Source organism: Oncorhynchus mykiss, chromosome 17, assembly GCF_057628025.1.
Source record: "Oncorhynchus mykiss isolate SJ-2025 chromosome 17, ASM5762802v1, whole genome shotgun sequence".
Classification (NCBI taxonomy): domain Eukaryota; kingdom Metazoa; phylum Chordata; class Actinopteri; order Salmoniformes; family Salmonidae; genus Oncorhynchus; species Oncorhynchus mykiss.
This window is the reverse complement of record NC_143038.1, coordinates 44,909,567-45,197,924: the sequence shown is the minus strand read 5'-3', so window position 1 is coordinate 45,197,924 and position 288,358 is coordinate 44,909,567. Positions and strand designations below refer to the sequence as shown.

General features: G+C 42.8%; 3 protein-coding genes, 1 long non-coding RNA gene and 1 other non-coding gene across 11 annotated transcripts in view; all 5 read right to left on the bottom strand.

The window, feature by feature from the left end:
* LOC149976050 (uncharacterized) overlaps positions 1–188 on the bottom strand; it is a 19,392-nt gene extending 19,204 nt beyond the window's left edge. The window contains exon 1 of the long non-coding RNA XR_016487964.1: positions 123–188. This is a non-coding gene — a long non-coding RNA (uncharacterized LOC149976050). The remainder of the gene's footprint in view (positions 1–122) is intronic.
* Positions 189–43,657: 43,469 nt separating this feature from the next.
* Positions 43,658–43,730, bottom strand: trnaf-gaa (transfer RNA phenylalanine (anticodon GAA)). Its single transcript has one exon. It is a non-coding gene; the product is annotated as a tRNA-Phe (tRNA).
* A 6,077-nt stretch (positions 43,731–49,807) lies between these two features.
* On the bottom strand, positions 49,808–52,541 carry LOC110495182 (transmembrane and coiled-coil domains protein 2). The gene is made up of 4 exons (XM_036948426.2): positions 52,446–52,541; positions 51,279–51,689; positions 50,386–51,075; positions 49,808–50,230 (listed from the first exon to the last, which is right to left on the bottom strand). Exons 1-4 carry the CDS (start codon positions 52,539–52,541, stop codon positions 49,931–49,933), a joined length of 1,497 nt encoding a protein of 498 aa, XP_036804321.2. The 3' UTR covers positions 49,808–49,930.
* Positions 52,542–72,796: 20,255 nt separating this feature from the next.
* Positions 72,797–94,186, bottom strand: LOC110494283 (G protein-coupled receptor 22-like). The gene is made up of 3 exons (XM_021569227.3): positions 93,833–94,186; positions 93,446–93,510; positions 72,797–75,208 (listed from the first exon to the last, which is right to left on the bottom strand). Exon 3 carries the CDS (start codon positions 75,091–75,093, stop codon positions 73,396–73,398), a length of 1,698 nt encoding a protein of 565 aa, XP_021424902.3. The 5' UTR covers positions 75,094–75,208; positions 93,446–93,510; positions 93,833–94,186; the 3' UTR covers positions 72,797–73,395.
* Positions 94,187–166,785: 72,599 nt separating this feature from the next.
* LOC110493231 (uncharacterized) lies at positions 166,786–288,142 on the bottom strand. 7 transcript variants are annotated; one of them, XM_090205702.1, is made up of 121 exons: positions 287,621–287,963; positions 283,550–283,784; positions 269,003–269,075; positions 268,666–268,846; positions 268,334–268,490; positions 268,092–268,185; positions 267,527–267,685; positions 267,233–267,390; positions 244,678–244,807; positions 244,046–244,165; positions 240,775–240,930; positions 238,492–238,611; positions 237,368–237,517; positions 235,381–235,497; positions 235,009–235,155; positions 234,750–234,875; positions 234,507–234,653; positions 233,966–234,088; positions 233,509–233,781; positions 231,390–231,533; positions 231,035–231,166; positions 230,005–230,151; positions 229,539–229,670; positions 229,267–229,413; positions 228,896–229,015; positions 228,583–228,732; positions 228,327–228,463; positions 228,106–228,232; positions 227,441–227,584; positions 227,061–227,236; positions 226,822–226,860; positions 226,651–226,677; positions 226,468–226,512; positions 226,198–226,311; positions 225,755–225,826; positions 225,297–225,332; positions 225,142–225,195; positions 224,962–225,036; positions 224,703–224,816; positions 221,599–221,625; positions 221,407–221,460; positions 221,196–221,267; positions 221,053–221,112; positions 220,021–220,056; positions 219,856–219,900; positions 219,725–219,760; positions 219,399–219,443; positions 219,159–219,194; positions 218,972–219,007; positions 218,768–218,800; positions 218,563–218,634; positions 218,286–218,345; positions 216,522–216,557; positions 216,281–216,361; positions 210,976–211,011; positions 210,363–210,407; positions 208,604–208,675; positions 208,249–208,293; positions 208,122–208,157; positions 207,890–207,931; positions 207,689–207,769; positions 206,462–206,497; positions 206,255–206,290; positions 205,729–205,809; positions 205,570–205,605; positions 200,976–201,047; positions 200,778–200,822; positions 200,273–200,308; positions 200,061–200,096; positions 199,429–199,533; positions 199,262–199,327; positions 199,092–199,127; positions 198,929–198,964; positions 198,764–198,811; positions 198,614–198,649; positions 198,252–198,377; positions 197,799–198,008; positions 197,630–197,665; positions 197,485–197,529; positions 197,253–197,369; positions 197,064–197,135; positions 196,735–196,779; positions 196,062–196,097; positions 193,973–194,008; positions 193,832–193,876; positions 193,612–193,644; positions 192,883–192,945; positions 192,636–192,671; positions 192,404–192,484; positions 192,207–192,275; positions 190,947–190,982; positions 187,194–187,253; positions 186,987–187,031; positions 186,857–186,892; positions 186,726–186,761; positions 186,580–186,639; positions 186,271–186,396; positions 186,094–186,165; positions 185,633–185,668; positions 185,485–185,544; positions 185,317–185,361; positions 182,675–182,710; positions 182,500–182,535; positions 182,253–182,309; positions 181,966–182,037; positions 181,774–181,845; positions 181,457–181,492; positions 181,161–181,241; positions 174,741–174,794; positions 174,427–174,480; positions 174,203–174,265; positions 174,037–174,099; positions 172,863–172,979; positions 172,701–172,778; positions 172,231–172,284; positions 171,996–172,044; positions 171,137–171,226; positions 170,562–170,693; positions 170,101–170,163; positions 168,031–168,213; positions 166,786–167,514 (listed from the first exon to the last, which is right to left on the bottom strand). In XM_090205702.1, exons 1-121 carry the CDS (start codon positions 287,635–287,637, stop codon positions 167,486–167,488), a joined length of 9,687 nt encoding a protein of 3,228 aa, XP_090061828.1. In that variant the 5' UTR covers positions 287,638–287,963; the 3' UTR covers positions 166,786–167,485. The 7 variants fall into 7 exon arrangements, 6 of the variants coding, with proteins under 6 accessions (XP_090061828.1, XP_090061829.1, XP_090061832.1 ...); XM_090205703.1 differs by lacking the exon at positions 196,062–196,097 and adding an exon at positions 195,675–195,710; XM_090205706.1 differs by lacking the exon at positions 283,550–283,784 and having other exon boundaries at positions 287,621–288,142.
* Positions 288,143–288,358: the final 216 nt, after the last annotated feature.

Sequence of the window (288,358 nt, the reverse complement as noted above, 5' to 3'; positions counted from 1 at the left end):
ATGTGTCATGAGTGTATGGTTTCTGTCTATGCCTTCAGAGGCTGGTCCTGTAAAAAGCAGTGGATGATGTGCATTCAACAAGCCCCAGTCATTCCATCCTAAATCCCTTCATCATTCCTCACCTTCTTTCCATGGATACAGGACCTTGTTCAAGTCATATGTCCCAGTATCACGCACCCACCACTGTCCTAGAAAACCACAAGGACAAAAACAGGGTGACCCCGGGCAGAGAGGGAGACAGTAGTAAAAAAACAATAGGTGCAGTTGGGTCACAAGTTAGTTTAGGCACAGAGGAAAGGTCTGCAGTGCACACACCATTTTGTGTGTGTGTGTATGTGTGTGTGTGTGACTGTCAGTCTGTCTCTCTCTACCTGCCAATGTCAATTGTAAGGGTGAACATTCAGTCCCCACCAGTTCATTTAGGCTATAGTTTCAGCCTGTCTGACTCTATATGTCTGTTGGATTATGGGTTGATTGCATAACTGTGACCTCTTAGGCTTTGTCCACAACCACCACCAACACGACTTAATCCCTCAGATTAAGAGAGGGAGCGAACAAAAGGAGGACACAGAGAAAAAGAGAGCGATGTGTAGGAAGAGCAGGCATTTGGACCAGTCACTCAGAGAACACAGACCGGCTGAGAACAAAAGAGGACAGCAGACTGGGGGCATGCCAACCACAGAAGAGGGAGCTTCTTAACACACAAACAGTACACACACACACACACACACACACACACACACACACACACACACACACACACACACACATACATACACACACACACACACACACACACACACACACACACACACACACACACGCACGCACACACACACACACACACACACACACACACACACACACAATCACGCACAAATGCACACCTTTCTCAATGAGTGTTTGTGCACTATAGAGTTTGACTCAGTGCAATTGTTCAATGCCATAACAATGTGGATGAATCAAGTATTTAACTAACAAGTAACTTTTGCAACAAAGTGAGATGAAATGGTGTGCCATCCTCCACACTATGCTTCTCCACATTCCCCCATACAATGCCTTCAGAAAGTATTCAGACCTCTTGACTTATTCCACATTTTGTTAGGTTACAGCCTTTTTCTAAAATGTATTAAATAGTTTTTTTCCTCTCATCAATATACTCACAATACCCCATAATGACATAGCAAAAACAGGTATTTAGAAATGTTAGCTAATTTATAAAAAAATGTAAAACTGAAATATTACATTAACATAAGTATTCAGACCTTTAGCTCGGTACTTTGTTGAAGCACCTTTGGCAGCGATTACAGCCTTGAGTCTTCTTGGGTATGATGCTAAAATCTTGGCACACCTGTATTTGGGGAGTTTCTCCCATTTATTCTTTGCAGATCCTTTCAAGCTCTGCCAGTTTGAATGGGGAGCATTGCTGCACAGCTATTTTCAGGTCTCTCCAGAGATGTTTTATCGGGTTCAAGTCCGGGCTCTGGCTGGGCCACTCAAGGACATTCAGAGACTTGTCCTGAAGCCACTCCTGCGTTGTCTTGACTGTGTGCTTAGGGTCGGTGTCCTGTTGGAATGTGAACCTTAGTCCCAGTCTGAGGTCCTGAGTGCTCTGGAGCAGGTTTTCATCAAGGATCTCTCAGTACTTTGCTCCGATCATCTTTGCCTCGATCCTGACTAGTCTCCCAGTCCCTGCCACTGAAAAACATTCCCACAGCATGATGCTGCCACTACCTTGCTTCACCTTACAGATGGTGCCAGGTTTCTTCCAGACGTGACGCTTGGCATTCAGACCAAAGAGTTCAATATTGGTTTCATCAGTCCAGAAAATCTTGTTTCTCACGGTCTGAGAGTTTTATGGTGCCGTTTGGCAAACTCCAAGAGGACTGTCATGTGTTTTTTTACTGAGGAGTGGTTTCCGTCGGGTAACTCCACCATAAAGGCCTGATTTGTGGAGTACCGCAGAGACTCTTGTACTTCTGGAAGGTTGTCCCATCTCCACAGAGAAACTCTAGAGCTCTGTCAGAGTGACTATCAGGTTCTTTGTCACCTACCTGACCAAGACCCTTCTACACTGATTGCTCAGGTTTGCTGGGCAGCCAGCTCTAGGAAGAGTCTTGGTGATCTCATATTCTTCCATTTAAGAATGATGGAGGCCACTGTGTTATTGGGGACCTTCAATGCTGCAGAAATGTTTTGGTACCCTTCCCCATATCTGTGCCTTGACACAATTCTGTCTTGTAGCTCTATGGACAATTCCTTCCACCTCATGAAAAGCATACACCTTATGTAGACATGTGTGTGCCTTTCCAAATGATGTCCAATCAATTGAATTTACCACAGGTGGACTCCAATCAAGTTGTAGAAACATCTCAAGGATGATCAGTGGATCAGTGGCTCTCCCATCAGGAATTTTTAATTTAAATAATAATTGTGTCCTTCGTGTCCTTTCGTCAAAGAATCCTCCATTTGCAGCAATTACAGCCTTGCAGACCTGTGGCATTCTAGTTGTCAATTTGTTGAGTTAATCTGAAGAGATTTCACCCCATGCTTCCTGAAGCACATACATAAATTGGATTGGCTTGATGGGCACTTCTTACGTACCATACGGTCAAGCTGCTCCCACAACAGCTGAATAGGGTTGAGATCAGGTGACTGTGCTGGCCACTCCATTATAGACAGAATACTAGCTGACTGCTTCTTCCCTAAATAGTTCTTGCATAGTTTGGAGCTGTGCTTTGGGTCATTGTCCTGGTGTATGAGGAAATTGGCTCCAATTAAGTGCCGTCCACAGGGTATGGCATGGCGTTGCAAAATGGAGTGATAGCCTTCCTTCTTCCCCCAAAGCACCCTCAGACCATCACATTGCCTCCACCATGCTTGACAGATGGCGTCAAGCACTCCTCCAGCATCTTTTCAATTTTTCTGCGTCTCACAAATGTTCTTCTTTGTGATCCGAACACCTCAAACTTCATCTGTCCATAACACTTTTTTCCAATCTTCCTCTGTCCAGTGTCTGTGTTATTTTGCCCATCTCAATCTTTTCTTTTTATTGGCCAGTCTGAGATATGTATTTTTCTTTGCAACTCTGCCTAGAAGGCTAGCATCCCGGAGTCGCCTCTTCACTGTTGTCATTGAGTGAGGTGACGACTTGCTTCTCAAACTAGACACTCTAATGTACTTGTCCTCTTGCTCAGTTGTGCACCGGGGCCTCCCACTCTTTCTATTCTGGTTAGAGGCAGTTTGCGCTGTTCTGTGAAGGGAGTAGTACACAGCGTTGTATGAGATCGTCAGTTTCTTGGCAATTTCTCACATGGAATAGCCTTCATTTCTCAGAACAAGAATAGACTGACGAGTTTCAAAAGAAACGTATTTGTTTCTGGCCATTCTGAGCCTGTAATCAAACCCACAAATGCTGATGCTGCAGATACTCAACTAGTCTAAAGAAGGTCCGTTTTATTGCTTCTTTAATCAGAACAGCTGTGCTAACATAATTGCAAAAGGTTTTCTAATGAACCTTTTAAAATTATAAACTTGGATTAGCTAACACAACGTGCCATTGGAGCACAGGAGTGATGGTTGCTGATAATGGGCCTCTGTACACCTATGTAGATATTCCATAAAAAGTCTGCCATTTCAAGCTACAGTAGTCATTTACAACATGAACAATATCTACACTGTATTTCTGATCAATTTGATGTTATTTTAACTGGACAAAAATGTGCTTGTCTTTCAAAAACAAGGACATTTCTAAGTGACCCCAAACTTTTTAACAGTAGTTTATATTTGCAAAATTGCTGAGGCTTTTACGTAACAAAATGTGGGAAAAGTCAAGGGGTCTGAATATCAAATCAAATCAAATGTATTTATATAGCCCTTCGTACATCAGCTGATATCTCAAAGTGCTGTACAGAAACCCAGCCTAAAACCCCAAACAACAAGCAATGCAGGTGTAGAAGTACGGTGGCTAGGAAAAACTCCCTAGAAAGGCCAAAACCTAGGAAGAAACCTAGAGAGGAACCAGGCTATGTGGGGTGGCCAGTCCTCTTCTGGCTGTGCCGGGTGGAGATTATAACAGAACATGGTCAAGATGTTCAAATGTTCATAAATGACCAGCATGGTCGAATAATAATAAGGCAGAACAGTTGAAACTGGAGCAGCAGCACAGTCAGGTGGACTGGGGACAGCAAGGAGTCATCATGTCAGGTATTCCTGGGGCATGGTCCTAGGGCTCAGGTCCTCCGAGAGAGAGAGAGAAAGAAAGAGAGAATTAGAGAACGCACACTTAGATTCACACAGGACACCGAATAGGACAGGAGAAGTACTCCAGATATAACAAACTGACCCTAGCCCCCCGACACATAAACTACTGCAGCATAAATACTGGAGGCTGAGACAGGAGGGGTCAGGAGACACTGTGGCCCCATCCGAGGACACCCCCGGACAGGACCAAACAGGAAGGATATAACCCCACCCACTTTGCCAAAGCACAGCCCCCACAACACTAGAGGGATATCTTCAACCACCAACTTACCATCCTGAGACAAGGCTGAGTATAGCCCACAAAGACCTCCGCCACGGCACAACCCGGGGGGGGCAACCCAGACAGGATGACCACATCAGTGAATCAACCCACTCAGGTGACGCACCCCCTCCAGGGACGGCATGAGAGAGCCCCAGTAAGCCAGTGACTCAGCCCCTGTAATAGGGTTAGAGGCAGAGAATCCCAGTGGAAAGAGGGGAACCGGCCAGGCAGAGACAGCAAGGGCGGTTCGTTGCTCCAGAGCCTTTCCGTTCACCCTCCCACTCCTGGGCCAGACTACACTCAATCATATGACCCACTGAAGAGATGATTCTTCAGTAGAGACTTAAAGGTTGAGACCGAGTTTGGGTCTCTGACATGGGTAGGCAGACCGTTCCATAAAAATGGAGCTCTATAGAAGAAAGCCCTGCCTCCAGCTATTTGCTTAGAAATTCTAGGGACAATTAGGAGGCCTGCGTCTTGTGACCGTAGCGTACGTGTAGGTATGTACGGCAGGACCAAATCAGAGAGATAGGTAGGAGCAAGCCCATGTAATGCTTTGTAGGTTAGCAGTAAAACCTTGAAATCAGCCCTTGCTTTGACAGGAAGCCAGTGTAGAGAGGCTAGCACTGGAGTAATATGATCAAATTTTTTGGTTCTAGTCAGGATTCTAGCAGCCGTATTTAGCACTAACTGAAGTTTATTTAGTGCTTTATCCGGGTAGCCGGAAAGTAGAGCATTGCAGTAGTCTAACCTAGAAGTGACAAAAGCATGGATTAATTTTTCTGCATAATCTTTGGACAGAAAGTTTCTGATTTTTGGAATGTTACGTAGATGGAAAAAAGCTGTCCTTGAAATGGTATTGATATGTTCTTCAAAAGAGAGATCAGGGTCCAGAGTAACGCCGAGGTCCTTCACAGTTTTATTTGAGACGACTGTACAACCATTAAGATTAATTGTCAGATTCAACAGAAGATCTCTTTGTTTCTTGGGACCTAGAACAAGCATCTCTGTTTTGTCCGAGTTTAAAAGTAGAAAGTTTGCAGCCATCCAATTCCTTATGTCTGAAACACATTCTTCTAGCAAAGGCAATTTTGGGGCTTCACCATGTTTCATTGAAATGTACAGCTGTGTGTCATCCGCACAGCAGTGAAAGTTAACATTATGTTTTCGAATAACATCCCCAAGAGGTAAAATATAGAGTGAAAACAATAGTGGTCCCAAAACGGAACCTTGAGGAACACCGAAATTTACAGTTGATTTGTCAGAGGACAAACCATTCACAGAGACAAACTGATATCTTTCCGACAGATAAGATCTAAACCAGGCCAGAACTTGTCCGTGTAGACCAATTTGGGTTTCCAATCTCTCCAAAAGAATGTGGTGATCGATGGTATCAAAAGCAGCACTAAGGTCTAGGAGCACAAGGACAGATGCAGAGCCTCGGTCCGATGCCATTAAAATGTCATTTACCACCTTCACAAGTGCCGTCTCAGTGCTATGATGGGGTCTAAAACCAGACTGAAGCATTTCGTATACATTGTTTGTCTTCAGGAAGGCAGTGAGTTGTTGCGCAACAGCCTTTTCTAAAATTTTTGAGAGGAATGGAAGATTCGATAAAGGCCGATAGTTTTTTATATTTTCTGGGTCAAGGTTTGGCTTTTTCAAGAGAGGCTTTATTACTGCCACTTTTAGTGAGTTTGGTACACATCCGGTGGATAGAGAGCCGTTTATTATGTTCAACATAGGAGGGCCAAGCACAGGAAGCAGCTCTTTCAGTAGTTTAGTTGGAATAGGGTCCAGTATGCAGCTTGAAGGTTTAGAGGCCATGATTATTTTCATCATTGTGTCAAGAGATATAGTACTAAAACACTTGAGCGTCTCTCTTGATCCTAGGTCCGGGCAGAGTTGTGCAGACTCAGGACAACTGAGCTTTGAAGGAATACGCAGATTTAAGGAGGAGTCCGAAATTTGCTTTCTAATAATCATAATCTTTTCCTCAAAGAAGTTCATGAATTTATCCCTGCTAAAGTGAAAGTCGTCCTCTCTTGGGGAATGCTGCTTTTTAGTTAGCTTTGCGACAGTATCAAAAAGGAATTTCGGATTGTTCTTATTTTCCTCAATTAAGTTAGAAAAATAGGATGATCGAGCAGCAGTAAGGGCTCTTCGGTACTGCACAGTACTGTCTTTCCAAGCTAGTCGGAAGACTTCCAGTTTGGTGTGGCGCCATTTCCGTTCCAATTTTCTGGAAGCTTGCTTCAGAGCTCGGGTATTTTCTGTGTACCAGGGAGCTAGTTTCTTATGAGAAATGTTTTTCGTTTTTAGGGGTGCGACTGCATCTAGGGTATTGCGCAAGGTTAAATTGAGTTCCTCAGTTAGGTGGTTAACTGATTTTTGTCCTCTGGCGTCCTTGGGTAGACAGAGGGAATCTGGAAGGACATCAAGGAATCTTTGTGTTGTCTGTGAATTTATAGCACGACTTTTGATGATCCTTGGTTGGGGTCTGAGCAGATTATTTGTTGCAATTGCAAACGTAATAAAATGGTGGTCCGATAGTCCAGGATTATGAGGAAAAACATTAAGATCCACAACATTTATTCCATGGGACAAAACTAGGTCCAGCGTATGACTGTGACAGTGAGTGGGTCCAGAGACATGTTGGACAAAACCCACTGAGTCGATGATGGCTCCGAAAGCCTTTTGGAGTGGGTCTGTGGACTTTTCCATGTGAATATTAAAGTCACCAAAGATTAGAATATTATCCGCTATGACTACAAGGTCTGATAGGAATTCAGGGAACTCAGTGAGGAACGCTGTATATGGCCCAGGAGGCCTGTAAACAGTAGCTATAAAAAGTGATTGAGTAGGCTGCATAGATTTCATGACTAGAAGCTCAAAAGACGAAAACGTCTGTTTTTTTTTGTAAATTGAAATCTGCTATCATAAATGTTAGCAATACCTCCGCCTTTGCGGGATGCACGGGGGATATGGTCACTAGTGTAGCCAGGAGGTGAGGCCTCATTTAACACAATAAATTCATCAGGCTTAAGCCATGTTTCAGTCAGGCCAATCACATCAAGATTGTGATCAGTGATTCGTTCATTGACTATAATTGCCTTTGAAGTAAGGGATCTAACATTAAGTAGCCCTATTTTAAGATGTGAGGTATCATGATCTCTTTCAATAATGACAGGAATGAAGGTGGTCTTTATCCTAGTGAGATTGCTAAGGCGAACACTGCCATGTTTAGTTTTGCCCAACCTAGGTTGAGGCACAGACACGGTCTGAATACTTTCGGAAGGCACAGTACGTAAGAAAAGCACAAGAACTGGAACAGCCATCTCCAGACATGGGGGGGAAAGGAACAGATGAACTATTAATGAGAAGAGAAAGGGAGGGTGGACTAGAACCTTCAGTTGGAGTGCTAAAAACAGTTGGAGCGTTTAATAGGAGAAAAAGAGAAGCAGAGGTAGTGCCAGAGAATGAGAGTATGCTGACTGGGAGAGGGCAGCTTAAATATAGCCATGCCACTACCTCCACAGAGAGAGGGGGAGGGAGCAGGAAAGGGAGCGAGCAAAGTAGAATAAGCCACAGCCTTACTGCTGAAAGAGTAGAAATAGTTTCTGTATGTCATCGTCTGATCATGATCAGTGACAACAGCCCCTTCTTTCCAGTTACCACGATCCAACAACGACAACAGTTGCCTCCATCTCTCCCTGTATAAAAGCCCCCCTTCTTCTCTGTACTAATAATAGTCTAGACAGCCTCAATGAGTCATGGTAGTGAGATGTATCTAATCCTCTCTTCTTTTCCCTTTGCTTCTCATCAAGTTCCTGCTCAGTTCCCGCTCCCTCTATCGCCTTACAGGCAGTGCCCAGCAGTGGTGGCGCCACTAGGAATGTGTCATGAGTGTGTATGTCTCTGTGTGTATGGTTAGAGCTGTAATGAGTACTGTAATCAGAATGTGAAATTAACATTGGCTGGTGGAGGTCCAAATTTGACCAGCCAATCAAATCTTTTACAAGCCACATTTCTTTCAGAAAAAAATAATTATGAAAATGTATCACACACACACACATCATTTTTTCGGAGTGTATCACACACACACACACACACACACACACACACACACACACACACACACACACACACACACACACACACACACACTCACACTCACACACACACACACACATTAGTTTTTCTTGGGCCTTTGTTCTCTGGACTAAAGATGTGCAGATCACGTTCTGTGCATGTGTTTATGCTCTACATTACGCACAGTCTCTGGTTCGCCTTGTAGAGGTAAGGCTACTGTCACGTTCGTTGTAACGAGGAGACCAAGGAAGGAAGAATTAAGGAGGAAGAACACTTAACAAACTAACAAAACAAAAGTGAAGCTATAAACACTAGTGCTGACACAGGCAACTATACATAGACAATAACCCACAAAATACCCAAGGAATATGGCTACCTAAATATGGTCCCCAATCGAGAGACAACGATAAACAGCTGCTTGCTTCTAAATGAGAACCAATCTAGGCAACCATAGACATAAAAACACCTAGACTAAAGACAACACCATAAACATACAAAAACCCTAGACAGGTCAAAAACACAGATATCACCCTCGTCACACCCTGACCTAACTAAAATAATAAAGAAAACAAAGAATACTAAGGTCAGGGCATGACAGCTACTCTGGCTATTGGTGCTTGTTTAATAACATTAGATCAAAGTCTGCATGATCACATAATAATAATATTCTACACAACATAACCGAATGTAAAAACATAGTATTGCGTTACTGTAAAACACAAACACCACCGCATTTTTCTCTTGTGGCCAAAACTCAACGGCGCACAACACTAGGCAAAATACACAGGTAGGCTATGCTACAGTTATTTTACACCATCTGCTCTAAGATTTTCTCACTGTACATCATTCAGAACACTGTAGGCTATTTCAAACAACACTGTATAAAGATCTAAATGCATATATCCCCATGAAACTGATTAAAATCACATTATTGGTATGCAGATGCTCCATGGCCATTTCACCAGTAAAACCTATTATCATTGTCATTCACGGTTGACAGTGAGAAATGAGAAAGGAAGGAGACCACAACAATGTGTGAAAAGTAGAGGTAAAGAAAACACGTGCAGAATGTGATCTTCACATGCACAGAGGCTTCGGGATATTTAGTCTTGAGAAAAAAATTATCTGCAAAATGGGATAAAAAAACAACAACTGACAGTCTACCAGCCAATGGCAAAATCTAACAGCATTTGGTTGGTGGCTGGTGTTGATTTCCCACCCTGCCTGTAATTACATAAGGGTCACAGATTAATAATAGCTGTCTTATATATAGGCCGGCTTGCGGCTGGGTTTCCCTTTGTAATCCATGATGGTTTGCAAGCCCTGCCACATCCGACATCAGAGCAGGTGTAATGGGATTCGATTTTGGTCCTGTACTGACGCTTTGACTGTTTGATCATCAAATCAAATGTTATTTATAAAGCCCTGTTATATCAGCAGATGTCACAAAGTGCTTTTTACAGAAATCCAGCCTAAAACCCCAAACAACAAGCAATGCAGATGTGGAAGCACGGTGGCTAGGAAAAACTCCCTAGAAAGCCAAGAACCTAGGAAGAAACCTAGAGAGGAACCAGGCTCTGAGGGGTGGCCAGTCCTCTTCTGGCTGTGCCGGGGGGAGACTATAAGAGTACATGGCCATCAAGGCCAGATTGTTCTTCAAGATGTTCAAACGTTCAGAGATGACCAGCAGATCTAAACCAGGCCAGAACTTGTCCGTGTAGATCAATTTGGGTTTCCAATCTCTCCAAAATAATATGGTGATCGATGGTATCAAAAGCAGCACTAAGTGCTAGGAGCACGAGGACAGATGCATGGCCTTTAAAGGGTCATTTACCACCTTCACAAGTGCAGTCACAGTGCTATGATGGGGTCTAAAACCAGACTGAAGCATTTCGTATACATTGTTTGTCTTCAGGAAGGCAGTGAGTTGCTGTGCAACATCTTTTGGGAGATTCGATATAGGCTGATAGTTTTTTATATTTTCTGGGTCAAGGTTTGGCTTTTTCAAGAGCGGCTTTATTACTGCCACTTTTAGTGAGTTTGATACACTATCCGATGGATAGAGAGACGTTTATTATGTTCAACATAGGAGGGCCAAGCACAGGAAGCAGCTCTTTCAGTACTTTTCTTGGAATAGGGTCCAGTATGCAGCTTGAAGGTTTAGAGGCCATGATTATTTTCATAATTTTGTCAAGAGATATAGTAGTAAAACACTTAAGTGTCTCCCTTGATCGTAGGTCCTGGCAGAGTTGTGCAGACTCAGGACAACTGAGCTTTGGAGGAATACACATATTTAAAGAGGAGTCCGTAATTTGTTTTCTAATGATCAAGATCTTTTCCTCAAAGAAGTTCATGAATTTATTACTGCTGAAGTGAAAGCCATCCTCTCTTGGGGAATGCTGCTTTTTAGTTAGCTTTGCGACAGTATCAAAAAGAAATGCTGGATTGTTCTTATTTTCCTCAAGTTGGAAAAATAGGATGATCGAGAAGCAGTGAGGGCTCTTCGATACTGCACGGTACTGCCTTTCCAAGATAGTTGTAGCGCCATTTCCGTTCCAATTTTCTGGGAGCTTGCTTCAGAGCTCGGGTATTTTCTGTATACCAGGGAGCTAGTTTCTTATGACAAATGTTTTTAGTTTTTAGGGGTGCGACTGCATCTAGGGTATTGCGCAAGGTTAAATTGAGTTCCTCAGTTAGGTGGTTAACTGATTTTGTCCTCTGACGTCCTTGGGTAGGCAGAGGTAGTCTGGAAGGACATCAAGGAATCTGTGGGTTGTCTGAGAATTTAAAGCACAACTTTTGATGCTCCTTGGTTGGAGTCTGAGCAGATTATTTGTTGCGATTGCAAACGTAATAAAATGGTGGTCCGATAGTCAAGGATTATTAGGAAAATTCAGATTCACAACATTTATTTCATGGGACAAAACTAGGTCCAGAGTATGACTGTGGCAGTGAGTAGGTCCGGAGTAGGTCCGGAGACACTGGGGGATATAGTCACTAGTGTAACCAGGAGGTTATGCCTCATTTAACACAGTAAATTCATCGGGACTAAAGCCATGTTTCAGTCAGGCCAAACACATCAAGATTATGATCAGTTATTAGTTCATTGACTAAAACTGCCTAGGAAGTGAGGGATCTAACATTAAGTAGCCCTATTTTTAGATGTGAGGTATCACAATCTCTTTCAATAATGGCAGGAATGGTGGAGGTCTTTATTCCAGTGAGATTGCTAAGGCGAACACCGCCATGTTAAGTTTTGCCCAACCTAGGTTGAGGCACAGACACACTCTCAATGGGGATAGCTGAGCTGACTACACTGGCTATGCTAGTGGCAGACTCCACTAAGCTGGCAGGCTGGCTAACAGCCTGCTGCCTGGCCTGCACCCTATTTCATTGTGGAGCTAGGGGAGTTAGAGCCCTGTCTATGTTCGTAGATAAGATGAGAGCACACCTCCAGCTAGGATGGAGTCCGTCACTCTTCAACAGGCCAGGCTTGGTCCTGTTTGTGGGTGAGTCCCAGAAAGAGGGCCAATTATCTACAAATGATATATTTTGGGAGGGGCAGAAAACAGTGTTCAACCAGTGATTGAGTTGTGAGACTCTGCTGTAGAGCTCATAACTCCCCCTAACTGGGAGGGGGCCAAAGACAATTACTCGATGCCAACACATCTTTCTAGCTGATTTACAAGCTGAAGCTATGTTGCGCTTGGTGACCTCTGACTGTTTCATCCTAACATCATTGGTGCCGACGTAGATAACAATATCCCTATACTCTCTACACTCGCCAGTTTTAGCTTTAGCCAGCACCATCTTCAGATTAGCCTTAACGTCGGTAGCCCTGCCCCCTGGTAAACAGTGTATGATCGCTGGATGATTTGTCTAATGCTGCGGGCAATGGAGTCTCCAATGACTAGGGTTTTCAATTTGTCAGAGCTAATGGTGGGAGGTTTCGACGTCTCAGACCCCATAACGGGAGGAGTAGAGACCAGAGAAGACTCGGCCTCTGACTCCGACTCGCTGCTTAATAGGGAGAACCGGTTGAAAGTTTCTGTCGGCTGAATGAGCGACACCGGTTTACCATTCTGACAGCATTTCCCTCCAGAAGCCATGAGAAAGTTGTCCGGCTGCGGGGACTGTGCGAGGGGATTTATACTACTATCTGTACTTACTCGTGGAACAGACGCTGTTTCATCCTTTCCTACACTGAAATTACCCTTGCCTAACGATTGCGTCTGAAGCTGGGCTTGCAGCACAGCTATCCTCGCCGTAAGGCGATCGTTCTCCTGTATATTATGAGTACAGCGACTGCAATTAGAAGGCATCATGTTAATGTTACTAATTAGCTTCTGCTGGTGGAGGTCCTGACGAACCACGTCCAGATAAAGCGTCCGGAGTGAAAAGGTTAAATGAGGGAAAAACTGAGGGAAAAACTAAAAATATAAACAGTAATTAAAAAGTTAAAATTGTAAAGTTGTCAGGTAGCAAAGTAAGGTTAGCAACAAAATGCACAGCAGCACGTAAACTAGTCTGTTGGTTATTGAATCAGCTGGGTAGTGCTAAGGCAAAAATCAAAACGTGCACACTTCACTCTGCTCTACTCCATTACCAGTGACCACTCATAAGCTGAATCAGTTTCGTCAAAACTGAGGTTGAAATGAAAACCTACAGGAGGGTAGCTCTCCAGGAACAGGGTTGGAGAGCCCTGGTCTACAGCTTATCATGAGGTATTCTAACTCAGGCAAGCAGTACCTCGAGACTTCTTTAATATTACAGATCGCACACCAGTTGTTGTTAAGAAAGAGACACACACCACCTCCCCTTGAGCTACCCAGATGACATCGTTCTGCCCTGCCGATGTATCAAAAAACAGCTATATTTATATTTACCATATCCTTGTTCAGCGACTCGGAGAAACAAATATCAGTTATTCAGATCACGTTGATAGGATTGTCTCGAATGGAGCTCACCCAGTTTATTCTCCAGTGATTGCACATTTGCCAATAGAACGGAAGGTAGAGGCGATTTATCCACTCTCTGACGTAGTCTCGTCAGGTATCCCGCACGCCGGACTCCATATTGCGGTCTCCTCCTTCTTCGATTGTCGGCGATTTGGACCTGGTCCGGGATAATCAGTAAACTCAGCAACACCAAATAGTCCCTTTTTCAGGACCCTGTCTTTCAAAGACAATTCGTAAAAATCCAAATAACTTCACAGATCTTCATGGTAAAGGGTTTAAACACTGTTTCCCATGCTTGTTTAATGAAGCATAAACAATTAATGAACATGCACCTGTGGAACGGTCGTTAAGACACTAACAGCTTACAGACGGTAGGAAATTAAGGTCACAGTTATGAAAACCTAGGACACTAAAGAGGCCTTTCTACTGACTCTGAAAAACACCAAAAGAAAGATGCCCAGGGTCCCTGCTCATCTGTGTGAACGTGCCTTAGGCATGCTGCAAGGAGGCACGAGGACTTCAGATGTGGCCAGGGCAGGACAGCTGATTGTCCTCGCAGTGGCAGACCACGTGTAACAACACATGCAAAGGATCGGTACATCCGAACATCACACCTGCGGAACAGGGACAGGATGGCAACAACAACTGCCCGAGTTACACCAGGAACGCACAATCCCTCCATCAGTGCTCAGACTGTCCGCAATAGGCTGAGAGAGGCTGGACTGAGGGCTTGTAAGCCTGTTGTAAGGCAGGACCTCACCAGACATCACAGGCAACAACATCGCCTATGGGCATAAACCCACCGTCGCTGGACCAGACACGACTGGAAAAAAGTGCTCTTCACTGATGAGTCACGGTTTTGTCTCACCAGGGGAGATGGTCGGATTGGCGTTTATCGTCGAAGGAATGAGTGTTACACCGAGGCCTGTACTCTGGAGCAGGATCGAGGTCGAGGGTCCGTCATGATCTGGGGCGGTGTGTCACAGCACCATCGGACTGAGCTTGTTGTCATTGCAGGCAATCTCAATGCTGTGCGTTACAGGGAAGACATCCTCCTCCCTTCCTGCAGGCTCATCCTGACATGACCCTCCAGCATGACAATGCCACCAGCCATATTGCTCGTTCTGTGTGTGATTTCCTGCAAGACTGCAGGAATGCCAGTGTTCTTCCATGGCCAGCGAAGAGCCAGGATCTCATTGAGCATGTCTGGGACCTGTTGGATCAAAGGGTGAGGGCTAGGGCCATTCCCCACAGAAATGTCCGGGAACTTGCAGGTGCCTTGGTGGAAGAGTGGGGTAACTGGCAAATCTGGTGCAGTCCGCGAGGAGGAGATGCACTGCAGTACTTAATGCAGCTGGTGGCCACACCAGATACTGACTGTTACTTTGATTTTGAACCCCTCCCCCTTTGTTCAGGGACACTTTGATTTTGACCCCCCCCCCCCCCCCCCCCCTTTGTTCAGGGACACATTATTCAATTTCTGTTAGTCACATGTCTATGGAACTTGTTCAGTTTATGTCTCAGTTGTTGATTCTTGTTATGTTCATACAAATATTTACAAATGTTAAGTTTGCTGAAAATAAACGCAGTTGACAGTGAGAGGACGTTTCTTTTTTTGCTGAGTTTATCTGTCGCCTCGGACTCATTGAAGTTAAAGTTTTAGTCCAAATTGAGGATAGTGATGGCTGTTCTGATGTCCAGAAGCTCTTTTTGGTCATAGGAAATAATGGCGGAAACATCATGTACAAAAAAAAATGGCACAATTGGTCAGGAGCCTGTAAAACGGCTGCTATTCCCTCTAGGCCATCATACATTTTTATATGGTTAGATAAGACAGAAGGGTACTTAAGGCAAAAATGAAGTAGGGTGGTTGGTCAGGTTGGATGGGTAGGCGTATAACACAAATGTCTAGCATGTGTGTTTGAATCTCATTACAGACAACTTAGCATTTTAGCTAATTATCAACTTAACATTTCAGTTAACATTACCTTTTAGCTACTTTGCAACTATTTAGCATGTTAGCTAACCCTAACTCTAACCTTAACCCTTTAAGCTAACCTTAACCCAAACCTCTAATATTAACCCCTAGCCTAGCTAATGATAGCAACCTAGCTAACGGTACCATTAACCACCTGTCCACCACAAATTGGAATTCGTAACATGTCATACAATTCATAACATATTGTAGAAATTGCAATTCGTAACATATCATACGAATTGTAATTCGTAGCATATCATACGAAATGGATGATGGACATCCACAAATTAATACATATCATACGAAACGTAACATATCCTTCTAATTGGAGCGTCCCGGATTTACATTTACATCTACACCTGAGTCCAGGTTGCAGCATTAGGTCTGAAGACAGCCTGCTCAAATGTTTTTTTCCCAGTGCAGTAGCTAGGTAACAGTGAAACTATCACAACCAAGTGTCATTTCAGCAGAACCAGTCCACAGGAGGTCTTGTAAAATAATGGTCAAATGTGATGCCACTAGCCTTCAGTGGGCAAGAATTGGACGTGTATTTTGGGGTACTATTAGTTACAGTTGAACTTCAAATATGAAATTTAGTGAGAAAAGCAAGTAAAGTAGAGTTTCAAATCCAAAACTATCTAGCGAGTTGAGTTGGCTAACTTGAACAAGACTGCAGCATGAGCTTTGGCCTTTGTATGGGAAATGCGGTGGATAAATTGTAACAATAATTGGTTTACAAATGATACACCTAAGACAGCTTGATACAGCTGTTACAGATACTGTTCAGGCTCACATACCGTTGATGAATGCCAAACTTTTTCATGCCGTCTCCCACGAGTGTCATCACTTGTGGAGAAACGAGACGTTGGCGGGGATAAAGATTCAAGCTATTTCTTTGGTCAACATTACGTGAGAGTCACCCTCCAATTGGACAAAGTGGAGTGGTCTTTGTTGATAGCAGTCTGCTCAGCCACACCAAGAGAAGACAGGAATATGAACAGAACTTGCACATATTATGCAAATATCAGTTCATGCGTAACTGAGTTCTCACAAACTATCAATACGTTAAAGTAAAACTTGCAGAAGCAAATATACTTATAACATGCTCACTAACATGATACAACATTGTAGCTTATAAACTGTAGGCTACCTTAACCTTTTCCACATTTTATTTTCAATAGAATTTTTAAGTGTGTTCTTGTAAAAAACAATAAACACTGCTCTATCCATGACATAGAATGATCAGGTGAATCTAGGATCCCTTATTGATGTGACCTGTTAAATCGACTTCATTCACTGTAAATGAAGGGGAGGAGATTTTTATTAAGCTTTGAGACAATTGAGACGTGGATTGTGTGTGTGTGCCATTAAGAGGGTGAATGGGCAAGACAAAGCTTAAAGTGCCTTTGAATGTGGTATGGTAGTAGGTGCCAAAGTTGCTGGGTTTTTCATGCTCAGCAGTTTCCCGTGTGTATCAAGAATGGTCCACCACCCAAAGGACATCCAGCCAACATGACACAATCTGATTCTGAGAGCCATATGAGATCACATTTGGAAAATATGGAGCCAAACACGTGAGTGAGCTTAGGACTGGGAAATTCCTCTAGATCAAATGAGGAGAGAATCATAAAACTAGAGTGATTATGCACATAGAGCTGTATCACTCCTTCTCCACCCATCTGTTTTGCAAAGGTCTGAGTTATGTCTGGACAGTCAGGCAGGCAGACTGCACACTGACTAAACTCAGCGAGAGGCACACTAGACCATTAAGACAAGATACAGAAATTGTATAGCCTACAGTATGTGTGTTATATGTGGGTTGTTTTGCAGATTGCAGTGTACATGGTCCCTGTAAAATTATTCATACTGTCGTGACTTGACTTTAACATGATTCTGAAGACTGTTATTTATCTAATCAACTATGTTTAATGGTTACCCAATTAAATTAATAATGTAACAATTAACTCATTTGTCATGTTGTGTCTTGTCTCTGTCCTTTCCCTTCACCCTGTCTCCCTCTGCTGGTCGTTGTTAGGTTACCTTTTCTCCCCCTCTTTCCCCCAGCTGTGCCTTGTCTCCTCCTAACCACCTCGTCACCCCTTTTCCCACCTGTTCCCTTTTTCCCTCTGATTAGGTCCCTATATCTCTCTCTGTTCCTGCTCCTGTCCTTGTCGGATTCTTGTTTGTTGTGTTTCATGCCTGAACCAGACTGTCGTCATGTTTGCTGTAACCTTGTCTTGTCCTGTCGGAATCTGCCGGTCCGTCTGAGCCTACCTATGTTTGGTAATTAAAGAAGCTCTGTTTAAGTTAATTCGCTTTTGGGTCCTCATTCACGCACCTTAACAGAAGAATCCGACCAAGAATGGACCCAGCGACTTCGGATCCTCTCCACTCAGCCGTCGGGATCCAGGGAGCGATGCTAGGCAGACACGAGCAGGAATTGTCTGCTGCTCGACATGCCGTTGAGACCCTGGCCACCCAAGTCTCCAACCTCACAGAACAGGTTCACCATCTCCACCTCGATCCACCGGCCACTTCCAGGGCTTTCGAATCTCCGGAGCCCAGAATCAATAACCCGCCGTGTTACTCTGGGGAGCCCACTGAATGCCGCTCGTTCCTCACCCAGTGTGATATTGTGTTTTCTCTCCAGCCCTACACTTTCTCCAGGAGCACTGCTCGTGTCGCCTACGTCATATCTCTCCTTATTGGACGGGCTCGTGAGTGGGGCACGGCAATCTGGGAGGCAAGGGCTGAGTGTACTAACCAGTATCAGGACTTTAAGGAGGAGATGATACGGGTTTTTGATCGATCTGTTTTTGGGGAGGAGGCTTCCAGGGCCCTGTCTTCCCTATGTCAAGGTAATCGATCCATAACAGACTACTCTATTGAGTTTCGCACTCTTGCTGCCTCCAGTGGCTGGAACGAGCCGGCTTTGCTCGCTCGTTTTCTGGAGGGTCTCCGCGCAGAGGTAAAGGATGAGATTCTCTCCCGGGAGGTTCCTTCCAGCGTGGATTCCTTGATTGAACTCGCTATTCGCATTGAGCGACGGGTTGATCTTCGTCACCGAGCTCGTGGAAAGGAGCTCGCGTTCTCCGTTGCCCCCCTCTCCGCATCACTACCATCTTCCTCTGCCGGTTCGGGTGCTGAGCCCATGCAGCTGGGAGGTATCCGCATCTCGACTAAGGAGAGGGAACGGAGAATCACCAACCGCCTCTGTCTCTATTGCGGTTCCGCTGGTCATTTTGTCACTTCATGTCCAGTAAAAGGCCAGAGCTCATCAGTAAGCGGAGGGCTACTGGTGAGCGCTACTACTCCTGTCTCTCCTTCAAGATCCTGCACTACCTTGTCGGTCCATCTACGCTGGACCGGTTCGTCAGCTTCCTGCAGTGCCTTAATAGACTCTGGGGCGGAGGGCTGTTTTATGGACGAGACCTGGGCTCGGGAACATGACATTCCTCTCAGACAGTTAAAGGAGCCCACGGCCTTGTTCGCCCTGGATGGTAGTCCTCTCCCCAGGATTCAGCGTGAGACGCTACCTTTAACCCTCACTGTTTCTGGTAATCATAGTGAAACCATTTCTTTTTTAATTTTTCGTTCACCTTTTACACCTGTTGTTTTGGGCCATCCCTGGCTAGTTTGTCATAATCCTTCCATTAATTGGTCTAGTAATTCTATCCTCTCCTGGAACGTCTCTTGTCATGTGAAATGTTTAATGTCTGCTATCCCTCCTGTTTCCTCTGTCTCTTCTTCACAGGAGGAGCCTGGTGATTTGACAGGGGTGCCGGAGGAATATCACGATCTGCGCACGGTGTTCAGTCGGTCCAGGGCCACCTCTCTTCCTCCACACCGGTCGTATGATTGTAGTATTGATCTCCTTCCGGGAACCACCCCCCCCCGGGGTAGACTATACTCTCTGTCGGCTCCCGAACGTAAGGCTCTCGAAGATTATTTGTCTGTAGCTCTTGACGCCGGTACCATAGTCCCCTCCTCCTCTCCCGCCGGAGCGGGGTTTTTTTTTGTCAAGAAGAAGGACGGGTCTCTGCGCCCCTGCATAGATTATCGAGGGCTGAATGACATAACAGTGAAGAATCGTTATCCGCTTCCTCTTATGTCTTCAGCCTTCGAGATCCTGCAGGGAGCCAGGTTTTTCACTAAGTTGGACCTTCGTAACGCTTACCATCTTGTGCGCATCAGGGAGGGGGACGAGTGGAAGACGGCGTTTAACACTCCGTTAGGGCACTTTGAATACCGGGTTCTTCCTTTCGGCCTCGCTAACGCTCCAGCTGTCTTTCAGGCATTAGTCAATGATGTCCTGAGAGACATGCTGAACATCTTTGTTTTCGTTTACCTTGACGATATCCTGATTTTTTCACCGTCACTCCAGATTCATGTTCAGCACGTTCGACGTGTCCTCCAGCGCCTTTTAGAGAATTGTCTTTTTGTGAAGGCTGAGAAGTGCACTTTTCATGCCTCCTCCGTCACATTTCTCGGTTCTGTTATTTCCGCTGAAGGCATTAAGATGGATCCCGCTAAGGTCCAAGCTGTCATTGATTGGCCCGTCCCTAAGTCACGCGTCGAGCTGCAGCGCTTTCTCGGCTTCGCGAACTTCTATCGTCGTTTCATCCGTAATTTCGGTCAGGTGGCAGCTCCTCTCACAGCCCTTACTTCTGTCAAGACGTGCTTTAAGTGGTCCGTTTCCGCCCAGGGAGCTTTTGATCTCCTCAAGAATCGTTTTACATCCGCTCCTATCCTTGTTACACCTGACGTCTCTAGACAGTTCGTTGTCGAGGTTGACGCGTCAGAGGTGGGCGTGGGAGCCATTCTTTCTCAGCGCTCCCTCTCTGACGACAAGGTCCACCCATGCGCGTATTTTTCTCATCGCCTGTCGCCGTCGGAACGTAACTATGATGTGGGTAACCGCGAACTGCTCGCCATCCGGTTAGCCCTAGGCGAATGGCGACAGTGGTTGGAGGGGGCGACCGTTCCTTTTGTCGTTTGGACTGACCATAGGAACCTTGAGTACATCCGTTCTGCCAAACGACTTAATGCGCGTCAGGCGCGTTGGGCGCTGTTTTTCGCTCGTTTCGAGTTCGTGATTTCTTATCGTCCGGGCTCTAAGAACACCAAGCCTGATGCTTTGTCTCGTCTCTTCAGTTCTTCAGTAGCCTCCACTGACCCCGAGGGGATTCTCCCTGAGGGGCGTGTTGTCGGGTTGACTGTCTGGGGAATTGAGAGGCAGGTAAAGCAAGCGCTCACTCACACTCCGTCGCCGCGCGCTTGTCCTAGGAACCTTCTTTTCGTTCCCGTTCCTACTCGTCTGGCCGTTCTTCAGTGGGCTCACTCTGCCAAGTTAGCCGGCCACCCTGGCGTTCGGGGTACGCTTGCTTCCATTCGCCAGCGTTTTTGGTGGCCCACCCGGGAGCATGACACGCGTCGTTTCGTGGCTGCTTGTTCGGTCTGCGCGCAGACTAAGTCTGGTAACTCTCCTCCTGCCGGCCGTCTCAGGCCGCTTCCTATTCCCTCTCGACCGTGGTCTCACATCGCCTTAGATTTTGTCACCGGACTGCCTTCGTCAGCGGGGAAGACTGTTATTCTTACGGTTGTCGATAGGTTCTCTAAGGCGGCTCATTTCATTCCCCTTGCTAAGCTTCCTTCTGCTAAAGAGACGGCACAAATCATCATCGAGAATGTTTTCAGAATTCATGGCCTTCCGTCAGACGTCGTTTCGGACAGAGGTCCGCAATTCACGTCTCAATTTTGGAGGGAGTTTTGCCGTTTGATTGGGGCTTCCGTCAGTCTCTCTTCCGGCTTTCACCCCCAGTCTAACGGTCAAGCAGAACGGGCCAATCAGACTATTGGTCGCATCTTACGCAGTCTTTCTTTTCGCAACCCTGCGTCTTGGTCAGAACAGCTCCCCTGGGCAGAATACGCCCACAACTCGCTTCCTTCGTCTGCGACCGGGCTATCTCCTTTTCAGAGTAGCCTCGGGTACCAGCCTCCGCTGTTCTCATCTCAGTTCGCCGAGTCCAGCGTCCCCTCCGCTCAGGCTTTTGTCCAACGTTGCGAGCGCACCTGGAAGAGGGTCAGGTCTGCACTTTGCCGTTATAGGACGCAGACTGTGAGGGCTGCTAATAAGCGTAGAACTAAGAGTCCTAGATATTGTCGCGGTCAGAGAGTTTGGCTCTCCACTCAGAACCTTCCCCTTAAGACGGCTTCTCGCAAGTTGACCCCGCGGTTCATTGGTCCGTTCCGTATTTCTCGGGTCATTAATCCTGTCGCAGTTCGACTTCTTCTTCCGCGATACCTTCGTCGCGTCCACCCGGTCTTCCATGTCTCCTGCATAAAGCCCGTCCTTCGCGCCCCCGCTCGTCTTCCCCCCCCCCCCCCCCATCCTTGTCGAGGGCGCACCCATCTACAGGGTCCGTAGAATTTTGGACATGCGTCCTCGGGGCCGTGGTCACCAGTACCTCGTAGATTGGGAGGGGTACGGTCCTGAGGAGAGGAGTTGGGTTCCCTCTCGGGACGTGCTGGACCGTGCGCTGATCGAGGATTTCCTCCGTTGCCGCCAGGTTTCCTCCTCGAGTGCGCCAGGAGGCGCTCGGTGAGTGGGGGGGTACTGTCATGTTGTGTCTTGTCTCTGTCCTTTCCCTTCACCCTGTCTCCCTCTGCTGGTCGTTGTTAGGTTACCTTTTCTCCCCCTCTTTCCCCCAGCTGTGCCTTGTCTCCTCCTAACCACCTCGTCACCCCTTTTCCCACCTGTTCCCTTTTTCCCTCTGATTAGGTCCCTATATCTCTCTCTGTTCCTGCTCCTGTCCTTGTCGGATTCTTGTTTGTTGTGTTTCATGCCTGAACCAGACTGTCGTCATGTTTGCTGTAACCTTGTCTTGTCCTGTCGGAATCTGCCGGTCCGTCTGAGCCTACCTATGTTTGGTAATTAAAGAAGCTCTGTTTAAGTTAATTCGCTTTTGGGTCCTCATTCACGCACCTTAACATCATTAGGATCTGGGGCACCACGAGAGCAGTTCTTTAAAACTTGTTGAGGATAGGGGGCAGTATTTTCACTTTGGATGAATTGCCTGCCCATAGTGAACTGCATCCTATTCTGTCCTAGATTGCTAATATATGCATATTATTATTACTATTGGATAGAAAACACTCTAAAGTTTCTAAAACTGTTTGAATTATGTCTGTGAGTATAACAGAACTCATAGGGCAGGCAATCTTCCAAACAAGAAGTGAAATTCTGAATGTGGGTCAAATTTGACGTCATCGACCCTTCCTTTCCGAACAAGATATGGATCTGGTAACACTTCCTACACCTTCCACTAGATGTCCTCATTCAGTAGAACGTGGAATGGAGCTTCTGGTGTGAACTTTGACCGAATGGGAGGGGAAATAGTCACGGTCTTGGCAGAATGCAATTTCCCTGTGGCGCATTTCTCTGTGGGTGCCACCGTCGTTCCATTTGGCTGCAGATGAAAACGTATGATCCGGTTGGAACGTTATTGGATATATATGAAAATAACATCCTGAAGATTGATTCTCTACTTAGTTTGACCAGTTTATTCGACCTGGAATATATATTTTTGAAGTTTTCGTGCGAGTTGTCCTGGACCAGCGTCAGCTTTTGGGCACGTGAGCTGAAAGTGCTAGCAAATGCAGCTAATTGGACACTAGTATTGGACATTATGGAACAAAACAACGATTTATTGTGGAACTAGGACTCCTTGCACTGCATTCTGATGAAAGATCATCAAAGGTAAGGGAATATTTATGATGTAATTTCGTATTTCTGTTGACTCCAACATGGCAGAGAAATGTTCTGTTACCTGGCGTAGCTTTCTATAATTCCTCCGGATATTTTGGAGGCATTTCTGAACATGGCGTCAATGTAAACCGAGATTTGTGGATATAAATATGCATATTATCGAACAAAACATAAATGTATTGTGTAACATGTCATATGAGTGTCATCTGATGAAGATTTTCAAAAGGTTAGTGATTCATTTTATCTCTAATCCTGCTTTGGTGACTCTATCTTTGGCTGGAAAAAATGCCTGTGTTTTTCCTTTGATTTGGTGGTGGTCTAACATAAATATATGTTGTGTTTTCGCTGTAAAACATTTTAAAAATCGGACATGATGTAACGGTTTTCTAGGTGTGAAGGAGAGCCGGACCAAAATGCAGCGTGTAGATTGCGATCCATGTTTAATGAACGAATGTAAAACACGAATCAATAACAAACACTACAAAACAAAGAACTTAACGAAAACCAAAACAGCCTATACTTTTGTAAACATAGGACAATCACCCACAAAACACTCAAAGAATATGGCTGCCTAAATATGGTTCCCAATCAGAGACAACGGTAAAACACCTGCCTCTGATTGAGAACCACTCCAGACAGCCATAGACTTTGCTAGATCTCACCACTAGCTACAATCCCAATACATACCAAAACCCCAAGACAAAACACACCACAATACAAAAACCCCATGCCACACCCTGGCCTGACCCAATACATGAAGATAAACACAAAATACTTCGACCAGGGCGTGACACATGATGGGTAGATGAACAAGATGTTTATCTTTCATTTGCTGTATTGGACTTGTTAATGTGTGAAAGTTAAATATTTCTAAAGAATATTTTTGAATTCCCTGCGCCACCTTTTCAGCTGAATGGGGGGGTGGAGATCCCCTCGGGGATCGCCTTGCCATAACAGGTTTTAAAGAGTTACCATCTCCCGAATTAAACTCTAAAAGGTTTTTACCTATCACATCTATAAACAGTCAACTTATCATTAATCATAACCTAGTATCATATCCCCATTCTGAGTAGTCTTTCATCTGCAAAAAAACTAGCTTTACTTATGATTCAGTACTACACAAATTGGTTTAATTATTTATTTACTAGCTAATTAAATGAGAACACAGGATAAACATACACACTCTGCACCTGTTATTGACTGGAGACGTAATACGCTGAAAACAGATCCCTAGTGGAATGACAACAACATGGATGCTTGTTAAAGAAGAGATGAAGAGAGAGAGAGAGACAGAGACACTTAACAGTGCCACATTCAGAAGCTACTCTCACCTACAATAACCATATACTTCGTACATGAACTGCCGCCTACTTTGAGCAAGAAATCATGAATGTATTTACGTGAAATGCCTGGGTTTGCCGGGGATCACTCGGTGAATGGTGCAGCCTTGGAAAGGGTGTTGGGCCTTTTTAAGGCACGTTTTTAAGGCTCTGATTGTCCGAAATGGTTCCAACAACTCTTCTACTGTTGTCCTTCTTCGTAGTTGTCCGGTATCCGTTGACTTGTCATGTAGTCCTGAACAGAACTACAGAGTTGATTTTCCTTCCATTCGCTCTTGAAGATACTTATTTGAAGATAGGCTAGCCAGCCATATCGATGGGTCCCCAGTGGAGAGATGAGAGTAGCGTAATACGACGGTTTGAGCAGAGTAACAGGATGGTCCTACTTAAATTCGCCTTTGAAGAAACTTTACTTCGGACAGCTAATCAGCCATACCAGTGATTGTCCGGGAGGTGATTTTATCGTCTCCACCTCGTGTTGAGATTCAAAGTTCAAACCATTTTAAACATGTAGCTGCCTCTTCATGCTTTTTCTGGTTCAATGTGTTAATTTTGTAACCCATCATTTATACTTTTTGCTCGAAAGGGGCGGTTCCGGCAGACTGGCACACTCCCTGACCTCACTCCGGGGGACGGTGATTACTCACTGTGCAAAATTATGGAAAACAATTATATCTTATATCTTATCAAATCACATCCCACTCTTAACAAAGACACTTTCATAATTTTGATCTGACCTATTTGGATTCTCGTGGTCAGTCATGACAATACTGATATTGCAAAATAGGGAGGAGCCTAAACTAGTCACGTGATTGTATTTACTTTTTTATATATTTTTATTTTATTTAACTAGGCAAGTTATGTGTGTACTGTATCCATGTATGTGCACTGTATGTGTGTATGTGTATCATTAGTGTGAGTAAGTGCGTGTGTGTGTGTGTGCGTGTGCGTGCGTGTGTGCGTGTGCGTGCGTGCGTGTGTGTGTGCGTATGCATGTGTCAAGGGAGATTTGAGAGAGGAAATGCTCCAGATGTTGAAACTACAAAGAATGAGTGAGAGCAGAGAAGGGGAAGGTAGGGACAGAGAGAACAGAGAGAACAGAAAGAGAACAGGGGAAGTGGGTTTGTCTTCAGCAATGTTCCAACACGTGCAGAGTGGACGTCATTCATGGAGCCAAGGGAAGCCAGGCTCTTCACCCAGAAATTCCAAAATGAAACATAAAAATCTTTAGTCTCTCCGTGTTTCATCATTTTCATTCAACTCGCAAGAGGCTGAATATATCTCACTGGAGAAAGCATCCGGGCAAGTGAAACAGCGCTCCTCTGTCAAAGAATGTGTAGCATATCTATCTGATGTTGTCTGGTCAGAAAGAATATGACATTGTTGCCGCCTGTAGCATTGAATGCAAGGGAAGCCATCAATTCATACATTGTGCCCCTGGCCTGAGAGAATGGAAGTTCAATATGTAGCTAGACGTAATAGGTTAATGTTAACTAGCTGACCTGGCACATCGTTGCCCATGAAAGGAAGTTAGGCGAGGGAGCAAGCATTTTAGCAGGTTAGCCTGGGACAAAAAAAACGAAAAGCTTGTACTATATAACAGAGTCATGAAAAAGAGGAAGATGACATTGGCGTTTCTGAGTCAACGTGTTTTTTTCTACTTGCACAAACACACACACTTACACACACACACACACACACACACACACACACACACACACACACACACACACACACACACACACACACACACAAACCAGTGCCATGGACAGCCATATCATATTAAGCTTACGTTGATTGGACTAAATTGTTTTTGGTATCTTGTCGTTGTATTAGACTAAGCACAGGTGATTTGATGATGTTGAAATATTGAAGTTGAAATGGTGCTGGAATAATTGAAGCAGTTCCTGTTTTCTTTGCGACTTGCAGTAGCTCTCTGTGATTCTAAATCAATAGTTGTTTATTAGTCCGAAAATGGCGGAAACATTAACTTGCTTGACCATGCTGTAGTAGGTCATGCAACTGTTTGTTTGTGTACTTCACTGTACAGATGTTGCTCTCGAGTTTTGTGATGAAACTAAGGTGTGGTTGGATTTATTCTGGCAGTGTGTCTTCTTATTGTCTCAGCCTTAGGCTTACATATCACGGTGGGAAGGGATATGAACTAACAGGTTATAGAGCAAACAACGCAATTATCACAACACATGGGTTGTAATATGGCTTTTTTTTCTGGCTTGGCTTAGTCTGTGATTTTATCCACGCACCGCTACAGGACCTCTAGAGAGAATTTGACAATAGATCCTGATAATTAGGACAGCAGCACTACTGGCAATTAGTGCCTTTATCAGAGGACACGGCTGTCAGGGCTAACATTGTCCAATGCTACCAGCGCAAACAAACAACCCACAGAACACACAAACAACCCACAGAACACACACAATCTGTCTGTCTGTCTGTCTGTCTGTCTGTCTGTGTCTCTGTCTGTCTGTCTGTTTGTGTCTCTGTCTGTCTGTCTGTCTGTCTGTCTGTCTGTCTGTCTGTCTGTCTGTCTGTCTGTCTGTCTGTCTGTCTGTCTGTCTGTCTGTCTGTCTGTCTGTTTGTCTCTCTCTCTCTCTCTCTCTCTCTCTCTCTCTCTCCCTCTCTCTCCCTCTCTCTCCCTCTCCCTCTCCCCCTCTCTCTCTCTCTCTCTCTCTCTCTGTACCCCGTTTATCTTTCTGTGTGTTTCTCCTTCCCTGTCTACTGTTTGTCCCTGGCTGAAGGAGATGTCTCTGTGTAAACACATCCCAGAGCCAATGAGTACATATCATATCCCACGGTCTACATAAACACACGGTCTACATAAACACACTGTGGGACCAAGAAGTTGAGCAGGCTTCACCAGACTCGGTTGCCTAGCTCACCTCACCTGCTATTTACCAAACCTCTCATCTGTAGCCTGTAGACGCACAGTCACACACACACACACTAAATGTCGCCTCACAAAGCCACTGTGACATGTTCACACACTCTAATTCTTCTGGCCTTCTCAGAAATTACGCCTCATCCTTGTGTCAGTGAAAACCAATGCATGAATCAGCATAGTGCATTACTGAGGTGTGGTGTGGTTGACGCTGGGACAGCTGTTTAAGATGGGCTAGCTGCCATAGCCTCTATATACTCTATGTCACTGTTACTGTTTGGTTTTGGACACCAGTTATTATCTGTCATCTAGGACTTATGGAGTGGTCACTATAGTCATATGGTCTCCCCACAGAGATTTAGGGGGGCTATAAGAGTTAGATTTTCTGCTGATGTACACACACATGTACACACACATACACGCATATACTTCACACACTTCTTCCTCTCCACGCCCTGTTCTGTGCCGTCTTCATTCCCCGGCAGACCACGTCCTCTTCTGTTCCGTCTTCATTCGCCAAGAGCTACAGGAGATATGATATGATCCTAAGGTCACGGCAATAGTAACCCGTGGAGACGTCCAACAGCAGTGCCTGAGCACTCATAAAGTTCCTTTCCCATGTTATAAATACATATAGTTTCCAACACAAGGGTTAATGGACAGACATGAACATTTTTAAGGAAAACGTTGCACCCTGTTGCTCATGCTCCCTGACACCATACCACATTTGTGAAAGAATGGCGCCGGAGGGGATGGTTGCCGTTTTACGGGCTTCTAAACAACTATTTTGTGTTTTTTCGCATTGTTCATAATGTTGCTGCTCTCTGTCGGTCTCTTAAGACCGAAAGAGCTTCTGGATATCAGAACTGTAACGCTCGTCGGAAGAAGTGGACCAAGGTGCAGCGTGGTACGTGTTCATGATTCTTTATTCAATCCAAACACCAAACAAAACAACAAAAGAACAACGAACTTCACGTTCTGAAGGCTACACAGAGCTAACAAAAAACAACATCCCACAACCTAAGGTGACAAAACATGCTGCCTAAGTATGATTCCCAATCAGAGACAACGATAGACAGCTATCCCTGATTGAGAACCATACCCGGCCAAAACATAGAAATAAAGAACATAGAATGCCTACCCAAATCACAGCCTGACCAAACCAAAATAGAGACATAAAAAGGCTCGCTAAGGTCAGGGCGTGACAAGAACAGTGATTGCTCACCTCAAACTGGACCAAGATTTTTCTTTATTGAGTCCGAGCGGGACACTAATCCAGACGCTTATGAGAAATCCCGCTATGCCCTCAGACAAACTACCAAACAGGCAAAGCGTCAATACAGGATAATGATTGAATCCTACTACACCGGCACTGACGGTCGTCGGATGTGGCAGGGCTTGTAAACTATTATGGACTACAAAAGGAAACCCAGCCGCGAGCTGCCCAGGAACGCGAGCCTACCATATGGGCTAAATACCTTTTTTTCTCCCTTCCAGGCAAGCAACACTGAAGCAGTCATGAGAGCACCAGCTTTTCTGGACGACTATGTGATCACACTCTCCGTAGCCGATGTGAGCAAGACCTTTAAACAGGTCAACATTTACAAGGCCGCGGGGCAAGACGACTTACCAGGATGTATACTCAGAGAATGCGTGGACCAACTGGCAAGTATCTTCACTGATGTTTTCAACCTCTCCTCTCTCACTTTACCCCTACCTACATTTACAAATTACCTCGACTAACCTGTACCCCTGCACATTGGCTCGATATATAGCCTCGATATTGTTATTTTATTGTGTTACTTTTTTTAAACTTTAGTTTATTTAGTAAATATTTTCTTAACTCTATTTCTTGAACTGCATTGTTGGTTAAGGGCTTGTAAGTAAGCATTTAAGTAAGCATCTACACCTGTAAGCATTTACGTAAGCATCTACACGGAGTATGTGAAAAATAAATATAACATTTGATTTGACACATTGGTACTGGAAGTCCCTCTGAAGGAGAATTACAACCACCAAGTCATGCCACATAGCTTCTCACATTACACCTCCCTACATGAACAACACAAAGCCCTCACATCATCAAAGGAAGGTTGATGAAGGACTCACATGGGCTAGTAATGATGTGAGCCGTTGCTATCAAACGACCACTCAGAACTGATTCTTGTCACAGGCCCCACTCCTCATAAAATGACATCTGTGTTTAAAGTGTTGCATGTCTGTGATAAAAGGCCTGCCAATCAAAAAGATCCCTTGGTTGAGTAGCTGAAGGGGTTTTGGCATTTCCCCAAATATCTCTCTATACCTTGTAAATCGCCACAACGAAATGCAATCAAAGCTGCTTCTGCTGTGGTGATGGCGCTCATTTAGGAATCCTTTGAACTAAGATTATTATCCCAACCTCCCCAACACCCCTCCCCACTGCAACACAGTACATTTCACAGGGCTCATCTGAGTTTCTCAGTAACGATACTGTTCGTCTTATGCCATTGCTTCCACAGGTTAAATTACATGCAGTTCAACATTTTCTGCATACTAAACCTGACTCTCTCTACCCAGTTAACCAGGGGTGTCAAACTAATTTGGCCGCGGGGGCCGTATTTTGCCTGCAACAAGGTCCGGAGGGCCACAATGAAAATGTATTATATTTTCTGTCCATCAAAATTTGCAAATAAGTCTTGATACTCTCTGACTGTCTAGCTTTCATTTGGGTAATTATTAGAGAGCTGGACACAGTCAAGAAACTGTATGAATATAGGTCCATTATCATTTCTACACAGTTTCCATTTGGTTTTAGTCACTTGTAAGTATATTGAGTTTGTTTCCCCAAAAAAATGTTTTTTACAATTTTTTATTAAAAAATATATATATATTTTTTAATGATTTACTTAAACCACCCGCGGGCCGGATTGGACCTCCATGTGGGAGACAGTGGAAAGTTCTCTTGCTGCAGGTTGTGGAGGGACAAAGCACAAAGATATGCACAACACTGAGAACTGCTGTTAGCATAACTTAGCCATAAAGTGACTGAAGGCCACACCAAGTCTAAAGGTACAGATAAACACACACTGATTACTTTAATTGAAAGGAATATTATTATTATTTTTTTGTACCTTTATTTAACTAGGCAAGTCAGTTAAGAACAAATTCTTATTTTCAATGACGGCCTAGGAACAGTGGGTTAACTGCCTGCAGAACGACAGATTTGTACCTTGTCAGCTCGGGGGTTTGAACTTGCAACTTGTTACTAGTCCAACGCTCTAACCACTAGGCTATCCTGCCGCCCCAAGAATATGAAAGGTTGACGTCTAGTGCAATGCACTGACCGATACTCATCAAACAGAATAAATCTAAAATGTGCCATCCCTCTACGTATGTGACCTTTGAACACACACACACACACACACGCACGCACGCACACACGCACGCACGCACGCACACACACACACACACACACACACACACACACACACACACACACACACACACACACACACACACACACACACACATTGTTCATTGAGCGAGAAGTCTCAAAGATGTCAGTGTGGGAAAATTTGACTTGGTGCCATTTAAAAAAAAATACCCTTCAACTCCCCTCTTTCTCTCTCTCTCTCTCTACTCAACCCACCCTTTCCACAACAACATGTTGAGAGAACTTCCAGGAATCCAGTTTTTTTGTCTCTCTGTAAAAGAACTTGTTGTACATCTGGCGTGTGATTGGCTAAAGTGATAGCTCAACTCTGCAGAGTTCACAAGCAGTGCACAGACACGGTACCTGTGTTTGGGTGAGGGCTAAGATGCCTAACTAAATGATTGCTTGATGTAGACTAAGTTAGTTGTTTGCTGTCTAGCTCTGCAGCATCTTAACATAGACCTCCTTTAGATGTTGTTGTTGTTGTTGTCAATGTTTTTGTATTATGTGTTTAGTCATGGCACCAGGGAATGTCACCTTTATTGTTCCTGGAAGCAGTCAGCCTGTCGTGGTGTGGGTGTCTAGACCTGGTTTTGTGCAGCGGTCCTTGTGTCACCAGAGAGCAAGACTTGCTTTTGTGTGTTCGTCGTCAGGGAGTGGGTGAAATATCTGTTTACAGGCTGCAGAGTGCTCTTGCTGCACTCACAGGACCTGCTCTAGCCACATAAGCAGCCGCTGTGAGTTGGGGTCTCAATTTACTGTTGATAGTTAGAATAATAACATACACAAAGTGCAATTTGATCAAAATTTGGTTGTGCATCAGCAGTTTTTCTCTCATTATGTCTGTCACTAACAGTCACTCAAATAAGTCCAGTATGTCAGCTAAAAATGATTAGATTGGTAAATTATTCTAGCCAGCTATCTAAATTTGTTGTAATCATGGTGGAATACCGACCAGGCATGCAGGGCATGTGCCCAGGGGCTCTGACCACCAGGGATCCCAAATTGATTTTGTTGGTCACTCTCACTCAGATATCATATTACCATGGCATAACTCATGGTAAAAGTGTAGATTTGCAAGAAAATAATCTTTAAACTTGCAAAAATATCTCTCCACCCTCTAATCGGGAAATGTAAGATTAATAAAGTTAACATTCAGTTATTAGTAATTAAGACAATGCTTAGCAGATGTATATGTTTTCCTTTTCTGTTATACACATGATTTCCAGTGTTCTATGTGGCACTCATTTATGTACATGTTGATGGTCACTAGACTTGATACAGAATGTTATGGATTGTTCTCATATCTGTTGATAAGGGTTGATGCCAGACTGGAGGTGCAAGGACCAAGGACACTGGTTGCTATTGTTTTCTGTGACACTGTGATTCTGTAGCAGTTGATGTTGTGACTTCCTACAAGTCTCTCGGCAGGTGTTTACAAAACATTCCCACTCAGCACAGACGTCAGTTCAACGTTTAGTTTTGATTTACATTTGGTTGATTTGTCAACTAACGTGAATTCAACAAAAATGTCACCATGTCATTGGATTTAGGTTAAAAGTTGGGTGAAAAAAAGCAACATTCCCTTACCTTAAAGACTTTTTTCAAATCCAATCAGTTTCCACCTTGATTCAATGTCATCACACCAGTTTTTTCCCAGTGAGTTGGTGCTGTTAGATTATAATATAAGGGCCTGCTTAGGCGAGTTAGACATTTTCTGTGATCTAATGCTGGATGTTGTCTCCCTGTGGCAACTTGTATTAAACCATATTAGTTTTGTTTGACTTTATCTGTGACTGCTCTTCTTTTATTCACCTTGGAAATCCCTACTACACGCTCCTTGGCAAAATTGGTAGAATTTCAGGAAATCAGCTGTAAAACTGCTCTCTTCCCATGGCAAAATCTGTAGACTTATTTAATTAAAAGCTGCAACATTCTCTCCGCCATCAAAAGGGGGGCCACTAGAATGTTTTGCCCGTGAGGTGGGGGGCCCATAAAAGGCTAGTGTTGGCCCTGTGTGTGTGTGTGTGTGTGTGTGTGTGTGTGTGTGTGTGAGTGTGGGCTGTTGTCTGAGAGTAGGCTCTAGTTTGCGAGTAAAGATGTGGAATGTCTAGAGTATTGGATAGGAGATACATCACAGAGGTTATGTGTGCATGGCTGTGTGTCTGTCTCTCTCTTCCCCACTCTCCTGTCTAGGAACGTGATTAGCTGATACAGCTTAAACCATTTGACCTACAGAAACCTCTCCAACTGCGAACCAGAAGTTGCCTCTCAGCTCAGAGGTGCCAGCCATCCTGTTTCCTCTCCTGCTCAAGTACAAGGGTGACTTTACAGTACGTGATTTGTTTAGCCTTGTTAGTACAATAGGGTCTACACAAGTTCATTCTACCAGATGCACGATAAAGGAAGTGTATTCAGATATAGGGTTTATGAGGAGGTGGGCCTATTAAGGGCATCTGCTGAAGGAAACGGATGGTTCATCCTGTCCTCGCCACTCACTTTGCTGATTTAGCCACTCAGACCATTGTGTGACATTTAAATCCACTCTGAACATCAACACTACTTGACATTTAACAAATGGCTCTGTAGGAATGCAAATACAGGGAGGTTCCAAGAGTTCTTACATAATTCAACAGAATACAGTATCTCTGGTCAATCCTCCACACTGCAATACAATGGGTATACACTAAGGGCTGGTCACGCTAGCTGTGTGTGAGCTATTATCCTTGCTTACCAGGCTTATTATGAGAAACATGGGACAGACTAGACAGTATTTCCACTGTTAGTGTTGAGTGACTGTGGAGAAGTGTAAATCTGAGCACTGGTTCAGAGTTTAAGCAAGTGACACTGAATTTACAGCTGTGCTGATAAGGCCTTATCTATCCCTGCAATCTCAGGGCTTTCACATTCAAACTGTCATAGCATTAGTGTGTCCCCTCTGATCTCTCTAAGCCCCTCTCCCTGCCCACAGCATGATGCGTACAGTAGCTCCACCACAGTTGAAGGTCAGGAGCTGAGTCTGCACTGAGTCAACAGGCCGGCGGCATTACTAGTGTTTCTGATGATGGTGGTAGGAGTTGAATACTGGGATTGTACAGTACAGTCTAGCTACTATAAACACCACTTCAATAGGATGTGTTATTGGCCAAACAAATGTTACATAGTGCACAAGGCTGTTTAAACAAAAACTATAAGTCTGACATATGGCTGGATTCAGCTCGCTGATGTCCTTCGAATGGTGTGTATTATACTAGACCACCTAGTTTCATAAGCATGTATATTATGTGCTGTACTAAACCACCTAGTTCCATAAGCGTATATGTTATGTGCTGTACTAAACCACCTAGTTCCATAAGCGTATATGTTATGTGCTGTACTAAACCACCTAGTTCCATAAGTGTGTATATTATGTGCTGTACTAAACCACCTAGTTCCATAAGTGTGTATATTATGTGCTGTACTAAACCACCTAGTTCCATAAGCGTATATGTTATGTGCTGTACTAAACCACCTAGTTCCATAAGTGTGTATATTATGTGCTGTACTAAACCACCTAGTTCCATAAGTGTGTATATTATGTGCTGTACTAAACCACCTAGTTCCATAAGTGTGTATATTATGTGCTGTACTAAACCACCTAGTTCCATAAGTGTGTATATTATGTGCTGTACTAAACCACCTAGTTCCATAAGTGTGTATATTATGTGCTGTACTAAACCACCTAGTTCCATAAGTGTGCCTGCAAAATGTTCATTGGCTCAGGGAGGCTCATGTGATTTCAACAGCTATAGACAGACTTCCTTCCTGTGAGGTAGAGTGAACTGCGAGGTACCATACCATTAAACGTGTCTCGCTCGGGGCAACCCAAAGACATGTATTTAGTCTCTGTAGGACTAGACATCTGCCCCTCAAACCTCTTAAAATGTCAAATATGATATGACATGGACACAACAACAACAACAACAACACAACAAAAAGAAGCACCTGGGCCTCCCAAGTTGTATGGTGTATCGTTTGTCTGACAGAGGGGCCAATGCTACAGTCAAATTCATGGAACTAGTACCTCAATGTGTTTTTCCTCTTTTTTATTATTACTCATAACTTCATAATACATTTAAACAGTATAACACACATAATCCTTCGTGTCATGTGATGAACCCTGTGTTAGAAACAACATTTGCAAAGGATTCAAATGGTGAAAAGCCTTATTCATTCACATTAATAATTTATATTTTATTTGAATGTGTGATGTACTGAATTGGCTTTGCAAAGGCTCAATACGTCTCACACAAACATGAACCAGTTCACTGTATTCTACATCTCTCTAGCTTTCTGTGGATATAAGGGTTCACTAGTCTATTCTTCATGCCCCCCCCTATACTGTCTTTTATTTGTGGCATGGCTAATATGGTCAAAAAAGGCTGTCAGCTCAAGAGAATGGACAGATTTGGCTTCTTCATCAACTTCTTCTTCTTTGGTACCATGGCGTTCACACATTTTGTTTGTGCATACCGCCACCTACTGTGCGGCAGTATGTATTCAGTCACATTACATTTTGTGATACAAAATCAAAAAAAGGAAAGGGGAAAATAAAAATAGAACAAATGCACCACAAACTAACCCTACACATGTAAACATTTAAATAAACACCACCCTATTCCACTACTTTGACACTATCTGCTCCTGCGCCATGCCACCGGCCCTGGGAGGACGGGACTCCACCACTCAACACACCTTATAACTCTTCTCTGCAGCTGCCACCACAACATATATTTTCTGTGATTTTACGTTCCATTTCTGCAGTATAGTTGATAACCATTGCTATGAATGCTAAGAAGCCAACCTTGCTGAAGCATGTATCACTCGTTGGCCTATCCCTCTGTGCTGACACAGATCCACAACTCACAGGGATCCTCTCAGGATCCTTCAACCCTGACCCATCCTCTTCTACTTTCTTCACTGCCTCAGCATACGACCGTTCTGCACTACTCTGACTCTGGCCACCTCCATCTGCCTCTCTCACACTGGACTTCCGATCCGTAGCGACATAGGTACCCCTACAGTTGACACAGACAATTTTATCCTCCAAAACTACACAATCCTTGGTCCCATGCCCTCTTGCACACTTCCCACATCTTCGTATCTCCCTTCCTATACACGGTTGCGACATGACCATAAACGTTGCACCTGAAACACCGCAGTGGATTCGGCACAAAAGTTCTAACAGGATAACTGATATATCCTAACACAATTTTGTCAGTTAAAAACTCAGACTCAAAAACTCAAAACGACGGACAATGATTCCTCTGTTTCCCCACTCTCACCACCAGGTCTGCGTTTCACCAAGCGGCGGGCACCACAAACACCAGGAATCCTCAAGCTCAACTGCTCCATCTGTACACACCCCAGAAATCACTCCTTTCATCAATGGTACCCTACTCCTAAGCGCAAAGCAAGAAAGAGATATTGATGCAAGTTGAGTAACACGGAGCGCCCGCTCCCTCTGGTCCGAAGAAACACAAACAAATATCATAAATCCACTACAGGTTAACTTCACTGATTCAACTGCACCCAACTCCTTTCCTACCCCTTGCCAAAAGGCAAGGATATACTTTCTCCAAAAATGTCACTCCTACTGGACCAGATTCGTCTTTATCATGTCCATCGATGCCAGTCTCCGAACTTTACACCACACCTTCCACCTCACTTAACTCGCCCTCCTTCCCTTCCATTTCATCTCCAGAACTCTGGCGCATGGCTCGCTCTGTTTGCACTTGACACCAATCTTCTTCGACACCCTGTCTCCATTTTTATCGTCATCTTCCTCAAATTCAAATCCAACCTCTGCTTTCCTCTTCAACCTCTTCTTCCTCTTTTTTCCCTCCATTCCTCCTCAGAAATCCACCTTTCTGTGTCCCTGATCCAATATTCCTCTTCTCCCGACATTGCTTGCCACAGACTGCATCATTCTGACAAATATGGCACTGGTCAATATTTATGTTACACCAACTAGGAGGTTGACTCTGATGGGAACTCACTCAATAACCAGGAGTGATACAGTATCTGGTCTTAAAATAAACAGGAACCACGGCTTAAGAAACAGGAACAACGGCTTAAGAAACAGGAACAGCAGCAGCTGTCAGTAGTGACAGTTTAAACACACACTGACCATGACTGTGGAGATCAACACTGCCACTGCCAACAGGTGCTCTCAGGTCAGAGGTCAAAAGTAAGATGGTAAGGAGTAGGGTGTCCACACAGCAAATTGACCAGTGTTACCTAGAGTTGATTTTTTTAATGTAACATGTCTAGTGTTAACTCTCTAGGAGTGAAATTAACACTCAGTGGTATAAAAGGGAAAGGCGGATACCTAGTCAGTAGTACAACTGAATACATTCAACTGAAATATGTCTTCCGTATTTAACCCAACCCCTCTGAATCAGGAACCCCAGTGTTGATGTTAACCAGTGTTGAGTGTCAGGTTGTGATGGTTTCAGTTTTATTCTACTCATTATCATATTTCCCAGCATGCTCTATTGCAGCTAGATTTTTGGGGATTGTTTTTAATATCTGTGTTTTTGCATTTACATTTATTGATTCATTTTATGCGACACAAAGATAAATAATATACAATTTTCTAAACAAATCCAATCAGTTAGTTACAAATGGTTGTTCCAGTTTAAATGGTTTAGGTAAGGGGTTTTCGACTCGTACCCTACTTGTCCGGAGCCTGCTGGGTTTATGTTCTACCTGATCATTAATTGCACCCACTTGGTGTCCCAGGTCTAAAACCAGTCCCTGATTAGAGGGGAACAATGAAAAAACACAGTGGAACTGGCTTTGAGGCCCAGATTTGAGTTTGAGGGGTTTAGGTCATGGCCCTTATCAATGTTACTAACCCTGACAGGAATTCTGAATACAGGTTGCGAAGGAATACAAATTCCAGCTGTTGGATATCTTAACTCTGGCTGGGTTCCAATAGGAATTGCACATCACTTTGCATAATGTGACTTGCAGGCTGACATGTCGCTTGTAAACCAGGAGGTTGCTAACACCAATGTGTTAGGGTAAAACTTGGCCATGCAGTTGCCTAGAACTGCATGTACTGTACACATACTGAGAAGAATAGCAAAAGGCGGTTTGAAATTCGGAATGCAAAAGTCTGGACAAGGAAAAATAATGTGTGTTACGGGTTGAGGAAAGATGCCAACTTAATAATTTCACAACCGTGGCTTTGGACAGGGGTGGAGACTGTTACAGAATAAGACCCCAGTTATTAGAGGAGACAGATATGGAGTCAGGCTTTGCTTGGATTATGACCAAGATTGGAATTTTACACATGAGCCAGTCAGGGTGATTTTAAAGTAGAGCAACCCACCAAACATCTCTTCACAGTCCACACTAACAGAACACACACACACACACACACACACACACACACACACACACACACACACACACACACACACACACACACACACACACCACATTTTCTAAGCCTACATCTAACCATTCCCACAAGGACATTCACAGACATAAAACAGATGGATAAACATCTCTTTATTACACACATGCATACACAGACAGTCATCATGTCTCATGTGTCAATTCTAGGGTGCACTGGGGTATAGTCTCTTCCTGGAAAGGTATGTATTACTAAACTAAGTAGTGGCTCCCTAACACACACAAATAAAGAGACCAATAAGGAGAGAAACAAGCCAGGGAAAGAGAGACAGACAAAGGGAGGTAAAGAAAGAGAAAAGAGGTCTAAAAGGGGACAAGGGGTGTGGGATAAAGAACAGCACGTGAAATGTGAGGAGACAAATAAAGAGGGAGTCCCCAGGGACAGAGGTGAGGACATGGGAGAGTTCTGGATACGTTGGGTAGCTGCTGGAGGAGGTGGGGTGTAGTCTGGGGATCTATGGTATGGTTGGGGGATAGTAGAGACTATGGGGGAGTCTGCAGTTGCTGTTATGTAACAGTTTGGTCAGTGTGTTTGCACTGCCATGTGCGGACTCTATGACCCAAAGGGTAAACCTACATACAATTAGAGTGTATAGTCACACAGGCACCACACATGAACCTACACAGGGTTTAAAAGACACACACTACACCACAGTGAATTTCATTAACAACAAATAAAGAGTTAAAACAGCACACAGGTTAATTCACTAGGGAAGTATTTTCCTGGAAGAGGAGCACAAGTAGATGACACACTGACATGCACAGACACAGCTATCTTTCTTTCTGTGTGTGTCTGATATATAGGGTATATCCCTTTTTTTCTCCCACCTCTGTCGGCATAGAGACATATGTGATGTGGCTGACTGCTTTCAGGACTTTATGGTTTTAACACCTACATCTGGGGCAAAGGGGTCATGCAAATACACTTAAGATGTTGGAAATGACAGGCAAAGGTTGGGAGGACAAAAAGAAACTAAGCAAAGTTAAACAAATTACAGGCCCAAGGCACTTTGTGTTGTGTAGTGGTTTACTTATTCACAGAAAGACAGTTTGCAATCTCTGTGTGTGTGTGTGTGTGTGTGTGTGTGTGTGTGTGTGTGTGTGTGTGTGTGTGTGTGTGTGTGTGTGTGTGTGTGTGTGTGTGTGTGTGTGTGTGTGATGTAGATGAGTGGACACAGACACATTGATGATCCAACGTGATTCAGCTAAATCTCACATTAAGTCAGCCTGAGTGAATGCCCAAAACTAACACACGGATAGACACTAGCATATTAACCCTCACTAACACAATGAGCAGGTTCAATGAGGGTACAATCAAACCATAAAAGCTAAAATATTTACTTACATATAAATGTGGCACAAGAGCTGGATAAAAAAAGAACAGCAAATAAGGTACACCACTCATAACGTTCTGCTCCCAAAAATTATATTTAATGAAGATGTTCAACCAACACTTCAACCAACGTCTTCATTAATTTAGGTACAATCATCAACCCACCCAGACTCAGAACAACATTCTCCCACAGTAGACTTGACAACAGACTACAGTATACTGCACAGAGAACAACAGAGGTGAAGGTCAAGAGAGACAAAGAGTTAAAAGAAAGGTAAGTGAGGGGGGGGGGGGGGGTTGGTGGTGGTATGGAGAAGTGGAGGGGTTTAGGAGGGCTTTATTAAAGGATAGAAAAGTCAGTGAGATGATAGGAGCCAGATCTGGTACTCATAATGTTGTGTAAGAGTGACTGGGTGTGTGTGCATGCGTGTGTCTGGGGTAGCCTACGCATGCATTATGGGAAGTTATACAACGGTTGGGTCTATTTCTTAATGCTGATTGGTTAAAACCGCATTCCAGTCAAAGTCTATTCAACTTACCACTGGCTAAATCTATGACGTTAAATTTACGTTAAATTTAATTCACTATCTCATCAGCCCAGCCAAGCAATTTATAAACTTGATCTCCACTATAAAAAAGCATTTAGACATTATCTCACATTTCTTTTAGACTACCATTTAGTTTTCAACAGTGTAGATTTGTATATATCTTGATGTCTGTCTCTCTGACATTTGCAACATTGTTTCAATATTCAAATTCGATCTCCAGCTGTCCCAGAATAATGAACATGTCGGGACAAGACTGAAAGCAAGTGGAAATCGGGAATCAGCTGGTATCATTTTTATGGCTATATACAAAAATGTTAATTAAGAAAAGGTCAAACGAAACCAAGTGTAGTTTGAAGTTTTTCCAGCTTCAGTTTGAAGTGATTGTGTTAGTGGTGTTGTTGGCTACCTCTTTTGAACATCAGTGTCCTGATGAGTGAGCACATTTTCTATGCCAGGTGAAATCGCACCTCAATAGCTCATTGTTATGGATGTACCCAAATAAATGTCACTAGAAAACAGCTTAAACAAATGCAAATGCGACTACTTTGCTGTTATTCTGGCTGCACTTTTTGACGTGAAGGTAAGTTAGCCGTAGTTGGCTAGCTAGCAAGTAACGGATAAGAAGTTTGGAAATTGAACGTTTACAAGGAACGACTGGGTCGCGTCCATACATTGCTTTCGGAAAGTATTCAGACCCCTTCCCTTTTTCCACATTTTGTTATGTTACAGCCTTATTCTAAAATGGATTAAAGTACATGTTTTCCTCCTCAATCTACACACAATAGCCCATTATGACAAAGCAAAAACGTTTTTTTAAATACATTTTTTGCAAATGTATGAAAATTCAAAAACAGATAACTTATTTACATAAGTATTCAGAACCTTTGCTTTGAGTCTCGAAATTGAGCTCAGGGGCATCCTTTTTCCATTGATCATCCTTGAGACGTTTCTACAACTTGATTGGACGTGATTTGGCACATACACATATCTACAGTATATAAGGTCCCACAGCTGACAGTTCATGTCAGAGCAAAAACCAAGTTGTGAGGTGGAAGGAATTGTCCGTAGAGCTCAGAGACAGGATTGTGTCGAGGCAGATCTGGGGAAGGGTATCAAAACATTTATGCAGCATTGAAGGTCCCCAAGAACACAGTGGTCTCAATCATTCTTAAATTGAAAAAGTTTAGAACCACCAAGACTTCCTAGAGCTGGCCGTCCAGCCAAACTGAACAATCGGTGGAGAAGGGCCTTGGTCAGGGAGGTGACCAAGAACCCAATGGTCACTCTGACAGAGCTCCAGAGTTCCTCTGTGGAGATGGGAGAACCTTCCAGAAGGACAACCATCTCTGCAGCACTCTACCAATCAGGCCTTTATGGTAGAGTGGCCATATGGAAGCCTCTCCTCAGTAAAAGGCACAAGACAGCCTGCTTGGAGTTTGCCAAAAGGCACCTAAAGGACTCAGACCATGAGAAACAACATTCTCTGGTCTGATGAAACCAAGATTGAACACTTTATCCTGAACTCCAAGCTTCACGTCTGGCGGAAACCGCGGCACAATCCCTATGATGAAGCATGGTGGTGGCAGCATCATGCTGTGGTGATTTCTTTCAGTGGCAGAGACTGGGAGACTAGTCAGGACTGAGGTAAAGATAAACGGAGCAAAGTACAGAGAGATCCTTGATGAAAACCTGCTCCAGAGTGCTCAGGACATCACACTGGGGTGAAGGTTCAACCTTCCAACAGGACAACAACCCTAAGCACACAGCCAAGACAAAGCAGGAGGGGCTTCGGATCAGGTCTCTGAAGTGGCCCTGCCAGAGGCCCGGAATTGAACCCGATCGAAAATCAGCTAACCATATCAGGTTAAGGGTAAGCCCACTCAAAACACAGCCCTTTTTTAAAAGTGTTTCTGTCAGCGTCGTGTGTATACGTGGCAGGGAAGTCAGGCGCAGGAGAATCAAAATGAAGTGTAAATGGAGTCTTTTAATAAATGTCAACAGAACATGCTCCATAACACTAAAAGGTACAGACATGAAAAAACGTGGGTACGAGGACCCGTCGCGCACCAACACAACAAAAATAACAACACTGACAATAAAACAATCTCTGACAAAGACATGAGGGGAAACAGAGGGTTAAATACACAACAGGTAATGAATGGGATTGGCGTGTGGGAACAGGCGTGTGGGAAGACAAGACAAAACCAATGGAAAATGAAAAATGGATCAATGATGGCTAGAAGACCGGTGACGTCGAACGCCGAGCACCGCCCGAACAAGGAGAGGCAACGACTTCGGTAGAAGTCGTGACAGTTTCTAACATCCCCTTTGGGATTTTTTGTTGTTGTTGTTGTAGTTGTTGTAAGGGTGGAAGAATGATAGGAACCATTTCCCTGTTTGACCACTAGGTTTTATGGGTATTATGACTCATACTGTGGTACTCTATGGCCATATAAATAAAAACCTTTATTCAAACTGTCATCAACTGGGTTGAGCTAGAAGGACCAGGCCTGGAATTTTGTGATTTTAGGGGCAAGGGAATTTGACTATTGTGTTCTTGTGGACCTTCAATGCTGCAGACATTTTTTGATACCCGTCACCAGATCTGTGCCTCTACAACAGCCTGTCTTGGAGCTCTGCGTTCAATTCCTTCGACGGCATGGCTTGGTTTTTGCTCTAACATGCACTGTCAACTGTGGGACCTAATATATAGACAGGTGTGTCCCTTTTCAAATAATTTCCAATCAATTGAATTTACCACAGGTAGACTCTAATCAACTTATAAAAACAACTCAAGGATGACCAATGGAAACATGATGCTCAATAGCGAGTCTCATAGCAAATGTACTTATGTAAATACGTTTTTTATTTTTAATACAACTGCTAAATCCTAAAAAGCCGTTTTTACTTTGTCATTTTGGGATATTGTGTGTAGATTGATGAGGATTATCATTTATTTAATCCATTTTACAAAAATGTTACAAAATGTGTAAAAAGTCAAGGGGTCTGAATACTTTCTGAAGGCACTGTAAATATAATGTGCAACAATAAATTAATATGTCAACCCTGGTGAAATTGTGTAACATCATATTTTGAGGCTGCTTTATTGACTACAGAATTTACAAGGGAATTACTACTTGATTAATTACATGTAATTTAAAAGGATTATTTAAAATTCCTAGCAACATTTACACCATTAGCTGATAACAGGCTAGATTCTTGAAGTAGGTCTAAATGAAAAACCTGTGCTCAAAAACACATGAACTACTGGGGTTATTACTGAAGTACACACGAGGTTTCAGAGAAACAGCGTGGAAAATGGTTGACACCGTTCTGCTGCCGAAACCCGGGATCGAACCAGGGACCTTTAGATCTTCAGTCTAACGCTCTCCCAACTGAGCTATTTCGGCACACTAATAGATCAAACATCAGTAAATATATTAAACGGTCAAATATACAATATCGGGAGTGGCCACATGGTGCTGCTCAAACTCCAACAATAACTTGGTCCTCAACTTCAGGGCAAGGAAGGACACTTCGTAATATACACCAAACAAAAATAAACCGCAACATGTAAAGTGTTGGGCTCATGTTTCACGAGCTGAAATAAAAAATAAATAAAAACATTTCCATATGCACAAAAAGCTTATTTCTCTCGAATTTTGTGCACAAATTTGTTTACATCCCTGTTAGTGACCATTTCTCCTTTGCCAAGATAATCTATCCAGCTGACAGGTGTGGCACACCCAGAAACTGATTAAAGAGGATGATAGTTACATAGGTGCACCTTGTGCTGGGGGTCAATAAAAGGCCACTTTAAAATGTGCAGTTTTGTCACACAACAAAAAGCCACAGATGTCTGAAGTTTTGAGGGAGTGTGCAATTGGCATGCTGACTGCAGGAATGTCCACCAGAGCTGTTGCCAGAGATAAAGAAATTAACATTATCATAAGCTGCCTCCAACATAATTTTAGAGAATTTGGCAGTACTTCCAAACCGGCCTCACAACCTCAGACCACATGTAACCACGCCAGCCCAGCGCCTCCACGTCTAGCTTCGTCACCTGCAGGATCGTCTGGGGGGGAGCTGAGGAGTATTTCTGTCTGTAATAAATCCCTTTTTGTGTGGAATAACTAATTCCTATTGGCTGAGCCTATTTCCCCAGTGGGTGGCCTCCAAGGTCCACCCATGGCTGCACCCCCTGCCAAGTCATGTGAAATCCATAGATTAGGGTCTAATGAATGTATTTATTTGACTGATTTCTTTATAGGAACTGTAACTCAGAATGCAATTTAATTAATCAATTGTTTGCTAGGGGTGAAGAAAAAGTGTGACACCAATCAGGCCCTGGAGAACTGATTGCCCACTCCTGTGCTAAAGGCTTGAGCAGAGACCCCTTTCTGTGTTTGCAAACATTGCCGCACGAGGGCGATGCGCGCAAGTTGGTGGTAGAATACGAAGGAGCTCTAATATAACGCCAGTCAGCACAAAAAAAAAAAAAGCTCTATTTACATGTCGCTTCACACTACTTTTGGATTATAGTTGGATTTTAATCATCGCAAATCAACTGCATTGTACTTAAAAAGCACTTCCAACCAGTAAAATGTATCTTTGTCTAGCTTTTGCTCAGCCTATGTCAATGAGCGTTAACATTCTAGCCAACAACTGATGCATCCAAAATAGTTATTTTGCAAAGATGACAACCAAATATAATATTAGCGACTGTTCAAGCAATATTAAAAACATAATTGTAAGGATATGAGAACCACAAAAATTTACTTTGCTTAGAAGTAATAAAAACGAAAATATAGGCCATGTTGAATGGGTACACATGGCGATGGCTTTCTTAATATAGCCAAGAGTCGCGCGCATCTGTCAGTGTTCCGTGTACTGGAAAGAGGTCTAGTGTATTTTATTTACGCACCCTGACAACGGTGAGTCTAGGCTAGGAAATGTCTGGTAGCGACAATCAATGTCGTTCGCTTCCAAGAATTGCAGTCGACAACCAATCAAGAAGCTACCAACAATTGGCCAATCAGACCAGAGCTCTGGAATTGGCCAATTGAGTTAGAGCTAGGGCGGGACCCAGAAGGGGCGCGCAATACATGTTGACCAGACCGGACACGTCGCGTGCGCGAGCGTTGCAAAATAAATTTAGAAATCTATGTTATTCAATTATTGCACCCACACTGCTCTCGCACGCCAACGAGCGTCTGCGTTGCCAAGGGCTAAAATAGAACTCCTTTCTATTGAGCTGAAAGTTGAAGGTTGAACAAGCTAGTAATAGGGGTTGCAACAATTTCGGCTGATAATTTTAGGAAGAGAGGGTCCAGATTGTCTAGCTCTGCTGATTTGTAGGGGTCCAGATTTTGCAGCTCTTTCAGAACATCAGCTATCTGGATTTTGGTGAAGGAGAAATGGGGGAGGCTTGGGAAAGTTGCAGTGAGGGGTGCAGGGCTGTTGACCGTGGTAGGGGTAGCCAGGTGGAAAGAATGGCCAGTCGTAGAAAAATGCTTTTTGAAATTCTCAATTATTGTGGATTTATCGGTGGTGACAGTTTTTCCTAGCCTCAGTGCAGTGGGCAGCTGGGAGGAGGTGCTTTTATTCTCCATGGACTTTAGTGTCCCAGAACTTTTTGGAGTTAGTGGAGAAAGTTCAGCACTGTTGCTACTCTCCCTAGGAGTGGCCGTACTGCAAGATGACTGCAAGATCACAGTGCAGAATGCTCAATGAGGTTAAGAAGAATCCGAGAGTGTCAGCTAAAGGCTTACAGAAATCTCTGGAACATGCTAACATCTCCGTTGACGAGTCTACGATACGTAAAACACTAAACAAGAATGGTGTTCATGGGAGGACACCACGGAAGAAGCCACTGCTGTCCAAAAAAAAACATTGCTGCACGTCTGAGGTTTGCAAATGTGCACCTGGATGTTCCTTACTAATTAGTGACCTTAATTTCTCAATCAAGTACAAGGGAGGAACGAAAAGCCGCAGCCACTCGGCCCTCCGTGTCATGAGTTTGACACCTGTGCTGTAGGGGAACAATTTTTCAGGGTCTCTGAAGAACCATACAAAATTCCAAAATCAGAAATGTTTCGGCCCTCCAGGACCGGAATTGAATAGCCCTGCTGTAGGTTTACTTTTCAAGTGACTTTTTGAGTTACCAGTGTCACCCATGACTGTGCTGGCCAGTGACAGAGACACAGCTGTTGCATTTATTGATTTTCAGGCCTGTAGCCTGTAAGATTCTAAGTGAACATGTTGTTGTGAAGCAGAAGCTGACGCGGTAGATCAGACAGTGAAGAGGCAGACAGGATGTTCTGGTGCTCACCTTTCTTAGAGGGTTTTATTTACAACATTAACAGATGCAGGATGAATTGGCCAATAAACTTTGTACAGAAAATAACACATAGGGTGTTGACAAGATTTGAATAAATCAAAGACGTTCTCAGCATAAACTATTCCTGCAACAACTCCTTGCCTATAACAAAACTCAGGTATGGCTCTACTCTAACCAACCTGTTACCTGCCTAGCCTGCTCTCCTCCCAGCCAAAAGGCCAACTGAGCACATAAGTACTCTTTCCATGAATTCACTTCCGCTAGGAATGTTCCATCATGATAGCCACAAAACACATTTATACCAGAAATGCATAAGTTCTCATGGACATATTACATTCTAACAGTTTTACATAAACCCACACTTCGATAACTTGTGCCATGTCTTCTTCTTTGAGTCACACAATACACATTCATGAAGTAATTCACCCCGGGATAATTGATCACTTTGGTTAATCCCATCAACCTATAAATGTTCCTCTGATTCGCAGACTAATGTGGAGAGATAACGGATGTGGGGGACGGAGATGGCGGAAACTGACGTTTTTTTGAAACCGCTAGTGAGTCGAGTGCAGCTAATAGTGCAGGAAGTGAAAATGAGTGGGTTACAGAAATACAGCTATGGTGGAAAATAGGAAACCACTAGACTCATTTTTGGTCAGGGTTTTGGATCAATGCTACTTGGGAAATGAATTTAACGTCTCCAGGAAACTCTGGAATGTGTTGGAAGGAAGTGTGGAGTCGGTGATAATTACAATTAGTGGTCTTATTTTGATGTTTTTGTGTGTCTGCGGAGCAGAAGAAGCGCGTGTTAAGACTCAAACATATCGTAGTGGAATGTTTCTGGGGTTATTTCTGGGGTGGCGCTAGAAATAAAGGCAGAGGATATAACTGAAGACATCGATGGAGTGGTTGGTGCACGTCGATTGACCTGTATAGTGGACGGAGAAAATAAGTTCATTTCATCCATGCTACTGTTCTTTGATATAAATTAGTATTCATGAGTTACCCTGTAAGAGCTTTTGTGCACAAGCCCCATAAATGTAAAAGATGTGGTAATGTGTCGAGTGTGTGCAGAAGGGAAGAATATAGTTTTCCAGATGAAGGGAAATGCTGAAACTGTGCATGTGAACATGAGCCTGAATTCTTGGAGTGCCCTGATAGGGTGAAGGAGAATGAGGTGGCAAGGGTAAGGAATGTCCAGCATGTCTCCTATCTGGAGGCAGCGAGAAAATTGGAAGGAACGAGTGTCGGGGAAGAAGCAACGGTAGTAGAACCACCACAACGAGCGCAGGTTTCTCATCAACCGAGGGATACTTAAATGCTGCATGTTAAAAAGGTGGACTTTGTATAATTCATTGCAATGGTCATCAACTGTTGGAATCATTGTGAATGCCACTGAACATTTTTTGGATCTTCGTGATTTCACAGCCAAGGCAGTGCACGAAATCCTGTTGGAGGAATGTATCCCCGTCACAGGCCCCTGAGCCTGTATAGGGATGTATTTTGGAGTGGACTGTGCTATTGAAGAAGTATGTATATATTTTTTTACATGTTCTATTTGGTATAAAGTCGATTTCCCCCTTTCCATGTTCTTTTGTTGTTGTTTCTTATTCAAAACCCGTCCAGCTGTTGGCGGTAATGCAGTATTAACATTGGATGCCAACCGCATTCAAACACCATTGAAGAAGCAGAATAATGTCCATCTTGCATAATGTACACGTGCACTTCAAACAAACACATCAGGTAGGTTAAAGTATATGATTATTCTCTACCAACTCTTCGATCGTTATTCAAATAATATATTTCACATTGCTAGAGCATGATGGCCAGCTTTATACACGGTAGAAACATGGTTAACAAGTTACATTTTTTTAGTTACTAGAGTCCACAACAAACACTTGACTTTGGCGCCTTGTGTCAAAGTATTGTTGGCAAACGGAAACTCTAACCAACATATTATTTTTTATTTCTGGATTCTTGGCTATAATAGAGTATTTCTCAAAGCTATGCGCTTCATGATAGTTGTCATTAAAGGTATTTGTTTCAGTACAATACATATTTCATAAGGATGTCTTTTGAGGCCCTAGTTCTACCCTAATACAGTGGCCTCGTAGTTTACAGGCCACATCAGGCCTGCTGCAAGTGATATTATGCTGGCTTGCAAAGTGATGTGTTATTCCTATCGGAATCCAACAAATAAACATTTGTCATTTTTATTCACCAGCCTCCTGCATTCAGAATGACTGCCAGGGTTGGGAAGACTAAGATATGACACTACCTTAAACATCTAAACTGAAACAACCATTTCAGTAATGGGTACGATAGTTCAACTAACAGATTGGAATAGTTTACAAAATTGTATGCTATTTATATTTTCTTATAATTGTATTTTTTTACCCCTTTTCCATGGTATCCAATTGATGGTCGCTGCAACTCCCGTACGGACTCCGGAGAGGCAAAGAGCGAGAGCCGTGCATCCTCCGAAACACAATCTAGCCAAGCCGCACTGCTTCTTGACACAGCGCCCGCTTAACACGGAAGCCAGCCGCACCAATGTGTTGTAGGAAACACCATACACCTGGCACCATCTCAGCATGCATTGCGCCTAGCCCGCCACAGGAGTCGCTAGAGCACAATGGGACAAGAACATTCCTGCTGGCCAAACCCGGGCCAATTGTGCACCGCCCCATGGGTCTCCCGGTCGCAGCCAGCTGCAACAGAGCCTGGACTCAAACCAGGCTCTTTAGTGGCACAGCTAGCACTGCAATGCAGTGCCTTAGACCACTGCGCCACTTGGGAGGCAACAATGCTATTTATATTTGAGTAGTGTAAGATGAATTAATCAAAGTACATGGAAAAACATAGATTTTAACAAACAATTTCAAAAAATCAACCTGCAATATAGTATGCTGGGGTGTGGTTTATGTTCAACTCTGGTTATTAACACTAACACTGGGTCTATTTTACACCACTTAGTGTTAATTTAACTATTTACCGTGTTAACGAAACTCTTGAATCGACACTAGAAATGTTACACTGAAACACTCTGGCCAATTTGCTGTGTGCTATGAAAGGGACACATCTGCAGGCTCTCATACATTTCTAGAACCTTTTAGAATTCTGAAGAACTGTAGATGCCACATCAAGAACCTTACACTTAACTCCAAGTTTATTTATCGGGCAAGAGTTCTCCAGGGAACCTTCATTTTTTTCAGTGTAGGTGATAGGTCAAGTCAAAACAATGTGTGTGGGTGATGGCCTATGGAGGGGTCAGCCTGGCAGTAGCCAAAGCTCCCAGAAGTCCCAGTACTTCCAGAGGATAAACAGAGAAAGGGCCAGCAAGACAGTGGCAGCCACGCGTGCTCTGGTCTTTATGAGTGGGGTGATAAAGTTAGCAGGGGTGGAGACAAACACTAGCACTACAGCCATGACAGCCAGGATGATGTTGATGAGTTTTCCCAGCAGGGCGTGGGCATTGGCGTTCTCCACACCCTCCCATTGCAGCATCTGCTGCTGCTGCTGTTGCAGCTCTAACCTAGTGATGCGGTTCATGCATGACTCCACCGCCTCCTGTACAGACACACATATAAAATAATATGTATATGCAAATACAAACACAGGTAAACATAAAGTTACAACTGCTTTACGGGTACTATAGGCTCCTTTCTGCACTCAAACTTGTGTGTTTCAGTACATCTTATACATCCAGGTTTTTGCCTCTTTACCTGAGAGTCTCTGGTTCTCTCATAGGACTGGTAGGTTACTTTCTCTTCCATGCTGACCAGCTCCTGTATCAGGTTGGACATCTGGTTCTGGTGCAGCTCTGTCAGGTCATTCAGCTGCTCCTCCAGTAGCTCATACCTGTATTTCTCTTCCTGCAGGCACTGGGTCATGTAGGCGTAGTCGCTCTGCAGCTGACTCTTCATGTCCTCGATGGCGTCCTCCATGTGGGCCTGGCTGGCTTTGATCTCCTGCAGGCCTTCCAGCCAAGTGTCCCAGGACCTGTGGTGGTCGTTCCCGTCCAGCCTGGCCAGTCCCAACCCCAACATCCCCCCTCCTCCCCCAGCCCCAAAATAATTACTACCTGTCACAGAGTCACTGGAGCACTCGTCGTCACTACTGTACTTTGAGCTGGAGGCCAAGGTGACGCTGCTACTCAGGGGTACATCATCTGAATGCTCCTCCACACCATCCTCCAGCGAGTGTGTGCTGCCTAATTTGTTGCGGATCAAGCTGACAAACTCCAGGGGCTTAGACACCACAGCTGTATGGGTGAGTTCTGACACGCCCCCTTTGACACCCTCCACCACACCTCCACCAAAGCTACTGATCCCTGCCCGTACGTTAGCCCCTACATCCTTCAGCCCCTGCTGCATATCCCCCAGCACATCCTTAGGCTGCCGGCCCAGACCTTGCTATAAGGAGAGGGAGGTTAGGTGGATGGGGGAAAAGGTGTCAACGCAAAAGTAGACCAATTAGACATGGATGACTCATTTAATTTTCTTTCTCTGTCTCTTTACTCATATATATATATACACACACGCACACACACACACACACACACACACACACACACACACACACACACACACACACACACACACACACACACACACACCTGCTGTATCTCCTTAAACTTCTTGTGGTAGTGATCTAGCTTCTTGTGCAGGTGGTTGATGGTCTGTGCAGACTTCTGGTTCTTCTTCTCAAACACCTGTTTGATACGAAAAGCCTGATGGCTGTTGGCATTGTGGGCCAGCTTCAAGTACTCTGCCACATTGTCGTTTCGTGCCTCCTGTTCTATCCGAATCTGCTCAATGCTCTTCAGGATCTTCTGCTGTAGCTGCTCCAGAGCAGCCCGTGTCCGCTGAGCCTCGGCGCCCACTGACACTTCAGCCCCCCCAGCCAGAGATTCCACCCCGGCCACAGCCCCTGCTCCATCCACGCTGATGTTAGAGGCAGAAGCGTCAGTGGCTCCATGGCTGGCTGAGAGGGGCAGGTCAAACGTTGTCACCTCACTATTATCCAGCTAAGGGGGGTGGGGGTGACAAAGTACAGGCAAAGAGACAGAGTGGAGTGAGCATGATTGGTTACATTGCAGAATTGTATGGTAAAATGTCCCTTTTAAAGCAGAAAACGCATCACAATGACATATCTGGTGATTTTTAAAAATAAATAAAAATTCCAACCCCAGCCTCATATGCAGTAATTTCCTGACAGAGCTGCCTTCAAACAGGACTAAGTGCTCAATACATAAAATGTTCACATAAATACAATTTTCACATAGGCTGCTAAACTAGGAAATCATGATTTACAGTGCCTTGATTCTAATCAGAATTATGTTTTTCATTGTGAAGAAACAACAGTTACATGATATGGACAAACATCTGTATTATCAATTGATAATTATATATTCTTTGAACCACAATCTAAGATTTCCAACCGTTCATTGGTCATTTCAATTAATGTAGTATCCCGTTGATTTTGGGAGAATATGAGCACAGCTGTCATACCTTTTAAACAAAAAAAAAAAAAAATGAAGGACCAATAACTGCATAGCTGAAATTGTTTTGTAGACCACTTATGACATCACCAGGTTACAGGCTGTTCCTTTAATGGAAAAGGAATGCAATAGAATGTATCTTTATGGTAATTACATTGATTATGACACAGGAAGCAGGAAGATGAGATGGGCCTGCTCTTCATCTTGACTGTTGTCACACTCAAACATGGATGTGCTGAGCATCTGCAGATAATTTATTCCATTTAACTATAGAAGAGGTACCACCATGTTGGCATAGCCGCAGGAAGTAGGGGTGCTGAGGTGCTGCAGCACCCTCTGATAAATTGAAATAATTTCCCCAAATGACATACAGTGCATTCGGAATGTATTCAGACCCCTTGACTATTTCCACATTTAGCCTTATTCTAAAATGTAGAATATAGATTTTTTCTCATCAGTCTACACACAATACCCCATAAAGACAAAGCGAAAACAGGTTTTTAAAAATACCTTATTTACATACGTATTCAGATCATTTGCTATGAGACTCGAAATTGAGCTCAGGTGCATCCTGTATCCATTGATCATCCTTGAGATGTTTCTACAACTTGATTGGAGTCCACCTGTTACATATATATATATATATATATACATATATATATATATATATATATACATATATATATATATATATATATATATATATATATATATATATAGACAGGTGTGTGCCTAAGGTCCTACAGTTGATAATGCATGTCAGAGCAAAAACCAAGCCATGAGGTTGAAGGAATTGTCCGTAGAGTTCAGAAACTGGATTTTGTCGAGGCACAGATCTGGGGAAGGGTAACAAAACATTTCTGCAGCATTGACAGTCACCAACAACACAGTGGCCTCCATCATTCTTAACCTGTTGAGTGTAGGGGGCAGTATTTTGATGTTTGGATGAAAAACGTACCCAAATGAAACTGCCTATTTCTCAGGCCCAGAATCTAGAATATGCATATAATTGTCAGATTAGGATAGAAAACACTCTAAAGTTTCCCATTCTGTCAAAAATATTGTCTGTGAGTATAACAGAACTGATATTGCAGGCGAAAACCTGAGGAAAATCCAACCCGGAAGTGCTGTTTTTCCTGAAAGCTCTCTGTTCCATTGCCTGCCTTCACTCCATTTAAAGGGATATCAACCAGATTCATTTTCCTATGGCTTTCACATGGTGTGAACAGTCTTTAGACATAGTTTCAGGCTTATATTTTGAAAAATGAGCGAGAAAGATCACATTGCGTCATTGTATGGCTGGGTGCCAGCAGCGTTTTGCATGCGCAACAGTTTGGAGCAGACATTTTCTCTCTCAGTCCCAGTTGCTAATATATGCATATTATTATTAGTATTGGATAGTGTTGGATAGAAAACACTTGTTTCTAAAACTGTTTGAATGATGTCTGTGAGTATAACAGAACTGATATGGTAGGCAAAAACCTGAGAAGAAATCCAAACAGGAAGTGGGAAATCTGAGGTTGGTCGATTTTCAAACCAGCCCCTATTGACTATACAGTGGGATATGGATAAAGTTGCACTTCCTAGGGCTTCCACTAGATGTCAACCGTCTTTAGAAACTTGAATAAGGCTTCTACTGTGTTGTGGAGCCGGATGGGAGCTCTTTGAGTCAGTGGTCTGGCAGAGAGACAGGTCCTGGTCATGCGTATTTCACATGATAGCGACCTGCGTTCCATGGCTTTCCTACAGACAATGGAATTCTCCGGTTGGAACGTATTTGAAGATTTATGATAACAACATCCTAAAGATTGATTCTATACTTAGTTTGACAAGTTTCTTTGACCTGTAATATAATTTTTTGAAGTTTTTGTCTGACGTTCGGATGGACCTGCACGAGCGTTTGGATTTGTGTACTAAACGCGCTAACAAAAGTAGCAACTTGGACATAAATACTGGACATTATTGAACAAATCAAGCATTTATTGTGGAACTAGGATTCCTGGGAGTGCATTCTGATGAAGATCATCAAAGGTAAGGGAATATTTATAGTGTGATTTCTGATTTCTGTTGACTCCAACATGGCGGAAAATTTTATTTATTTTCTGAGCGCCGTCTCAGATTATTGTATGGTTTGCTTTTTTGTAAAGTTTTTTTGGAAATCTGACACAGCAGTTGCATTAAGGAGAGGTATATCTATATTTCCATGTCTAACAATTGTATTTATCGACATTTATAATGAGTATTTCTGTAAAATGATGTGGCTCTCTGCAATTTCACTGGATGTTTTTGGAACATGTGAACGAACATGTGAACGAAATGTGCCAATGTATACTGAGATTGTTTTTACATAAATATGAACTTTATCAAACAAAACATACATGTATTATGTAACATGAAGTCCTATGAGTGTCATCTGATGAAGATCGTCAAAGGTTAGTGATTCATTTTATCTCTATTTGTGCGTTTTGTGACTCCTCTCTTTGGCTGGAAAAATGGCAGAATTTTTCTGTGAGTTGGTGGTGACCTAACATAATCATTTGTGGTGCTTTCGCTGCAAAGCCTATTTGAAATCGGACACTGTGGTGGGATTAACAACAAGATTACCTTTAAAACAGTATAAAATACATGTATGTTTGAGGAATTTAAATTATGAGATTTCTGTTGTTTTGAATTTGGCGCCCTGCACTTTCACTGGCTGTTATCGTATCGATCCCGTTAACGGGATTGCATCCCTAAGAAGTTTACTAACCTCCAGACGAGCTTCAATGCCATACAATTCCTTCCATGGCCTCCAACTGCTCTTAAATGCAAGCAAAACTAAATGCATGCTCTTCAACCGAGTGCTGCCCACACCTACCCACCCGTCCTGCATCACTACTCTGGACGGTTCTGACAACTACAAATACCTAGGTGTCTGGTTAGACTGTAAACTCTCATTCCAGACTCACATTAAGCATCTAAAATCCAAAATTAAATCTAGAATCTATTTCGCAACAAAGCATCTTTCATAAATGCTACCAAACGGACTATCCTAACGGTCCTTGACTTGTCATTTACGATGTCATTTACAAAATAGCCTCCAACACGCAAATTGGATGCAGTCTATCACAGTACCATCTGTTTTGTCACCAAAGCCCCATATACTACCCATCACTGCGACCTGTATGCACTATTTGGCTGGCCCTCGCTTCATATCCGTCGCCAAACCCACTGGCTCCAGCCCATCCATAAGTCATTGCTAGGTAAAGCCCCGCCTTATCTCAGCTCACTGGTCACCATAGCAGCACCCACCCGCAGCACGCGCTCCAGCAGCTATATTTCACTGGTCACACCCAAAGCCTATTCCTCCTTCGGCCACCTTTCCTTCCAGTTCTCTGCTGCCAATGACTGGAAAGAACTGCAAAAATCACTGAAGCTGGAGACTCAAATCTCCCTCACTAGCTTTAAGCACCAACTGTCAGAGCAGCTCACAGATGCACTGCACCTGTATATAGCCAATCTGTAAATAGCCCATCCAACTACCTCATCACCATATTGTTATTTATTTTGCTCCTTTGCACCCCAGTACCGCTACTTGCACACTCATCTTCTGCACATCTATCACCCCAGTGTTTAATTTGCCATACTGTAATAATTTCTCCACTATGGCCTATTTATTGCCTCACCCCCTTATCCTACCTCATTTGCACACACTGTACATATACTTTCTCTATTGTTTTATTGACTGTATGTTTGTTAATTCCATGTGTAACTCTGTGTTGTTGTTTGTGTCACACTGCTTTGCTTTATATTGGCCAGGTCGCAGTTGTAAATGAGAACTTGTTCTCAACAAGCCTACCTGATTAAATAAAGGTGAAATAAATACAAATAAAAATCAATTTTTATAGACAATTTGTCTTACCGTGGACTGATGAACATCAAGGCTTTTAGAGATACTTTTGTAATCCTTTCCAGCTTTATGCAAGTCAACAATTCTCAATCTTAGGTCTTAGATCTCTTTTGTTCAAGTAATGGTTCACATCAGGCAATGCTTCTTATAAATAGCAAACTCAAATTTTGTGAGTGTTTTTTATAGGCAATACAGCTCCAACATATCCAATCTTGTCTCATTGATTGGACTCCAGGTTAGCTGACTCCTGACTCCAATTATATTTTGGAGAAGTCATTAGCCTAGGGGTTCATATACTTTTTCCAACCTACACTGTGAATGTTTAAAATATGTATTCAATATAGACAAGAAAAATATGATAATTTGTGTTATTAGTTTAAGTACACTATGTTTGTCTATTGTTGTGTCTTACATGAAGATCAGATCAAATTTGATGACCAATTCCTGCAGAAATCCAGGTAATTCCATAGGGTTCAGATACTTTTTATCGACACTGTAAGGTCCCACAGTTGACAGTACATGTCAGAGCAAAAACCAAGCCATGAGGTCGAAGGAATTGTCCGTAGAACTCAGAGACAGGATTGTGTCGAGGCACAGACCTGGGAAATGGTACCAAAACATTTCTATGGCACTGAAGGGCCCCAAGAACACAGTGGCCTCCATCATTCTGAAACGGAAGAAGTTTGGAACCACCAACACTCTTCCGAGTGCTAGCCACCCGGCCAAACTGAGCAATCAGGGAAAAAGGGCCTTTGTAAGGGAGGTGACCAAAAACCTGATGGTCACGTTGACAGAGCTCCAGAGTTCCTCTGTGGAGATGGGAGAACCTTCCAGAAGGACAACAATCTCTGCAGCACTCTACCAATCAGGCCTTTATGGTAGAGTGGCCAGACGGAAGCCACTCCTCAGTAAAAGGCACATGACAGCCCACTTGGAGTTTGCCTAAAGGCACCTAAAGATCTCAGACCATGAGAAACAAGATTCTCTGGTCTGATGAAACCAAGATTGAACTATTTTCTCTGAATGCCAAGCATCACGTCTGGAGGAAACCTGGCACCATCCCTACGGTGAAGAATTGTGGTGGTAGCATCATGCTTTGGGGATGTTTTTCAGCAGCAGGGACTGGGAGACCAGTCAGGATCGATGGAAAAACTAACGGAGCAAAGTACAGCGAGATCCTTGATGAAAACCTGCTCTAGAGTGTTCAGGACCTCAGACTCAGACTGGGGCTCAGGTTCACCTTACAGGTGAACAGGACAACGACCCTAAACAAATTGTTTTGTATTCTTTAACGTGTCTCTTCCCCTTCATCTATACTAATTGAAGTGGATTTAGCAAGTGACCTGGATTCACCTGGTCATGTTATGCAGAGAGCACTCAGTATATACACCATATACCAACTCACTCCCACACAAAACCAAAACACATTCAAGTCGTCAGACAAACCATCAAACAGGCAAAGAGTAAATACAGGACTAAGATGGAATCCTACTACACCGGCTCTGATGCTCATCGGATGTGGCAGGGCTTTCAAACTATTACGGAATACAAAAGGGATACCCAGCCATGAGCTACCCAGTGACACAAGCTTACCAGAAGAGCTAAACAACTTCTATGCTCGCTTCAAGGCAAGCAAAACTGAAGCATGCATGAGAGCACCAGCTGTTCCCGGATGACTGTATGATCACGTTTGCCGTAGCTGATGTAAGACCTTTTAACAGGTCAACATTCACAAGGCCGCAGGACAGATTACCAGGATGCGCTGACCAACTAGCAAGTGTCTTCACTGACATTCTCTACCTGTCATTGGCCGAGTCTGTAATACATACATGTTTTACGCAGACCACCATAGTCTCTGTGCCAAAGAACACCAAGGTAACCTGCCTAAATTACTACTGTCCCATAGCACTAACGTCTGTAGCCATGAAGTGCTTTGAAAAGCTGGCCATGGCACAGATCAAAACCAACATCCAAGAAACCCTAGACCCACTCCAATTCGCATACCACCCCAATAGATCCACAGGTAATGTAATCTCTATTGCACTCAACACTGTCCTTTCCCATCTGGACAAACAGAATACCTATGTGAGAATGCTGTTAAAAGCCTCATACAATACGACTCCGACTGGGAGCCCCTGGTGCCAAGCTGCCCGCTCTACCTCTGCCTCCAGTGGTGTTCCCATGCCACAATTCATTACTGCAGGCATGACTGTGCCTCAGGGCCAAAAGGGCACTGCATGGAGGCGTCGTTGTGTTCTGTGTCGCATGAAGTCCATCACCTGCACCACTTGTTCAGTTTTCCTCTGCTTTACATCAGAAAGAGACTGCTATGGGACATAGCAAAAGGGTCTACTTCCAAAAGGGTCTACTGTTTAAAAAAATATATAATAATTCTAATTAAAAAAAAACATTTAATATTTTTTTTGTGTGTGTTAGAATTGCTTTTTGATATGTTGTATATAGTTATTTGCACTGTTGTATATAGTTATAGGTCATTTCACCAATTTGGCCACTTGGGTACATTTGGGCAACTTGTGTGGGACACCTGGGTGACTTCATGCTAAATGTCATGTAGCTCACCCATTCCTGAAGTTATCAGTCTGAAACTTTGCACAACTACAGTTGCCCTCTTGTGTTATCCATCAAAATGATCTCCAGCATCCTATCTGACTGTGTGGCTATTCTAGTGCATGTGAAAGATGATACTACAACAATAAAAAACAGAAAACGTATGCTCTTTCTTTCTCTTTTCTTCCACCAGATCTACTGTGTTATATTCTCCTACATTCAATTAACGTTTCCACAAACTTCAGAATGTTTCCATTCAAATGATACCAATAATATGCATATCCTTGCCTCTGGGGCTGAGCTACAGGCAGTTAGATTAGGGTATATCTTCATGCGGAAATTGAGAACAAGGAAGGCAGCCATAAGAGGTCAAAAAAAGCTGTAATTGGTCAATTTGCAAATATCGATAATACATAATGACACAGCCTGCCATGATTACAAACACCTGTCTGTGTCCTATGAAACGCTATATAAACTGGTGACCTGCGGTGTTTGACATTATACCCTAAAGTTGGTGAAAAATAAATGATTGTTTCAGAGCTCCTAGCGTGTACAGCTTTTCCTTTTCTTTATAGATCACTTTCCTGCAGTCACATTTTAAGATGGTCATACCATGGATCATTTAGCTATTTGATTTAGAATTTTTTTCCCCTCAAATTATTTTGGACGCTACAGACGTTATTGTGACAAAACAGATTTTCATGTCTCATGGAATGACAAACACCGTTGTACCTCAGCCACCTTCCACCGCAGATGTGGAAATCTGACATAGGCGGGGATGCGGTAGATTGAGACACAGCCCATGCGAAGCTAGTTTAAACTGAGGGATTTTGACAGGGATTTTTTTATTATGTTACTTAGATTGACTCATGGTAGTCCTCTTAAGGACTACCAAGAAACATTCTGTGTGACCAGGATTTAGTCCACTGCAGGAAAAGGTTGAACAGGGCGAGGCTATATGCTGTAACAGGCGAGAGCTGCAGTAGTTGTGGGTGTGGTGGTTTAGCTCACAAATGCATCGCTATGCATCTACATTCTCATCCAGTGTTGACTCTAACCATTGGTGTTTATAAATGCATTAAAGCAGAGGCTCGTTCTCTCTCCCTCCCCTCCCATCTCCTTGCCTTTCCCATTTACCCCCCTCTCTCCTATTTTCTCTTTCTTCCCATCCATTCCCCCCACCTCTCTCTCTCTCTCTCTCTCTCTCTCTCTCTCTCTCTCTCTCTCTCTTCCAAGGTGACTTTCCTTCCTCCACAGGCACTGCAGATGTTTTCCCTGAGTGTGGATAAGAAATGAGAAAGATGGGGGGGAAAGACTGAGGGGAAAAAGAGAAGGGGAGGGAGGAAAGGCAGTATAGAGTGAGGTGTAGAGAAGGGGATGGAGGAGAGGCAGCATAGAGTGAGGTGTAGAGAAGGGGATGGAGGAGAGACAGCATAGAGTGAGGTGTAGAGAAGGGGATGGAAGAGAGGCAGCATAGAGTGAGGTGTAGAGAAGGGGATGGAGGAGAGGCAGTATAGAGTGAGGATTAGAGAAGGGGAGGGAGGAGAGGCAGCATAGAGTGAGGTTTAGAGAAGGGGAGGGAGGGGAGGGAGGAGAGGCAGTATAGAGTGAGGTGTAGAGAAGGGGAGAGAGAAGAGGCAGCATAGAGTGAGGTGTAGAGAAGGGGAGGGAGGAGAGGCAGCATAGAGTGAGGTTTAGAGAAGGGGAGGGAGGAGAGGTAGTATAGAGTGAGGTGTAGAGAAGGGGATGGAGGAGAGGCAGCATAGAGTGAGGTGTAGAGAAGGGGATGGAGGAGAGACAGCATAGAGTGAGGTGTAGAGAAGGGGATGGAAGAGAGGCAGCATAGAGTGAGGTGTAGAGAAGGGGATGGAGGAGAGGCAGCATAGAGTGAGGTGTAGAGAAGGGGAGGGAGGAGAGGCAGTATAGAGTCAGGAGTAGAGAAGGGGAGGGAGGAGAGGCAGCATAGAGTGAGGTGTAGAGAAGGGGATGGAGGAGAGGCAGTATAGAGTGAGGTGTAGAGAAGGGGATGGAGGAGAGGCAGTTTAGAGTGAGGTTTAGAGAAGGGGAGGGAGGAGAAGCAGTATAGAGTGAGGTGTAGAGAACGGGATGGAGGAGAGGCAGTTTAGAGTGAGGTTTAGAGAAGGGGAGGGAGGAGAGGCAGCATAGGGTGAGGTGTAGAGAAGGGGAGGGAGGGGAGGGAGGAGAGGCAGTATAGAGTGAGGTGTCGAGAAGGGGAGGGAGGAGAGGCAGTATAGAGTGAGGTTTAGAGAAGGGGAGGAAGGAGAGGCAGTATAGAGTCAGGAGTAGAGAAGGGGAGGGAGGAGAGGCAGTATAGAGTCAGGAGTAGAGAAGGGGAGGGAGGAGAGGCAGCATAGGGTGAGGTGTAGAGAAGGGGATGGAAGAGAGGCAGCATAGAGTGAGGTGTAGAGAAGGGGATGGAGGAGAGGCAGCATAGAGTGAGGTGTAGAGAAGGGGAGGGAGGAGAGGCAGTATAGAGTCAGGAGTAGAGAAGGGGAGGGAGGAGAGGCAGCATAGAGTGAGGTGTAGAGAAGGGGATGGAGGAGAGGCAGTATAGAGTGAGGTGTAGAGAAGGGGATGGAGGAGAGGCAGTTTAGAGTGAGGTTTAGAGAAGGGGAGGGAGGAGAGGCAGTATAGAGTGAGGTGTAGAGAACGGGATGGAGGAGAGGCAGTTTAGAGTGAGGTTTAGAGAAGGGGAGGGAGGAGAGGCAGCATAGGGTGAGGTGTAGAGAAGGGGAGGGAGGGGAGGGAGGAGAGGCAGTATAGAGTGAGGTGTCGAGAAGGGGAGGGAGGAGAGGCAGTATAGAGTGAGGTTTAGAGAAGGGGAGGAAGGAGAGGCAGTATAGAGTCAGGAGTAGAGAAGGGGAGGGAGGAGAGGCAGTATAGAGTCAGGAGTAGAGAAGGGGAGGGAGGAGAGGCAGCATAGGGTGAGGTGTAGAGAAGGGAACTAATATGATTAACATAGGGTGTAATAATATATATTGCTTATTTATCGCTCAAAACAAAAACATGCTGGACATCACACACAAATGCATGCACACACGCACACAACATACTGGACGTTAACAATCTGTCTTAATAACACGCACACAACATACTGGACGTTAACAATCTGTCTTAATAACACGCACACAACATACTGGACGTTAACAATCTGTCTTAATAACACGCACACAACATACTGGACGTTAACAATCTGTCTTAATAACACGCACACAACATACTGGACGTTAACAATCTGTCTTAATAACACGCACACAACATACTGGACGTTAACAATCTGTCTTAATAACACGCACACAACATACTGGACGTTAACAATCTGTCTTAATAACACGCACACAACATACTGGACGTTAACAATCTGTCTTAATAACACGCACACAACATACTGGACGTTAACAATCTGTCTTAATAACACGCACACAACATACTGGACGTTAACAATCTGTCTTAATAACACGCACACAACATACTGGACGTTAACAATCTGTCTTAATAACACGCACACAACATACTGGACGTTAACAATCTGTCTTAATAACACGCACACAACATACTGGACGTTAACAATCTGTCTTAATAACACGCACACAACATACTGGACGTTAACAATCTGTCTTAATAACACGCACACAACATACATGACGTTAACAATCTGTCTTAATAACACGCACACAACATACTGGACGTTAACAATCTGTCTTAATAACACGCACACAACATACTGGACGTTAACAATCTGTCTTAATAACACGCACACAACATACTGGACGTTAACAATCTGTCTTAATAACACGCACACAACATACTGGACGTTAACAATCTGTCTTAATAAGGTAAGGAGGGTGGTAAAGGAAAACGATATTCTGGTATTTGTTTTATTAATCCATTGTTGACATAGTACCAAAATGTTTGAATCATATAATGCTAAATGCATCATACAGGGATGATTTCAGTATTTAGGAAGTTACATATCTTGAAAACTTGATTGCTGACAAGAAAAACATGTTGGGACTATGTCAAGAATGGATTAATAAAATAAATACCAAAAGAGGGTTTTTGGGGGGAATTTTATTTTAAGAGGATAAGTGAGCTGCAGGGTAAAGTGATGTAAGGTGTTGGTAGAGGACAAGTTTACCTGAACACCAGCAGTAATCTTCATTAGCTTCCTATTGTCACAGCACTGGAGAGAGGGAATGAGGGAGGGATGGCGCATATATATTATTATTCAAGAAAAGCAGAGTGGCTGCAGTCAGCAGTAAATACTGTAAGAATCTGGGACAGAGTTTCTAAATGAGGGATCAGAGAAAGAGAGAGAGGAGGGAGCGTGGTAGCAGGGGATGGAGAAGAGAGAGAAAGAGAGAGAGGAGGGAGCGTGGTAGCAGGGGATGGAGAAGAGAGAGAAAGAGAGAGAGGAGGGAGCGTGGTAGCAGGGGATGGAGAAGAGAGAGAGGAGGGAGCGTGGTAGCAGGGGATGGAGAAGAAAGAGAAAGAGAGAGAGTGGTAGCAGGGGATGGAGAAGAGAGAGAGAAAGAGAGAGGAGGGAGCGTGGTAGCAGGGGATGGAGAAGAGAGAGAAAGAGAGAGAGGAGGGAGCGTGGTAGCAGGGGATGGAGAAGAGAGAGAAAGAGAGAGAGGAGGGAGCGTGGTAGCAGGGGATGGAGAAGAGAGAGAGGAGGGAGCGTGGTAGCAGGGGATGGAGAAGAAAGAGAAAGAGAGAGAGTGGTAGCAGGGGATGGAGAAGAGAGAGAGAAAGAGAGAGGAGGGAGCGTGGTAGCAGGGGATGGAGAAGAGAGAGAAAGAGAGAGAGGAGGGAGCGTGGTAGCAGGGGATGGAGAAGAGAGAGAAAGAGAGAGAGGAGGGAGCGTGGTAGCAGGGGATGGAGAAGAGAGAGAAAGAGGAGGGAGCGTGGTAGCAGGGGATGGAGAAGGGGAGGGACGGTCAGGGGTAGAAAGAAAGAGTGACAGATTTGGACAGTTGGAATGGATGATTATAAAGTCAGTCCAGGGCTAAGCAGACCTGGCAGGTCCTCCTATTGACTGAGCTAGATTGGACTGCTGAGACACAAGCTGTGCATATTATCTATGCAAGGTAGGTCAATCTTTCCACAAGTGTTAGTGTCATGGGTGGGATCTGAACCCAGGTCTCCAATGGGAGAAACCGACATCCGCTACATTAGCATGCACAAAACATAATCAGTGACAATCCTAGAAAAACTTGACTCGATAGCCAGCAAATGGTAAATGTATTATTTTACAGCATGTAAAGTGTGGTGTTACATCGATTGTCAATGACAGGTTTTTTTGTGTCGATCTCATTGCAATATTCATAGAAATTGCAAGTCAATAGTTGTTAATGATTAATATTGTTGGCCCCATGTCGTCAAAAGGTTAAATACGTGACTAATTGGAGGAACCACTTTTCACAGAGTCCTGTCATAGATTTTAATCAACTACATGCAAATTGTAACTGAGATTGGTCATAAAGGATATGTGATAAACTTTAACAATCATCACATGCATCCTACTGACTGCCTTTATGTCCGATAAGAGCTATTACACTAAACATCGAACAGCACCAATTCCTGAATGCTCAGAGCCACAGTCAAGGCTAACTGAGCAGCTAACATTAATTGAAAATGGCAAACCATGTAGCCTACAATACAATGAATCAGGTCTCACCAAAATCCCAATGGAATGGAATGTGTGCTGTGCAGAGTTGATTGACAGTAGAACAGGTTCATGATGGGACTGGGAGTGCTCTCTCTCTCCCACACACACACTCAAGCTCCTCTCTCTGTGTAAGATACTCGCTATGTAAATGAAAAGGCATGTGCAAAGTATTTTTTAAATTATTATTCCAGATTTTGTCATGTTCTAATAAGAAATACAATATAACAACACAATAGAAATCATGTACAATACTATCTCTATATACATGGCAATAAATGTACAGTACGGTACACACATACAGAAACAAAATACATTTAGATGTTTGATCTCTTCCATGTGTGTTTTCTTACCCTCTCACTCAGCACGGCTGATATTCTGGTCAGCAGATGACTGCTGCAACACAAAATAATCCTTCCACTCAAACCCCTAAGAGCTAGATATTAGAATATTTACATCCCTGAACATGTACATATATAAATACACAGGAATTAATTCCTTCCGTCTGGCTCCAAAGTGAAGCAGGAGGGAAAAGGAGGACCTATATTATAGTAACCCACAAAAGAGACTGGAAAAGTTCCTTCACACTCGGCGGGTCAGTATGAGAGCCATACATAGTCTACCCAAACTTTTGATCATACAGTACCAGTCAAACGTTTGCACACACCTATTCATTCATCTTCACTATTATTGTAGAATAATAGGAAATACATCAAAACGATCATATGGAATCATATAGTAATCAAGAAAGTGTTAAAAATATTGAAATATATTTGAGATTCTTCAAAGTAGCTACCCTTTGCCTTGATGACAGCTTTGCACACGCTTGGCATTCTCTCAACCAGTTTCACCTGGAAGGAGTTCCCACATATGCTGAGCACTTGTTGGCTGCTTTTCCTTCACCCAACTCATCCCAAACCATCTCAATTGGGTTGAGGTCAGGTGATTGTGGAGGCCAGGTTTCCTTCATGGTCAAATAACCCTTACACAGCCGCCTTGAGGTGTGTTGGGTCATTTCCTGTTGAAAAACAGGTGTAGAAAATAGTACAAATAAAGAAAAACCTTTGAATGAGTCAGTGTGTCCAAACTTTTGACTGGTAATGTATGTAGCCTACCTACTTCATGGCTATAACTAGGCTAATACTTATCACAATAACTGAGGGCTGGTGCAATGATGTAACTGTATATGTTCAACATGCTTCAGAGGGAGATACAGTGCATTTGGAAAGTATTCAGACCCCTTGACCTTTTTCAAATTTTCTTATGTTACAGCCTTATTCTAAAATTGATTAAATAAATAAAACATCTTTATCAATCTACACACAATACCCCATAATGACAAAGTGAAAACAGGTTTTTAGAAATGTTTGCAAATGCATTAAACATAAAAAAACACAAATACCTTATTTACATAAGTAATCAGACCCTTTGTAATGAGACTCAAAATGTTTTTTGCTTTGTCATTATGGGGTATTGTGTCTAGATTGACGATTGAACGTAACAAAATGTGGAAAAAGTCAAGGGGTCTGAAAACATTACAAAAGTACTGTATATATATATATAAAGGTCATTCTACTTGTTCTTTATCCAAAAGTCATTACCAGTTTTTTTCTTCTTCAATTAAATCATTCAATAATCAAGTTCAAATATTAAGTTTAGAAAAGTAAAAAATACATAAACAAAATCAAATTCTAACACATGAAACATTAACAAATGATAACAATATAATGCTGTGTATTTTAGATATAAAGCCCTGAGGAGGAGGTAGACACAGATCGAAAACAACCTCCAAATGCTGCTCCAGGACCTGTCTAACTCCGGAGCCTGGGATGGTTCACAGTGGTGCAACCATCTGCCCTCTAAGAAAAAGAGGGTTCCTCAAGGGTTCTTTGGTAAGGGTTATGGTTCTATGTGGAACCATAATGACTCAATGAACCCTTTGAGCCCTTCAATGATTTTTTTGCAGTTAAGAAAATCGTTCTTTCATCTTTTAGTGAAAATTCAAATGTAGGGGCAGCGGCTCATTGGAATATATTTGGGGTGTGGTTTGCGCACAGCTCTTTTTGTGCAACCATGATTGAGAGTGCTATCCCAGTTGATCTAATCTGTTGTATTATGTCATTGCATATGAAAAAAAAAGACTGATCAATAATGATGTCTTATGAAAGACCCATGTAAGGTTTTGTGTCAACTATGAGCTGTTGACTATATCAGTGGTGTTGATTTTTCTCCTCAAGGACCCTGAGCTGTTCTGGAGCTAGCACACCTGATTCAATTTGTGGATTAATACCTATGGAAATGTAACAATATCATATGGCTACTAACCACAATATAAAACCCTGTATGGTTCTACAAAAGGTTCTTTGTAGAACCTTTGACAAAGGTTATTTAAAACAGGTCCTATTTAGCCCCCAAAAAGGATGTTACCATAGCGGAACTCTTTGTGGTGCTATATACCGCATGTAAATGGTTCTTTATAGCGCCATAAAGGTTCTATATAGAACCCTGTAAGCATGGTTCTTTACAGAACCTTCAAAAAAGATTCTAGATAGCACCAAAAAGGGATCCGCTATGTTAACAACCCCAAAAACCCTTATTTGGAACTATATAGAACCACACACACGCACACTACACTCTTGTAAACACAAGACATACAGTAAAACATTCAGAATCATTTGAGAAAAGGAAATTAAGGAGTTTTTTTTGTTACAACCAAATCTCTATTTTTTATATAAATAGCATGTTATAGAAGGGTCCAGGCATGATTTCATATGTTTTTGAGAAACTTACCCCAAACAACAAATCACTTCCTCGTCTTCTTTGTGTGGTATGGAGCCCCCCAAAAAACATGAACAAAGGCTCCAAAAACACCCAAATGCATCCTTTAGAAACTGCAAAGCTCTCAATAGAGTGATGCAGGTCTTTAGATGTTGTAGACATTACATTTTGTCATTCTGAACTTTATATGTAATGTTATAGTCAATGTTTTTGTAACTCTAGCGATACCTCTCAGTCTATTCTACAGGTAACTGCCAAAATAAAGGAAACACTTGAGTAAATGAGGGATACAACGCATATTGAAAGCATGGGGTGCTTCCACACAGGAAGTTCCATACACTTGTAGAATCTATGCTAAGGCGCATTGAAGCTTTTCTGGCTGGTCGTTGTGGCCCAACGCCCTATTAAGACACTTTATGTTGGTGTTTCCTCTATTTTGGTAGTTACCTGTAGCAGCAGGCTACATGGAGAATGGAACAGCTGGATAGGGGAAACAGATCCAGCCGCGCACAAGGGAATATAACACTGCGGATAAAGGAGGCTGAAGAAATTTTGCTTGGCCCCTAAGACCCTCACAAACTTTTACAGATGCACCATTGAGAGCATCCTGTCGGGCTGTATCACCACCTGGTATGACAACTGTACCGTCCGCCACACTAGGGCTCTCCAGAGGGTTGTGCAGTCTGCTCAACACATCACCGGGGGCCCACTGCTTGCCCTCCAGGACATCTACAGTACCCGGTGTCACAGGAAGGCCAAGAAGATCATCAAGGACCTCAGCCACCTGAGCCACGGCCTGTTCACCCCGCTACCAAGCAGTAAGTGAGGTCAGTACAGGTGCATCAAAGCTGGGACCAAGAGACTGAAATACAGCTCCTATCTCAGGGCCATCAGACATATTAAATAATCACCACTAGCCGGCCACCACCCAGTACCCTGCCCTGAACTTTAGTCACTGTCACTAGCCGGCTACAACCTGGTTACTCTACCATGCACCTTAGAGGCTGCTGCCCTATGTACATAACACTGGTCACTTTAATAATGTTTACATACTGTTTACCCACTTCATATGTATATACTGTATTCTAGTCAAGGCCTATCCTATTTAACTATTGCTGTACATATACTATTCTTCATATATGCTACATATTCTATCCATATAAAGTGCCTTCAGAAAATGTTCAGACCCCTTGACTTTTTTCACAATTTGACAGCTTTATGACAGCTTTATTCTAATATCGATTAAATTGGTTTTTACCTCTCAATTTACACACAACACCCCATAATGACAAAGCAAAAACTGTATTTTTTTGTAATTTTTTCAAATTTATTTCAAATAAAAAAACTGAAATATCACACTTACATAAGTATTCAGACCCTTTACTCAGTACTTTGTTGAAGCACCTGTGGCAGCGATTACAGCATTGAGTCTTCTTGGGTATGATGCTACAAGCTTGGCACACCTGTATTTGGGGAGTTTCTCCAATTCTTCTCTGCAGATCCTCTCAAGCTCTGTCAGGTTGGATGGGGAGTGTTGCTGCACAGCTATTTTCAAACCTCTTCCAGAGATGTTTGATTGGGTTCAAGTCCGAGCTCTGGCTGGGCCACTTAAGGACATTTAAAGACTTGTCCTGAAGCCACTCCTGTGTTGTCTTGGCTGTGTGCTTAGGGTCGTTGTCCTGTTTGAAGGTGAACCTTCGCTCCATTCTGAGATCCTGAGCGCTCTGGAGCATGTGTTCATCAAGGATCTCTCTATACTTTGCTATGTTCATCTTTCCCGTGATCCTGACTAGTCTCTCAGGCCCAGCCACTGAACAATATCCCCATAGCATGATGATGCCACCACCATGCTTCACCGTAGGGATGGTGCCAGGTTTTCTCCAGACCTTTCATCAGACCAGAGAATCTTGTTCTCATGGTCTGAAAGCCTTTAGGCGCCTTTTGGCAAACTCCAAGCCCGCTGTCATGTGCCTTTTACAGAGGAGTGGCTTAAAGGCCTGATCGGTGGTTTGCCACAGAAATGGTTGTCATTCTGGAAGGTTCTCCCATCTCCACAGAGGTACTCTAGAGCTCTGTCAGAGTGACCATTTGGGTTCTTTGTCACCTCCCTGACCAAGGCCTTTTTTCCCAGATTGCTCAGTATGGCCGGGCGGCCAATTCTGGAAGAGTCTTGGTGGTTCCAATCTACTTCCATTCAGGAATGATGGAGGCCACTGAGTTCTTGGAGACATTCAATGCTGCAGAATGTTTTTGGTACCCTTCCCCAGGTCTGTGCCTTTACACAATACTGTCTCGGAGCTTCTTTCGACCTCATGGCTTGGTTTTTGCTCTAACATGCACTGTCAACTGTGGGACCTTAGATACAGTCGTGGCCAAAAGTTTTGAAAATGACACAAATATACATTTTCACAAAGTCTGCTGCCTCAGTGTCTTTAGATATTTTTGTTAGATGTTGCTATGGAATACTGAAGTATAATTACAAGCCTTTCAGAAGTGTCAAAGGCTTTTATTGACAATTACATGAAGTTGATGCAAAGAGTCAATATTTGCAGTGTTGACCCTTCTTTTTCAAGACCTCTGCAATCAACCCTGGCATGCTGTCAATTAACTTCTGGGCCACATCCTGGCTGATTGAAGCCCATTCTTGCATAATCAATGCTTAGAGTTTGTCAGAATTTGTGGGGTTTTGTTTGTCCACCCACCTCTTGAGGATTGACCACAAGTTCTTGGGAGTTCTTGGGAGTTTCCTGGCCATGGACCCAAAATATCGATGTTTTGTTCCCCAAGCCACTTAGTTATCACTTTTGCCTTATGGCAAGGTGCTCCATCATGCTGGAAAAGGCATTGTTCGTCACCAAACTGTTCCTGGATGGTTGGGAGAAGTTGCTCTCAGAGGATGTGTTGGTACCATTCTGTATTCATGGCTGTGTTCTTAGGCAAAATTGTGAGTGAGCCCACTCCCTTGGCTGAGAAGCAACCCCACACATGAAGGGTCTCAGGATGCTTTACTGTTGGCATGACACAGGACTGATGGTAGAGCTCACCTTGTCTTCTCTGGACAAGCTTTTTTCCAGATGCGCCAAACAATCGGAAAGGGGATTCATCAGAGAAAATGACTTTACCCCAGTCCTCAGCAGTCCAATGCCTGTACCTTTTGCAGAATATCAGTCTGTCCCTGATGTTTTCCCTGGAGAAAAGTGGCTTCTTTGCTGCCCTTCTTGACACCAGGCCATCCTCCAAAAGTCTTCGCCTCACTGTGCGTGCAGATGCACTCACACCTGCCACCTGCCCCAATCTCGCAGCTGAATCAACTTTAGGAGACGGTCCTGCATTCAGTCCTTGCTGGACTTTCTTTGGCGCCCTGAAGCCTTCTTCACAACAATTGAACCGCTCTCCTTGAAGTTCTTGATGATCCAATAAATTGTTGATTTAGGTGCAATCTTACTGGCAGCAATATCCTTGCCTGTGAAGCCCTTTTTGTGCAAGCAATGATGACGGCACGTGTTTCCTAGCAGGTAACCATGGTTGACAGAGGAAGAACAATGATTCCAAGCCCCACCCTCCTTTTGAAGTTTCCAGTCTGTTATTCAAACTCAATCAGCATGACAGAGTGATCTCCAGCCTTGTCCTCCTCAACACTCACACCTGTGTTAACGAGAGAATAACTGACATGATGTCAGCTGGTCCTTTTGTGGCAGGGCTGAAATGCAGTGGAAATGTTTTTGGGGGATTCAGTTAATTTGCATGGCAAAGAAGGACTTTGCAATTAATTGCAATTCATCTGATCACTCTTCATAACATCCTGGAGTATATGCAAATTGCCATCATACAGACTGAGGCAACAGAATTTGTGAAAATGTATATTTGTGTCATTCTCAAAACTTTTGGCCACGACTGTAGGCGTGCGTGTCTTTCAAAATCATGTCCAATGAATAGAATTTACCAGAGGTGGATTCCAATCAATTTGTAGAAACATCTCAAGGATGATCAATGGAAACAGAATGCACCGGAGCTCAATTTCCAGTCTCAAAGCGAAGGGTCTGAATAATTATGTAAATAATGAATCAATATTTGGGTCATGAAAACTCATTTTTCAACCGCTCCACAAATGTCTTGTTAACAAACTATAGTTTTGCATGACAGAAGTCCTTTTTCCAACAATTGTTTACAGACAGATTATTTCACTTATAATTCACTCTATCACAAATCCAGTGGGTCAGAAGTTTACATACACTAAGTTGACTGTGCCTTAAACAGCTTGGAAAATTTCCGGAAATGATGTCATGGCTTTAGAAACTTCTGATAGGCTAATTGACATAATTTGAGTCAATGGAGGTGTACCTATGGATGTATTTCAAGGCCTAACTTCAAACTCAGTGCCTCATCAATGGAAAATCTAAATAAATCATCCAAGACCCCAGAAAATAATTGTAGACCTCCACAAGTCTGGTTCATTCTTGGGAGCAATTTTCAAACGCCTGAAGGTACGACGTTCATCTGTACAAACAATAGTATGCAAGTATAAACACCATGGGACCACGCAGCAGTCATACCGCTTAGGAAGGAGACGTGTTCTGTCTCCTAGAGATGAACAAACTTTGGTGCGAAAAGTTAAAATCAATCCCAGAGCAACAGCAAAGGACCTTGTGAAGATGCTGGAGGAAACAGGTAAAAAAGTATCTATATTCACAGTAAAACGAGTCTTATATCGACATCACCTGAAAGGCCGTTCAGCAAGGAAGAAGCCACTGCTCCAACACCACCATAAAAAAGCCAGACTACGGTTTGCAACTGCACATGGGGACAAAGATCGTACTTTTTGGAGAAATGTCCTCTGGTCTGATGAAACAAAAGTACAACTGTTTGGCCATAATGACCATCGTTATGTTTGGAGGAAAAGGGGGAGGCTTGCAAGCTGAAGAATCCCAACCGTGAAGCATGGAGATGGCAGCATCATGTTGTGGGGGTGCTTTGCTGCAGGAGGGACTGGTGCACTTCATGAAATAGATGGCAACATGAGGTAGGAAAATTACGTGGATATATTGAAGCAACATCTCAAGACATCAGTTAAAGCTTGGTCATAAATGGGTCTTCGAAATGGACAATGACCCCAAGCATACTTCCAAAGCTGTGGCAAAATGGCTTAAGGACAACAAAGTCAAGGTATTAGAATGGCCATCACAAAGCCCTGGTGGTTTGTCCTATAGACAATTTGTGGGCACAACTGAAAAAGTGTGTGCGAGCAAGGAGGCCTACAAACCCGATTCAGTTACACCAGCTTTGTCAGGAGGAATGGGCCAAAATTCACCCAACTTATTGTGGGAAGGCTGCCCAAAACGTTTAACCTAAGACAATTTAAAGGCAATGCTACCAAATGCTAATTGAGTGTACGTAAACTTCTGACCCACTGGGAATGTGATGAAAGAAATAAAAGCTGAAATAAATAATTCTCTCTACAATCATTCTGAAAATAAAGTGGTGATCCTAACTGACCTAAGACAGGGAATCTTTACTAGGATTAAATGTCAGGAATAGTGAAAAACTGAGTTTAAATGTATTTGGCTAAGGTGTATGTAAACTTCTGTCTTCAACTGTGTGTATATATATATATATATATATATATATATATATATATAGGAGGAGGATCTGCTAGCCTTTGTTCATATTTTTTCGGGGACCTCATACTACACAATGAGGATGAGGAAGAAATTTTCTGTTTGGGGGAAGTAAAAACAAACAAACATGAAATCACAAAAAAAGTGTCAGGACCCTTCTATAACATGCCATTTACAGTACATCAAAAATAGGTTGTAAAAAAGGTTGTAAAAAATAAAACTTCACCTTTAATGCATGACTAATCAAATTATAAACTGTTACTGGATATTGACTCTCATTGAGATCTGTGTGCAGGTAGATATTGTGTGTTCACTTGTTCCGTGAATGACAACAGGTTGATCAATGTGTGTGGATATTTTTGCTCTGTACCTATACTGGGATGTATATCTTCAGTAACTAAGGTTGCGGCAACGCAGGTGATGTCACATATTGCTTTGTAGCTTGGCATTGCCATGGAGAAGAAGTGGCCATCTTGTCGTTAACTGGGGGACTAATGAAGAGCTGTGTACATAGATCACAGAGCAGGTCTGATGTTAATTAGAGCTCTGGGCCCACCTGCCATCATCACACATCTGGATGGAGGGAGGTGCTGATGATGTAGTGTGACCTTTGTCAACTATCACACACTGTACACCCATATACACATGCAAGCTCGCTTGTATACGCACGCACACACACAGCTGCACGGCCTCTCATTCTCTCACAGCCACTGTTAGGCAGTTACTGGTGGCGTCACTGCCCTCCAGTCGGGGCTTGCGTCCCTTCCTCTGTCCACCCCCCTGCACCCAGGAATTGTGAATAACAGCTCCCCCATTGGGCGCCGGGTCCACCTGCAGCAGGGACACCACCCTCTTCTTGACATGGGTCTTCAGCGCTTTACGCAGCTTTTGCCTGGTGAAGGCATAGAGCAGCGGGTGGAAGATGGTGGTGCCGTATGCCATGGCCAGGAAGCAGAGCCTTACACGTACCAGGCCATCGCTGGGGCCCAGGCACAGTATCAACACGTTCACCATGGACAGAGGAGCCCAGCAGCCCAGGAAAGAGGAGATGATGATCAGGGACATCTTGAAGACTCTCCGCTGGCGCTCCCGCCGGTCCCGGTGGCGCCTCACTGCCCTCCTCAGGGCAATGATGGCCGACACAGAAGCCTGGACGCCTGGGCGGTCTGCCGCCGCCGGTGGGGGGGAGATGTCGTCAGTGGGGTTAGGGGTCGCTGGGGTGGTTGCGCTGGGGGTGGTGGCGGTGGTGTTGGTGACCCCCGTGGCCCCACTGTCAGAGGTAACCAGGGGCATGGAGGAGAGGGGAGGGAGGGAGCTGGGGGATGGGATGAGGGGCGGGTGGGTGAGGCGTTGGTTCTGGCTGGAGGAACCTCTCCCCTCTGTGGCCAGACTCAGTCCCTTCCTCCTTTGTTTCCGCCTGCGGATCCTGCAGCCTGAGTCCTTATTGGAGGCCCGTGGGCCCCTCTTTATGTGGGTGCCGATGCGGATGTTGAGGGCCTGCAGGATGCGGGAGTATGTGAACAACATGACGACCACAGCGATGAAGAAGCAGGGCACCTGCAGGAGGAGGTGGTAGTACATGGCCAGGCCCGTGTGGTAGCCCTGCCCACCCACACATAGCAGTGTCCGGTTTTGCCTCAATGGCGGCAGGGGGAGGGAGTAGTATGGAGTAGAGGAGGTGGAGGGAGTGAGGGTCAGCCCAGTGTGGTTTTGCCCAGTGGGGGTCAGTCCAGTAGGGGCTTCAGACTCAGGGATCAGATCCCCCATCTCCATCTCCAACCCTCCTCCAATCTCATTGTCCTCCGTGTCAGACCCCATTGAGAAGAAGTCCCCCTCCAGGAAGGGCAGGAAGAAGACTGCCAGTGATATGGCCCAAACGGCAGCCAGGAGGAGTGCAGCACGTCGCGGGGTCAGCAGCCGCGTGGCTGGACGGACGGTGATGTCGTAGCGGTCCAGGCTGATGACCAGCACATTGATGGCCGTGGCCACACTGGTGAAGGTGACGCAGGCCTCATGGAAGCAGCACAGCGTAGCCAGGATGCCCCCTCCACTACCGTCCACTGGGAGCAGGATGATCGCCACGGTCAGCGGCAGACACAGCACACACACCAGGATGTCCAGCACGTGCAAGCTGACCGTAACCATGTTGCTGACTGAGTCAACCAGGTTGGACTGGGCGCAGTAGAGCACCAGCACGGTCAGGTTGCTGCTGAAGCCGAGCACCAGCTCCAACATCAGCACGGTGGTGAGGGACACCTGGAAGCCCAGGGGTAAGGGGACGCTCCAGCCCTCCTCAGTCCCAGACACATCCCCTCTCTCCAAAAGTCCCGACCCCTGCCCATCGCTGGTCTCCAGGAGGTCAGTATAGCCCTTGGTCTCCATGGACACCATGGCACTCGCTCATGCATAGCAACGGCCAAGCCAGTCCATGCCCTGCCCTCTCCTTTTCTCCTGGCTTTGACTGGACAGTGATGAGGGTGATTGACAGGTCTGCACCTCTGAAGTTCTGTGGAGAGAAGGAGAGAAGGAGGGTGAATATCTCAGCTAGTATCTATCACCTTATAGCTATAGGACCTATAACTCCTCTTAAGCCTCCAACAACAAATATGCAGCAAACATGATTAATTAACATCCAATCACATTAACCGTTACTCTCTCGTGGGAAACCTTCACTCTTGCGCTAGAAATTAAACATGACAATTTGAAAAATAAGCCACGGGAGTGTTTTGAGTGAGAATAAAGACGACTTTCGAGTCGTAAGACATGTATAATAATAAGGGGCTAGAAGCATCTTATATGGTGAGCTACCGAGTGGCTAGGACAGGCAAGCCCCACACTATTGTGGAGGACATAATTCTTACTGCTACCTGGGACAATGCTGGGGGAAAAGGCCAAAAAAACTATACAGACAATGTCTTCATCAAACAACACTGTTTCACGACGCATTAGTGACATGGCAGGAGATATTTTGAAACAATTACTGCTTCGCATACAAGCCAGTGAATTCTATGCTTTACAGCTGGATGAGTCAACAGATGTGGCAGGCCTGGCACAGCTCCTGGTATATGTCCGTTACGTTTATGGGGGGTCAATTAAGGAAGACATCCTCATCTGCAAACCACTGGAAACCTGGACAACATGAGAGGGTATTTTTAAAGTACTGGACAGCTTTGTGACATCAAATGCACGTTGGTGGTTAAGATCTGTTGGTATCTGTACTGATGGTGCAAAAGCCATGACAGGGAGACATAGTGGAGTAGTAACACACGTGCAAGCAGTTGCTCCCAATGCCACTTGGGTACACTGCAGCATCCACCAAGAGGTTTGAAAGACGTTTGACACTACAGTGAAAATGGTTAACTTTGTTAAAGAAAGGCCCCTGAACTCTCATGTATTTTCTGCATTAGGCAATGATATGGGCAGCAACCATGTAACGCTTTTACAACATACAGAAGATTTTCACTTGTCTGGCTGCTTGCATGATGACAGGTTTCTCACGCGACTGGCCTATCTGGGTGATGTTTTTTCTCGCCTGAATGATCTGAATTTAGGATAACAGGGACTCTCCGCAACTATATTCAATGTGTGGGACAAAATTGAGGCTATGATTAAGATGTTGAAGATCTTTTCTGTTTGCATTAACAGGGACAACACATCATTGTATTACTTTTTTGTGTGCAAATAAACTCAAGCTTACTGACAATGTCAAATGTGATATAGTGAAGCACCTGAGTGATCTGGGTGTGCAATTAAGTAGGTACTGTACTTTCCCGAAACGGACGACACAAACAACTGGATTCGTTATCCCTTTCATGCCCTGCCTCCAGTCCACTTACTGCTATCTGATCAAGAGAGCCTGATCAAAATTGCAACAAGCGGTTCTGTGAAAATTGAATTTAATCAGAAGCCACTGCCAGATTTCTGGCAGGGCTGCGCTTAGAGTTTCTTGCCTTGGAAATCGCGCTGTTAAGACACTGATGCCCTTTTCAACCACGTACATATGTGAGAGTGGATTCTCGGCCCTCACTAGCATGAAAACTAAATACAGGCACAGACCGTGTGTGAAAAATGATTTAAGACTGAGACTCTCTCCAATACAACCTAACATTGCAGAGTTATGTGCATCATTTCAAGCACACCCTTCTTATTAACCTGTGGTGAGTTATTCACAATTTTTGATTAACAAATAAGGTTTTATATGTAAGATGGCTAAATAATGAGCAAAATGATTAATTATTATTATATTATTATTTGTGCCCTGGTCCTATAAGAGCTCTTTGTCACTTCATGCCCTGCCAAGCTGGCTTGTGACAAAAACTCATTCTTATGTTTAATACATTTATCGTTTATTGTGTGTGTGGCAGGCTTACAATGATGGCAAAAAACAATATTTGAGAGTGCGCTGACCCTGGTGCTAGAGGGGGTACGCAGTTGGAGGTTGAATGTTTTAAGTGGTACAGGACTATAAAAAGTTTGGGAACCATTGGACTAGAGGTATGATGTATGATCAGAGCTGAGACAACAACATGTGTCATGGAGGCACTGGAAATAGTTCTAGGGGGTGGAGGGTGGTGAGAATACTTTTCCCTCTCTGAGGATGCCACGGAGTGTGGTGTGTGTGTGTGTGTGTGTTTGTGAGTGAGTGCCGTGAAGTTGGAGGTGAACAGATGGAAGTGCCACAAGCAGCCCCCACAGCTTTTTAACAAGCCAATGGGGAGATATTGGCCTACAGAACTCCCCACCTCCTGTATTCTACCGCCTGGCTGTATCCCTGAACCAGTAAGGAGGAGCTGCAAATTTCACTGCCCACATTCTGAGAGAGTGGGTGGGCGGTTCATCCTTACACAACATACACCCTCCATTAACTAGGTCAGATAACATGCATACGTTATGGAAAAGTCCTCTTTTCTCAAAAAAGACTATAAATACATATCCAGATAGGAGACACATTCAAGCACTGCTCCAATGATGATCAATCTTCATATGAGTCCAGACAGTTTTTCTCTGCCCACAGATGATGTGAAACACAGTCAAACCTTTTTACAAAACAAACACCCTCCAAATCTCTGTTAAATCCCACGCTTTCATTGCTTAATTTCAACCGTGGAAAGCTAATGAGAGGAGAGGTTTCACATGTTGATGAGCAGGTTTCATCGTTCCTTGTTGGGGTGCGTTATAGAGCGTACAGGGCTTGTTGACATAGCCCAGGGCCAACAGTGTGGCGACAGTTAATAGTTTTCAGAGGGGTGCGTTGGAACATAAACAAGGCTAGTAGTAACCAGCAACACCCCTCCCTCCCCTCCATCTCTTCCCTACAACGCTCATCTGTCTGTTTTTTAGATCCATGCCTTGCCTCCCTCCAGCTTATGTTGCCCTAGTTGGCACATATCTCCTTTTCAAGTTTGATTCTCTCACAGACAAGGTTCTGAGCCACATGTGCAGTTTCCTCAGATATGGCTCAGAACGTTATGTAACCAAGTTGAATTGGTTAAACTAACTCCTCAGCTTGAAATACCATAAATTCTCTGGTGGACCTTTTCATGTTCAAACTGCATGAGAACGCACACTTAATGAAGGGCCAAATTCGTTCTGGTCAGATAAAATGACAATACAGAATTCACTTAGGGCCCTTTAGTGTTGAGTGTTGAGTGTTGTACTGTTTTTCCTCTCTCCTGAATGCGTCCTTTAGATAATGTCTCCTGAACCTTTCTATTTCTGTACTATGGCATAAATAGTATACTATGGTGTAAATACTATAGTACACACTGTAGAGTTTTTGCAGACTTTCCTGTAGTATTTACTGTAGTATACTGTAGTATTGACAGTGGTAACTAATTAGAAATACTTTGAAGTACTAAAGTAGTTTTTTGGGGTATCTGTACTTTCCTATGCTATGTATATTTTTACTTTTATACCACTACATTCCTAAATGTTCTTTAACACGCAAAAGTACTTGTTACATTTCAGTGGGGTAAAAATTACAAAAATAAAAAATATGTTTTAATGGATGACTTTTACTTTTCTATTAAGGTATATTTAATTTTACTCAAGTATAACAATTTGGTACTTTTTCCACCACCAAGCATTTACAGTTAACTACATTATAAATACTACAGTAAAAGAAAACTAGTATATACTATTGTAATTAATGTTGTGTTTTGCATTTTGTAGTGTAGTGTTTTTGACATAGAAGTGGAAGCTTTCTCCTACAGGAGAATGATTAAATAGTGCACTTTCCATAATCTGTAGGCAGGTAGGAAGGACTTAGACCTCGACAGATAGTGCAGCACCTCTGCTCCATTTCTGGAACATGTAGGGAACATAATATACAGTGGGGGAAAAAAGTATTTAGTCAGCCACCAATTGTGCAAGTTCTCCCACTTAAAAAGATGAGAGAGGCCTGTAATTTTCATCATAGGTACACTTCAACTATGACAGACAAAATGAGAAAAGGAAATCTAGAAAATTATGGTGGAAAATAAGTATTTGGTCACTTACAAACAAGCAAGATTTCTGGCTCTCACAGACCTGTAAACTTATCTTTCAAGAGGCTCCTCTGTCCTCCACTCGTTACCTGTATTAATGGCACCTGTTTGAAAATTACAGGCCTCTCTCATCTTTTTAAGTGGGAGAACTTGCACAATTGGTGGCTGACTAAATACTTTTTTGCCCCACTGTATGATCTACACTTAGCATGCAGGGTTCTCACTTATGGGTAGCACAAATTGGGATATGGGAGAGGGGAATGGGCAGGGTGTATGCTAAATAAACACTATAGTATTTAATACAGTTCAACAAGTGTAGTGCTGTTAACGGACAATACTGTATTAAATACTACAGTTGGTGAGTGAGTAAGTGTTGGTCCCAACATTCTGTCTATTGTAAATAGTTCCTTGACCTCTGTTCCGTTCCAGCGTAGTTTAAAACTGCTCTGGTTCAACCTCTTCTTAAAAATACCAATCTAGATCCCTCCTCACTGAGGAGACCTATCTCTAAGTTTCCTTTTGTATCCCAATTGTTTTTAAAGTTGATTTCAAGCAATTGGTGGCTTATTTCAGTATGAACCAACTTATTTGACAAATTCCAGTCGGGCTTCCACTCACTTCGCAGCACGGAAACTGCTTTATTGAAAGTCAGTAATGACCGTCTATTGGCTGCAGATGCCAGTGAACGCTCTATTCTTGTTCTTTTGGATCTCAGTTTGACACTATTTATCATAACATCCTTGTTGACCTTGGTAACATCATCCGCAATCATAACATTCAGTTTCACTGCTATGCGGATGACACGCAGCTCTTTACCAATCAGACCAAGTAACCAAGCTAGCTTAGCTACGCTTCACAAGTGTCTTGCTGATATAATATGTTGAATGTCTGACAATCTTCTTCTGCTCAATGAAAATAAATCAGAGGTTGTTGTATTGGGCCCACAACCATTCCTCATGCCAAGATTACTGTAACTCTTTGTATACATGTCTCAGTCAGAAATCACTCCATTGTCTACAGCTCAGATTTTAACAGGCACCAGGAAACGTAACAATATTACACACATTTTAGCTTCTCTACACTGGCTACCAGTCACTTTTAAAACAGATACAAATGATTGTATTAATCACGTTCAAGGCTAGGCTTGGTTTAGCCCTGTGATAGAAAAATTACGCATTTACCTGATTTGATTGATATTAATTTTTAGCAATTAATACTTAACAAATGGCAAGACATTTCTGTCCTCCTAATGCTGTGTTTTTATGGTCTCAACTCTTGTTCCCTGCAGCTAATCTGGGTGTATGGTCACTAGAGATGACCTGAGCAGACAAATGAGTTAACGACTGCATTACATAGACAAGAATGTGTTTAATTAGAGACAACTTAGGAGTAGAACAATCCCCCATTGTCTCAAAATCATCCTTGCAACTGGGAAACTAAGCCAGAGTGGGGTTAAGACAACAACCCTGTGCAGATAACGACCGGATGAACCCAGAGTAGCTTTTGATGCTCCTTGGCCTGCATGGGAGGGGTGGAACCAGCCATGACTAAGCATTCTTAGTGTCAGCTATATAAAATAACTCTGCATTTGTGTAAAGGTTAGGCTCTCGGCCCGTTGAACAGTCTCATTATTGAAATAATTAAGCAATATTAAATGAATATGATTGTTTGAAGAAATTACAAAGTCTCTCTCAGTATGAATTTCCACGACAGCCCCAACCCATCTCAGATATTTTATCTCCATATGAGCCAGGACGCAGCCAAAGTCTAGCTTGAAAACAGACATTTGCCATTAGGGTCTCTAGTGGAGATCAGACTTGCAGATTCAGAAAAGAGGGACATTATAGACAAAAACTTGATGTTATGTGATAACAAATTGTATATTTTTCACATCCTTGATGTACACAGATATTTTGGTCAGTTGATCCAGTGTTGCATGAGTGAATAAATAAGGACCACCAATTACAGATCAGATGTATGTTTATTGTAACACATTTTTGTCCCTTGCATAGAACTGCTCTGGTAATATTGACAAAAGGTAAAAGTCATAGTGATTTAACATATTTAGTAGGTCCCATATAATACCCTTACATATTTATGTAGATGGTGAAATAATCTGCATTTTCTACCTTATAACAATAAGCTACTGAGGGAACAACGGTCTGAGGGAACATAGGGTTGATGGAACAAAGGGCTGAGGGAACATACACTCTCAGAAATAAAGTTTTAGATTTGTTCCTAAAGGGCTACAACTGCTTGTCACTGGGATAGTACCCTGTAAGGTCCTCCTTTGAGGTTTTAGTTATAGTTACATAATTGTACCCCAGTTCATACCTCAGATGGAATTTCTACCTGTGGAGAAAGGTACTTTATTTTTGCCTTTATTATAGTACCACCATAGTGACAAAGCCATTTGTTATAACAGGAAAATATACTCACAATAATATCAGCATTACAAGTTAATGTTGAGAAAACAGTTTATGGTTATGATGTTACAAAATAAAAGCTGGGCATTCTACTGGTGAATTTTAGAACTTAGACACTGTCTTGTTGGCCTAACGTTATATGCTAATATGACTTTGGTGCAGGTCATGTTGTTCTTCACATTACCGTCTCTGGTAAAAACACACTATATCAAATAACATCTACGTTTATTTGTAACATGCACTGGATAATGAAGGTGTAAACGGTACCAGTGGTGGAAAAAGTACCTAATTGTCATACTTGAGTACAAGTAAAGATACCTTAATAGAAAATGACTGAAGAAGTGAAAGTCACCCAGTAAAATACTAAAATAAGTCTAAAAGTATTTGGTTTTAAATATACTGAAGTATCAAAAGTAAAAGTAAAAGTATATAAGTATATATAATAAAAAAAATATCTTATATTAAGCAAACCAAATGGCACCATTTTCTTGTTTTTTATTTATTTACGGATAGCCAGGAGCACACTCCAACACTCAGACATAATTTACAAACAAAGAATGTGTGTTTAATGAGTCCGTCAGATCAGAGGTAGTAGGGATGACCAGGGATGTTTCCTTGGTAAGTGTGTGAATTGGACCATTTTCATGTTCTGCTAAGAAATCTAAATATAACTAGCACTTTTGAGTGTCAGGGATAATGGAGTAAAAAGTACATTATTTTCTTTAGGAATGTAGGTAAGTAAAAGTATAAAGTCAAAAATATAAATACTAAAATACGGATACCCCTCAAAAACTCCTTAAGCAGTACTTTAAAGTATTTTTCCTTAAGAATTTTACACCACCGAACGGTACAGTGAAATGGTAACTTGTATAGTGGAGTCTTTTGTTTAGACATGTATCTAGCTAGCTAAACAATGAACCATAATCCCAACTCATAATGTTACTACCCTGCATAAATCTGCTGGTAGCTAATGCTAACCATCTAGCTAGGTTCAATGTTAGCTAGTGTAACGGATGTGAAACGGCTAGCTTAGTTAGCGTGGGCGCTAAATAGCGTTTCAATCAGTGACGTCACTTGCTCTGAGACCTTGAAGTAGTAGTTCCCCTTGCTCTGCAAGGGCCGCGGCTTTTGTGGAGCGATGGGTAACGATGCTTCGAGGGTGACTGTTGATGTGTGCAGAAGGTCCCTGGTTCGCGCCCGGGTATGGGCGAGGGGACGGTCTAAAATTATACTGTTACATTGGTGCCGTGACCCGGATTACTGGTTGCTGCGGAAAAAGGAGGAAGGTCAAAAGGGGGGTGAGTGTAACGGATGTGAAACGGCTAGCTTAGTTAGCGTGGGCGCTAAATAGCGTTTCAATCAGTGACGTCACTTGCTCTGAGACCTTGAAGTAGTAGTTCCCCTTGCTCTGCAAGGGCCGCGGCTTTTGTGGAGCGATGGGTAACGATGCTTCGAGGGTGACTGTTGATGTGTGCAGAAGGTCCCTGGTTCGCGCCCGGGTATGGGCGAGGGGACGGTCTAAAATTATACTGTTACATTGGTGCCGTGACCCGGATTACTGGTTGCTGCGGAAAAAGGAGGAAGGTCAAAAGGGGGGTGAGTGTAACGGATGTGAAACGGCTAGCTTAGTTAGCGTGGGCGCTAAATAGCGTTTCAATCAGTGACGTCACTTGCTCTGAGACCTTGAAGTAGTAGTTCCCCTTGCTCTGCAAGGGCCGCGGCTTTTGTGGAGCGATGGGTAACGATGCTTCGAGGTGTGTGCAGAAGGTGTGCAGAAGGTCCCTGGTTCGCGCGAGGGGACGGTCTAAAATTATACTGTTACACTAGCTAGCTAACATTAGGCTATAACTAGCAATGCAAATGGCTCTGAGATACGAATAATTACTACAGAGATCACACACGTAACGTTAGCTAGCTAGCAAACAGTATGCTTTCACTTGCAATGAAAATTACTTTCTAAATAAATTATAAACGTATAGTAACTGAAAATGTAGCTAGCTAGACTCTCTTACCCATATACACGCTTATCCTTCTCTGTCACGGATGCCATTGCTAACCTTAGTTTGAAGATGTAATCCGGAGACAGGTGTTTAATGCAATAGCTTTTTTCAGTGTGTTCTCTTTTTGACTCCCTCCACATTATTTGCATAGCTATTATACTCTGCATCCACCAGGCATTCCACTGATTTCAAAGCTTGATCCTCCAGAAAGTGGAGAGCATTAGTAACACTTATACAGTTCTTTTTTTCAAAATAGCCACATTAGAAAGGGTTACCTACACATACTTAGCAGATCATGTAACAATCAGAAGAGTGCTACAAAGCAGACCAATCCGAATTCATCTTTCGGCATGTGCAGGCGATCCATTATCTCAGCCAATCATGGCTAGGTTCCTGTCTTGTTCCGTGGCAAAACCAACTAGTTTCGTAATTTAATGTTTTATTCATATTAACAGATGGCATATGTTTGTTATTAAGGTACATGGAACTGAAAGTCACTGAGCTCTTCAGTAACAGCCATTCTACATGTTCCAGAAAGCATGTCTTCCAAAAAACACATTTTGATACTCCAAATGCCTCTCCTGTAAAGTAGTGATGCACAACATACACCAAATTTGCTGAAATAAAACACATTTGTTCCTTATAAGAGGCAAAACTCTACCATAGACCACCTAAACTGGTACAACACCTCCACTCATGGGTGGTAAAAAGTACCATCAGAAATACCTTATAAGTATTCAGACCCTTTGCTATGAGACTCAAAATTGAGCTCTGGTGCATCCTGTTTCCATTGATCATCCTTGACATGTTTCTACAACTTGATTGGAGTCTACCTATGGTAAATCCAATTGATTGGACATGATTTTGAAAGGTACACAGCTGTCTATATAAGGTCCCACAGTTGACAGTAAATGTCAGAGCAAAAAGCAAGCCATGAGGTTGAAGGCATTGCCTGTAGAGATCCGAGACAGGATTGTGTCAAGGCACAGATCTGGGGAAGGGTACCAAAACATTTCTGCAGCATTCAAGGTCCCCAAGAACACAGTGGCCTCCATTATTCTGAAATGGAAGAAGTTTGGAACCACCAAACTGAGCAATCGGGGGAGAAGGGCCTTGGTCAGGGAGGTGACCAAGAACCTGATGGTCACTCTGACAGAGCTTCAGAGTTCCTCTGTGGAGATGGGAGAATCTTTCAGAAGGACAACCGTCTCTGCAGCACTCCGCCAAACAGGCCTTTATGGTAGAGTGGCCAGACGGAAGTCACTCCTCAGTAAAAGGCACATGACAACCCGTTTGGAGTTTGCCAAAGGCACCTAAAGACTCTCAGATCCCAGACGTGCTCAATGGGATTGAGATCTCTTTGCTGGCCAAGTCAGAACACTGACATTCCTGTCTTGCAGTAAATCGCGCACAGAACGAGCAGTATGGCTGGTGGCATTGTCATGCTCGAAGGTCATGTCAGGAAGAGCCTGCAGGAAGGGTACCACATGAGGGGGGAGGATGTCTTCTCTGTAACGCACAGTGTTGAGATTGCCTGCAATGACAACAAACTCAGTCAGATGATGCTGTGACACACCGCCCCAGACCATGACGGACCCTCCACCTCCAGATCGATCCCGCTCCAGAGTACAGGCCTCGGTGTAACGCTCATTCCTTCGACAATAAACGCCAATCCGACCATCACCCCTGGTGAGACAAAACCGTGAGTCGTTAGTGAAGAGCACTTTTTGCCAGTCCTGTCTGGTCCAGCGGCGATGGTGGGTTTTTCCCATAGGCAATGTTGTTGCCGGTGATGGTGACGACCTGCATTACACCAGGCCTACAAGCCCTCAGTCCAGCCTCTCTCAGCCTATTGCGGACAGTCTGAGCACTGATGGTGTAACTCGGGCAGTTGTTGTTGCCATCCTGTACCTGTCCCGCAGGTGTGAGGTTCGATGTGCCGATCCTGTGCAGGTGTTGTTACACGTGGTCTGCCACTGCAAGGACAATAATCTGTCCGTCCTGTCTCCCTGTAGCGCTGTCTTAGGCGTCTCACAGTACGGACATTGTAATTTATTGCCCTGGCCACATCTGCAGTCCTCATGCCTCCTTGCAGCATACCTAAGGCACGTTCACGCTGATGAGCAGGGACCCTGGGCATCTTTCTTTTGGTGTTTTTCAGTCAGTAGAAAGGCCTCTTTAGTAGTGTCCTAAGTTTTCATAACTGTGACCTTAATTGCCTACCGTCTGTAATTTGTTAGTGTCTTAACGACCGTTCCACAGGTGCATGTTCATTAATTATTTATGGTTCATTGAACAAGCATGGGAAACAGTGTTTAAACCCTTTACAATGAAGATCTGTGAAGTTATTTGGATTTTTACAAATTATCTTTGAAAGACAGGGTCCTGAAAAAGGGACGAGTTTGTTACTTAACAGTTGCCAATAAAATAAGTCCTAAATGGAAAGGACTATTTGTCATCTGCAGCCCCATGAAGTGTCTGCTACCACACCAAAGACTATCCCAGCAGCTCTCCTCCAACCTCTGTATGGGGGATCCTCTTCCGGGCACACTTCCCTTGACCTCAGGGTTATCATCATGGTAATCCTGACTATGGCCTCTGTGAGGAATGGCCCAATGGCTACTGGGTAATATACCTGGCCTGGGCCTGGCTGAAATGACCCTTCTGCCTGGCTGTGGTTGGAGGTAAATCTATTCTGACAGCCAATCATCAATAAATAATATGAGAGGCAGAGATATTCTATTTAGAATTACCTATACAGGCTTTGAGCGAAGTCTTGTGGACCTGTGCACCTAGAGCCAAGATGGTGGATAAATAAAGATGTCTTACTCAGGCCGTTTACCATAGAGAAAATGGCAACAGTTCCGGTCTACATAAGGGGTGGCTCTTCCATAGACACCAATGAGATAGCAGCTGGGTCTGGCCTACTTGTATATGAACTGAATTTTTTTGCCAGTGAGATGTCTAGCTTCCTCTCTGCTGGAGCAACCATATTAGGTAAGTGGGATTGAGGCACTTGTATCACCAAGTTTCTATTTTGATGGGACAGGAAGTGTACTTTCCCATACCACTTATTATTGGGGGTATTTTCTATTAATCCCTGTAGCTAACAATGTAGCTTCCAGAATTTCTATTTGTCACACCAAGCCATGGAAATGTTTACGGATCAAATGTATAACATACTCAGAGTCTGCAATACTCTACACCCCACTGCCACAACCTTCCGAATGCGACTCCGCAACAACGTAAGAAGCAGTCCTATCTTTAATTTGAGATATTCCAGTGTTCAAAACCGGTTGTTTATTGGGCAAAATAACTTATTGTCTCCTGTTATTTGACAGGCTCTGGCAAGTTGGTCAAAAATAACTCTGCTGAAGTGAAGCAGCGATTTACAGGGGCAATTGAAGACATGATGTCTGATGTGGAGACAGACCCAGAGTACCTGGATACATTTTTAATAACCTCCCGACCCTGGCGCTCCCCTGAGTTTGAGGACCTGATTGCATTAGCAGACAGGAGAAGAACCACCTTCCGAGAACATCTGATTGTGCAATAGACCACAAATGATCACCTGCAACTTACACACTATTTTCACTAACTCTTTTTGCCCTGACTCCCACTCACTCACTCAGACTTACATATTGACACACACACACACACACACACACACACACACACACACACACAAAATGACCTTATTTTTACTACTCTTTATTACATAGTTTGTTTTATATAAATGTATTTGCATTTTACTTTTTTTGTTGTTATTTCATTCATTTCAATATATTTTTTTAACAAATTGTTTGTTGTACACTTCATTTAGTTATTATTTATTTAGATGTTGTATTTTTATAATTTGTTTGACTTTTGAACACCTGTTATTTTTGGGGGGTGGGGAATTGCAATACAGAGCAATTGTATTTTTTGACTAGATGATTACTGGATGATTCCATATGGGCTTCTGAGTGGCATAGCGGTCGAAGGCACTGCATCTTAGAGCATGAGGCATAACTAGTCCCTGGTTCGAATCCAGGCTGTATCACATCCGACTGTGAATGGGAGTCCCACAGGGCGGCACACAATTGGCCCAGCATCGTCCGGGTTTGGCTAGGGTAGGCCGTCATGGTAAATAAGAATTTGTTCTTAACTGACTTGCCTAGTTAAATAAATAAAAAATATATGTTTTATTTCATGGCTTTGATGTCTTCACTATTATTATATGTGGAAAATAGTAAAAATAAAGAAAAACCCTGGAATGAGTAGCTGTGTCCAAACTTGTGACTGGTATTGTATGTGCTAAAGTTGCAAGAGGTGAAAACCTGGCAAAAGCCTGCCTTTTTCAGAAGAAACGTGTCAAAAGCTTAAGTTGCTACAGCTCAACCACCATCATGTTGTTCATCATGTCAGCAGCACTAAAGAAAAACAAAAGTTCCCATCAGACTTGAAAACCTGAGGCAATACTGAAACCATTTGAGGACGTTTTTGAAGGGATGGGGGCCCTGCTAGGTGAGCTCCGCCTACCAAACCTGGCAAAAGCGAAAATCTTTTTGGTTATGGATGGAAAAAATGGGTACTGGCAGGTACGTTAGGATGAAAATAGTAGTTACCTCACTACATTTTGGACCCCCAATGGTAGATACCGGTGGACAAGGTTGCCAGGAGTGAAGGAGTGAAACCAGCTGCAGAGGAATATCAGTGAAGGCAACATGATGCACTTCAGGGACTGCCAGGAATAAGTGTCCTAGCCAGGAATACAGTGCCTTGCGAAAGTATTCGGCCCCCTTGAACTTTGCAACCTTTTGCCACATTTCAGGCTTCAAACATAAAGATATAAAACTGTATTTTTTTGTGAAGAATCAACAACAAGTGGGACACAATCATGAAGTGGAACGACATTTATTGGATATTTCAAACTTTTTAACAAATCAAAAACTGAAACATTGGGCGTGCAAAATTATTCAGCCCCTTTACTTTCAGTGCAGCAAACTCTCTCCAGAAGTTCAGTGAGGATCTCTGAATGATCCAATGTTGACCTAAATGACTAATGATGATAAATACAATCCACCTGTGTGTAATCAAGTCTCCGTATAAATGCACCTGCACTGTGATAGTCTCAGAGGTCCGTTAAAAGCGCAGAGAGCATCATGAAGAACAAGGAACACACCAGGCAGGTCCGAGATACTGTTGTGAAGAAGTTTAAAGCCGGATTTGGATACAAAAAGATTTCCCAAGCTTTACACATCCCAAGGAGCACTGTGCAAGCGATAATATTGAAATGGAAGGAGTATCAGACCACTGCAAATCTACCAAGACCTGGCCGTCCCTCTAAACTTTCAGCTCATACAAGGAGAAGACTGATCAGAGATGCAGCCAAGAGGCCCATGATCACTCTGGATGAACTGCAGAGATCTACAGCTGAGGTGGGAGACTCTGTCCATAGGACAACAATCAGTCGTATATTGCACAAATCTGGCCTTTATGGAAGAGTGGCAAGAAGAAAGCCATTTCTTAAAGACATCCATAAAAAGTGTTGTTTAAAGTTTGCCACAAGCCACCTGGGAGACACACCAAACATGTGGAAGAAGGTGCTCTGGTCAGATGAAACCAAAATTGAACTTTTTGGCAACAATGCAAAACATTATGTTTGGCGTAAAAGCAACACAGCTGAACACACCATCCCCACTGTCAAACATGGTGGTGGCAGCATCATAGTTTGGGCCTGCTTTTCTTCAGCAGGGACAGGGAAGATGGCTAAAATTGATGGGAAGATGGATGGAGCCAAATACAGGACCATTCTGGAAGAAAACCTGATGGAGTCTGCAAAAGACCTGAGACTGGGACGGAGATTTGTCTTCCAACAAGACAATGATCCAAAACATAAAGCAAAATCTACAATGGAATGGTTCAAAAATAAACATATCCAGGTGTTAGAATGGCCAAGTCCAGACCTGAATCCAATCGAGAATCTGTGGAAAGAACTGAAAACTGCTGTTCACAAATGCTCTCCATCCAACCTCACTGAGCTTGAGCTGTTTTGCAAGGAGGAATGGGAAAAAATGTCAGTCTCTCGATGTGCAAAACTGATAGAGACATACCCCAAGTGACTTACAGCTGTAATCGCAGCAAAAGGTGGCGCTACAAAGTATTAACTTAAGGGGGCTGAATAATTTTGCACGCCCAATTTTTACGTTTTTGATTTGTTAAAAAAGTTTGAAATATCCAATAAATGTCGTTCCACTTCAAGATTGTGTCCCACTTGTTTTTGATTCTTCACAAAAAAATACAGTTTTATATCTTTATGTTTGAAGCCTGAAATGTGGCAATAGGTCGCAAAGTTCAAGGGGGCCGAATACTTTCGCAAGGCACTGTAAGTGTCCTAGCTGATGACATCCTGGGATACGGTTACGGACTCAGCTCTTACAAAGAGCAAGGGAGATGAATCTAAAGCTGAATAAAGACAAAGTTAAGCTCAGGCTCACAAGTACTACATACATGAGACATATTTTAACAGCTGAAGGCCTGAAGCCAGACCCCAAGAAGGTGGAAGCAGTACAGCAAATGCCGCTGCCTACAGATGCAAAAACAGTTCAGTGACTGCTTGGTTTTGTAAATTACTTACCTCATTTGTCTGACGTATATGAGCCATTGTGTCGACTAACCAATAAAGATGTGCTGTGGGCATGGCTTCCTCAACATGAGGCTGCATTGAAGCAAATCAAGAAATTGGTAAGCAACCAACCAATCCTGAAGAAGTGACACTACAATGTGATGCAAGTGACAAGGGCCTAGGGACTTTATCACGGTGCACACTGATCACAAGCCTCTTGAGGTTATCTCCAAAAAGCATCTTCTGTCTGTCCCGAAGCCACTTCAAAGGATATTGCTAAAGCTTCAACATGATCAACTACAGGTAGTATACAAGAAAGGAATAGAGATTCACGTTGCATATTTCTTGTCTAGAGCAGCACTCCCAACAACTAGTTACCCGCAATATCGGACAAATGAGACTGTATATGCTCTACAGGCTGAATTTGAAGACGTGAACCATGCTAATGATCAAAACATCTCCCCGCAGACACTGGATGGTATCAAAACTCATTCAGCAGAGAATACAACTTTTTATTTAACTAGGCAAGTCAGTTAAGAACAAATTCTTATTTTCAATGACAGCTTAGGAAAAGTGTGTCAACTGCCTTGTTCAGGGGCAGAAGGACATATTTTTACCCTGTCAGCTCAGGGATTTGATCTAGTAACTCTTTGGTTACTAGACCACCACTCTAACCACTAGGCTACCTGCCACCCCATGCTTCCATCTTTCATCCTAAGAGGCTGGCCGGACACAAGAAAGAGTACGCCCATCCTGGTGAGGGACTACTGGACATACAGAGTGCTAGTGCCAGAAACTTTACGCCCATAGGTGCCCAATATGCTGCCAGTGCGACACACTAGGACAAGGGCTAACATAAGACAGCTCCTGCGGTACGGGGACTGTCTTTTAAGATATAAAGGCTTTTTTAATATTATATAATAATACAATTTAAAAAGGTGTTGATAATGTAAATATGTATTTTCGCTGTGGTATTAGAATGGTATGAAGTGCTCGAGCCAATTATATATGAAAAGGAAGATGTTAAGATAACGGGCATAATGCCAACCCAGAGATGGAGCTAGTGGGCACCTACCTAGGATATGTAAACAGGTGCTTTATGAGAGTCTGATTAGGATGTCATGACCTGTAACATGTCAATCGAATCAAATTGTATTGGTCACATAGAAAAAGCCATATCTCAGACTGGCCAATAAAATAAAATATTAAGATGGGCAAAATAACACAGACACTGGACAGAGATATGGCTTTTTATTTGCAACTCTGCCTAGAAGGCCAGCATCCCTGAGTCGCCTCTGTTGATGTTGAGACTGGTGTTTTGTGGGTACTATTTAATGAAGCTGCCAGTTGAGAACTTGTGAGGCATCTGTTTCTCAAACTGGACACTCTAATTAGTCCTCTTGCTCAGTTGTGCATCGAGGCCTCCCACACCTCTTTCTATTCTGGATAGAGCCAGTTGGTGCTGTTCTGTGAGGGGAATAGTACAAAGCATTGTATGAGATTTTCAGTTTCTTGGCAATTTCTCACATAGAATAGCCTTTATTTCTCAGAACAAGAATAGACAATGCTTTGTTTCTGGCTATTTTGAGCATGTAATCAAACCCAGAAATGATGATGCTCCAGATACTCAACTAGTCTAAAGACCAGTTATATTGCTTATTTAATCAGCACAACAGTTTTCAGCTGTGCTAACATAATTGCTAAATGGTTTTCTAATGATGAATTAGCCTTTTAAAATGATAAACTTGGATTAGCTAACACAACGTGCCATTGGAACACAGGAGTGATGGTTGCTTATAATGGGCCTCTGAACGCCTATGTAGATATTCCGTTTCCAGCTACAATAGTCATTTACAACATTATTAACAATATCTAGACTGTATCTGATCAATTTGATGTTATTTTAATGGACAAAAAAAATGTGCTTTTCTTTCAAAAACAAGGACATTTCTAAGTGACCCCAAACTTTTGAACAGTAGTGTAAGATAGTCTAGCTAGCTACATTTTCAAATATTACACAGTTCTAATTTTGTCATAAAGTAGTTTTCATTTCAAGTTAAAGTGTACTGTTAGCTAGCTAGCTAACGTTAGCTGGCTGGCTCGCTAGCTAATGTTAAGTGCATGATCTGTGTTGTAATGTTATTCATATCTCAAAGCCATTTGCTTTTCTAGTTATAGCTTAGTGTTAGCTAGCTAACATTGAACTTGGTTGGTTAGCTACCTGCAGATTCATGCAGGGTAGTAATATAGCTAGCTACATGTTTTAACAAAATACTCTACTATCCAAGTAACCATTTCATTAGAATGTTAATGATGTCACAGCAAAAACTGTTGATAGACAGTAAATTCGCTCCGGCTATCTACTTCGATTAAAGAGCACTCCCGTCTGAGTGTGCCAAAGCGCAGAATAACTGAAGAATTTACGAACGCTCAACACCCACTGAATATGGCCGGTGTCTGTAAACTTTGACAAAAAAGCATAAATTCTTGCCAGCAGCGCAGTGTCTGTCACCAACACTCTGGATAACATAAAAACAGCCAAACCAGCTCTGCTAGGGCAAGTAAAATGGTCAGTGAGCTTTTCTCTCATTTGTGTCTGGAAGTAGCTAGCAAGCTAGGCAACATCAGCCAGTTAGCAACAGCTGTGAAGCACCCAAGCTAAGACAGAACACTCAGGACCAAACCTTAAAGAGATGGGTGGGGCTAAAGCTTAAGAGGGTGTAAACGATGCCGAATGGATGTAGACAAAGAAGGGCTCTCCAGTAGTTGTACCAAAACGTTCCAAGCCCATTTTCTCAAAAGTAAGGTTACAAGTTTATCAAGCAGAATTACTTTCCCATTGTTCCTCAACTGTAGTGTATTATATACCATTTTCTAGCACCGAGTCTCTACTTTTATCCAATGTAAAAAACACAATTTCAAATTTTGCTATATACTGTAAGACCGAATCGAGCCAGTCGGTCACAAATAGGATACTTGCGCCTTACAGCCCATTACATAACCAAAGAGTGGGTGCTTGTGGAGAGGGTGATATTCACCATGGATTGGGACAGTTCCCAGCTCAAGACTGCAGATAACATGAGGCCAGCTATTGTGAATGTGTGCTTGTGGATCTTGTTGATTTCCTCTATTGTCTCAAAGAGGCCACATTCACCTTAGAGGCAAGGCAACAGCCTACTCTACACCTGGTAATTGTGTGATTCTAAATGATAAAGCGTCACTTACAGCTGGATTTGTGGTGTCAGAGAGGAGAAGCCAGCTGACCACGATCGGTGGATGACTTCCTTTTCCTGCACCGCAATTCGAGAAATCAGAGTGATGAATGGACTATTTTTGAAATTATTGTTTTAGTAGCTTTATTTGTTTGTAGGCTTGCATCACTGGGCAGCTAGCGGCTGGGTTTCCCTTTGTAATCTGTGATAGTTTGCAAGCCCTGCCACATCCGAATAACATCAGAGCCAGTGTAGTAGGATTCAATCTTAGTTCTGTATTGACGCATTGCCTGTTTGATGGTTCATCTGAGGGTGTAGTGTGATTCCTTATAAGTGTCTGGGTTAGTGTCCCACTCCCTGAAAGTGGCAGCTCTAGCCTTTAGCTCAGTGTGGAAGTTACCTGTAATCCATGGCTTCTGGTTGGGACATGTATGTACGGTCACTAGGGACGATGTCGTCGATGCACTTATTAATGAAGCTAGTGACTGATGTGGTAAACTCCTCAATGCCATCGGATAAGTCCCGGAACATATTCCAGTCTGTGCTAACAAAACAGTCATGTAGCTTAGCATCCGCTTCATTGGACCATTTCTGTATTAAGAGCGTCACTGGTACTTCCTGTTTGAGTTTTTGCTTGTAAGCAGGAATCAGGAGGAGTTATGGTCGGATTTGCCAAATGTAGGGCGAGGGCGAGCTTTGTAAGCGACTCTGCATATGGAGTTGCACAGGTGACATTCTGGTAGAAATGAGGTCAAACGGATTTCATTTTTTTCTGCATTAAAATCACGACCACTAAGAGCACCACCTCTGGATGAGCATTTTCTTGTTTTCTTATGGCCCTATACAGCTTGTTGAGTGCAGTCTTAGTGCCACCATCGGTTTGTGGTGGTAAATAGACAGCTACGGAAAATATTGGTAAATAGTATGGTCTACAGCTTACCAGATCGCGTACCAGCTGTTTGTTTACAATGAGACACACACCACGCCCCTTGAGCTGAACTGACAATGCCATTCTGTCCAGCTAGAATATTATCCATGTCCTTGTTCAGCCAAGTTTCTGAGAAACATAGGATATTACAGTTCTTCAGGTCCCGTTGATAGGATAGTCTCGAATGAAGCTCATCCAGTTTGATCTCTAGTGATTGTACATTTGTCAATAGAACAGAGGGTACTTGTCACCGTAATTTCATCAGGCTACCCCCACGCCGGCCTCTATATTGCCGTGTCTTTGAGTGTGTGTGTGTGAGTGTTTGGTTTTACTATCCTTGTGGGGACCAGAAGTACTCACAAGAATAGTAAAACAATGAAAAAGTGGGGATGGTTTCTTGTCATCCTGCTAGCAATGTGGCCATCCAGAATCACAACAACACGTCGACTTCTTCCCCATGTAAGGGAACACCCCCCTGAAATGGACAAAAATGAATGGGATCCTATTGGCACCATACAAAACATATACACAATGTACAATACCACTCATTTGGATGCCGTTTCATTCAAAACATATTGCAAATGCCATACGGCAAATGCCAAGTGTAACACTGCAAAAATCCACTTGATGGCGAGCGCGCTCCACCGTAAATGTTCATATTGCAAATGTAACACAAGTCAAGACCCAAGAGTAAAATTTAGAAAAGTTGAAAAAAAATAAAAAACTTATCACCCCCTTAAAAAAGTGCTTTCTGGACCGTTTTTTGAAATTATTTTGATTTTCTTTGTCAATTGCACATGTATAAGAACTGTATGAACATAATTTTGTCATATTTTTTTTCACTTGTCCATAAGGCTCATGTTTTGTTCATTTGCAATATGATTTCATAGGAAGTCAAAAGTCAAAGTCAAATGCCATAAGAAATGTTGCCAAATGCCATAAGAAATGTCCAAATGCAATATGAAAGATTTGAAAGTGCCAAATCAGGATGTTATGTCCATTTGCCATGTACGATCATAGGAAGTCGGTTTACAAACCCAAAAGTCAGTGAACTATGTCCAAATGGCATTTATACTGCCCAAATGATATATAGCACTATGTTAAGCCATGAATCAACCTAGATGGTCTGTTTGTCATGTATGATGAGGGAGAAGTGGGACTCTGTTGTTTAACTATTTTTTGAAAAACATCCAAAATGCCCAGGGGCGCCCCCTATTGGATGGGCACGGGTGGGGGGGTGCTCCCTACCCAACCATAGACCCCTTGCTCCCCCCTAAAGGCATTAAAAAAAACATTTTAAAATGTGCTTCTGGTAACACATTTTAATCACCAGGTGCACGGTTGTCCATTTGCAATATGTTTCAATGGGCATTTACCATCACGAATTTGACATGCTCAAAAATACTGCAGAAATGCAAAATTGACTTGGCCGATGAACTCGGGATGGACGGGCAGTGATAGTGGTTCCTCTCCATCGCTCGTTGGTGTTGATTTCAGAATGTCATTTTGGTGATGGTACATCACTGTTTAAACATATTGCAAATGTACAAAAGTCAACTACCAAGTCAGCGTCCACCAGTCAATTAGATATAATTCTGACACCAAACTGATACCATCTGACACCAAACTCGTTTAGAAGCCAACTATCACATATTTCAGAGCAGGTCCATAATTCACAGCGCCTTCAGTTTAAATCATAATAAAAACGTAAAACACGTAGTTACGTTCTAGCTGCGGTCCAGCTCTGACTTTATGTGTAGGCCTATGTGAGGCGACTCCGAATCCCGAGTTTCGGCTCGATGGGTCATTCGGTGCCCAAGCAACGACCTTAATTGGTGCTGAAAATTCACTTTTTCCGGGCGTTGCTACGGGGTCCTTGAATGAGCTATCGGACAGAAACGTTGGGGTCCGTCTCTATGGGCCGAGGCGGTTTCAATGCACCTAGTCTTGCGACTCTGGGACATTTATAAATGTCGTCATTTTCGTGATGTTAAAATGAATTGAAGCTATTGCAAATGTACGAGGCTGTTTCTCGGAGCTCTTTGTCTGATGGTTCTTTGATAGTTTGAACAAAGGTGACTATTGCAGGCTCTGTGTTTCTCTAAGCCCAACACTGTGTCACTCCATCCTTGCTGTATGTGTGTGAGTTTTTCTTGGAAATCTGACGGGATAAATGACTGATTTACAGTTCATGAGGGTTGCCTAATCACACATATGAAGTTTTGGGGTTTTGGGGTAGGCTTTTACAGAATCCTGAGTTTTAAGTCTTTACGTTAAGAACTGACTGATTTACACAGGGTTGAATGCACTATTTATCACAAACTGCAGGTTGGGTATGGAAAAACATTTTAGGGTGATTTTAACCACTTCCGGTTGCTCCAGGAAGCTTAGAATCAACACAGGTAGTCATCATAGTGGCGTGATGAATTGTCATCGAAGACAGGTTCATAAGACATTCATAATCCACATAGGCTTCAGGTTGAATTTAGGGGAGCAGGCAATGTATTCCTATGGGGAGGGAAGTCATTGCAAACTGCTTGATGTAAACACCTTCTTTTCACTGTTAAGGATTAATGCCACATGGTCAAGGTTAGGCTTGCACAGATCGGGAGGACCTCAGGAACGTTCTAACCCTAACGGTTCTCTCGCTGTCACCCAAAAGCACCTGAAATTTAGGGCCAGGCTTCCTTTTGGGCCTTATTATTTTCACGGTCGCTGCACTCAGACCGAGCGAGCTACGATCAAGCGGGGCGTCTCGTTGAACTCGGCACAGCCTAGAGATTACGGTAATGCCGTTGCAGGCTCTGTGTGTCTTTAAGCCCCGCACTGTGTCACTCCATCCTTGCTGTGTGTGTGTGTTTGTGTGTGTGTGTGAGCTTTTCTTTGACATCTGTTGGGAGAAATGACTGATTTACAGTTCATGAGGGTTGCCTAATCACACATATGAAGTTTTGAAAAGATCTGATCTGAGGTACCGGAATGCATTAAAAAAAGCATTACAAGCATATCATCACATTTGCATAGAGGCATAACAGTAGAGGCACTTCCAGGAGTTTCACATATGGGGAACATTTTTAGTAGCATAGGTTCCTGGAAAAATATGCCCTTTTATACAATTCTACATAATTTGACATGACTGGAGACTTTGACAAAATCTTATAGGAGGAAATTATAGTATATCACGGCTCAGGATATGGCCCAAATGCAGACACAGGAGGCGGATAGTACAGATCTCAGATAATTCATTATAAAACACGGGGCAGGCAAAGGGCAGGTCGAGGAAAGGCAGAGGTTCGTGATCAGGTCAGAGTCAGGCAGGTACAGGACGGCAGGCGGGCTCGGGGTCAGGGTAGGCAGAGGTTCGTGATCAGGTCAGAGGCCTGCAGCTGGGTCATGCAGCTGCAGGCTCGGGCAACTCCAGTCTTCAGGGACCTGATTGGTGTCACACTTTTGCCCCATCCCTAGCAAACACACCTGATTTAAACTAATTGCATTTTTAACTGAATGTTATGATTAGTTGATTATTGGAGTCAGGTGTGTTAGCTGAGGCAAAAGTGGGACACCAATCAGGCCCCAGAGGACTGCAGCTGCATGACCCAGCTGCGCTTCAGCTTCAGCTCACAGATGGATGGCCTGACATTCTCCTGTAGAATTATTTGATACAGAGAAGAATTCATGGTTCCTTCTATTAAGGCAAGTCCCCCAGGTCCTGAGGCAGCAAAGTATCCCTAAACCATCACACTTTTCGCCACCATGCTTTACCGTTGGTATAAGGTTCTTACTGTGGAATGTAGTGTTTGGTTTTCGGCAGGCATAATGGGACCCATGTCGTCCAAAAAGTTATACTTTTGACTCATCTGTCCATAGAACATTCTTCCAAGAGTCTTGATGATCATCCAGGTTCTCCCAATACTAACACATCTGATTCAACTAATCAAGGGCTTGGTTATTAGTGAATTGGTTGAATCATGGGTTAGCAGTAGTAGTAGTAGTAATAATAGTAAGCGTTTCACGCTAAAGACTATACCTGTTGTATTAGGCTCAAGTGACAACATTTGATTTGAGTAGTAGTTGTACTGGGCTGGAACAAAATGGCCCCATGACCAGGAATGGATAATGCTGTTTTGGACTATTTAATGAAAACAATGAAGGTAGAAAGACATTGAATAGTTAAGAATATAATGAGTGTTGTGTCATGCTAACGCTTACCTCATTAACTGCAGTTACTGCACTACTACAAAGCTGATATAGCATGTGGGGAGCATATGTGAATGAACTACTAGCAAGGTAAAAAATACTATTTGAAACATTTGAGTACATGGACAGGGTAACGTCTCGACAAAGTGATGGACAACATGATAGACATCCTCTATCCTCTCTTAACGAAGACACTCCATTAATTTAGGTGATGATTGCATGCTGACACTGTGAGTGAACTGCAAACTATCATCTACAGAGTCATCTGATGATACTCATACTGTCACGATTTTCACCGAAGTTGGCTCCCCTGCCTGTTCGGGCGGTGCTCGGCGGTCGTCGTCACCGGCCTACTAGCCGCCACCGATCCCTTTTTCGTTGTCTGTTTGTTTTGTCTTATTAGTTGCACCTGTCTATTTGTGTGCTTGATTGGCTTCCTTATTTATAGTATGTTTACCCACCCTTGTTTCGTGCGGGATTACTCATATGTTACATGTGTATATTTTTTGGTGTTCGTGCTCTGGACATGGTACCCTGTTGTGTTGGGTTGGTCCACATTTTCCGCGCCCTGTTTTGTTGGGCATTATTTTCTATGCGATATTAAAAGTGCACGTCTTCCTGTGGAACTATATGCTCTCTGCGCCTGATTCTTCCCTCACGCACCAAGTTACCCGTGACACATACACACATCTATGTATACAAGAGCACACAATCACATGCCAACACACACACACAAATATAGATTTTTTGTAGATTTTAAAAAAATAACTGAAATAGTTTTTGGAACCTTCCCTTTTTCTATGAGCAGCTGTGACTACGACCTAAAACCTAAAATGATCCCTTTTCACAAGTGACGATAAGGCAAAGAAAGTACAGAGGCGAATAGATAATGTTGAGACATGGAAGAGAGAAAATTCACATATAAAAAGGGGTTGACAGAATGAAAGTTCTCTACATGCGAGCAGTAAGCAAGAGGAGAAACCTTTAAGTCCAGTGCCAAGCTGTTCAACTTCATATTACTGATCAACAACTTGTGTTTTCTACTTCTAGCAGTAACCATCTGTAGTTAGCATGCTGATCTGGCTCATTTGAGGTGAAATATCAATTCTCCAGCTGACCAGGGGCCCGAGGAAGTGGGATCTTGTTTTAAAGACAGGTAAACAAGCTGCCTCAAGAGGACCCTGAAGTGAGACAATGCCTTTCTGTCTCTGTCCACCTGTTCTAAAGAGGCTGCGTTTACACTAAGACTTGTAGGCTGTAGTGCTACTCAGTCCGTCTTGCATTGATGTGCAACCGGTTCTGACTCTTACCTCTGACAAAGGCACAGTGCAAAATCTAGTTCCAGCCTGTGCCTTGTGTGTGTGTGTGTGTGTGTGTGCAAAATTGATTTGTCACATGTTTTGTAAAACAACAGTGAAATGCTTAATTAAGGGCCCTTCCCAACAATGCAGAGAGAAAGAAAATAAATAAATAATAATAATAATAATAATATGCCGAATAAATACACAATGATTAATGATAGCTTGGCTATATACATGGGGTACCAGTACCGAGTCGATGTGCAGGGGTACAAGGTAATTGAGGTAGATATGTGCATATACTGTAGGTAGGGATAAAGTGATTAGGAAACAGGATAAATAATAAACAGTAACAGCAGCGTATGTGACGAGTCAAAAGAGTTAGTGCAAAATGAGTCAATGCAGATAGTAAACCAAATAGCTACCCACACAATTTAACAAACTATTTAGTAGTCTTATGGCTTGGGGGCAGAAGCTGTTGAGGGACCTGTTGGTTCTAGACTCTGTGCATCAGTACCACTTGCCATGCGGTAGCAGAGAGAACAGTCTATGACCTGGGTGGCTGGAGTCTATAACCATTTTTTTAAGGCCTTCCTCTGACACCACCTGGTGTAGAAGTCCTGGATGGAAGGGAGCGCGACCCCAGTGATGTACTGGGCCGTTCACACTACCCTCTGTAGTGCATTGCGGTCGGATGCCAAGCAGTTGCCATACCAAGCAGTGATGCAGCCAGCCAAGATGCACTCAATGGTGCAGCTGTATAACTTTTTGAGGACCTGAGGTCCCATGCCAAATATTTTCAGCCTCCTGAGGGGGAAGAGGCATTGTCGTGCATTCTTCACGATGGTGTTGGTGTGTGTGAACCATGATAATTATTAAGTGATGTGGACCTGCTCCACTACAGCCCACAATCAGCTCCTTTGTATTGCTGACGTTGAGGGAGAGGTTGTTGTCCTGGCACCACACTGCAATGTCTCGAACGTCATCGGTGATCAGGCCTACCACTTTGTGTTGTCGGCAAACTTAATGATGCTGTTGGAGTTGTCCTCACCACCTGCGGGACAGCCCATCAGGAAGTCCAGGATCCAGTTGCAGAGGGAGATGTTTAATCCCAGGGTCCTAATGTTTAGTGATGAGCTTGGAGGTCAGTACCGTGTTGAACACTGAGCTGTAGTCAATGAACAGCATTCTCACTTAGGTAGGGTTTCCTTTTGTCCAGATGGGAAAGGGCAGTGTGGAGTGCAATAGAGATTGTGTCATCTGTGGATCTGTGCATACACACGCCCCTTTGTGTGACATGGCTAGCCCTCAGGCCATACAGAGTTAACAGTGAACAGTATAGCTGGAAGTAAGGTGACTCCACGGAGACAAAGCCCAGCAGACATGTGATTGACAGGCCAGACAGAGATGGAGGGGACAGGGGAGAGATGAAGACATAACCAGCCTCATGTTCTATTTAAAAATAACCCAAATAGAGGAGAAAAAAGGGGAAAATGCTCCGAGGTCATTAAAGTTTCATGACAGATCCAGCACATCTCCCCAAGAAGGTCAAAAACTCCAAACAAAAGACATGCAACCAAATCAACTGGTTTGGCCAAGGTTAAAGGAACCAATAAGATCCCAGTTGCCTACGAGAGTCCCCTCAATACCTATCAGAAGCTTAATATGCAGGAGGTGACATCAGTGTCTCGTGTGTTCCTCTGTGCCCTCTTCATTATTTTGTCTCTGTTCAGATCGATGTGTTTTGGGTACAAAGTATTCAATGTCATCATTGTTCTCAGAAAGACAGCAAGTTCTACCACCTCACCTAGCAGGCTACCAATGGACCTTACTTATGGCTATCGAGCTCATGACATTCAATTTGATCAAACCTGTAGACTTAACCAGCAGATAGCAACATCGTTTTAGCACTTATAACAATATGTTCATTAAGTGCACACTGCCTTGCTGACAGATTTAACAAATAAACACATGGTCTTTATTAGTCCCAGGTAGAGGCTTGTCACTCTGACCAGAGAGAGAACTCTGCTCCATCTATTACAGTTACTGGGCTCTGGCATAGGTAAGAGTTGACTGACAGCTAGTCAAGCTCCTATAGTTCCACTGAGACAGGAGGCAAATCTATAAACAGATCCGGCTGTCAGGTTCTCATCAGCACTGACAGCAGTGACATTGGAGACAGTCCCCAGTAAGTCCACAAAATGGTGTGGTATCTGTAAAAGGACAGTGACCACCACTAAATTGAGAGTGAAAATAGAGTGATAAAGTTTATTGATAAAGGTAGGTACTGACCAGTGGAGGTTGCTGAGGGGAGGATGGCTCATAATGGCTGGAAAGGAGCTAATGGAATGGTATCTAACACATGGAAACCATATGTTTGATGTATTTGATACCATTCCACTCATTCTGCTCCAGCCATTACCACGAGCCTGTTCTCCCCAATTAAGGTGCCACCAACCTCCTGTGGTACTGACAGAGAAAGGGAATAGGGGGGAGGGACCAAAAGAGAGCGAGCTCGACAGAGAGCCATTGAGGAAGAGGGGGTGGAAGAAGAGAGCGATTTAACAGTGAAAGAGAGAGCAAGAAAGACGCAGAGCGAGAAAGAGTGTAAGAGGGCTAGAGAGAGAAATATGGGGAAAGGGTGGAAAGACTGCTGACTCATCGCTGTCTTAGGTGTTTCTAATGTCCGCAGTGAAACAATCGATCAAAGGCTTAATTTTCCCACTCAATTCATCCCGCAGCGCAAACCGCTAGCAGCCGCAAGCTGGGCCAGCAGCCTCCCTGGCAGCCAAGCAATGCCTAGCAGAACAACCAGCCTGTCCAAGCCCCAAACAGAGCTTGACATGGCTACAGCCAGCTCAATGCAAAGTAGTCAAATAAGAACAGAAATGTAGCTGCCCATTTCAATTGACTTTCTCTGAACAGTCATCAATAGTAAACAGAAATACATATTCTTACTACAGCTATTTTGATTAGCGCTACTGGGATATTCCATTTAACAATGTGACAGTAAAATAATAGAATATGCTCCACGTGTCATTTTCACTTCTGCCCAGTTGGCTCAATGCAATACCCCACCGCCCAACCCATACACGGATAACACACTCACATGTACAGTACACACACACTGCCTACTGCCTGATGGATGGCAATGTCACATGCACGCACACACACCATATGCCATATTGTGCCACCAACAAACCAACCCACCCACACACATCCTATCCCACCACTGCACTGCCTCAGACCCCCACACAGGAACGTATTATCTATCCCACACCACACTACACCACCACCAACAAACCAAATCCACTGTGCCATATGCAGATAGACCTGAAGTTATCACCATTGCCTCTGAAGCTAAGCAAGGTTGGTCCTGGATTGGAGATCATATAATGCTGGAAGTGTTGTTGGAGGGGCCAGTAGGAGGCACTCTTTCCTACAGTTCCCAAAAATACTATTGACTATATACAAAAGTATGTGGACACGCCTTCAAATTTGTGGATTCGATTATTACAGCCATACCCCTTGCTGACAGGTGTATAAAATCGAGCACACAGCCATGCAATCTCCATAGACTTGGTTTCTCAAATCATTGTCTCGCCTGGTTCACCAACTACTTCTCTGATAGAGTTCAGTGTGTCAAATCGGAGGACCTGTTGTCCGGGCCTCTGGCAGTCTCTATGGGGGTGCCACAGGGTTCAATTCTTGGACCGACTCTCTTCTCTATATACATCAATGATGTCGCTCTTGCTGCTGGTGAGTCTCTGATCCACCTCTACGCAGACGACACCATTCTGTATACTTCTGACCCCTCCTTGGACACTGTGTTAACTAACCTCCAGACGAGCTTCAATGTCATACAACTCTCCTTCCGTGGCCTCCAATTGCTCTTAAATACAAGTAAAACTAAATGCATGCTCTTCAACTGATCGCTGCCTGCACCTGCCCACCCGTCCAACATCACTACTCTGGACGGTTCTGACCTAGAATATGTGAAAAACTACAAATACCTAGGTGTCTGGTTAGACTGTAAACTCTCCTTCCAGACTCACATCAAACATCTCCAATCCAAAGTTAAATCTAGAATTGGCTTCCTATTTCGCAACAAAGCATCCTTCACTCATGCTGCCAAACATACCCTTGTAAAACTGACCATCCTACCAATCCTCGATTTCGGCGATGTCATTTACAAAATAGCCTCCAATACCCTACTCAATCAATTGGATGCAGTCTATCACAGTGGCATCTGTTTTGTCACCAAAGCCCCATATACTACCCACCACTGCGACCTGTACACTCTCGTTGGCTGGCTCTCGCTTCATACTCGTCGCCAAACCCACTGGCTCCAGGTCATCTACAGAGTGTAGGTAAAGTCCCCCCTTATCTCAGCTCGCTGGTCACCATAGCAGCTCCCACCTGTAGCACGCGCTCCAGCAGGTATATCTCTCTGGTCACTCCCAAAACCAATTCTTCCTTTGGCCGCCTCTCCTTCCAGTTCTCTGCTGCCAATAACTGGAACGAACTATAAAAATCTCTGAAACTGGAAACACTTATCTCCCTCACTAGCTTTAAGCACCAGCTGTCAGAGCAGCTCACATATTACTGCACCTGTACATAGCACATCTATAATTTAGCCCAAACAACTACCTCTCCCCATACTGTATTTATTTATTTTGCTCCTTTGCACCCCATTATTTCTCTCTACCTTGCACATTCTCCCACTACAAATCTACCATTCCAGTGTTTTGCTTGCTATATTGTATTTACTTCGCCACCATGGCCTTTTTTTGGAGGTTACTGCCCTTATCTCACCTCATTTGCTCACATTGTATATAGACTGTATTATTGACTGTATGTTTGTTTTACTCCATGTGTAACTCTGTGTTGTTGTATGTGTCGAACTGCTTTGCTTTATCTTGGCCAGGTCGCAATTGTAAATGAGAACTTGTTCTCAACTTGCGTACCTGGTTAAATAAATAAAAAATAAAAAATAAATAGACAAACATTGGCAGTATAATGGCCTTACTGAGGAGCTCAGTGACTTTCAACGTGGCACCGTCATAGGATGCCACCTTTCCAACCAGTCAGATGGTCAAATATCTGCCCTGCCACAGCTGCCCCCATCAACTGTAAGTGCTGTTATTTTAAAAGTGGAAACATCTAGGAGCAACAACGGCTCAGCTGTGACGTGATAGGCCACACAAGCTCACAGAACAGGACCGCTGAAGCGCGTAGTGTGTAAAAATCATCTGTTGTCGGTTGCAACACTCACTACCGAGTTCCAAACTGCCTTTGGAAGCAACGTTAGCAGAATAACTGTTTGTTGGGAGAGTCATGAAATAGGTTTCCATGACTGAGCCGTCGCACACAACCATATGATCAACATGTGCAATGCCATGCGTCAGCTGGAGTGGTGTAAAGCTCGCCGCCATTGGACCCTGGAGCAGTGTAAATGCGTTCTCTGAAGTGAGGAATCACGCTTCACCATCTGGGTTTGGCGGATGCCAGGAGAACGCTACATGCCTGAATGCATAGTGCCAACTGTAAAGTTTGGTGGAGGAGGAATAATGGTCTGGGGATGTTTTTTATTGTTCAGGCTACGTCTCTTAGTTCCAGTGAAGGGAAATCTTAACGCTACAGCACACAATGACATTGTATACAATTGTTATCACCGACAATAGGATGGCCTAACACTCCACAACACAAGTTAAATAAAGGTTAAATAAAAAATAAAATACAAATAAACACACCCACATGCCTGAGGTGAACCAAGATCCTGTCCAAAATGGCATAGAGGCCACAGAGGGACCCCTGAGGAAAGCAATAGATTAAGAGGACCTTGATCTCCAAGCAACCCTGGGGTCCTGGAGCAGTGTCATCAATATCTGGTGATGGTTTATCGGATTATTGTCTGTAGAAATTGCTCTACGATCTGTTATAAGACCTTCACACATCACATAACTATCGCTAGCCCTGAGAGCCCAAGCCTGTCATTTAGCCATTACATGTACTAGCCCGTCAGTAAGGCCAATCAAGACTGCAGCGCAATCAAGCCTTTTTAAAGAAGAGAATTAATACAAATCAAGCACCACTGAGTCCCTGTATAATTAAGCTATGATGGAGAGGGTTTAAGCATAGCAGGCCGTGTGGAGAGGAATGATGAGGATGCTGGTAGGTTGTGTATTTTAACATAATGTGACATGTAGTACTGTTACATGTCACATTATAATAACATGCTTAAGATTCTATAATTTCAATAATTACTCCCACATTACTTAAGGGGTTTTAAGTGCTAAGAGGTGCTAAGCAACGGTGGCGACAGTTTATGGCAACCTTTCTGTCATCAGGAGTTAATTGATTCCCTGAGTGCCGTCTGGGGGAAAAATTGCCATTTGAATTTTAAAAAACATGTCATAAATTGTGTAACCAGATTCACAGAAATGTCACTGTTTTCCAAGAAGAGTATTCAAATCCTGTGTATTTTTCAGACCTGTTTCAAATCATTTAAAAATTCATTCAAATAATTTGACTGTTTGCTTGAGTCTGCCTGGAGTGCCAGATGTGCAGGTTTGCAGTTTTGGTACTTTTCTATTGGTTTATTAAGCCAGACAGGCTGAACGGGACATATAAAGTATTTTAATCAACTTCTCAAGTATTTGAAACCCAGGGATGGTATTTTCCCCTTTGACATGACATGTTTCCCCCCTCCCAGGCAGTTTGCCACTTTCACAGAGTGTTTATTCACCAATTTGTCCCAGATAAGCAGGCTGCTGGTGTTGTGAGGGAGGTGTAATGTTTTTTTCTCCCCTCCAGCCTTGTGTCATCCATTTTGTTTTATCCCACTGCTTACTCCCTAGCTAACGGTAATCCAATCAGTGGATCAATGTCACCAGACGCCAGAGTCCCATTGTAGCGTCAGTTTAACACCTGCCTGACACTACAGTAAACAAGCCAAGCTAAGGGAGAGGTAGAGGGAGAAGAGAGGAAGAGGAACAGAAAAAGAGGAACAGAGAGATGGGTAGATCAAGAGAGGTTAAAAACTTGAACTTGAAAGCAAAGGGAGAGAAAGAGAAGGGGACCAAAGTGGACAGACACAGCAGCAGAAAGAGAGAGACAGTCAGCGTGATGAGATGCTTAAGCATGGTTAAAATAATGAAGTTACAGTATCTCTCGCCAGAAGGCAATAAGAGCTCAATTAATACTATTTTTCTCTTGCAAACAGGGCATAATTTGGGCAGGGGGGGGGGGGGGGGGGGTCATTGTCACCTCCCTCAGCAAGACTATCACTCTGCAGTGACAGACCTCAACACCAGAGGCAGAGGGAAACCAGTACCATATCGTTCTGCATGTAGCCTGGCCACACAATACATATAACACAGGAGGCTGGTGAGAGAAGGGTGGCAATCGGAATGGAAACCATGTGTTTGATACCATTCCATCCGTCCTCTCCAATTAAGGTTCCACCATAAGGCAATTCTAGGTCTTGTGGCATATTTTGGTTAAACTATCCTCAATTCAATGGAATTGCAACCCTCTGCATGCACAGTGCATTCTTCCATCACATGTACGTACAGCTGATTCTCAAGATCTTGCACACTAATGAGATGCTATTGAGCCCACACTACAACACTATCTGAGCCAAGGACTACATGCTTTCTGGTAAGTTTTGATTACAATACTGGGTGAGGTGAATATATTTTATATGACATACATGATGTTTTTGTTAACTAGTAAATACTAGCCTACAGCAAAGTGTGTTGAAATTATTACTAACTTGTTTCTGCTAGTTAGTTTTCGCTACCATGTGGGGTTTAGCTTGCTTGAGCCTGCTAACCGAGGAGTGTTAATTCACCTGTTTCCATACAGGTTTCATTTTAAAACATTTATCTTACAAAGGAGTTGTTTAAACTAACTATTTATCTGTACATGGAATTGTATTTGGGTTTTTTTAACTCATTTTTTTCTCATCTTTACAGGAAAATGCCACGGACACTTTCTGATGTGTGGAGACATTTCACTGCTGCTAATGTAGAAGGAAAAGCTGTGTACATTTGCAAATACTGTGCCAAATCATATGTGAAGAATGCAACAAATATGCAGAATAATCTGGCCAAGTGCATAAAGTTCCCTCAGAGCTCACAACAAGCAACCTCTGACAAAAGTCCCTCTACCTCTATTCAAGGTGAACATTATGAATCAGACACCTTATCCATAGCAACAGCTCATGGTCCTCCTGGAATCAGAAGGTTTATTGACTCAATGGAGGAACGTAGTCAGAGAAATGCTGATTAATGTCTTGTGCGAGCTGTGTATGCAACTGGTTCACCTCTGATGCTCACAGGCAATATGTATTGGAAGATTTCTGAATGTTCTTCGCCCAGCATACACCCCCTCCAACCAGACATGCTTTATCTACGAATTTGCTGGATGCAGAGTTAAACAGAGTTCAAGTGAAGGTCAAGCAAATCTACTGCAATCATCTCTGATGGGTGGTCGAATGTTCGTGGGCAAGGAATAATTAACTAAAAAAGAAATCCCTTTTCAGGACCCTGTCTTTCAAAGATAATTCGTAAAAATCCAAATAACTTTACAGATCTTCATTGTAAAGGGTTTAAACACTGTTTCCCATGCTTGCTCAATGAACCATAAACAATGAATGACCATGCACCTGTGGAACGGTCGTGAAGACACTAACAGCTTACAGACGGTAGGCAATTAAGGTACATCCGAACATCACACCTGCGGGACAGGTGCATGATGGCAACAACAACTGCCCGAGTTACACCAGGAATGCATAATCCCTCCATTAAGTTAGCTGAAAATAAACACAGTTGACAGTGAGAGGACGTTTCTTTTTTTGCTGAGTTTACATTATCCTCACCCCTCAACCAGTATTCTACAAGAACACAGACACAAGGGACAACAGACGCACCGGTCTCTACATTGCAGATGAGCTGAAGGCAGTCATCAATGACCTTGGACCACAGATGGTATTTGCACTGGTGACAGACAATGCTGTGAACATGAAGGCTGATTGGTCTAAAGTGCGGTAGTCCTTTAGACCAATCCGTACTGCCCTGCCCACTTCACTGTTGCTCCAAGCAGAGGAAACTGCAGTTCTGAAATACCACAAAAAAAGTATGCTTCAGACTTCTACCTGAAGCATACACACGCCATCACACCCATTGGCTGTGCTGCTCGTGCATTGAATCTGTTCCTCAAGGACATCATGACACTGAAAACAATGAATACACTCTACAAGTGAGCCAAGGAAATGGTTAGATATGTGAAGGGTCATCAAGTTATAGCAGCAATCTACCTCACCAAGCAAAGTGAGAAGAATAAGAGCACCACACTGAAGCTGCCCAGCAACACCCGGTGGGGTGGTGTTATCATGTTTGACATTCTCCTGGAGGGGAAGGAGTCTCTCTCCAAGAAATGGCCATATCACAGTCTGCCGATATGGACAGCCCCATCAAGAGGATCCTCCTGGATGATGTATTTTGGGAGAGAGGAGTAAGCAGCCTGAAACTCCAGAAACCTATAGCAGTAGCCATTGCATGGATTGAGGGAGACAATGCCATCCTGTCTGATGTTCAGACTCTCCTTGCAGATGTAAGAGAAGAAATCGGTACTGCCCTGCCCACTTCACTGTTGCTCCAAGCAGAGGAAACTGCAGTTCTGAAATACATCAAAAAAGTGTGAAAACTTCTACTTGAGGCACACACACGCCGCAGAGTACATGTTGGACCCCAAGTATGCTTTCAAGACATCCTGTCTGGTGCAGAGATTAACAAGGCCTATGGTGTCATCACTACTGTGTCTCGCCACCTTGGCCTGGATGAGGGCAAGGTTCTTGGCAGTCTGGTGAAGTACACTTCCAAACAAGGGCTTTGGGATGGAGATGCAATATGGCAGTCATGCCAACATATCTCATCAGCCTCGTGGAAGGGACTTTGTGGATCTGAGGCTCTTTCTCATGTTGCATCCATCATCCTCCCAATCCCACCAACATCAGCCGTCTCAGAGCGCAACTGGTCCTTGTTTGGGAACACTGTTAATGGAATTTATATGTTTAAATGAATGATTAGAATATTCCACCCTGAAACCATATGATTGTATGAAATTGATTAGGATCATAAAATTATTATTAATGATGTGTGTAGTTTTAGTCAGTAAAATTATAATAAATTATGTGTGTAGTTTTAGTCAGAATTGGGGTAAAACAATATCTCTGTACAAAATGTCTTTATAGTATCTTAAACACAGACTGTCTGAGCAAAATTCGGTGCCGGCCTTGGCTGGGGGCCACTGAGAGATTGGGGAGAGGGCAGGGAGTGCTTCTCACGGTCTCCATAATCTATGTCGGCTGGGTAGGGAGACAGTATGTGCGTAAGGAGTCTGTTTGTGTGCAAAAGTATGTGCGTAAGGAGCTAGTATAAATTTAATGGTTTTGTACAACGAACCAGCACTCTCTTGAATAAACATTTTGACAATTTTAGCTGGGCCTTTGTCTGTTTCATTCAACCAGTATCTTACAAATTCTGGGTTGCAGACCGAGTAGTTTAATTGAATTGGGTTATGAACATTGAGAACATAATTCTCGTGACAAACACACACACCAAAGCACGCAACAGGCTGACCAATTCAAGAGGTGGACATTGAGGGAGTCCAGGGAGAAGACATGGAAGACAACCAAGTCTTCAGTTTCTAGACTATCATTTTACAGATTTATGTTGAAAACGTATTTGGGAGATGCAATGGATCATTGGGGATCATTCAATATTCCATTTATTTTGTTGTTCTGTGAAATCATCCCATGTGAAGAGTCAACTCATTCAATTAAATTTACATTTGTAACTAAATCGTTTTTTTACATTTCTATTGGAAGGATTTAATCATTTGCAATTATGTATACTTATGATAAGGTAAAATGTTTATGTTTCTGTCTCCATTTGACATGGTAAATATATTCCATGCAAAAAAACATCTACTTTCAAATGGTATTACTATTATTTAGCAAATATTGACATTAATTCCCATATATTCCAATTAATTCCCACAGAAAGTTTCCACCTCTGAATATTCCCCAAAATGTGCAACCCTACCTGTGACATATACATACTCATGAACGGATGCACACGGGCACACATGGCAAGCACGGACACACATTCACACTCACAGGCACACATTGCACACAGCATGCACACATTATGCCCTCACACACATCCATGAACCGATACAAAAACACACACATACATTTGTGTTTTTTCTCCCTACTCTCACAGCTCTCCCCCTCCTTAATGGCATATCTCCCCAGTGTCTCCCTCTACCTCACTGGTGATTTACTGTATCTTTCCATCTCTCTATTTGGTCTGCTTTTCATGTGTCCCTCCATTCCAGCCCCTCTCCTTACTTTTATCCTTTCTAGCTTGATTTACTTATTGTGCGGTGGATAAATCTCCTCTCGTCACTCATTATCTTGGATCAGTAAATTAATTGCAATGTGTTTTTAATTTCACATAGCCACCTCACTTCTTTACTCAGGGGAAAAGTCTGCACAGTGGAACTACGTAAAACTCAACCCACTTCGTATTCGTCTATATTCATCCAACCCTGTTGACACCCTCTGAGTCAGAGGGATAGAGAACATTAGAGGTGCTTGCGAAGGTGCATGGGGCCCTGTGGTTCATGGAATAATTTAAATGTAAAACCATTAAGAATAATAGTCTGCCAACAGTTTTAGGACAGAAGGAATATCTGGAGCCATTGAGTCTGTATAGGCCCTCAGATTCACCACACATAAGCCCATCAGACATACTAACACAGATGGAAACACACAGTATGAACACATTCAAAACCACAACTGGCCCTGGCGTAGACAGCTGCTTATAGAGTGCTGAAATATCCTTCTAAAGTAGAAGTACTGATACTAAAATAAAGTAAAACTACTGGTGTAAAAAACTACCCAAGTAAAAAGTAGCTAATTTTAAAATTACACAGAGTAAAAGTGAGTTACTTTTAAAATAAAATAATTGACTTTATAGATCATCTCGCTAAGGTTACCTGAACATTGTTACACATGATCTTTTCCATGCAATAAATTGGAAAAGGAAGAGAGGAAATGAATGTACAGTAGGAACTAAATTAATGTATTGTTTGAATTGCAGCGACACACATCTGTATATAAAAAATATTTGTCAACACTATTAATATTTGAAAATAGATTAAACATTCAAAGCAATTAAAATGTATTGATGAATTAAAAGCAATGCAAAATAAAGTATATTAACAAAAAATCCCCCATCCATTTCCTCACTCATTTACTATCTCACTCACTCCCTCTTTCCTCGCTCACTTTGCAGTGAAGAGCAGTCCAACACAGCTAAAAAAACACTCACAGGCGGCAGAGGCAGGCAGGCCGTGTTCAGTTTGAGGGATGGCTTCTTTATGTATGGAAAGGAATGAAGAGAGTCCATCTTGTCTGATACACAGGCAAGGTACCCAACCAGTTCCGATGTACCTTATGAACTTTTGGGCATCAGTGATGAAAATAAATCCTCTTCATCAGATGAACTCTGCCTCTGTTGCTCTGTGTCCTCCTCTGTCATTGTGTCAAGTTGATGCTTCATGTAGACCAAACCTGTATAGTGGTACAACAAACACATTTAGAATATTTCATAAAATTCAGCTTTATGTGGCAACTCAGTTCATCGTAGCACTGACATTAAAATAGCCCAAACCCAGACTTTCCATTATTATACTCAGATACTGAGACTGAAGTGAGTTTGTCAGATGTTTTCAGACCCCCAAAAAATGATAATGTCTAGCAGCACCTATTGTGTAGACTCACACAGTTATATACACAGTTAGACTTACTGAGTCTTTGTCTTTTAGATTAATGTTATTCTAATTTACACAGACAATGTACAGTACATACAAAATACTCTAAATGCTGTATGTCATGACCAAGCAAGCGAAACACTTGCTGACATTAGCCTAATGTTGTTAACTACCCAGATAACTTAAATGACTAACTAGCTAGATAGCCACCACCACAGTGTCATTGACGTGCTAGCCATAACAGCTACCCCCACGAGGTGGTGGTTAGCCATGCAACTTATTTAGCTGCAAGAATAGCGTTAGCCTAGTTGTCTAGCAAGCTAATGTTCAGAAGTTAGACTATTAGATAGCTAGCTATACTAGCTGCTAAAATCATAGATAGCAATTTTTTTGGTATAAATCATAGCTAGCTAACTAGCTAGTTATCTTACCTCTACAATGTTTCCTCAAGTTCGAGGCAGAGTTTTTGTAGGCTTCCACCTCCCCCCTCCTGGCTAAGCAAAGATTGTATTGCATCGCCAAAAAAAAATATATATATATATAGGATCAGGATCTCTATGGCAAGACAAATCATTCACCCAAAATCGGACCAGTGCTTTCTGAGATATTGCGTGTATTTTGTATTTATTAAGGATCCACATTAGCTGCTTCCTGGGGTCCAAACATATTAAAGCTCTTACATTACATATAAATCAAAACATAAAACAGTACATCATATAACATTATTACACAACTACATACAGTGCCTTGCGAAAGTATTCGGCCCCCTTGAACTTTGCGACCTTTTGCCACATTTCAGGCTTCAAACATAAAGATATAAAACTGTATTTTTTTTGTGAAGAATCAACAACAAGTGGGACACAATCATGAAGTGGAACAACATTTATTGGATATTTCAAACTTTTTTAACAAATCAAAAACTGAAAAATTGGGCGTGCAAAATTATTCAGCCCCTTTACTTTCAGTGCAGCAAACCCTCTCCAGAAGTTCAGTGAGGATCTCTGAATGATCCAATGTTGACCTAAATGACTAATGATGATAAATACAATCCACCTGTGTGTAATCAAGTCGTGCTAAATTATTCAGCCCCCTTAAGTTAATACTTTGTAGCGCCACCTTTTGCTGCGATTACAGCTGTAAGTCACTTGGGGTATGTCTATCAGTTTTGCACATCGAGAGACTGACATTTTTTCCCATTCCTCCTTACAAAACAGCTCGAGCTCAGTGAGGTTGGATGGAGAGCATTTGTGAACAGCAGTTTTCAGTTCATTCCACAGATTCTCGATTGGATTCAGGTCTGGACTTTGACTTGGCCATTCTAACACCTGGATATGTTAATTTTTGAACCATTCCATTGTAGATTTTGCTTTATGTTTTGGATCATTGTCTTGTTGGAAGACAAATCTCCGTCCCAGTCTCAGGTCTTTTGCAGACTCCATCAGGTTTTCTTCCAGAATGGTCCTGTATTTGGCTCCATCCATCTTCCCATCAATTTTAACCATCTTCCCTGTCCCTGCTGAAGAAAAGCAGGCCCAAGCCATGATGCTGCCACCACCATGTTTGACAGTGGGGATGGTGTGTTCAGCTGTGTTGCTTTTACGCCAAACATAACGTTTTGCATTGTTGCCAAAAAGTTAAATTTTGGTTTCATCTGACCAGAGCACCTTCTTCCACATGTTTGGTGTGTCTCCCAGGTGGCTTGTGGCAAACTTTAAACGACACTATTTATGGATATCTTTAAGAAATGGCTTTCTTCTTGCCACTCTTCCATAAAGGCCAGATTTGTGCAATATACGACTGATTGTTGTCCTATGGACAGAGTCTCCCACCTCAGCTGTAGATCTCTGCAGTTCATCCAGAGTGATCATGGGCCTCTTGGCTGCTTCTCTGATCAGTCTTCTCCTTGTATGAGCTGAAAGTTTAGAGGGACGGCCAGGTCTTGGTAGATTTGCAGTGGTCTGATACTCCTTCCATTTCAATATTATCGCTTGCACAGTGCTCCTTGGGATGTTTAAAGCTTGGGAATTTTTTTTGTATCCAAATCCGGCTTTAAACTTCTTCACAACAGTATCTCGGACCTGCCTGGTGTGTTCCTTGTTCTTCATGATGCTCTCTGCGCTTTTAACGGACCTCTGAGACTATCACAGTGCAGGTGCATTTATAAGGAGACTTGATTACACACAGGTGGATTGTATTTATCATCATTAGTCATTTAGGTCAACATTGGATCATTCAGAGATCCTCACTGAACTTCTGGAGAGAGTTTGCTGCACTGAAAGTAAAGGGGCTGAATAATTTTGCACGCCCAATTTTTCAGTTTTTGATTTGTTAAAAAAGTTTGAAATATCCAATAAATGTGTGAACATGTGTCTGTACCTTTGTGTGCGTCTCTTCACAGTCCCCGTTGTTAAGGTGTATTTTTACCTGTTTTTTTTAAATCTGATTCTACATGGCTCTATGTAGTACTGTGCGCCTCCCATAGTCTGTTCTGGACTTGGGGACTGTGAAGAGACCACTGGTGGCATGGGTGTCCGAGCTGTGTGCAAGTATTTTAAGGATATAACAATCTTTTTCAATTTTCGTCTAAAATGACATACCCACATCTAACTGCCTGTAGCTCAGGACCTGAAGCAAGGATATGCACATTCTTGATACCATTTGAAAGGAAACACTTTGAAGTTTGTGGAAATGGGAAATTAATTTAGGAGAATATAACACATTAGATCTGGTAAAAGATAATACAAAGAAAAAGCATGCACATTTTTTGTTGTTGTTCCATCATCTTTGAAATGCAATGTATTATTCCAGTTTAGGTGCAATTTAGATTGTGGCCACTAGATGGCAATAGTGTATGGGCAACGTTTTAGACTGATCCAATTAACCATTGCATTACTGTTCAAAATGTTATATCAAGTCTGCCCAAATGTGCCAAATTGGTTTATTGATACATTTTCAAGTACATAACTGTGCACTCTTCTCAAACAATAGCATGGTATTATTTCACTGTAATAGCTACTGTAAATTGGACAGTGCAGTTAGATTAACAAGAATTTAAGCTTCTGCCCATATCAGATATGTCTATTTTCCTGGGAAATGTTCTTGTTACTTACAACGTCATGCTAATTTGGGACACACACACATTGATCCTGTAGAGGTTAAGAGGTAGCAGACAGCTCAGTACATTCAGCTTGTCAACACCTCGAACAAAAAAAAGTAATGACGAAGTATTCTCTTCCACTTTGAGCCATGAGAGATTGACATGCATGTCATTAATGTACTTTAAGGGCCAGCCGTTCTGCCCTGTTCTGAGCCAACTGCAATTTTCCTACATCCCTCTTTGTGGCACCTGACCACACTACTGAACAGTGGTCTAGGTGTGACAAAACTAGGGCCTGTAGGACTTGCCTTGTTGTTAGTGCTGTTAAGAAGGCAGAGCAGAGCTTTATTATGGGCAGACTTCTCCCCATCTTAGCTACTGTTGCATCAATATGTTTTGACCATGACAGTTTACAGTCCAAGGTTACTCCAAGCAGTTTAGTCACCTCAGCTTGCTCAATTTCCACATTATTCATTACAAGATGTAGTTGAGGTTTAGGGTTTAGTGAATGATTTGTCCCAATTACAATGTTTTTAGTTTTGGAAATATTTAGGACTAACTTATTCCTTGCAACCCATTCAGAAACTAACTGCAGCTCTTTGTTAAGTGTTGCAGTCATTTCAGTTGCTGTGGTAGCTGACGTATATAGTGCTGAGCCATTCGCTACCTCCACCCCTTCTTTACAAACAACATGCCACTGGCTTTAAGCCAGTGTGTCTATACACACTGGCTTAACTCAAAAAGTAAGGGGCCTAAACAGTTTTCTATTGTTAATAGAAAACAATATTTTTTTCACCTCTTCCACACTGACTATACGGAATTCAAAAGTCCAGTTCTTGTCTTTCATAATTTGGTCAGATATACTTGATGTGTAGTGTCAGCGCTTGTTGCTGCCATGTCATGCCTAAGTTTGCTTATCTTGCCAATGAAAAAGTCATTAAAGTAGTTGGCAATATCAGTGGGTTTTGTGATGAATGAACATACGAATGAACGAACGGAGAGAGAAGGATCCACAGTCCCCTCCCCAATTTCATTGTGTTGGACAATTACTGATTTAGAAAAATACTCAAAAACTACAAGTACTCGGAAAAGCTACTCAACTACATTAACGAGATTATTTGTAATTCCCTACCTCCACCCCTTCAGCTGCTGCCATAACAACAACAAGCCTTTCTTATTTCTAATTCCCCTAGACTTCCATGCAAATTGTGACTCTCATAATGTAGTGAAATCTTAGGATAGTGAGGGCATAAGCTTCTACATCAGGGATGGGCAACTTTGATGGGGGTGGGGGCCACAAAAAAATCTGAACTCATCATTGGGGGCCGAGGTGGCTCGCGGGGGTCTGCGTACCCACATGCATACCCACACATGCAGTCAGAGCCAGCTGTAGCCTTTTGGGGGCCCTAAGCAACATTTTAATCAGCGGGCCTAAAATAAAAGGCACGCAGTTGCCAATCCCTGCTTTACATCAGAACATGCAGTGCATTACAGAACAACTGTAGGATGGAGCAATCCTCTACTCACTGTGCAAAAATCTATTATGAGAGCTTCCCTGGATTACTGCAGCAGCAGCTGTAGTGACACACTTTGTAGAAATATATTCCCCCACCACCTCCTACATCAGCCTCCATAAATACACACACACACAAACACACACACATCATGCACAGAAAGACAAACACCAAACACACACTTGTGTGCACACTTTCTCTTTCTATCTCTCTCATCCACCCCCCCCCCCCCCCCCACACACACACACACAGTGGAAGTACGGTATCTGAGTGAGAGGAATGGGACTAGGTCTTCAGAGACAATCCCTTTGGGTTTCGAAGCAGGGAATAGGCAGAGATGGGCAGTATTTCTGTTACATCTATTTGAAATATGTATTTCAATTACTTTTTAGTATTTTGTCATTTGTATTACACTGGGCTGAACTACACTTCAATGTATTTTGTAACAAGATACTTTCGAGAGCTTTCCTATACCCTTTTTTTTTATAGTGGTTCACCATTTTGTGGCCTCCTCTCACCCTGCATTGGTATCAGAAGTCAGATTGCACTAAGGTGTGATAAGAGCATCCCCTAAATTAACAAAATATAATTGTATATGTAAAAATTGACAATTGCAACGTATTCTGAGTATTATTCTAATGGACTCCTCCTGTCACAAAGCCTATAATAATATCAGTGTGTTTTGCAGTTAATTTTGGTATGTTCATTTTCATATATACATTTAGGTCATTTAGCAGACAATCTTATTCAGAGTGACTTACAGTCAGTGCATTCAACTAAGATAGATACACAACAACATATCAAAGTTATAGAAAGTAAATTGTTTTTGTAATTGTTACTGAGTATGTTGTTGCTATGTGGGCCAGCTATTTGCAGATTTATTTCTCTATTTAAAAAAACATGTGTTTTTCTTAAATACATTTCAAATAAAAAATATTTTGAAGTTTAATTTGATAAATGTATCTTTAAGGTATTTTGTAATTGTATTTTGTCATTTTTGCCCATCCCTGCCTATATCATATGTAGATATACTTTAATCTAGTTATCCATAGGCTAGTTCTGAAATAAAACACTCAAATGCTATTCAATGTTAACCCGAATGTGCTGTCATTACTCAAAAAATTCAAGGAAATCTATTGCGCTTAGATTTTGTAGTCATTACTCAAACTGATAGAGTCACTGTGAGCCTGTAGGGCAGGGGTGTCAGACTAATTTCATGGACAGACTAGTGTCTGTGGGATTTTCTTTTTTCTTTCAATTAAGACCAAGACAACCAGGTTGTCCGAAAATCCGAAGACACTCGGCCCTCCGTGGAATGAGTTCAACATGTGTATAGGGTGTCCTTATTTAAGTTGCATCAGTTTTTTTTAAATGGTAACGGCCCCATTAAGTCACACCTCCAATATAATTTCCCTGTGCTTCTTGCCTTTGCTAGTGAATTGTAGAGTTAGCACCCATGACTGTATTTATTAGTGAAAGAGACATGGTTGATGAATTCGTACATTTTTAAACCTGTGGCCTTCACCAAGTGAGTTCCTAGGTGAATGTTATCATGATAATTTAACTCTTACATATTTCTTAAGGCTTTATTTTGAGGCCTAGCTTTACTCTAATACAGTGGCCTGCAAGTAGGGCTGTAAAAGCCCAGTAATTTCCCCAAAATTCCCAGATTTTCAAAAAATCCTGGCTGAAAGATCTCCAGGTATCTTCCAACCGGGATTTCTGGAAAATGTACCTGATTTTTGCAACCCTACCTGCAAATCACATTATGCTGGCTTGTAAAGTGATGTGTAATTCCTATTGGAATCCAGACAAAGCTATGATATCCAACAGTTGAAAATTGTATTCCCCTGCCACATGCTGCCAAATTCTCTAAAACGTAATTGAAGGCAAATTATGATAGATAAATGGACATTGAATTCTCTGGCAACATATCTGGTGGACAATCCTGCAGTCAGCATGCCAATTGCACGCTTCCTCAAAGCTTGAGACATCTGTGGCATTGTGTTGTGTGACAAAACTGCACATTTTAGAGTGGCCTTTTATTGTCCACAGCACAAGGTGCATCTGTGTATTGATCATGCTGTTTAATCAGCTTCTTGATATTCCACATCTGTCTGGTGGATGGATTATCTTGGCAAAGAAGAAATGCTCAGTAACAGGGCTGTAAATAGATTTGTGCACAACATTTTAAAGAAATAAGCTTTTTGTGCCTATGGAACATTTCTGGGATTTTTTATTTCAGCTCATGAAACATGGGACCAACACTTTACACGTTGCGTTTATATTTTTGTTCAGTATAGTACTCTAGAAAGGGTGGTGATTGGAGTAGTTTAGAAAAATGTATGGAATTTATCTTAGTATAGCTTAAGGTTAATTACTTCAATCAGTCAACGTACATGCAAATCTTTCCAAGATGGCGTAGCAGTGCAGACGTGTTTTGTTCTTCCTCTCGTGTACTTTTGTATTTTTCGTCCTTTTTTGTACATATTTCAATTTTATTTTCATATCTCTTTTCCATTTGAAATCAATTACACCTTCCGCTAACCTGCCTCACCCAATGTGATACGGAATCACAATTTTTTTTAGACCTTATAGCCAGAACTACCTAGCCATCAGCAGATAACCAGCTAATTAGCTACAAGCTATTTAGTCATTGTTAGCCACTGCTAGCGGCACAGATACCAGCCCTTTTTTTAGCCTGGATAATACCTGCCAGCCTGTTCAACCTCTCTTTCGTATCGTCCGAGATCCCTAAAGATTGGAAAGCTGCCGCGGTCATCCTCTTCAAAGGGGTGATACTCTAGTCTAGACCCAAACTGCTATAGACCTATATCTATTGTCGTGTCTTTGGCTAAGTGATATGACATGCTATTCTATAAAATAATTAAAACATCACAGTCATAGCAAGTAAAACGTTTATGTAACCAAATGTTGTTGTAGTTCAGAATACATTGGTCTTCAGAATTATTGTAAATACAACAATATGAAATATTGCTGACTATCTGGATAAGGCCACTTCAATACTGAGATACAGTTGAGATCAGTAACTTGTAACTTGATGCCAGAGCAATGAAATGCAGTACAATACAGTAAATGTGACTATTAAACTGTGAGAATATTATTTCTAAAGTATTTTACTGTCATTTTAAGGGATTAGAGCAAGCAAATATCTGTAGGAATTTGCATATTATGTAAGGGGTAAACGCAGACATTCTGTACATTACTTAGGAAATAATGGTTGACGTGGCGGGACAAGGCGGAGCCGAGTCCCTTTGCAGAATTCATTTTTCCAAGGTAATGTACACTACGGAGGCGTTTATCCCGCTTATACCACATTTGCCAATTAAAACAATATGAAAGCACACATTTACCGGCAGAAGTACTTATTTTTCAATTTTCATCTTTTGGATGCTAGAGACACGACCCAGTCAATGTTTGAGTAGTTGGATATTTACGTTCGTTCTTTATGTTTGTTTAACATGCTCAGTGGCAACATTATTATCCCTTGCTTGCTGCTAGCTAGCCAACTTGCTCCGGCTAGACAGTCACTACCTCTGTAGCCAGAATAACAGCTAAATGTATCCTGTTGTGTTTGTTTAAGCTGTTTATACCACAGATGCAAGAGAACAATACTAAGCGCACATTTACCAGAAGAAATAAAACATTTCCGTTGATATTTTAATTTATGTAAGCAAATTCATACTTTCTGATATTTTGGTTGTTCGAGACACGACCCAGCCACTTGTTCGCTTAGTTTGATATTTATGGACCCAGTCGTTCTTTTTGTTTCGTTGCAATGCTCAACATTCCTATCCCTTGCTTGCTAGCTAGCTATGGCTAACACAGTCACAACATCTACAGCCAGATTAACAGCAAAGTTGCTATTTTCTATTGACATTCATTTGGATACATCCATAACAATGAGCTGATAATGCCCGATTTTGCCTGGCATAGCTAGAAAGGTTTGCCTTCTTGTCAGGACACTCGTCAACACTGACAGTTAATTATGAGGAGATTGCATTGCATTTCAAAGGCTAGAAGCTAGCAAATCTGTCAATATGACAACCCTCCCCAAAAAACATTGCTGAAAACAGCTGGTCATAGCGTCACTTACGCCGTGACTGCAACAGTAGGGACCAGATAAATGAATCTTCATCACTCACCATGTTAGGTCATGATCAGATGCAAAAACAAATCAATGCAAGTTAGCTAGCTAAGTTTTTTCCTCGTTGGACCTGCGTTTACGATTTACACAATTTCAGTTTGTGTAGTTGTTGGTTTAGCTTTCTGTAACTTTGGAGCATGTACGGTCGGTCTGGTCTGCATGTGTGGGCGCATATCGCGTTATAAATGAAAGGTGTCCAAATGTCTTTTCCAAATTTCCAGATATCTTTTCCAACTGTCCAGTTATCTGGTGTAGCGGTTTCAGAGCTTGTGTGGTGGATGGACATTATGTGTTTGCGAGGTTTCTTTGATTTTTGGCTGCCAGGACCACGGCCAGCTCAGGGGAAAATGTCTAGTCTGCAGGAGAACAGCCACACCTGCCTCCAGTTGTAATCAGTGCCAAACTACAGACAGGTGAAACCAATCAGTGTCTCCAGTTAACCACGCCCTGGGTTTTCTTTCATTGTCTTTTCTTTGACCCCGGCAGGTGAAGGAGTAGGAGGTTATTGGAGAGACAGAGCATACAGTAGAGGTTTTTAAGAAGAAAGGAAATTATGACTTCAAGAAGGATATCACTTGCACTTCTAGAAGTCTAAACAAATGCTTCCAAACTGGCCGTAATTACAGGGCAAAACCAGGCCCCCAGTGTCCGGTCTGGATTGTGAAGTTACAAGCTATGCTGGTCTGCTATTGCGTAGCAACCTAGCAGTGCCAAAAGCCCTGGTCTGCCCTAAAAAGTCTATGTAAATTACGTTCACCAGAACGGTAAAAAAAAAAGTGTTTTTTATCATCTATATTTTTAGGAAAAGGTTTGTAGAATTCCTAAAATACAGCATATTACCGTATTCTGTGGGGGTACAGAATGATCACTCACACATGCGACAAATATAGCCTCTTACAAGGCACGCCTTATATTAATTAGCCAGAGACTCTTTCACTGCCCATCATTTTTCCACAATAAAATGTACTGTATTTTACTGTACATTCTACGGTAATCTACTGTATTCAGTTTATACAGTCAGTGGCGGTTCTAGCTTGTATGGCTCCCTGGCGAACCCCCCCTTCAGCCCCTCCAAAAACACCATTCTGCACTAACTGTAATTCTAATTCAGACATTTGGAACGACGCAAATAAATAATCATAACATTTAAAATCATATAAATATAAAAATAAGACTCATAAATATCAAAAAGTAACAAAGACAAGTATAAACAAATTGTAGTATATAAATACAAATAAAAAAGAGAATCAAATTATTACACTATTACCCTATTGCTAACAAAAAACACAAATAAAACTAAATTGCACAAATCCTATATCACACAAATACACAAATAGAATAACACACTTATAAAGAAGAGAACCTGATTATTACACTATTGCACTTCAAACAAGAAAAAAAATAAATTGCACAACTGCCATCTAAACCCTGAAATGTATTGCCTTCCTTGATGCAAAGTCATCAATTACATCATCATAAGAAATCTGCCCAGCAATTGCATGGTTAATACTGATGACAGCAAGGCCAGTAAGGCGTTCCTGTGACATGGTGGACCTCAGGTAGGATTTGATGAGCTTCAGCTTTGAAAAGCTCTCTGCTTCAGCTATGGTCACTGGAAGAGTAAGACCAATTCTGAGAGCAGTCCACAAATGTGGATACAATTCTGAGAGCTCCCTTTCATGTATTAATATCAGCAGCTCAAGCAGGGTCATGGTCTTCGATGGCAAGTCAGGCAAGTTCTTCAGGTCCTGTGCAAGCTCTCTGTCAGCCAAGTCTGAGTGTTCTTTATAGTGCAGTCATACTAAAGGCCTCACAATGTTCTGTCAGCTCCTCATTTGAGAGACTTTGGAAGGTTGACAGCACTCCAACCTTCTCTCCCACATTTTCCAATGTGGAAAATCTTTCCTGAAGAGCTGAGGTTGCAACATCAACAACGGCATTGAAAAATGTTACCTCCAGCTTCTTCAGGACATCACTCAAAGGCTCATCAAATGATCCGTAGGAAAAGTGCCGGCTTGTGGACTTCAGCCTTTTTTCTTGTAGAACATTCATACCCTCACAATATCCTTGGCTGACGTTTGTGCAGTCATAAAGCCTGTTGCCCTGTAGCTGCTGAGACCTCTCTCTGGCTTTCTGAGAAGACTGACTGCAACATCCACATGCATACTGGGTGACTGCATCAGCTTGCTCACATGTTGGATCTGTCTCCTCACCTCCTCCGACAAGGACTGGGCTTCAATCTTTATCACAGGGTCTTTGTTTTGATCCCTCACCTCAATCAGTGCCTCTCTCACCGCTGCTGTCTTATACCTCAGTGGCTCAACACTCTTAACTTTACTCTGCCACCTTGTCTCAGTCCACATCTTCAAAGTGATGTCCACATAGATGGCCCATCGCTGTGTGGAGGCTGAGAACAAGGTGTACAGTTTGTGTAAGATGCCAAAGTAACCTATGTCATCGACATAACTTTTGACAGCATCAGCCACAACCAGGTTCAATGTGTGAGCCCCACATGGCACAAATAGAGCTCTTGGATTCATTTCCAGGAGTTTGGCTTGGACACCTTTATTTGTGCCTCTCGTGTTGGCCCCATTATCATAAGACTGTCCTCTACAGTCCTCAAAAGGAATTTTTAGCTCCTCTAATCTTTTGAGAATCAGGGATGCCAAATGTTGGCCTGTGGACTCCTCTGCATCCAAAACCCCCATAAAATGTTCCTTTATGTGGGGCTCCTCCTTCAGTGACACAATTATAATCACAACTGACAACTGTTGAGTGTGGCTGACATCTGAGATGCAATCTAGAATTATAGAGAAGAATTTTGTCAGCTTGATGTCACTCACTGTTATTGAAATGACCTTGCTGCTCAACAAATCAATGAGTTCATTCTGCATTTGGTGGCCAAGGTAGCTGGTGGTGTGACTCGAGGTCCCTTTTTGGACACGGTTATGGTGCTCTTTCATGACTGGATCCAATTTTGCCATCAGTTCAACCTCTTTGAGAAAATTTGGTGTTCTGGACTGCTGTCGTGTGAAGTCAGCAAAGAGCGTGCATGTTTCCAGTCTGTCAGTCCTGAGTTTGCTAAATTAATTTTCTTCTTAGAAAAGAGTTTGCAGCAGAAGCAGAAAAGGCTGTTGTTTCTTTCAGAATACACCAACCAACTTCTAGGGATGTTTTTTACCACTCACCAGGGTCTTCCTGAAATACTGGTGGTGGCAACTTCTTCCATCACTCTCATTCCTTGGGAAAACAAAGTTTGGTGGTACCTCACTTGATCCTCTGCAAACTAGTTGTGTCCGAATTCTGTCAGTCAGAACTGAAGGCCAGTCAGAAGGGTCTGTAGACAGGGTCTGTAGAAAGTGATTCATCCTCAGCAGCAGGACTTGGTGGGGATGCTGCTATAGGCATTTCTAATGGAGAGCACATGGGCATTAGTTAACACACATTATTCACCACATTTATAGTGGTGGGACATACCACATAGATTTTTTTTTACATTTTTACCTTTATTTAACTAGGCAAGTCAGTTAAGAATATATTCTTATTGTCAATGACGGCCCAGGAACAGTGGGTTAATTGCCTTGTTCAGGGGCAGAACGACAGATTTGTACCTCGTCAGCTCGGGGATTCATTCTAGCAACCTTTTGGTTACTGGCCCAACACTCTATAACCACTAGGCTACCTGCCGTCCCATACATACCCAGTAATAATACAATCATCACTGTTACCTACAATATGGAAACTTAAAACTTTGCGAACGGGAAATTATTTATTTTGTTAATGTTATGCAGGGATGCACAAATAAACACAGGTGTGCATGTGTACAAACACACCTGAAGAATCCTGCTGGAGAGAAGTGGAAGCAAATGGGTCTTCATCCTCATCCTCAGGCTCAGGCAACATTTGTGAAGACACCTGTGTGGCTGAGAAAGGTATGTGGCTCCTCATCCTGGCCAGTGCCAGAGTGTGCTCCAAAATATTTCAGAAGTGCACTTGAATTTGCATTGAAATACAGTATGAGTCTGACAACCTAAATACATTTGTTGCACAATTATATATTCATGTCATTATGCACAATTTATCAAACTTTCAGAATAGGAACCAAATGAACCCTACAACATCCTTGGCTAATTCTAGGCACAAGACATCCCAAAAGACTCAATGTATCACAAAAGATACAAAATCTCAGCATAATAGACATCTTATAAGTTTGCCTAAAGCATTGGAAATTCCCCTTACTGAGTTCAGGACCAAGTCAATACAAACACAGAAAACCTTTATGATGTCACCTCAATGAAAGTTAACCAAATCAATAATGTGCTAGTTAGGTTGTAATCGTTTTGCTGCAGGCTACACACATTATCATGATGAAACTGTGTGAAATGATATCCAATGTTATGTAACCCTGTTGGACTGAAATTTGTTGCCCTATGTGTAATTGCATAGCAAGCAACATAGGCTGACAAACATAAGTTTTATACTAGCCTCTTTCATTACATGCATAATATTATACTCATAAAGAGATGACATAGCTGCAATACCTTTATCTTTTGCGCGTTTCTCCTCTTCTTCTTTCCTCTTTTTCCTAAACTGGGCACTGATGGCTTAGACCTTTTCTTATCCATTTGTGTTGATTTGGTACTCGAGCATCAATGCATTACCCATCCCCAACACTGTCAACCAAGAGCCAAGACTAAACCAATTCACCTTGGTGGTGTGCAGAATGGTTTTATATAATTCTTCACGATTTTGCACAGACCAGAAAAAAATGCAACAATATGTCTGTGAATCTATATATTCACAGTATTATGAATGAATTGTGGTTTATTTGGTAGCATTTCGTAGTGTGACTAATTTTACTAATGCATTAGTACTGTACAAAGTTAGAAGGGCACTATTTGATAGATTCCCCCGCTCCCACTACCTCGTGCTTCCAGTGGGGAGACATGAGGTCAACCTACCCCTGCCCCCCTCCCCATCTTCTACTTCTGAGTGGGAGACCTTTCCAGGCAGTGGCCTGCCTAGCTCACAAACTAGATATGGGCGCCCACTCCGACAAGGTTAATTTACCCCCATTCCCACACGGTGACATGATATCATTGACGTGATGTGCAAATGAGCGATAGAAAACCGATCAAAAGTCACCATTCCAAATTATTTTGTGCGGGCGCCCCGTGCCGCCACCGGCAAGATGCCACACTGGGTGGCTGCCCATGTCCCCATACCTAAATCCGCCACTGAATAAAGTAAGTTACTGATAAAATTACAAAAATGGTTAACAATGTAGAATTGATGTGACTTATTTAGTTTTGAGTCAGTACCATATAAATATTTTAAGCAATAATTACTTTTCATTGACTTTTAGTTCAACATACTAGGAGTATTTGAGTTAAAAATGCCTTAAGATTTACAGTATAAGCTCACGTTCATATAGTAAACAAATACACAGTAGTCTATAGGGCAAGGCTAAAATATGGAAGAGTGATTGTCTGACAGTACTCTATACATTTAGGTGATAAATGGCTGCATGAAAACAAAGCTGTTTTACTACAGTGACGCCCCTGACCACCTAAAGGACTGCTCTTAGGACTGAGTGCTACTAGTCCATCCAGTCTATTATGCTGTAGCAGACCAGGGCTCTTCTCTCATTCGCCTTCATTTGGCCTCCATGGGAAAAACTCAAATAAACAAAATGCATTCATTGAATGAATTGAAATCAACAAAAGGTAGCCATGCTATATGACAGTCAGTGGGGTTTGCAATGACAGTTGGTCTCTATAACATTTACCTGCCACAATGTAGCATACAATAAACATCTAGATCATGTAGCCTACTAATACAGTATACAGTAACAACAATACACTTGGCCCACTTTAAATATACATCGGTTTAGTTGTCATTGCAAAGCATCCTGAAAAACAACCATTCGATAGACAGACTTCTCAGCAGGACAGTCTTTCGGCAAGCATCCCATACACTGAGCTGGTAATGGCGCTCTATGGATGTCTCCTCCCGACCCACTAAACCAAGTGCACACTTCTACAGACTCAGATTACGTGCTGGGTCCGTGGTATGATAGCCGCAGGAAGTAGTTTGGGGGGGTGGTAAGTGCTGCGTTTTTAAATGTTTTATTTAATTTAAAGGGGGTGTGCTGAAAAAATATTTTTGCCCGAGCCACAGACGCTATGTAGGATGGCTAATACAGTACTATTAAAGGCCCATTGCACTACTTTTGTGAAAAATTATTTTCTTAAAAAATATATAGATATTTTTTTTTTTTTTAATGTATTCTGATTTTTCAAGGGGTGCTGCAGCACCCTCAGCACCCCTACTTCCTGTGGCAATGGTTGGCATATGCCTATGGCTTCTACTGCAAAATGTATGTTAATGTTGCATAATTCAAAATGTTAATTCAACAATTTCTTCAACCTTCTTTAATATATATCAATGTATAAAACAAACAAATAATCATTCAAGAGATAAATTAACAATAAAGATTAAAAAAATATATAGTGGATGAAATGGTGGTGGGCTAATGGTAGGCTATAACCTATATAGAATCATAAACATAATGTAAATGGATAGATATCTTCCGAGAGGTTTTTAACTTACCTTCTCCGGACGGTTTACGAGGGGAATTCCCGCTACATTTACTGCAGGTGTCCGCGCGCTGCGCTATTCTCTCACGTGCACGGAGCACCTATTCACTCCAGCGGACTCCAGGACAGCTGGTTGTTGCGCTACGTGACAGGAATCATTTCGCGCCTTTAGCGCCGGATTGGGGAAAAAAAATCATCCACGGGACAAGAAAGAGTAGTTACTAGTGACCTTTTTTCTGTCCATAAATCAGTTAATTCCTCCAATTTTTAACGTTTTCCCTCTCAGGACGCTATCAGCTCCTTGTCTCTCCACAGAGAGTGAAAAATCCCATACATAGACAGATCAGTCAAACGTTAACACATGCACTGCAGCGGGTAGTCGCTCTTGGAGCACAGCGGCGCATCCTTCATCCAATACGGTCACGATCTGCAGGCAGGAGGGAAATCGAATGCTTTAGTTGAAGAGGGAATGGAATAGAAGCGAGGGAGGGATTCATGAAGGGCGAACGCTCCCTTGTAGTAATTCCGTGTGATTCCCCAAATCCTGAAATATCTTCTGCTCCCTCTCGTGTATATTACAACACTCTACTACACCCCCTCCACCCCACCCTCTCTCTCAGAGCGGGGAATTATTATGAGGAGATGATGCAAGAAAAACAGGTGCGCTCGAGCATTAAACCGTCGACCTTTTCATACTCTATTAAACACATTGTATTCAGACATTTTTCCATTTCATTTGGTTATTTTCCTATATTTTCCCCTGTATTTGCTAGAGGGAAGGGGTCCACTCAATCAATCACACTAACTTGAATATGAACAGGTATCAATCAGTAGGCTAGTGAAAAACTAAATTACTTTATACAGTACATTGTCTGAATATGTCAGACACTTGCACAAAAAAATGGCAGTCAGTAGCTAGGTTTCCATCCAATTGGCGACAGGTGGTCATGCAAATACTATAGAATCCGCAAAAAGAAAATATGCGTATTTTCCCACAAATGGTGTGTTTTCACCAAATTGACTTTTTGTGGATAAACATCAGTGCGTGAGGAAGTAGTTCACACCTTTTCGCTTAAATTTTCACGTACAGAATGAACATCTAAAGTTCTATATGTTTCCATCGCATTTTCAACTCTACCGTTAGTTTTGCCACAAAAACACCAAATGTGTTACTCTGGTCTTGGCACGTGCTCTATAAACCAACAACTCGCAGATAGCCTAGGCGGATAGGCAAATCTACATGATGAGATTATTCTGGATAAGAGCCGGAATATTTTTTATTTGTCAAATGGGAGTCAAGTATAGTTCATGTCACCAGAGTAAGACCCTCAATATTTATCGGAAATTAGCATTTTCACCACCCTGTGAAGTTCATCATAATTGATTTAATCTGTATCATAATAATTACTTTGATATGATGGTTATTATATCAATAATTGTGCATAATGTCGTTTCCACCGCCATTTCTCCCATAAGTAATTTTTATTATTATTATCCATAATAATCTCATTATATAGCCTAGACTAGACAATCCGCACAGCCTACCCGCACTATATCTGCAAACTGTTGGCTAGAGCGCAGGTGCCAAGATTTGAGTTGGCACATTTGCTATTTGACTCAACCGTTGTTGTTACAAAACTATCGGTAGTTAAGAATGCGATGGAAACACATTCAATTTTAGATTTTCATTCGGCACATGAAAATTTAAGCCAACAAATACATTGTGTGTGCACTACCTCGTCATACACTGATTTTTTATAAAATCTATTTGGTGGAAACATAGGCCTACCACTGGTGGGAATATGCATATATTTTCTTTATGCGGAATACACAATATTCATATTCAAATCTGTCGCCAATTGGATGGAAAAGCTACTGTCAGTCCATGTTCGAACATTTGAATCTCTACATGTGAGAGGGTGAAACGTTAACCTACATAAATTATGGGATGTGTCAACGTGTTTGAGGGATGAATAAAGTGAAGGGTAAAATAGGTGACATATAAAGGGGAGGATGCATGGGGATTAGGTTGGTATGGGAATATGTCAAGAAGACGTTGAGCGAACATATGCATTTATAGTGCATTTGAAAGTATTCAGACCCCTTGAATTTTCCACATTTTGTTAAATTACAGCCTTATTCTAAAATTGATTAAATTGTTTTTTCTCCTCATCAATCTACACACAATACCCCAGAATGACAAAGCAAAAACAGTTTGTAGACATTTTTAAACATTTATAAAAATAAAAAAACAATAACTGAAATATCACATCTACAAAAGTATTCAGACCATTTACTCAGTACTTTGTTGAAGTAACTTAGGCAGCAACTATAGCATTGAGTCCTCTTGGGTAAGACACTACAAGCTTGGCACATCTGTTTGGGGAGTTTCTCCCATTCTTCTCTGCAGATCCTCTCAAGCTCTGTCAGGTTGGATTGGGAGCGTCGCTGCACAGCTATTTTCAGGTTTCTCCAGAGATGTTCGGTCAGGTTCAAGTCCGAGCTCTGGCTGGGCCACTCAAGGACATTCAAAGACTTGTCCTGATGCCACTCCTGCGTTGTCTTGACTGTGTGCTTAGGGTCGGTGTCCTGTTGGAAGGTGAACCTTCGCCCCAGTCTGAGGTCCTGAGTGCTCTGGAGCAGCTTTTCATCAAGGATCAATCTGTACTTTGCTCTGTTCATCTTTCCCTCGATCCTGACTAGTTTCCCAGTGTCTGCTGCTGAAAAACATCCCCACAGTATGATACTGCCACCACCATGCTTCATCATAGGGATGGTGCCAGGTTTCCTCCAGACATGCCACTTGGCATTAAAGCCAAAGAGTTCAATCTTGGTTTCATTAGACCAGTGAATATTGTTTCTTATGGTCTGAGAGTCCTTTAGGTGACTTTTGACAAACTCCAAGCGGGCTATCATGTTCCTTTTACTGAGGAGTGGCTTCTGTCTGGCCTCTATATCATAAAGGCCTGATTGGTGGAATACTGCAGAGATGGTTTTCCTTCTGGTAGGTTCTCCCATCTCCACAAAGGAACTCTGGAGCTCTGTCAATTGATTGGACATGATTTGGAAAGGCACACACCTGTCTATATAAGGCCCCACAGTTGACAGTTCATGTCAGAGCAAAAACCAAGCCATGAGGTTGAAGGAATTGTCCATAGAGCTCCGAGACAGGATTGTGTCGGGGCACAGATCAGGGGAAGGGTATGAAAAAATGTCTGCAGCATTGAAGTTCCCCAAGAGCACAGTAGCCGCCATCATTCTTAAATGGAAGAAGTTTGAAACCACCAAGACTCTTCCTAGAGCTGGCTGCCCAGCCAAATTGAGCCATCGGGGGAGAAATGGCTTGGACTTGGCAGGGAGGTGACCAAGAACCTGATGGTGAATGACAGAGCTGTAGAGTTCCTCTGTGGAGATGAGAGAAGCTTCCAGAAGGACAACCATCTCTGCAGCACTCAGTGGCCAGACGGAAGCCACCCCTCCGTAAAAGGCACATGACAGCTCACTTGGAGTTTGCCAAAAGGCACCTAAAGACTCTCACCATGAGAAACAAGATTCTCTTGTCTGATGAAACCAAGATTGAACTCTTTGGCCTGAATGCCAAGCATCGCGTCTGGAGGAAACCTGGCACCATCCCTAAGGTGAAGCATGGTGGCAGCATCATGCTGTGGGGATGTTTTTCAGCGGCAGGGACTGGGAGACTAGACAGGATTCAGGCAAAGATGAACGGAGCAGTACAGCGAAATCCTTGATGAAAAGCTGCTCCAGAGTGCTCAGGACCTCAGATTGGGTGAAGGTTCACCTTCCAACAGGGCAATGACCTTAAGCACACAGCAAAGACAATGCAGGAGTGGCTTCGGGACAAGTCTCTGAATGTCTTGAGTGGCCCAACCAGATCAAACATCTCTGGAGAGACCTGAAAATAGCTGTGCAGCAACATTCCCCATCCAACCTGAGTGCGCTTGTGAGGCTCTGCAGAGAGGAATGGTTGTCATCAGACTTACACCAATGCAGGATGAAAGGGGCCCACAAAATTGTGAACCGCAATAAAAAATAAAATATAGAAAAGTATTTTGCATTTTGAAAATACAAATCTACAGCTCTCAAAAGTATCTTGTTACAAAATACATTGGAGTATAGTTCAACGCAGTGTAATACAAATGACAAAATACTCAGAAGTAATTGAAATACATATTTCAAATACATGTAGCAGAAGTACTTCCCATCGCTGCGGCTGACCCCACTTTCAGAACCCCTTCTCTAGTCTGTATCCTGCACTCTTATAAGTAAAGGAGTCTGGAAGAACCTTTCGGGGTTCTAAAAATGGCCATACATAGGGAACCTTTTCCAGTTCAAAAAGTTCCTTGAACCCCTCTGAACACAGCTGCGGGAAGTAGTTGGGTGTTGGTGCGACTTTTTTTTGCAGAGGGGGGAGGTGGATGCAGAAGTTTTTTGTTGTTGCCTGCACTGAAGATATCTTTATCAGCCCACTAAAACAGGACTAGTAAAGGCCCAGTGCACTACTTTTGTGATTTAAAAAAAAACTAAATGTATTTGAGGGTTTACTAGCATTTGTAACTTGAGTCTCATCTGTACAAAAAAGTTAATCTGATAATATCTGTGGAATATAAAATACTTGCTTGATATATGTTTTCCAGTTTCTTGAAATACTTTGCAAATGCAACTTATTTAAGTGTGAAAACTGAAATGATCTTTTAATACATTTTCATATTGGTCCTCCGTGGGCATCGAACCTACAACCCTAGCATTGCAAACACCATGCTCTAGCAACTGAGCCACAACATCATAAACCACTTGATGTCTCAATCTACCAATTACTGTATTGTGTGTTGTTTTTCTTCATGGTGATGGAAAGTCTACAGGTATAAACCTAGATGACCAGCCTATGTACAATACAGTAATGTACATTTACATGAAGTGGTTTGTAAGGATGAAGCAGAGAAAATTAATACTGCACAAAAAGTGATTGTTTTCCATGTTATTTGATCAAGAAAAATATGTAATTTGATGTGGATGTTTTGTGTCTTTGCCCATAACTCTGCACCTTTTGATGTAAATGTTTGAGGACAGGGTTTTGCTCTTTCTGAATACTGTACATGAGAATGACAATCACGGAGAAAGGGAGAGGGCAACAACTCTTACAATTCCAACTATTGAATCTTGCAAGATACTGCTGTTAATAATACAACTACCTTTTTGCCAAAGCTGAGATGCCACAAAAAAAATGTGTGCATGCTACTGAAGTCTACCCCTTGGGTCGTGCCGTGGCGGAGATCTTTGTGGGCTATACTCGGCCTTGTCTCAGGATGGTAAGTTGGTGGTTGAAGATATCCCTCTAGTGGTGTGGGGGCTGTGGCAAAGTGGGTGGGGTTATATCCTGCCTGTTTGGCCCTGTCCGCCTGTATCATCGGATGGGGCCACAGTGTCTCCTGACCCCTCCTGTCTCAGCCTCCAGTATTTATGCTGCAGTAGTTTATGTGTCGGGGGGCTAGGGTCAGTCTGTTATATCTGGAGTATTTCTCCTGTCTTATCCGGTGTCCTGTGTGAATTTAAGTATGCTCTCTCTAATGTTCTCTTTCTCTCTTTCTTTCTTTCTCTCTCTCGGAGGACCTGAGCCCTAGGACCATGCCACAGGACTACCTGGCATGATGACTCCTTGCTGTCCCCAGTCCACCTGGCCGTGCTGCTGCTCCAGTTTCAGTTGTTCTGCCTGCGGCTATGGAACCCTGACCTGTTCACTGTGATTACTATTATTTGACCATGCTGGTCATTTATGAACATTTGAACATCTTGGCCATGTTCTGTTATAATCTGCACCCGGTACAGCCAGAAGAGGACTGGCCACACCTCATAGCCTGGTTCCTCTCTAGGTTTCTTCCTAGGTTTTGGACTTTGTAGGGAGTTTTTCCAAGCCACCGTGCTTCTACACCTGCATTGCTTGCTTTTTGGGGTTTTAGGCTGGGTTTCTGTACAAAACTTTGGTATATCAGCTGATGTAAGAAGGCCTATAGAAATACATTTGATTTGATTTACATTGATTCACTAATACAAGTAAAAGCCCAGTGCACTACCTTTGTGATTTTATTTATTTATTAATATTCCGATTTTTCAGGGGTGCAGCACCCCTACTTCTTGCACCTATGCTTCTGAAAAGGCTATTTGAGGAACCCATGTGTAATGAATCCTACTCATTACTCCTTGTGCTTAATTACGTCACATTTGTTTTGAGCCAAGTTCTCTATGGGCTTTGAACGGGGCACCTGGCTCACACCCGGGAAGCAGCCCAGTTCCAAAAGGAATGCAATGAACTTTCACCCTATGCAAAACACACCTACCCTGGCACCTGGGCCAGATTAATCAAATCCACTCACTGGAAATAAAAAGATGAAGGCAGGCGGGAGGAGAATAGATCAGGTGGGACCATTCTAGCCAATGCGAGGGCAGATATGCATGTGAACAACAGGCCATAGAGTTTACTTGTCTTTGTATCTGTGCCATTATCGCGCCTGTGACAGCATGGGCAGTGCCATTGAGTCTATCTCCATTTTAAAGTAGTCAATTTTCTTATTCTTCCCCACTGATTGCTCCCAACTATTAGGAATATCCACCCAGTTGACTACTTTAAACTGGTGGAAGCCTTCAATGGCAATGCCCATGCTAAAACTGGTTATATCCAAGATGAGTCCTCTATCTCTATTTTATTTTTTTAATTTTTTATTTAACCTTTATTTAACTAGGCAAGTCAGTTAAGAACAAATTCTTATTTACAATGACGGCCTACACCGGCCAAATCCTATGACAACAGCCACAACTCCGATATAAAGTTGTTTTTTCAAAGTTGCAGAAATTCCACGTGCGTCCACCTCTATCCGTGCATTCGTAACAACCTAACCATTACAAAACTTCTAATTTGATCAAATAAGCCACACGTAGCAACTGAGCAATTAAATTTTTTGTTGACCAAATTAGACATTTTCTCATTGAGTTCCATACAAAACTTCCTAACTTTGTGGCCTTTCTTTTTGTGTACAGATTTTGGGTGGTGTAAAACCTCTTGCTTCGCGTCTTCCTCTGGCTACATTGAACCATTAAAGGTGTCTCCAAGAACCCATCATCCAATCGAAGGTGCAAATTCAAACCATTGACTAGCAATGGTTCCTTGACGAACTCCAGGGTTTCCTTAAGGCTCTCCAGGGTTTCCTTAAGGCTCTCCAGGGTTTCCTTAAGGCTCTCCAGGGTTTCCTTAAGGCTCTCCAGGGTTTCCTTAAGGCTCTCCAGGGTTTCCTTAAGGCTCTCCAGGGTTTCCTTAAGGCTCTCCAGGGTTTCTGCACTAGCCACTACTTATTCTAAGAGTGTATCGTGCTCTCTCTCTTTGTCACACACACACGTAGTACTCAAATACACGAGTAATCAAAGACGTTCTCTAGCGTCTACCTGTCTGACTATCAAACCCTCGCCATACGTGCACTAAACTTCACAAAGCAAGGAATGATGGGAAAACACAGTAGTGTATTCAGAAAAAAGCGAGAAGTACATACTAAGGGAAAATGAGGGGAGAGAAACAGAGAGCGAATGCAAATCTGCAGAAGCCGGAGGGTGCTGCTGGGGGAAATTATGGTGAGGTCGGAGACTCTGAGTCATTTAATTGGATTTTAGATTAGAACACAGTGGTTTGACTGACATCTCTCTGCAGCTCTCTCGCTCTCTCTCTCGCCCTGTACATGCCTAGATCTTTGTCGCTACGGAAGGTTTTTCAAGGCCATTTCCCGGTGTGCCACACACGTGACTTGACAAATAAAAGGAGCTTGAAAAATAAATGGATAATTGGACATTTTATCAAAGTCTAATGGGGGACAATTTGTTCTTAAATAAGGCAAAATCATTTATAACGGAATGTTCCAGTACAATATACAGTAGGTTCCACCAATCCCTTTATTGTTTGAGATACTTTTAAATGTACCTTCAGAGGTCATTCAATTCAATATTCATCAGTAAAGAAAAAACTGTTTCTGTCTAAAGAGACAAGACTAACAAGTGAAATACAGGAACTAACAGTACAGGTAGATGGCAATAAAACAGAGGTACAAAACAAGTTAGAGGAAAAACAAAAAGAACTGGAGGAATTTATTCAAGAACAATCTAACGTATTTGGACAATTTCACGCCATATGTATTGAATCAAAATAAAATAAATCGTAAACATGAAAAATTAAGTTGAGAATGTAGAGGAGGCACAGGATGAACCAGGCTGGGGAGACCTACTGGAGGCCTGGTCCTTGGAGGAGGCACTGGATGGACCGAGCTGTGGGGGAGCACTGGAGATCTGGTGCTGGCACCACTCTTCCCTGAATGCTCACTTCAGCCCGGCAGGGGCGGAGCGCAGGCATAGGACGAACCGGGCTGTCACAGCGCACTGGAGACAATGCGCAGAGCCGGCGCAGGATAACCTGGGCCGAAACGGTGCACTGGAGACCAAGCCTGCTGAGCTGCCACAATCTGCCCTGGCTGGATGCCCACTCTAGCGTGGCACTTGCGGAGAGCTGGCATATAGCGCACCGGGCTATGAGAGCGAACTGGAGACACCGTGCCATAACATGGTGCCCCACCAGTACCACACTCCTTACGGTAAGCATGGGGAGTTGGATCAGGTCTATACCCTGAGTCAGCCACTCTTTCCGTTTGGGGAGGCTGCCTCTCGTGCTTACTCCGCTGTTCCAACTCCTCGTAGCATCGCCACTCTGCTTTAGCTGCCTCCAGTTCCTCCTTAGGACGGCGATATTCACCAGCCTGTGCCCAGGGTCCATTGCCTCCCAATATCTCCTCCCATGTCCATTCCTCCAGATAGTGCTGCTCCTCCCGGCCACGATGCTTGGTATGTTTGTGGTGGGTAGTTCTGTAACGCTCGTCTGAAGAAGAGGACAAAGGTGCAGCGTGGTACGTGTTCATTATATATTTTTTTTAAAGCAGAACACTAGAACAGAAAATAACAAAGAGAAAACCAAACAGTTCTGTAAGGTAACTAAAACTATACAGAAAACAACTACCCACAAACACAGGTGGGAAAAGGCTGCCTAAATATGATTCCCAATCAGAGCCAACGATAGACAGCTGCCTCTGATTGAGAACCACACCCTGCCAAACACAAAGAAATAGAAAACATAGAAATACAGAAACTAGAATGCCCACCCTAGTCACACCCTGGCCTAACCAAAATAGAGAATAAAAGCCTCTCTATGGCCAGGGCGGGACTACGCTCTTGCCTGCATGTACTACCGTTTGGTTATGCTACTCGTATCTTTGCGCTCGATGTCTGTTTCTTTGCGATTTTTGGCATTATCTTTCCATGAAGGGCAGGGTTTAGAGGGAGGCGTAGACTTAGAGTCTCCATTGATCTGCTAGTTTTGGAGTAACGGTTCGTCTTAACCCAATCAATGAACATGATAGACAGCCTTTTTTTTCTATTGCCTACTTAAGGAGACGGTCTGACATACCACTACGCATCAAATCTTCCCTCTGTGCCCGCATGTTCTGAACATGGAGAATCAGTTAACACCTGCATTGAATGTTGTGCAACAGGTAATTCATATGTTTACCTAGGTAGTTAGAAGGGTTAGAGGCAGTGACACATCAAATCATTGATTGGGTTAAGCCGAACTTTCACTCCAAAACTAGCGGACCAATGGAGACTCAATGTCTATGCTTCCCTCTAAACCCCGCCCTTCACGGAAAAATAATGCCTAAACTCACAATGGAAAAGAATGGCAGTGAAAGCAAAGAAACAGACATCGAAAGCAAAGATACGAGTAGCGTAACCAAAAGGTTGTACATGCAGGCAAGAGCGTAGGCAAAATCTATTCAATAGGATTGGTTGCTGGGAAAGTTTAACCAAAAAGGATTTTTGCATTCCTTTTCAAATATTATTTTTAATAATTTGTCATAGAGCTTTGCTCTCGCTTTAAAATAATTTTCTTATACGTTTTTGGGTTTTGCTTTTGATGTCTTATTTTTGTTTACAATTCTATGCATTTTGCTTTCAATTGTTTGGGTTTTGATTTCAACATTCATTATTTCACCTGTCCTCAAAAATATCATGTTTACTTTCTCAACGTTATTTTTCATGTTGACGATTTATTTTATTTTGAATTCAATATGGCGTGAAATTGACCCCATACTAATGTGATATATTACCAAAATAAAGCAAACTGGATGGAATATGGAGAAAAATTCACCAAATTCTTTCTGAATCCTCCACACAGGAACGCTACCAAAAATAATTTGCAGGAACTCCTTACTAAAGACGGTGTCATCCATGATTCTCAAATTATATTTTAAAAGAAGGAAGCTAAATATTTTAAGCAGATGTTTTCTTTTCATTTTTTATTTTTCTTTTCTTTTTTTATTAACAACAAATCAATACTGGAAGTACATGTAGGAACACAGGTATATATAAAAAATATACAAAGGACAATTGGGCTAGGGGGTACAATATCACATTACACAAGGACCATACATCAGGGACATACATAAGGGACATACATACACTTATTACTCTAATCAGCATTTCTTTTAGTTAGTAGAGTATTTCATTGTCTTAAAATACAGTTCAATTTCTTTTTGTAAGGTAAGAAAATGTGGTGTTTAGTCTGTAAATTTACATTTGTGAATATGACATTTGGCCAAAGGAATAATGAAATTAATGTTTCAGCTTATTTCTATCATAGGTAAATAATCAAAGCAGTACATTGCTCCAAAGTAGTGTAAGATCTTCATAAATCTGTTCAATTATACATCTACTTGCCACAGTTTTCTTACATGAATACAATGCCAAAAAAGATGCAACACTGTTTCTGGGTGGTCATTACAAAAGGAACAATTTGAGTTGATGTTTTCCTTAAACTTCTTTATATAGTGGTTGGCAGGATAATATTTATGAATCATTTTAAAGGAAACTTCCTTAATTTTGTTAACAAGTAGGTATGTATGTGATCCAATAAGGCATGACATACAACATCCTGCTGAAACAAGGTTCGTATCGCTCTGTTGTTGAATGGACCAAAAGAGAAACAAATCTTTCCTACTGATGAGTCAACAGGGTCAACAGAAGGTAGGCTCTGAGGGTCAGGTCTTGACAGGTTCCTGAATAACATAGCAACACCTGAGGGAATGGCATCTAAAACCATTGCAAAATCTTTAGGTGTTACAGGGACCTTGTAAAGTGATAATAATTCCTTATTACTAAGTAAAAGGCCCTCTGTTTTTACCAGTTGGCTCCAGATGTTTTCTTTTCTGTCTCCTCTTCACCCTTTGAATGACGCCGATTACTGTAAGGAAGTCTTTCCAAATTATACAAAATATGAAACATTTACAAATGCACAACAAGATCAGTGCGAAGGCCGAATGACATAGGAAGCACTCTTTGAGGTTATTAAATCCTTTCAGACGGGAAAAACCCCAGGGCTTGATTGCATACCAGTAGAGGGACAGTATATCAAGCCTTTTTTACATACTCAAAGCTCCATTGTTTTACCGACTCCTAAAACCGTAGTCTGTCAGGTACTCAGCAGGAAGGTCTGATTTCACTACCATTAAAACAAGCTCAAATGGCAAATATAAAGATCCAGTATGCCTCTTCCACTTCAATGTTGTGATGTAAAAATACTAGCGAAATGCATAGCACTCAGAATGAAAAAGGTTTTTACCAGGAATAGTTCATCCTGATCAGATACATGGATGATACATTAGAGAAGATATACGACAACCACTAGAAATAATAGAACAGCATGAAACATCTAAGAAGACAGGCCTGGTATTCACAGCGGACTTTATATATACAGTACCAGTGAAAGTTTGGACACACCTACTCATTCAAGGGATTTTCTGTATTTTTATTATTTTCTACATTGTAGAATAATATTGAAGAAATCAAAACTATGAAATAACACATATGGAAACATGCAGTAACCAAAAAAGTGTTAAACAAATCAAAATATATTATATATTTCAGATTCTTCAAAGTAGCCACCCTTTGCCTTGATGACAGCTTTGCATACTCTTGGATTTTCTTCTCGCTTTATCTGGGATGCTAAACCAGACAAGATAAAGCGGGACTGTCTATATAAGGAATATGAATATGAAAGCAACAAACTTCTTTCTAAAAGCTTCACTTACTTGAACCCAAAATGGTTCTCAAGTACAGTTGAAGTGGGAAGTTTACATACACTTAGGTTGGAGTCATTAAAACTTGTTTCAACCACTCCACAAATTTCTTGTTAACAAACTATAGTTTTGGCAAGTCGGTTAGGACATCTACTTTGTGCATGATACAAGTAATTTTTCCAACAATTGTTTGCAGACAGATTATTTCACTTATTATTCACTGTATCATAATTCCAGTGGGTCAGAAGTTTACATACACTAAGTTGACTGTGCCTTTAAACAGCTTGGAAAATTCCAGAAAATGATGTCATGGCTTTAGAAGCTTCTGATAGGCTAATTGACATAATTTGAGTCAATTGGCGGTGTACCTGTGGATGTATTTCAAGGCCTACCTTCAAACTCGGTGCCTCTTTGCTTGACATCATGGGAAAATCAAAAGAAATCAGCCAATACCTCAGAAAAAAAAATTGGAGACCTCCACAAGTCTGGTTCATCCTTGGGAGCAATTTCCAAATGCCTGAAGGTACCATGTTCATCTGTATAAACAATAGTACGCAAGTATAAACACCATGGTACCACGCAGCCGTCATACCGCTCAGGAAGGAGATGTGTTCTGTCTCCTAAAGATTAACGTACTTTGGTGCGAAAAGTGCACATCAATCCCAGAACAACAGCAAAGGACCTTGTGAAAATGGTGGAAGAAACAGGTACAAAAGTATCTATATCCACAGTAAAATGAGTCCTATAATGACATAACCTGAAAGGCCACTCAGCAAGGAAGAAGCCACTGCTCCAAAACCGCCATAAAACCGCCAGACTACAGTTTGCATCTGCACATGGGGACAAAGATCGTACTTTTTGGAGAAATGTCCTCTGGTCTGAAACAATGAAACAAAAATAGAAATGTTTGGCCATAATGAGCATCGTTATGTTTGGAGGATAAAGGGTGAGGCTTGCTAGCTGAAGAAAACCATCCCAACCTTGAAGCACGGGGGTGGCAGCATCATGTTGTGGGGGTGCTTTGCCGCAGTAGGGACTGGTGCACGTCACAAAATAGATGGCATCATGAGGTAGGAAAATTATGTGGAATATTGAAGCAACATCTCAAGACCAAGTTAAAGCTTGGTCACAAATGGGTCTTCTAAATGGACAATGACCCCAAGTATACTTCCAAAGTTGTGGCAAAATGGCTTAAGGACAACAAAGTCAAGGTTCTGGAGTGGCCATCACAAAGCCCTGTCCTCAATCCTATAGAAAATGTGTTGGCAGAACTGAAAAGTGTGTGCGAGCAAGGAGGCCTACAAACCTGCTTCAGTTACACCAGCTCTGTCAGGAGGAATGGGTCAAAATTCACCCAACTTTTTGTGGGAAACTTGTGGAAGGCTACCTGAAATGTTTGACCCAAGCTAAACAATTTAAAGGCAATGCTACCAAATACTAATTGAGTGTATGTAAACTTCTGACCCACTGGGAATGTGATGAATGAAATAAATGCAGAAATAAATCATTCTCTCTACTATTATTCTGAAATTTCACATTCTTAAAATAAGTGGTGATCCTAACTGACCTAAAACAGGGAATTGTTACCAGGATTAAATGTCAGGAATTGTTAAAAACTGAGTTTAAATATATTTGGCTAAGTATGTAAACTTCCGACTTCAACTGTAGAATACTAAGAAAAGCTCATCCTTTGTTTAAAAATGTCCATTTTGCAACCCTTTCTCATTTTCGATTAATTGAAAAAGAAACGTTGTTCTAAGTACTCATCGTTTTCAAACAAGCAATGCGTAGCTGTTTACAATTTCAATTTCACCCCCTGAAAAGAGAACAAATATTGTGGTTGAACTCAAATGTGCTGCTTAATAAAATACCTGTATTTATGGAAAAGATGTTTGAGAAGGGTATTCTGTTTTTAAATTATATTGGAATGGTAGAATTCTGTCTTTAATGGAGCTAGTATGGGAAGGTCTGCTCAATCTAAGATTACAACCAATAGATTACAGCACTACATCAAAAATGGAGAGGGGGGAAGAAGGGAACTGGTCTGTCTGCCCAATATAAAGGATCAAAACTGTCGGAGGAACAATAATAGCATGAACAGAAAAATATACCAGTTACATTTGAGGACCAGAATGTTGACAGCTGTGCCATACAGATTTTTGATGTTCCTATTCCATGGCACAGGTTGTATGAGATACAGTAAAAAAAATGACGCACGATTCATAATTTCATGCTTTTCAGCTAAAATTATTGTAGAGAATTCTTGCCACCAACAACATTTTGAATATTTGGGGCACACAACCATCGCAACTCTGCAGAGTTTGGTGTGAAGGTACAGAATCAATAGACCATTTGTTCTGGTATTGCCCTCAGGTAGCCTGATTCTGGTCTCCCCCAAAAGCATAACATTAATCTAAAATTGACCCTAGAAATAACATTTTTGGGGGGCGGGGACTTGTGTGGGGGTCTTGGATGGTTGTGGGGCAGCTTTCGAGGGGATCTGTGGGGGAGATCTTGGATGGTTAGTGGCCTGGCGGTTGGGAGCTTGGGCCGATGGCCTAGAGCTTGCTGGTGTGCATCCCAGATTCGACTGGATGGGGAATCTGTCCTTGTGTCCTTTGGCAGGACGCTTGACCCTGGTTGATCCTGTCATGACGTTGTATTAGTTAATATGACGACTGTTGCTCATAGAATGATTAAACGTTTCTAATTGCGTGATTAACTGAATCAAGCAATTATTAACTTATTTACCTGAGGCACCATGGGAAAATACGTTTTTATTGAGTTTCTATTTCCCAAATTAACTCAAAGAATATCAGAATATCGATTTTACAACAGCCGCTAATTAATCAGTGACCTCTACAATCTCGTTCTGAACGTCGTATAACGTCTGCACGGACCCGAGTCTCACCAATGAGTTCGTACCACATCAATCTTAGTTGCATATTTATTTACTAGAAAGCTAAAATTATGATAAAATTAACATATATAGTACAAGAAGAGAGATTCCACAGAGACCTACCCCACGTAATTACATCATTATATTCTGACCCATAAGAGCGGCAGTTTGGGGCAAGGCTAGGGTTAGACTAAGCATAGCTGACAGATTCACCCAAATGTACATTTCTCTCGTGTAATTTCTCTTTTTCTCTCTCTTTTAAATCCCCATTTTGGGTAACACACGCCATAGTGTGTTGGCCCGTTATACTAAGTTCTAATCAATAGCCTAGAATGTGTTTTTTTGTATATGTGTATCTTTTATCATAATTTTAGCTTTCTAGTAAATAAATATTCAACTAAGATTGGTGTGGTACATACTCATTGGTGAGACCCGGGTCCGTGCAGATTCACAGATTATACGACGTTCAGAATGAGATTGTAGAGGTAACTGATTAATCAGCGGCTGTTGTAATATCGATATTCTGATATTCTTTTAGTTAATTTGGGAAATAGAAACTCAATAAAAACGTATTTTCCCATGGTGCCCCAGGATAATGAGTTAATAATTGCTTGTTTCAGTTAATCACGCAATTAGAAACGTTTAATCATTCGATGAGCAACAGTCGTCATATTAACTAATACAACATCACAACAATCCTGTTGGGCGCTCTGTATGGGAGTTTCTGCTAGTTGACTGAATGTAATGTAAATGTTGAGCGGCTTCACTGCAGGTAGATTGTATTTTTTCAAATTCAATAAAAAATGATAAATAACATGAGCTAGATGAATTATCCCACAAAGACAATAGAAAATTATTATTGAATTGATACTAATAAAACAGTCTACTCAAAGAAATGACATTCAGGAGGAGTGGATGAGTTTTTCTGAAGATGACTGATCTTTTTCCCCCGAGGTTTAATTTACTTTTTCACAAACGACTAAAATATGAATCCCAGGCACCTAGTCAATAAAGCCATTGAGAATTAAATGAGGATGTGCTCAAGCTCTGATTTACCGTACATTCAGCCCCAGCTTGCATCGCCCTTGAAGACTGAAATGCAGCGTGAGTCTGACCTTATTAGTGCAGCAGAAAGATCAGCTGGAGTGGACATCAAAACTGAGATTCTGACATTTAAAATGCAACAACACTGCTACATGTCACCCAGCGACTCAGACACACAGTACCAGTCAAAACTGAGACTCTGACATTTAAAATGCAACAACACTGCTACATGTCACCCAGTGACTCAGACACACAGTACCAGTCAAAACTGAGACTCTGACATTTAAAATGCAACAACACTGCTACATGTCACCCAGTGACTCAGACACACAGTACCAGTCAAAACTGAGACTCTGACATTTAAAATGCAACAACACTGCTACATGTCACCCAGTGACTCAGACACACAGTACCAGTCAAAACTGAGATTCTGCCATTTAAAATGCAACAACACTGCTACATGTCACCCAGTGACTCAGACACACAGTACCAGTCAAAACTGAGACTCTGACATTTAAAATGCAACAACACTGCTACATGTCACCCAGCGACTCAGACACACAGTACCAGTCAAAACTGAGACTCTGACATTTAAAATGCAACAACACTGCTACATGTCACCCAGTGACTCAGACACACAGTACCAGTCAAAACTGAGATTCTGCCATTTAAAATGCAACAACACTGCTACATGTCACCCAGCGACTCAGACACACAGTACCAGTCAAAACTGAGACTCTGACATTTAAAATGCAACAACACTGCTACATGTCACCCAGCGACTCAGACACACAGTACCAGTCAAACGTTTGGACACACCAACTCATTCAATGGTTTTTCATTATTTTCTACTATTTTCTACATTGTAGAATAATAGTGAAGACATCAAAACCATGAAATAACACATGGAATCATGTAGTAACCTAAACAGTGTTAAACAAATCAAAACATATTATGTATTTTAGATTATTCAAAGTAGCCACCCTTTGCCTTGATAACAGCTTTGCATACTCTTAACTGGCTTCACCTGGAATGCTTTTCCATCAGTCTTGAAGGACTTTCCACATATGCTGCGCACTTGTTGGCCTTCATTTCCTTCACTCTGCGGTCCAACTCATCCCAAACCATCTCAATTGAGTTGAGGTCGGGTCATTGTGGAGGCCAGGTCATCTGATGCAACACTCATCACGCTCCTTCTTGATCAAATAGCCCTTACACAGCCTGGAGGTGTGTTGGGTCATTGTCCTGTTAAAAAACAAATGATAGTCCTACTAAGCGCAAACCAGATGGGATGGTGTATCGCTGCAGAATGCTGTGGTAGCCATGCTGGTTAAGTGTGCCTTGAATTCTAAATAAATCCCGATAGTGTCACCAGCAAAGCACCCCCACATCATCACACCTCCTCCATGTTACACAGTGGGAAAAACACATGTAGAGATCATCCGTTCACCTACTCTGTGTCCTCACAAAGACACGGCAGTTGGAACCAAAAATATCAAATTTGGACTCATCAGACCAAAAGGACAGATTTCCACCAGTCTAATGTCCATTGCTCGTTTCTTGGCTTAAGCAAGTCTCTTCTTCTTATTGGTGTCCTTTGTAATGGTTTCTTTGCAGTAATTCAACCATGAAGGCCTGATTCATGCAGTCTCCTCTGAACAGTTGATGTTGAGATGTGTCTGTTACTTGAACTCTGTGAAGCATTTATTTGGGATGCAATTTCTGAGGCTGGTAACTCTAATGAACATATCCTCTGCAGCAAAGTTAACTCTGGGCCTTTCCTGTGGTGGTCCTCATGAGAGCCAGTTTCATCATAGCGCTTGATGGTTTTTGCGACTTCACTTGAAGTAACTTTCCGGATTGACTGACCTTCATGTCTTAAAGTAATGATGGACTGTCATTTCTCTTTGCTTATTTGAGCTGTTCTTGCCATAATATGGACTTGGTATTTTATCAAACATGGATATCTTCTGTATACCACCCCTACCTTGTCACAACACAACTGCATTAATAATAATAACTCAAATGCATTAATAAGGAATGAACGTCCACAAATTAACTTTTAACAAGGCACACCTGTCAATTGAAAGGTGACTACCTCATGAAGCTGGTTGAGAGAATGCCAAGAGTGTGCAAAGCTGTCATCAAGGTGAAGGGTGGCACTTTGAAGAATCTAAAATCAAAAATATATTTAGATTTTTTTAACACTTTCTTTGGTTACTACACGATTCCATGTGTTACTTCATAGTTTTGATGTCTTCACTATTATTCTACAATGTAGAAAATAGTAAAAAGAAATACAGAAAATCCCTTGAATGAGTTGGTGTGTCCAAATGTTTGACTGGTACTGTACATACTCCCTAAATAAAATGCACTAACACGGAAGGAGTGGGGACAAAATTGAAAAAATGACAGAGAGGGAGATAGTACGGAGAGTAAGAAGAAACAGAGAAGGAGCGAGGGATATATTTCCATGGGTAGGCCCCATTAGCTTCAACAAACACACTTCAGGGGTGGCATTTAAAGAGCTTCCTCTCTTCCTCTCTGTCCCTAATTTCCTCTCCTTTAAATGTGCAAAAGGTCCATTTAGATCTCCTCATCAATGATTCTATGTCAGAGATTGTAGTGCTCCATGGCATCAGAGATAGACACTGACCTCAAACTGTCCTTTTATTCAACAGTGGGTTGAGTGAAAAAGCACATAAATCGCCCCATCAAACTTTGTGACCCTGAAGAGCGATAGAGAGAAAGTAAGAGAAAAGACAGACATTTGTGTGAAAGGGGCAAAGAGTACAGAAGAGGAGAATGAAACACATGTCAGTGAGCCCTTTGACCCATTGTGTACCTTGAGTTACAGTCTGGGCTAGTCAAGAGAGGGACACGACAGACAGAGAGGATTATAGGACAAGTAGATTAGTGGAGTGGATAAGACAGACAATAAAAGAGAGGGAGAAAGAGAGAGAAAAAGAGAGAGAAACATTTGTGATGTGAGTGATGGAAGGTAAGGGAAGACAAGACAAGATGCTGTTTGATCAGTGCTAGAGCCAATTAGGACATAGAATCATTGATGAGAAGATCTAAATTGACCTTTGCACATTTAAAGGAGAGAAAATTAGGGACAGAGAGGAAGAGAGGAAGCTCTTTAAATGCCACCCCTGAAGTGTGTTTGTAGAAGCTAATGGGGCCTCTGGCACAGAGGGGGATAGTGACAGCCTACTTCATATTATCTCATTACCCCACTGTACACCAGTAATACATGAAGATTTGGGCTGGAATTTAATCAAACATGCAATTGCACATTTACATAGTGGCTTTGTCTGAGAACTTACTATTGGCAATGCACACAGAGTTGTTATTCTGAAAACTGGAAGCATCTACAGGTATCAAATCAAGTGTTACTAGTCACATGCGCCGAGTACAACCTGGATGGCAGGGAGCTTGGCCCCAGTGATGTACTGGGCCGTACGCACTACCCTCTGTTGTGCCTTGCGGTCGGAGGATGAGCAGTTGCCATACAAGGCAGTGATGCCCCTCTGTGAGGGGAGTCTGTCTGGCAGTAGGGGAGTTTGTCTGGCAATAGTAGGTGTTTAGTAGACCTAAAAAGCATTCTATAATTGTATTTAACCATAAGAAAAATAGATACTGTGTGGGAAATACTGCCCAAATCGAGATCTCAACCTATACACTTGAGGAAACAAGGTCCATCTCACAAAGTTTGAGCATACGGGTTTATAAATCAGTGTTTTGTTGGTTATCATGCACCAGGCAGCTATTCTCTCTGTTTGTTTACTTGCCATTGTGGTTTTCACATGTCTAATGGGCTGTGAAATGAGTTTCTTCTGTGAACACAATGAAGCTTAGAGACCAACTCTGGCCCTAAGGCAGCTCTCAATATAACATTTAGGAGGGGCATCATGTCAAATGATGGAAGCATCAACTGAAAGATATAACCACTGGCCAAGCCATTTCACAGAGGGCCGATAGTCCATCCTGTTATGTTGGCCTAAATACATAATCAGTTCAAATGTGTGTGTCAGTGTATGTAAGTGTGTGTGTGTCAGTGTATGTAAGTGTGTGTGTGTCAGTGTATGTAAGTGTGTGTCAGTGTATGTAAGTGTGTGTGTGTCAGTGTATGTAAGTGTGTGTGTGTCAGTGTATGTAAGCGTGTGTGTGTCAGTGTATGTAAGCGTGTGTGTGTCAGTGTATGTAAGCGTGTGTGTGCATGATCTATACCAGTGTTCCCCAACTGTAGTCCTTGAGTACTCCCAACAGCATACATTGTTGTTGTGGATCCGGACAAGCAGGGGAGTTTGTCTGGGGCTACAACAAAAAGGTGTGCTGTCTGAGGTACTGGAGGACGGGAGTTGGGAAACGCTGGTCTATACAATGGTTCCTACATGTACACTTGTGTACATGTGGCTGTGTGTGTACATGTGGCTGTGTGTGTACATGTGGCTGTGTGTGTACATGTGGCTGTGTGTGTACATGTGGCTGTGTGTGTACATGTGGCTGTGTGTGTACATGTGGCTGTGTGTGTACATGTGGCTGTGTGTGTACATGTGGCTGTGTGTGTACATGTGGCTGTGTGTGTACATGCCTGTGTGAGGCAGGCTATCTGTGCAGTTTAGACACCTTTTCCTCCGCTCCCTCAACCCCTGCCCTCTGTTCTCTCTCACCGCCTCATCCCCTTCCTGTCAACCCCTCCCATCTTTTCCTCCCCTCCCTCATCCCCTGCCCTCTGTTCTCTCTCACCGCCTCATCCCATTTTTTATAAATCTCCACCATATTCGACCTGAATGACTGATGGCGTCACAACGGTTCACGATGGTATAAACCTCCACTCTAGAGATATGACCAATGGTGACTGGCTCTGACTGGCTCCGAATGGCGTAGCGCATTTTCTCTGGACCCCCCAGCAAAGGCAGAGCTTGCCAATAAACATTCAGTCGAGGAGATGTGAGATGCCACCAAAGGTTTTATAAAAAATTATGCAACTTCATTTGCATCTGGGTTGAATAAATCACAATTAAAGAAGATGTAAGAATTGTAAATGTTAACTGCCTTCTCAACAAACACTATTTTCAGACCAGGTAGCTATTACTCTTTCCAAAGTCAAGACAGAACCTAAAGGAAAGTTTCACCCATTTTGAATGTTATATTGTTTTTGTTCATCTCTGAGTGATATTCTATCGATTCCCAGGGTCATTTCATGTTTTCATGCATATCAAGCAGGCAGAAATCTGGCACAGCAGAGCTTTGTATGACCCCCCTTTCTTCCATGCTGGCTGAAGACCTAGATAACACCAGACACAGATAAAAGGGGAAGTGCTGGTTAAGTGTTATTTTATTATTATCATTGTTTTATTTTATTTTGGGAGGGAGGGTCGAGGTGAGTAAAGTTTATGCGAGTAAAATCATACCGTATATTTAAAAAATCACAATGAAGTTTCGGTACAATTTTCTAAATGCAGACAGATGATTTGTTTGTTCGACATGGTGGGATCATTCTGTGTCGGTAAAATGTTCGACATGGTGGGATCATTCTGTGTCTGTAAAATGTTCGACATGGTGGGATCATTCTGTGTCTGTAAAATGTTCGACATGGTGGGATCATTCTGTGTCGGTAAAATGTTCGACATGGTGGGATCATTCTGTGTCTGTAAAATGTTCGACATGGTGGGATCATTCTGTGTCGGTAAAATGTTCAACATGGTGGGATCATTCTGTGTCTGTAAAATGTTCGACATGGTGGGATCATTCTGTGTCTGTAAAATGTTCGACATGGTGGGATCATTCTGTGTCGGTAAAATGTTCGACATGGTGGGATCATTCTGTGTCTGTAAAATGTTCGACATGGTGGGATCATTCTGTGTCGGTAAAATGTTCAACATGGTGGGATCATTCTGTGTCTGTAAAATGTTCGACATGGTGGGATCATTCTGTGTCGGTAAGATGTTAGACATGGTGGGATCATTCTGTGTCGGTAAAATGTTAGACATGGTGGGATCATTCTGTGTCGGTAAAATGTTAGACATGGTGGGATCATTCTGTGTCTGTAAAATGTTCGACATGGAGGGATCATTCTGTGTCGGTAAAATGTTCGACATGGTGGGATCATTCTATGTCGGTAAAATGTTCGACATGGTGGGATCATTCTATGTCGGTAAAATGTTCTACATGGTGGGATCATTCTATGTCGGTAAAATGTATAATGCAACAAATGGAGGTGGAAATGCCTTTATGCGCAAATGTTGATATTTTAACCATCAAATCGAAGTGAACTTGGAGTCACGCAATGATATGGTGTGTGCTCCTCCCACTACAACTTGGAAAACCATGCAGTTTATTAGGGAACAGATTAAATAAGTTAAGATGAACTTCACAGGGGTGTGGAAGTGCACAGTATGATCTTGACGCTCCTTTCCAATAAATGTTGAGGGTCTTATTCTGGTGACATGATGATCGATGCTTGACTGACGTTTGACAACAAAAAAAGATTATTGCCCTTATCCATAATAATCTCATCATGTTCAGGTGGTTAAAAGGAGCATCACCTGATTCAACTACTCAAGTGCTTGATGATTTGTTGAATCAGGTGTGTTAATGTTGACTTGGAAGAAAAGCAATGTGCCATCTGAGGGGGACCGAGGACTGGAATAGAACCACCTGGATTAAATCCTATAGAGCTCAAGATGGTCAATTGACTTGATAGAGAAGGCAGTGTGACATTGTCCCAGGGCTGGGGCGGAGGTAATAGCAGGGTAGGGTTGAGGGACTCAACTTACCTCAAGCGTCCAAATAGCCCCTCAGTCCTCTCAATTAAATTCAATTCAATTTAAGGGCTTTATTGGCATGGGAAACATATGTTAACATTGAAATAAACAATGAAAATGAACAGTAAACATTACACTCACAGAATTTCCAAAACAATAAAGACATTTCAAATGTCATATTATGTATATATACAGTGTTGTAATGATGTGCAAATACTAAAAGTACAAAAGGGAAAATAAAAAACATAAATATGGGTTGTATTTACAATGGTGTTTGTTCTTCACTGGTTGCCCTTTTTTTGTGGCAACAGGTCACAAATCTTGCTGCTGTGATGTCACACTGGTATTTCACCCAGTAGATATGGGAGTCTCTTTTTCTTCCCCCCCATTCTTTCTCTCCCTAAATGACAGCTCCACTTCCTGCTCAGCTGCAAAATTATCCTCCATTTAGCTTAGAGAGGGAAGAAGATAGGAGGAGAGAGGAGAGAGGGAGGATGGAGAGAGACAGAGGGAGAGATGCTCTATCCTCTCATATTGTCATTTTGTCTTGTGGTACATGTTAGTCATCATCTCTTTGTGTGGTGTCCCCTATAAGACAATTCCTTGACATCTTTGAAGAATATACAGGATCCCCCCTTACCATTCAATTCAATAACAACAAAAGACGATGAAAAGTAATAGATGTGTCTTGCATGGTTTTAATGCTGCGTGCAAGGTCTCTCCCGGTTCAGACATCAGTATCAAAAGTATTTTAGTCAGAATTAGAGCAAACCCGGTTACAGAGATTTACCGGCATTTACCGCCCAAAAATGCTCCCCTTTCCCGGGATAAATAGCTGCAAAAAATAAATAAATCATTTATATGAATAGCATGGCGTGAAATGGAACTGTTAAATTATATGCAGTGTCTAAATCTGGCTTCTCTAGGGCCTCTGCATGATGAATCAACGCTCAGGGTGAGGACAGACAGCACATCTCGGTACGGAGAGCAGTTCACAATGCATGTAGACCTATCATCTCATTATGGTAAAAGTTTTTCTTGTAGGCCTACATTTGCTGCAGCACAGCCTATGCTACAGTAATATAAAGACCGAATGCGTGTCCAATTTACCTTGTGTCCAAAATAATACCCTCATTCCTCTCTCTCTTTCCCACCCTCTCTCTAAATGACGGCTCTTTCCACCACTCTCCACTTCCTGTTCAGCATCAAAACAATCCTTCTGTTAGCCTAGAGAGGGTAGAAGATAGGAGAGAGAGAGAGAGAGGGTAGAAGATAGGAGAGAGAGTGTTAGAAGATAAGAGAGAGAGAGGGTATAATATAATATAGGAGAGAGAGGGTAAAAGATAGGAGAGAGAGAGGATGGAGAGAGGATAGAATATAGGAGAGAGGATGGAGAGAGACAAAGAGGGAGAGATGCTCTATCCTCTTGTGTTGGTAAAGCCAAAGAACAGTTGAGAGCAGTCCAGCAAAGCACTAGCCTGGGGAGAAAGGTAAGATGAGCCACCTCTCAAAGTCAATGGCAGTTGTCTGTCCAGAGAGAGAGTGTGTGTGTGTGTGTGTGTGTGTGTGTGTGTGTGTGTGTGTGTGTGTGTGTGTGTGTGTGTGTGTGTGTGTGTGTGTGTGTGTGTGTGTAAGTGCACTGTGTAAGTGTGCTTTGTATGTGCCTTTTGTGTTACATGCACACTTCATGTAAGGGGAGAGCAGTGCAACAAAAACAACCTAATAAAACTGGGGCCGTTAATAGTTTTAGCATAAATTGGAATGGAGAATAAAACAGTGAATGACAGCTGTCGGGGATGAGGAATTGAGCATGTTAGTGTAGGCTTATGAGCTGGAGACGGTCCCCAGAGAGACTTTGAATAACGCTCAGCCATTCTGGCACAGGCATTCAGGTGGCCCATGATCTGGGGGCCGTCTTAATTAAGAGAATATGCTGATAAAATAAAACAACTTTTTGTGCATGTTCGTGTGTGAGAGAGAAAAAGAGAGAGTTCACAAACAGAAACAGACTCAACAGAGCCCCAGGACAAGCAACACAATTTGACCCAACCAAATTATGAGAAAACAAAAGGATAATTATATGACACAGTGGAAAAAATTAACAAAAAAACTGAGCAAACTAGAATGCTGTTTGGTTCTAAACAGAGAGTACACAGTGGCAGAAAAACTGACCAATGTGACTGACCCAAAATTAAGGAAAGCTTTGTACCGACTCAGTGAACATAGCCTTGCTATTGAGAAAGGCTGAAGTAGGCAGATATTGACTGCATTAACATTTTACTGGCAGGGACAAATAATGAATTCAGTTCAAGGATTTTGGTGGGAATTCATAGAATGCAGTCATATATACATTTTCTAACGGTATCAGGTATTTTTTTAGATGTTGTGTAAAATGAATAATAATGTGCCGTATTTGCATAAATACACGGGGAGAATTTGCATACACAAACACATTAACATAAATAGTGGGCCGGGGCTGGAACCACCAAAAAGTGGCACTGTCTAGGCCTACCTGCACTCACCTGCTCTGTCTAGACTGCCTCATTAAAGGTGAACTGCACTCACTGATTCAGCATGAATCAGAGGGGTGCGGGGGGCTGCCAAAATTGACATCCACGTCTTCGGCGCCCGGGGAACAACTGCCTTTGCTCAGGGGCAGAACAACAGATTTTTACCTTGTCAGCTCAGGGATTCCATCCAGCAACCTTTCGGTTATTGGCCCAACGCTCTAATGCCCAGTCTTCAGTCAGCTCAGCTGTCAACACAATATTCTACAACTGGCAAGTTTTGTCTCGTCTCCCCTTCTGTCTGCTGTTCGAGCTTTAGATCTCAAATCCCAGAACTAGTATCCCTACAGGTGTAGGCTACATGTGGACATTGCACAAACATGGCCAGCTTGAATGTAGATAAGTTTATCAACAAAAACATTGATGGGAGTGTTTGTGTTTCAAAGGCAAAACATTTTCTGCTGTAAGTAGGCTCTCATATTGATTTGCTTATGAAGACAGAAGCCTAAACTTGAACTAGCAAATGAAAATAAGTTGTGTGTAGAGTACAACCACAGATAGAACAAGGAGCATAAAGATATTTGGTACAACTTCAGCTGTCCCAGAACTAACACGTCATTCTGTTCTATTTCTATGGTCTATTCTAAGGATGTGTCTGTCTAACCACACTGACATGTACAGCTCTCTGTCTTCAAGTCTCCAGTGGGTGGATAAGTCCCTTCCATCTATGTCATATATTACAGCTTATGGACAGGTGCATTCAGGCGACAGGGGGGGGGCAGGGTGAAGTGCATGGTACTCCATCCTGGATATGACAGAGTTTACCTCAACCCATGGGTCCAGCAGGCAGAGATCAATAAATACAGGCAGTTGTGAGATGCAGGAAGATGGCACTCTTCTCATACCACTCTGTAGCTACTGACCAAGAGGAAGCTTTGAATCGGTCAGTAGCCTAGAGAGTAATATCAGAAGAGAGCAATTGCTGAACTTATGTACATATTCTTATCAAAGTGTTTCGATAACTTTCAAGTGTAACACTTCCATGTACACCGAACAAAAATATAAACGCAACATGTAACAATTTCAAAGATTTTTACTGAGTTACAGTTAATTTAAGAAAATCAGTCAATTGAAATAAATTAATTAGGCCCTCACGTTGGTCACAGATACAGTACCTTACAAAAAAAGGTACTGGCGTGGATCAGAAAACCAGTCAGTATTTGGTGTGACCACCATTTGCCTCATGCAGCGCGACACATCTCCTTCACATTGAGTTGATCAGGCTGTTGATTGTGGCCTGTAGAATGTTGTACTACTCCTCTTCAATGGCTGTGAGTAGTGGCTGGATATTGGCTGGAACTGGAACACCCGGTTGTACATGTCGATCCAGACAATTCCAGACATGCTCAATGGGTGACATGTCTGGTGAGTTGGCAGGCCATGGAAGAACTGGGACATTTTCAACTTCCAGGAATTGTGTACAGATCCTTGCAATATGGGGCTGTGCATTATCATGCTGAAACATGAGGTGATGGTGGCGGATGAATGACTCGACAATGGATCTCGCCACGGCATCTCTGTGCATTGAAATTGCCATTGATAAAATGCAATTGTGTTTGTTGTCCGTAGCTTAGCCTGGTTCACCAACTACCTCGCAGATAGAGTTCAGTGTGTCAAATCGGAGGGACTGTTGTCCGGACCTCTGGTAGTCTCTATGGGGGTGCAACAGGGATCAATTCTCAGCCGACTCTTTTCTCTGTATACATCAATGATGTCGCTCTTGCTGCTCTTCAACCGATCGCTGCTCGCACATACCCGCCCGTCCAGCATCACTACTCTGGATGGTTCTGATTTAGAATATGTGGACAACTACAAATACCTAGGTGTCTGGTTAGACTGTAAACTCTCCTTCCAGACTCACATTAAGCATCTCCAATCCAAAATTAAATCTAGAATCGGATTCCTATTTCGCAACAAAGCATCCTTCACTCATGCTGCCAAACATACCCTTGTAAAACTGACTATCCTACCAATCCTTGACTTCGGCGATGTCATTTACAAAATAGCCTACAACACTCTACTCAGCAAATTGGATGCAGTATATCACAGTGCCATCCGTTTTGTCACCAAAGCCTCATATACTACCCACCACTGCGACCTGTATGCTCTCATTGGCTGCCCCTAACCACATATTCATAGCCAAACCCATTGGCTCAAAGTCATCTATAAGTCTTTGTTAGGTAAAGCCCCGCCTTATCTCAGCTCACTGGTCATGGTAGCAGCACCCACCCACAGCACGTGCTCCAGCAGGTATATTTCACTGGTCACCCACAAAACCAATTAATCTTTGGCTGCCTTTCCTTCCAGTTCTCTGCTGCCAATGACTGGAACAAATTGCAAAAATCACTGAAGATGGAAACCCAACTACCTCATCCCCATATTGTTATTTTTTTGTTCTTGCTCCTTTGCACCCAAGTATCTCTACTTGCACATTCATCTCCTGCACATCGATCACTCCAGTGTTTTGATTGCTAAATTGTAGTTATTTCGCCACTATGGCCTATTTCCGTACCTCCCTAATCTTACCTCATTTGCACACACTTTTCTATTGTGTTATTGACTGTACGTTTGTTTATCCCATGTGTAACTCTGTGTTGTTGTTTGTGTCGCACTGCTTTGCTTTATCTTGGCTGCAGTTGTAAATGAGAACTTGTTCTCAACTAGCCTACCTGGTTAAATAAAGGCGGAAAATGCCTGCCCATACCTTAAACCATAACCCCACCGCCACCATGGGGCACTCTGTTCACAACGTTGACATCAGCAAACCACTCACCCACACGATGCAATACACGCCATGCATGCCCAGTAGAGTTGAAACCAGTATTCATATGTGAAGAGCACACTTCCACAGCATGCCAGTGGCCATCGAAGGTGAGCATTTGCCCACTCAAGTTGGTTACAACCCCGAACTGCAGTCAGGTCAAGACCCTGGTGAGGACAACGAGCAAGCGCAGATGAGCTTCCCTGAGACGGTTTCTGACAGTTTGCACAGAAATTCTTTGGTTGTACAAACCTATAGTTTCATCAGCTGTCAGGGTGGCTGGTTTCAGATGATTCTGAAGAAGCAGCAGGTGAATGGGCTGGCATTGTTACACGTGGTCTGCGGTTGGGAGGCCGGTTGGACGTACTGCCATATCCTCTAAATTTAAAAAAATATATATTTTATTTATTTAACTAGGCAAGTCAGTTAAGAACAAATTATTTTTTTCAATGACGGCCTAGGAACAGTGGGTTAACTGCCTTGTTCATGGGCAGAATGACAGATTTGTACCTTGTCAGCTCGGGGATTTGATCTTGCAACCTTTCAGTTACTAGTCCAAGCTCTAATCACTAGGCTACGCTGCCGCCCCCAAATGACATTGAAGGTGGCTTATGGTAAAGAAATGAACATTAAATTCTCTGGAAACACCTCTGGTGGACATTTCTGCAGTCAGCATGCCAACCGCACGCTTCCTCAAAACTTGAGGCATCTGTGGTATTGTGTGACAAAACTACTCATTTTAGAGCGTTTGATAGTTCATTACAAATATTTCCATGGTCATAACGTCAATGGGAAAAAACAACAGGCACAAGCAAGAGTATGAAAGAGTTGTATGAGTGAAATGAAAGCAATCAATTCAGTGATATTTAAGTGACAAGTGGATTTTGCACCCCTTATACACAGGAAATATAGATGGCTGAAAAAGACAGATCCTCAGGTAGGTGGGGCACCCACATTGCTACTAATGGTAATTGAGAAAGGCAGATAGGGTATGTATAAAGAGGCAGAGAGTAAGGTGTGTAATATCCATTTCTAATTCTAATAAGTTTGTAGTGAAACTGCTTACTGGCAGGGGAGAGACAGCCAAAAGCACAGCAGGGCGCAACTAAGGTTCGGATCAATAGGCCAAATAAATGCTTACAGTGGCACTACTCTGAGTTAAATTCTTAGAGGACAGAGGGAACTTTGAATGCCCGCACTCACACACTCCTGCAGACACGCACAGGCACGCGCACGCACATGCACACACACACACACACACACGATAGATAAAGGGAAAGGGGGATACCTAGTCAGTTGTACAACTGAATGCATTCAACTGAAATGTGTCTTCCGTATTTAACCCAACCTTTCTGAATCAGATAAGACATGAGTTCGAAGCCTGAAAGGAGCTGACGGGTAAAATAGGACACATGACATGTGCTCTCACACATTCACACCAAACACACACACACATACACACACACGGTTATCTGAGGATTAAACAAAAGTATCATAGTTACATATATCACATGACAGAGGAGGGTAAAAAGCAATGGAAGCAAAAAATACATGCCAGTAAATGTTCATTGCCATGGCAATAGCCCTTGGGGTACTTGGATAGGGAAGTTGGCAGGAGAAGGAGTGAGCGGAGGAGAGAAGGAGGGAGGGAGAAAGAGTGACTTCTTGGCATGCGCTGTCCTCCTGTTGGCTTGTTCCTACCACTCTAGCGCTCTGCCAACCACAGATCCTGCGGCTTTAAGAAGACAAGGTCACTCAAGAGGAAAAATGAACAGCTTCAGAATGTGCCTCTGCTTCATGCTGATAGGTGTTAGGGTGCAGTACTGGCACATGGAGACAGGGGGAGCCACCTCTGTCTAATACAGTGCTAATTTTGGCAGCTATTTTAGATGTAGTCTTTATGATTAAAATACTTTTTAGTCTTAGCCTCATTTTAGTAATTTCATCCTTCTTAGTTTTAGTTGCTATTAGTAGACTAAAACTTTGCACAATTTTAGTCTAGTTTTAGTCACAGTTGTTTAGTCACATGTAGTCAGTGCATTGTTTTCCATTAAATCATTAATATTTACCTTTAACTTCGATCATGTGCACATTAATATAGCCATGTCCAATTAGGCCCACTATCCCCTCATATACAGGTAACTAACAAAGTAAAGGAAACACGTGTGTAAATGACAGATATAAAGTATATTGAAAGTAGGTGCTTCCACACAGGTATGGTTCCTGAGTTAATTAAGCAATTAAAATCCCATCATGCTTATGGTCATGTATACAAATGCCCAGTTTCATATTATTTTGTCTACCATGGCTAGAAGAAGAGATCATATCCTGGTTACGCATTTGGACTAACAGCAGACATATCTATGAACGTGTCCTGTCTTGTTACCTGAAGGTATAAAGAAGAGATCTCAGTGACTTGAAAAAGAGGGGTCACAAAGGAGCATAGGGGGTTTAAAGTCTGTCTGTCTGTCTGTCTGTCTGTCTGTCTGTCTGTCTGTCTGTCTGTCTGTCTGTCTGTCTGTCTGTCTGTCTGTCTGTCTGTCTGTCTGTCTCTGTCTCTGTCTCTGTCTCTGTGTGTGTGTGTGTGTGTGTGTGTGTGTGTGTCATTAGATCTCATCCCAAATGAACACCTATTGGAGATTCTGGAGGGGTGCCGAAGACAGAGTTTTCCACCACCATCAACAAAACACCAAATGATGGAATTTCTCATGGAAGGTTGATGTCGCATCCCTCCAATAAAGTTCCAGACACTTTTAGAATCTATGCCAAGGCGCATTGAAACTGCTCTGGTGGCTTGTGTTAGCCCAACGCCCTATTAAGACACTTTATGTTGATGTTTCCTTTATTTTGGCAGTTACCTGTAACTGGCACATTGCTATTATGGTAGATTTGAACCAAAAACACCCAGAACAAAAATAATTTTTGTATGGGTTGATACATTTTTCAAATCAAGTCTGACATTTTAAAGTGGAAATGACAAACTTTAGAAGCATTTTTAAACCACAAATACAATGCAAGCTTTAATTTCCTGCGGAGAAGGAACATTTCTCTTGCAAAGGGGTGGTCAAATTAAGATCCTGTATACTGTAGGTCTAACAACCAATTATATGTATTGACAACAACAAACAGCCCAGCAAACTGGGAACATTCCCAGAACATTAGCTAACGTTCCCATTAAGTTCTAGTTAGGGTTTGAGCTAACATGAGGAGGAAAACATCCCACAAACTTTAAAATAATGTTTTTGATCACCAAATATTATTTTAAAGAAAATGTTAGAAATTAAATATAATTGGAACGTTCTTTTAACATTCACTAAAATGTTCACAACATCAGTAAAAACTACTACAGAACATTCCATTAAGGTTATCATTATGTTGCCAGGGAATGTAATAACAGTGTTCTGATAATGTACATAGAACATACTGGCAACAAAATGTGGGAGCAATAGAAGTGGTTCTGAGGAAACATTACAGGAGCGTTCTGGATGTGTTATCCATAACAACAAGCAGGGGATATTCCTACAATAATCTCATCCAATTATACTGTGACATTATGACATGATGGCTATAATAAAGTTCACGGAACATTCAATACTTCAGTAATAAAATGTTGGAGATTCCTGGAACATTCAGTTAATCTTGATGGAGATATTACCACTAACACCTATAACAACAAACATTTGTGCTAGACCTTTATAAAGTTATTCTACAAGGTAAGGACATGATGATCCAGGGGCCTCATTTATCAACTGTACATACATTTCTTACTAAATTCTGGCGTACATGGAGATTCTAGGATTTGCGTGCACACACACAGCATACAGTATTGGCATGTTTTCATTGATAAATCAGAGCCATATTATATTTGTGCACTCGTGAGCGAGCTCTTACAACCCTCTTGGAAAACACCCTCTATTCACCTTTTGGTAACACTTTACTTGACACTCAGTGCCATAACACATTAAGACACGGTCATAACCATGTCATAACATCTCACATAACCTGTTATAATATGGTCATAACACTGTCATGACACATTTAGACCTGTTGGGACATATATTGCGTTATTTTATGGCTATAATGGAAGTAGTGATGAAAACATTGCTGCAATGTTCTGCTAATATTGATGTGAAATGTAACATTAATATATCAAGTTGACAAACTTCGAATGGCATTTACATTTTCTTACAACATATTTTCTTAGATTATTGTCCAAACATATAGTTTTTTAAAAGAATGACAATGAAGTACATAGATTTTAACCTGCGATTTGCCATCGTCGAGCCTTGTAGGTTGTTTAGTCTGCTGCACCACCAGGATCATAATGTTTCTAGTGGATTTCCCTTTGCACTGAAATGGCTATATGTCTTAGTACATACAGTGTGTTGGGAAAGTATTCAGACCCCTTGACTTTTTCCCCAAAATGTTCACATTACAGCCTTATTCTAAAATTGATTCAATTGTTTTTCCCCTAATACCCCATAATGACAAAGCAAAGGCAGGTTTTTAGAAATAGTTGGTAATTTATGAGAAATTCCCCCCTGGAAATATCACATTTATATACAGTTGAAGTCGGAAGTTAACATACACTTAGGTTGGAGTCATTAAAACTAGTTTTTTAACCACTCCACAAATTTCTTCTTAACAAACTATAGTTTTGGCAAGTCGGTTAGGACATCTACTTTGTGCATGATACAAGTAATTTTTCCAACAATAGTTTTTTTCACTTATAATTCCCTGAATCACAATTCCAGTGGGTCACAGGTTTACATACAGTACGTTGCCTGTGCCTTTAAACAGCTTGGAAAATTCCAGAAAATTAAGTTATGGCTTTAGAAGCTTCTGATAGGCTAATTGACATGATTTGAGTCAATTGGTGGTGTACCTGTGGATGTATTTCAAGGCCTACCTTCAAACTCAGTGCCTCTTTGCTTGACATCATGGGAAAATCAAAAGAAATCAGCCAAGTCTGGTTCATCCTTGGAGCAATTTACAAATGCCTGAAGGTACCACGTTCATCTGAACAAACAATAGTACACAAGTATAAACACCATGGGACCACACAGCCGTCATACCGCTCAGGAAGGAGATGTGCTCAGTCTCCTAGAGATGAACGTACTTTGGTGCGAAAAGTGCAAATCATTCCCAGAACAACAGCAAAGGACCGTGTGAAGATGCTGGAGGAAACAGGTACAAAAGTATCTATATCCACAGTAAAACGAGTCCTATATTGACATTACCTGAAAGGCCGCTCAGCAAGGAAGAAGCCACTGCTCCAAAACCGCCATAAAAAAAGCCAGAATATGGTTTGCAACTGCACATGGGGACAAAGATCATACTTTTTGGAGAAATGTCCTCTGGTCTGATGAAACAAAAATAGAACTCTTTGGCCATAATGACCATTGTTATGTTTGGAGGAAAAAGGGGGAGGCTTGCTAGCTGAAGAACACCATCCCAACCGTGATGCACGTGGGTGGCAGCATCATGTTGTGGGGGTGCTTTGCTGCAGGAGGCACTGGTGCACTCCACAAAATAGATGGCATCAAATCAAATCAAATCAAATGTTATTTGTCACATACACATGGTTAGCAGATGTTAATGCGAGTGTAGCGAAATGCTTGTGCTTCTAGTTCCGACAATGCAGTAATAACCAACAAGTAATCTAACTAACAATTCCAAAACTACTGTCTTGTACACAGTGTAAGGGGATAAAGAATATGTACATAAGGATATATGAATGAGTGATGGTACAGAGCAGCATAGGCAAGATACAGTAGATGGTATCGAGTACAATATATACATATGAGATGAGTATGTAAACAAAGTGGCATAGTTAAAGTGGCTAGTGATACATGTATTACATAAGGATACAGTCGATGGTATAGAGTACAGTATATACGTATGAGATGAATAATGTAGGGTAAGTAACATTATATAAGGTAGCATTGTTTAAAGTGGCTAGTGATATATTTACATCATTTCCCATCAATTCCCATTATTAAAGTGGCTGGAGTTGAGTCAGTGTCAGTGTGTTGGCAGCAGCCACTCAATGTTAGTCTGATGAACAGTCTGATGGCCTTGAGATAGAAGCTGTTTTTTAGTCTCTCGTCCCAGCTTTGATGCACCTGTACTGACCTCGCTTTCTGGATGATAGCGGGGTGAACAGGCAGTGGCTCGGGTGGTTGATGTCCTTGATGATCTTTATGGCCTTCCTGTGACATCGGGTGGTGTAGGTGTCCTGGAGGGCAGGTAGTTTGCCCCCGGTGATGCGTTGTGCAGACCTCACTACCCTCTGGAGAGCCTTACGGTTGAGGGCGGAGCAGTTTCCGTACCAGGCGGTGATACAGCCCGACAGGATGCTCTCGATTGTGCATCTGTAGAAGTTTGTGAGTGCTTTTGGTGACAAGCTGAATTTCTTCAGCCTCCTGAGGTTGAAGAGGCGCTGCTGCGCCTACTTCACAATGCTGTCTGTGTGAGTGGACCAATTCAGTTTGTCTGTGATGTGTATGCCGAGGAACTTAAAACTTGCTACCCTCTCCACTACTGTTCCATCGATGTGGATAGGGGGGTGTTCCCTCTGCTGTTTCCTGAAGTCCACAATCATCTCCTTAGTTTTGTTGACGTTGAGTGTGAGGTTATTTTCCTGACACCACACTCCGAGGGCCCTCACCTCCTCCCTGTAGGCCGTCTCGTCGTTGTTGGTAATCAAGCCTACCACTGTTGTGTCGTCCGCAAACTTGATGATTGAGTTGGAGGCGTGCGTGGCCACGTAGTCGTGGGTGAACAGGGAGTACAGGAGAGGGCTCAGAACGCACCCTTGTGGGGCCCCAGTGTTGAGGATCAGCGGGGAGGAGATGTTGTTGCCTACCCTCACCACCTGGGGGCGGCCCGTCAGGAAGTCCAGTACCCAGTTGCACAGGGCGGGGTCGAGACCCAGGGTCTCGAGCTTGATGACGAGCTTGGAGGGTACTATGGTGTTGAATGCCGAGCTGTAGTCAATGAACAGCATTCTCACATAGGTATTCCTCTTGTCCAGATGGGTTAGGGCAGTGTGCAGTGTGGTTGAGATTGCATCGTCTGTGGACCTATTTGGGCGGTAAGCAAATTGGAGTGGGTCTAGGGTGTCAGGTAGGGTGGAGGTGATATGGTCCTTGACTAGTCTCTCAAAGCACTTCATGATGACGGAAGTGAGTGCTACGGGGCGGTAGTCGTTTAGCTCAGTTACCTTAGCTTTCTTGGGAACAGGAACAATGGTGGCCATCATGAGGTAGGAAAGTGATGTAGCTATATTGAAGCAACATCTCAAGACATCAGTCAGGAAGTTAAAGCTTGATCGCAAATGGGTCTCCCAAATGGACAATGACCCCAAGCATACTTCCAAAGTTGTGGCAAAATGGCTTAAGGACAACAAAGTCAAGGTATTGGAGTCGCCATCACAAAGCCCTGACCTAAATCCTATAGAACATTTGTGGGCAGAACTGAAAAAGCACGTGCGAGCAAGGAGGCCTAGAAAACCTGACTCAGTTACACCAGCTCTGTCAGGAAGAATGGGCCAAAATTCACCCAACGTATTGTGGGAAGCTTGTGGAAAGCTACCCGAAACATTTGACCCAAGTTAAACAATTTAAAGGCAATGCTACCAAATACTAATTGAGTGTATGAAAAATTCTAACCAACTTTCAATGTGACGAAAGAAATGAAAGCTGGAAAAAAATAATTCTCTCTACTATTATTCTGACATTTCACATTCTTAAAATAAGTGGTGATCCTAACTGACCTAAGACAGGGAATTTGTACGAGGATTAAATTTCAGGAAATGCGAAAAACTGAGTTTAAATATATTTGGCTAAGGTGTATGTAAACTTCCGACTTCAACTGTAAATATTCAGACCCTTTCTTTACTCAGTACTTTGTTGAAGCACCTTTGGCAATGATTACAGCCTAGAGTTTTCTTGGGTATGATGCTACAAGCGTGGCACACCTATATTTGGTACCTCTGAGGACAGCCCTCTGTCCTCAGAGGTACCACAGCCCCCAAGCCCCCCTATCCTCAGAGGTACCACAGCCCCCAAGCCCCCCTCTCCTCAGAGGTACCACAGCCCCCAAGCCCCCCTCTCCTCAGAAGTACCACAGCCCCCCTCTCCACCAGAGGTACCACAGCCCCCAAGCCCCCCTCTCCTCAGAAGTACCACAGCCCCCCTCTCCTCAGAGGTACCACAGCCCCCAAGCCCCGCTCTCCTCAGAGGTACCACAGCCCCCAAGCCCCCCTCTCCTCAGAAGTACCACAGCCCCCCAGCCCCTCTCCTCTGAGGTACAACAGTCCCCCAGCCCCCTTCTCCTCAGAAGTACAACATCCTCCCAGCCCCGTCCTTAGAGGTACCACAGCTCCCCTCTCCTCTGAGGTACCACAGCCTCCCAGCCCCCCTCTCCTCAGAAGTACAACATCCTCCCAGCCCCGTCCTTAGAGGTACCACAGCCCCCCTCTCCTCAGAGGTACCACAATCCCCCAGCCCCTCTCTCATCAGAAGTACCACATCTCCCCTCTCCTCAGAGGTACCACAACCTCCCAGCACCCCTCTCCTCACAGGTACCCCATCCCCCCAGCCCCTCTATCATCAGAAGTACCACATCCCCCCTCTCATCAAAGGTACTACAGCCCCCAGCCACCCTATCCTCTATCAGAGATACCACAGCCACCCTCTCATTTCTCAGAGGTACCACAGCCCCCCTCTCCTCTCTAAGTTGGTACCACAGAGGAAAGCAGGAAAGAAGCCCCCCAGGCAGATGCTCATGGGAAGGGTAACCCCCTCTCCTCTCTAAGTTGGTACCACAGAGGAAAGCAGGAAAGAAGCCCCCTAGGCAGATGCTCATGGGAAGGGTAACCCCCTCTCCTCCCTTGATCAGGCAGGGTGAGAAGATGTAACTGTATGCACCACCGGCTGCTAAAATCTGTATCATTCAATGACAGATGCTGTTGATCAGATATAAGGAGAGGAAAATATTTACTCTACACAGCAAATTGGCAAGTGTTACCTAGTGTTCATTTTTCAGTGAAACATTTCTAGTAAAAGAACCCCAGTGTTGGTGTTAATTACCAGTGTTGAGTATGAGAGTAAAACATTTCCATCAAAACCACACACATCATTATCAGAATTCCCAGCGTGCCCTACTGCATTTTTTGGGGGCAATGTTTTAAATATTTTTTTGCATGTACATTGATTAATTAATCTTATGCTAGACAAAGATTTGGGAACATAGATTTTCCAAAACTAATCCAATCAGTCCTAACTCTGGCTGGATTCAAATAAAAATGACATATCACTTTGCAAGCCAGCATAATGTTATTTGCAGAGCCGGCCTGATGTACTTGCAGTGCCTGATGTGAGTGACCTGTAAACCAGGAGTTTAGGGTAAAACTTGTCCATCAAAGTAAGGCCTTGATATACAGTATGTAATGTATTGTCAACTAAGGAACTCACTTTTTGACGGCCACAGGACTTTAAAAGGAACAAATTTAACAACCATGTCGCTATCACTAACAAATAAAGTAATGGGTGGTAACGCTACAATTCACTTGAAAAGGCAAGGCACCCTGGGAAATATGCAAATTAGGCTTTACACCAGACAGTGTTAAAACATTAAAAAAATGAGTTACTGTAACACTATAGGTGTTACTTTCTTAGAGAAAGATTAACAGTATCAGCACTAAGCAAAGCGATAATTGTACACTGACATTTGTGAACCCATATAGACACTGGAATAGTGTTAAACTTAACACTCTTAGTGTTGATTCAACACTGGAGAATTTGCTGTGTACCATAGACAATGCACACACACACCCACCCTGAGTAACAGTAATAGACAGAGGAACTGAGCAAATTGAGGGCCAGGCTGGGTGCAGAGAAGTGTGATAAATGCTAAAACACATCCAGATCTTAAGCCCCCCCCACACACAACTGTAATAGACATGATTAAACCTGTAATACCATGTAATAAAATCTATTTAAAAACTATGCAAATCAGTGACCAACTGTGTGTGTGTAGGGCTTGTCCTGAAGTGTCTCCCCAGGGGAAATCAGAGGAGAGAGAGAGAGAGCAAAAAACAGGGGAGGATGAGTCACACCCAACTGTCAGAACATCCTTAGAACATTCAACGCACAACACACAGTAAAGATGTGTGAAGGAGGGAAGTGTGAACAGATCGTAGCATCAGCCTCAACATGGTCATCATCAATATCCTCATCTTCTCTATGCTCAAGGTGGTGCCATCAATAATGCATCCTTACTCAGGTACAGGAACTGCACATGACATAGCTAAAACTAAGGCCAGGAATCTTTCCTGACCATGTGACCTGACCAGGAAAAACTCTTTTGTCTTCTCAGTACATTATCATTTTTCCCAGTGTGCTGACCCAGGGCCCAAACAAACTACCACTTCAAAAAGTCTCTTTCATTAAAAAACATTGTACAAATACTCTTCTTCAAATTCTCTGGTTAATTTATATATTTAATAAAACAATGATATATGTAGTCAAGCCAACATGAGTGTGTTCCTTTGCAATTTGAACATTAAACTTGATGAAAAAAAACGAACTTTAGTTTTTCTTTGAAAACAACAAATGAAAAGTGCAATACAAATATACATTTTAAAATAGCACCTTACCTCTGTCAGGTAAAAACATGCAGAGTTTAACATGAATCATTAGGACACACAAAACACTTTTTCCCAGGTAATACAAATATACATTTATATGTACATCACATTGGCAAAATATTATAACATACTGTATAACGTATTGTGCGTGCCTCTTCATACATACAGAACAGCTCTGTTCTTTAGTGGACAGATTTGGAACTCATGAGCTGTACATCCACCAAAGGCAGATCCTGCTTTCTGTGGTAAGGTTGCGTCAATGTTTGGACAACATTATCTTCCAGTAATACAGTACTGCTGTAATCGCTAGATGTAATTCTGAGAGGGATTTAAACGTTTGGCTGCAGTTAATGTAATATAAATGTACTTGAAATAAATAAGCAAATCAACAATGTGACCTGTGGCAATGAGACAAGATCCATCAAAGCTTTATATATATATATTCAAAACCTTGCCAATGTTTATAGTTTTAAATATGAAACAACCATTTGTTGACATTCTTTAGGGTGGAGAGGTGGTCATGACATGCCGTTCATCATCGCCCCTTCTTCAAAGGAATAGCACCTGCAACAAAAGAAAATGTGCCGTTTTTTAACATATATTTGCTTGTGTGTACGTGTGTATGTGCAGCATGAATGTATCTGTATTCAGCATAATGTACAGGTAACTGCCTAAATATAGGAAACACTTGAGTAAATGAGGAATACAAAGTATATGGAAAGCAGGCACTTCCACACAGGTGTGGTCCTTGAGTTAATTAAGCAATCAACATCCCATCATGCTTAAGGTCATGTATAAAAATGGCCAGTTTAAGCATAGGGGAGTGTATCTGTGGGTGTGCGCGCGTGTGTGTGTGTGTGTGCCTGTGTGTCACCAGCTCTCAACCCAATTGAACACTTATGGGAGATTCTGTAGAGATTCGTGGTGGCCCAACAACCTATTAAGACACTGCGTTGGTGTTTCCTTTATTTTGCCAGTTAATTGTATGCACGTGTGTGTGTGTGTGTGTGTGTGTGTGTGTGTGTGTGTGTGTGTGTGCACAGTAGGTTACTATGTATGCTTGCTTGTGTGTGTGTGTACCTCTGTCCTCCCCGAGGCAGCGCTCCTCACAGGTCTCCTGCTGGAGGAACCGGTTGGCATTGCCCTCACAGCCGCTGTAGATGAAGGGTCGGCAGGCCTGGACCTGGCTGTTAAAGTACCAGCGCAGAGTAAATCTGCCACAGTTGCCCTCCTCTATGGGCAACACACAAGGATCCACTGGAGCTGGAATACATCACACACACAATGAGGCAGATGGAGAGAGAGAGAGGGAGAGAGAGAGAGAGGCAGAGAGAGAGAGAGAGAGGCAGAGAGAGAGAGAGAGAGAGAGAGAGAGAGAGAGAGAGAGAGAGAGAGAGAGAGGCAGAGAGAGAGGGGCAGAGAGAGGCAGAGAGAGAGAGAGAAAGAGGGAGAGAGAGAGAGACAAGCGAGGGAAAAATCAAGCTTCAAAAGCTATAGAAAGCTATAGGTGAATGTTAGATGAATGTGATATTAGTATTAATGTTACTGTACAGTTGCTTAACATTCCATCATTATCATGAAATAAGTGATCATACAATTTAAGAGTTTATTTACAAAATGCTATGTCCACAAATGTTTCACATGTATGTTTTTTCATCAGAAATGAATGCTTATGGGGGTACCTTTATGTGTTCGTAAAATACTTCTGTCCTCAGATTTTGAATTCATTTTTTTAAAATGTGTATTGCAATAGATTTAGTTGCAAAACACTATATATCCAATGTTTAGCTTGAATGGAATGCTTGTTTCCCACATAACAAGGTTATTATATTTTTGCGTATTTATATTTGGTTTTATTTATATTAATTTTTATATTTTTATTTCAAATTTAGTTTAGGTTCAGTTAGTTTTCAGACCTGATATGCTAGTTTTTATTTAGTTTTGATTGTATAGTTGATTGTATAGTATTCAATTTTTATATTATTTAGTTTAAGTTTTAGTGACTAAAAGCATGAGTAGGAGGCTAGGGGGGGGGGGGGGGGGGGGGGCGTAGTACACAGGGGATGGGTCAGGTCATAGGTTTAAAAGTCCTGAACAGTCATTCTGATAAGTACTTTTTCGCTCATGGCTAACTACCTGGAAGTTTGAAAAGACAGGCTCAGTGGGCGGTGTGCTTAGATTCATGAGCTCACCTTGACTGACAGTTCTTTGAAACACTTATGTCACGCAAATTGGATGTCAAATCATCTCAAGCAAATTTGGTGACACACAAAGCAACTCAAACAACATTCAAATTGCATCAATGATGTAATTTCTTTTTATACATTTTCCGCTTGGCATGTCTCTTGTGATGCAGTTCACAGCGGAACTGACGGATGTGTTGACATGACAACTGCGTCAGAGTTTTGAATGACCCTCCCCCCTTTTGTTCCATGCTGGCTGGAGACCTAGCTAGCCAGTAACAAGCTAACACCAAACACAGATGAAAAGGGAAACATATCTTTGCGATAGATGAATAGATGAACAGGGTAAAAATATTAAGTTTGTGTGTCTGTCCTATATCTGAGAGATATAAGAAAGACTAATATATATTTTTTTACCCATATTTAACACCTTTTTTTGGCACTAAACTACTTCCATATATACTGTACTTCCATAAAATATTTGAACTTGTACCGGGCTACCGTCACACGAGTCTTATGGGTGTTATAGCGCAAAACAATGTACATGTTCATGAGAGTGTTCACATTAGTTTTGATGCCAAACCACTCAGACACTACAGTCGTTTTTCTGAGAAGATTTTCTGGATGCCTCCTGGTCTGACAAACATCGCTGTAGCTCGGTCACCTTCTACCGCAGACGCAGAAGGCCGACATTGGTGGATGCAGTGGATTGAGACGCAGCCCACACAAAATAAACTGCTCTCTCTTTGGTGTTTTGATTTGTTATCGACAGCAATCAAAGAAAAAAAATATATTCTCAATTGGTTATTTGGGATATTTTTTCTGCGAGTGTGTATGTGTGTGTTTGCGTGTTCTTCAGAACATCAATAACCATCATGCTGGAGAGGCCCATAACATACAAAGATGGCTGGTGGAGTAAGCCCTTGAAACACCCCAGTAGTGGAGAGGAGGAAGTGGGCGGGTTTACCTTCCCCTTTGACCTCTCTCCTGGGCCTCTTTGTTTTCAGAGGGTCAACAGTGACTCTCTCACCTGCCGACACGTAATCATACAACCAACATCAACATTTATCAACAGACATACTGTAATAAGCACCCTAACAACACAAAACAGAAACACTTCAGACACATTAACACAAACAAATACAATCCTAACTTGAGAAACATGCACATAATTGAACAATTCATGTAAATCCCCCATTGTTGGAAATGAGAGATTTGCAGACACCCAGGAACCTGCATGTTGACGGCAAGAGTGTGAAGGGGAAACAGGGTTGGTCTTAGTGTGGGACTGGGTTTAGTACTTGAAGGTTAGTTAAGTGGAGGGTTGGGCTGGGTATGTGAGAGGGATACAAGGTTGAGTTTGTGTGTTAGACTGACCTCAGTGTGTGAGGTTGGATCCAAGGTTAAGGGTGTGCGTGTGTGACGTACCATGGCTCTGATTGGCAGTGGGAGTCAGGTGGATGCTCTGCTCCATGGCCATGGGTTCGTCGTAACTCTCTATAGAGTAGAAGTGTTCGTAGTCGGGGTCGTTGGTGTTCACCACTACACGCAGCTCACGCCCTACAACATATCACAGGGCAGGGGCCGCCACAACGGTCACAAACCTAACCCCCGACCCCTCATTGACCATCGCAACTCCTACAGCACAACGCTGGACTTTCACCAAGGGCTCAGTCCACCAAGGAACGGCGATGGCCTTTATTCAGCTGGAATACCCTCACTTACAAACCCCCTAACTTTAAAAATCAGACAAAACACAGAGTTAAAAAATTTGCAAAACTGTCATAGACAGACATATTATTCCTAATGTTCAGAGACTATTGATGAGAAAACAGTGTTCACAGCATCCCCCAGGGCTGTTTGTTAAGACAGACCAACAGATACAGACAGAGACAGACGGACAGACCAACAGACACAGACAGACATACAAACAAACAGGCAGACAGACAAGAGGAGTGATGAGGGATAGAAGGACAGTTGGACGGATGGATGGACACACTCACCGTCCTTGCCCTGCTTGCCCTTCCGGGCCAGCTGTTGCTCTGGAGCAGGACGTACCCTGGGGCTGGGCAGGGTTTCTGTCACAACAATACCTGAGAGCCGGGCCGGAACAGGGGACAGGGGGGGAGGAAGAGGGTCCAGGAACATAAAAACAACAGGACATCCAGGTTGGTCAGTAAAACACAAACATAACAACCAGACACCACCGAAACCCACAGGCAGCCACACACTAACATATGCACACACATGAGAACATACACTACAGCCAGTGCTTGAAGTGGACTGAAATAGGTACCGGTACTCATTTTGGGTGCCGGTACTATTTATATTTAGTTGCCGATACTCATCATATTTTAGAGCCAATATTCTGTACAGGTCAGTTCTGTACTGGCCCACTTCAAGCACTGAGTAGAACACCTACATGGACCACACCACATGACAACAGAACCAAGACTACATATAATACGAACACGTCAGAACCAAAAACACACTGAGTACATACAACTAATAATAAAGTGAATCTAATTGAATAGTTCATGTCAAAGCGAACTACTGCTACTGCACTTAAACCACCTAGTCCACGTGTCAGACTGAGCCCACTCACCTCCACAAGCTGAAAGACAAAGAGAGAAGGGAAGAGAAAATAGAATGTTACTCTCTCTTTCAGTCAACAGCACTGAGAGGTTCTAGATGGACAGAGGATCTGCATAACACTCTGTGGCGCATTACGTTCAATAGACGTGTTAGCACCATTACTTGTTTCACTTGATGATGATGATGATGATGAACTGAAGTTCAACTGAGAACACCAGCATGTTAGATTGGGACATTGTGTTTTTGGCAGGTGACTTTAAGACTTACCACAGTGTTGGCTCATCTCTGTGCGGACGTATGCACGAATCTCATCCTCCTGCCACAGAGAGCCAGAGGGGAAGAGGAGGAGAGTAAAGGACAGGCAGAGAGACATGACTACATTATAATGTGTGTGTGTGTGTGTTTGTGCATGTGTGTGTGTGGTTGTGTGTGCATGTGTGTGTGGGCAGGTTGGTGGTAGAACCTGCAGATTTGCGCCCTGAGGCCAAGGTGAAGCACTGACCGTCAAGCCTGGCTCTCCTCTGTCTCCCTTGGCTCCATCTAGACCCAACTCCCCCTGCAGCAGAGACATGTATTAGAACACAGCACACAACTGACATAAAGACACTGTTCTCAGAGCAGTTGGGAAAACTAATAGCTATACAACCCCAAGGTCAGATGTACTACACACTGGGTACCTATCTGGCTCAAACGACCAGAAATAAGCACTGGAAAGGAACAACAGCTGTTTTCTTCAGGGGTTAAATGTATAATTTCTTTACAAAACCTTTTCACAAAAACTTGTATTTGACCCTTTTCTACATTTTATGTTGAAGTCCCCAAATGTTCCATATAGTGCATAATGTTTAGTGATAGGCCCCCAGTGTCAGAGCTGTGTCTGTGCTGTGGCCAGTTTGAGGGAGTTATTGGGGGACAGTTGCAGTCTGATACTCTATGAGCAGAAATACCACACAGTAAAGTGGTGACACTCACCTGCCCGCCTCTTTCTCCTGGTATACCTGGGATACCACGTGGACCAATCTTGGCAGGACCAATAGGCCCCCTCTCCCCCTGAAAACAACAACAATCACATTGACCATGTTAAATTTACAACATCATAACTAGGTGGCATCAACAAACAAAGCAAGTGAGTACCTTCTGTCCTTGGAGCCCTTCTGGGCCCTTAGCTCCAGCGGGCCCCTGAGGCCCTGTCAGTCCAGAGGCCCCATCCACTCCTGTGGGGCCCGGAGGGCCAGGGATACCCGAGGGGCCCTGTAGAGAGGAAGAGGGAGAGGAAGGGAGCCACAGTCAGATACCATTTACAACCAGTTGTTTTCATCAGACTTTATATACAGCAGGGGAGAGTGGGGTAAGTTGAGACTAGTTTTTATATTCAGCATCACTCCGTCAAGGATAATATAGTATTCTTTCTAACAAAGATATCCACATATATTTCAAGATGTTGTGTATCCCTGGAAATAATCAGAATTAATGTAAACATTACAGTTTTGAAAACATTGCTAGCACTTGGCACAACTTGTCTCGAGTAAGGTTTTAGTTGATCCGCGGAACAGTTAAGCAGCCCACAAATTTCTGTACTAAATTAAATATGACCACTACCTTTTTAAAACCATGTCTGTCTTTATTTCCCAAACACAATTGAAAACAATCACAATCACTTTTTTGTCTTTTAATCATTTTAAGCATCTTTTAACACAGGCTTAACACCTAAGAAAAACTTTGTACTTTAATTATTTTTTTTTAACATAGGCCAGGCCCTGTTGTTACCTCATATCCCAGTGATAATGCCTTGCATTACACCTATGAAGAAAATGCTTCAATTTGCATAACTTGCCATTGACTCAACTTACCCCAAGGCAAACATTTTTACGATATTCGCCCACACAGCCACAAATATACACTTTCATGCTAGGTTTAGAACCTCATATAGAAGCTTATAGAGACCCTAACTGATGTATTGAACAATCTTAAAATATTTACTTTGGTTTACATGCAAGCATCATGAAACCTCTAACACAATTAATTCATTTGACTTGGTCAAATCTGTTTACCACTTTTTCCATGTGGTTTATTCCTTCACAGACCCCATGAAATTATGACCTCTTCCTAAATATTTGGTCAAATGAATCATTTTGTGTATGGTTTCCTAGAAACAAGGGTGGCTCAACTTACCCCATTGGCTCAACTTACCCAACTCTCCCCTACATCTACAGTCAGTGGTCAGCTTGCGGTTTGGCTGTGGTCACATTCAGAGTATTTGTGCCGATCTGCACTTCATGAGTGGATTCAATTGTGGTTAAAGACTCACCCTTTCGCCCTTCTCTCCCTGCGTTCCTTTGGGTCCTAGTACTCCATCAATGCCTCGGTCACCCTACAAACACACAGAGATTAAGTAACACATCAACACACAGTTCTCTTGATACACACACAATTAAGTACACACGCACACACAGACACCATACAAAGACAAATACCTTGGGGCCGATCAGTCCCTCCTTGCCAGGAGTTCCAATGGCCCCTGGAGGCCCCAAGTCTCCCTGAAACACACAGGTACAACACCTGGTAACATGTCTATCCTTTGATGATAAGGCTGAAAATACAGTTGTAATACCAAATTCCATATACCAGACTCAATGGTGTACTGTTCAGAGCATCTTTAAACATTATGTTATAGTGTACTTCATGGGATAATTCTTACCTGTTCGCCTTTCCTTCCAGGCAACCCTGACCTCCCATGGATCCCCGAATCTCCCTGAACACACACAGAGCCAGGTCATTAGAAAGACACAGCATGGTGCATCCCCTACTGTTAATCTTATAAAATGTCCTCATTAACAACTAAAGTGAGAGAGGTCATAGTTACAGTGGTTATGAAAGACTTTCATTATAAAACTTACCATGCAACTACAATAATGGCTCCGCTGGATAAATAAAGTTGATTCAATTTAACGTTCTGTCACACATTTCTTCCCCTCTAACCTCCTCATCCCTCCTCTTTCTCTGCCACTGTACCTTTTCTCCTTTCGGTCCGTCTGATCCACAAGCCCCCTTTGATCCTCGGTCGCCCTGGAAACAATCAGTTAGTTAGTTAGTTAGTCAGAGAGCAAGATGAGGGACCCTGTCAGTCAAAGTGGCACAAACTGCTCCAAACTGCCAATTCAGAATGAAAGAAAACTTATAGATAGATTTTACAATCTTTTCAGCTGCCAAGAAAACCCAGCCTAATGCACACAACCCCTCATTCACCAAGTGACTCATCAATAACAACTTTCAATCAGATGGTTGCCAATAACAACCAGCTGGTCAGAACCGGTCTGTGTTGGGTGGGGGTCAACATGGGCTTGTCACAGTGACCAGCAGAACTGAGTTGGACCATGTTTGATCATGAACAGACCACTGTTTCAGTCTTAAAAGACTTAAAGCTGTCTCCCTCTGCTGGTCGTTGTTAGGTTACCTTTTCTCCCCCTCTTTCCCCCAGCTGTGCCTTGTCTCCTCCTAACCACCTCGTCACCCCTTTTCCCACCTGTTCCCTTTTTCCCTCTGATTAGGTCCCTATATCTCTCTCTGTTCCTGCTCCTGTCCTTGTCGGATTCTTGTTTGTTGTGTTTCATGCCTGAACCAGACTGTCGTCATGTTTGCTGTAACCTTGTCTTGTCCTGTCGGAATCTGCCGGTCCGTCTGAGCCTACCTATGTTTGGTAATTAAAGAAGCTCTGTTTAAGTTAATTCGCTTTTGGGTCCTCATTCACGCACCGTAACAGAAGAATCCGACCAAGAATGGACCCAGCGACTTCGGATCCTCTCCACTCAGCCGTCGGGATCCAGGGAGCGATGCTAGGCAGACACGAGCAGGAATTGTCTGCTGCTCGACATGCCGTTGAGACCCTGGCCACCCAAGTCTCCAACCTCACAGAACAGGTTCACCATCTCCGCCTCGATCCACCGGCCACTTCCAGGGCTTTCGAATCTCCGGAGCCCAGAATCAATAACCCGCCGTGTTACTCTGGGGAGCCCACTGAATGCCGCTCGTTCCTCACCCAGTGTGATATTGTGTTTTCTCTCCAGCCCTACACTTTCTCCAGGAGCACTGCTCGTGTCGCCTACGTCATATCTCTCCTTATTGGACGGGCTCGTGAGTGGGGCACGGCAATCTGGGAGGCAAGGGCTGAGTGTACTAACCAGTATCAGGACTTTAAGGAGGAGATGATACGGGTTTTTGATCGATCTGTTTTTGGGGAGGAGGCTTCCAGGGCCCTGTCTTCCCTATGTCAAGGTAATTGATCCATAACAGACTACTCTATTGAGTTTCGCACTCTTGCTGCCTCCAGTGGCTGGAACGAGCCGGCTTTGCTCGCTCGTTTTCTGGAGGGTCTCCGCGCAGAGGTAAAGGATGAGATTCTCTCCCGGGAGGTTCCTTCCAGCGTGGATTCCTTGATTGAACTCGCTATTCGCATTGAGCGATGGGTTGATCTTCGTCACCGAGCTCGTGGAAAGGAGCTCGCGTTCTCCGTTGCCCCCCTCTCCGCATCACTACCATCTTCCTCTGCCGGCTCGGGTGCTGAGCCCATGCAGCTGGGAGGTATCCGCATCTCGACTAAGGAGAGGGAACGGAGAATCACCAACCGCCTCTGTCTCTATTGCGGTTCCGCTGGTCATTTTGTCACTTCATGTCCAGTAAAAGGCCAGAGCTCATCAGTAAGCGGAGGGCTACTGGTGAGCGCTACTACTCCTGTCTCTCCTTCAAGATCCTGCACTACCTTGTCGGTCCATCTACGCTGGACCGGTTCGTCAGCTTCCTGCAGTGCCTTAATAGACTCTGGGGCGGAGGGCTGTTTTATGGACGAGACCTGGGCTCGGGAACATGACATTCCTCTCAGACAGTTAAAGGAGCCCACGGCCTTGTTCGCCCTGGATGGTAGTCCTCTCCCCAGGATTCAGCGTGAGACGCTACCTTTAACCCTCACTGTTTCTGGTAATCATAGTGAAACCATTTCTTTTTTAATTTTTCGTTCACCTTTTACACCTGTTGTTTTGGGCCATCCCTGGCTAGTTTGTCATAATCCTTCCATTAATTGGTCTAGTAATTCTATCCTCTCCTGGAACGTCTCTTGTCATGTGAAATGTTTAATGTCTGCTATCCCTCCTGTTTCCTCTGTCTCTTCTTCACAGGAGGAGCCTGGTGATTTGACAGGGGTGCCGGAGGAATATCACGATCTGCGCACGGTGTTCAGTCGGTCCAGGGCCACCTCTCTTCCTCCACACCGGTCGTATGATTGTAGTATTGATCTCCTTCCGGGAACCACCCCCCCCCGGGGTAGACTATACTCTCTGTCGGCTCCCGAACGTAAGGCTCTCGAAGATTATTTGTCTGTAGCTCTTGACGCCGGTACCATAGTCCCCTCCTCCTCTCCCGCCGGAGCGGGGTTTTTTTTTGTCAAGAAGAAGGACGGGTCTCTGCGCCCCTGCATAGATTATCGAGGGCTGAATGACATAACAGTGAAGAATCGTTATCCGCTTCCTCTTATGTCTTCAGCCTTCGAGATCCTGCAGGGAGCCAGGTTTTTCACTAAGTTGGACCTTCGTAACGCTTACCATCTCGTGCGCATCAGGGAGGGGGACGAGTGGAAGACGGCGTTTAACACTCCGTTAGGGCACTTTGAATACCGGGTTCTTCCTTTCGGCCTCGCTAACGCTCCAGCTGTCTTTCAGGCATTAGTCAATGATGTCCTGAGAGACATGCTGAACATCTTTGTTTTCGTTTACCTTGACGATATCCTGATTTTTTCACCGTCACTCCAGATTCATGTTCAGCACGTTCGACGTGTCCTCCAGCGCCTTTTAGAGAATTGTCTTTTTGTGAAGGCTGAGAAGTGCACTTTTCATGCCTCCTCCGTCACATTTCTCGGTTCTGTTATTTCCGCTGAAGGCATTAAGATGGATCCCGCTAAGGTCCAAGCTGTCATTGATTGGCCCGTCCCTAAGTCACGCGTCGAGCTGCAGCGCTTTCTCGGCTTCGCGAACTTCTATCGTCGTTTCATCCGTAATTTCGGTCAGGTGGCAGCTCCTCTCACAGCCCTTACTTCTGTCAAGACGTGCTTTAAGTGGTCCGTTTCCGCCCAGGGAGCTTTTGATCTCCTCAAGAATCGTTTTACATCCGCTCCTATCCTTGTTACACCTGACGTCTCTAGACAGTTCGTTGTCGAGGTTGACGCGTCAGAGGTGGGCGTGGGAGCCATTCTTTCTCAGCGCTCCCTCTCTGACGACAAGGTCCACCCATGCGCGTATTTTTCTCATCGCCTGTCGCCGTCGGAACGTAACTATGATGTGGGTAACCGCGAACTGCTCGCCATCCGGTTAGCCCTAGGCGAATGGCGACAGTGGTTGGAGGGGGCGACCGTTCCTTTTGTCGTTTGGACTGACCATAGGAACCTTGAGTACATCCGTTCTGCCAAACGACTTAATGCGCGTCAGGCGCGTTGGGCGCTGTTTTTCGCTCGTTTCGAGTTCGTGATTTCTTATCGTCCGGGCTCTAAGAACACCAAGCCTGATGCTTTGTCTCGTCTCTTCAGTTCTTCAGTAGCCTCCACTGACCCCGAGGGGATTCTCCCTGAGGGGCGTGTTGTCGGGTTGACTGTCTGGGGAATTGAGAGGCAGGTAAAGCAAGCGCTCACTCACACTCCGTCGCCGCGCGCTTGTCCTAGGAACCTTCTTTTCGTTCCCGTTCCTACTCGTCTGGCCGTTCTTCAGTGGGCTCACTCTGCCAAGTTAGCCGGCCACCCTGGCGTTCGGGGTACGCTTGCTTCCATTCGCCAGCGTTTTTGGTGGCCCACCCGGGAGCATGACACGCGTCGTTTCGTGGCTGCTTGTTCGGTCTGCGCGCAGACTAAGTCCGGTAACTCTCCTCCTGCCGGCCGTCTCAGGCCGCTTCCTATTCCCTCTCGACCGTGGTCTCACATCGCCTTAGATTTTGTCACCGGACTGCCTTCGTCAGCGGGGAAGACTGTTATTCTTACGGTTGTCGATAGGTTCTCTAAGGCGGCTCATTTCATTCCCCTTGCTAAGCTTCCTTCTGCTAAAGAGACGGCACAAATCATCATCGAGAATGTTTTCAGAATTCATGGCCTTCCGTCAGACGTCGTTTCGGACAGAGGTCCGCAATTCACGTCTCAATTTTGGAGGGAGTTTTGCCGTTTGATTGGGGCTTCCGTCAGTCTCTCTTCCGGCTTTCACCCCCAGTCTAACGGTCAAGCAGAACGGGCCAATCAGACTATTGGTCGCATCTTACGCAGTCTTTCTTTTCGCAACCCTGCGTCTTGGTCAGAACAGCTCCCCTGGGCAGAATACGCCCACAACTCGCTTCCTTCGTCTGCGACCGGGCTATCTCCTTTTCAGAGTAGCCTCGGGTACCAGCCTCCGCTGTTCTCATCTCAGTTCGCCGAGTCCAGCGTCCCCTCCGCTCAGGCTTTTGTCCAACGTTGCGAGCGCACCTGGAAGAGGGTCAGGTCTGCACTTTGCCGTTATAGGACGCAGACTGTGAGGGCTGCTAATAAGCGTAGAACTAAGAGTCCTAGATATTGTCGCGGTCAGAGAGTTTGGCTCTCCACTCAGAACCTTCCCCTTAAGACGGCTTCTCGCAAGTTGACCCCGCGGTTCATTGGTCCGTTCCGTATTTCTCGGGTCATTAATCCTGTCGCAGTTCGACGACTTCTTCCGCGATACCTTCGTCGCGTCCACCCGGTCTTCCATGTCTCCTGCATCAAGCCCGTCCTTCGCGCCCCCGCTCGTCTTCCCCCCCCCCCCCCATCCTTGTCGAGGGCGCACCCATCTACAAGGTCCGTAGAATTTTGGACATGCGTCCTCGGGGCCGTGGTCACCAGTACCTCGTTGATTGGGAGGGGTACGGTCCTGAGGAGAGGAGTTGGGTTCCCTCTCGGGACGTGCTGGACCGTGCGCTGATCGAGGATTTCCTCCGTTGCCGCCAGGTTTCCTCCTCGAGTGCGCCAGGAGGCGCTCGGTGAGTGGGGGGGTACTGTCATGTTGTGTCTTGTCTCTGTCCTTTCCCTTCACCCTGTCTCCCTCTGCTGGTCGTTGTTAGGTTACCTTTTCTCCCCCTCTTTCCCCCAGCTGTGCCTTGTCTCCTCCTAACCACCTCGTCACCCCTTTTCCCACCTGTTCCCTTTTTCCCTCTGATTAGGTCCCTATATCTCTCTCTGTTCCTGCTCCTGTCCTTGTCGGATTCTTGTTTGTTGTGTTTCATGCCTGAACCAGACTGTCGTCATGTTTGCTGTAACCTTGTCTTGTCCTGTCGGAATCTGCCGGTCCGTCTGAGCCTACCTATGTTTGGTAATTAAAGAAGCTCTGTTTAAGTTAATTCGCTTTTGGGTCCTCATTCACGCACCGTAACAATTTCACAGAATTTTTTTGTGATATTTGCAGGAAAAAATACTTGACAATGTTTGCAGGAAAAAAATATAACAATGTTATGATTTTGACAAATGTATTGCAAAAATGAGCTGACGAGGGAAATAGTTTGTTGAAGTGTGGCTTGATTGAACCATATCATGCAGTAAATGTGTGTGATTGGTTGAAAACACAAGCCCTGTTTTTGCACTGTGGTGATGGGTCATTTTTTTGCAAAAATATTGCAATGATTTGACTGCTTTATGCACAAATAGTGCAATGACTGGTCAAATTCGCAAGCCTTCGCATAATATGCAGGATATTGTTGATTTTGCAAAAAAAATTGTGATCGCTGAATCCAGGATGGATTAAAGGATGAGTAACTGGGTGATTTGTGGAGAATAATAGCAAGTGACAGATAAGAGAAAATTGTGGGGGTTTGATAGCATGGTGAGACTGAGTGGGCTGGCAGATATTGTGCTGTCTGGATTAGTCATTTCTAAACCTAGATTATCATGCTGTGATTATATTGCCGTTAGTGAGGCAAGGTCATGTGAAGAAAACACACGAACACATCTCAAAGTTTTCCTCAGACACACTTTGCCTTTAGGACAGTGATTCACACAGTAGGAAGGTTAGAGGGTTCTGCAATAAGTCTGTCAGAATGCCACAGAAACACACAAATTATATTTCCAACAGTCATTTAAGGTATTTATAGAATATATGAGGATGAAAATCAATTTACAGCTGAATTTCAACTAATCCTCTACAACGTGACGTCAATTTGGAACCATTGAAGCGTTATGGCCCGGTGGCATCATCTGTGAGGCTGGCAGTCGCTTAGAGGACATCTCAAGGTTGGCACTAAACTTCTTCAAGTGGGGATGCACTCAAAGACAGTTGAAATATGATGACAGGCTGTACACACACACAAACACACGCATGCACACACGCACCAACACAAGCACCAGACACATACACACACAGATACATTGTGCTGCATACACACACACAAACACACGTGCGTACAAACCTTAATTCCACGCATTCCAGTTATTCCCACGTCTCCCTTATCCCCTCTAAAGCCTGGCATTCCATCCTTTCCTGGGGTACCCTGGAAGAACACACACAATCAACCAGAGGCTTTAATCCACCAACAGGAGAGTAAATGGGGAGTTAGTCATTGGGACAGGAGTTTTTCCTGACCATGTGACCAGACCAGGAAGAACTTTGGATCCTAGTTATAGGCTATAATAGAGTTTTTCAGATCATGTGGTCAGGAAAAAATACACATTGTTTTCATAACTGAAGGTGAAATGGGAGACTCACTGATTCTCCAGGTACACCAGGCTGTCCCGCCTCTCCCTTCAGACACAAAGACAAACCCATTAAAGCACTGCATTTTTAATGGGTCACCTACAGTATCCAGTCTGAGAAATACACTGCTCATTTTCACAGGGTACACTGTTGTGTGATGATATATTCTCATACGATGGGTGGGAAAACTGTGTGCAAAGTAATCCATAATACACAGAGGACTTTATGACATTGATGAATATTGATTGACTATTGATGCTATTGGTTCTGACATAGATGACACAGCAGTTTTGATGAAAGCATTGACACAGATCAGGTCATGAATTCACCTTCTGTCCTCCTGGACCTCTGGCTCCCTGGAACCCTGTAGAGCCCCTGTCTCCTGGCTCACCCCTCAGACCCTGTGGAGACACACATATGCACACACACACACAGTTATACACCTGTTATTAATAGCCTGCTCCCAGATCTGTTTATGCTCTTGAAAACTCCAATGGTGTCATTGTCAAGGCCAACCTCACCTGCTCCCCAGCTGGGCCGTCATTGCCTTTCAAGCCTTTCTCCCCCTGCACCCCTTTGGGCCCTCGGTCACCCTGATAAAGAAGAGAACAACAGTTGTAAATGACCATTCTGCACACGCATACACACAGACACACACACACATACATAGACGCAGACACACACACAGACGCACAGAGAGATTAGTAGTGTCATAGTCAATACTTGGTGCTCTGCGGTATTTTTGCGATCAATTGTTTATTAGATGAGTCAATAATAAGTGTTGTGGGGTATATCGAGGGTCATTCACCGTCTCTCCTTTATTTCCTTTCTCTCCTGGAGGTCCTCCCACCAGGAGTGTATCACCCTGAAAGGGGACAACATCACTGTTAGGCAGAGCAGTATATGTCGTTTTTTGTAATTATTTTCACAGCTTTTTGATTTTAATGTTTTTTTTCTCATTGTCTCTCCTTAGCTCTTTTTCTGCGCTTCTCCACATTATTCTACCACGCACGCGCACACAAACAATATTACTCATCACACATTAAAATTCATACCTTTTCTCCTTTGCCACCTTGCAGCCCCAATTCACCCTGAAATATATTGAGAGTAGGACTCACTAGTCAGGCATGTCAATTTGATTCACTATTTTACATGAGCAGAATGCTCAGTGGACAGAGAGATAGAGAGAGAGCATGATGCAAAATACAATAATCTAATAATAATATTCACCTTATCTCCCCTGCCTCCTTTGCCACCTGGAGAGCCCTGGTGAACACACACAGACACACGCGAGCGCAACACACACACACCACACACACAGAGGAATACATTTATCAAGTACAGAACACACACACCACACACACAGAGGAATACATTTATCAAGTACAGAACACACACACCACACACACACAGAGGAATAACTTTATCAAGTACAGAACACACACACCACACACACACACAGAGGAATACATTTATCAAGTACAGAACACACACACCACACACACAGAGGAATACATTTATCAAGTACAGAACACACACACCACACACACAGAGGAATACATTTATCAAGTACAGAACACACACACCACACACACACAGAGGAATACATTTATCAAGTACAGAACACAGAAATCCCAACATTTGTACTCCAACATGCACATCCTCACCAGCAATCATCACCATTATGGTTTTAATCATCCAGAACTGCAATAAACAGCTCTCTATATCCACACTGACTAGCACTCTCCTGTATGAGGAAGGACTGTACTTTAATAGAAGAGTTACTGTCTGTTTCTCACCTGAGTTTTAAATGGCACTCTACAATATCCAACCCCCTTTCTAGAGGTTACCAGGCAACTAATGTGAGAGAGGCTGAGTATGTTCTAGATGAGAGCTAGAACATACTCAGCATCTGCCTTTTAGCAGATGCTTTTATACAAAGTGACTTACAATCATAAATGTATAAATTTTTTCGTATGGGTGGTCCCGGGAATCGAACCCTCTACGCTGGCGTTAGCGCCATGCTCTACCAACTGATCTACAAAGGACCAGGTTTAGTTGTCTCAGCCTAGAACAAAAGCCTTACTCTCAGTAGGACTAATGTACCGGAAGTGAAGAGGGTCAGAGCCTGGCTGACAGCTTTTAAAAGAGCTATGTAGTACAAGGTCAATATCACTAAATGAAAGTGGAGGATAAAACATATCGTAAGGACAGATGAACTGCATTACTAGTGATATGTTCAGAAAAACAGGATATACCTATGTTCTATGTTTGGAGCGGTAATGGGCATGACAATAATGGATTGCATTGATTCCTACAATCAAGATATACAAGGGATGGAGAGTGAAACGATTGAACTGTATACGCATGATGCTGACGATGATGTTGACGTCTTTTGCTTTCATTAGTTTTCCTTTCGTTTTAGTTATTTGTGCACTGCTTAAGCCACATCGTTTTTACAGTTCTTTTGAGCTCTATCTATGTCCACTTCAGCCTTCGCACATCCTTTCTCTCATTTTCACTCTCTCTATTAAGTCGGATCAATATTGAGGAATGGGCCAATGACCTCTAATAATAAACAAACACAAACAAATAAACACCATGTAGGCGGTAGAATCAAAATTGGTCAGGATGAATTGCCATTTGTGACCCGATTCAGGAAACTAGGCGTGTGTCGTAAGTCACGACTTCACAGGAGAGCGGTTTGAAAGTAAAAATATTTCTTTATCAAAATGCGTTTTTTGCCAGAAATGCCTTCTCGAACATGTGAACGTTCCTGTGCCTTAATAACAAACTTGTATGCCATCTGTAAATATGAATAAAATTGTTCAATTACGAGCCTTGTTGGTTAAGCCACAGAAAAAGTGAGCAAACCTTCCCACTAGCCATAATTGGCTGAGAAAATGAGCGGGCTGGACATACCGAGAGAGGAGTTCGGATTGGTCTGCCATATACAAGGCTTCTGTCTATTTGAGCTGGCCAGTCTGTGTTGGTGATCCTGTTGAACACAGCTTTTTTTTTTTTATGTATCGTGTAGTGGAGCTGCATAGCTAACTGTTGCTTTCCACTCTCTGGAGGATCAAGTTTTGAAATCAGTGGAATTAGAGTATGATAGCTAAAGAGATGGAGAAAACATCTGTACCCGGATTACATCCTCAAACTAAGAGCAAATGTGGCATGGCATCCATGACAGGGAGACGCATCCATCATGCATCATTATGTATACAGGTAAGATAATCTAGAGTTAGCTAGCTACATTTTCATATATTACACATTTCTAATTTTGACAGAAAGTGGTTTCATTTCAAGCTAAAGTGTACTGTTAGCTAGCTAACATTAGCTGGTTGGCTCCCTAGCTGACGTTATTATTCATATCCCAGGGCTGTTTGCTTTGCTAGTTAAAGCCTAATGTTAGCTAGTGACATTGAACCTGGTTGGTTAGCTCTCAGGATATTCATTGTATTCTTTACACATTGTTTCCCTAGCTAGGTTCATTGTTTACCTAGCTAGCTACGTGTCTTAAGCTAAAGTGTACATCACACATTGAATATGGCCGGTGTCAGTAAACGTCTGCAAAGAAGCGTAATGAAATTGTTGCCAGCAGATCTGGTTAGGCTGTTTTCATGTTATCCATAGGTAAACAAATCATCGGCCAGAGCGCCAAGTGCTCTGATCGCTCTGAGGGCGAAACAAGATGGGTGGGGCTAAAGCTTAAGATGCTGAATGTGTGAAGACAAAGAAGAGCTCCACTAGATACCAACACATTCAAAGGCCAATTTCTCAAAAGTGAGTTTACAAGCTGATCAACTTTCATAGCAGAATTACTTTCCCAGTAAAAAGACAGTGATGTTAACAGTAGGTAAGAGATTTACCGCTAGTCCTCTCTCCCCGTTCTGACCACCTCGACCCTCCTCCCCCTGCAAACATAAGACATATAGATCTGTAAATCCCCCAACACACACACAAATCTTCAATACAACATGTAACTGTCAAAATTAGATACAATTGAAATTAAAACTCAAATGGTGATGTGATTTTACCCTGGGTCCTGGGTCTCCTCTCTCGCCTCTCAATCCAGGTACTCCCGCTCCAATCGCTCCCTAAAGAGGGGGATTTATGAGCATCAACATCATATTTGATAATATATTATACAGTATAGAATACGTGTTTATCTCGTTGTTAACTCACCTTATCCCCTTTGCCTCCAACAGTGCCTGGTGAACCCTGGTGAGGAAAAAAACGATATACTGATCATGAACACTTACATCACAAAAACGCAAACACACATAGTCTTTCCCACTGGGCAAAGACGTCAGTTCAATGTCTAGCTTTGATTTACATTTGGTTGAGTTGTCAACTAACGTGAATTCAACAAAACATTTCATTATGTCATTGGATTTAGTTTAAAAGTTGGGTGAACAAAAATATGAAATGCTGTTACATTAATTAATGACTTTTTGCAAATCCAATTCCCACATTGTTTCAAAGTCATCGCATTGATTTCTTTGGTGGAAATGACGTGGAAACAATGAAGATTTAACCAGTTTCTTCCTAGTGGGTTCTCTCTCCCTCTCTCTCTCTCTCTCTCTCTCTCTCTCTCACACACACACTCAATTAAGTCATCATGATGCAATCCAAAGTCCACTCACAGCTAAGCCAGGGGGTCCGGGTGGCCCAGGAGCTCCAGGAGTCCCTGTCTGACCAGTAAAGCCTTGGATACCCTGGAGATGAGACATCATAAACATTCCACACAGGGCAGGGCTAAAAAGACCACACCAGTCACCCATGTAATAACTATAGTATAGTGGCGATATAGGCCCTCTCACCCTGGGTCCTAGAGGTCCTGGGGGTCCTGGAGTTCCGTTCTCTCCTCTCAGGCCGGCCAGACCAGGGGTCCCTGCTATGCCCTGGGCTCCTGGAGGGCCTGCTGGGCCCGGGAGACCTGTGTCCCCCTAAAACACAAACATACAGGGGTTCACATTCACTGTGGCAATGGTGTAGTTATGGAGATGTTTAGCTCAGGGAAGATGAGATTGAGAAGTCTGCATATGTTAAAATGAACATAGCTACACCATTTATGTGATTTACATCTTTATGAGAACATTTAGATGTATTGTCAAGTTCATGATACTAACATTTAACCCTTGAGGTCCCAGCTGACCAGGAGGCCCTGCCAGTCCGATGCCTCTCTCTCCCTGCAACACATTTCCGGTCAGTACTGTCACATGGTTAGCAGCCAGGGAAACACAGACACAGGGAATCATCTGGTGATGTGTATTACCCTGTCTCCTTTAGGCCCTGCTGGTCCTCTGCCCCCCTGAGAGAGAGAAAGTGGATGGAGAAGTTATTAAGAGGGACATCTGTTAGATATGTGAAATATTTTATGTTACAAAATGTCAAAAGGTGACTCACATCTTCTCCAGGCTCCCCATTTTCACCAGCAGCTCCCTATTTCAACGAGACAGACACACACACAATAACTTCCCTGATCACCGTGTCTGTGAATGTTGAGTAACATTGTGTGTTAAGTGACTTTACTCACCCGGTCCCCTTTGATGCCTGCAGGACCCTTGTCTCCCCTCTCACCCTAAAGGACAACCATTTTAGAAAATTTTTATTTTAAAAATGTATAATTAAGCCATCACTAAACATGTTCTTGTTATAATAATCTGTATAGTATAATGTGTGTAATAAATGCCTGAATAATAGCTGAAATATGTTGATAATTGGTTCAACCAATGAGACTCACCCGTAGCCCTGGCAGCCCGCTCTCTCCCACTGTCCCAGGTAAGGTCACACCAGGAGGTCCCTGAACCAATTTCAACCAATACACTTCAAATACATACATTAAACTCTGTTCCATCCTATTCTATTGCACCTAGTTCCTCACCTTAGTATTGCCATTCTGCTTTATTCTCTTATTATTAAAGGGATAACGCAAGATTTTGGCAATTAAGCCCCATGTTCCAGTAGACTTCACATCATTGCGCTAACAATAGTTAGCAATGGCTTGCGAAACTACCTTCAACTTTCTTCAAATTGCATGCAGGGACATAAAAATAGTATCCATGAGTTCATCTGACTCTGGCATTATGGCACTATTCCTTTAAAGCAGGAGTGGGCACACTTTTTGGTTTGAGTGCCACACCGGGATTTCGAAATTCAAAGGAGGGCCACACAGATTTCAAATCAAATTCTATTTGTCACATGCGCCGAATACAATAGGTAGACCTTACAGTGAAATGCTTACAAGCCCTTAACCAACAACGCAGTTTTAATAAATAAATAAGTGTTAAGAATGTATTTACTAAATAAACTGAAGTAAACAATAAATAAAATAAATAAATAATTAAAAGAGCAGCAATAAAATAACAGTAACGAGGATATATATATATATATACATACAGGGTGTACCGGTACAGAGTCAATATGCAGAGACATAGGTTAGTCGAGGTAATATGTACAAGTAGGTAGAGGTAAAGTGACTATGCACAGATAATAAACAGAGAGTAGCAGCAGCTTAAAAATGGGGTGGTCAATGCAAATAGTCTGGGTAGCCATTTGGTTACCTATTCAGGAGTCTTATGGCTTGGGGGTAAAAACTGTTGAGAAGCCTTTTTGTCCTAGACTTGGCACTCTGGTACCGCTTGCCATGCAGTAGTAGAGAGAACAGTCTATGACTGGAGTGGCTGGGGTCTTTGACAATTTATAGGGCCTTCCTCTGACACCGCCTGGTATAGAGGTCCTGTATGGCAGGCAGCTTAGCCCCAGTGAGGTACTGGGCTGTACGCACTACCCTCTGTAGTGCCTTGTGGTCGGAGGGCGAGCAATTTCCGTACCAGTGATGCTACCATGTTCTCGATGTTGCAGCTGTAGAACCTTTTGAGGATCTGAGGACACATGCCAAATCTTTTTAGTTTCCTGAGGGGGAATAGGCTTTGTCGTGCCCTCTTCACGACTGTCTTGGTGTGTTAGGACCATTCTAGTTTGTTGTTGATGTGGACACCAAGGAACTTGAAGCTCTCAACCTGCTTCACTACAGCCCCGTCGTTGAGAATGAGGGCGTGCTCGGTCCTCCTTTTCCTGTAGTCCACAATCATCTCCTTAGTCTTGGTTACGTTGAGGGATAGGTTGTTATTCTGGAACCACCCGGCCAGGTCTGACCTTCTCCCTATAGGCTGTCTCGTCATTGTCTGTGATCAGGCCTACCACTGTTGTGTCGTCAACAAACCTAATGTTGGTGTTGGAGTCGTGCTTGGCCATGCCGTCATGGGTGAACAGGGAGTACAGGAGGGGACTGAGCATGCACCCCTGAGGGGCTCCTGTATTGAGGATCAGCATGGCAGATGTGTTGCTACCTACCCTCACCACCTGGGGGCAGCCCATCATGAAGTCCAAGATCCAGTTGCAGAGGGAGGTGTTTAGTCCCAGGATCCTTAGCTTAGTGATGAGCTTTGATGGTACTATGGTGTTGAATGCTGAGCTGTAGTCAATGAATAGCATTCTCACGTAGGTGTTCCTTTTGTCTAGGTGGGAAAGGGCAGTGTGGAGCGCAATAGAGATTGCATCATCTGTGGATCTGTTTGGGCGGTATGCAAATTGGAGTGGGTCTTGGGTTTCAGGGATAATGGTGTTGATGTGAGCCATTACCAGCCTTTCAAAGCACTTCATGGCTACGGACGTATCTGTAGTCATTTAGGCAAGTTGCCTTCGTGTTCTTGGGCACAGGGACTATGGTGGTCTGCTTGAAACATGTTGGCATTACAGACTCAATCAGGGACATGTTGAAAATGTCAGTGAAGACACCTGCCAGTTGGTCAGCACATGCCTGGAGCCCACGTCCTGGTAATCCGTCTGGCTCCACAGCCTTGTGAATGTTGACCTGTTTAAAGATCTTATTCACGTTGGCTACGGAGAGCGTGATCACACAGCTGATGCTCTCATGCATGCCTCAGTGTTGCTTGCCTCGAAGTGAGCATAGAAGTGATTTAGCTCGTCTGGTATGCTCGTGTCACTGGGCAGCTTGCGGCTGTGCCTCCCTTTGTAGTCTGTAATAGTTTGCAAGCCCTGCCACATAGAGTCCCGTTAGAGTCCTGCACCTTGAAAGCGGCAGCTCTACCCTTTAGCTCTACCCTTTAGCTCAGTGCGAATGTTGCCTGTAATCCATGGCTTCTGGTTGGGGTATGTACGTACAGTGACTGTGGGGACGACGTCCTCGATGCACTTACTGATAAAGCCAGTGACTGATGTGGTGTACTCCTGAACGCCATCGGAAGAATCCCGGAACATGTTCCAGTCTGTGATAGCAAAACAGTCCTGTGCTTCAGCATCTGCTTCACCTGACCACTTTTTATAGACTGAGTCACTGGTGCTTCCTGCTTTAATTTTTGCTTGTAAGCAGGAATCAGGCGGATAGAATTGTGGCTAGATTTACCAAATGGAGGGTGAGGGAGAGCTTTGTGTTGCACATGTAACATGTTGATTGAAATTAGGTAGAAATAATTTAAGTTTCCCTGCATTAAAGTCTCCGGGCACTAGGAGCACCGCCTCTGGGTGAGCGGTTTCCTGTTTGCTTATTTCCTTTTACAGCTGACTGAGTGCGGTCTTAGTGCCAGCATCCGTCTGTGGTGGTAAATAAGCTGCCACGAAAAGTATAGCTGAAGGCAAATAGTGTGGTCTGCATTTTATCACAAGATACTCTACTTCAGACGAGCAAAATCTAGAGACTTCCTTAGATTTCGTGCACCCAACTGTTGTTTACAAATGTGCACAGACCACTCCCCCTCGTCTTACCGGAGTGTGCTGTTCTATCTTGCCGGTGCAGCGTATATCCCGCTAGCTGAATATCCATGTCATCCTTCAGCCACGATTCCGTGAAACATAAGATTTGACTGTTTTTGATGTCCCGTTGGTAGGATATTTGTGATCGTACCTCGTCTAATTTATTGTCCAATGATTGCAGGTTGGTGAGTAATATTGACAGTAACGGCAGCTTTCCCACTCTCCATCTGCAGATCCTCACGAGGCATCCCGCTCTGTGTCCTCTGTACCTGCATCTCTTCCTCTTGCAAATAACTGGGATGTTGGCCTTGTCGGGGGTTCGGAGAATGTCCTGTGCTTCCTGCTTGTTGAAGAAAAAATCTTTGTCTAATCCGAGGTGAGTGATTGCTGTCCTGATATCCAGAAGCTCTTTTTTGCCGTAAGATACGGTTTCAGAAACATTATGTACAAAATAAGTTGCAAATATTGCGGAAAAACCCCACACAATAGCAGAATTGGTTGGGCGCCCGTAAAACTGCTGCCATTTCTTCCAGCGCCATTTTCTCAGAAATGTTTACAATACATCTGTTTGTTGGCCTATGATGCAGTTTAATTCAGTATTGTGATTCACTGCTTCCGAGTTGTATCTATTCTGTCTCCATACACCAGTTAGACATGGTCAGGTTAGTCACGATGACTGGATGTTACCACGACTAGAAGAGTAAACATGACAATCACTCACCTGTGCTCCTTTCAAACCAGGGGGTCCTGCTACAGCCTGTGATTGGGATATGTAGGGAGAACATGACGTGAAACTCACATATCTGGATTAGGTTGTTTGCAAATGTACTGAAGATGGACAGCAATAGTAAACGATCGAGGAAACTCCTACCCACTATGTTATGCAAAGTATCACTTTTTTATTTTGCTACTGCTTTGGCCTTTGGACCCTCATTAGAGCATCAGACCATGAATGGGAGTTTTAATTTGGTTTTCACACAAACTAGAGGAAGAGTTTAACAGATGTGCTGTCTATAAGTACAGTACATCTCGTCCCTTCAAAAGCTCTTATTTCTCAAGAACCGTAGTACATCCTGCTAAAGCTTCCGGGGGAATGATGTGAATGTATGTGTGTGTGTATATATGTGTGTGTGTGTCTATATGAGTGCATCCGTGCTCATATGCTTGAGCATTGGCGTGTCCTTGTTTGTGTATTTGTACATGTGCCTCTGCCCTTCTATTCATGCCAATGATTTCCTCGTCTTTGAAATGGAGAGACGTTGGATAAAGAGGATGTGAGTCATGGCCATTTACAGTAAATACAAGAGGGAATCATGTGCAGATAGAGCTTTTGATTAAAGCACTCAAGAGTCCAAAACATGTTCTAGAATATTGGACTGTTGGCTTTCATAGTTTTCGATATCGCAGAGCAGCTCAAGCTATTTCTCCAACTGTCACCACAATCAAATGAATAGGCGCTGAGTACCTGGAGCCGCGTTGGTTGGGAATTTAGGGGAGGTGCTAGGTCAGGCTGTGCGTCCCCCGCGGACGGTAGTCTCACAATGGGCCGCCGGACTATCTAGGCTCTGCGGCTGTGGACTCCGAAAGTCCGAAAGCTGCAATATGTAACTTTTTGGCCGATCAGACCAAATTCACATAGAAATATGTGTTATAGATTTGTCACTCTCATTGAAAGCAAGTCTAAGAAGCGGTAGATCTGTTCCATGTGCTCTATGTCTATTCTTCCCGTTCTTCAGTTTAGTTTCTGCGCCTTTTACTTTCAGCTTCAAACAACTGAAAATATTATATTTTGGGTTCTGGAAAATATATTTCACAGCCGTTTAGATGGTACAATGACTCTCTACACTATACTTGTTTGTTTGGCCACATAAACTGACATTACGTGAATTTTAGCAACCAGGAAGTGGTGGAGCAATCTTTTGGTACAGCTCAATTCAACCTCACGTCACTTCCTTGATCCCCTCTCACCCCGCTGACTCACCTTTCCTGGGGGGCCACTGTCCCCCTGCTCCCCCTTCAACCCCGCGGACCCCATTGGTCCAGCGATACCCTGTAATAAAGATCCAACACTCTAAAAAAACTTTTCAAAGAAAAATCCACACTAAACCTGATGCCATCTTAACACATCCTAGACACACAGTAGGATGTAGCGAGACAGATACCATACACAGTACACACCTGTTTCCCTGGCAACCCTGGTGTTCCCTCTTTTCCAGGTATCCCATCTCTTCCTGGGACCCCTGGCTTGCCCCCCTCCCCCTGTGGAGAGACACACTTAATGTCACCACCAGAACTGATGTTTGTGTGAATGGCTTGCTGTGTGTTAACCATGGCGATGATAGAGGTGTGTGTTTGTTGGCTCTACAGTACAGTATGTGAACTGTGAGTCCCACGGAGCTGCTGTACTCACTGTCTGCCCTGGTAGACCTGGAGGCCCAGATGGACCCTGGGAAGAGACGGTATCATTACAATACATTAAACAACATTAAACACACATTATTGTGTCAATGGCCTTTTTAATGACAGTAAGCTTAAAGGTAAAGGTGTGAGCATACGAGGAATCCCCAGTCCAATGGGAATGTACTACAACACCAGTTTAGCCAGTAAAACTATACAGTATGAGAGTTGGTTTATAGATGATTGATGCTGTGCCCTACCACAGCTCCAGGAGGCCCTGCAGGTCCACGCACTCCCATGTTGCCTTCGGGACCAGGAAGTCCCTGTGGAACAGGAGGGTCAATTCAAATAGATTATTATGAAGCTCTGTGACTTTCACTGTGAAAAGTGGGTGAATAGTTCTAAAAACACTGAGGCAATAAACATCTAATAGGAAAACATATAAGGCCAGTTTCTCAGACACAGATTAAGCCAAGTCCTGGACTAAAAAGCTCTCTCAATGGACAATCTATATTGATAACACTTTCTAGACTTGGACTAGCCTAAATCTCTGCCTGTGCCATGGATCCCTCGGAACTGTCATTATGCACACCTGGTCCCTATTCCCTGATGAGTAATTGTATAAGTGTGCCCTTGGTTCCCCATTGTCTTGTCGATTATTGTTCCGATGTCCTTTGGTCGTGTGAGTACCTGTGCTATGTTGTTTTGTGCAGATGATTACGGGTCTCATCCCATGTGATAATCATTGTGTGCTTGTGTTATTTATTCAAGGTACTCCTCGCTCTTTTGTTTGGGTTTCAACCTTGTGTTTTGTATAGTGTTTGTTTGGTCTTCGTCCCCTTGCCTTTACACAGCACGCTGTGATTTGGGTAAATAAAAACCCCTATTAGACATTCCTGCGCCTGTCTCCCGACCATTTATGCCATCATGACAGCCTGGAAAACTGGCCCATAATATACAACACAATATGTATCATATAAAGTTCTCACCTGAACGCCAACCCCAGGCACTCCTTGATTACCCTGTCAGAGATCAAAACACATTCTCAGAACAACAAATACAACACTTAAATGGATCATTCCAGTGCTGTAATACTAAGCTACTGTAGGCCAAAAAATATCAACACTACTAAATGCATCAACAATACCCCCACAGAGCTAGACCTAAGAATGAATGATACTGTAGGTCTATGGCGGAAGAAGTTCTCACCTTTACCCCTGACGGACCTGGAGGTCCATTGGTACCGATCGGACCCTACAATTACAAAAGAGATAGCATCAGTATAAGTGCAGCTCTGTGTGTGTGTGTGTGTGCACACGCGCATGTCGGATATTAAAATATCATACTTACAGTTGGCCCTATAATTCCAGGTTCTCCAGAGTTTCCCTGCAAACGAGATAAGAGCATGCTGGATTAACATGCCCAAGACATAACACACACAGAGAACACATGCATGATACGACACACAAACACATACACAGCAAATTCTCCAGTGATAAATCAACACTGAAAGTGTTAAATTAACACACTGCTTAGTGTAAAGCCTTAAAGTGCCTTGCCTTTCTGGTGAATTGTAGAGTTATCACTCATGACTGCATTTGTTAGTGACAGAGACATGGTTGTTGCAGAATTATTATTGTGTCCTGTTGCCTTCACCAAGTGAGATCCTAAGCAAATAGGTCATCATTAAAATTAAATTACTCAACATAATACAAGTGCTCAATAAGGCCTTATTTTGAGGGCTTTGTTTACCCTAATATAGTGGCCTGAAACCCATGGTTTTCAGGCATGCAAGTCACTTTATGCTGGCTTGCAAAGTGAAGTGTAATTCCTATTGGAATCCAGCCAGAGTGGGGATATCCAACAATTTGAATTTTTATTCACCCCGCCCTAACCTGCATTCAGAAAGAATGCCTGTCGGGAAGTCTAACATATTGGACTACCTAAACCATCTAAACTGGAACAACCATTTCAGTAACGGGTGCAATAAGTCCAAGTAACTGATTGGATTACTTTAGATGTTTTTATATTTCAGTGGCATAAGATTAATTCATCGATGCAAAAACATAGATATTGAAACAAACCATTCTAAAAAGCAACCTGCAATAGAGCATGCTAGGAAATATGATAATGATGGGTGTGGTTTATTTTACACCAATGAGTGTTAATTTAACAATTGAGTCAACACTAGAAATGTTACACTGAAAAATCAACACTAGGTAACACTGGCCAATTTGCTGTGCATACACACAGCATACTGTACATACATGTAGGCTTTGTACAGACATACTTGCCTAGAAAAAATAAAGGTTAAAAATAACAAATAAATAAGAAAAGACATACATTTCATACGTGAACATCAAAGAAAAAGTGTTCACACACAAACAAATACACAACTGCATACACACACAATACACGAAGACACACACATGGTATACAATGTACAAACAGTGCTTTGGGAGGACTGAGAAGCAGACAACAGAGCAGGTGAAGCCACAAGCACAGAAAGCTAGCATACAATGCAGAGAGCTATGACACTAAGCAAAATGCATCTGTTACAATTCTGACAGGGCAGGTAATCCATCTCAGTATTCACAACCCTATTGCATCCAATTGATCTTGGTTAGTGTATGTGGCATATGTGTTACAAATGTGTGGTGTTTAATACATAAAACATTCCAGCCATCAGTGGTACTCTGGGAACAGGTGGTCCAGATTAATATTTCATGAGTTTCCTATCAAAGCCAAACTCTAGTCTCAGACCCCTGGGAGATGGGCCCTAATTCAAATGAAAGAAAATTAAAGTGGGGACATGAATGCAGAGGATGGCGCGGTGGAGGACTCTGTGACTGTGTGTGCATGTTGATACTGATGATACTAGCGTCCCCTGACAATATTCCCCTCTCTCCAAACCCCTCAGCTGCAGTGCGGTGGAAACTGGTACCGTCACAGCATCCTTGGGTCGTGCTTGTACCCCTCCACCTGACTCATGTACCCCCCCAGCCCCCATTTCCCTGGTCACAAGCATGCCAGCCAGCAGCACAGAACCTACCGGTCTGCCCAGCACTCCAGGGAACCCAGGCAGGCCCTAGAGTCAGAGAGGGAGGAGAGGAAGGAGAGGGGGAGAAGAAGAAGGGAAAGAGTAGGATAGTAGGACACAAGGGTAATTGGAAGTGTTGAAAAGAGAGGGAGGGACAGAAAGGGTGTAAAATAGATCAAAATTAGACAGATTGATGGGGGGAGGTAAGAAGAAAGAGGGAGGAGTTGTTAGAAGCAGAGTTGCAAAAGGTTACAGTCTAAAGGTTCTACGTAGCCTCAGCCCAAAGGAAAACAGATACATCAGCTCCATCCGCGGCCTAGCACTGGCAGCCAATCCATAGGCTTTCCTACGCAGGGCCAGCCCTAAAGGAGGCTGCATGGCTGGGTTACTGTTACTCACTGAGCGGCCTTGAGGACCAGCTGGCCCTTGTGGACCCTGCTTCGAAACATTGTGGGATGAAACAAGAAGCGTGAGTTATCTTATCATCTCTCCACCTCCACACCTTCAAATCTATTTCTCTTTCTCCTTCTACCCATCTCTATCCTCCTCATGTTATGACTACTAGGGCTCTGAGTTCTTACAGACCAGGAGAAACTCTGGGCCCTAGTTAGTCATGGTTGATTACACAACATCAGCATCAATCCTTCAGTTACTCACCTACTGTATGGTTGGACATGTTATGATCACTGGAACTCAAACACAACATTATCTGCTTAACTATATACTGTAGTGCAGCCATTCTACTGAAGACCTGAAAACTGTGTAACTCCAGTTTGTCCTTTGATGTCTGGGATCTGTCTCCTGGAAGCTGTCTCTTTGAAAACAGATGAGTGCACAGTATGCATAATGCATCCATGCAGTCACATCTAAATGGCATAATATATCAACAAAGAAGCACCACAGTATATCACTGTATAATTGTATGGTTATTGATATCAATCAAAATAAAAGCCTGACAGACCGACTTTATCTGAAAATGTATTAGGTAGCCTAGCTGCAGTAACCTTATCATATGATTACAATATTATCATCATTTTAATCTTTCCTTCAACCCCACCCCTCCTCCTCTCACCGGCTTCCCATCCTGTCCCGGTTTGCCAGGTTCTCCTGCTGTCCCCTGAAATGATCAAAACACAACCTGGTTACTACTAGCTACCACTACAACACTGTCTTCACAACCTCCTCCGCACCATAATCACACAATGATGAGGCTAATACAACCTGGTATCAGTTAGTGCCAACTGTTAACCCATATGGTTAGAGCCAGTCACATCTCATCTCACAGCGTATCATGGAGGTGTCAAAGTCCTTTTCACCAAGGGGTGCACAATGAATGCATGTTTGACACCTCAGTTGTAGATGAGAGGAGGGATAGCCACTTATTGTAAAGCACACAGTCACCTGAAAACCATCGCGTCCCTGTTCTCCAGATGGACCCCGATCACCTTTATCTCCACGGAGCCCTGCAATACCCTGTAACACACACAAACACACACACACACACACACACACACACAGCTTATTAAACACAGGGACTCACATCAGGCTGCAAGATGAAGTACTGCAATATTAAGAGTGAGGTGTTCTGACCCTGTCGCCTTTGGATCCCTGTGGCCCTGAGGCGCCAGGCTCTCCCTTCGGCCCTGTGACCCCAGGGAGGCCCCTTGCTCCGGGGAGTCCAGCTTCACCCGCTACTGCAGCAGCACCCTTAAACACACACACACACACCCCAATAAACACACTGCACCCAGTAACCTCTGGGTGAACTATAATATGTTTACTGTAATGACGACTTATTAGAAAAGTAGTCTGTGCGGGTCACCTTTGGTCCAGGAGGGCCCACTGAGCCACCTAGCCCGTTTTTCCCCTGGAGATGAGAACAGTCATGTTCTGGTCAACATCCATACAGTATACATCCTCCATACAGTACATTAAATGATGATTATTGTGGTGATGAATATACTCACAGCCTCTCCTTTGTCACCCTTCTCTCCTCTCTCCCCCTGGAAGTCAAAGTGGTATCACATGACACATCTCTAATCCACATGATCTTCCTCTCTTTTTTATTTTTTTATTTCCTCCTTTCATATTCCTCTCCCTCTCTCTCTCCTTAAACCACTCCTTCCTCCTCCTCACCTTATCTCCAGGTCGTCCAGCCTCTCCCAGTTCTCCGGCTCTCCCTGGTACTCCAGGTATTCCAGGTTTTCCTGGCTCTCCAGCCTGTCCCGTGGGTCCTACTGGGCCCTTCTCTCCAATGGCCCTCCCTGTGGGTCCTGTGGCCCCTACAGGCCCCCGTTCCCCCTGCTCTCCCTTCACACCCCTCTCCCCAGACAGCCCGCGGGCACCCTGACATGGAAATGAGTAAAGACATTACTTACACATACTGTCCTAGAAATCATTGTTTTCAAAATCCATGCAGTCATACAGAGAATCACTTTTAGAGTAAGCAGAGAGTTATGCATTACATAATGGGTCAAATAAACACACTAACACCATGTTTTAGTTCACTCTAATACAACATTTGCGTGGGGTCTTGATATAGTCTCTTTGTTCCCCACACTGCCCCCAAATTGGAGACCGCTCACTCACATCTATCCCTGCTGGTCCTCTCTGCCCGGCCTCTCCCTTGTCTCCTCTCTGGCCCTTCTCAGCCTTCTCCTGCACACTCTTGCCTGGCACATTCCCGTTATCCACAAGCACCTTCAGGTCCTGCATCTACAGACAGGACAGTACAGGGACAGTCGTATTCATCAGGCACCAAACTAAAGGAAGCAAACTGAAACAGGAGGGGCCTACTTGGACTTCGTTTCAAGTTGAAGTAAAGGTTTCAACACTTTGATACAGTGTGTCCGAATGAATAGAACCCAGGCTTGGTAAAAGGGAAGGAGACTCATATACAGCACAGCTATGCCTTAATGTCACATCATTGCAAACATTTAATATCCACTTACCTCAATGCCAAGGTTAGAGAGGGCCTTCTGCACATCCTGATGGGAGAGAGGCACAAAGAGTGTCAAGGAGGAGTGAATACAGTACATGGTCATGCCTTTATCAGTCACATGCTGGGGTTATTCTCCTTTCTTGAATGCGTATTTTCTTACCACTGCTGTTCCAGGCCTGCCCGGTTGCCCGTCCTCTCCTGGGTCACCCTGTCAATAACATCTCACATAAGTAATACTAAAGATGCACTAACACATACACCCATACACACACTCAGGAAACAGCATGTGTGCACATTCATATGTCAGACACACACACACACTTACCCTTTCACCTTTACTGCCCACTGCTCCTCTCTCCCCCTGAAATACAAGAGTGAATGGATCAGAGATCAGACTGAAGGACAGATGGATGGATGGACAGAGCTAGAGCAGACTGACTGACCATAGAAATAAATAATAGTAAATTATCTCTATGGAAATGCCTTACTCTAGCTCCTGCGGTCCCTGGGATTCCAGGCACACCCTGAGAGACAGAGAGAGATGGGCATCAGAAACAGAGTGCATTAGAAATGTACTTAAGACAAGCACACAGTACTGCTACATCAGGCTATGCTATACTGCTATACTGCACGGCTCATATCCAACATAGTAACTTACTGGGCTTCCTGGAGGCCCCTGAGGGCCAGGGATAGATGGTGTTGGAGCTCCCTTCGCATAGACCACCTGAGAGAGAAGAGAGGGGAGAGAGAGATAACTGTATAATCAGAGCACCAAGTGACACACACACACATTCTAGGAAGCAGAGTCATATGACTGTTCTGTACCTGTCCTGGAGGTCCGATGGTGCCAGGGACCCCTTGGGGCCCAGATAGACCAGTTGGCCCTGCAGGCCCGCCAAGGCCCCGGTCCCCCTTCAGCCCATCACGGCCCTGAAACACACACACACACTTGACAACTTCAGACCAGCACGGACACTCTATTCTATTCCTAAGGGGTCTGGCTTGAACTAGAAAGGAGGCAGATGTCCTAGATAATTTCTATGAATTTGGACATGAAACCAAAGCCTTGACATTCTATGCCCGTGCGGATCCCCTCTCAGAAGCGGCTGGCCCTCAAAGGCAGAGCTTGATCATTACCCACCGTTGCATTTATACAGCTGCTGCTTAGAGCGCTATTGATTCCCCTGTGAAGGTAGGGTGTGATAGAAATATCAATGTCACAGGAGAGTACGCTTAATAAACACACACTAGGAGGAGGATTGATGGCGAGAAAGAAACGGAACAGGGATAATCGAGAGATGCTCAGGAGCCCGAGGAGAGCAGGATCGATAAAGACGGAGGCAAAGAGGGAGCGAGAGGAAGAGAGAGACAGCAGGGGAGGAAAGAAAGGACATTGTACAAACATAGAAAGAGAGCGAGAGGGGAGAGATAAAGATACAGGGTAACAAGTTACTAACGTCTCTTCCAGAAACCCCAGCCTCTCCTTTGTCACCCTGTGAGGTAGAGAAACATGATTTTCATTACACAACTAAAGACAACAGTGACACTGCAAAGACACTCACATTAACTCCAAATTATCATAAACAGCACAGCAATGGGAGGAAACCGTGATGTTTACAGGTCAGTGGACCATAGACCATGAATGAATGTTGCCATAACCAACACAAACCTTTCTGCCATCTTCCCCTGGTACTCCATCCTCACCCTGCGAAAAACAACACAATACCAAACTTACAACACTGAAATGCACATTTATAAAAGCTCACTGTGCTGTTGTATCAAGCAAAGCCTCTCAGTTAGATAGATAATGTATTGCAGAGGCTTTGGTTGATCATCCTATTTCCTCCTCACTTAACATTACAACAGATGGGTAGCTCTCCAAATGGCTCCCTAACCCTACATAATGCATTCATTTTGACCAGAGCCCTATAGGCATGTTTAAAAGCCACTCAGGTAGAATAAAAGCATCAGAGTCACATTTGATCAGTGCACTTTAACCTGAGGATGTGACAAACATGTTTAATGGTAATTACACAGACAGAGACACATAGGACTAACTCATAATGAATAGCACTGAATCGCATGCAATTGTTTTCATTCAATTTGTTATTAATCAGAGGTTTGATGTAGTGTGGTAATGCCCTGCAGGATGTCAGGTCTGACTGATCCCTCACCATTTTCCCAGCAGTCCCTGGTTTTCCATCTTCTCCTGCTTTGCCCTGAAACACAACAATTAGGCTTATGAGACATCAATGAGACACGCGCTTTGGAAAGTGGAGCTTTGTGTGTGTGTGTGTGTGTGTGTGTGTGTGTGTGTGCATCGTGCATGTATGTGTTTTTGTTTGTGTGGTTGACAGTGTTGGCAAACTCACAGGTGTGCCTGGATTTCCAGCGGGCCCAATAGGACCTGGGAGGCCCTGTACACCTCTTAGTCCTGGCAGCCCCTGGTGAGACAGACAGACAAGAGTGGAGGGGTGAGGGCTGAAACCACACAGCAACATAGTGCCCTCTAGTGTTCAAACACAGTAAGTGACGGCTAGAATAAAACATATATATTTTGGACAAACCCACATCACGACAAGAGAGACAACACAACGTAAAGAGAGACCTAAGACAACAACACATGACAAAAACACAGTAGCAACACAACATAGCAGCAGAAAATGTTAGCAGCTCAAAACATGGTACAAACATTATTGGGCACAGACAATAGCACAAAGGGAAAGAAGTCTGAGACAACAATACAACACGTGAACAACTGTCAGTAAGTGTCCGTGATTGAGTCTTTGAATGAAGAGATGGAGATAAATAACGATCAACCAGTGAATCTTGCGACGGGTATACAGAGATGACCAGTCAACAGAGGAGTATAGAGTGCAATGATGTGACCTATATGGAGCATTGGTGGCAAATCTGATGGCCGAATGGTAAAGAACATCTAGCCGCTCAAGAGCACCCTTACCTGCTGATCTATAAATTATGTCTCCGTAATCTAGCGTGGGTAGGATGGTCATCTAAATCAGGGTTAGTTTGGCAGCTGGGGTGAAAGACTAGCAATTGTGATAGAGGAAACCAAGTCTAGATTTAACGTTAGCCTGCAGCTTTGATATGTGCTGAGACAAAGAGTGTACCGTCTAGCCATACTCCCAAGTACTTGTATGAAGTGACTACCTCAAGCTCTAAACCTTCAGAGGTAGTAATCACACTGGTGGGGAGGGGCATTCTTCTTACCAAACCACATGACCTTTGTTTTGGAGGTGTTCAGAAAAAGGTTAAGGGCAGAGAAAGCTTGTTGGGCACTAACAAAGCTTTGTTGTAGTGCATTTAAGAACAAAATCTGTGAAGGGGCCAGCTGAGTATAAGAATGCATATAAATGGATGAGAGAGCTTCCTACTGCCTGAGCTATGTTGTTGATGTAAATTGAGAAGAGCGTATAGCCTAGGATCGAGTCTTGGGGTACTCCCTTGGTGACATACTCCTTAGCCGGCCCACAAGAATGGAATGGTCTACCGTATCAAAGGCTTTGGCCAAGTCAATAAAAACATGAATTAGAATCAAGGACAATGGTGACATCATTTAGGACCTTTAAGGTTGCATTGAACCAGATGTTTTTAGGGGTTCTTTAACACCTCAGACTCAGTGACTGCCTGCAGGGAGAAACTTTGTAGTGGGACAGGGGAAAAATAGTGAGGAGCATTAGGGATAGTTCCGTATTAGAAGGGGTGGGAGATGAGGAAATGTTAGACGGGCAAGGAGGCATGGCTGAGTCAAATAGGAATCCAGACATAATGAAGTGGCGATTAAAGAGCTCAGCCATGTGCTCCTTGTCAGTAACAACCACATCATCAACATTAAGGGACATGGGCAGATGTGAGGAGGAGGGTTAATTCTCCAGGTCTTTAACTGTTTTCCAGAACGTCTTGGGGTGAGGCCCACAGAGAGAGAACTGCTCCTTAAAGTAACTAACTTTGGCCTTCTGGATAGCCTGAGTGCATTTATTTATCATTTGCCTGAACAAGAGCCAGTCTGCCAAATGAAATTCTTGAGGTGGAGTTACTCTGCCAGATCACGGTCGAACCTGAGCCTGAACCTGTTTTTAATTATAATTTTCTTTATGGGGCATGTTTGTTAACAATACCGCTGAAAATACCAAAAAAGAAAGACTAAGCCTCTTCGACAGAGGGGATTCTATACCAATTTACAGAGGTCATGAAGGCTTGCTCTTTAAAGTTTTTTTTAGCAAGCGTCAATGACAAGTCAGGACAGGTTGTTTCATTGAGCAGCCATTACGAACACAGGCTGTAAAACAGTGATCACTAAGGTCAATACAGAAAACAGCAGGCTGATACCTATCAGGATTATTTGTGTAGCTGTTTCTAGGTGTTTGGAGTCATACCTTGTGGGATTGGTAATAATCCGAGAAAGATTTAGGGAGTCCCATTGCTTTAGGACTTGGTCAGGTGCTTTAAGCATATCCCAGTTTAGGTCACCTAGCAGGACACATTCAGACTTAGTGTAAGGGGCCAGGAGAGATCTTAGGGCAGGTAGGGTACAGGCCGCTGCTGATGGTTAATGCTTAAAAACAGCAAATCAAATTGATTGTAGACAGACTTGGTGGAGACAACCGAGCACTGAAGGTGATCCTTGGTAAAGATTGCCACTCCACCTCCTTTGAAGATCTGTCTTGTCAAAAAAGGTTATAACCAGAAAAGTTCACATCAGTGTTGAAAACACTCTTTCTTAACCACGTTTCAGTAATGACCAACACATCTGGATTGGTGCTGTGAACCCACACTTTAAATGTATCCATTTTAGGTAATAGGCTTGAAGTGTCAATTTGCAGAAAACCCAGACTTTTACGAGAGCAGAAATCAGTGAAACAGATATCAGAGAACAAGTCTGAATTGGGGCTAGCAACAGTAGATGGGCTAGGGTGTATATGCACATTTCCAGATATCATCAGCAGTAATACAATCAGGGCATGGCAGAGGACTGGAAGAACTCTGCAGTGTTGATTGTTTATGACATTTGGATGTGCATCAGATGGCAACAAGATAATATTGTACAGCAATTTCATCAGATAACATGAATACAAAGCCGGCGAGAGGTAGTTAGAATACGATGGGAGGCCAAGAGTCTGTGTAACCAATAGAGTCAGAGTCCAGAGCTTGGGAACAAACATAGTCTGTCACACCATTGGATAAATAAGCAAGTTCACAGTCAATAAAGCACTGTTGATTGTAGCCTATAGAATGTTGTCGCACTCCTTTTCAATGGCTGTTCGAAGTTGCTGGTTATTGGCGGGAACTGGAACATGCTGTCGTACACGTCGATCCAGAGCATCCCAAACATGTGCAGCCATGGAAGAACTGGGATATTTTCAGTTTCCAGGAATTGTGTACAGATCCTTGCGCCACTGGGGTATGCATTATCATGCTGAAACATGAGGTGATGGTGGCGGATGAATGGCCCGACAATGGGCCTCAGGATCTTGTCAAGGAGCATTCAAATTGCCATCGATAAAATGCAATTGTGTTCGTTGTCTGTAGTTTATGCCTGCCCATACCATAACCTCACCACCACGGGGCACTCTGTTCACAACACTGACATCAGCAAACAGCTCACCCACACAACGCCATACTATCTGCTCGGTACAGTTGAAAGCGGGATTCATCCATTCCTACAGGGTGCCAGTGGCCATCGAAGGTGAGCATTGGCCCACTGAAGTCGGGTTACGACGCCGAACTGCAGTCAGGTCAAGACCCTGGTGAGGACGACGGGCACGCAGATGAGTTTCCCTGAAATGGTTTCTGACAGTTTGTGCAGAAATTATTTGTTTGTGCAAACTCACAGTTTCATCTGCTGTCTGGGTGGCTGGTCTCAGACGGTCCTGCAGGTGAAGAAGCCGGATGTGGAGGTCCTGGGCTGGCATGGTTACACATAGTCTGCGGTTGTGAGGCCGGCTGGAAGTACTGCCAAATTCTCTAAAATGATGTTGGAGGCGGCTTATAGTAGAGAAATTAACATCAACTTATCTGGCAACAGCTCTGGTGGACATTCCAGAGGTCAGCATGCCAATTGCATGCTTCTTCAAAACTTGAGACATCAGTAGCATTGTGTTGTGTGACAAAACTGCACATTTTAGGGTGGCCTTTTATTTTCTCCAGCACAAGGTGCACCTGTGCAATGATCATGCTGTTTAATCAGCTTCTTGATATGCCACACCAGTCAGGTAGATGGATTACTTTGGCAATGGAGAAATGCTCACTAACAGGGATGTAAACAAATTTGTGCACAACATTTAAGAGAAATACGCTTTTTCAGCTCATGAAACATGGGACCAACACTTTACATGTTGCGTTTATATTTTTGTTCCACGTACATTGACATTTTAGTAATTTGGCAGATGCGATACTATCCTGAAGCTGAAAGCAAGAGGCAAAGGGTCGCCCAAAATCTGTCCGCGCAGATTAAGCAGATTTGTTCTGCTTAACGCTATAAGCAAGTGAGGTGTTTTTGTCTGGAGGGCAATGTGAAAGTGACAATTTGTTTAAGATGAAAGTGAATTGCTATTTTGATAGCTGAGGCTTATTTGATTTCATAATGCTTTGGTTGTTACGAGTGTATTGATACGTTTTCTACAAAAGATCATCAGAATGTTCCCACCTGATCTCGCCTCCTCCCACCTGCCTTTCACCTTTGCAGACATGTATTTCCATTGTTAAAGCGGCCAGTGGACCATCAATATAATAGATCATCTTTGCATGAAGTCCGTTCTCATTTCTTAATGGGACCTCTCCAAGGTTCAGATAAGACAAATGGTAACAGCTCCACTCACTGACTTTAACAGACTAATGAATGTACCAGAGAGCCACACAAGCCAGCAGAAGCGCAGCCCTCTGGGACTGGGGTTGTGCACCCCGAGTCTAGGGGTTGATTCTGGCCTGGAGAACATTGGTACTCACATCTCTTCCTGGATCCCCTAGTTTCCCTGGGTCTCCCTGTAACACCAAGGGAAAATAATTGAGATACAACTAAAGACAGTAATGTGTATGTCATGTTCACAGTACCCTGAGAATCTACAGCTGTTGTAATGTCTGTATGACAGAGACAGAGGTACTGACCCTCAGGCCGGCCGTTCCTGGTGCCCCTGGTTTGCCATCCAGACCATTGCGTCCATCCAGCCCAGACGCACCTCTCTCTCCCTACAGAGAGGAGCACACATGATGCATAGAGTATGATCAGATTAAGGGCTGCACAGTGGTTGTATTGGACCTGGGAACATTTTGCACAAGAGGATAAAACTCTACTACTACTGTGAAAAGGCAATTCAGTGCTCCAGCGTCATTACTCAGAGTTAGTTCAATGTTTGAAAATTACTACGGTGAGGTATTTTTTAGGATGCAGAGCATGTGTGTATACAGTAGTAAGTTGTATGTCTCAGGCTATGGTGATGTTATGAGCAGGCCCCACTGAGCTTCATCCCACTGGGAATCTGCAGACTGGTAAACAGGATCCGGTGGAATGAAGGACAGCGCAACCTGCCAATCACCAGCCAGTTTGGAGAACCATATCCTATCAGGATTTGTCAATTAGAAAATCTGCCTGTGTGAGAATGTGAGAAGTCACTGTAGCATGTGTTGTTCAGACCTTCTCTCCTGGGCCTCCTCTCTCTCCTGTGTCACCCTGGATAAAAATAAAAAAAGAGCCATGAGTGAAATAGAGAGAGGGGAGGAGAGAAGCATAGAGTGATTAGACAGAGACAAACATTAGAGATAGACATACAGGCAGACAGAAAGACAGACACACTTGACAGAAAAACAGACAGACACACATGACAGACAGACAGTGACTTACTCTCGACCCTGGAGGTCCACGCTGTCCCTCGAGACCCTACACAGACAAACAACAGAGCAGGTGAGACAGAGAAGACACAGGGTAAGAATTACACACACTACAGCACACAGACAGACAGACAGCCATCACAGGTCAGTATACTCAGTAACCGCCGAAGCTTAGGTTTCTCAAGAAACTAGATTTGGAAGGATAGCCCCGTAAGACTCTGCTTAAAGTTTAGAGGTAGTTTAGAGGCAGTGACCCATCAAGGGTACTTATCCATTGAAAACGTGTCATCCTACAAATACCTAGGTATATGGTTGGATGACAAGGTTTCTTTAAACCCAATTAGAAATTGTGTTTTTATTTTCGTAATAAGGCTTGCTTCCCCCTTATAGCTAGAAAGGAGCCGAGTGGCGCAGCGGTCTAAGGCACTGTATCTCAGCGCTACAGACCCTGGTTTGATTCAAGGCTGTACCACAACCGACCGTGGTTGGGAGTCCCATAGGGCGGCGTAAAATTGGCCCAACGTCGCCTGGGTTTGGCCGGGGTAGGCCGTCATTGTAAATAATAATTTGTTCTTATCTGACTTACCTAGTTAAATAAAAGGTCAAAATAAATAAAAAAGCTTGTTCAGGCCACTTTTCTCTCTGTAATTGATTATGGTGACTTGTTGTATATGCATGCAGCCTCAACAGTCTTACAGAGACGGGACTCTGTTTATCATGCATCCTTGCGCTTTATTACAAATGCCAAGTCACTCACCCACCATTGCACCTTTTACCAAATGGTGAGTTGGACCTCACTTTATATGGCACTAAGCTAAATTTGTATGTGTTCATCTACAGAATGTGTTCATCTACAAAGCCCTTTTGAGTAAACTTCCTCTTCACCTCTGTAGTCTGGTCACCATACCCGGTCTGCTAGGTGGTTGCTACTTAAAGTCCTCAGGACATTTACAGTATTAGGCAAGACTGCCTTCTCGTCTTGTGCATGGAATAGTCTACAATCTATGCTTCATCTAGATACGTTAGCGCCACTGAATTCATTTAAAATGTTGATGAGAGACTGTTACAGAATAGTTTTTTTTAGGCTGGATCATGTTGTTGTATGTTTTAATTCTGTAATGTATTGATTGTTGCTGCCTTCTTGGCCAGGTCTCCCTTGAAAAAGAGACTCTGGGTCTCAATGGGCTTTTCCTGGTTAAATAAAGGTTAGATAAGAGACAGAGACAGCAGTCTTACTCACCCGGAGCCCCGCAGCCCCTGAGGACCCTGCCTCGCCCTTCTGACCTTTGCCCCCATGCTCTCCCGGGTCACCAGCATCTCCCTAGACACAGGAAGTGATGTCAGACACTGGGAGGTTAGGTGTACTGAGAGAGAGCTGTGCTGTATACATACAAAGATGTGTTCGTACAATGTTAGAAGTAAGTAAAGGACATCTACATACCTTTTCTCCTCTTTCTCCTTTAAGCTTTTGCTCTGTATCGCCCTGTAGAAGTTAGAGACAGAGAGATGTAGGTAGCTATGTGGTTCTGATTGCTCATTCAGTTAGTACGGTGCTTGTAATACTATTTCTTTGGTATGATTCTCACAAGGGCCATATTTGTTGACTGAAAGTCACATTTAGCCTCTGCTAAATGAACATATTGTTAAAGAGTTATAATCTTATCAGGACTCACCACCTTCCCTGGAGGTCCTGGGCGGCCTTGAGCTCCCTATTGTGTCATAAACAACATACAGTTTTGTTACTTTGAGCAGATTGGAACTATTCTATCAGATTAGATAACAAACAGCATAACCTCTGACCTCAACTCCTTTCTCTCCTCTTGGTCCAATAGGTCCTGGGCTGCCCTGTGGATGACACACCATACACATCACACCACACACACACAAACTGTCACTAAAGACAGACACCAACTGCTACTGTATTACTCACAGTAACCAACACAAATACTGACACATATAGAGTATCAGATGAATCTGGCAGAAGAGTGTCACATTAATTATTGACTGATTCATGGGTGTACAGAAGTGTCACGTCACAAACATGTGTCTCACATGTCTTCCATGCTCTCAATAATTTTTACACAGAAGACACAGACAGTATATCAGCTCAATCTGTCAGAGGAGTGTCACATTGTCACATAAACATGTGTCTCACATTACGTCCATGCTCTCCAGGGTCTCCCAGGTCTCCCTTCTCTCCTGCTCGTCCAGGCTGACCCGCAAGGCCCTGAGGACGGGGGATAAAACCCACACAGATTATGTTTAGTTACCATGGTAGTCCTAAAAACATCTTAGAAAAGAAAGGAAAAGCTGCACACTGATGGCTCAGATGCAAAACTGCATTTAATCAACAACAGCTAAGCGGTCTTCATCAGGATTTCATCTGTCCTGACAACATCCACTTCATATCATGTTGGTCATGGTTCATCAAATCAAATTTTATTGGTCACATACACATGGTTAGCAGATGTTATTGCGAGTGTGGCGAAATGCTTGTGCTTCTTGTTCCGACAGTGCAGCAATATCTAACAAGTAATAAGTAACAATTTCACAACAAATACCTAATACACACAAATCTAAGTAAAGGAATTTATAAATATATGGATAAGCAATTTCACTGATTGATCACTAATGTAGGTAATGATCTATCACCATATACAGTACAGCAAGACGATTCTGAAAAGAGGGCATAAAGAGAGTTTTTTTATGTTTTATAGTGCCCCCTCTCATTGAAGCCATGGAAATTCAAGGCCGACTGCGGTAATGCAGGCATTGTAAGCAGAAAACAGGATCCCCCATTATAGTGAATGGAAAAATGGCAATCTTCATGGTCAATCTTTGTGTAAATCTACACTGAACAAAAATATAAACCAACATGTAAAGTGTTGGTCCCATGTTTCATGAGCTGAAATAAAATATCCCAGACATTTTTCATACGCACAAAAAGCTAATTTCTTCTTTGCCAAGATAACCCATCCACCTGGCATGTCAAGAAGCTGATTAAACAGCATGATAATTACACAGGTTCACCTTGTGCTGGGGACAATAAAAGGCCACTCTTAAAAGTGCAGTCTAGTCACACAACACAATGCCACAGATGTCTCAGGTTTTAAGAGAACGTGCAATTGGCATGCTGACTGCAGGAATGTCCACCAGAGCTGTTGCCAGAGAATTGAATGTTAATTTCTCTACCAGAAGCCAACTCCAACATCATTTTAGAGAATTTGGCAGTATGTCCAAATGGCCTCAACCGGAGACCACGTGTATGGCATTGTGTGGGCGAGCGGTTTGCTGATGTCGACATTGTGAACAGAGTGCCCCATGGTGGTGGCGAGGTTATGGTATGGGCAGGCATAAACTATGGACAATAAACACAATTGCATTTTATCAATGGCAATTTGAATGCATAGAGATACCATGACGAGATCCTTTTAATGGTCTCTATGACCAAAAAATCATACCTGTATTCCCAGTCATGTGAAATCCATAGATTAGGGCCAAATTCATTTATTTCAATTGACTGATTTCCTTATATGAACTGTAACTCAGTAAAATCTTTGAAATTGTTGCATGTTGCATTTATATATTTTTTTTAAATTATGCATGGTACAAAAAATGATATGTCCTTGAACCAAATCTTTTAAAATCACACACAGAAAAAGATAAGGATAATTTAGTTGCCAATGGCAGCCTGCAGTACACAGGTCAGCCTTCAACAATGAGAGGAGGCAGCACTGAGCTAGCCTGCAACGTCCATTCCAGGAGTAGCTCAAACGGTGCATGTCTCCTTGAGACACCATCTTAACCGACTTCATTTGGCTTCAATATGCTATTGGAATGAATGGTGTCATGTGATCAATGGCTTTGTCCATTAATTTACACCATGTATGTGACACAGACATGTGACTACTCACCCTTAGTCCTCTCTCCCCTGCCTTCCCTGGGAGTCCAGACTCCCCCTGGTGGAGAGAGCGAGAACAGATGGAAAATTAGAGAGACCGATGGAGGAGAGGAAGATGGGAAGGAGGAAGTGAGGAGACATAGAAACAGATACATGCTATTGTCTACTATTGTCTCTAGTCTCCACCAATCCCCTGTCAGATGAGCAGAGGGTCTGAGGCGTGACTAAATCATGTTACAATAATACACATCTCTCACTCACCAATATTAATAAAGAGAATGGTTGCCAGAGAGAGAGAAGTGGCATTCAAACATGGAACACTTTGAATGGAACTGATAGAACCAGATAAGGCAATAAGGGAGTGACAGAGAGAGACAGAGAGATAGAGACAGAAACAGATCGCGAGAACTTTGGAACTTTTATGAGTAAAATGTTTACAGTAAATGTATTAATTGTTTATTTCACATTTGTTTATTACCTATTTCACTTAAAAAAATATGTTTCCAATGCCAATAAAGACCTTAAATTGAATTGAATTGAAAGAGAGAGAGAGAGAAAAAGAGATATCATGGTTTGTCACAGGACAAATGATATATAGAGAGCTGGAAGGAGAGATTGTTTCTTACGGGAGTGCCTTCGTCACCCTTGTCTCCTTTGGCTCCCTGCAAAACACAGTGATCCATAATTTAGTCCCATCATAGGGGGAGAACACCACACTGACACAGTCAAAATACATCAAACTTTTAAAACTGAACCCCACAACATCACATAGGGCAATGGTAAGAATTCAGACCCCTTCCCCTTTTCCACATTTTGTTGCGTTACAGCCGTATTATAAAATTGATTAAATACAATTTTTCCTCATCAATCTACACACAATACCCCATAATGACAACGCGAAAACAAGTTTAGAACACTCCTTAGCACATTACTTAAAAAAAAAAAACTGAAATACTTTATTTACATAAGTATTCAGACCCTTTGATATGACACTCGAAATTGAGCTCAGGCGCATCCTGTTTTCAATTGATCATCCTTGAGATGTTTCTCCAACTTGATTTGAGTCCAGCTGTGGTAAATTCAATTGATTGGACATGATTTGGAAAGGCACATACCTGTCTATATAAGGTCCTACAGTTGACAATGCATGTCAGAGCAAAAACCAAGTCATGAGGTTGAAGGAATTGTCCGTAGAGCTCCAAGACAGGATTGTGACGAGACACAGATCTGGCGAAGGGTACCAAAAAATGTCTGCAACCTTGAAGGTCCCCAAGAACACAGTCATTCTTAAACGGAATAAGTTTTGAACCACCAAGACTCTTCCTAGAACTGGACACCCAGCTAAACTGAGCAATTGGGAGAGCAGGGCCTTGGTCAGGGAGGTGATCAAGAACCTGATGGTCTCTCTGACAGAGCTCCTGAGTTCCTCGGTGGAGATGGGATAACCTCCCAGAAGGACAACCATCTCTGCAGCACTCCACCAATCAGGCCTTTATGGTAGAGTGATCTAGAAGAGCTCCCTTCGGTCTCAACGTAGACTTTGATCTGAAGCCATTCTTGTGATTATTGTGACTTTGCCATTGTAATTGTTTGTAAGCTTGTGTAGTCAAATTAATTTATGATCGTATGCTATCCATTTGTTGTTTGTATGCCGTTCTTTGTATGCCATTTTAATATTTGATAATTAACCAATGATATTAGGCCAAATCAAATCAAAATCAAATCAAATCAATTTATATAGCCCTTCGTACATCAGCTGATATCTCAAAGTGCTGTACAGAAACCCAGCCTAAAACCCCAAACAGCAAGCAATGCAGGTGTAGAAGCACGGTGGCTAGGAAAAACTACCTAGAAAGACTCTCTTGGCCATGATTACAGACACCTGTGTCTTTTGCCACTACATAAACGAGTCATCCCGCAGTGTTTGTGATTATACCCTGATGAAGACAGCTTGGCTGTCGAAACGTTGGTAATTAAATTATTGCATCTGAGCTCCAAGAGTGTGCGGCTCTCTTTTATCTTTATGGTAAAGTGGCCCGACAGAAGCCACCCCTCAGTAAAAGGCACATGACAGCTTGGAGTTTTCCAAAAGGGACCTGAAGGACTCTTAGACCATGAGAAACAAGATTCTCTGGTCTGATGAAACCAAGATTGAACTAATCGGCCTGAATGCCAAGCGTCACATCTGGATGAAACCTGGCACCATCTCTAAGGTGAAGCATGGTGGTGGCAGCATCATGCTGTGGGGATGTTTTTCAGCGGTAGGGACTGGGAGACTAGTCTGGATTGAGGGAAAGATGAACTTAGCAAATCCTTGATGAAGAGCGCTCAGGACCTCAGACTAAGAAAAAAAGGTTCACCTACCAACAGGACAACGACCCTAAACACACAGCCAAGACAACGCAGGAGTGGCTTTGGGACAACTATTAGAATGTCCTTGAGTGGCCCAGCCAGAGCCCAGACTTGAAGCCGATTGAACATCTCTGGAGAGACCTGAAAATACCTGTCCAGCGACGCTCCCCATCCAACCTGACAGAGCTTGAGAGCATCTGCAGAGAAGAATGGGAGAAACTCCCCAAATACAGGTGTGCCAAGCTTGTAGTGTCATACCCAAGAAGACTAGAGGCTGTAATCGCTGCCAAAGGTGCTTCAACAAAGTACTGAGTTAAGGGTCTGAATACTTAGGTAAATGTGATATTTCCGTTTTTTATTTGTCAAATTTCTAAAAAACAGTTTTTGCTTTGACATTATGGGGTATTGTGTGTAGATTGATGAGGGGAAAACAATTTAATACAATACTTTAGAATAAGGTTGTAACGTAACAAAATGTGGGGAAAAAGTAAAGTGGGTTTGAATAATTCCTGAATGCACTGTATACAGAAAAGAGATTGCGGTAGACATGAAATAGACTTAGTAGTAGTAGTAGTATTGAGTAGTTGTAGTAACAGTCATTAGTGGTGATGTACCTCTAGTGTCATCAGGGTATGAGGGGGAGAGAGATAGAAAGAAAGCCTTATATGATTGGTTAGGTTATCGTTATATCATAACAACACTTACACAACAAAGAGGTCAGAATTAGACACACTGTATTAGTACAGTTATTAGTTGCACTGGAATGGCAGTATGACATTCATTCCCTTTGTGGTAGTCTTGAATAACATACTAATAGTTTAATTGTCACCAACCCATTCCTAGTCAATCACCAAACATTTCTGTGAAAAACCCAACGATAAAGCCTTGCGTTCCTATTTCTTTTATTTGTTTCACGCTGTTGGTGGTAGATGCACTTGATTCCGCAGCCCTAGCATCAGGAAGGCAAATGTTCCCATTTTGAACAATTTCATGTAGAACTTCGCCTACCCTTGTCAGGCCTAGAGGGAAAATCAAGTGCACTTATAGGCCTACCACTGGCCAATCAGATAGATCACCGTGTCTGCACAGTTTCCTTGCACTATAGACTGTAAAAAGGACCCTCGAACAGATTTGAAAACTTTTAAAACCATGACTAGAGAGAGACTCAATGAATACAGCAAAGAGCTGCTGAGTTTATGAGTAAGTTCATGTTTCATTTGTTATTCAGCACTGCCAACACACAAAAAATGTTGCCTGCATTACAGTCAGCTATATCGGTCTGTTAATACAGGACTAGTAAAGGCCCAGTGCACCACTTTGTTTGCCCGCACTCCAGTCAGCTATATCGGTCCGTTAATACAGGACTAGTAAAGGCCCAGTGCACCACTTTGTTTGCCCGCACTACAGTCAGCTATATCGGTCCGTTAATACAGGACTAGTAAAGGCCCAGTGCACCACTTTGTTTGCCCGCACTACAGTCAGCTATATCGGTCTGTTAATACAGGACTAGTAAAGGCCCAGTGCAACACTTTGTTTGCCCGCACTCCAGTCAGCTATATCGGTCTGTTAATACAGGACTAGTAAAGGCCCAGTGCACCACTTTGTTTGCCCGCACTACAGTCAGCTATATCGGTCTGTTAATACAGGACTAGTAAAGGCCCAGTGCACCACTTTGTTTGCCCGCACTACAGTCAGCTATATCGGTCTGTTAATACAGGACTAGTAAAGGCCCAGTGCACCACTTTGTTTTCCTGCACTACAGTCAGCTATATCGGTCCGTTAATACAGGACTAGTAAAGGCCCAGTGCACTACTTTTGTAAGAATAAATAAATAAATAAATAATAAAAAAAAAATATATATATATATATATATACAAAAATGTACATTCTTACTTTTCAGGGCCTGCTGCAGCAACCTCAGCATCCCTACTTCCTGTGGCTATGTTTAAATTGTTATTATTGGCAGCTTGTGTCTTTTTTTATATCAAGAAATATTTCACTTTCTCTGGCCATAGAAGTAACAACATTAATTGGTGCATGAAGCAGAAATAATGCAGTGTGACTTAAGTTTTGCCATCAGCTAAAAGTCTGGCCCTTTTCTCATGGAGGAAGGGAGAGAGCCGGGACGGTGAGTCGGGTGAGAGGCAGCCTCACCGCTGTTCCCTCCCTCCCCTTAGACTGACCATCAGATGCAGGGCATCAGTCCAGCAAAAAGCTATTTATTATGCTCACTCAGCTGTGCCTCACAAGTAATACAACAAACGATATATTACCAGTGTGATCATATACCTACAATTTTTAAATGTAATGTCAAAATGGTCTGAAAAGAACAACATTGGCAGTGCAATTCAAGTGTAGCCAAAATGCAGTGATAATATACAGTCGTGGCCAAAAGTTTTGAGAATGGCACAAATATTAATTTTCACAAAGTTTTCTGCTTCAGTGTCTTTAGATATTTTTGTCAGATGTTACTATGGAATACTGAAGTATAATTACAAGAATTTCATAAGTGTCAAGGGCTTTTATTGACAATTACATGAATTTGATGCAAAGAGTCAATATTTGCAGTGTTGACCCTTCTTTTTCAAGACCTCTGCAATCTGCCCTGGCATGCTGTCAATTAACTTCTGGGCCACATACTGACTGATGGCAGCCCATTCTTGCATAATCAATGCTTGGAGTTTGTCAGAATTTGTGGATTTTTGTTTGTCCACCCTCCTCTTGAGGATTGACCAAAAGTTCTCAATGGGATTATGGTTCTTGGGAGTTTCCTGGCCATGGACCCAAAATATCAATGTTTTGTTCCCCGAGCCACTTAGTTATCACTTTTGCCTTATGGCAAGGTGCTCCATCATGCTGGAAAAGGCATTGTTCGTCACCAAACTGTTCCTGGATGGTTGGGAGAAGTCAGCTGGTCCTTTTGTGGCAGGGCTGAAATGCAGTGCAAATGTTTTTTTGCAATTCAGTTCATTTGCATGGCAACGAGGGACTTTGCAATTCATTGCAATTCATCTGATCACTCTTCATAACATTCTGGAGTATATGCAAATTGCCACCATACAAACTGAGGCAGCAGACTTTGTGAAAATTTATATTTGTGTCATTCTCAAAACTTTTGGCCACGACTGTATTGGTCCTGTAGCCTACTGCACGAACCTCATCACTGCAGAACTGTTTTTAATTGGTTAATGTTGCATAGGCTTACATTTTTGAAGTCATGTTTTTAAAGAAATCTGAGCGGTAGATCTCGGGTTGCATTTCGGCTCAGAAAGTGATTTTGGCTCAGAAAAGGTTGGTGACTACTGCTCTAGGTTGATTGAACTGGAGAAATAAAAGTGTAGATGTAAAAAGGTAATGGGCCCAGTAGTGAAGAAGCAGAGTTTGAGAAAATACAATAGGTATAACATAATAGTAGTATAGTTATAACAGAGTAGTAGTATTAGAGTGATAACAGGTCGTTAGCGCAGTAAGTGACTACTATTGAAACAGGGATGATTTGCATTGGGTGCGTGATAGTATAACATGCAGGGGTTTGGCAGAGGGGAAAAGCTCCAGGGTGGAATGGGTAGTGTCTCAGACCTCTTTCCCAGGGATGCCATTCTTTCCTGCGGGTCCGGCTCGTCCTGTCTCCCCTCTCTCTCCTGGTTCACCTGAATCCCCCTACAACACCAATAAGAACACATCAGCTGGACACGACACAGTAGTTTTACTATGAGAAAGCTAAGAATTACTTACAAGAATGTACAAGTTACTTTATGAGAAAGCAACACTGATGCAACAGAAATACTAAATAGAAGTTCAAATAAAAAAAGTGTCTCACCTTGATCCCCAGTCTTCCAGCTAAGCCAGAGAGTCCCTAAAGGGGAAAGAACATGTTTAGGTGTTTACAGACTGTCAGTCTGAGTATGTAGGACATGACCTACATGCTGAGCATCTTTCAGCAGCTACACAGGGAAGCTCAATGAATGATACATATGTTTTACAATATACCTTTGGGGGCTTTCTGCAGAGACAGTACCAGTCAAAAGTTGGGACACCCCATCTCATTCAAGGGTTTTTCTTTATTTTGACTATTTTCTACATTGTAGAATAACAGTGAAGACATCAAAACTATGTTAAACAAATCAGAACGACAGATTTTTACCTCGGGGATTCGATCTAGCAAACTTTCGGTTAATGGCCCAACACTCTAACCACTAGGCTACCTACCACCCCTTCATAAGTTAGTCACCGGGAATGCATTTAAATTAACAGGTGTGCCTTGTTAAAAATGTATTTGTGGAATTTCTTTCTTTCTTAATGATTTTAAGCCAATCAGTTGTGTTGTGACAAGGTAGGGGTGGTATACAGAAGATAGCCCTATTTGGTAAAAGACCAAGTCCATATTATGGCAAGAACAGCTCAAATAAGCAAAGAGAAACGGCAGTCCATTATTACTTCAAGACATGAAGGTCAGTCAATCCAGAAAATTTAAAGAACTTTGAAAGTTTCTACAAGTGCAGTAAAAACCATCAAGCGCTGTGATGAAACTGGCATTCAGGAGGACTGCCACAGGAAAGGAAGACCTAAAGATACCTCTGCTGCAAAGGATATGTTCATTAGAGTTACCAGCCTCAGAAATTGCAGCCCAAAAAAATGCTTCACAGAGTTCAAGTAACAGACACATCTCAACATCAACTGTTCAGAGGAGACTGCGTGAATCAGGCCTTCATGGTCAAATTGCTGAAAAGAAACCACTACTAAAGGACACCAATAAGAATACAAGACTTGCTTGGGCCAAGAAACACAATGGACATTAGACGCAATGGACATTAGACTGGTGGAAATCTGTCCTTTGGTCTGAGTCCAAATCTGAGATTTTTGGTTACAACCGCCATGTCTTTGTGAGACACAGAGTAGGTGAACGGATGATCTTCGCATGTGTGGTTCCCACCGTGAAGCATGGAGGAGGAGGTGTGATGGTGTGCGGGTGCTTTGCTGGTGACACTGTCAGTGATTTATTTAGAATTCAAGGCACACTTAACCAGCATGGCTACCACAGCATTCTGCAGCGATGCACCATCCCATCTGGTTGCGCTTAGTGGGACTATCATTTGTTTTTTAACAGGACAATGACGCAATACACCTCCAGGCTGTGTAAGGGCTATTTGACCAAGGACAGTGATGAAGTGCTGCATCAGATGACCTGGCATCCACAATCATCTGACCTCAACCCAATTGAGATAGTTTGGGTTGAGCTGGACCACAGAGTGACAGGAAAGCAGCCAACAAGTGTTCAGCATATGTGGGAACTCCTTCAAGAATGTTGGAAACGCATTCCAGGTGAAGCTGGTTGAGAATGCCAAGAGTGTGCAAAGCTTTCATCAAGGCAACGGGTGGCTACTTTGAAGAATCTCAAATATAAAATATATTTGATTTGTTTAACACTTTTTTGGTTACTACATGATTCCATATCTTATTTCATAGTTTGATGTCTTCACTATTATTCTACAATGTAGAAAACAATAAAGAAAAAAATGTATATCAAGGAGATTTGTAGCTTAGATAAAGACTGATAAATTATCACTGCTTCCTCTGAACTCACCCGATCCCCCTGCTCTCCTTTAGATCCAGCCTGGCCAGGAGAGCCAGTACCTGGGGAACCCTGGAAGAATGAAAGAGGAGAGAAATTAGAGAATGAGAGACAGTGAGTAACAGAAAGACAGATGAACAGCATAAAACACTGATACCCGCTTGCATTGAGAACATCATTAAATCCCCTGTACACACACACATGCCGAGCACAAACACACACCACCGAAGGGCATGGAGTGCCTGTTTCATGCAGCGCACCATCATGTAACCTGTGGGTACCAACTCACTTTTTCACCTTTCTGGGCTGGATCGCCCTTCTGGCCCCTGGGCCCCTCTGGACCTGGCAGACCCGGCTCACCCTGAGGAAAGAGAGGAGAGGGGGAAGAGAGAATGAGTCTATGGAGAAATTGTTGTAACTGTGTCCAGTACATCAACATATCAACCATTAATATGGAGATGGGAAGTATGAGGAAGTAAAAGTGAGAAACTTGCCTGTTCACCTTTCTTCCCACCTAATCCTGGCCCCTGGATGTGTAGAAATATACAAAAGGAGGAAATATCATTACATTGACCAATACTGATCTCTGCCTTTTCAATTACTGTAGAGAAGTACTTCCATAAAAATCCATAAAAATAAAACATATCGGTCCATCTAATTATGAGGCATCAAAATAAACCATGTATGAGGTGACTCACACTCCGGCCAGGTTCTCCTTTAGCGCCCTCACTGCCCTGGAGACAGACAGGTTAGGGTGTTTTTATCTGATGTTCATCTATGTTTAGTTGATGTCATTGTTCTGATTACATTACATAGTTCACTCATGTTTATTTTGTGGAGATTCAATTTAAATGATCAGAGTCAGTCAGACTGTATTAGCCTCACCTTCTCTCCTGGTAATCCACTGGTGCCAGGCAAACCCTGTGAGCAAGTCAACACACACTTACTCACATACACACACACATGACTCACACACTCACACATTGTAATAAAATTTCACAAATATCTAAAGACTCTGCATGCATCATCAAATCCTATAACTGAACAACATCAATCAATAGTGGTGGGTCACGATGTGAAGATGACTCAAATCATGTAGAGGTACAGTAAGACATGGTTACTCACCCTCAGGCCTGGAGCCCCTGGAGAGCCTGGCTGTCCACTCTCCCCCTGAAACACACAGCGCCACACTGTGGTCAGAACAACACACTGCATGACAACCCTCAGCAGGCATTTCCGATACCTGTGACCTTCATGCTAATACAAATGGATTCGGTTCAGTGTAGGAGTAAAAGTGAGCGAGCAAGGATAAGGATAAATACTAGTGAACACATGAAAACGGAAAACAAATGTGAAACTCCTATACTGTAGCTGTACAATATCTAGCGTCATGGTCATGAACAAGGTCACAGTGAAAAGAGGCATAACCAAATGCATGGTACTGTACTCACCCTCTCCGCTGCCAAGCCAGCAAGTCCTCTCTCCCCCTGGAAAGACAACACAGTCAGTTACAACCCACAGCAGACAAACCAGTTTAACAGCCGCAGTCTAACTGGGTTAGAGGGGCTGTATCCATACTCACCCTGTCACCTTGTGATCCAGGCTCACCTGGCTGGCCCCGGTCCCCCTGAGAAGATAGAGAGAGCAGGGTCATCCATCCACCCAAACCCACCCAACCACCCAAATATACATTCTATCATACATTCCCAAACATGGAGATTTGATTCAATGTTTTGCATTGTCTAACCTTGAGTCCAATGCTCCCAGCAGGCCCACGGGGACCCTAAAACACACAAACGTGTTGGAATATGTTGTACATGACTTGAGTATGTCCTTCGTTTTACAGTAAAAATATATCTATGTACGCATGTATGTACTGTACAAAAGTATGTGGACACCCTTTCAAATTAGTGGATTTGGCTATTTCAGTCACACCCGTTGCTGACAGGTGTATAAAATTGAGCACACAGCCATATGATCTCCATAGACAAGCAGTGGCAGTAGAATGGCCTTACTGAAGAAAGAGCTCAGTGACTCTCAACGTGGCACCGTCATAGCATGCCACCTTTCCAACAAGTCAGTTAGTAAAATGTCTGCCCTGCTAGAGCTGCCCCAGTCAACTGTAAGTGCTGTTATTGTGAAGTGGAAACGTCTAGAAGCAACAACGTCTCAGCCGCGAAGTGGTAGGACACACAAGCTCACAGAACGGGACCGGCGAGTGCTGAAGCACGTAGAGCGTAAAAATTGTCTGTCCTCGGTTGCAACACTCACTACCGAGTTCCAAACTGCCTCTGGAAGCAACATCAGCACAATAAATGTTAGTTGGGAGCTTCATGAAATGTGTTCTCATGGCCGAGCAGCTGCACACAAGCCTAAGATCACCATGTGAAATGCTAAGGGTCGGCTGGAGTGGCTCACTGCCATTGGACTCTGGAGCACTTAAAAAGCATTCTCTGGAGTGATGAATCACACTTCACCATCTGGCAGTCCGTTTGGGTTTTGGCGGATGCCAGGAGAACGCTACCTGCATAGTGCCAACTGTACAGTTTGGTGGAGTCGGAATAATGGTCTGGCGCTGTTTTTCAGGGTTTGGGCAAGGCCCCTTAGCTCCAGTGAAGGGAAATCTTAACGCTACAGCATACAGTGACATTCTAGTTGAGTCTGTGCTTCCAACATTGTGGCAACAGTTTGGGAAAGGACCTTTCCAGTAACAAAATGTGGAAAAAGTCAAGGGGTCTGAATACTTCCCGAATGCACTGTATGTAAATGTGTATCCTACCCGATCACCAGGCTCTCCTGCCTTCCCAGCCAGTCCTGGCAACCCCTCTGCACTCTCCCCCTGAAACATACAAAACACTCAGTACACACGCATATACTGTACATACACAGGCGCACACACACAGGCACACACACAGTACCAACCTTGTCTCCTTTGGCTCCTTGTTGTCCTGTAGATCCTCTGAGACCCTGAGCTCCTGGGTTTCCATTAGACCCCTGAACACAACAAGATATGGTAAATAAGTCAGTTATGGTAACACATCAAACCATAGATGTGTACAGTATAATTGTCACCCCAGAGATCTGCAGGATACAAATGTAGGCACATATACAAAAAGACACACGTCGAGCTTACCGGTGATCCCTTCTCCCCCTTCACAGCCAAGCCACTGCCCACTCCTGGAGGTCCCTGTCAGCAGGACAAACAGACACACAGACAGAGAGAGACAGATAACAGAGAGGTCACAATCAGTATGCCCCATCATTCCTCCAGAGATGTATGCAATGAATCTACAAGACAAGCTAGGGATAGCCCTGTACGACTCACCCTCTCTCCGGTGCTGCCCTTGTCTCCCTGAAAGGAGAGAGGGAGAGGAAGAGAGTGAGAGAGAGAGAGAGGGATAGAGAGAGAGAGATAGAGAGAGAGGGGGATAGAGAGAGAGAGAGAGAGAGAGAGAGAGAGAGAGAGAGAGAGAGAGATTGAAATGATTAGTGATTGAGCTTTGTAGTTTCGCAGACTCTACATCCCAGTATAGGAATACATTTGAATTCTAGACACGCACACGTGCGCCAACACACACCCACAGAAACACGCACACAATGCCAGTCTACTGCACTATGACAAAACATCAAGGCCTCTCTAAGTCTAAAGATGCTGGTTGTCAAGGAAACTGATGGAAGGGCATGATCAGGTGGAAGATGAAAACATAAAGAGGATGGTGACAGATATACTCAAAGGCAGAGAATGAAAAAAACCTAGAAATCTAAAATGTAATCCCACATTATCATATCACAACCATACTGTTGGGGGGTTACTCTTAGGGTGAAGATATATTTTACATGAGGAAGTAAAAGATTTATGAACATCCCTCCCAGCACTTCAACCATTCCAAGTTAGAACCATCTGAGAACTTTTGAAAAGGGGGCATGTTTTTGGGAGAAACTTGAATTGAACTTGAACTGATAAGGTGCCTGTTAGTGGTGCGCAGGTCAGCTGTTTGTTCACCGCCCACCCGCCCGCAATTGCTAATACCATATCAGCAACCGCCCGACTATATGTGATCAAGTGAAATCTGAGGCCCTATATTTAGATACATGTAGCTTCTCTTCTGTCATTACGTTGCCCTAGAAGACGCAAAATGTCCAATTACATCAGTTTGACCAGTTGTAAGGGAAAAGAAAGCTGTGAAAACGACCCAACATGTTTCTGATAAGATTTCAGTTTGGCATACTTTATGTGGTTGAAATACTATCAGCTTTTATGATAAAGACAGCACCTCTACAGATGCTATCTAACTGAGCATTGCATGTTCTCAAGATGCAGAAGAAAAAATATATATATTTCTCCTCTCCTGTTCCCAAGTACAAAACACAATATTTAATGACCCTAAACCCATCCGCCTTGCAGATATAACTGCGGGCACTGCGGGTTATGAGTCAACCCCCGCATCACTAGTGCCTGTGAAACGAGTAACAACTCTTTCACCTCAATGTGGCCATGTCAAATCAAATCAAATGTTATTTGTCACATGCTTTGTAAACAACAGGTGTACACTAACAGTGCAATGCTTAATTATGCCTAATAATTATCCAACAATGCAGAGTTAAAGATAAAGAATAAAATAAAAATGTGACATGAGGAATAAATAGATGGATTAGCTGACAACATCAGGGAACCGATGCAAGCGCTTTAATGGGGCAGAAGTCTGTACGTGTTGTGTTTCTGGATGGACAGCTAGCAACCGACAATGACAAGAAACTGCCATGTGGGGAATCGTAAGTGACTCGTTCCATCTAGTTTCATTTTGATCTTGATACCATGTCTTGTCTTGTTTTAATGTTATAATGTCAAAAATTCACGAGCGAGCTAACCAACAACTGTAGTGATGTATTTGAGAGACAACAAGTGCTTATTGTGCAAATGTTTTCAAAAAACATTGTAGAGTAAATATAGTTTACACGTTGTCAACCATCTAAGCCAGGGGTAGGCAACCCTGGTCCTGGAGTGCTGCAGGTACTTCATGTTTTTGATTTAACTGACCTAGAAGACCAGGTGTGTTGAATTTAGGCAATCACTGAACTGATAAATTAGCTCAGTTGTTCATGTGTGGTGCATAGTTGGAACAACATCCTACAGTACCAGAGGCACTCCAGAAACAGGGTTGCCTACCCCTTGACCCAGTTTGTTTTGCCCCATAGTTGTACAAACGTCAGTTTTGTTGCTGAACAACCAACCCATCTATACACAATAATATGCCTATATACAGGGAGTACCTGTCAATGTGCATGGTGCGTGGTAACTACATTCATATTTTTAGTTTTTAACTAGGCAAGTCAGTTAAGAACAAATTCTTATTTACAACAATAGCCTAGGAACAGTGGGTTGACTGCCTTGTTCAGTGGAAGAACAACAGATTTTTACCTTGTCAGCTCAGGGATTCGATCTAGCAACCTTCCAGTTACTAGTCCAACGCGCTAACCACTTGGCTACCTGCCACCCCACATATAGGTAGGGTTAAAGTGACTAGGCAAGAGGATAGATAATAAAGAGTAGCAGCAGCGTATGTGGTGAGTGTGAAAGTGTGTGTGTGTGTATATGAGTGTTTGGCATCAGTATGCATGTGTGCACATGTTATGCGTGTGTGAGCGTATGTAGTGTGTGTGTGTTGGGCTGTCAGTGTAAACATGTGTGAGTGTGTGGGTAGAGTCCAGTGTGTGTCAGTGTCAGTGCAAGAGAGCAAAAAAGGGTCCATACAGGTAGTCTGGTTATTTAGCGGTCTTGTTCAGCAGCCTTAATATGGCTTGGGGGTAACCCCTGTTCAGGGTCCTGTTGATTCCAGACTTGGTGCACTGGTACCGCTTGCCGTGCGGTAGCAGAGAGAAATGTTGGGTGGGTAAAGAAATGTTTTTGGGCCTTCCACCACCTGGTATAGACGTCCTGGATGGCAGGGAGCTCGGACCCAGTGATGTACTGAGCCGTACTCACCAGCCTCTGTAGCGCCTTGCGGTTGGGTGCCTTGCAGATCACTTACTAAGCAGTGATGCAGCCAGTCAAGATGCTCTCAATGGTGCAGCTGTAGAACTTTTTGAGGATCTGACAGCCCATGCCAAATCTTTTCAGCCTCCTGAAGGGGAAGAGGTGCTGTCGTGCCCTCTTCACAATTGTGTGGGTGTGTGTGGACCATGTTAATTCCTTAGTGATGTGAATACTGAGGAACCTGAAGCTCTCGACCCGCTCCACTACAGCAGCCCCATTGATGTGGATGGGGGCGTGCTCGCTCCTCCATTTCCTGTAGTCCACGAAAGTCCCTTACAGGTTATACAGGTTACAGGCTGCTGGTACCCCTCTGCTGGTACTCATCTCTTTCTCCCCCCCATGTGTTCTGTTACTAGTTACTGTGTCAAGGGCCAGACCTGACCAGGGTAACTGACCTTAATGGAGAGGCCGGGGGTGCCTGGTATCCCTGGGCGACCATCCTGTCCAGGGGTCCCTGCAGGTCCCACAAAGCCCTTGGCCCCGTCATTCCCTGGACGCCCTAGGGTACCCTAGGTAACAGAGAGAACGTCATTCATCGTCATTCAGAATTAATTAAACTGAAGAGAATATGACTTACCATCACACGTGTCTGACTGTGTGTGTGTGTGTGTGTGTGTGTGTGTGTGTGTGTGTGTGTGTGTGTGTGTCTCTCACTGGTATTCCTGGGATCCCTGGTTCCCCTTTCCTCCCGGGCAGACCTCCTCCTGAAACAGCTGACCCTGGCTCACCCTGGAACAACACCAGAGAAACAGCTTTGTGAACATCCAACACACACACAGCAGATGGGATTACCTACAATAGTTCACAGAGGATAAAGAGATGTGCTGTACTCACCCTGTCGCCCCTGTCACCCTTTGTCCCTGGTGTTCCTGTAACCCCAGGATCACCCTGCCACAGAGAAAACATCAAACTTCATAATACAACAACACACACATAAAGACAAGATACAGTATTAACAGATCCCATTGGCGTTGCTGAGGAATACTCACAGGATCTCCTCTGACACCCGGTAGCCCCTGTGAACCCTGAAAAAGACAAAAGAGCAAAACATAAATAGCAAAACATAAAACAATATTTTGTTAAACCACATCTACAGCAGGTTGGACCAATTCAGTGGCAATGTGGTTAGAGTGCCACCCTGAGATTGAAAGGTTGGGGGTTTGATAACTCCAAAAATGGAACCAGATGCCTCTCTGCTTGGCACTCAGCATTAAGGAGATGGATTGGGGCTAAGGCCCTGCAGCCTAGTGTCCTCGCCAGGGGATATACCTGTACATCAAGCTGCCTGCCCGTATGGGCCACTCAGAAAAGGCTTACATACTTACAGCAGGTTGACCATCAACTACTTACAGTATAAGAACATCAGGATAAAAATCCTATGTTATTGGCAAGTTGATTTACACATTGTGATTGCCCCTGGCAGTAACTGTGGCCCCTTACTACTCACCGGCACACCTCCAGGGCCTGGGGTCCCTGGTCGCCCTGGCAACCCTGGATTCCCATCCAGACCAGGAAAACCCTGGAGAATAAACAACAGTAAATACAGCAGTAGAGATGTAGGATCTTAATTTGAGCCAGTTTGCTACAGCAGGAAAATAATCCTACAGCAGGAAAATAATCCTACAGGAAATGTGGATTATATTGAACATACATGTTTGAAGAGGTTGATGCATTTTTAGTTGGGGTAAATCAAATCTGACATTTTAAAGTGGAAATTACAAACTTTAGAAGCCTTTTTAAACCTCAGATACACTACAAGTTTGCGTATCCTCAGCAACCTTCTTAGCAATAAGAGTGATCAAATTAAGATCCTACATCTGTTCACTACATCACTACAGCAGTACACTACAACAGTACAAGTGTTGAGTATAAGTGTTAATGTGTACTCACCCTCTCCCCCTTCTCCCCTCTGACCCCCACTGAGGGGTCCTCACTTCGGCCAGGCTGACCCTGTCGCCCCTCAGGCCCTCTGGGGCCCTCCCTGCCAGGCAAACCATCACGACCCTGGAAATCACACACACACACACACACACACACACACACACACACACACACACACACACACACACACACACACACACACAATCTCAGTGGATGATACGTGCATGCTAATGTTTGAGCTATCAGTATTAGATCAGTAATCAGTGGTGAAAGACTCACAGGCTCTCCTTTGCGTCCGTCAGCACCGTCTCTTCCACTCTCTCCCTGTAACAGTAACAGTGATCAGGACAGTGATCAGTGATCAGTAACAGTGATCAGGACATCTGACACAACTACTGACCATAGAGCTTCCAAGACAACATACAGTAACAGAAAATGGTATTAAAACAATTCAATTGTTACCTTTCCTCCTCGCTCCCCCCGGTCACCCTAGAGAGTAAAATGGACAGATATGAGAGATAGCAGGGCAAAGAGGGATGAAAAAGAGAGCACACAGATGTTGAAAGGTGTGGTGAGAGTGTAATGATGGCTATGTGTGTGTGTGGATGGATGAGGTAAAGTACAGTAACTCACCCGAGGACACTGTACGGTACACTGCTCTGTCACTGGCCCCTGATATAGAAAACAGTAACATACACACTGAGACACAGAGCACTCCACCATATTGTTGTCACTGAGTCCCTGGAAATGATTCACTGACTGACCGGGAGAGGTTACATTGACAGCAAAATCATGGGATCTACAGCATGGTCTGATTTCTAATCTCTCTCTCTCACCTCCCCTCCCCACCAACTTTTCCCCTCTTATCTCACCACTCCCTCTGGTATCCTGGCGACGCCACACAGCAGGTCAGCCAGGTCGGCGTGCAGGGTGCCCAGCTGGGTGGCATCACGGGCATATAGAAGGTTCTGGGTGCTGCCATCTGTCACTGCCTGGCGCAGCTCCTCAGAGTCCGCCCTACCTATACCCACCGCCAGCACCGTCACTCCTGATACACACACACACACACACACACACACACAAAATATTGGGCATGTTTCTATTTATTGTTCAAAATGTTAGTTTTAAAACAGTGTGTGACAAGGGACTTTAGGTTAAAATTTACTGTAGAAAATTCCATTAGTAGAGATGTGCAGTTGCTGTATATGTGCTTGTGTGTTTAACGCTCTCAACACAGTCTGTGTGAGGCTACCTGAGGCTTTGACAACACTGGCTGGGACAGTGATGTTGTCGGAGGATTTTTCATCTGCAATGATCACCACCGCACCAGGGACTCTGGGTCTACGACCAGCTGTGGGGCTGAGAAGGAACTGTCTGGTGAACGTCATTGCCTGGCCTGCAGGGGGAGATATACATTTAAATATCACCATAGAGATGTATAGAGATCTCAACTTTGTATCTGTGCCATTATGGTATCTGTGACAGCATTGGAATCACCACTGAGGTTATCGCTATTTTAAAGTAGTACGTTTTCTTCTTCTTTTGATGTTTGAAAAAAGTGTATAGCTAATATTGGTGATTTACTGCCACCTGCAGTGCTGAAGTCTTGAACCAAATGTTATGTGTCATTCATTTATTGTGGCCACTAGATGGCGGTGATATAGCTTAAAACCATTTACAAACTAGGCAAACCAATTTGAAGAAGGCAATGCTCTGAGCATTGGCTGATCGCTCCCAACCTATAGAAATCCCCACCAAGTTAACACTAAAATGGCAGAAGCCCTTTAATGGCAATGTCCATGCAAAAATGGGTTATTTGAAGTAAGGATCTCTATACCTCTCAATGTTACATATACACATGCACAGGCATCCACACTCACACACAAACTCACACAAGTACGTACAAAACACACACACCTATAGCATTCCCTGGGCCATCCTCAAAAGGCGTAGACAGGATCTCCTGAAGCAGCGTCTCACTGTTGCTATGGCGATTTAGCAGGAACCAGACCTTGGGTCGGGCGCTGTACACTACAATCCCCAGCTAGAGGATACAGAAAGAACATTCCACAGAATCACACAGAAGAAAACTAGCAGCCAACACACACATATCACAGACGTCTGTAGGTGTACAGTACCTGTGAGTCCCGTTCTCCAATGGTGGTGAGGGAGCCAGCAGCGCTGGTCAGGAGCGAGAGCAGAGAATCAGCCAGGCTGGCCCGGTCCCTGGAAGCTGGAACCAGGAATACCACGTCGAGACGACCACCCACACACACTGAGGACAGAGACACAGTGAGAGAGGAGGGGTTGGAACATAATGGGCCGCCAGTATGAGGACTAAGGAGAAGGGATGGAATGGAGTGACTGGTTAAAAAGGAGTGATATCAGTCTTACCAGTGCGTTCGTCCACTGAGGTCTCAGGGCCCACCTCCCTCTGGAAGTTGGGCTGCAGGGTGAAGCGGTATCTCAGACCCAGACGTAGCCCTGTCACCCTGTAGGAGCTGGATGACCCAGGCAGCGTGGTGGATTGACCCGGACCAGTATCTGGTTAGAGACCAAACACACACAGGCACCCACACAGACAAGTACGTACAAGTACATACACACACAATCACACACAAACAACGATTAGCGATCAACCTTTCATTGTGGAACATAGTCAATAAACTACCAAATGTGACCCCATTATGCAGTGTTTTTGTCTCACCTCTCTCCTCTTTCCAGCGCAGGATATATCCTGTGGCACCAGTCAGTGGAACCCAGCCTAACAACACAGAATTCTGGGTAACCTCTGCCACACGCAGACCTGTTACAGGCTGTAGGGGAGCTAAAGGGAGGAGAGGAGGAGTGAGTGATCAGTTAAGAGAGAGACAACCGTATGTGAGTGACTTCAGTAATCGTGTGATAGAGAACATTAAGAGGTTGTGACTATACAACAGTTAGAACCTATAGCCATAACCACAAAAACCTTGGGCTTTTATAAGGTTTGATCTTAGTCTGGTCACATGGCCAGGAAAATTCCAGTCAATAACTATAGTGAATGAAAGGAGAGGAGATGGTGTGGGCAGAGAAGTGTACCTGTGGAGGCTGTGATAGTGACAGCTTGACTCTCTCTGTCCCTGAAGATGGCAGCCAGCCTCATTGTGTAGCTCACCCCAGGCCGCAGACCATCCAGGTCAAACGAGGTCGCATCTCGACCTATCAGACGGCTCGATTCAGCCTCACCTGCATGGAACCAGTAGAGAATATTAGAAAACGTAAATAGATATTAAATTGCAAACATTTGTTTGGATGAGCATTTTATGTACGTATCTGTGTGTGTGTGTGTGTGTGTGTGTGTGTGTGTTTACCCAGGGCTGATCTCCAGTAGATGCGGTACCCTGTGACCCCAGCCATTCCTCTCCAGACCAGACGCAGCACCCTTGGGGTAGCCTCCAGCACCCTGACCCCCTCCACACGGTCCACAGCAACAGGTTCCCCAGCTACACACACACACACACACACACACACACACACACACACACACACACACACACACACACACACACACACACACAGAATACAGTACAGAGCAGTACGCTTTCCAGTGAATTCAGGAAGTACACTGACATTCCAATTATCTTCAGTGCTTTTCAATGAGGACCATTTGGAATAGGAATTTAGTTTACTTTCTGATTTGACTGTAATTTACCCCAACCTTGCTACATAGTAATTCTGTAAAGTTGTACCTTCCAATGTTTTCATATCCATTCTAATCAAACAGAGGTACAATGTAACTGCACAGTCTCTTTTCTTTAAGACTGTAGTGTAACTCACGTGTTGTGACTCTGACAGAGACTGGGGATCCCTCTCTGTTCTGAACCAGGGCCATGACCTGCACCTCATACTGAGCCCCTGGGTCCAGCTGCTCCAGGTCCACCGCTGTGCGGTCACCACCTACCAGCTGGCTCCTCTCCTCCCCACCTATACCAAGACAGAAGGGGTGGTGGTGAGTGGTCTGGCACAAAATGGCTGCCATGTTTTATTAATACACAGCAAATTCTCCACTGTTAAATCAACAGTGACAGTGTGACATTTAACACTGGTCCAGTGTCTATACGGAGTGTTAAATTAACAAACTGCTTAGGTTCAAGCCTTATTTACATATTTCCCAGAGTGCCTTGCCTTTCGAGTGAAGTGTAAAATTACCACCTACGACTGTATTTGTTAGTGACAAAGACATATATCCATCCATTTTCATATATCCATCCATTTTCAGGCAATCCTAGTGAGATCCTAAGTGAATATGTTATCATTAAAATGTAATTATTTAACACAATACAAAGCATATGTCATAAAGCCTTAGACTCTTATGGGTTAACTAGAACAACCTTTCAGTAACGGATGCAACGTCTAAGTAACAGAAAAATGTATACTATTTATATTTGAGTAACACAAGGTGAATAAGTCAATCAATGCACATACAAAAACATAGAAATTGAAAACAGCAATTCTAAAAATTCACCTGCATTAGAGGATGCTGGTAAATATGATAATGAAAGGGTGTGGTTTTGGTTTAACACTGGTTATTAACACCAACAGTGGGGTTATTTTACAACAATGAGTGTTAATTTAACATCTGAATCAACACTAGAAATGTTACACAGAAAACTCAACACGAGGTAACACTGGCCAATTTTCTGTGTGTGAGTATATATATATATATATATTTATGTTAAGTGTGGCTGGTGTGAATAGAGGTAATTCCTATATTATAATGAGCTATGGATAGTACACTATTTAATAATGAAACATCATGGGAATATCATTCACATTTCAAAAGAGTAAAGCTAATCAAATCTCTCACCGTCAATTCGCTTCCAAGCCACACGATAGGCTGTCGCTCCCTGCACGCCCACCCATGTTACTCTGACGACCTCACCGCGGGACTCTTGGGCTTTGAGTGAAGTCACTGTTCCCACCACCAACTGGTCTGACTCTTGAGGACAGAGAAGTGGAAGAGATCAGTCACCAATTTACAAGCACTGTTCTATAGGATAGCACTCATTTAATTAATTCAATACATTTTTAAATTTACTAAGTGAGGGCTAAGTGAAGCTGTTACCATATTGTTGACAGTTAACCAACTCATTCAAATATACTATGGGTTATCAAGAAGAGAAGGGGTTAGGGGTCAATTTGGTAATGGAGTGATAGAGTACCTGTTCTGGTGTTCAGGGAGGTGGGGTATCCTTCCCGAGACCCAATCAGTGAGGAGACTGAGACTCGGTAGGAGGAGTCTTCCTGAAGGCTGTCGATGGTGAAGGAAGTGACATCAGCGGCCACCGTGCGGGAGGACTCCACTCCTGTAGACAGATGGGGTCAGGCCATAAAGAATGATAGAGAAAGCATCCCTCAGCAAAAAAAGAAATGTCCTCTCACTGTCAACTGAGTTTATTTTCAGCAAACTTAACATGTGTAAATATTTGTATGAACATAACAAGATTCAACAACTGAGACAAACTGAACAAGTTCCACAGACATGTGACTAACAGAAATGGAATAATGTGTCCCTGAAAAAAGGGGGGTGGGGAGGGTCAAAAGTAACAGTCAGTATCTGGTGTGGCCACTAGCTAAATTAAGTACTGCAGTGCATCTCCTCCTCATGGACTGCACCAGATTTGCCAGTTCTTCCTGTGAGATGTTACCCCATTCTTCTACCAAGGCACCTGCAAGTTCCAAGACATTTCTGAGGAGAATGGCCCTAGCCCTCACCCTCCAATCCAACAGGTCCCAGAAGTGCTCAATGGGATTGAGATCAGGGATCTTTGCTGGCCATGGCAGAACACTGACATTCCTGTCTTCCAGGAAATCACGCACAGAACGAGCAGTATGGCTGGTGGCATTGTCATGCTGGAGGGTCATGTCAGGATGAGCCTGCATGAAGGGTACCACATGAGGGAGGAGGATGTCTTCCCTGTAACGCACAGCGTTGAGATTGCCTGCAATGACAACAAGCTCGGTCCGATGATACTGTGACACACCGCCCCAGACCATGACGGACCCTCTACCTCCAAATCGATCTCGCTCCAGAGTATAGGCCTCAGTGTAACGCTCATTCCTTCAACGATAAACGCCAATCCGACCATCAAACCTGGTGAGACAAAACCGTGACTCGTCAGTGAAGAGCACTTTTTGCCAGTCCTGTCTGGTCCAGCGACGGTGGGTTTGTGCCCATAGGCGACGTTGTTGCTGGTGATGTCTGGTGAGGACCTGCCTTACAACAGGCCTACAAGCCCTCAGTCCAGCCCCTCTCAGCCTATTGCGGACAGTTTGAGCACTGATGTAGGGATTGTGCGTTCCTGGTGTAATTCGAGCAGTTGTTGTTGCCATCCTGTACCTGTCCCGGAGGTGTGATGTTCGGATGTACCGATCCTGTGCAGGTGTTGTTACACGTGGTCTGCCACTGCGAGGACGATCAGCTGTCCATCCTGTCTCCCTGTAGCGCTGTCTTAGGCATCTCACAGTACGGACATTGCAATTTATTGCTCTGTCCACATCTGCAGTCCTCATGTCTCCTTGCAGCATGCCTAAGGCACGTTCACGCAGATGAGCAGGGACCCTGGGAATCTTTCTTTTGGTGTTTTTCAGAGTCAGTAGAAAGGCCTCTTTAGTGTCCTAAGTTTTCATAACTGTGACCTTAATTGCCTACTGTCTGTAATCTGTTAGTGTCTTAACGACCGTTCCACAGGTGCATGTTCATTAATTGTTTATGGTTCATTGAACAAGCATGGGAAACAGTATTTAAATCCTTTACAATGAAGATTTGGATTTTTATGAATTATCATTAAAAGACAGGGTCCTGAAAAGGGGACTTTTCTTTTTTTGCTGAGTTTAGTTCCAATTATGCGGTCTGGGAGCGCACAGGTAGTGCCATTGAGGCAATCTCCATTTTGAAGTAGTAAATGTTTTTTTTTACAATTGGCTGATCCCTCCTGATGACCTGCTTGAACATGACTCCAACAGGGATATCAGCCAATAAAGTTGTAAGCCACACACAGTTGACTACATTAAAATGGTGTAAGCCCTCAATGGCTCTGGCCATGCTAAAACAGCCTTTTGGCCACTAGAGGCCTCTATCATTCTCTATGGGTCAGGCAACGAGGTGAACGTTACTGGGGATTGCTATTACTGTATTACTAGACTAGAGCAACTACTAGACAATCCCAATACAATGTGTTCTTTGAGTCTTAATGCGCTTTGAGACCTAAGGTAAGGATCCTTAGGAATGTAATTTATACGTCAGATAACACCCATCTCACTTATCCTAACCACGCCTACCATTTCCACTGCGCCAGGTAATCTTGTAGCCAGTTGCCCTGGAGACTGGTGACCATGTGATGCGTATCCTCTGAGAGGTGACATCAATGATACGCAGGCCGCTAACCGTGCTTGAGCCGTTGTTGCCATTGGTCCTGGCCGAGAGGGTGACCACCTCCCCGATACGTTGACCAATCACAGCCGCCACGCCCAGGACCACAGCTGTGTCTGGCTGCAGCCCCTCCACCGTGTAGGACGAGGCCTCTGGCCCCAGAACACGGGACTGCTCCGCATCTAGGAGAGATACACAATGTTAAAGACACACACTGGGACACTGCTCTATATAAAATAAGGTGAGAGAAAGTAACACATACATATAAAATAGGGACTGCTGCTATAATTATGTTATCACAACATTGTATTTCTGAGGACTAGTTTATCACAAAATCATTCCAAGCATAATTCAGGTGACACTTACTGTTGCCTTGTCTCCAAGTGACCCTGTACCCTGTCGCCCCGGAAACCCCTGTCCAGGCGATTCGGAGTCGCCGACCATTGGTGTTTGTCACACGCAGGTTTGTCACTCTCTCCAATGCTTGTTCTGAAATCACACATCAATAAGAACATTGTGGTTCAGTGCACCACCAAACTTTTTTCCATGCTCAATATCAAACTTACATTTCCCATATCAAAAAATTTTGCCATTTCGTGCCTACTAAACACAGCCCTCTTCTTTTATCTCTGTCTGTGCTTGCCTCAGCTCACCTCCCCTCAGTATCACTATTCACCACCTATTCACATTGACAATCAGCTGGCAGCCATTCATCACACAGCCACAGCAAAGCACTGTTTACCAAACTGGCAAACACCCTGCAGCCCTGAGCCAAGATCTGCACGCATTCAATCCATCCACATCCTCTCTCTCACAGGCTGGAGCATGCACTAGCATACAATCAGTGTGTGTGTGTGTGTGTGTGTGTGTGTGTGTGTGTGTGTGTGTGTGTGTGTGTGTGTCTCACCTGATTTGATGTAGACAGTGACTGGGTCCCCCTCGCTGTCTCCCACCACAGCTGTCACGCTGACCCCATAAGACACGCCCTCTGTCAGACCCCTAAGGTCAAGGGTCGTCTGGCTTCCAGGGATACTGCGGGTTTCCTCTGTTTGCGCTGTAAGTACAGAGTGTTAAAACATATGTGAGATCCGGTCTAAAGTAGTGCACTATATAGGGAGAGAATAGAGCGTCATTTGAGATGTGCCCTTACCTTCAGTGTTGACCATGAGGATACGGTACTGTGTTGCCCCGGCTACCCCTGTCCATCCCAGTCGCACAGTGCTGCCCAGGTACTCTACCACTCGCAGGTTGGACACCCTCCCCACCGGCTGTTCCACTGTACACATGAGGGGGGGAAGTCAGTAAAATGGTGAAACAAATAAGATACAAATAATAAGTGAAATATAGAAGTAAATATAAAATACAAAGGGGCTAAAACAAAGCGGGTCGCGCCTGCCCCTATCTCTGACCTGTGGGAGAGGTGGAGACGGGGGTGGCCTCTTCTCGTCCCTCATACAGGGTGAACAAGGTGATGACATACTCAGTGCTGGGCTGCAGCCCTGACAGATCATAAATAGTGGTGTTCCTGGAGAATGACTGACTCTGCATTCTGCCACCTGAGGAGAGAGAGACTACAGTAAGGTAGTTTGACGTTGACAGTCAGTCAGCGAGGGTACATCTATGTTTGTGTGCATGGATCGGTGTACTCAATGTTTAGGGGTTCGAAAGTACATGAAACTTTCGCTTGTATGTGTGAGAGTACGCGTGTGTGTGTCCTTACGTGTGTATGCAAGCATGAGTGAGTGTGTGAGTGTGAGTGTGTGTGTGTGTGTATGTCTGACCTTCCCCCTGCCTCCACTCCAGGCGGTATCCCCTGGCAGACTGGATTAGGTTCCAGGTGAGGCGGATGGAGGAGGGCCCGGTGGTGGCTGCCCTCAGCACCTGCTGCTCCAGACTCTCTGCATGGGGGGAACAGAGACACAACCCAACCATGGGTCTTATCAACTGATATATCATGGTATGCCAGAACCTCTTAAAAACCCATTCAGGGTGATGGGGTCAAATTGGGGTCATGATAGGGGCTGCACCAAATGTTTGATGTAATATAATAATTGACTATGCTTATGTTGTATTAATAGAAGGGGGGGGGGTATGGGACCCCTCCTCCTCCACATTTATAGGGTCCTAGACTACTGATTAACATTATACAGTATATATTAATTTTTTATTTTTTATTAATTGTTCCACAGTCTTTACTAAGTCTCTGCATATTATAAAGAAATGGTCTGAGAAATGTGTTAATTATTGCATGGGGTCTGTGAGAAAGCACTTCAAAGATAAACATAGAGCCCTGCAGGGGAGTAAAATAGATAAGAGGCTAGTCAGACATACTTCTATAAATCAACTTGGGGGAATGGACATTTACTGCTGAGGCTTTAGAAAACAATGGAACTATTGTTTCTCTCTTGTAAGTTTGTATAGCTGTGTATGCATGGGCTTGGTCGGATGAGTAGCAGGTAATGACGTATGCAGTAACATCACTAGGGCTGGACTTCGGGCTTAATAAAATAACTTGGGACTTTTCCCTATGGGGCAGAACTCAGGAGAGACATCAGTTGTATGTGTGATGTTTGATCTTTGACTTCTGTCTACAGCTGTATTTTGATTAAAATTGTTATGATTTATTAAGTGCACATTTTGAGTGTTCCTTATTTGATAAGTAAATAAAACGGAGCACAGAAAAACGGAACCAACAAGATATTTAAGCAATAAGGCAATAAGGCACAAGGGGGTGTGGTATATGGCCAATATACCACAGCTAAGGGCTGTTCTTACCGCAAACGCCCAAGGTGCCTTGCTATTATAAACTGGTTACCAACGTATTTAGAACAGTAAAAATAAATGTTTCGTAATACCCGTGCTATAGCTGATATACCACGGCTTTCAGCCAATCAGCATTCAGGGCTCGAACCACCCAGTTTATAATCAGCTATTAGAGGGGATTTCAATTCATAATGCATCTTAGTTGGACTGCCGGTACACTTATTTAGAACAACTCTTAGCTACACAAACATTGTGTGTTTCCCCTTCCATTTGAGATCAAAGATCCCAGAGAGGAGCATAAGGAGGCATTCTGTATTAAATAACTACAGTATGCTACCCCCTCCCTGATTATAATCCAGACCAATAAACATGATGATGACTCAGCTTTAACTCAAACAACACAAATCCCTGTTAAGTGAAGACATCCCCTCAAAAATGTGTACACAGGAAGCTGTATGTGTGTGTGTTTGTGTGTGTGTTTTCTGCATAGTATGCATGTGCGCAACAGATTTAACTTCCAAAAAAGGATAAACTGTAAATATTTAGTAAGCAGAATAATATCATTATCTCTCTTCCTCTATTTCCTCTATTTTCTACTGCCTCTATTATCCTCCTTTACACTATGGTCTGTTGGACGCAGCAGAAATAGTCTTTCATAAAGGCATTCTTTCATTGGCTAAAATGAACCACAAGTGGAAGTTACTGGGACAAAGACAGAGGAAAATAGAACGAGAGGAAAATAGAGTGAGAGGAAAATAGAACGAGAGGAAAATAGAACGAGAGGAAAATAGAACGAGAGGAAAATAGAACGAGAGGAAAATAGAACGAGAGCGAGAGAGGAGAGGGAAATCTGTTTGTGTTTCAGTGATCTCTCCAAATTTGCTTAACCTTGTAAAGTGCTTAGGAAATTACTGAATTGTGTGTGTGTGTGTGTTGTGTATGCGTGTTGTGTGTGTGTGTATGCGTGTCTGCCATGCATACATGGGTGTGTGTGTAGCTCTATACCTATCTTGAACCTGGTGGTAGCACCAGGACCCTCTGTGTTGCCTTCGTAGAGAGCGATGACAGTGACAATGTACTCAGTGTCTGGCTGCAGGTTCAACAGGGTGTGAGTCTCACTGTCACCAGCCACTTCCACAGATTCCACATCACGACCTGGGAGAGACACAGAGGCAGGGGGAGAGGAGAGAGGGATGGGGGGAGAGGAGACAGGAGAGATGGGTGGCGGGAGAGGAGAGGAGGGTGGGGGGAAAGGAGAAGAGAGAGGGGTGGGGGGAAAGGAGAAGAGAGAGGGGTGGGGGGAAGGAGAGAGGGGTGGGGGGAAGGAGAGAGGGGAGTGGGGAGGGGGTGGGGTGAGAGGAGAGAGGAGAGATGGGTGGGTGGGTGAGTGGGGAGGGGGTGGGGTGAGAGGAGAGGAGAGAGGGGGAGAGAGGAGAGAGGGATGGGGAGAAGGAGAGAGGGGAGAGGGGAGAGGGGGGAGAGAGGAGAGGAGGGTGGGGGGAAAGGAGAGGAGAGAGGGGTGGGGGGAAGGAGGGAGGGGTGGGGGGAAGGAGAGAGGGGAGTGGGGAGGGGGTGAGGTGAGAGGAGAGGAGAGATGGGTGGGTGGGTGGGGTGGGGTGAGAGGAGAGGAGAGATGGGTGGGTGGGTGGGGGAGAGGAGAGAGGGGGGAGAGAGGGGTGGGGAGAAGGAGAGAGGGGAGAGGAGAGGGGGTGGGGGGAGGGGAGAGGGGAGAGGGGAGAGGGGGGAGAGAGGAGAGACGGGGGAGAGGAGAGGAGAGAGGGCGGAGAGGAGAGATGGGGAGAGAGGAGAGATGGGGGAAAGGAGAGAGGGGGAGATGAGAGATGGGTGGGGGAGAGGAGAGCAGAGGAGAGAAGATAGAGGAAGGTATGGAGGGGTGAAAGAAAAGGACAGTTGTTGTGCACATATAAATTGTGTCACTGCCTGCTCACTATTCAAAGTATTAACAGCCTTGCTGATTCTCTCATAAATTCCATTCTGTGTCACTATACATTTCTGAAGAACAACCTCTCTGTGTAAATATACATGTTAATAAGGTAAGTCTATACTGATTGGTGCATGGGTATACTGGCACATAATCTGCTGTCAAATGTCACTGTCTCTCTCCTTACCGGTGAATGGTCCCCAGACCAGTCTGTAGGCCCTGGCTCCACCCACTCCTCTCCACAACACCCGGACACTACGCTCTGACACAGTATCCACTGACAGCTGCTGGGCCGCTTCTAGACGCACTGCAAGACAGACATAACACACACACGCAAACACACACAAAAATTGAGGTGAAACACAGTGCACATACTGAAATAGGGCACAGAAGAAAAATAGATGAGAGCTTCAGACTTTTTATGTTTACTGCAGCGCAAATAGTCACCACCAGATGGAAGTATGACTTTCTAATAATTTGAAAGAATAGTGTCAGAGAAAGACGTGCAAAGCTCCCTATCTGGCGATGACAACCTTTCTGATCACTGTTACCTTTCCACCTATGGTTCAAATAAAGTCATGAGACCATGAGGCCAATCGGTATGGTTTACATGGCATGAAATCCATCCATCCAAAAACAGTTCCAAATGATTTCCTCTTAATGTAGCCTTCACATGACTGCCACAAGGCACTGTGCTTGCTGTGAGGTCAGGCTCAGGAGCATGACAACTGTAGAACTTCTGTTCTCCTCTTCCATTCACAAACAATGGCTCACAACAATGGCTCAAACTGTGTTTGACCAGATACAATGCTATTTCACAGGAAACAAATTGACAACAGAATTTCAGCATGCTTATAGGGAAGGACACTCAACAAGCACAGCACACAGCACACACAAATGACTGATGATTGGCTGAGAGAAATTGATCATAAAATGATTGTGGGGACTGTCTTGTTAGACAGTGCAGCTTTTGACATTATCGATCATAGTCTGCTGCTGGAAAAACATATGTGTTATGGCTTTACACCCCCTGCTATTATGTGGATAAAGAGTTACCTGTCTAACAGAACACAGAGGGTGTTCTTTAATGGAAACCTCTCAAATATAATCCAGTTAGAATCAGGAATTCCCCAGGGCAGCTGTTTAGGCCACTTGTTATTTTCAATGTTTACTAATGACATGACACTGACTTTAAATAAAGCTAGTGTGTCTAAGTATGCGGACGACTCAACACTATACACATCAGCTACCACAGCGACTGAAATGACTGCAACACTCAACAAAGAGCTACTGTTAGTTTCAGAGTGGGTGGCAAGGAATAAGTCAGCCCTATATATTTCTAAAACTAAAAGCATTGTATTTGGAACAAAACACTCACTAAACCCTAAACCTCAACTAAATCTATAATGTGGAAACTGAGAAAGTTGAGATGACCAAACTGCTTGGAGTAACCATAGATTGTAAACTGTCATGGTCAAAACATATTGATACAACAGTAGCTAAGATGGGGAGAAGTTTGTCTATAATAAAGCGATGCTCTGCCTTCTTAACAACACTAACAACAAGGCAGGTCCTACAGGCCCTAGTTTTGTCGCACCTTGACTACTGTTCAGTCGTGGGAAAAAAAGGGCTTAGGAAAATTGCAATTGGCTCAGAACAGGGCAGCATGGCTGGCTGGCCCTTGGATGTACACAGAGAGCTAATATTAATAATATGCATGTCAATCTCTCCTGGCTGAAAGTGGAGGAGAGACTGACTTCATCACTACTTTTATTTATGAGAGGTATTGACATGTTGAATGCACCGAGATGTCTGTCTAAACTACTGGCACACGGCTCGGACACCCATGCATACCCCACAAGACATGCCACAAGAGGTCTCTTCACAGTCCCCAAGTCCAGAACAGACTATGGGAGGTGCACAGTACTACATAGAGCCATGACTACATGGAACGTTATTCCACATCAAGTAACTGATGCGAGCCGTAAAATTATATTTACAAAATAAGATTAAAAAAACACCTTATGGAACAGCGGGGACTGTGAAGCAACACAAACATTGGCACAGACACACACACACACGATAACATACGCACTATACATACACATGGATTTAGTACTGTAGATATGTGGTAGTGGTGGAATAGGGGCCTGAGGGCACACAGTGTGTTGTGAAATCTGTGAATCTGTGAATGTATTGTAATGTTTTAAAAATGGTATAAACTGCCTTACTTTTGCTGGACCCCCAAAAGAGTAGGGATCCATAACAATGGGGATCCATAACAATGGGGATCCATAACAATGGGGATCCATAACAATGGTGATCCATAACAATGGGGATCCATAACAATGGGGATCCATAACAAATACAAATACACCAATAATGTGAAGTTCATGTTAAACAGAAGATGATATGATGCATCATGCAGTACTGACTGAGGGTAATGGGAAAGAGGGTGTGGTGTACTTACATGTCCGTGAGGTGAGGGTGGCGGGGGAGGCAGAGTTTCGGGGGAACAGCGGGTAGAGGGTGAGGACGTATTCTGTGTCAGGCAGTAGCCTCTCCAGGGTGACAGAAGTAGAGTCTGCAGCCAGAGACTGCTCCAATAGCTGGGCCTTGGGCTGACCTGTCAATTATTCACAGCCAGCCATTCACAAGGGTTAGAGCAGGCAACAGGCAAGTACATACACAGCTGACTATACACATCTTTAAATGCACATGCTTGTACTTGTATAATATGAGGAAGATCAAGAGCAGTCTGGAGAACTGTGTGTGTGTGTGTGTGTGTGTGTGTGTGTGTGTGTGTGTGTGTGTGTGTGTGTGTGTGTGTGTGTGTGTGTGTGTGTGTGTGTGTGTGTGTGTGTGTGCCTGCCTGCCTGCCTGCCTCTCTGTATGTCTGTCTGTCTGACCTGCAGTCTGAGGCAACCCCAGCCCCACCCAGCTCCACACGCACTTTCAGGCTGTTGCCAAGGCAATGCGCCAGCCTGAGAGGAATGTGTAGCCTGGCGAAATGGGCACAGATCTTCATCCTACCACAGACAAGGCATACACGGGGGGTGTGTGTGTGTGTGTGTGTGTGTGTGTGTGTGTGTGTGTGTGTGTGTGTGTGTGTGTGTGTGTGTGTGTGTGCGTGTGTGCGTGTGTGCGTGTGTGCGTGCGTGCGTGCGTGCATGTCGTGCAGAGATTGGCAGTATTTCTGTTAGTGAGAGGAAAATACGTATTTCGATTACTTTTGAGTATTTTGTCATATGTATGTCATTGGCCTAAACTACAATCCATATATTTTGTAACAAGATACTTTCAAGACCTATCATTTATATTTTTGAAATACAAAATACTTATTCTATATCATTTTTTATAACAGTGACCCCCTTTCACCCTGCATTAGTATCAGAAGTCTGATGACACTATGGTGTGACAAAATGTAAATATGAACACTTGCAAAGCATGCTTGGTCATTTAGCAGACACTCTTATCCAGAGCGACTTACAGTCAGTGCATACTGCATTCAACTAAAGTAGATAAACAACCACATATCACAGTCATAGCAAGTGGAATGTTTTTTGTTACCATTACTGAGAATGTTGTTGTAGTCCTTGCAAATGTATTTTGTATTTAGAAAATAGAAAATACCTGTATTTTAGTTTGATACATTGGTCTTTAGAGTATCTTGTATTTGTAACAAGACACATCAAAATGTATCTTTTGCCCATCTCTGTGGGTGTGGGTGTACTGGGTGCATGAATTAGGGCCTGCAGTTGCTTGCTCCTACTCAAAGAATGGCTCCCCCATGTGAAAACTAGGTGAATTACAACAGTACTAGGCTGCATTCAAAACAAATCTCCCGCCTTATCGCATCCCATTTCCCGTAACGGTGAGTTTTGATGGGGTTAAGAATTAACATAAAATCAGGAGAGAGGACCAGACTTGAATGCAACAATTTGACTAGTTGCCCTCAACGCAGCTACTTACTAACTCAACAAACACCAACTGCTACTAACTGCCAATCAGCTTCCACGCCTGTTGCAACGTTTTAACTAGTCCTCACTCTCCGTAATCACCACTGCCACCCTACTTAAACCTCACCAAACTAAGATTCCTCCTCTGTGTTGTGCAGTGCATGTCGCTTTCTACGTCACTGTGTGGTACTAGACTTATCAAGTGTCTCTTAGGTTCTTCCTGGGGCGGGTTGCCATCACCACAGCAGCCTAACTACCATGGCGGGATGATGTCTACCTGCCTTAGGCTTCATCCAGCCCATTCTCATCCCCTCCTGAATCCTTCTTGCATCCATTCAAATTTTTCCATAAATATTCTAAACCCATTTCAATGTCTGCTCCTTTAACTCGTAAAACCAGAGTCGGTGCCTCCTCTTCACAACGCTTTGCTTGAAATGTTCATAAACTAGTGAAGAGCTCAACTTTTTCTGGCGCCAGCATGGTTCTCGCCACTCACAATCCCCCAAACATTTCTCTGCATGCCCTTGTTGAAAATGAATGAGGGCAGAAATTCTCCTGCTGAATTCCTTGTTGGTAAATACCCTACGTAACATGGTGGAGACTCGCGCTTGAGCCGTTTAGCACACCGGCTTCAAACGGCTATAAAAACTGTAAAAACATGTTTTTTATATTGAAAATATATTTCACAGCGATTTACATGGAACAAAGGAATGATTTCCTACACTATTCAGTGATTGTTTTCTGAAATTAAGCGAACAGTGTAGAATTTTAGCAACCAGGAAATGACAGAGCGATGTTTACACTGTGTAATTTAGTGGAAACGGCCAGTCACAAATTCGAAACAGATTTCCCTTTTTGACAACAGAAGCCCTTTGTTGTAAAATAGAAATTCTGCATTTTAGAATGCAATTTTGCATGTGTCCAAATATTTTTTTGGGGGGGGAAATATTATGAAACACTATCATTCCACTATTACTGCAGATATATTATGGAAATTGTGTGTAGCACCCTTAAAGAATACACACTGACCTAATTTAAAACAAACACACAAGAGTGCCAATCTGTCCTCCTAAACGTTCTCCATGTGAGACTGGTACTCCTGCCACACCCTGACTCAGGGATGGAGCTGCCACGCTGAGTTATGTTGTGGCGTATGGTGGTAGTTCCTCTGGGGCACGTCACACCACGCACCTCAACACACCCCATAAATAGATCTATCTGACATAACACACCCTTTACCTGTATAGAATTGCAGCCACATTCAATCCCTACTACACACCTGAAGTTTCCCTATGTCTCTCCTGCATAGTTTTTAACGTCTCTGTAAAAGTGTATGTGATATTTGTGGTAATGATTGGGTAATACAACTCTTCGTTGCCAGGCAGGGAGCGACGGAGGGCGGTATAAGGTGAGACGTCGTATCTCCACCATAGTACTGCATACTACCCTGCTGTCCTTAAAACTACACACAGATTTACATTTCTCAACTTGCCACATGTAGGTTTTTATCCCCATCCCTCCCTCTCTCCCCATTTCTGTGTCTGTTACACTCTCACCTGCAAAGAAAAGATGTAAGGAGTTTAGTGTTTTGTAACATGAAAGAATGTATTTCTCCTTCATCTGTGAACAATCAATCAAATGTATGTTATAAAGCCATGTTTACATCAGCAGTTGTCACAAAGAATGAGAGTATGCTTGACTGAGCAGTAGTCGGAGTATAGGTGTGTCTGTGTGAGTGTGAGCATGAGTGTGTGTGTTTGTACATGCGAGCACGTGTCTCACCTCGGGGACCATAGGTGAGTCGGTAGCCCTGGAACTGTGAGGTGGGAGCGTCCCAGGTCAGAGAGAGAGAGAAGAAACCAGCCTGGACCAGACGAAGACCGGACACCCCCGGTAGCGAGTCTGAGAAACAAGGGGTGGAGAGGGAGGGATGAGAGGCAGATGAGACATACTTGTGTTCTACGAGGATGGTCTGGCTTCACATTGGAGAGTGACACATTGAGGAGAAACGGGAGAGAACTTGTTAGTGCCTAAAGAAAGACAGATGTGGAGAGAGGAGATGATATGACATGTCATTGAGAGGTAAGAAAGACTGTGTTGGTATGGTATCCAGAACTCATCTAAAATATACATAGGTTGAAAGTAAAGATAAAGCTCCATTCATAAAGTGGTCCTGCTTTTTTCCTGTCATCTCCATATCCTCCCCTTCCACACCCGTCTGTCAAATGGAATTGAAATGCATTGACATTTTACTCTCTCCTTCTCTCCTCCAGGCTTCCACCCCCCCTCTTCCTCTGCATCTTTCCATGTGTACTCACTGATTCATGCATTGGTTTCTAATTATCTCAGCTTCTCCCCTCCCTCCCTCCCTCCCTCCCTCTGCTGCCTCTGTCCCACCCTCTCTGTGAACTCACTGGTTCTTGCCTTGGCGGACACAGGCTCTCCCACACTGTTGGGATACTGGGCGATGACCGTCACCAGGTAGTCTGTCCCTGACTTCAGCTCTCTAGCCACGAAGCTCCTCTGATTTGCAAACACCGTCTCCTGCAGGGGGGAGAAGGAGGGCTTAGAACCTGAGACAGAGGTGCTCTGTTCTGCTCCCCTGAGGGGCTGCAGCGTCATCTGAATTGAAGAGACTGGTTTCTACCTGAAAAACTAGGCGTGTGTGCACTTTCTAGCCAAACAGGATCACAAAGAAAAGAAAAGCAGCATGATTGCAGAACTTGAGGATTGCACTTGTGCACCCCTGACATATACATATATGTAAGCTGACATACAAAGCTACTGCTGTAAATGGGTCTTCAATGTAATAACATAGCAACAGGTTTTGTCAAAGCCTTTGACTGGGGTAAATGTTTCCTTTAATCTATGTCATTCCTCATTATGGTCATGAGTAGGGTTTCAAAGGGAGGGTATACTACTGGAAACATTCTAAGTTTACCAGTAAACTACCAGAATTTTGGTAACTTTAAAGGATTTGATGTATTTATCACAAGACATCTAGTGGCCCTTTTGGGTTCTTCAGATTATCAAATGTGTAATTACCTCTGGCTCTCTGTGTGGCCTCATCACATCAAATATATCAAATATTAAAATAAGATGATTTAAAAAAGAAAAGAATGACAAAGCTGTAAAACATTATACTAAATATAAACCATCAACTTAGTGAATACCATTGGTGTTCAATCTGAGGGATTCAGTATGAAATCTATTTATTTATTATACTACTGTATGTCAATATCTCTTTGTTGTTGTAAATGTTTTGGCACCAAACTGGTGGCAGTTGTGAAAAAAGTCAAAGTTGAAAGAGTTGCAGAGTTAATTACAAATAATGCCATTGTTGATTAGATGCTTTTTTAAATTAATTAGGCAATTTTCTCTTGAACCATAAATAAAGGTGAAATAAATAAAAAAAATAAAAAATGGTCTATCCTCTAGAAACTCATGAACCATATGGTCTATCCACTAGAAACTCATGAACCATATGGTCTATCCACTAGAAACTCATGAACCATATGGTCTATCCACTAGAAACTCATGAACCATATGGTCTATCCACTAGAAACACATGAACCATATGGTCTATCCACTAGAAACTCATTGACCATATGGTCTATCCACTAGAAACTCATGAACCATATGGTCTATCCACTAGAAACTCATGAACCATATGGTCTATCCACTAAAAACTCATGAACCATATGGTCTATCCACTAGAAACCCATGAACCATATGGTCTATCCTCTAGAAACTCATTGACCATATGGTCTATCCACTAGAAACTCATGAACCATATGGTCTATCCACTAGAAACTCATGAACCATATGGTCTATCCTCTAGAAACTCATTGACCATATGGTCTATCCACTAGAAACTCATGAACCATATGTTCTATCCACTATAAACTCATGAACCATATGGTCTATCCACTAGAAACTCATGAACCATATGGTCTATCCACTAGAAACTCATGAACCATATGGTCTATCCTCTAGAAACTCATTGACCATATGGTCTATCCACTAGAAACTCATGAACCATATGGTCTATCCACTAGAAACTCATGAACCATATGGTCTATCCTCTAGAAACTCATGAACCATATGGTCTATCTACTAGAAACTCATGAACCATATGGTCTATCCTCTAGAAACTCATTGACCATATGGTCTATCCTCTAGAAACTCATGAACCATATGGTCTATCCTCTAGAAACTCATTGACCATATGGTCTATCCACTAGAAACTCATGAACCATATGGTCTATCCACTAGAAACTCATGAACCATATGGTCTATCCACTAGAAACTCATGAACCATATGGTCTATCCACTAGAAACTCATTGACCATATGGTCTATCCACTAGAAACTCATGAACCATATGGTCTATCCACTAGAAACTCATGAACCATATGGTCTAACCACTAGAAACTCATGAACCATATGGTCTATCCACTAGAAACTCATGAACCATATGGTCTATCCACTAGAAACTCATGAACCGTATGGTCTATCCACTAGAAACTCATGAACCATATGGTCTATCCACTAGAAACTCATGAACCATATGGTCTATCCACTAGAAACTCATGAACCATATGGTCTATCCTCTAGAAACTCATTGACCATATGGTCTATCCACTAGAAACTCATGAACCATATGGTCTATCCACTAGAAACTCATGAACCATATGGTCTATCCTCTAGAAACTCATTGACCATATGGTCTATCCACTAGAAACTCATGAACCATATGGTCTATCCACTAGAAACTCATGAACCATATGGTCTATCCACTAGAAACTCATGAACCATATGGTCTATCCACTAGAAACTCATGAACCATATGGTCTATCCACTAGAAACTCATGAACCATATGGTCTATCCACTAGAAACTCATGAACCATATGGTCTATCCACTAGAAACTCATGAACCATATGGTCTATACACTAGAAACTCATGAACCATATGGTCTATCCACTAGAAACTCATGAACCATATGGTCTATCCACTAGAAACTCATGAACCATATGGTCTATCCACTAGAAACTCATGAACCATATGGTCTATCCTCTAGAAACTCATTGACCATATGGTCTATCCACTAGAAACTCATGAACCATATGGTCTATCCACTAGAAACTCATGAAACATATGGTCTATCCACTAGAAACTCATGAACCATATGGTCTATCCTCTAGAAACTCATGAACCATATGGTCTATCTACTAGAAACTCATGAACCATATGGTCTATCCTCTAGAAACTCATGAAACATATGGTCTATCCACTAGAAACTCATGAACCATATGGTCTATCCTCTAGAAACTCATGAACCATATGGTCTATCTACTAGAAACTCATGAACCATATGGTCTATCCTCTAGAAACTCATTGACCATATGGTCTATCCACTAGAAACTCATGAACCATATGGTCTATCCACTAGAAACTCATGAACCATATGGTCTATCCACTAGAAACTCATGAACCATATGGTCTATCCTCTAGAAACTCATGAACCATATGGTCTATCCACTAGAAACTCATGAACCATATGGTCTATCCACTAGAAACTCATGAACCATATGGTCTATCCACTAGAAACTCATGAACCATATGGTCTATCCACTAGAAACTCATGAACCATATGGTCTATCCACTAGAAACTCATGAACCATATGGTCTATCCACTAGAAACTCATGAACCATATGGTCTATACACTAGAAACTCATGAACCATATGGTCTATCCACTAGAAACTCATGAACCATATGGTCTATCCACTAGAAACTCATGAACCATATGGTCTATCCACTAGAAACTCATGAACCATATGGTCTATCCACTAGAAACTCATTGACCATATGGTCTATCCACTAGAAACTCATGAACCATATGGTCTATCCACTAGAAACTCATGAACCATATGGTCTATCCACTAGAAACTCATGAACCATATGGTCTAACCACTAGAAACTCATGAACCATATGGTCTATCCACTAGAAACTCATGAACCATATGGTCTATCCACTAGAAACTCATGAACCGTATGGTCTATCCTCTAGAAACTCATGAACCATATGGTCTATCCACTAGAAACTCATGAACCATATGGTCTATCCACTAGAAACTCATGAACCATATGGTCTATCCTCTAGAAACTCATTGACCATATGGTCTATCCACTAGAAACTCATGAACCATATGGTCTATCCACTAGAAACTCATGAACCATATGGTCTATCCTCTAGAAACTCATTGACCATATGGTCTATCCACTAGAAACTCATGAACCATATGGTCTATCCACTAGAAACTCATGAACCATATGGTCTATCCACTAGAAACTCATGAACCATATGGTCTATCCACTAGAAACTCATGAACCATATGGTCTATCCACTAGAAACTCATGAACCATATGGTCTATCCACTAGAAACTCATGAACCATATGGTCTATCCACTAGAAACTCATGAACCATATGGTCTATACACTAGAAACTCATGAACCATATGGTCTATCCACTAGAAACTCATGAACCATATGGTCTATCCACTAGAAACTCATGAACCATATGGTCTATCCACTAGAAACTCATGAACCATATGGTCTATCCTCTAGAAACTCATTGACCATATGGTCTATCCACTAGAAACTCATGAACCATATGGTCTATCCACTAGAAACTCATGAAACATATGGTCTATCCACTAGAAACTCATGAACCATATGGTCTATCCTCTAGAAACTCATGAACCATATGGTCTATCTACTAGAAACTCATGAACCATATGGTCTATCCTCTAGAAACTCATTGACCATATGGTCTATCCACTAGAAACTCATGAACCATATGGTCTATCCACTAGAAACTCATGAACCATATGGTCTATCCACTAGAAACTCATGAACCATATGGTCTATCCTCTAGAAACTCATGAACCATATGGTCTATCCACTAGAAACTCATGAACCATATGGTCTATCCACTAGAAACTCATGAACCATATGGTCTATCCACTAGAAACTCATGAACCATATGGTCTATCCTCTAGAAACTCATGAACCATATGGTCTATCCACTAGAAACTCATGAACTATATGGTCTATCCTCTAGAAACTCATTGACCATATGGTCTATCCTCTAGAAACTCATTGACCATATGGTCTATCCTCTAGAAACTCATTGACCATATGGTCTATCCACTAGAAACTCATTGAACATATGGTCTATCCACTAGAAACTCATGAACCACAAGGTCTATCCACTAGAAACTCAAGAACCATATGGTCTATCCTCTAGAAACTCATTGACCATATGGTCTATCCACTAGAAACTCATGAACCATATGGTCTATCCACTAGAAACTCATGAACAATATGGTCTATCCACTAGAAACTCATGAACCATATGGTCTATCCACTAGAAACTCATGAACCATATGGTCTATCCACTAGAAACTCATGAACCATATGGTCTATCCACTAGAAACTCATGAACCATATGGTCTATCCACTAGAAACTCATGAACCATATGGTCTATCCTCTAGAAACTCATTGACCATATGGTCTATCCACTAGAAACTCATGAACCATATGGTCTATCCACTAGAAACTCATGAACCATATGGTCTATCCACTAGAAACTCATGAACCATATGGTCTATCCTCTAGAAACTCATGAACCATATGGTCTATCTACTAGAAACTCATGAACCATATGGTCTATCCTCTAGAAACTCATTGACCATATGGTCTATCCACTAGAAACTCATGAACCATATGGTCTATCCACTAGAAACTCATGAACCATATGGTCTATACACTAGAAACTCATGAACCATATGGTCTATCCTCTAGAAACTCATTGACCATATGGTCTATCCACTAGAAACTCATGAACCATATGGTCTATCCACTAGAAACTCATGAACCATATGGTCTATCCACTAGAAACTCATGAACCATATGGTCTATCCACTAGAAACTCATGAACCATATGGTCTATCCACTAGAAACTCATGAACCATATGGTCTATCCTCTAGAAACTCATGAACCATATGGTCTATCTACTAGAAACTCATGAACCATATGGTCTATCCTCTAGAAACTCATTGACCATATGGTCTATCCTCTAGAAACTCATGAACCATATGGTCTATCCTCTAGAAACTCATTGACCATATGGTCTATCCACTAGAAACTCATGAACCATATGGTCTATCCACTAGAAACTCATGAACCATATGGTCTATCCACTAGAAACTCATGAACCATATGGTCTATCCACTAGAAACTCATTGACCATATGGTCTATCCACTAGAAACTCATGAACCATATGGTCTATCCACTAGAAACTCATGAACCATATGGTCTATCCACTAGAAACTCATGAACCATATGGTCTAACCACTAGAAACTCATGAACCATATGGTCTATCCACTAGAAACTCATGAACCATATGGTCTATCCACTAGAAACTCATGAACCGTATGGTCTATCCTCTAGAAACTCATGAACCATATGGTCTATCCACTAGAAACTCATGAACCATATGGTCTATCCACTAGAAACTCATGAACCATATGGTCTATCCTCTAGAAACTCATTGACCATATGGTCTATCCACTAGAAACTCATGAACCATATGGTCTATCCACTAGAAACTCATGAACCATATGGTCTATCCTCTAGAAACTCATTGACCATATGGTCTATCCACTAGAAACTCATGAACCATATGGTCTATCCACTAGAAACTCATGAACCATATGGTCTATCCACTAGAAACTCATGAACCATATGGTCTATCCACTAGAAACTCATGAACCATATGGTCTATCCACTAGAAACTCATGAACCATATGGTCTATCCACTAGAAACTCATGAACCATATGGTCTATACACTAGAAACTCATGAACCATATGGTCTATCCACTAGAAACTCATGAACCATATGGTCTATCCACTAGAAACTCATGAACCATATGGTCTATCCACTAGAAACTCATGAACCATATGGTCTATCCTCTAGAAACTCATTGACCATATGGTCTATCCACTAGAAACTCATGAACCATATGGTCTATCCACTAGAAACTCATGAAACATATGGTCTATCCACTAGAAACTCATGAACCATATGGTCTATCCTCTAGAAACTCATGAACCATATGGTCTATCTACTAGAAACTCATGAACCATATGGTCTATCCTCTAGAAACTCATTGACCATATGGTCTATCCACTAGAAACTCATGAACCATATGGTCTATCCACTAGAAACTCATGAACCATATGGTCTATCCACTAGAAACTCATGAACCATATGGTCTATCCTCTAGAAACTCATGAACCATATGGTCTATCCACTAGAAACTCATGAACCATATGGTCTATCCACTAGAAACTCATGAACCATATGGTCTATCCACTAGAAACTCATGAACCATATGGTCTATCCTCTAGAAACTCATGAACCATATGGTCTATCCACTAGAAACTCATGAACTATATGGTCTATCCTCTAGAAACTCATTGACCATATGGTCTATCCTCTAGAAACTCATTGACCATATGGTCTATCCTCTAGAAACTCATTGACCATATGGTCTATCCACTAGAAACTCATTGAACATATGGTCTATCCACTAGAAACTCATGAACCACAAGGTCTATCCACTAGAAACTCAAGAACCATATGGTCTATCCTCTAGAAACTCATTGACCATATGGTCTATCCACTAGAAACTCATGAACCATATGGTCTATCCACTAGAAACTCATGAACAATATGGTCTATCCACTAGAAACTCATGAACCATATGGTCTATCCACTAGAAACTCATGAACCATATGGTCTATCCACTAGAAACTCATGAACCATATGGTCTATCCACTAGAAACTCATGAACCATATGGTCTATCCACTAGAAACTCATGAACCATATGGTCTATCCTCTAGAAACTCATTGACCATATGGTCTATCCACTAGAAACTCATGAACCATATGGTCTATCCACTAGAAACTCATGAACCATATGGTCTATCCACTAGAAACTCATGAACCATATGGTCTATCCTCTAGAAACTCATGAACCATATGGTCTATCTACTAGAAACTCATGAACCATATGGTCTATCCTCTAGAAACTCATTGACCATATGGTCTATCCACTAGAAACTCATGAACCATATGGTCTATCCACTAGAAACTCATGAACCATATGGTCTATCCACTAGAAACTCATGAACCATATGGTCTATCCTCTAGAAACTCATGAACCATATGGTCTATCCACTAGAAACTCATGAACCATATGGTCTATCCACTAGAAACTCATGAACCATATGGTCTATCCACTAGAAACTCATGAACCATATGGTCTATCCTCTAGAAACTCATGAACCATATGGTCTATCCACTAGAAACTCATGAACTATATGGTCTATCCTCTAGAAACTCATTGACCATATGGTCTATCCTCTAGAAACTCATTGACCATATGGTCTATCCTCTAGAAACTCATTGACCATATGGTCTATCCACTAGAAACTCATTGAACATATGGTCTATCCACTAGAAACTCATGAACCACAAGGTCTATCCACTAGAAACTCAAGAACCATATGGTCTATCCTCTAGAAACTCATTGACCATATGGTCTATCCACTAGAAACTCATGAACCATATGGTCTATCCACTAGAAACTCATGAACAATATGGTCTATCCACTAGAAACTCATGAACCATATGGTCTATCCACTAGAAACTCATGAACCATATGGTCTATCCACTAGAAACTCATGAACCATATGGTCTATCCACTAGAAACTCATGAACCATATGGTCTATCCACTAGAAACTCATGAACCATATGGTCTATCCTCTAGAAACTCATTGACCATATGGTCTATCCACTAGAAACTCATGAACCATATGGTCTATCCACTAGAAACTCATGAACCATATGGTCTATCCACTAGAAACTCATGAACCATATGGTCTATCCTCTAGAAACTCATGAACCATATGGTCTATCTACTAGAAACTCATGAACCATATGGTCTATCCTCTAGAAACTCATTGACCATATGGTCTATCCACTAGAAACTCATGAACCATATGGTCTATCCACTAGAAACTCATGAACCATATGGTCTATACACTAGAAACTCATGAACCATATGGTCTATCCTCTAGAAACTCATTGACCATATGGTCTATCCACTAGAAACTCATGAACCATATGGTCTATCCACTAGAAACTCATGAACCATATGGTCTATCCACTAGAAACTCATGAACCATATGGTCTATCCACTAGAAACTCATGAACCATATGGTCTATCCACTAGAAACTCATGAACCATATGGTCTATCCTCTAGAAACTCATGAACCATATGGTCTATCTACTAGAAACTCATGAACCATATGGTCTATCCTCTAGAAACTCATTGACCATATGGTCTATCCTCTAGAAACTCATGAACCATATGGTCTATCCTCTAGAAACTCATTGACCATATGGTCTATCCACTAGAAACTCATGAACCATATGGTCTATCCACTAGAAACTCATGAACCATATGGTCTATCCACTAGAAACTCATGAACCATATGGTCTATCCACTAGAAACTCATTGACCATATGGTCTATCCACTAGAAACTCATGAACCATATGGTCTATCCACTAGAAACTCATGAACCATATGGTCTATCCACTAGAAACTCATGAACCATATGGTCTAACCACTAGAAACTCATGAACCATATGGTCTATCCACTAGAAACTCATGAACCATATGGTCTATCCACTAGAAACTCATGAACCGTATGGTCTATCCTCTAGAAACTCATGAACCATATGGTCTATCCACTAGAAACTCATGAACCATATGGTCTATCCACTAGAAACTCATGAACCATATGGTCTATCCTCTAGAAACTCATTGACCATATGGTCTATCCACTAGAAACTCATGAACCATATGGTCTATCCACTAGAAACTCATGAACCATATGGTCTATCCTCTAGAAACTCATTGACCATATGGTCTATCCACTAGAAACTCATGAACCATATGGTCTATCCACTAGAAACTCATGAACCATATGGTCTATCCACTAGAAACTCATGAACCATATGGTCTATCCACTAGAAACTCATGAACCATATGGTCTATCCACTAGAAACTCATGAACCATATGGTCTATCCACTAGAAACTCATGAACCATATGGTCTATACACTAGAAACTCATGAACCATATGGTCTATCCACTAGAAACTCATGAACCATATGGTCTATCCACTAGAAACTCATGAACCATATGGTCTATCCACTAGAAACTCATGAACCATATGGTCTATCCTCTAGAAACTCATTGACCATATGGTCTATCCACTAGAAACTCATGAACCATATGGTCTATCCACTAGAAACTCATGAAACATATGGTCTATCCACTAGAAACTCATGAACCATATGGTCTATCCTCTAGAAACTCATGAACCATATGGTCTATCTACTAGAAACTCATGAACCATATGGTCTATCCTCTAGAAACTCATTGACCATATGGTCTATCCACTAGAAACTCATGAACCATATGGTCTATCCACTAGAAACTCATGAACCATATGGTCTATCCACTAGAAACTCATGAACCATATGGTCTATCCTCTAGAAACTCATGAACCATATGGTCTATCCACTAGAAACTCATGAACCATATGGTCTATCCACTAGAAACTCATGAACCATATGGTCTATCCTCTAGAAACTCATGAACCATATGGTCTATCCACTAGAAACTCATGAACTATATGGTCTATCCTCTAGAAACTCATTGACCATATGGTCTATCCTCTAGAAACTCATTGACCATATGGTCTATCCTCTAGAAACTCATTGACCATATGGTCTATCCACTAGAAACTCATTGAACATATGGTCTATCCACTAGAAACTCATGAACCACAAGGTCTATCCACTAGAAACTCATGAACCATATGGTCTATCCTCTAGAAACTCATTGACCATATGGTCTATCCACTAGAAACTCATGAACCATATGGTCTATCCACTAGAAACTCATGAACCATATGGTCTATCCACTAGAAACTCATGAACCATATGGTCTATCCTCTAGAAACTCATGAACCATATGGTCTATCTACTAGAAACTCATGAACCATATGGTCTATCCTCTAGAAACTCATTGACCATATGGTCTATCCACTAGAAACTCATGAACCATATGGTCTATCCACTAGAAACTCATGAACCATATGGTCTATACACTAGAAACTCATGAACCATATGGTCTATCCTCTAGAAACTCATTGACCATATGGTCTATCCACTAGAAACTCATGAACCATATGGTCTATCCACTAGAAACTCATGAACCATATGGTCTATCCACTAGAAACTCATGAACCATATGGTCTATCCACTAGAAACTCATGAACCATATGGTCTATCCACTAGAAACTCATGAACCATATGGTCTATCCACTAGAAACTCATGAACCATATGGTCTATCCTCTAGAAACTCATTGACCATATGGTATATCCTCTAGAAACTCATGAACCATATGGTCTATCCACTAGAAACTCATGAACCATATGGTCTATCCACTAGAAACTCATGAACCATATGGTCTATCCACTAGAAACTCATGAACCATATGGTCTATCCACTAGAAACTCATGAACCATATGGTCTATCCTCTAGAAACTCATGAACCATATGGTCTATCCACTAGAAACTCATGAACCATATGGTCTATCCACTAGAAACTCATTGACCATATGGTCTATCCACTAGAAACTCATGAACCACAAGGTCTATCCACTAGAAACTCATGAACCATATGGTCTATCCTCTAGAAACTCATTGACCATATGGTCTATCCACTAGAAACTCATGAACCATATGGTCTATCCTCTAGAAACTCATGAACCATATGGTCTATCTACTAGAAACTCATGAACCATATGGTCTATCCTCTAGAAACTCATGAAACATATGGTCTATCCACTAGAAACTCATGAACCATATGGTCTATCCTCTAGAAACTCATGAACCATATGGTCTATCTACTAGAAACTCATGAACCATATGGTCTATCCTCTAGAAACTCATTGACCATATGGTCTATCCACTAGAAACTCATGAACCATATGGTCTATCCTCTAGAAACTCATGAACCATATGGTCTATCCACTAGAAACTCATGAACCATATGGTCTATCCTCTAGAAACTCATGAACCATATGGTCTATCCACTAGAAACTCATGAACCATATGGTCTATCCACTAGAAACTCATGAACCATATGGTCTATCCACTAGAAACTCATGAACCATATGGTCTATCCACTAGAAACTCATGAACCATATGGTCTATCCACTAGAAACTCATGAACCATATGGTCTATCCACTAGAAACTCATTGACCATATGGTCTATCCACTAGAAACTCATGAACCATATGGTCTATCCACTAGAAACTCATGAACCATATGGTCTATCCTCTAGAAACTCATTGACCATATGGTCTATCCACTAGAAACTCATGAACCATATGGTCTATCCACTAGAAACTCATGAACCATATGGTCTATCCACTAGAAACTCATGAACCATATGGTCTATCCACTAGAAACTCATGAACCATATGGTCTATCCACTAGAAACTCATGAACCATATGGTCTATCCACTAGAAACTCATGAACCATATGGTCTATCCACTAGAAACTCATGAACCATATGGTCTATACACTAGAAACTCATGAACCATATGGTCTATCCACTAGAAACTCATGAACCATATGGTCTATCCACTAGAAACTCATGAACCATATGGTCTATCTACTAGAAACTCATGAACCATATGGTCTATCCTCTAGAAACTCATTGACCATATGGTCTATCCACTAGAAACTCATGAACCATATGGTCTATCCACTAGAAACTCATGAAACATATGGTCTATCCACTAGAAACTCATGAACCATATGGTCTATCCTCTAGAAACTCATGAACCATATGGTCTATCTACTAGAAACTCATGAACCATATGGTCTATCCTCTAGAAACTCATTGACCATATGGTCTATCCACTAGAAACTCATGAACCATATGGTCTATCCACTAGAAACTCATGAACCATATGGTCTATCCACTAGAAACTCATGAACCATATGGTCTATCCTCTAGAAACTCATGAACCATATGGTCTATCCACTAGAAACTCATGAACCATATGGTCTATCCACTAGAAACTCATGAACCATATGGTCTATCCACTAGAAACTCATGAACCATATGGTCTATCCTCTAGAAACTCATGAACCATATGGTCTATCCACTAGAAACTCATGAACTATATGGTCTATCCTCTAGAAACTCATTGACCATATGGTCTATCCTCTAGAAACTCATTGACCATATGGTCTATCCTCTAGAAACTCATTGACCATATGGTCTATCCACTAGAAACTCATTGAACATATGGTCTATCCACTAGAAACTCATGAACCACAAGGTCTATCCACTAGAAACTCAAGAACCATATGGTCTATCCTCTAGAAACTCATTGACCATATGGTCTATCCACTAGAAACTCATGAACCATATGGTCTATCCACTAGAAACTCATGAACCATATGGTCTATCCACTAGAAACTCATGAACCATATGGTCTATCCACTAGAAACTCATGAACCATATGGTCTATCCACTAGAAACTCATGAACCATATGGTCTATCCACTAGAAACTCATGAACCATATGGTCTATCCACTAGAAACTCATGAACCATATGGTCTATCCTCTAGAAACTCATTGACCATATGGTCTATCCACTAGAAACTCATGAACCATATGGTCTATCCACTAGAAACTCATGAACCATATGGTCTATCCACTAGAAACTCATGAACCATATGGTCTATCCTCTAGAAACTCATGAACCATATGGTCTATCTACTAGAAACTCATGAACCATATGGTCTATCCTCTAGAAACTCATTGACCATATGGTCTATCCACTAGAAACTCATGAACCATATGGTCTATCCACTAGAAACTCATGAACCATATGGTCTATACACTAGAAACTCATGAACCATATGGTCTATCCTCTAGAAACTCATTGACCATATGGTCTATCCACTAGAAACTCATGAACCATATGGTCTATCCACTAGAAACTCATGAACCATATGGTCTATCCACTAGAAACTCATGAACCATATGGTCTATCCACTAGAAACTCATGAACCATATGGTCTATCCACTAGAAACTCATGAACCATATGGTCTATCCTCTAGAAACTCATGAACCATATGGTCTATCTACTAGAAACTCATGAACCATATGGTCTATCCTCTAGAAACTCATTGACCATATGGTCTATCCTCTAGAAACTCATGAACCATATGGTCTATCCTCTAGAAACTCATTGACCATATGGTCTATCCACTAGAAACTCATGAACCATATGGTCTATCCACTAGAAACTCATGAACCATATGGTCTATCCACTAGAAACTCATGAACCATATGGTCTATCCACTAGAAACTCATTGACCATATGGTCTATCCACTAGAAACTCATGAACCATATGGTCTATCCACTAGAAACTCATGAACCATATGGTCTATCCACTAGAAACTCATGAACCATATGGTCTAACCACTAGAAACTCATGAACCATATGGTCTATCCACTAGAAACTCATGAACCATATGGTCTATCCACTAGAAACTCATGAACCGTATGGTCTATCCTCTAGAAACTCATGAACCATATGGTCTATCCACTAGAAACTCATGAACCATATGGTCTATCCACTAGAAACTCATGAACCATATGGTCTATCCTCTAGAAACTCATTGACCATATGGTCTATCCACTAGAAACTCATGAACCATATGGTCTATCCACTAGAAACTCATGAACCATATGGTCTATCCTCTAGAAACTCATTGACCATATGGTCTATCCACTAGAAACTCATGAACCATATGGTCTATCCACTAGAAACTCATGAACCATATGGTCTATCCACTAGAAACTCATGAACCATATGGTCTATCCACTAGAAACTCATGAACCATATGGTCTATCCACTAGAAACGCATGAACCATATGGTCTATCCACTAGAAACTCATGAACCATATGGTCTATACACTAGAAACTCATGAACCATATGGTCTATCCACTAGAAACTCATGAACCATATGGTCTATCCACTAGAAACTCATGAACCATATGGTCTATCCACTAGAAACTCATGAACCATATGGTCTATCCTCTAGAAACTCATTGACCATATGGTCTATCCACTAGAAACTCATGAACCATATGGTCTATCCACTAGAAACTCATGAAACATATGGTCTATCCACTAGAAACTCATGAACCATATGGTCTATCCTCTAGAAACTCATGAACCATATGGTCTATCTACTAGAAACTCATGAACCATATGGTCTATCCTCTAGAAACTCATTGACCATATGGTCTATCCACTAGAAACTCATGAACCATATGGTCTATCCACTAGAAACTCATGAACCATATGGTCTATCCACTAGAAACTCATGAACCATATGGTCTATCCTCTAGAAACTCATGAACCATATGGTCTATCCACTAGAAACTCATGAACCATATGGTCTATCCACTAGAAACTCATGAACCATATGGTCTATCCACTAGAAACTCATGAACCATATGGTCTATCCTCTAGAAACTCATGAACCATATGGTCTATCCACTAGAAACTCATGAACTATATGGTCTATCCTCTAGAAACTCATTGACCATATGGTCTATCCTCTAGAAACTCATTGACCATATGGTCTATCCTCTAGAAACTCATTGACCATATGGTCTATCCACTAGAAACTCATTGAACATATGGTCTATCCACTAGAAACTCATGAACCACAAGGTCTATCCACTAGAAACTCAAGAACCATATGGTCTATCCTCTAGAAACTCATTGACCATATGGTCTATCCACTAGAAACTCATGAACCATATGGTCTATCCACTAGAAACTCATGAACCATATGGTCTATCCACTAGAAACTCATGAACCATATGGTCTATCCACTAGAAACTCATGAACCATATGGTCTATCCACTAGAAACTCATGAACCATATGGTCTATCCACTAGAAACTCATGAACCATATGGTCTATCCACTAGAAACACATGAACCATATGGTCTATCCACTAGAAACTCATGAACCATATGGTCTATCCTCTAGAAACTCATTGACCATATGGTCTATCCACTAGAAACTCATGAACCATATGGTCTATCCACTAGAAACTCATGAACCATATGGTCTATCCACTAGAAACTCATGAACCATATGGTCTATCCTCTAGAAACTCATGAACCATATGGTCTATCTACTAGAAACTCATGAACCATATGGTCTATCCTCTAGAAACTCATTGACCATATGGTCTATCCACTAGAAACTCATGAACCATATGGTCTATCCACTAGAAACTCATGAACCATATGGTCTATACACTAGAAACTCATGAACCATATGGTCTATCCTCTAGAAACTCATTGACCATATGGTCTATCCACTAGAAACTCATGAACCATATGGTCTATCCACTAGAAACTCATGAACCATATGGTCTATCCACTAGAAACTCATGAACCATATGGTCTATCCACTAGAAACTCATGAACCATATGGTCTATCCACTAGAAACTCATGAACCATATGGTCTATCCACTAGAAACTCATGAACCATATGGTCTATCCTCTAGAAACTCATTGACCATATGGTATATCCTCTAGAAACTCATGAACCATATGGTCTATCCACTAGAAACTCATGAACCATATGGTCTATCCACTAGAAACTCATGAACCATATGGTCTATCCACTAGAAACTCATGAATCATATGGTCTATACACTAGAAACTCATGAACCATATGGTCTATCCACTAGAAACTCATGAACCATATGGTCTATCCACTAGAAACTCATGAACCATATGGTCTATCCACTAGAAACTCATGAACCATATGGTCTATCCACTAGAAACTCATTGACCATATGGTCTATCCACTAGAAACTCATGAACCATATGGTCTATCCACTAGAAACTCATGAACCATATGGTCTATCCACTAGAAACTCATGAACCATATGGTCTAACCACTAGAAACTCATGAACCATATGGTCTATCCACTAGAAACTCATGAACCATATGGTCTATCCACTAGAAACTCATGAACCGTATGGTCTATCCTCTAGAAACTCATGAACCATATGGTCTATCCACTAGAAACTCATGAACCATATGGTCTATCCACTAGAAACTCATGAACCATATGGTCTATCCTCTAGAAACTCATTGACCATATGGTCTATCCACTAGAAACTCATGAACCATATGGTCTATCCACTAGAAACTCATGAACCATATGGTCTATCCTCTAGAAACTCATTGACCATATGGTCTATCCACTAGAAACTCATGAACCATATGGTCTATCCACTAGAAACTCATGAACCATATGGTCTATCCACTAGAAACTCATGAACCATATGGTCTATCCACTAGAAACTCATGAACCATATGGTCTATCCACTAGAAACTCATGAACCATATGGTCTATCCACTAGAAACTCATGAACCATATGGTCTATCCACTAGAAACTCATGAACCATATGGTCTATACACTAGAAACTCATGAACCATATGGTCTATCCACTAGAAACTCATGAACCATATGGTCTATCCACTAGAAACTCATGAACCATATGGTCTATCCACTAGAAACTCATGAACCATATGGTCTATCCTCTAGAAACTCATTGACCATATGGTCTATCCACTAGAAACTCATGAACCATATGGTCTATCCACTAGAAACTCATGAAACATATGGTCTATCCACTAGAAACTCATGAACCATATGGTCTATCCTCTAGAAACTCATGAACCATATGGTCTATCTACTAGAAACTCATGAACCATATGGTCTATCCTCTAGAAACTCATTGACCATATGGTCTATCCACTAGAAACTCATGAACCATATGGTCTATCCACTAGAAACTCATGAACCATATGGTCTATCCACTAGAAACTCATGAACCATATGGTCTATCCTCTAGAAACTCATGAACCATATGGTCTATCCACTAGAAACTCATGAACCATATGGTCTATCCACTAGAAACTCATGAACCATATGGTCTATCCACTAGAAACTCATGAACCATATGGTCTATCCTCTAGAAACTCATGAACCATATGGTCTATCCACTAGAAACTCATGAACTATATGGTCTATCCTCTAGAAACTCATTGACCATATGGTCTATCCTCTAGAAACTCATTGACCATATGGTCTATCCTCTAGAAACTCATTGACCATATGGTCTATCCACTAGAAACTCATTGAACATATGGTCTATCCACTAGAAACTCATGAACCACAAGGTCTATCCACTAGAAACTCAAGAACCATATGGTCTATCCTCTAGAAACTCATTGACCATATGGTCTATCCACTAGAAACTCATGAACCATATGGTCTATCCACTAGAAACTCATGAACCATATGGTCTATCCACTAGAAACTCATGAACCATATGGTCTATCCACTAGAAACTCATGAACCATATGGTCTATCCACTAGAAACTCATGAACCATATGGTCTATCCACTAGAAACTCATGAACCATATGGTCTATCCACTAGAAACTCATGAACCATATGGTCTATCCTCTAGAAACTCATTGACCATATGGTCTATCCACTAGAAACTCATGAACCATATGGTCTATCCACTAGAAACTCATGAACCATATGGTCTATCCACTAGAAACTCATGAACCATATGGTCTATCCTCTAGAAACTCATGAACCATATGGTCTATCTACTAGAAACTCATGAACCATATGGTCTATCCTCTAGAAACTCATTGACCATATGGTCTATCCACTAGAAACTCATGAACCATATGGTCTATCCACTAGAAACTCATGAACCATATGGTCTATACACTAGAAACTCATGAACCATATGGTCTATCCTCTAGAAACTCATTGACCATATGGTCTATCCACTAGAAACTCATGAACCATATGGTCTATCCACTAGAAACTCATGAACCATATGGTCTATCCACTAGAAACTCATGAACCATATGGTCTATCCACTAGAAACTCATGAACCATATGGTCTATCCACTAGAAACTCATGAACCATATGGTCTATCCTCTAGAAACTCATGAACCATATGGTCTATCTACTAGAAACTCATGAACCATATGGTCTATCCTCTAGAAACTCATTGACCATATGGTCTATCCTCTAGAAACTCATGAACCATATGGTCTATCCTCTAGAAACTCATTGACCATATGGTCTATCCACTAGAAACTCATGAACCATATGGTCTATCCACTAGAAACTCATGAACCATATGGTCTATCCACTAGAAACTCATGAACCATATGGTCTATCCACTAGAAACTCATTGACCATATGGTCTATCCACTAGAAACTCATGAACCATATGGTCTATCCACTAGAAACTCATGAACCATATGGTCTATCCACTAGAAACTCATGAACCATATGGTCTAACCACTAGAAACTCATGAACCATATGGTCTATCCACTAGAAACTCATGAACCATATGGTCTATCCACTAGAAACTCATGAACCGTATGGTCTATCCTCTAGAAACTCATGAACCATATGGTCTATCCACTAGAAACTCATGAACCATATGGTCTATCCACTAGAAACTCATGAACCATATGGTCTATCCTCTAGAAACTCATTGACCATATGGTCTATCCACTAGAAACTCATGAACCATATGGTCTATCCACTAGAAACTCATGAACCATATGGTCTATCCTCTAGAAACTCATTGACCATATGGTCTATCCACTAGAAACTCATGAACCATATGGTCTATCCACTAGAAACTCATGAACCATATGGTCTATCCACTAGAAACTCATGAACCATATGGTCTATCCACTAGAAACTCATGAACCATATGGTCTATCCACTAGAAACGCATGAACCATATGGTCTATCCACTAGAAACTCATGAACCATATGGTCTATACACTAGAAACTCATGAACCATATGGTCTATCCACTAGAAACTCATGAACCATATGGTCTATCCACTAGAAACTCATGAACCATATGGTCTATCCACTAGAAACTCATGAACCATATGGTCTATCCTCTAGAAACTCATTGACCATATGGTCTATCCACTAGAAACTCATGAACCATATGGTCTATCCACTAGAAACTCATGAAACATATGGTCTATCCACTAGAAACTCATGAACCATATGGTCTATCCTCTAGAAACTCATGAACCATATGGTCTATCTACTAGAAACTCATGAACCATATGGTCTATCCTCTAGAAACTCATTGACCATATGGTCTATCCACTAGAAACTCATGAACCATATGGTCTATCCACTAGAAACTCATGAACCATATGGTCTATCCACTAGAAACTCATGAACCATATGGTCTATCCTCTAGAAACTCATGAACCATATGGTCTATCCACTAGAAACTCATGAACCATATGGTCTATCCACTAGAAACTCATGAACCATATGGTCTATCCACTAGAAACTCATGAACCATATGGTCTATCCTCTAGAAACTCATGAACCATATGGTCTATCCACTAGAAACTCATGAACTATATGGTCTATCCTCTAGAAACTCATTGACCATATGGTCTATCCTCTAGAAACTCATTGACCATATGGTCTATCCTCTAGAAACTCATTGACCATATGGTCTATCCACTAGAAACTCATTGAACATATGGTCTATCCACTAGAAACTCATGAACCACAAGGTCTATCCACTAGAAACTCAAGAACCATATGGTCTATCCTCTAGAAACTCATTGACCATATGGTCTATCCACTAGAAACTCATGAACCATATGGTCTATCCACTAGAAACTCATGAACCATATGGTCTATCCACTAGAAACTCATGAACCATATGGTCTATCCACTAGAAACTCATGAACCATATGGTCTATCCACTAGAAACTCATGAACCATATGGTCTATCCACTAGAAACTCATGAACCATATGGTCTATCCACTAGAAACACATGAACCATATGGTCTATCCACTAGAAACTCATGAACCATATGGTCTATCCTCTAGAAACTCATTGACCATATGGTCTATCCACTAGAAACTCATGAACCATATGGTCTATCCACTAGAAACTCATGAACCATATGGTCTATCCACTAGAAACTCATGAACCATATGGTCTATCCTCTAGAAACTCATGAACCATATGGTCTATCTACTAGAAACTCATGAACCATATGGTCTATCCTCTAGAAACTCATTGACCATATGGTCTATCCACTAGAAACTCATGAACCATATGGTCTATCCACTAGAAACTCATGAACCATATGGTCTATACACTAGAAACTCATGAACCATATGGTCTATCCTCTAGAAACTCATTGACCATATGGTCTATCCACTAGAAACTCATGAACCATATGGTCTATCCACTAGAAACTCATGAACCATATGGTCTATCCACTAGAAACTCATGAACCATATGGTCTATCCACTAGAAACTCATGAACCATATGGTCTATCCACTAGAAACTCATGAACCATATGGTCTATCCACTAGAAACTCATGAACCATATGGTCTATCCTCTAGAAACTCATTGACCATATGGTATATCCTCTAGAAACTCATGAACCATATGGTCTATCCACTAGAAACTCATGAACCATATGGTCTATCCACTAGAAACTCATGAACCATATGGTCTATCCACTAGAAACTCATGAACCATATGGTCTATCCACTAGAAACTCATGAACCATATGGTCTATCCTCTAGAAACTCATGAACCATATGGTCTATCCACTAGAAACTCATGAACCATATGGTCTATCCACTAGAAACTCATTGACCATATGGTCTATCCACTAGAAACTCATGAACCACAAGGTCTATCCACTAGAAACTCATGAACCATATGGTCTATCCTCTAGAAACTCATTGACCATATGGTCTATCCACTAGAAACTCATGAACCATATGGTCTATCCTCTAGAAACTCATTGACCATATGGTCTATCCACTAGAAACTCATTGACCATATGGTCTATCCACTAGAAACTCATGAACCACAAAGTCTATCCACTAGAAACTCATGAACCATATGGTCTATCCTCTAGAAACTCATGAACCATATGGTCTATCCACTAGAAACTCATGAACCATATGGTCTATCCACTAGAAACTCATGAACCATATGGTCTATCCACTAGAAACTCATGAACCATATGGTCTATCCACTAGAAACTCATGAACCACAAGGTCTATCCTCTAGAAACTCATGAACCATATGGAAACAGATACAGTATAACAAATTAATGCTATATATGAATAAAAAACAAGGTAATTATTGTATAAATGACCAACATTACCAGAGATGACCTGTTAATTACCAGAATTACAGAGGATTCTGGTAACTTTGGTAAATTACCAGTAGCTTTGCAACCCTAGTCATGATTGCCAAAACACACACCCAGTCACAGAGGTGGAATTTCACTCTTTTCCTGCCAATGTTTAATCTGCACAGACACAGAAATTCAATTAAACTCCAGATCCACCCATTGAAACATGTTCCTACTCAACCCAATACCTCTCTCTCTGTCTGTCTGCCATGTAATCAGGCTCCCTGGCTGCACCCACTCCCAGAACTGCAATGAGCCATTAGAATCTGGGTCACATCTACAGTATGAGCTGCTGCCCATCCCCTGAGTCAGGAATGAACACCACACCCCCCACCACCCAACCAGCAATGCCCACCTGACGCAGCTCCGCTGTGATTGGCTGGCCAAGGCCAGAGAGGGGCGTGTACTGCACCACATAGCCAGTCACAGGCCCCCCTGCGGGAGTCCACCGGAACCTGAGCGAATCAGAGGTCTGGCTTGAGAACTGGAGGTTAGAGGGACCAGAGAAGGCATCTGCAAAAAAAAGAGAGAAAGAGAGAGGTAGAGTGGAGGAGAGGTAAGACAATGAAAGGGAGATAAATATAGAGAGGGGATGTTTATAGTGTAATAGACTGTAATGTATTGTACTGAGCTGTGGGTGTGTGTTTACCATCGCTAGCGTACACTCCACCAGAGCTGGAACAAACACGCGGGCCCACCAGGGAGAGCAGTGTGTTAAGCAACTTAAAGTCCCCCACAAAGAATGTGTAGTCTCTCTGAGGAGGAGTGGCTATCAGAGCCAACTCAGTCTGGTCTGCACTCTTTATACCTGACAGAGACAAAAACAACCAGTTAAATACTGTACACACCCAAACTATCAAGATATACAGCCTGAGGCTTGTGGTCGGGTTTAATGAGTCAATTTGGCATTTGGCAGACGGTGTCGGAACATCAGGTCTTGGACCAACAGGTTCTACCTCCAGGCCATAAGACTGCGGAACAGTTAAACCTAACTATATACCTGCACAGACCTTCTATTCGCCTACTTCTAGTGCTTTTCTATATTTCTTGTTAATATTTCGATTTTGTCATCTGACTTTGATATTTTCATATTGATATTTCTACTAGACTGTTGAGGAGCGCTTGCTAGTAAGCATTTCACTGTACTGTTTACACCTGCTGTATCCTGTGCATGTGACAAATAAACTTTGATTTGAATGTCTTCCCAAACCTACCCACTGCAAACATCTCCACTCCCAGACTCCGTAGCTTCTGAGCTGGGTCGCTTACACTGTCTTGAGACTTCCCATCTGTGATCAGTATACAGACCTGCATATATATATGAGAGAGAGAGAGAGAGAGAGAGAGAGAGAGAGAGAGAGAGAGAGAGAGAGAGAGAGAGAGAGAGAAATATGTCATGGTCTGTCACAGGATAAACTATAGTCAGTCTTTCAGCCCACTCTATCCCCCCTCAAACCTTTGAGACGTTCCGGATGGAGGTGGGGTTGAAGAAGTTGTCAGCGACAAATTTGAGGCCAGCACCGGTGCGAGTGTTGCCTCCCTTATAGTTGAGGTTCTCCACAGCGCTGACCAGCTCTGTGCCATTCAGGTATGTGGTGAAGGTGAACTCCACTCTGAACGGGACAAAACACACAACAATAAACAACTGAATTACCTGGGAAAAACCATACACTATTATTATGGCAGTAAGAAAGAAAGAGAGGAAGAGACAAAAATGGAGAGTCAAGTGTTATAGATAGATATTGTCACTAGAAACAAACATAACAGACAAAACTCTCAGTGTCTGACCTTGAGGTGTCGCTGTACTGCACAGCGCCGAAGCGGATCCCTGATTGGCCCACGGAGCTGGTGAAGGGCTTGACGATACCGGCCATGAAGCCCTTGACCTGCAGGAAGTTGGCCCTGCCGATACTGGACGAGCCATCTATCAGGAACACTATGTCTGCTGGTCCAACATTATTACACCTGCCTGAGGAGAGGTGCATTAGTGAGTCTCTGTATCTTAGCTCTGGGAGTCGTGGGCTAGAGTAGGCTAGTATGATGATGCAAGTAGAGAGAATTAGTGCAGAGGCATAGTATGACAGAATAGATAGCTGTTTTACTGTAGGCAGAGGGGTCAATTTACCTTGGGCTTCAGCCTGGTGCACTGAGGACAGCAGGAACGCCAGGGGGAAAACCCAGCACCACATCTTCATAACCTGCACACAGGCGCACACAACCGTTACAAAATACACATTCACATGCACATCTACACTGTAGACACACATCTACACTGAGTTGTAAAATATACACATAAACACAGCCTGAGTGTGGTCTGCCTCACAGCTGTCCCACAGTGTATCCTCAATAAGTCAGTGAGGCCTCTCTGAGGGTCACAGAGTTGAGGGACACATCACTCTACAGCCTGCCTGGCATCCCCCTCACTTCCCTACAAGGACCTCACCATATCACAGGTCAATGGCGCTAACTAACTAACACTCTCAGTGAAGAAAGACTACTCACATTGAACACCAATATCACAACAACAAAAAACTCCTGGCCTTAGTCTGAGGCCTTAGTCAGGAGGATTTTTTTAATTTATTTTTTTAACCAAGCTATTAAGCACAGGCCTCAGACGATTTGCTAGTGATCCATGGTTTAGGATCTGGCAATAGGGTCTGTTTCTTTCCGCGACATGGCTGTTCAAAAACAGGCAAGGTGATGCACAACAGAAGTAGGGGTGGGCATTTGAAATTATTTCACTAATCAAATAATATAATGATTAGTCTAAAAATAAATAACTACAATTCTCTACTCTATTGCCCAATCAGAATAATGCAAAATGCCACAACAGGGTGCTATTCCAGTAGTATTTGGCTAACAGGAGCTTAGGCTAACATCAACAGTGAAAGAGTCTGATATTCACCATCATAGAACTAATTCTGGGTTTTTTAAAAATAGTTTTCCGTTGAGTGTTTAGCATTGATCTGTGTCAGGTCTTCTGGACCCTCTGTTGGTGTGCGCCTATAGGTTAATTCCTATTTGAAGAGGTGAAAATAGCATATCGCTGTTAGGTCTGCCCGGAGGGCTAAATGCTCTATGATAGTAAAATGCCTTTTCATGTAAAACCCATCCCATAACCCATGATAGAAAATGAGCTTCAACATTAAAACAATCAGTTATCAACATCCTCAGAACTGTAGGTTACACTTACAGTGCACAATGGACGGTCAAAGACACGTGACATCTGAAGCAGAGTAGCTTAATGTGCCGTATAAACACTACATTCTAAAGTTTGCTGTTTTATTCAATTAAGCATTTAAAATGTCATGGTATATCGTTCTGTGTAACAAAATAACATGGACAATTTCATTTAAACAAAGCTTTTTCGTTATTAAAAATGTGCCTTAAAAAATATATCCACAAATGGATAGCCTACTCTCATAAGTGTTTAAACACTAACGTCTGTTCGGAAATCCGGATTTTCGATTAACCATGACCATCCCCAGAGATCTACCATAGTGACATCTGCTGGTCAATAAATAGCGCGTGTGAAAACCAGACGGGAGCTTTTTATTTGTTGATTAAAACTCCATGGAGCAGCGGTAAGCCATTATCTGAAGTAGCCTAGAAACAGTTGGAATGCCAGGTTCGCATCTTACATCATGCATCCCTTTTTCACCTTCTAGTCTAATATTTTTCAAAAAACAGAATCTATGGCATTATTTAGGATGCTTATTAAGACAGAAGCTTATACTATACTAAATACAACTAATTATTTGAACAACAGTGCAGAAAGTGTGGTTTCACATTAAAAAAAATCTAAATAGTGTGTATTTTTAATGGGATTCACCCTCACGTCCCTGAATATTCTATAGTTCCCTACTCTGCTAAACTACCGGTCAGGTGAAACAGTTTGTACAAAATCCTAACTAGATTTGTAAGTACAGTGTCCAGTAGGGGTCGGTGTTTGAAAGTGGCTTGGAATCGAAAGAAAGCACCGGAACCACGGCAAAATCATTGGGATCTCGCATTTTCGCATGTGACCAAACTAAGCTTCAGAAGTCATTACTTCTGATAAAGTGATACACACATCGGTGCACTGCTTCGAAGGTAGTTGCTTAGCGATTTCGAGACATGCCTCGGTGCTCCGGTATCAAATGTAACATCACTAGAATCCAGCCAGAGTGAGGATATCCAACATGTTTTTTTTTTTTTATATATAACCCACAAACTGCATTCAGAATGACTGCCAGACTGGGACAACTACGAAATGAAACAACCTAAACTGGAACAACGATTTCAGTAACAGGTGCAAAAGTCCAAGTAACAGATTGGATTAGTTTAGAAAGATGTATGTTATTAATATTTGAATAGCATGAGATTAATTCTAAAAATCAATAGATTAGGCTAGGAAATATGACAATGATGGGCGTGGTTTTGGTTTAACACTGGTAATTAACACCAGCACTGGGGTTATTTTACACCAACAAATGTTAATTTAACACTTACATAGTTAATTTAACACCTGAATCTACACTAGAAATGTTACACTGAAAACTCAACACTAGGTAATACTGGCCAATTTGCAGTGCAGATTTTGGCGAGAGTGAAACCTCTCACTTCGCAATCCTTCAACAGAAGAGCGACTACAAATAACAACCAGACGCTACTTTGGTACAAGTCTTAGCAACAGGGACCACTTCAAACCTGCCATGGGTTAAGAGAGGGAAAAAGCCATGTTCTGTTCAGATACCATAACAAACGTTATAATCATACCTTCATAATCATAACTACTGTAGGCTATACAGATTCCAAACCTTTGAATTAAATACAGTTGAAGTCGGAAGTTTACATACAGGTTGTAGTCAGTAAAACTCGTTTTTCAACCACTCCAACTTCACTTCAACTTTCTTGTTAACAAACAATAGTTATGGCAAGTCGGTTAGGACATCTACTTTGTGCATGACACAAGTAATTTTCCTACAATTGTTTATAGAGAGATTATTTCACTTATTCACTGTATCACAATTCCAGTGGGTCAGAAGTTTACATACAGTAAGTTGACTGTGCCTTTAAACAGCATGGAAAATTCCAGAACATGATGTCATGGCTTTAGAAGCATCATTTGAGTCAATTGGAGGTGTACCTGTAGATGTATTTCAAGGCCTACCTTCAAACTCAGTGGCTCTTTGCTTGACATCATGGGAAAATCAAGAGGCCTACAAACCTGACTCAGTTACACCAGCTCTGTCAGGAGGAATGGGCTAAAATTCACCCAATTTATTGTGGGAAGCTTGTGGAAGGCTAACCGAAGTGTTTGACCCAAGTTAAACAATTTAAAGGCAATGCTACCAAATACGAATTAAGTGTATGTAAACTTCTGACCCACTGGGAATGTGATGAAAGAAATAAAAGCTGAAAGAAATAATTCTCTCTACTATTATTCTGACATTTCACATTCTTAAAATAAAGTGGTGATCCTAACTGACCTATGACAGGGAATTTTTACGAGGATTAAATGTCAGGATTTTTGAAAAACTGAGTTTAAATGTATTTGGCTAAGGTGTACGTAAAATTCCGACTTCGACTGTATGTTTATATGTAGGTATGACAGAGTAACAGAGGCAGAGAGGACAGAGTATATGTATTGGTCTGTAAAGTGAATCAAAATCCCAGCATCTGTAAGCATTTACAGTAGCATAGCATGTCACACTAATGAACTAACCCTAGCCCATAGAGCAGACAATGTCAAGCTGTTCTCACACATGAAAGAGGTCATGTTGGGACTCACCAATTAACACGCAAATAAACTGCCAGACTCACTAACAACTACATTAGACTGGAGACCTTTAGAAGCTGACACTGCATTACTTTGTGTAGTCTACAATATGTCCATAAAGACACACACACACGCATGCACATACACAACACACATACACACATGCACGCACACATACATATTGGGTACACACACACATATACAGCCCGCGGCTTGTGGTTGGGATGAATGAGTCAATGTCCGACTCATGCTATCAGTCACTAAACACAGACAAGCACACCTGCCTTCAGCAAGGGTCGAATTTATTTAGAGTTGCGATTTGAGGATCTAACACAAAGCTCACTCTGTTTGTGAAGGGGTAAATGTTTGTCCTGGTACTGGTATGCAGAACTCGTGCTGAACTTCTTGTATCTCAACAATCGACAGCAGGACAAATTTAGAAACATACACAATCTTAGATCCTTTAGGTAACTAAGTCGCTTTGGATAAAAGCATCTGCTAAATGGCACATATTATATAATTATTATTATTATTATTGTTACGTGTCAGTGCACAGTTCATTAAAAAGTCCATAATATATTTATTTTTCATAGGATAGGGGAGCAGATTAAAAAAACAACCCTTTTAGATAATTGTCTGAAGGCAGAAACTCATGAGTCTGAAATGTTTGTTTCCCTTGAATAATTTAAAAACCACATAACCGCCATTTCCTGAACTTTTCTCGTAAGCAACCGACATACATATTTAATTCCAAATGTAGTGTCCCTTTCTCCTCTAAAACCCTAGACAAATCGAGATCCTCTATATAGGTTCCTCACCTATAAAATGGAATTACTCACAATTGCGCAATAACAGAAACCAAATCCACCCTCTTACATTTCATGTTATTTTTTACATTTTATGTGGAATCCATAAAGTTACAGTTATTTTATGGTCAAATTAAATCAAATCAAATTGTATTTGTCACATGCGCCAAATACAACAGTGAAATGCTTACTTACAAGCCCTTAACCAACAATGCTTTAAGAAGTTAAGAAGAAAAAAAGTGTTAAGTAAAAAATAGATAAGTAAAAATAGAAAATAAAAGGTTACAAAAAATTAAACAGCAGCAGTAAAATAAAAATAGCGAGGCTATATACAGGGGGTACCGGTACATAGTCAATGTGAAGGGAGCACCAGTTAGTCAAGGTAATTGAGGTAATATGTACATGTAGGTAGAGTTAAGGAAACCAGATTGTGAGAGTCGGACCACATGTTTTTAAGATCTTAAATTTACAACTGAAACAGTATATGTCGATGACAGTTAGATATAAAAACAACACCAGTTGAAAACTATATGATCAGTTGTAGCATGGTAAACATCCTACAAAGTGCATTCACGTGGTCTCTCTTGTCTTCTCTCTCCCCTCTTAGTTTTTTAAAAGTGTTTTATTTTACCTTTATTTAACCAGGTAGGCAAGTTGAGAACAAGTTCTCATTTACAATTGCAACCTGGCCAAGATAAAGCAAAGCAGTTCGACAGGTACAACAACACAGAGGTACACATGGAGTAAAACAAACACAGTCAATAAGTAGAAAAACAGTAGAAAAATAAGTAAATAAATAACAGTAGAAAAATAAGTCTATATACAATGTGAGAAAATTAGGTGAGATAAGGGAGGTAAAGGCAAAAAAGGCCATGGTGGCAAAGTAAATACAATATAACAAGTAAAAAGATAATAATAATAAAAATGTATATGCCAGCTTCTCTCTTCCTTTGGCTCTCCATCCTTTCTGACTCTCTCGCTCACATTTTTTTACCTTCTGAGACAGCACCTGTCCTTCTGGTATTCATCAATGTAACATAGCTATTAAAAGCTTTTTAACACCATCATTTATTACCACATGGTGTGATCCAAGGACACCCCCATAAGAGTCCATACTTATGCTACATTCACAATGAAGTGGAAAGGTGGTATTTACCACATACAACTGGGAAAAATCCACTTGAACGCCCTTCCAACTTGTAACTACTAGTGGAAAAATCCTCAATCATCTCTGAACTCCGACTTCTCCCACAACTGGCCCCTGACGTCACCTACTAAAGAAATGACCTCGATAACAGCATTTTCTGCAGTTAAATGTAACAAAACATTATTTATAATAAGCTATCAATTAATATGTGTGGCGGCTTAGGAAAACGCTAAACTTTTAATTCTTTATATCTCTGAAAACTACCAACTGTCCCAAATCCAGATTTTTTTTAAATCACTGAGATAGCTTTATCAGAACCCGAGTTATGAGCTTTTAAAGTTGACTTCAGCCAAAATGTTAAAACTGAGAAAATGGCAATGAAAGATTCCTTTAAGTTTATTTCTAATTCCATTGAGACGAATGAGAGAAAAACAACAACACTCAGCTTGATTGTTTCAAAAGAGATTGTCACTATACTTATTATTTTTAAAACAGTAACTGCTGGTATTATTTGCATTAAATAATCAAATTATTATACGTAAGAGATAATCAATAATCAATGAGTTCTATGAAAAATAATGAACGACATGGAAGGTGTTTCCAAGACGCCCTAGTGGAGTGGAACTGACCTTCAATGGAGTTACATTATTTTCCAGAGAATGCATAGAGCCCTGAGTTGATTATCCCTTTTATACTGTACCATGGCTATAATTTAACACATTTGCCACTAGAAATGGTTATTTGACAGTAGAACTGTATTCAACAATAACCAATAAATTAGCTAGCAAATTAGTAGTTGCCTTGAAACAGACTTGCTACAGTAGTTTAGCTAACCAAACCATCAGTCGTAGCTTGCTATTATGAAAATCGAATTCAACAATGCCAATAATGTTTTTAATACAACTTTTCATTCAAAAGCAGCTCAAACAGAACATGTAAGAACAGTCAACAACAAATTATTAAAAATAAAAACAGTAAAGAAAGATCTGTTTGATTTGGCTATATAGAACACTGGAAGGCATGAAAGATGGCAAAAATAATGATCATTTAAATTCAGCTTGCAGGAATGGGTACTGGAACGAGTTGCCCATGTTTCTCCTGGTCATGGAGACAATCTCATCTGCTGAGAGATTAGATTCATTTGTCATTTAGGAAAAGTAAAAACAATACAAATACTCACAATCACACAAAACACAAATATAACTGTGGAGAGGCAAGGAAAATAGTATAGTTTTAGTGTGAAAAAGCCAGTGACTGAGTAGTTTTGTGTGTTGACTGATACCTGGTTTTGTTGAAGGCCCGGATGGCAATGTGAAAGAAGGATTTAATTCATATTGATAATAATGAATTTGACTCTCTATGAGAAACATACAAACAAAGAGATCTCTAAAACATCCAGACAAAAACTACCAGGTCATAATTCTTACCTTAGCTGAATGCTCAATGGTGACAGCCACCTCAGATCCAGCTCTGGCCACCAGAACCATGAGCCGGTTCCTTCCCTTCACCATCTTACCCTGGGGGGGTATAGTTAAAGTAAATTGTCATGGAGACAGCTGTTTTAAAACAAAGTGGCTCTATTCCTGTTCAAACCTTTGTGTGTCTCTAATCTGTATCTCGCTTTCAATGAATTAATATGAACTTGTTAGCTAGCTAACTTGTTATGTGGGATATAGGGATGAAAAATACCATGGCACTGAAAATAGTGAGTAAAACATTTAGGCTAATGTTAGCTATACCAGCATGTCTTCAAACCTGTCTTCAGTTGTATTCACTCCAACAACATTGGCCATAGCTTACCTTAAACAAATACAAAGTAGATGCAGGTAGCTTACCTTAAACAAATACAAAGTAGATGCCTGATAGTTTATAAAGTCTAGGTAATGCATTGTGTACTTACAGTAACTAACTAGCTAGCTAATTAACTAGCGTAACATACCTTGCTCGTCAGTGAAGATGCTTTCTCATCTCTCCACTCATGAAGAGGTGACAGACGATTGTAAAATAATCCTTGATTACCGGTAATTCAGCGCATACTGGCAGCTTTGCTCAAAGTAATGACAACTAACTATGTAAATCAAACAACAAGCAATGCCGCTATTTTTCGGAAAAGTCAGCTGTCAGCTGATTACAACTAGAAAATGGGAAGATGGCGTACGTGTGCTACGATGACAGGAACCCAATCCCAATTGCACCCCTTCTTACCTGGGCACTCATTCACACCCCCTCAAATATTAAAAGCAGTGGATTGTTGTACCTGTGTTGGTAGATAATTAATCTACACCTATCCAATACTTTTACATCTTGAGGGGAGTAAAGGTGATTGGCCAGGGCTAGCAAGAAATTGAATGCGGCTCAAAATGGCAGCTGAATGCGGCTCAAAATGATAGCAAGATTACAACAAGTTTTAGGATACTGCAATACTGTTAATATATTTGGATCACTTTTCATGTCATTTTGGCCAGCTAATAGCCCTACCCACTGATCAAGCAACACCGGAAGAAAGTACGGACCTCTTTAATGAACATTTGGCTTTTTCTCTGGCTTACGGCTACTTGTAGACAAAATGAAAATCTGACCCACTTGTATTGATAACTACATTACATTGATTGTAAATTACAACTTTATACTACTACATTACTAACTAGCTAGCTAATTATTCTGTGTCTAAATCAGCTGATTCCATTCATCTGTAGCATGTTAGGCTATCTTGAATGGACCAAGTCAGCTGTGACACTCTGGGAAGTTTGAGATAGAGTGTTCACATTGGGCATGCTAGCTAATGTAAAAAAACTTGGAAATGAACCATTTTCCTTAAGTAATCATACAATATTGTTATATTACAATAAAGTAAAGGATTTAAAGTATCCAAAACAACCAAAATCGCAAATTCCACAGAAACGGAATTTCATTGCGTTTGGCTTTTTCCCCAGCAAAAACTCAATGCGACATCCGACGGGTTCTTGTAGGCCGATTCATATGTTTTTTTAAGAACTATAATTTATTTACAAGCATGATAGCTGTACTTTTAGTTTATGTTTGATGCAGATTGTTGGCCATTAGCTAACCTGCATTTCTAAATGAGTTCAAAGCATGTGAATGCATCCAACTGGTATTTATGACTTCACAACTGGTAATTACCACCTTCCCACATGGTTATGAACGCAGCATTAGCACATTCCGGGAGCAGCTTTCACACCTGTGTATGACCACACCCACTGTAACCCACCTGGGGTATGAAGCATAGCACTGAGGTCATAAGGTCATCCCTTTGGTAACAATGACACTGCTGCCCTGGGGTGACCTAATTGACCACTGACTGATTGAGCTGTGTTCCTTACATAGTCATTGATGGAGAGGCGGGGGGTGTGTGTGTGTGTGAGAGAGAGAGAGAGAGAGAGAGAGAGAGAGAGAGAGAGAGAGAGAGAGAGAGAGAGAGAGAGAGAGAGAGAGAGAGAGAGAGAGAGACAGAGAGGGGCAGGTGAAAGAGAATGAGAGGGTCTGAGTGAGAGATAGAAAGAAATGAACAAGAAAGGGAAAGAGTAGCTAAGGGAGAAAGGAAGAGATGGAAGGAAAGTAAGGAGACAGTGAACACACACTGTACTTTCTCCCAAGAGAGCAGCTGTGAAATGGCAGTGTTACAGTTGGTGAGAGATGCCATTCGCCTGGAGTGACAGAGAGGACTGTTGTGTAACAGCAAGGTTCCCTTGGCGGGACATCAACACAGGGACAGAGGGGGACAGAGGGGAGGGGGACAGGGGGGGAAAATGTCATAGTCAATTATCACACTATTTTACTCACCGGTGAGATGTCGTGTAGGCCTAAGTGTTCTGTACAGTGTACTGTACACTGGGTAACACAGCATTTGTTCGATTTTATAATGGGAGTCACGTTAAAGAGGAACTCTACTGTATAGTCCTACAGTACATGCCTGAAGTCAAGAAAAGGACAGACAACCCAGTCAGTGACCTCTATGGTAATGCCCCATTAAAGTGCATATCGGAACTCTGAAATGTCCGACTTGCTAACTGGTTGTAGTTAAACACGTGTCGCGTTCAACGAATTACCAAGTCGGAAATGTATCAGTTTCTTAGTTCCGACTATCAGGGAACGCACTACAGCATCAAGCTCGGTCATGTCCACGGTCTCTTATCAGCCAAACTAAACAAAGAGACTCCATTTTGATCAATTGTCTTTGAGAAGTCCATAACCCTGTTTGCACAAGCTCCCAACATGCCCCTGGGGATTACAAGATGTAGCAGATGAAATGTCAGGGACCTCATGAACTTGTCTCCAAACATGAAGAATTTTCACTGTAAGAAATGTTTAGGTTTCTTTAAGCTCTGCAAGTTTCCCTGCCTCTGGTGCATCTTCACCTGGCTCACTTTCGCCACATAGACACAGAGAAAGGAGAGAGAAGCCGAGGCAAACATACAAAGAGACTCTTTCCTGTCTAGATTATAGCCTTTGTCCTGTTCATTTTCCATGAGACATTAATGACCACTTAAGAGTCAGCTATCTAACACTAAACCCACACAAGAGTCAGATCATTTCTATACTACCGTATGTCTAGACCTCCCCAACCTTTATAAATACCTTACACTACCTCAGCTTTACTTCATTTCTATTCTGAAACTCTCTGAAGACAATAGAGAATCAGCTCCCTGACAACACCAACATGGACTAACACAGCAAACAGACAGTAACCAACAGCAGTCTTCCCTTCCACAGATGACACACTTGGTAACCGTCCAGGTCTCTACACAACACAGCCCAGGAAAGTGGCACGCCATGAGCAGCAAACAAACCATGGATGAGGAGTAGCAGAATGAATGGATGAAAAAGAAGGATAGAGGGGTGAAAGTAAAGTCTGAGAGGAAGGGAGAGTCAGGAAAGTGATTATTGAGAGAAGGTGAGGAGGAAATAAAGACAATTCAGAGAAGGAGGGACTATGCAGTCTCAGTTGCTGTGGCACTGGGAGGTTAAAAAAAAACAGCAAAAGGCAGAAACCCACAGACAGAAGTTTCCCAGGGAATGGAACATATGATTGAAACCATTGATACAGATGACCGCTTAATTCATAACAGCTCACAGAAAGGGATGGAATGAGACAGACAGACAGACAGACAGACAGACAGACAGACAGACAGACAGACAGGCAGACAGACAGACAGACAGACAGACAGACAGACAGACAGACAGAGGAAAATAGAGAACATAGCAGGGAGAAAGAGAGTGAGAAAGAAAGAAAAATAGATGAGGGGAAAAAACAGAGGGAGAGGAGGGGCTTTGCACAGCAAATTAAAGTTGTCTCATTGGGATCTGGTTGTCATATTTGTCATGGTAGCATGCCAGTGACAGATAATAGCAGGGGAAACAACAGGATGTTGGCAGAGTTGTTCTCAGATGGGCCAGTGTGGCTCAACCCGGGCAGGCAGGTGTGGGGTGGGATGTGGTGGCTGATGCTGAGGCTTCCTCTGACATTGTTAAACCGCTGCCAGGGGCAGGGTGGTGGTGGTAACTAACTGGTGCTTTCTGACTCATCACATTTCCCCCATGCTAGTCTCTTTGATGTGGTGGAATGAAACAGCGTAGGAATCCTAGCTGTTTCTGATATACTCCAAACTTCCTGCAAAATCCTGACAACAATTTCAGTCACGACATACAGTACATGGATATTGCAGATAGTTTGGAGTTTAAGCTACAACAGCTAAGATTCCTGCACTGTTCCATTCCAGCACATCAAAGAGAATAGCATGGGGAAAATGAGACCACCTGAGAACAACTAACTGCCAGCATATAGGCTTGGCTGTAGTTTCCCCTACTATTACTTAAATAGGGTGGAGTGGGCCTGCTGCATTGTCCCCAGCCTGATATCAAATGGCTACAATTTATTTCAAAATAACATTTTGATGGACCTTTGGAAATAAACCTCTTGAAATAAACACCAGTGGCACCAGTTCCCAACATGGGTAGACACGTAAAGGGCCCAGCTCTTCAGAGTGTGAAACATCTTCTTTTTAAGACTTTTACACAAAGTGTGAAATATCTAATGTCGCCAAGCAGACAAAGTCAACGCTTATGTCATCACCTGAGTCAAACACCGCACCTACTCTATATTTACAGTAACTGTATGCCACAGAATACGATACAAATGTAGAAAGAACATAGGCTGATACTTGATCAAAGACATCCTGTTCTTTTAAATTAACAGGAGGGTCGTTCCACGAAATTAACTTAATTTTAACATTCAAAGCTGGTTTTATGCAACAGGGATGGGCAATTGAACGCAAACTTCACCCCCAAAAAATGTAATAGTTTAGTAAACATTTCTAGCCTGTCTATACATGGTAACAGGGTTGACGTGTTATGCTCGACCCATTTAGTTTTCCACCAAAAAACACCAGAAAATTGCCAAAAAGAGTAGAACCAGCTCGCTCACCTGCTTTTACACTATGATGATTTGACTATTAGAGATTCAATGTTTCTTCGTTTTGTTATGTTTTTAAAAAGGAACAGTCTCACCAAATTAAAACAATAGTTCAGTTCAAGTAAAAGGGGTGACCCTAAAATGAGGGACAGTTTGAATCACATTAAATAAATAACTTCGAAATGACTTCGTCAAAGCAACAAAATACCTAGGGCTTTACAATGAAACTTGAAGAAATGTTGGGGTTAAGTGGGTTCAAATCGTCAGAGAAGTCACAGAGAGTGCACAGAGGGGCAGAAATTCTGAATTTCGGCCCTTTAGCATGTCTTTATTCATATAAAAAACGGATGAATTGAATTGTCCATGTGATCTATATTAAAGGGCAACTGGAAATGGCGCCGGAGGAGATGGCTGCCGTTTATTTGTAAATGATTTTGTACATAATGTTTCTGCAACCATATCTTACGGAAGAAAAGAGCTTCTGGATATCAGGACAGTGATCACTCACCTCGGATTAGACGAAGGACACCTACACCTACACACACCTACACACCTACACACTAACATTGAGTGGCTGCTGCCAACACACTGACTCAACTCCAGCCACTTTAATAATGGGAATTGATGGGAAATGATGTAAAATACATCACTAGCCACTTTAAACAATGCTACCTAATATAATGTTTACATACCCTACATTATTCATCTCATTTGTATACGTATATACTGTACTCTATATCATCTACTGCATCTTTATGTAATACATGTATCACTAGCCACTTTAACTAGGCCACTTTGTTTACATACTCATCTCATATGTATATACTGTACTCAATACCATCTACTGTATCTTGCCTATGCCGCTCTGTACCATCACTCATTCATATATCTTTATGTACATATTCTTTATCCCCTTACACTTGTGTCTATAAAGTAGTAGTTTTGGAATTGTTAGCTAGATTACTTGCTGGTTATTACTGCATTGTCGGAACTAGAAGCACAAGCATTTCGCTACACTCGCATTAACATCTGCTAACCATGTGTATGTGACAAATAACATTTGATTTGATTTGATTTGATTGATTTGATTTGAGATTTCTTCAACAACAACAACAACAGCAGCAAGCAGGACTTACACGACATTCTCCAAACACCCAACAGGTCAGACATCCCAATTATTCGCAAAAGGAAGCGACGCAGAGGACGAAGAGCCGGATGCCTCGTCCAGACCCGCAGAAGACAACTAGGAATGCTGCCGTTACCGTCAATATTACTCGCCAACGTGCAATCATTAGACAATAAACTAGACGAGGTAAGATCACGAATATCCTACCAATGGGACATCAAAAACGGTAATATACTATGCTTCACGGAATTGTGGCTGAATGACGACATGGATATTCAGCTAGCGGGTGTAGCGACTTCCGTTGGTGGAAGGAGAGGAGGACCAAAGTGCAGCGTGGTACGTATCCATAATACTTTGAATCAAAAATGAATACACAAACAAAAACGATAAACGAACAGTTCTGACAGGTGCAACAAACGCTAACCAGAAAATAACTACCCACAACTCATAGTGGGAAAAAGTATGGTTCTCAATTAGAGACAACGATTGACAGCTGCCTCTGATTGGGAACCATACCAGGCCAAAACCAGAAATACACAACCTAAAACAAAAACTCTGGCTCTGGCAGCTCCCGACTGACGGGCAGCTCTGGCAGCTCCCGACAGGAGGGCGGCTCTGGCAGCTCCAGACAGGAGGGAGACTCTGGCATCTCCGGACAGGAGGGCGCCTCTGGCAGCTCCGGACAGGAGGGCGGCTCTGGCAGCTCCGGACAGGAGGGAAACTCTGGCATCTCCGGACAGGAGGGAGAACCTGGAGGGAGGAGACGGAGAGACAGCCTGGTGCGTGGGGCTGCCACAGGACCCACCAGGCTGGGGAGACCTACAGGAGGTCTGTTGAGTGGAGGAGGCACCGGATAGACCGGCTGTGGGGGAGCACTGGAGCTCTGGTGCGCAGCCTTGGCACCACTCCTCCAGGCTGGATGACCACTTTAGCCCGAACCCTCCAGAGTGCAGGCACAGGTTGAACCGGGCTGTGGGTGAGCACTGAAGATCTAGTGCATACCACTCGCACCTCTCCCTTGGGCTCAATGCCCACATTCGCCCTATGCCTGCGCACCCTCCCAGCGCCCCGGAGACACAGCACGCAACGCCGGCGCAGGATACCCTGGGCCGAAACGGCGTACCGGAGACCAAACACGCTGAGCCGGCACAATACATCCTGGCTGGATGCCCACTCTCGCATGGCACTTGCGGGGGGCTGGCCTATAGCGCACCAGGCTATGAGCGCATACTGGCGACACCGTGCGCTTGACCGCATAACACAGTCCCTGACCAGTACTGCGCTTCTTCCGGTAAGCACGGGGAGTTGGCTCAGGTCTATCGCCTGACTCCGCCAATCTCCCCGTGTGCCCTCCCACCAAAAAAATTGGGGGCTGCCTCTCGTGCCTGTTGTGCTGCCTTACCTCATATCGCCGCCGCTCAGCTCTCGCTGCCTCCAGATCTTCCTTTGGGGCGACGATATTCCCCAGCCTGTGCCCAGGGTCCCTTGCCTTCCAGTATCTCCTCCCAAGTCCAGGAGTCCAGAACCCTCTGCTCCTGGTTACCACGCTGCTTGGTCCTTTTTTGGTGGTGGTGTAACGATTTTCGTTGGTGGAAGGAAAGGAGGACCAAAGTGCAGTGTGGTACGTATCCATAATACTTTGAATCAAGAATGAATACACAAACAAAAACCACAAAACGATAAATGAACAGTTCTGACAGGTGCAACAAACACTAACCAGAAAATAACTACCCACACCTCATAGTGGGAAAATAGTCTACCTAAGTATGGTTCTCAACCAGAGACAACAATTGACAGCTGCCTCTGATTGGGAACCATACCAGGCCAAAACCAGAAATACAAAACCTAGAACAAAAACATAGAATGCTCACCCCAACTCACGGTCTGACCAAACTAAAATAGAGACATACAAAAGGAACTAAGGTCAGGACGTGACAGCGGGATACACGCTGCACCGTCAGGATAGAGCATATTTTTAAACAACAGCTGGTGCACAAAATCTAAGGAAGTCTCTAGATTTTGCTCGCCTGAAGTAGAGTATATTGCGATAAACTGCAGGCCACACTACTTGCCTAGTGAGTTCTCAGCTATACTTTTCGTGGCTGTTAATTTACCACCACAGACAGATGCTGGCACTAAGACTGCATTCAGTCAGCTGTATAAGGAAATAAGCAAACAGGAAACCATTCACCCAGAGGCGGCGCTCCTAGTGGCCGGAGACTTTAATGCAGGGAAACTTAAATCAGTTCTACCAACCAGAGGGAAAAAACATCTAGATGACCTGTACTCCACACACAGAGACACGTACACGTCCCTCGCCCTCCATTTGGTAAATCCGACCACAACTCTATCCTCCTGATTCCTGCTTACAAGCAAAAACTAAAGCAGGAAGCATCAGTGACTCGGTCTATAAAAAAATGGTCAGATGAAGCAGATGCTAAACTACAGGACTGCTTTGCTATCACAGACTGGAACATGTTCCGGGATTCTTACGATGATATTGAGGAATACACCACTTCAGTCACTGGCTTTATCAATAAGTGCATTGAGGACGTCGTCCCCACAGTGACTGTACGTACATACCCCATACCGCTAAAGGGTAGAGCAGCCGCTTTCAAGTTGCGGGACTCTAACCCGGAAGCTTACAAGAAATCCCGCTATGCCCTGCGACGAACCATCAAACAGGCAAACATGTCCCTGATTGAGTCTGTAATACCAACATGCTTCAAGCAGACCACCATAGTCCCTGTGCCCAAGAACACAAAGGTAACCTGCCTAAATGACTACAGACCCGTAGCACTGACGTCCGTAGCCATGAAGTGCTTTGAAAGGCTGGTAATGGCTCACATCAACACCATTACCCCAGAAACCCTAGACCCACTCCAATTTGCATACCGCCCAAACAGATACACAGATGATGCAATCTCTATTGCACTCCACACTGCCCTTTCCCACCTATACAAAAGGAACACCTATGTGAGAATGCTGTTCATTGACTACAGCGCAGCGTTCTACACCATAGTACCCTCAAAGCTCATCACCAAGCTAAGGATCCTGGGACTAAACACCTCCCTCTGCAACTGGATCCTGGACTTCCTAACAGGCCGCCAACAGGTGATGAGGGTAGGTAGCAACACATCTGCCACGCTGATCCTCAACACTGGAACTCCCCAGGGGTGTGTGCTCAGTCCCCTCATCTACTCCCTGTTCACCCGCGACTGCATGGCAATGCACGACTCCAACACTATCATTAAGTTTGCTGACGACACAACAGTGGTAGGCCTGATCACCGACAACGACAAGACAGCCTATAGGGAGGAGGTCAGAGACCTGACCGGGTGGTGCCAGAATAACAACCTATCCCTCAACGTAACCAAGACATCAACAACAAACTAGATTGGTCCAAACACACCAAGACAGTTGTGAAGAGGGCACGACAAAGCTTATTCCCCCTCAGGAAACTAAATAGATTTGGCATGGGTCCTGAGATCCTCAAAAGGTTCTATAGCTGCAACACTGAGAGCATCCTGACCGGTTGCATCACTGCCTGGTACGGCAATTGCTCGGCCTCTGACCGCAAGGCACTTCAGAGGGTAGTGCATACGGCCCAGTACATCACTGGGGCAAAGCTGCCTGCCATCCAGGACCTCTACACCAGCCGGTGTTAGAGGAAGGCCCTAAATATTGTCAAAGACCCCAGCCACCCCAGTCATAGTCTGTTCTCTCTACTACCGCATGGCAAGCGGTACCGGAGTGCCAAGTCTAGGACAAAAAGGCTTCTCAACAGTTTTTACTCCCAAACCATAATACTCCTGAACAGGTAACCAAATGGTTACCCGGACTATTTGCATTTTTTTTCCACACCATTGGTTAGAGCCTGTAAGTAAGCATTTCACTGTAAGGTCTACCTACACCTGTTGAATTCGGCACACGTGACAAATAAACGTTGATTTGATTTGATTTAATATAACAGGCTTTTAAAATCCAATATTGGTGTACATTTTCTACTCAAAGGTAGACTCTGCGATATGACGTTGATGCAGAAAGTATACAGCATAGTGGGTCAATTTCCGCAACAACTAGTAGCGTTAAAGCGCAAGGCTCAACTTCGCCACTGTTTTGGTTCTCTGGCTACCACACTGTAACAGTGTGAAGCGAACCCGTGCACATACGCAGATACTGTGTGTGAGAGCGAAGTCTTGCATTTCGCTCATCTCAATACCTACAGTGCTGCTCGTGGCAACATAATTTCGCTGAGTCTACATTGAAAATATCAAAGGGACTAATTTTGTGGAATGACCTATGACCCAATGCCTGCTTTTAGAAGGTTATTCTCTAAGAGTTCAGGCCAGGTGCATAAAACCTATTCACTTACTCTCTCTGTGTTTCAAACTCAGCTTTTTTCTTCTTCGGATTATAAAGTCTAATGAACCAGGTGATTTCAGCATTCTGATGCTGGATGCTGAGGTAATGAGATATGCTTACCCCGAAGGCTACAATTTGAGTGTGTCTGAGACTGTGAAGCAATAGAAGTAGCCTACACTGTAAAACCATGAAGCATGTGACACGTTTATAACCTAAACGTCAGTGTTTAAAACTTCAACTTTAGGCACTTAGATTTGCCAATAAGTGTTCTCATCTTAAACACATTCGTTTAGAATGCAAGATTAAACATGATAGTCAGCTTTTTCCAGTCAGTTTCCAACCAGGAAAATACTTTTATCTCCCAAGTGTTCAGATTTTAAACACCAGTGTTTAATTTCCCATCATCCCGTTTAGAGTGCATTTAATCATTAGAAACTTGCCTTTACGGCTTTACACCCTACAGTGTTAAAACAACACCCCCAGTGTTTAGTGTTTAACCTAACCACCTTGTGCTGAATAAATATATGAGTGTGTTTAAAAGTGTTATAGCAATCTAAACACTTATGTGTTTTCATTTACATTCTAAATGCCTTGATGCGTTCAAAAAGTGTTACAGACAGGTTTTTAGTTATGTTTTCAGATCCTCAACACTTGGTTTGACAGTGTAGTCTGACTGTATCAAAAACCTGATTTCAAAACAATTAGCCAGCATTTTGCACACCAGGAAGAATAGTTGCTGCCTCGGCAAAAGCTAATGGGATCCAAATAAATTTGAATTAAAAAATATATATGAAATAAAAAATGTACAATTTCAATCATTTGACAACAGCAAATCAGTTGTCTGGTCTTGTTCAAGTGCTTTTGCCTCAGGGAGACTGGTGATTTGTGGTTGATTGATTGACATAGGCATATATTTCTGTGTTTAAGCACCACCAGGCTAGAGCAGACATGAGTAAACCAAATAAGCATGCACCATAGAAACGGTAGCACTTTTATTAAGTGAGTAAGAACGGTGCGTAATGCATGTCCCGAACCTCTCAGCCGCAGCATCCGAGCTCACAACGGACCTCAACGACCTCACCTGGCAACCTTCCAAGTCCTCACTCACCTTTCCACTTGTTGCATAATAATCCACCCGTCTCCCCGTTCTTCCTCCACGTCTACTGCGAGTTAGTAAATTAATAGGCAAACTGTATATTCACTCTGTCACTCCAGTCCGTTGTCAGATAGCCTCCACTGCTGCACAAAGTTTACGTAGCGTCCCGTGGCGCATGCCAGGTCCCACGAAAAGATAGTCAGTGTCGTGTTTAGTTTAGCTGTAACACAGGCAGATTGGATGGCTCAAACTGGGCAGAAACTGCAGTACTGGGAGGACAGATTTGTTCGGATGCTTGAGAGTCCAGAGCAATTCCCTCGTTTTCCTTTTTTTGTCTCACTTTTCTCGCTCCCTCACAGTCCGGAGCTGGGGTTCGCACGCTCTACCCGCCCTCATCAGCAGCAGCCAATGGCGCGAAGACCTCGTGCGTTGATGAAATATTTGCCTCTATACCAAACCCTTTACATTGGAATAAGAGATACAGTAACAGTCAAAAGTTTGGACACACCTACTCATTCAAGGGTTTTTCTTTATTTTGACTATTTTCTACATTGTAGAATAATAGTGAAGTCATCAAAACTATGAAATAACCAGAGGCGATTTTAGCATGTATATCTTAGTGGGGCATAAAATGCCAGCAAAGCCACTACACAGCACAACACTAAACAATACATTAATTGCACTGTAACGGTAACAAACGGTGCCCACAAACTGTTAGGGTCTACATAAAACTGTCCCAACAGCAGAGTC

Excerpts from the sequence above, each read along its gene's own strand:
- LOC110495182 (XM_036948426.2), bottom strand. The coding sequence starts at position 52,541 with ATGCACTGTATGTCATTTGGGGAAATTATTTCAATTTATCAGAGGGTG. Across the intron at positions 51,690-52,445 it reads GCGGCTATGCCAACATGGTG|CTGGATAATAGTGAGGTGAC; the intron begins GTACCTCTTCTA and ends CACCCCCCTTAG. Across the intron at positions 51,076-51,278 it reads AGTTTAAGGAGATACAGCAG|CAAGGTCTGGGCCGGCAGCC; the intron begins GTGTGTGTGTGT and ends CTCTCCTTATAG.
- LOC110494283 (XM_021569227.3), bottom strand. The coding sequence starts at position 75,093 with ATGGTGTCCATGGAGACCAAGGGCTATACTGACCTCCTGGAGACCAGC.
- LOC110493231 (XM_090205702.1), bottom strand. Across the intron at positions 210,408-210,975 it reads AGGGTGACGAAGGCACTCCC|GGGGAGTCTGGACTCCCAGG; the intron begins GTAAGAAACAAT and ends TCTCTCCACCAG. Across the intron at positions 172,045-172,230 it reads GAGGAGAGCCAGGCTTGACG|GAGGATGAGATTCGTGCATA; the intron begins GTCAGTGCTTCA and ends TCTCTGTGGCAG.